At 42.2% G+C, this 288358-nt stretch overlaps 1 protein-coding gene across 10 annotated transcripts; it reads right to left on the bottom strand.

The window, feature by feature from the left end:
• Window positions 1–118934: 118934 nt before the first annotated feature.
• EYA4 (EYA transcriptional coactivator and phosphatase 4) lies at window positions 118935–288039 on the bottom strand. Of its 10 annotated transcripts, XM_084827575.1 has the most exons (20): window positions 287523–288039; window positions 261267–261367; window positions 205915–205964; window positions 186132–186256; window positions 183934–184002; window positions 178663–178758; window positions 172090–172156; window positions 168674–168816; window positions 168420–168563; window positions 166740–166819; window positions 166392–166575; window positions 151315–151451; window positions 149074–149157; window positions 144582–144671; window positions 135006–135064; window positions 134747–134907; window positions 132137–132251; window positions 128863–128984; window positions 127562–127662; window positions 118935–124247 (listed from the first exon to the last, which is right to left on the bottom strand). In XM_084827575.1, the coding sequence occupies exons 2-20, from the start codon at window positions 261297–261299 to the stop codon at window positions 124167–124169; spliced, it is 1941 nt and encodes a 646-aa protein (XP_084683701.1). In that variant the 5' UTR covers window positions 261300–261367; window positions 287523–288039; the 3' UTR covers window positions 118935–124166. The 10 variants fall into 10 exon arrangements, with proteins under 10 accessions (XP_084683701.1, XP_084683692.1, XP_084683694.1 ...); XM_084827566.1 differs by lacking the exon at window positions 183934–184002; XM_084827568.1 differs by lacking the exon at window positions 183934–184002 and having other exon boundaries at window positions 166410–166575.
• Window positions 288040–288358: the final 319 nt, after the last annotated feature.

Here is a 288358-nt window from a genome sequence, read left to right as displayed (position 1 = left end):
TCTTCTGCCTTAACAGCTTAAACATGTGCACAGAAATACTGCAAGAGAAGCTCAATGGCACCATAAATTAAAGTGGCATGTGGAAAAACACCCTTAGTTTGTTTACACAAAGGACATGCTTGTGATGTTACCTTAGTGGCTCTGGATCTGCTGCAGCAGTTTGCGTCCTTATTTGCATGCTGCTCAGATACTTCAGAAACCCCAAGTCGCCAGGGAAGAGTCCAAGGCACAGCTCTTTCGCAAGCTAATGTTGACTCAGCTTCCAGAAGAACAAGCACTGGAGTGAGAAATAGCTGCGCCACTATTTCCAATGTTATGGGACCAGTCTGAGAAGGATATGCATTGCAGCAAATCCCATGCTATTGAGACAACATTCATTGGAAGGGGCCCTTAGTGCCACACGTGAAAACAGCCAGACAGTACAATCCTATACATGTCTACTCAGAGGCAAGCCCCGCTTAGCTCAATCGGACATATTCCTGTGTAAATGTGTACAACAGCCTTCCCTAACTTGCTTGGAATGCTGGGAGTTGTAGTCCAAAACATCTGGAAGGCACCAGGTTGCGGAAAGCTGGTGAATAGCATTGCACCCTAAGGGTGTTTTCATATCGCTTTCATAAAGCTGGTGAATAGCATTGCACCCTAAGGGTGTTTTCATATCGCTTTCATAAAGCTGGTGAATAGCATTGCACCCTAAGGGTGTTTTCATAACACTTGAATGCCTTGGAGCCTCTCTTGCAATATTTCTGCTCACAAGAAAAAGTCATTGATGTGGACTGTGGTCCCAAGGGGTACACGTGAGCTTTTCTCCTGTACATTCATGCCACTTCTGATCATTGTTTATGAGCTAAAGAACATGGAAGAGAACTCAAATGTGCATTCTAGCCAACACTGGGTTTACACTTACAATACAGATCAATTTAAACATAAACCACTTTAAAGCTAACGTGTGAAAACACTTTTAGATTTTGGTCTTTATGCCACATGCTCCACATTAGTCCCAAAGGTCTCTGGAGTAATTGGCTTGAACATGTTTCTCTTTAATAATGCTAAAACCTGGTGGGAGATTCAGGACATACAAAAGGAAACACTTTACACAGTGCATAGTTAAACTGTGGAAATCACAGAAGAAATCTGTCACGTTGTTTTTCCCGCCTCCCAGCTGAGCAGAGCAGAGCAGAGCAAGCTGCTCCAGCTGGTCCAGGAACTACAGAAGCAGGCAAGCTCCCAGAGAGCGAGCGAACAGAGCGAGCGAACAGGGGGAGCAAACAGGAGTTGGCCAGGGGAGTTGCAGTGGTTGAAGAGACAAAGGAGACAAAGGAGACAGAGGCTAAGAGGTAAGTGGGTTGCAGGAAGCCCAGGGCGCTGCCCTTTATCCTTCTGACTGGCTGTGAGCTCACCAGGAGCTTCTGAGAGCTCCAACTGAATTGGAGGGGTGTGGCCTGAGTACTCCCAGCAGCTGACTGGGCGGGAAGCTTCAGTCTGTTTCCCGCCTCCCAGCTGAGCAGAGCAGAGCAGAGCAAGCTGCTCCAGCTGGTCCAGGGACTACAGAAGCAGGCAAGCTCCCAGAGAGCGAGCGAACAGAGCGAGCGAACAGGGGGAGCAAACAGGAGTTGGCCAGGGGAGTTGCAGTGGTTGAAGAGACAAAGGAGACAAAGGAGACAGAGGCTAAGAGGTAAGTGGGTTGCAGGAAGCCCAGGGCGCTGCCCTTTATCCTTCTGACTGGCTGTGAGCTCACCAGGAGCTTCTGAGAGCTCCAACTGAATTGGAGGGGTGTGGCCTGAGTACTCCCAGCAGCTGACTGGGCGGGAAGCTTCAGTCTGTTTCCCGCCTCCCAGCTGAGCAGAGCAGAGCAGAGCAAGCTGCTCCCGCTGGTCCAGGGACTACAGAAGCAGGCAAGCTCCCAGAGAGCGAGCGAACAGGGGGAGCGAACAGGGGGAGCAAACAGGAGTTGGCCAGGGGAGTTGCAGTGGTTGAAGAGACAAAGGAGACAAAGGAGACAGAGGCTAAGAGGTAAGTGGGTTGCAGGAAGCCCAGGGCGCTGCCCTTTATCCTTCTGACTGGCTGTGAGCTCACCAGGAGCTTCTGAGAGCTCCAACTGAATTGGAGGGGTGTGGCCTGAGTACTCCCAGCAGCTGACTGGGCGGGAAGCTTCAGTCTGTTTCCCGCCTCCCAGCTGAGCAGAGCAGAGCAGAGCAAGCTGCTCCAGCTGCTCCAGGGACTACAGAAGCAGGCAAGCTCCCAGAGAGCGAGCGAACAGAGTGAGCGTACAGGGGGAGCAAACAGGAGTTGGCCAGGGGAGTTCGGCAGGGGAGGTCAAGGGGGAGGCCCCTAACATTTTTTTATTATTATTATTTTTTACTAACTTTTTTTCATTTATTTGTCTTGTAACACACACTTCCACACCAGTGGGACTCTGCTTTTAACCTCTACTGAGTAGAGGAGCAGGCACAGGCTAGTCTAGAACAATCACAAAGCTAGACACAAAAAGGGAAAAGAGGCTATGGAAGGACAAGACTCTCCAGTGGTGGTGACCTGCAAGGTGTGTGCAATGTTTGTTTTCTTGCCTGAGAACAACATGGCCTACACCTGCAACAAGTGCAAGTTGATCACGCTGCTGGAGGAAAAAGTAAGTGGACTGGAGCGGCGACTGTCAACCCTCCGGGGAATAAGAGAACACGAAGAGTTCTTGGACAGAATGGGGGAACTACAGCAGCAAAGGGCAGACCAGAAGCTTGAAGAGCAACAGCAAGATGAGGCAGTGGGAAATGCTGAGGTGAAGAAAAATGGAGTAGAGGATACTCCTTGGAAAACGGTGACAGTTAGGAGAAGAAGAACTAGACGCCACTCTGCACCAGTGGAAGCGGTGGAGCTGTGGAACCGATTCCAGGTACTTGCAGATGAGACTGGAGGACAGCCTGCAGAGGAAGAATCACAGGGGAACCTGCATGAGAGTGAGCAAGAGGCTAAAGGTCAGTCAAACAGAGGCGATGAAACCCAGGCCTACAAGAAGAAGAAGAGAAGAGTGGTAGTAGTGGGAGACTCCTTGCTGCGTGGGATCGAGACCCAAGTATGTCGCGAAGACCCGTGGACTCGCCAGGTATGTTGTCTCCCGGGAGGACAGATTAGAGACGTGACTGAAAGGTTGCCTGCACTCATAAAGCCCACTGACAGGTATCCCTTTCTTCTCATCCATGTGGGAACAAATGATACCGCCAAGCGGAGCTACGAAGAGATCACGTCAGACTTTGAAGCTTTGGGAAGGAAACTCAAGAACTTTGGGGCCCAGATAGTTTTCTCATCCATCCTTCCAGTAGTTAGAAGAGGGATAGAAAGGGAACGAAAAATACTCCGGGTGAATGACTGGCTACGAAGGTGGTGCCGACGAGAGAGATTTGGATTCTGGGACCACGGGCAATACTTCCTGGAAGATGGGCTGTTGGCTAGGGATGGGTTGCACCTCACAAAGGCTGGGAAGAATGTGTTTGGCCACAGCATGAAGAACTTCATCAGGAGGGCTTTAAACTGAATCCTACGGGGAAGGGAGATGTAATGTTGGGGGTAACAATGGACGTAGGCGCATGCACTGCAATGGAGAGAACAGCGCTGATAGCGCCCAATAATAGTCTTCAGACACATGTAGGAAGAAAGCCAGACTATGAAGCACATGGTCTTCGATGTCTATATACTAATGCCCAGAGTATGGGAAACAAACAGAACGAACTTGAACTCTTAATACAGGAGGGAAATTATGACTTGATAGGTATAACTGAGACTTGGTGGGATGACTCTCATGACTGGAATACAGCAGTTGAAGGATATAACTTGTTCAAAAAGAACAGGAGGAACAGAAAGGGAGGCGGGGTTGCACTGTATGTGAAAAATACATATCTCTGCACAGAAATACAGGAGGAGGAGCTTGGTAGCCCCATCGAGAGCATCTGGGTTGAAATAAATGGAGCAAAGAATAAAAGGAACCTGGTGGTCGGAGTCTACTACCGGCCACCCAATCAAGGAGAAGCCAAGGATGAAACTTTTGAAAAGCAAATAGCCAATGTTTTAAGGAAGCATGATGTAGTAGTAATGGGGGACTTCAATTTCCCCGATATTTGTTGGGAGACAAATTCTGCAAAACATGGCCCCTCCAGGAAATTCCTGACTTGTGTGGCGGATAACTTCCTCCTACAGAAAGTAGAGGAAGGAACTAGAGGATCGGCTATCCTTGACTTGATCCTAACCAACAGAGATGACTTAGTGGATAAAGTAGCAGTTACAGGAACTCTGGGGGAAAGCGACCATGTTGTACTTGAGTTCTTGGTTCTAAGGGAAGCAAAAGCCGAGTGTACTCAAACGCGTACCCTGGATTTTAGGAAAGCTGATTTTAATAAACTCAGAACAATGATCAGTAAGGTCCCATGGCAAGCAATGCTAGCGAGAAAAGGAGTCCAAGATGGGTGGGAACTTTTAAAAAAGGAAATTCTCAAGGCACAATCACAAACAATTCCAACAAGAAGAAAAGGTGGAAGACAACAGAAGAAGCCAATGTGGCTTCACAAAAAGCTTAGGGATGACCTGAAAACAAAAAAGGACACATATAGGAAGTGGAAAGAAGGCCAAGTAACAAAGGAAGAGTACAGGCAGGTAGCACAGAATTGCAGGGATGGCGTCAGGAAGGCTAAAGCGGAGAACGAGGTGAGGTTAGCGAGGGATGCTAAAAACAACAAAAAGGCTTTCTTCAGCTACGTGCATAGTAAAAGGCAGAGGAAAGAAATGGTTGTTCAGCTATTAAATAAGGATGGCAAAATGATAACAGAGGACAAAGAAAAGGCAGAGGTGCTCAATTCCTACTTTGGCTCAGTCTTCTCCCAAAAGAGGGTCTATGACCCCCCTGGCAAAGGCGAAGTACAGGCTGAAGGGGCAGGATTGCAGCTTGAGATCGACAGGCATATGGTCAAGGAACACCTCATTACTTTGAATGAGTTCAAATCTCCAGGGCCAGATGAACTGCATCCTAGAGTCATAAAGGAACTGGCAGAAGAGCTCTCAGAACCGCTGTCTATTCTCTTTGAGAAATCATGGAGGACCGGGGAAGTGCCAGATGACTGGAGGAGGGCTAACGTTGTCCCTATCTTCAAAAAGGGTAAAAAGGAGGAACCTGGGAACTACAGACCAGTCAGTCTGACATCAATCCCTGGGAAAATTCTGGAGCAGATCATAAAGCAATCCATCTGGAAGCACCTTGACAACAATGCAGTGATTACTCGAAGCCAACATGGATTTGTCAAAAACAAGTCCTGCCAGACAAATCTGATCTCATTTTTTGATCAAGTCACCTCCCTTGTAGACCATGGGAATGCTGTAGACATCATATACCTCGACTTCAGCAAAGCTTTCGACAAAGTGCCCCATGATATCCTGATGAGCAAACTAGCTCGAAGTGGGCTAGATGAAACAACGATCCAGTGGATCCACAGTTGGCTACAGAATCGGACTCAAAGAGTGCTTATCAATGGGACCTTCTCAAGCTGGGGAGAGGTAACGAGTGGGGTACCGCAGGGCTCAGTCCTGGGCCCAGTGCTCTTCAATATTTTTATTAATGACTTGGAGGAGGAGGTGCAGGGAATGCTGATCAAATTTGCAGATGACACAAAATTGGGAGGGATAGCTAATACTTTGGAAGACAGAAACAAAATTCAAAGTGATCTGGATAGACTGGAGTGCTGGGCAGAAAACAACAGAATGGCATTTAATAGGGACAAATGCCAAGTTCTGCACCTAGGAAAAAGAAACCAAATGCACAGTTACAAGATGGGGGATACGTGGCTCAACCACACTACGAGCGAGAAGGATCTTGGAATTGTCGTCGATCACAAGCTGAATATGAGCCAACAATGTGATGTGGCTGCAAAAAAGGCAAATGCTATTTTGGGCTGCATTCATAGAAGCATCGCTTCCAAATCCCGGGAAGTACTAGTTCCCCTCTACTCAGCACTGGTTAGGCCTCATCTGGAGTACTGTGTCCAGTTCTGGGCACCACACTTTAAGAAGGATGCAGACAAGCTGGAGAGGGTTCAAAGGAGGGCAACAAAGATGATCAGGGGACTGGAAACAAAGCCCTATGAAGAGAGACTGAAAGAACTGGGCATGTTTAGCCTTGAGAAGAGAAGACTGAGGGGAGATATGATAGCGCTCTTCAAGTACTTGAAAGGTTGTCACAGAGAAGAAGGCCAGGATCTCTTCTTGATCATCCCAGAGTGCAGGACACGGAATAATGGGCTCAAGTTACAGGAAGCCAGATTCCGACTGAACATCAGGAAAAACTTCCTGAGTGTCAGAGCAATACGGCAATGGAACCAATTACCTGGGGAGGTGGTGGGCTCTCCCACACTGGAGGCCTTCAAGACGAGGCTGGACAGCCATTTGTCAGGGATGCTCTGACTTGGATTCCTGCATTGAGCAGGGGGTTGGACTCGATGGCCTTGTAGGCCCCTTCCAACCCTACTATTCTATGATTCTATGATTCTATACTCAAATGAGGCTGGATTCCAAAGCATCTGACCTCTGGAGTCTGTGGCAGATCAGCTGCACTTACCTCCAGGTCTGGAGAAGTTCCTGCAGGGAAGCTCTCAGCTTCCTAAAAAAGTGACATGCTAATGGTGGCTGCCATTAGCTTATCGCAAGAAAGCTACAACTGTAAATGGTGTATTTTATGCCATTTGCGGCCATAAAGCACTTATGTTTACCTAAATACAGTCGTAAACAGCTGCAAGTTAGGTAAAAGTAAGTGCTCTATGGCTGCAAATGTCATAAAATACGCCATTTACGACTGCAGTTTCCCCGTGATAGGCTAATGGCAGCTGCCATTAGCATATAGCGTTTTTTAGAAAGCTGGAGAGCCGCTCTGCCAACTCCGGTGGACATGGCAAGGCTCTGAAGGACTGTACGGGGCCCCAAGTGGTCCGAATTGCCCTGTAGTGGACCCCCCCACCGGGCAGTGGGGGGTTCGTACATCCCTAGTTATGACCATCTACTTTAAAAGGGGATTAGGCAAATTCATGGAGGATAAGCCTATCAGTGGCTACTGTCCTGATGGCTATATGCTACCTCTAGGAGAACAACAGCAAGAGAAGGTGTTGCCTTCATGATCTGTTTATGGTCTTCTCATAGGCATCTGGTTGGCCACTGGACTAGATAGGCCTTATTTTGATCCAGCAGGGCTCTCATGTTATGTGGATCTATTTTTTATATAGACGTATCCAAGGTTCAATGTTGTACAGGATGTTACTCAGTGCACATGTCATCTGCAGTGCATGTTGGGACTGTTCCAGTTTCTCTGATGATTTCTCTTTGATAATTGTTGCTAATCCAAAAAGCAGAATAGGGACCAGCAGGTGGCACAGACTAAGTCCAAAACATTAACTGTTGTACACCTTCCCATCACTACCTAGCTTTTGCAGTAGCCCCCCTCCCCCAGCATTTCTGGTTTAGCCCCAATAGTTATGAGGGAAGCTTCCACCTGGACAAACTCTAAGGCAGGCCTGCACAACTCACAATCCACCAGTCCAAATGCAGCACACAGACCACTGGGTGTTCAATAACATTCTGTTTTTGCATTCCCAGGTAGCTAAGGAAAAAAAAACAGGAGGTGACCTAGCAGCATAAATGTAGTATGTATTTTAGAGTGGCAGCCACTGGGGAGATCCTGAAAATAATAATTGCAGGGCCAACTGAAGTGACATAACTAGGAGAAAAACTGGAACTTGCCATGGGTAAACTCAGTGCCAGCTCTAGCAGCTGGAAGGAAGAGTAAGGTACTCCAAATACCACAGCACACCCACATCTGTACATGTATGTCCATGTTAGTTGATATTCTTTTGTGTATTGACTCCTTCAGAGCCAGGCCTGGAAAATCTCGGCATGAGCAAGTGATGTGAGAGAATTGGATAGCACAGTTTTCCTCTTGCATCAGAGGCCAATGTAAGTGGTTGGCCCTGGCAAAATCTCCTCAAGGTGTCTGAGCAATCCTGGGCCTAGATGGTCCAATATGTCAGGACACTTTTCAGTGAAGCTGAGGTGAGAGAGCTAATTGTGTTGTAATGGTTAGAGTGTTGGACTGGGACTTAGGAGATCTGGGTTCAGTTTCCTACTTGGCCTTGAAGCTCGCTGGGTGACTTTGGGTTAATCACTGACTCTAAACTTAACCTACCTCACAGGGTTGTTGTGAGGATGGAAATGGAGAGAAGGAGGTCCATATAGGTCAGATTGCAACCCCCACCCCGTGAAGAGAATGTACTTGTTCTGAGGATTGGTTCAGTCAGTGGGTCCCTTTTTCACAGTGCTGTGATCGCATGAACCCTGGCAGCCAAACCTATAGGCCCCATGTGGAGATGCCACTTTCTGCATTGAAGTGGAATGATCCTCACTGGGTCACAACAAGCCTGTTTGTGACAGAAGATTGCACAAGGGGCTGTTGTTGGGTAGGGCTGTGCACCGCTTCAGCCCAAAGTCTGAGTTCCGAGTCAAAGAGGGGTGCTTCGGGTTGCTTTGAGCCTCCTCCAAGTTGAGGCGGAGGGGGCCCGAAGCGAATCAGGTCGCTCTGGAGGCCCAGCTGCCACACCGCCACTCAGCCCCCAGCTCTTTACCTGGGTCCTCTGGACATGTGCTGGCAGCTGTCTTATTGCTCTAGGGAATGGGGCAAGCCATTCAAAAAATGGCGACTCCTTGTATTTTCCAGAAATACAGGGAGTGGCCTTTTTAAAAAAGGCTTCCCCCATTCCCTGGAGCAATAGGACGGCTGTCAGCGTGCATCCAGAGGGTCTAGGAGCTGGCGGCGGCAGCAGCTCCTCTGGTGGCAACAGGATGGCAAACAAGGAACCCATAAAGGCTTGAGCAGAGGCAGGAGTCATCCTCTAGCCGGGCGCCCTCCCCTCCTTGCAAGGAAGGGAGAGGGCACAGTTGGAGGGTGACTCCTGCCCTTGTGCCTGTCCAATCTGCATGGCCTCCTTACGTGCAAATAGGGCCGAACAGGCGGTTGGTGGACTGCGACGGGAGTGGCTCCCCTGGTGGCACCAGCAGCAGCTCCCCTGGCAACGCCCCCCCCCCCCGGAACAAAGGCCTAAGTAAAGAGCTGGGGTCTGGGCGGCATGTTGGGGGGCTGAAGCAGGATTCAGATGTCCAAATCCTGCTTCAGCTTTGTAGGCCAAGGCGAGTCGGGGGTCCCCGAAGCAGCTTCCGAGTTGGCCCCGAAGCGGCTTCCGAGTTAGATCAGGGGAGGGTGTGTGCCTATGCACAGCCGTACTGTTGAGATGACTATCAGAACCAGGACAAAGAGAGATTAACCTTTCTGTTATGTCCGTTTGTGCCCTGTGATCCACTGCACCGGGGCTTTATAGTTCATTTAGTATTTTTACTGTTACATGAAGATAAATCGCACATTAAACTGCAGCAGCATATAATGAAGCCCTGAGGGCCCCGTCTGCTTTGCAAAACACCCTCAGGAATGGACACTTTGCATGTGAGAAGGGAACACTTCCCTGCCAGGTGCTTTCCACTGAATAGGGGAAAATGTGCATAGAAAAGCATATATTCATGAAAATGACATACAAAACTGTATTATATTAGACAAAGTGGCATATAAAATACATGTACATTAGAAGAAATGTTCATAAATGCAGTCTTTTTAAATGTGCATAAAATTGCAGCCATAGTGACTACATTACATCACCTCTAACGGCATAGTCTTCTTTCCCCCTAATGACATGAACTTGCCTGGTATACTAAAACTATATTGTAGGACATATATTCATTATGATCTTCTCCTATCTATTAACATAATCTCTATGAGCATTCAAAGCTTTCAGCTTCTGACTACCATTTTCTTTTCATTTTCAGAAGTTACTGACATACAGAGACAGCTAGAGGTCTCACTAGAACAAACTGAAGACCACTTCTCCTTCTAAAGCAGCCAGTAAACATCAGGCCAAAACTGTAGTTAGTTACAGCCTTTCTGGTTAAGTTCTTCAGACTTTAGAAAGCTTCTCTCAATTGAACTCCAAGAAAAACATCGTAGAGATAACACGGACTGTAATGTTCAACATGCTGAAAGTTAAGTAATGCTCTTCTGCTTACAAGTAAGATTTGTTATGTCAAAAGATCTGATTTGAACATGACCCATTATTATGCCATAATACCCACTGGAGTTGTATCTGTTTGCATCTGAGTGTTCCTGGCTGCTGCATTGCAATGGAAAAGGGAATATCTTGTGGATAATAGAGATGTCCCCTAACTCAATCCTCTGAGAGCATATGGAGTGGTGGAACCCTTTCCAAGTTGGCTAATCTGCCACGGAGCCTCTGTTTCTTACAGAGGATTCTGGGACATATCTAGGCATATGCTCATCTCACATGGAGCCATTGGTCAGGCCTGGCGTTGAACCTCATTGTTTGTTGCCCTGTGGCAGGGGTGGCAGCAGGCCCACAAGCCATATCTGGCCCTCCTGACGTCCCAATCCATCCCTTTGGCATTCCCCAGATATCCATGCCCACTCTCTTGGCAACACACCCTTTCCCCTGACTGCTGATCATTCGGTGGTTTCCTGGCTTTTGTATGTTTTTTCCCAGTTCTAAAAAGTTGAAATGCCTCTCTGCTAAAGCTAAAACATGTTACCATTTTTGGCCCCACCCTTTTTGCCTTTAGCCCCACCCACCACTATGATGTGGACTCCAAGAGCTCCTCCAAGACTGTGGGCTGAAAGAGGTTTTGCCACCCTTGCCCTGGGTGATCTGAGGGTATGTCCTAAATCACAGCCAGCGCCCCTTTGGGGCTGCACAGTGCAGGAGAATATCAGTCGTGGTGGGTAAGCTGTCGTTCAGGGACGTATGTCAGCAAAATCGCTGAGGAAGCTTCTGAGAAATCCCAGGGCTCCCAGTACACAATTTGAAAACCACACATCAAAAGGAAGCTGGCTACACTGCATTCTGGTTCTTCTCGACGCCAGTCTCTGCTTGCGATATGCCCTGTCGCATCCTGGAGCTCTTTCTCTAGGAACATAAGAAGCTGGTCAGACTAGGGAGGGTCCATGGCTCAGTGGTAGAGCAGTGCTTCTCATCCTGGGTTCAATCCCCAACATCTCCAGGTAGGCTTGGCAAAATTCCTGCCTGAAACCCTGGAGAGCCACTGCCAGGCAGTGTTGATAACACTAGGCTAGGTGGATCAAGAATCCCACTCAGTATAAAGCAGCATTCTATCTTCCTACTATTTGTCTGTCTATTGCTGTCTACTCCATAGTTCTCCAGGGCCTGAGGCAGGGTCACTGATAACCGTTGGGGCACATTACATATTCCATGTACTTCTCTTCTAGCATTATTTCACGCTTTTTATTCCGTGTGATCCAAAATACTACAACAGCCATCATTGTGTGCACTACGAGTTATAAATGCGCAAGGGGGATATGGCGCCACCATGAAGGGATTGTGACCTGGCCATTGTGCCACTTCTGGTTTTGGCTCCAGCAGTCCCACTTCCTCTGCTCTGGATCAACTTTCTAGGAGCCTGAAAATAATCTCTCTCTCTCTCTCTCTCACACACACACACAGACACACACACAAAATTCTCTCCCAACCCAATCCCTACACCCCCGCTGAAGAATATGTATCTGTAACTGCTGTACAACTGCGCCCTTTGAATGAATAGTACAGCAAATAACTTTTTTTTTCCTTTCCAGAATCATAACAAGATTTTGAAAAGCCCTGAAATCCTCTATTTTTTCAGCTCAGAACCTCCACTTAAAATTAATGGTTTGTATCCAGTGGTGGCTTTGTGCTGGTAAAAAGCAGTTCTGCTGATGTAAGGCAGGGAATCCAGTTTTCACCAGCCCGCAGCCTCCCCCCATCTACTGCAACTCTCTGTGCCTTATTTCATACTGTTCTGAAGGGTCCCCCAACTTTCAGGAGCAGGTTTTAGGGCTCTACAGTGGGTGAGGGGGATTGGCAAAAATCAGCTGCCCAGCCTTGTGTGAGCAGAAGTGTTTTCCACTTGCGCAAAGCCATCACTGGATACCACTCAATGTCTTGTACTAGTCCCAATGAAATTCAAGACATTTGGGGGGTAATTTAGAAAAATGAGCAATGGTAATGTCTGTTTTGCCAAGACAAGCAGTTTATATAAACAATGTTATGTTTCGAGTGAGATTTCGTCCATTTTCCATATTTTAAGGTATTGATATTGTTTTACGCAGCATTGTCATCATAAATATTTGAGATGCAATGTGTTTCTTTCCACGCAGGCTCATATAAATATATGAGTCCTTCAGTGTAGTGCATGAAAACCCAACCATCTTTCCTTTCATGTAAAACATGGGTTACCACTTCCCAGTTTAGCCTAGATATGTTCAAATTGGCAAAGTAACCAGTGTTCTTTAAAAAGGACTGAAGCTCTTGCAGTTTGGAACACAGCTGGATGAGACAGTCCTAAATCCATTTACTAGGATTGCCCCCTAAGTCTTTCCCATGGTTGCTGCCTTGGTAGTCATATTCCCAAGGCAAAATGTATATAACACCCCCACCCCCCAGCTTTTAGATCCCAAAGTAAATGTTTTCACATAGCTGTGGACTTAATCCAAGCCAATGTCTATACGATGACATTTCTGGAAGCTTTTGCATCTTTACATTATATTTGGTTTACACAATATGCTATACAACTGGAAGAAACAGCCCTACGAGCCAGCCAGCATTTGACCTTTTACAGAGCTCCTTTTGAGAAGTGGCTATTCTGTTTGCCTCCCCCTGCACTAACACCTTTCACATCAGACAATTTCAAAACCGGGAACCACTTTGAAGTCGGTACTCATTCTTATATAGCTCACTTTTAAAAAAATCACAACGCAAGTGAAACCCTTTATTCATGCACGGCTTCACCCCACCCTCTCCCTCCTTCGCTTCAGCTTTAAGCACGTGAGCATAGGCTTGAATGACATGTATTACTATTTTTCCCCAGTACCTTCATTGGAAATGAGTTCCATTCTGAATTTATGAATTGTGTGATTTACTAATTCAAAGTGATCGAAGTGGCAGTTCAGCTCCTAATAGATGTGAGTGAGCATGAACACACTTACTGTTTGAAACAGCTTCCTTGGTTTCATTTGGTTTGGAACTGAGCTGAACGTTGCTATCTCACCAACATGTTTTTGGGCCAGGGCCAGGGGGGTTGTTACTTTTAGCACTTCATCCCAGGCTCAGTGGTGTTTAATGTATCATTAAGAACAGCATCTATGTTTTCCTTTATTTAATTACAAGTGCTCCCCTTTGGTTCAGTTTTCATTGCGCCACAGTGTGCAGGGGGAGAAGTTTAAGGCCTTTAGTCCCCAGGTGCAACCCTGACGAAAATCCCCCCATGTGACTATGAGGCCCTGAGCCAAGATGGCCCTGAGTTTTATCATCAGTGACGATGGAGAACATGATCCGGCCAAAGTTAACTACCTCCTTGAGCCTCACTGATTTCTGTAAGAGACCACAACTAGTTTTCCAGAATGGGAATGCATATCCCCCAGTTGTGTTTAAGATGCATCAGGCACATTTAATGGGTCCCAAATGAGCATTATAATGTGGACGCCGAGCACATCTTCCTGTGCATTCACGTCTGCATTGGCTATGCATGCAGAAGCCTGCATGCAAACAGATGGGGACAGACTATCTCAGTGCAAGACTACATGCTTTTTGTAGATATTGTCTGTGTGCTTTTAAATATAAATGGCTTTTAAACTTTTATATTGTATTTAATGTTGTAACTTCTGTAAACTGCCCAGAGAACTTCAGCAATGGAGTGGTATAGAAATGTATAACAACAACAACAACAACAACAACAACAACAACAACTTGCATGTAAAGGTTCCAGGTTCAATCCCTGGCCTCTCCCTTAAAAAAAAAAAAAAGGATTAGGGAGAAATAAACTGACCTGATATGAGGCAGCTTCCTATGTTCCTATCTCCCTTGCTAGATCCGGGTGCATATGCTTAACCTCCCTGACATTTTAGAAGCTAAAGTATATGTAAACCCGTTAGCCGACGAGACCATAGAAGTTTATGCACCATTAATAGTTTCTTGACTTATTTCAGAGAGCAGAGTGGGAAATTAAAAACTTCCCGTTACAAAACGCTTCAGTGTGACTGAATGGTTAACCAAAGGATAAAATAACTGACCTGTATAAAATGAAAACAACAAAAAAGCCAAATTGTCAAATAACAGCATTTTTAAAAATACCAGTCTTGGGACTTTTATGGGAAATGGAGAATACAAAGCAGTTTGGACTGCAGTCAAAAAAATATTTTGAGCACTACTCTCAAGCTATGACACATTTCAAGAGAATTTGTAACCAGAAGAACACTGTGATAAATTGTAATCACAGCAGGATCCAGCATTGTGGGAGGTGCCCGATACACAGACATCATTTATAGGTTCCCAGTATGACCTACGTCTAAAAGACATTTTAATGATAACAAGGGAAAGTAGATGGATTGTCTTTGCAGAGTGTTGAAGGCCCTGCTTGTTGTCATCCTCAGCTTCTCTAAAGACCAGAGCTTTTCAGAGGTACTCATCTGTCTCGCTATCAGCCCGCAATACCAAAAGGACGGAACTCTCTCAGATAAAACATGCCAAAGGGAGACAGTCACGCCTCAGGATTTCCTGTGGGAGTCTGACCCAAATAGAGCCATATTAATAAATATAAATTCTGGAGCATTATCGTCTCCAGAAATGACTGTGTGGTGAAGTTTTACCCTTGGATTCTTATAGCCTCAAAAGAGTTTTCTCAGGCAGTTCAAGCATTCTTCCCTGCAACTGGTCAGAGTGTTAGGTCTCCCCACTGGGACAATTGTTTTAAATTACATTAAAGGCTCAAAGGCTCAGATAGACATCCTAGACGAGGAGTATAATTTGCTAAACATTTTCAGTAATGTGGGGTCTGGGAGTCATACCCCACAGACTTTGAAAATGCTTGACAAATAGAGGAAATCTGGAAGTATTTTGCTGTTATACTCCCTTCACTTTTTTATTTTTTTGTTTTCAAGGTACTAAAGGGTATAGAAAAAATAGCAGTCTATTCCAAATATTTTACCGGGGGGGGGGGGTGCTTTGGAATCTGATGGGCAGAAAGACATGGCTTGCCAAAACAATTTGCATGGCCCTTTCTCCAGAAGTCTAGAGAAGAAAAAGTCCACCTGGAATCACTCACATCTTCGTATCTCCAAATGTTTTTCTGAAATGGCTGTAGGTTACTCAAACAAGTCCTACCAAATTATTGTGCTGTAGTAAGTAACCCCCGGGGCAGTGAAATAATTTCTGCAAGATCCCCTTTATATGTCTGTTATTTTTTACTCGCTTGCTAGAGAAATGTCCACCAAATCCAAATGTGACCATAAAGTTGGGTTGCGGCTGTGGCTGTCAGGAGTGTAAAGCTGACAAAATTAGTGTGATTGGTGTTAAAGTTGTATCATGATGACTTAGCGTGTTTCCAGATGGTCCTAGCATTACCAATCAAAAGGCATTGTGCAGCTATTCCATATTTTCATTCATAACTGATTTTCTGCAGGAGGGATAAGAGTGGAAGATGGCGTCATCTGGACACCCCATAAATTCTGAGAATGAGGCAGGGCATGATAAAAGCCTTGGGTTGGATCCAGATTTAGGCACATGCAACTGGGCTGGTAGAAGCAGACTTCTCCACTCCCTCTTCCTTATGGCAGCTCCTCAGCACCCTGAAAACACTACACAGAGGATCAGGGGATCCCACTGAATGGATTGAGCTGTGGTGTATGGGGGATGGGAGATCCCCCCAAACTGGGTGGAGGCACTTTCTGTGAGCAGAGCCCTTCCACCCACAGAAGGCAGATCCTGGTTCCAACCCCCTGTCTGGAAGCACCCACAGTGCCACTGTCTTTTTTTTTTGGCACCAGAACAATTTGCTAGATTAAGCAATGCAACTAAAAAGTTCCTTTGAGTATGGAAAGGGAAATTTTACCATTGAGAAACCATAGCCAGTTCCTACATACACATTTCCTGGCCCTCATACAATCTTGCTTTAAGGAAAATGTTATATATATATATATATATATATATACACACACATACACGTGTGTGTGTGTATATATATATATATATGTATATATATATATATTTGTGATCAGGCAATGATATTTATTATATCACTATAAGAAATTTTAAAAATGGTCACAGTCATATTTTTCTTAAGACCAGCTTTTGTTGATACAGGAGAGTGTAACCTTTAGAGTTACACCAAGCAACTTCACCCTCCGCAGTAGCTAAGAAGGCAACCAGCCCAATCAAATGAATGCACACACCAACAGAAGCTTACAATCTGCCTAATCAAATGAATATAGCATAATTGACTTACCCTCACATGAGGGTAGAAATAGCATTTCATCTCAGAGCACTTCCTCAAGAGCATTTGACATATATTAATTACCACTTAACACAGACAAACCACCCTGTTGTGCTCACCAGTCCAGAGCAAAAAAGTGGATTTCCCTCTCCCTTTCAATGCATTCATATGGGAGAAGCAAGGATTTGAATCAGTGATTAGGCTGCAGTGCCCTACAGAAACAGGAGGTACAAGCCATTCAGATCAGTTAAAGGAGAGTAGCCAAAATGGGATCTTATGTAGATGTGAAGATTTTGCTGATTTAGAAGTTTATCTGCAGTCTTACACCACAAACCTAAGGCCATTTCCATCCAGCTACTCCTAGGCCAGCACCATTCTTTTAGACATCCTTTTTCCTCCCTTCCCACTTCTTTTATTATTCTTTCTTTCTCCCTAATACAGAGGGAGAAAGTACAGAGTTCCCATGCCATCTTTCATTTTCAGAAGAATGTCCCTTAATCCCTGCATCAGCCACATGACAACCTCAGCTAGGGATGGGTGAAAATTTCAATTCAGTTCATTTTTTTAAAATAAGAATTTACCAAAATTCTTTTTGCCCCATCCCTCTTGCTTTCTCACACTTGCATCATAACAAAGCAAAATGCCTTCTAGAATTCCATCCATCTAATTCCATAGCACTTTCCACAGTTTTTCCAGTTAACTTGTCTGCTGCGTTCAGCAGCTGCTAACTGGAGATACAATAGCCCCATTTCCTTTGCCCAGGTCACTGAGGGGGAAGGGAGTACCAAGAGGTGAAACTGGCTGGATACATAAAGGGCTCAGGAGCAAACACATTTTGAGGGGCTCAGTGAAAGGTGTCAGATTCCCCCAATGCAGTCTATTATCTTTCCCCTCCTCTCTACTTTCAGGCAATACCTCTGCTGTCTGTATCCACAAAGCTGTTCAAGAGGAGAAGGTAGCCAGATAAATTCACAGTGTGGGGAGGGCAATCAAATTATCAGAGGGCTGGAATAATTCCCCTATGAGGAAAGGTTACAACCTTCGGGTTTATTTAGTGCGGGGGGGGGGGAGGAGATGACTAAGTGGGGACATTATAGAGATGTATAAAAATGTGTGGTTTGGAGACAGCAGATAGAGAGATATTTTCTCCCTCTCTTCCAGTACTAGAAACTGATTCAGATAAAAGCACCTAGTTAAACTATGAAATTCGCTACCACAAGATGTAGTACTACAAGATGTAGTGGTGGCCACCAGCTTGGTGGGCTTTAAAAGGACATTAGACACATTCATGGAGGAAATGGCTATCCATGGCTTTTAGTCATGACAGCGATGTATTACCTCCAGTAACAGTTGGGCTTCCCATAGGCATCTGGTTGGCCTGGCCACTATAAGAAAGAGGATGCTGGCCTTTGGTCTGAATCCAGCAGGGCTCTTCTTATGTTCTTCTTAGCAGTGTCCATAGGGCTTTACAGACTAACAAAAGCAACAACAACAAAAGCAGGGGGAGCAATGTACTAGGAACTCCCAGCAGCCCCTTCCAGCATGGCCAGTGGTCAGGAATGATGGGAGTTCTTATCCAAAACACTGGGGGAGAGGGAATTAGGTTGGGAAAGGCTGGCCTTGTTGGTTGTTCATTACCACTGCAGTACTGTCTGAATGATTCGATGCTAACTATAAATGTAAAATTTAAAAGAAAAGAGACTAGATATGAACTTTTGAGATAACTTCTCAGCTTCTTCTGAAAAGTTTGAATATTGCTATTCTTGCAATCCCTTAAAGAAGAAATCCTTTTCTTTAAAAAAGAAAAGTGTTTGCATTTCTGAACCTTAACAAAACCTTCTCACTTCTTTAGGTATCCATTTCCCCCAGGACATCATCTAATTGCTTCTTGACTGACCCTCCACCTTGTCCCAACAACTTTGCCCTGGAGGTCACCTCACTAATCCATTATTTTCATAGTGGGGGAAAAACCACTTCCTAAGAGTAAGCTTCTGTTCCTATTGGCACTGACTCAAATGAGAGCTGGTTAAAAGGGAATGATTCATAGACAATCCACTATAGACTTCCTCAAGGAAGCCCACCTTTTATAATATATCAACAGATTTTCTTATTATAAAATATCTATGTTTTATTTTATATATTTATCTGCACTATCATCTTTTCAGGAAGAGACCATGGGCACAATTCAGTCCTATGCACTATGCAGAGCCCCCCTGTACATAGACCTCTTCATGGTATCCTTGGCCAGCTGCAGTGGCCAGTCACCATAGCAGGGACCACTTGTGGTGCCTACACTGGGTCCTGCTTTATTCATTTTCTGGTTCAATGCTCTGAGCAGCACCATGCATTTGAGCCTACCTGCCATTTTGATTTCCCACAATGCCCTGATACAGCATCACTCTTCAGTTCCCCGATCTTGCTGCTACTACTGCAAGATGAGCCTGTCAGGGCCCACTGATGGAGGAGGGGATCCATCAAAGTGTACTTTGTCCAGGATTCCCTCAAACCTTGAGCTGGCTCTGCATTGCACAATGCTGTTTCTAATTGTTCCTGCATCTGACGAAGGAGGCTGTTGGCTGTGAAAGCTCTTTCCACAATAACAGAGTTAGGCTGCAATCCTATACCCACTTCCCTGGGAGTGAGCCAGTCAGATACGTGTGCAGGACTGTCTTGTTAGTTGCGGAGTTGCTATATCACCCTTATCCTTTTCCTGTTACAGACTAGTAATTTTGTACTCACCCAAGTACAAAGTATGTGTACCTTGCATCAGCTTAAGGTTGCCACCATTCTTACTAAAATCTACAGAATATCAAGGCTCAGCCATTTCCCAGTTGCCACCACGTTCACATATTTAAACAGACATTCTTACCACTGACCTCGGGCTAGCCCTCGTGAGATGGTGGGGGTACTGCCAGTGGAGGCTGGGAGCTCTGATGCCAGTGGGGCAGTGAATCCGCTCTGGGTTTCAGTCAGAACCAGTCAGAACTCTGAAGGAGCTAACCAAGGTGTGGAAGCCTCCAGAAATGTTAATAATACTGTGCCTATCCAAGCAGGTGCTGCAATTCCACTTTACTTTTTTAAAAAATCACCACATATCAGATCTGAAAAACAAAACACAGGAGGGTAACACAGAAAACAGCGGTCTGAAAATATTTGAAAACTACACAGGATATTAATTAGAGAAAGAAGGGCTATGAGTCATGTATGAGAGTAATGCATGAATAGGGCTTCTGAAAACAACCTAAGAATAAGATCCAATCAAAATTAAGTACACCATTCATTTCAATGGGAAAACTAAGCGAGTACTTATTTCTTCCCAACTGTTATCAGTGGGACTTAAAAGTGTGTGGGTTTTACTTGGATTGTGTCTTAAGCTTAAAAAATTTGCTATTGGAGTAAAGTAGCTTTTTTGTGGTTAACAGTGCAACCTTAGACATGTCTACTCAGAAGTAAACCCCAGTGAGTGTAAATATAGGGTAAGTGTGTATATATAGGGTTGCAGCCTCTAGGACTATGTGAGTGTCTTTCTTTCTTTCAATGCAATTTTAAGAAGTTCTCAAAAATGCACTGGGCACTGGCATGGGAGCTGGGGACGATGGGAAGTTGCAATGTCCACTGTGCGTCATCACAAGCATTTACCCATCAGGCATGAATTACATTTGCACAACCATATCCTTCACTGCAGTTGTAATCACAAAGGTAGACAAGCTGGCTGGGAGTGGTAGATTTTTATTTTTTTTAAAACGTTTTCCCAGCAAGATTATACTCTGAATTCTGGAGAAATGCAATATTCCCATAATGGAAGTTGTACTAGGAGGAAAGACTTCTGGATCCTTCCCATGAAACAAAGAAATAATAATTGGGCATTTATTGTGCTAAAATGGTGTTCTGGAAACCGCCCAGATATGATAGACAAAAAGGGGATACAGTCTGATTTCTGTGATGGAGGAAGTCTATGTACCATGCCTTCTTGTGAACAAGCAGAGAGGTGGGAGAATGAGACTAAAGCAAACAACTAAACAGGGTCTTATGTTGTACATGTTGACAAGAGGGTAGGCCCTGGGATGACTATGTTTCATCCCAAGTATCCAGTATCTCTCCCAATGGACATATGGTAGGAGGAAGGAGGAAGCATGAGGTTAAGAATTTAGAAAGATTGGACAGATAATCAAAGAGCTTGGACAGATTAGATAGACTGCAACTCATTACCAAAAGCAAGTCCCTGGGGGTTTGCACAATCACAAACATTTGAAATGTGCCAGAGAGTGTTTCAACAGTTTAGAAGGAATTGATAATTGGTAGAGCAATGCATTATTTTATATGTCTGTGTATTTACAACAAACTGTACATTAGATCTGCAATTGTTCAGAAAGGAACTCAATTTGTAAAGAGTTTTATAGAGTACCGTAAGCATTTTAGACTTTTGTACCATTCTTCTTAGCTAATGGTTGTGAGTGGGAGGCACCTCACACCACTGATCTTTCACTTGCAACTCCTGGTGCAAGATTTTGCTGCACGATTTCAGGAAAATCCACCGTCACACTGTAATTCTGTGTGACATAGTCCACATTGTTCAGGAAGGCCCCCTCGCCCCCTGGAGTGGGTTTTCAAGAGGCACAGGGACTGCCGCGGGAGGAAGGGAAGACAAAGTTCCTTTCCACTTGTGTAATCATTGGATACAAAGTTGTTGTTGTTGTTGTTATGTTGTTGTTGTTGTTGTTGTTCCTGAATATTAAAATTGTCTTCACAAATGAAGGATCTGGATTAGAGGTGAATACAGTAGTTAATATATATGTAAAATGTATTTACATACACAAAAAGACAGATATAAGAGACGTGGGCAGGGAAAAGAAGTTTAGGGTGCAGGCCTATCCATGTTTAGACAGAAAAAGACCTACAGCACCCAGCATTCCTCAGCCAGGATGGCTGTCTAAATACGTATAGGATTGTGCCCTGAATGAGGTATTCTGTTAAAATGCATTTACCCATGGTTGGGGAGCCCGTGCCACCTTGACTTCTGTTGGCCTAGCTATTTGGCCCAGCCCTGGCCTGGCAGGAGCCCCTAGATTACATAGCAATACATCACTTGCCTCATCCCTGGCTGTGCTAGACAGGTACACACACACACACAGTCCAGTGGCGGCTTGCTGCTACCAGCTGCTGCCCCAGTGTGCCTTAACAGATGGCACCATAAGCAGCAGAGGCGTCGTAACTGCTAGCTCACCACCATGCAGTCACACAGCTGCGGAATGGCTAGCACGAGAAGCACTGTCAACATTCTCCTCAGTACCTTTGCTTTGTCTTTGGGAATTGCTCCCTCAAAATGCTCCCCAAATTCAATTGTGGCTTTGACTCTTATGGTGTCACTGAGCCATCCCCTTCCTGTTCCAGGTAGGTTTCCTCCAAGCCAGGCCTGATCTAAAACAGCCCATTGAAACTGTTATTTTTCCTGCTGGACCTGTATGGGTATTTTTTTAGCTTTGCTGTTTTAAAAATCCGTATTTTAAACTCCTGCACTGCTGCTAGGTTTTATTGTGGTTGTATTGTTATATTGTGGTTTTAATGTTCTATATATTTTAAATTGTTTTATTGTGTGTTGTTTGGTTATAATTTTTGTGAACCGCCCAGAGAGCTTCGGCTGTTGGGCAGTATAGAAATGAAATGAAATGAAGGAAGGAAGGAAGGAATAAAAAAATATCCCCCCCCCCCAAGTGGGGCAAATAGCAGCTTGGTGTTGGGCAATTTAGATCAGGAAAATCGTGTGTGGGAGCAAAACCTCCCTCCTCCCAGCACAGTGGCCCCAATCCAATTGCGCTACAGCTGGGTTTAAAAAAAATATTATTAAAGGAAACATCAGGAGGTTCTAGCATGGATCTTCTGTATCCCATTAACTTTAGCCCAGTTGTAGCTGGCTCATTTCCTACAAAGGAATTTAAACATGCTTAACTATAGAGACATGACTAAATTCAGTGCAACTATTCAACATATATAATTATGTGCAATCAGACGAAAGATCTGCACACTTGAATACGTGTTTGATTTCTGCAAGGTTGAAATCTCAAACCAGTACATTAAAAGGCCCCACTACAGTTTAACCTTGCGTTCTTAACCGTTTTTCTTCCCGTATCAGCGGTTGGTTTGTCATATAGGATCCTTTATGGAGCTGTGCCTTTTCAAATTTCTTTTAAAAATACAAGATGTGAGACCTAGCACAATCCATATACATAAAGTCCCATTAAGTAATCAGGAAAAAATGCAGCTCTGCCCATGTATTCTTTCAAAATACGTATAAATATTTACAAATGATAGAGTTAAATCCAACTTGTGGAAATGAAATATACGCTGCAACTGGATGGGAAAGACTGAATTCTTGAAAGCATAAGAAGGACACATCAAATCCTTTCCAATGAATAGCTTCCAAAAATCAAGTGTTTTGCACAAATCCTTTCCTAGTGTTCAATCGAAGTCTATTCATAATTTTTTGCACGATGGTTTTCTACTTAGACTTAGAAAATATTCCTGGAAAATAAGTATAGAAGTGGCTCTGCCTTTAAAATAATGGCACATCTGCAACACAGGCAATAAAAACCAGCCGCTAATTAATTATTAAGGTCTCTGTTAATCCCAGACTGTGGCTGTATTATTAGCATATGATTCATAGTTCATGATCCATAGTTTCAGCTTTCCAAAGAACTCAGATGCTCCTCCTCCTTTCCAGCTTCTCTTCTTCCTACACTCACATACTCCTGTGAAATGGATAATAAAAATGACGTTCTTTATTGCAGTGTGGAAAATGGTCAGTTTGTAGTCAGCTCCACTGAGCAATGCTTAAGTTTATTGTGTGACCGCACTTGGAATACTGTGTACAGTTTCAGTCAACTCATCTAAAAAACAAAAGGATATTGTCGAGCTGGAAAAGGTGCAGAAAAGGACAACTAAAATGATCAAGGGGCTGGAGCAACTCCCCTGTGAGGCAAGGCTACAACATCTAGGTTGTTTAGCTTAGAAGAAAAGGCAAATAAAGGGAGACATGATAGACGTGTACAAAATTATGCATGGTGTGGAGAAAGTGGATAGGGAGACATTTTTCTCCCTCTCTCAAAATACTAGAACCCCGGGCTCATCCTATGAAGCTGATTGGTGGGAGATTCAGGACAGATAAAAGGAAGGACTTCTTCCCACAGCATGTAGTTAAACTATGGAATTTGCTACCACAAGATGTACCAATGCCAACAATTTGGACAGCTTTAAAAGGGTGTTAGACAAATTCATAAGGATAAGGCTATAAATGGCTACTAGTCCTGAGGACTACATGCTACTTCCAGTATCAGGGGTGGTATGCCTCTGGGTGGTATGCCAGTTGCTGGAGAATTGTTCTGGCCTGTTCTGCTTTGTAGCTGCAATTACACTGTAGGTTTTTAGTACTGTTTATTGCTGGAGTTTGTTGGATTATGAATGTTTGCTGCCTTATTATAGTATCTTTTTTTATTCTATGATTTTTATTGCTATAAGCCACATTGAAAGGGCTTCTGCCCTGAAAGGTGGCCCCTAAATATTTTAAACAAACGAATAAATAAATAAGAGCGGGACAGTACTGTTGCACTCATGTCCTAATTGTAAGTTTCCCAAAGGCAGCTGGTTGGCACTGTGTGTACAGAATGCTGGACTAGATGGACTCTTGGCCAGATCCAGCATGGCTGTTCTTACAGTCTGCTATCCCTGCTGTTTTCAGTGGTCCTGTGATGTAGGGTGGCCATGTGTCATCTTCTATAGAGGACAGTCCTCTGTTTGAAAGGCTGCCAGAGAACTGCCCTGTGTTTGAAGGGAACTCCCATCCAAGTCTGATGTAAAGGTAAAGAACCAACGGAAGGAGGAGCTGGGCCGTGAAGTTGCCCATCAACAGCACCTGGACAGCAGACTGAGCAAGGCACACTATGATGAGATGGATTGCATTTCTATTTAAATTATAATAATCCTTTCTAAATTTGCTTCTCTCTATATAAAAATTACATATGCAAATTTTATACAAATCACTGTCCTCTGTTTTGGTGGTGCATTTCCTCTTTTTTGGTGATTCATAAGTGGCCACCCTTCTGTGAGGTTGGATTAAGGATTGTAGAAGTTACACTAGTAATACGTTCTTGCTGGAGGACACCTGGATGGGGCTGTGCTCTCAACTTCAGCACAGTGGAGATAGGACAACTCTCCTGTTCCCCTAGAAGAGTCATCCTGGCAAGTGGGACCCTGACAGGAATTTCATTCAGTACACCCATCAAGAGGATGCACGTATGTGTTCAGAATGGAAGACTTAGTGTATAAACTGTGTGTGCAATGATTTTTGAGAGCAATGTGTTCTCAAGTAATGTTGAATATTTTGAGATGGATCTACCTTTATACACATAGCTTGACTAAATTTCATATTCATATGATTAGTAGATACTTTCTTATTATCAAATATTTAGCATTATTATCTTGTCTCTTGCTTTACGTCTGAGCTTCTCTTTGGATTTCCTACATGTTGATTAGATGTACCTGTTTTCGTCCACTTTGAGTATGAGAATGAGAAGAGCCAGAGCCAGCCCAAGACATTTTGCTGCCTGAGGCAAAGGGCAAGATGACGGCTCCCCTCCATCCCAGATACAGAAGCTGAAAGGAATCACAGTTACGTCTTACTTCAACATTAGCAATGAGATAGCATCCCCCACAACACCAGAGGGCAGCAGGTTGGTTTTGGGGGTGCAGGACAGGCCATGTGTTCTCCAAGAGAGGGGAATGGCCAAGGGACTGATGCTGCTTCCCTCAACATCTGCTACCTGAGCTGGTTGCCTCACTCTGTCTAATGGTAGGGCTGGTCCTGGGAAAAGCTCAGAAACAACGACTATGCTATAACGGCAGTGTGGCTCTATGACCTCTTGATTGGTTTACTCTCCAGGGCACAGACTGTTGGAAGGAGCACAGGGAATCCGACAATGGAGTATTGATTGGGGAGGCGGAGCTTGAGCACATATCCAGCAAAAGGCAACCAGATGGTAGTAGTATATAATGGTTGTGAACCACTCAGAGCACTTTGGGGCAGTATAAAAATGTAAATAAATAAATATATTCTCAAGCTTATTTAATGCAAATGAGTTACCACTTAACACATATGCAATCAGACTGGTAAAAGATTGTGTATGCTCAAGAATGTGAATGGGGTGTATGTGAAAGCAGTATTTTCATGTGAATATTGTATGTGAATATGAACTGGTCACACAGCACTCTTCCCACATCTGTGAATTTTCATACATCTCAATTTATAAACTTTTAAAATACATGCTTTAAGTGCACGTAACTAAATGTCAGCACAAAAACTTCATGTGATATTCTGTATGTAGAATAACATGGAAACATTTTGAAGTGGGAAAGATAGGAGGTAACCTGGCAGGGAATAAAAGACTTCAGGAAGAAAAAGAAAATAAATCACATAAAGCTAGGATGGGCAGATCGGGAGTAGAAGAAAGGGAGTCCATCATTATCGGGAGTTCCAAGGGAAGGAGATCCGTGAGAATAGGTAATTTGGAGTGCAATTGTGTAATGGATGGCAAGTTACCCAGGAAGAAAGGATGCCAGGTAAACATGGCCGAGAACTGGAACAAACTCTTAACAAACTCTTAACAAAGTGCTTTTCTACATGAAGCTATTAATCACTGCATCTATTTTTGGTTTCATTGCAGAATTGTGATCTGAGCTCTACACAGAGAGCCTTTCCTGCTTTTCCACTACATAACCTCTAGCTGGTACTGTGCTATAGCAGCATAGCACAAATACACAACTAGTTCTTTTGCTTTCAGAAATAATGCTCCATTTTACCCTCTCTAAAAAAAACCTGGGAAAATGCTCTTAAAAAAACAGAAGCAAAACTGGAAGATCACAATGTTGTCTAAAGAACCTGTAAACAACCATGAATATGGAATCATGAGTGCACAATAAATGCCTTGTGTTGAAAAGCCCAAAGTCTTGGTGGTAACCGTTATCCACTTAATAACGGAATGCTACCGTTATCCACTTAATGCTTGTTAAATATTTAATGCACTTTGATTTCCTGATTCAGGCTCCTCAGAATCTGTTTTGAATAGGGGTATACGAAACCCCACTTACCTGGCTCTGCCGAGTTCCACTGGGGAACTCCGTCCCTCCCCCCAGAATCTCCGCTCCGTCCCTCCCCCCAGAATCCTTGCTGGGCGGGGGAGGCGCGGAGCGCCTCCACCCGGAATCCTGGCCGGCCAGCTCCGCTTCACGGGGATTCCGCAGAGCCGCCAGCCAGCTCCGCCAGCAGCCGGCCATCCGGCCGCTGGCTACCAGGGACGCAAATGGCGGCAGCCGTAGCCGTCGCAGTTTGCGTCCCTGAATTCAGCCGTGATAGGCTACGTAAAGACTTACGTAGCCTATCACGTCTGGGTTAAAAAAAAACACCGCATACGCAAATGGCGGCGGCTACGGCCGCCGCCATTTGCGTTCCTTATTTTTGGCCATCTTAGTTTACGTAAATATTTACGTAGACTAAGACGAAGACAAGAAAGGGGAATGCAAATAGTGTAGCGGATGCTATTTGCGTTCCGTTCCCCTTTATTTTCACCGTCTTACTCTACATATTTACGTAGACTAAGACAGCGAAAATAAGGGGAGACGCAAATAGCGTCCGCTACACTATTTGCGTCCCCCCTTATATTCGCCATTTGCGTACGCGTTTTTTTTTTTTTTAACCCAGACGTGATAGGCTACATAAGTCTTTACGTAGCCTATCACGAATGGGAGGGGGGAAACAGACTGCAAATAGCGGTGGCAGCGGCAGCCGGTCGGAAGACCAGCCGCCACCACAGCCGCCGCTGGAGCCGCTGCCACCCGGAACATCCGCCCCAGGTAAGTCTCGTCCTGGGGGGGATCCGCGGGGGGGGGCAGGGGGGCAGGCCATTCCGCCATGGAGTTTGGGGGGCCGAATGCACTGGCATTCGGCCTCACCGAGATCCATGGCGGAATTCTCTAACATCCCTAGTTCTGAATACTAAAATGCAGGGTCAAATTGAACAGATCTTTGACACACCCATCTGCTTCTTCCCACCCCTTGCATGTTACTTCATATCACACACTGATGATGTGTTTCATGTGCCAGGCACAGTAAATGTCACCACCAAGTTCTTCCATTGGAGTTGTATGGTGGTGTGTGGTCTGCACTGCCAGGAAAAAAGAAGTGGTTCAGCACCAATAGCAGGAAGGAAAGAGGCCTCCCAGTGCATAAGGGAATGTTTTTGTGGAGCTGAACGCATTCCAAACAGAAGGACACTTTGACTATAAATGATATAAAACTATATTACTACCATTTATGCAAACTATAATAATGAAACAGAAAAATCATTCTTATAATTTTTATCAACAGAGAAGGGGCCTGAGCTTTAGCATTCTGAACAGATTCTGGTGAGCATCCAAACCATTTCCCCCTTTGCTCCAGAGGCTTTGATCCAGAATTGTCATTCTGCCAGTGGAAGGATCCTTCCGTGTCCTCTCCTCCCCAGATCTGCTCTGGGGACCCTCCTGAGGAGATATGGAGGGCATACAGGGGACTGTGGCGGGGTGGGGGGAGAAGACACAGAAGGCCTGTTCTGGCAGTGGTATCCTTCCTTCCACTAGTGGAGGGATAATTCTGCAGCCAGCCCTGCATACTGAAGCAATATGAAACATGAGAAAAACAGTTCAAAAATACATTTACATAACCAATATCATTGGCAATAAAACCAACTGTGAAAATGAATACGTAGTTGAGGATAAGTCTTGCAAGCAGTGTCTGTTTGTTTGGGCCATATAATCAGGTCTTGTTATTGATTCTTTGGGATTCCTTTCTTTCACAGTTTTTTTTCACAGTTTATTTTATTGCCATTGATACTGGTTATGTAACAGCAGCATCTTGTACATATATAGTAAGATGTAAGTCCCACTGAGTTCAGTGGAACTTACTCCTAAGTAAGTCTGTAAGGGAGCAAGCCTATGGCCACTAGACACTGTCTTAGAGGGCCATAGGATATGCTCTTTTCCAGGAACTGACCTCGGAACCCGTGCTCCAAGGTCAGTTCCCGGAAAACTGACCTCCCCCGATGTCCATGCTGCCTCCGAGGCAGCCCCATCCTCTGCGCTCGGAAAAGGAGCGCGGAGCGACTGAAAGAGGGCGGGGCTGGGGGCGTTCCAAGGCAGGGAGAGCGTACAGCAGCCTCCTCTCCCAGTCGGTCCCCCCGTGGTTAGACAGCCGAAAATGGCTGTCTAGAGGAAAATAGCAGGGAAGGAGAGGCGCGGAGGGAACGATCCCCCCTGTGCCTCTCCTGCCTTGCTTTGGATAGGCAGTCACCTCCAAGTTTGGAGGCGGCTGGCCGGCCGCCTATCTTGATAGGATTGTGCCCTAAGTCACCCTTCCTCAACATGGTATCCTCCAGGTGTGTTGGACTGCAATCTCTATTATCCCCAGGCCAACACATCTGGAGGGCACCAGGCTGGGAAAGGCTGATGTACAGGACTGCATCCTAAATGTACATCTGAATGTTTTTAGTAGTCATATTTTAGTAAAGCATTTGCTTAAAATTATTATTATTTTATTAAATTACATTTATATCTCACCCTTTTTTCCTCTTGCAAGGAATTTTTGATTTTATATCAAAATGGCAAACGGTTTGCCTACCGTTGTCCATAATTTTGATTTTCTATTGATAAAAATAGCATAACATTATTATAATTTCCAAAAATGTCCATAAAGAGAGCCAGTGTGCTGTAGTGGTTACTAGTCCCCACTCAGCTATGAAGCTCGCTGCGTGACGTTGGGCCAAAAACTGACTCTTAGCGTAACCCACTTCGCAGGGTTGTTGTTGTGAGGATAAAATGGAGAGGCGGAGGACCATGTCAGCTCTCTCAGATTCCTTGCAAGAGGAAAAAAGGCGGGGTATAAATGTAACAATAAATTAATACAATAAAATAATATAGTTTTATAAACTGTTTATATTTGTTGTGCCCCTAAGGAAGAACCCAGTTTAAAATCACATAGAAAAGCTCTTAGTTACCTCATATCTGGATTATTGCAATGTGCTCTACATTGGGCTGCCTTTGAAGAATATTTGGGGAAATGACAACTGGTCTACAATGCAGCAGCCCTGTTAACAGGGAGCGTGTACTCACTTGATGAAATGGCTGCGCAGGATTCTTATTTGTTTCTGGGAAGTACAATGGTTTAGGACCAGGATATCTGAAGGACTGTCTACTCTTGTACAAGCCTGCCCATCTACAGAGATAATTTTCAGTGGCTCTCTTGTATGTCCCAAGAATATACTAGGACTTCTTTTGTATCTGTGCCTAATCTCACGTCCTCATTGATAACCTTCCTTTTTGACGATTTTAATGTTTTAATCTGTTACTTGTTTTAAATATCTTGACTGATTATACATTTTTCTGCTGCTGTTTTCATATTTAGTATCTATGTTGTAAATGGAAAAGACATTTTGTATTGTTGAATTTTTTATTTTTTATTTTGTTTTGCTGTTAGCCGCCTTAAACTCCTAGGAAGAAAAAGCAGGTCTTAAATGTTTAAAAATGAATAAAATGTTTATTGTAGGACACACAAGAAGTCAACTTGAATTTTTCTTTAAAATACCTGACTGCTCCAAGATTACTGACCAAAAGAAGAATGTTGTTGGCGGTGGGAGCTGTAACCTCCAACCCTTCAACAACAAATGGCCAACTTCTAAGTCAGTTTTTTTTAGTCTTAACTAAACCTTGACATACTCCCCTTACACATCTTTTCTAGAGATTTATTTCCTCTGAGGGACTTCAGAAAAGACAAAAATATTTCTCCTTTCTTTTTGTTTAGTATTGTATTATCATATTTCCTGACATCTAAATATAATGGACATTCATTCTAATCTTGCAGTTGCTTTCTTCTTTTGGAGTTTCTTGCTATGCTACATTCCTGTACTCATTTTTTTTAATGGATGTAGTGAAATGGGCTGAAAACATCCAAATATGTACAGCTTTATAATGCTAGGAAGCTAAGATTTGTGAACTCTGGAGAACTTTGCCTCTGAGATTCCCATATGAGTCTTCCAATGTTGCAAAGACTGAGTCATTTTGACTACACCCATGCATTCATTTAAAAAAAAAATAAATCCCTGTCTCAATGGCATTTTACTTTGGAGAAACACATATCTATCAAATTCCCTTTCAACAAACTGGTTGACTTTGGGCCAGTCACGCTCACAGCTTAACCTACCTCACAGCGTTGTTGTGGAAATAAATGGGAGTGAGGAAGAACTGTGTACAAAACCTTGAGGTCCTTTGTAGAAAGATGGGATATAAATGTATTAAATAAATAAAATATTGTATTCTTCTATTATGTAACATCTTTACATCTTGTCTTTTCTTAGCTCAGATTAGTAAGCAAAGTACTATAACATAACAAATCCCCTTATTAAAAATATGAATACACATTACCCCACCCCACCCCCCACCAAAAGCTAACCTAAGATCACTGGGTAGGATCCAACTGTGCTCCAGCACTAGTGATAATGACGTTACACTAGCGTAAACCAGTGCTTGTGCAATGTAACTTCCACTTGCTAGAGCAATAGGGGAAAAAAACTGATTTGCTGCTGAAATTTGGTGGCATTGTTAGAAAAAGTTATTGCTTCTGGTCAAATGAAGGGCCAGGTAGGCGACAGTGGAACCAACCAAGTTTTATTGATCGTTTTGCAAAATGGGTGCAGAGCAGTCTGGACCCAAAACATGGCGCACCTGAGCTTTTTATACCCCCCTTAACAGCTCAATACTTCTCCATCAGGTCTTGTCTCTGCGCATGCTCTCAGTATAAACTGACCCATTGTTCTTTGTCTCTTTGCCTGCTCTGTTTAAGCTGACTCATCTGTCAAGTATCATGCCTTCGTGTCCGAGTCACTAGCTACACTAGCTACTTATGACCTTCCTTTTTATCTAACAGCATCAACATTAGGCACTTTCCCCCATTGATTAGCAAGCACTGGTTATGTTACACAAGCACTGGTTTATGCTGGTGCAGCAGCATCAGTGCTAACATCAATTGGATCCCTCCCACTGCCACATCAGATATATCAAGCAGTTATTTGCAGTTTGATCAGAACTAAACAGTAGCCCTGATTCAGTCCACCCCTCCCCTCTCTCTCCCAAAGAGATGGAGCATGTGCTCACCAGTTATCTGAAGGGCTATATGTGCACAGTCCTGGCTGCCTGGTTGGGGATGCTCACATGAGAGTCTAATTTGGCATTATATGGTCCCTAGCTGGATCAGGCCAAACAGATTTTAAGAGAGGTTTGGTGATATGGTAGAGCCATCGTTACCTGTGAATACACTGATTACTTTTGTCCCATTAGTATCTCTGGCCAAACAGATTTTGAAAACATAGCAAAACCTGCAACATACACACATTTGTGCCAAGGACAACAATGTGAAGGGACAGGGCGGTGCAGGGGGTGGGGGGTGAGTATGTGCACACACAGCACCATCTATACCTATGTAATCATACCATCTTCAACTCTATAACACATTTAAAAGCACCCACAAAATAAATGTGTAATAACAGTCTAAGAGGGAAGGTTTTACAGTGTTCTCTACAAACCTGTGATGTAAAGCACCCATGGGCTGGGCATGCCATAGCAGAAAGCAGAGGGCTCTTACAGAGAAAGTTCAGCTTCTGACCAAGTATTTCATGGAAGTGTGGCATCAGTATACGACAATCCTTGGGTAAGTGCCAGGGCTTCAGCATGCCGGCAGGGCTCACTGTCGCTGAGGCCTGCCCTGGGCCCACCATGAAATTTTGTTTTCAGTGCTCTGTCAAATTGCCATTTTCATTTCCTACAATGCTCCAGAAGGCCCCCAATGTAGTGTTGGGGGCATGTGGAAAGTTCAAATGGCAATCCATACTGGGCTCCGCTTTAATTTCTCACAGTGCTCAAGAGCTATGCTACGTTGGGGGATACCCAGTGCATTCTGGGAAACTAACATTATTCCTACAAGCTGCTGCTTGTTGCTGCTATCAGCTAAGCCCATCACGGAGTGGAGCACCAGCCAAAGGCCCCTTCCAGTCCAGCCAACGATGCCACTGGAGGTACCTTGTCAGGGGTCCCCTTAAACTTGGAGCCAGCCCTGATTTCACACTTCAGGTAGATGGAAAAAGCAGTGAGTCTTTGAAAACTCAGAACAAGCAGAAATGAGTTAAAGGTCAGCAAAGAGCAAACCACCAAGTGAAAACGTGAATCATGTCACACTCGCATGCCTCCTCATGATAGAAGCGGTGGTTGGGGGACTGAAAAGACAAGAAAGGGTTTTTCACAGAGGTAAGGAAGGTGTGGGATTTCTTGTATGGCCGACTTTTTAGGATTTCTACACACATGGGACAGGTCCACTTCTCATTTCGTTAGGCTAGCCTTCCCCACCCTGGTGCCCTCCTGATGTTTTGGACTACAACTCCCAGGATTCCTGACCATTGACCATGCCAGCTGGAACTGATGGGAGTTGAAATCCAAATCTTCTGGAGGAGACCAGGTTTGGGGAAGGCTACATTAGGTAATGCTCACCATGTAGCCACATTAAGCTATACTGAGTCAAATCATTGGTGCATCTATCCAAGGATAGTCTACTCCATCTTTGCCCAACCTGTTGCTCTCCAGATGTTTTGGACTACAACTCCCAAGATTCCTGACCACTGGCCATGCTGCCCACTGATGAGAAGGAATATAGATTGCTTCTGTAATCCAAGGAGTGAAACAAGGAGCTATGCAGAGAAGGAAGCCTCACTCATTTATCATTAGAAATACCCACTTTTGCTTCTGAGGTTTTATCAGACACTACCTTTCATTTTCAAGCTTATTTCTTCAAAGATGTTGTTGTTGTTGTTGCTGCTGCTGCTGTTGCTGTTATTTTAAAAGTTGATGTCCACAACATCTGGATGGTGGTCTACTCCAACTATAGGTGGCATTCTGGGCTATCAGGTAGAGGTCTTTGCCAGCCCTTGTTACTTGAGGTCCTATGTCTGGAAATTAAACATAGGCCTGAAAAGTCTGTGCTCTGGCACTGAAGCTATGGTTCCTCCTTTTGCCTCTCCAGCAGACCAACAATAAGGAACTGAAATTGTATCATTACCCCCTTGCTACTCAAATATTGTTTATGAAACCCAAAGCAGCGCTTTATAGGAGAACTATAGAACAGCTTGCTTAGCACCACATAGTGCAAGATGAAAAGAAAAGGATTGTTCTTCAGAAGTTTCATTTTTCAGTTGCCAGTTGCTAATTCTTGAAGTTCCTTACCATTCTGAATGGATTTCAAAACAAATCAACAGACACATGAGAGATTCAGATTATTTTTGGCTAGTGTTGGCTAAAGGAATAGCCCCAAATGTTTCTGACATTTTGCCAAGTATCTATGAGCATGAAGTTTAAAAGCAGTGTTTCTCAAGAAATCTTGAAGTTTGCCTGAGATTTATCGTCTTGATACCATCATCCATTACTGTATTCAAAGGAGTTGCCTGCATAAAGGGTTGATAGAGGGCAGTCAAGCCTTTTGCACTGCTCAAAATTATATCATTAGGTGTCTGCCTATGGGCTGACTTGTTCTCAAGCCCCCAAAGCTAAACACAGCTGAGATCTAAATCCCCTGACAAATGAAGGAAATGTGCGAGGATCATGAATAACACATGGCAAATGGAATTTCTAAACATCACTCTGCCATGCGGCGTACACCTGATAAATGACCATCTGCAATAATACTGTTGAAAAGATACTGGATAGAGGCCTCGGTATATGACAGGGGGAAAAAAACCTTAACAGAAAAAAATGTAATACACATTTTAAAACTGGCAATTATTTTTTTTAACTTATTCTCAGTCTCACTCTTCTTGGTTGTGGAAGGATGGAATTTTTGAATGCATATACCGTCATAGGGCTGGAAAAGACTTAAGCTATGTATACTGCATACAAAAAAAAAAAGTTCTCCAAATCAAAATGTTCACCAAAGGCAATCCAAATGTTGCAATCTGCATACATTATGCAGTGTCAATCAATTTGTATATATTGACTTATTTTGCATAATTTAGATTGCTTTTGCAATCCAAAGATTAAAACAAGGAGCTATGCAAAGAAGGAAGCCTGACTGATGAGTCATTAGAAGTACCCATTTTTGATTCTGATGTTTTATCAGGCACTACCTATGCCTTTTCAAGCATACTTCTTCAAAGATGAACAGAATGAAAGCTGGGGTCTCAAAATATTCACAGATAACCAAATTCAATCATGTTTCCAGTTTTAGGCTGTGAGTGCCACTGCTTACGTAGCCAAAACAGGACATCCGCGGGCAAGGAGACTGCAGGCTTGAGGGAACCCAAGGCTTGTGGAAATATCAATATAGATATAGATATGAAAAAACGAGGGGAGGGAAATGGAATGGAGTGGTTAAAATTGGAACAAGGAGCATTCCACGCTACAATATTTTGTTAGCGTCTCACTTGTGCTTGTATATTTCAGACATCATATAATAATATGATATAATTTACCCTGCCCTGCCCATATTCAAGCGCTTCAACTGAATCACTCATGCCTTCATCTGTAGTCTGAGAAGTCTGGCCTATAGGCAGAAATGCCATTGCCTGAACCGCTGAGGGTAGTGGAGGTTCTGCCTCCTGACTGGAAGCAGTTACTCTCTGCTCCAAAAAATGCTAACCACTGACCAAGTGTGTCAGTGGGATATTTTCAGTCTGTGGTAGGGATGTCAGAGAATTTCTCCACGAATCTTGGGGAGGCCGAATGCCAGCGCATTCGGCCCCCCGAAATAGGTGGAGAAACAGTCTGCCACCCCCCCCCGCCACCCCCCCGGGATGGGACTTACCTTGTGTGAATGTCCCTGGTGGTGTCGGCTCTGGTGGCGGTTCGGCAGCGGTTTGGCGGCAGCGGCGGCCGGTCTTCCAACCGGTCTTGCGTCCCTGCAGTCAGCCGTGATAGGCTACGTAAATTTTTACATAGCCTATCACGGCTGAGTGAAAAAAAGAAAAAAAAAACCGCGCGTACGCAAATGGCGGCGCCCATGGGCGCCGCCATTTGCATTCCTTATTTTGGCACGTGTAGTCTATGTAAACATTTACTTAGACTACGGCGAAAATAAGGGGAACGTAAATGTTTACGTAGACTACACGTGCCAAAATAAGGAATGCAAATGGCGGCGCCCATGGGTGCCGCCATTTGCGTACGTGCGGGTTTTTTTTTCTTTTTTTCACTCAGCCGTGATAGGCTATGTAAAGATTTACGTAGCCTATCACGGCTGACTGCAGGGACGCAAATGGCGGCGGCTATGGCTGCCGCCATTTGCGTCCCGGCAGGACAGGATTCGCAGCCGGAGAGATGGGGCACCTCCCCCCCGGCCAGAATTTCGGGGGGGAGGGACAGGGCACCTCCCCCCCGGCCAGAATTCCGGGGGGAGGGACGGAGCGCCTCCCCCCCACCGCGAATCAACTTTCGGGTTCAGGTAAGTGACTTTCGTACATCCCTAGACTCTGTGGAGGAATGGGGCCTAGGTATAACTGTAGCTGAGTTGGTCGTATTATCTGTTAGTTCAAGAAGAGGATGAAAGAGGTGATGTTCAACAGCAGTCAATCCAACTTGGTGCAAAAAACTTTTTCAATCTTTCTGGGAATCAATGGAACTCTCTGCTACTTTGCTAAAGTTGGGATCACTTTGCAGAAGGATGCATCCCCTTGTTTCAACCTCAGGGGTGTGTGTGTGTGTATGTGTGTGTCTGTTTGAAATCCTGCTTGTAGGGCACTGTGTGTGTGTGAGCAGAGCCAGTCATGTCCTGAAAGTACTTTTTCCATCTGCCACTTCTAACTAGTTCAAAAGCCTAAGCGAGCCAAGCCCTTCTCTTGCATAGGTTTGCATACGCGCGGTTTTTTTTGTGAGATGATGCCAGCTGCAAAATATCCAAGATTTGCTAGACCAATGCTCTAATCCTATACTGCAATCCTATGCATGCACTGGGGCTTACTCCCAAGTAATAGTACATTGGATTGCAGCCTGAGTGTTACATGTCACTTGGACTTAGGAGCCAAGCAGGCACGTTCTAAGGCTGGAATGGGGAAACTGTGGCCAGATGTTGTCAGACCACAGCTCCCATCATTACTGACCATTGACCATGATGAATGCAGCTGATGGGCATTGGAGTCCAACAACATCTGGAGGGCCACACATTCCCAACTTCTCTTCTTAGAGATTGCAGACCTGCCCATGCATTTCTTTTTGGCTTGTGGCTGGTTTTGTCTAGAAACTGATCACATGCTCTCAACAGGCAGTACCTATGCTAAACACATCTTTGCTGTTCCAAGATGAGAGAAGCTCGAAAATATCACACGAAAGCTTATTGTTTGCATTGCCATGGGTTTCTTGCCGAGGGTCTGCTCATTCTGCTTGCTTGTTCCAATGTGTAATTGCTATCAAGGAGATAAGCTTTTGGAAGCAGAATATTCCCAGCTGTTGTGATCGCAGCAGCAGGTTCCCATCTGCGGACAGCGGAACAATCCAGAGCACCCGCAAGCATGGCAGTGTCAGGGAAAAGCATATGTTCTCTGTACACAGTAGCAGGGAGTCCAATAGACAGCAATTAGCACCAGCCGAATGAAGATGAACGGTCATATATGCAACCTTAATAAAAATGTCAACAGAAGGGGTGGGGGTGGGGAGATCTCACACCATATGAATCCATGTCATGCATCCTCCTTGGTAGAAATGAGATGGCTGCGGGGTGTGTTTTTGCTTGCTCATTCTTGCTACCGATAACGTCAAATAAAGCAGAATTTCATGACAAAGTGAAGGAAATCCCCGTCCTTTTTCTAAGGGCCACGTGTGTAGATCGCAAGCCACACATGTCTTCTGGGCAGTTCCAGAGAGTGAGCTCAGTTTATCTGTGAGAGGCTGAAGAGAACTATCTTCAGATGCTACCTAAGGCCCACCTCTGTCCTTACATATTTACATAGCAACCCTGGCCTGGCCTGGCAATGTCTCGCCTGCTACTCCTTCCCATCCTGCTCTACTTGGCAGGCCCAGTTACCATTATACATTCACATCCTTCTTTTCTATATACAAACCTTCCTCAACCCGATGCCCTCCAGCCATGTTGTACTTCAACTCCCAACATGCCCCAGCCAGCTGGGAGTTGTAGTCCAACATAGCTGGAGGACACCAGTTGGGGAAGGCTGCTATATACCATATTTCTCTTTCCATTCTTAATTCTGAGCTGGACTTGACCAGCAAATCCACAGTCTCTCATTCATCAGTGTGGCTGTTGTCCAGTCCTACTCCACCCAAGGTTACTCAACTCTAGTCAGGGTACTGGCAGAAGAGAGAGTGAAGGGACCTGTCTTGTGCCATCCCTGAAGATGTTGTCATCCATTTCTGAAGTCCAAAGAACTGGTAGCTGAAGTCCTACTTTGGGTTTCTCTTGTGTCAGAGTTGAATGAAAGAACCGCTGCTTTGAACACATGGTAGAGATGTAGCGCAGTTGAAGCTCACGAGGTCTCTTTTTACTCCTTTTTCACCCACAGGTGACAGGAAGGGGCTGTCCCTATATCTAACTATGTATCTAAACAAATATCTCAGTAGGTATCAAAGCTTTATATAAGGGCCTTTCCAGATTATCAGTTTAAAGTACAACAAATGCAATGCTTCCATACATTTATTGCGGGAGCTCCATCCCGAAGTCTTTCCTGAAAGTATCTGTTGCTGGGATAGTAATTTTCCCCAGAACTCAGGCTGTACTGTTTTGTGGCTGGGAAAATGAAAGGTTCTACCCTGACAGCACCCGAATAATAATAACTGAGTGCCATGTAGAATACGGTAGCATGATCCTGAGCATCTGTTTGGTAGTATCTGTAACATTACTAGTGACAAGTGGCAGAAACCTACCATGCTTGCCAAACTTCGTGAATGTTTAAAAATTCTTGACATGCGTCTGTTTCTCTGCTACATCATCACACAAGTGCAGGACCACTAATGTAGCCATTAAAATAAAAGAGGGCGACACCAGCAAGGTGTACCCAAACTCCCCCAATTGTGTGGATATTCCTGAAGATTTCCTTTAGCTATTTAAGGCTGGTTTCTTCCCCCTCTGAAGACCTGAAGCCAAGGGCATCTCTATACCAGCCCCAAATCTGGCATTTAAAATGGGGCTTTCAGCTTCTGTTTTAAATGCAGGATCACAATGACTCCCTTTTTCACGTGCTTCCTTTTCCCACACCCCCTTCCCCCTGCTTCTCCCTGTATCTGAGGGCCGATCTACATTGCGCCCGCCATCGCAATGAATTCAGTGTTCCGTCGGGTTAAACGCTCTCGCATTTAAACGTGATTATTCACACTCACCCATTTTCCCCGTTGCAGTGCTTCATCGAATGCGCAAGCTTGGTTCACACTCGAGCGCTGTGCTGTTTTCCTGTGCGCGCTTGTCTGATCTCGGATGCTAAGCGGGGTCGGCCCTGGTCAGTAGTTGGATGGGCGACCGCCTGGGAATCAGGCTTCCTGCACTGAGCAGGCGGTTGTTGTATTCCTTCGAATGAGACAAAGTTTTACCCCCTCCTATCCCCTGCTCAGGATGTGTGTTTTTTTTAATTAAGGCGTTATCCTCGCAGAATCGGGGCTTCTCCGCGATGTTCTTTTTTCCAATTTAGGCATGATCTTCAAAGCTCCAAAGTTGTGAAGCTTCACAACCTGGAAGCTTCAAAGATCATGCCTGAATTAGAAAAAAGAACATCGCGGAGAAGCCCCGATTCTGCGAGGATAACGCCTTAATTAAAAAAACACACATCCTGAGCAGGGGATAGGAGGGGGTAAAACTTTGTCTCATTCGAAGACAAAGATTGTCTCTTCCCCCTGCTCAGTGCAGGAAGCCTGATTCCCAGGCAGCCACCCATCCAAGCACTGTCCGGGACTGACCCTGCTTAGCTTCCGAGATCAGACAAGCACACACACATCCAGCCCTTTGCTTGTTGCTGAGGAAATGGGGGCTGCTGAGGAAGCTATGCGATCAGTAGCCGGAAGAAGTCATGGGGCTGTCGAGAACTGTGACTGGACAGGAGGGAAATACAAACACCGCTGCATATGGACAGGTGGTGGAGGGGACTACGACTGGATATGGTAGTGAAGGCGGAAAATCAGAGCACATTAAGGGGAAATACCGGGATATTAGGGTATTAAAAGCGGGAGCACGGAAGTGGGAAATTTCGGTTCCAATTCGAGGAGGCTACTGCGTAGTGTGAAAGGCAGACAGTGAAACCTCACTGGAAGCGAAAAAAGGCGGTAAATGTAGATCCAGCCTGAATCTTCTACTATCTTTCAGTGATCTTGCTCCTCTTCTTGCCACTTTTCCTGAAGCGGAACACAATAGGGTAATTTGATAGCTCATTATCTGTGATTAAAAACGGAACAGAGTGTAGGAGATGCCTTGGATGATCACGGCATCATGTAAAGAGCCCGCAAACTTCCGTGAAGGAGCAATCTCAATCACAGGAGAAAAGCTCAGTGTGAAGGAGCCCTATATCTCCTCTATTTTTTTTTTAAAGCAGCAAGCACAATTCTCTCTGAAGCAAGCCTATGCCTCCCCAGTCCATTATAGAGGGATGAAGTATCAGGCTACTGGTGCCGTATGTCACCAGCACAGTACTTAAAGAACAATCAGAGCATTTAATAATTTGGAAAGGTTCAAAATGACTGGAAACCAAGGTGTATAAGACATGGCTTTAGTTTTGGATAAACATCTTTTTGTCTTCTGAAGTCCTATTACTGAAGACAAATATAGAAGATGAAAGGTTCATGTTACCTTTTCCAGGTTTGGCAGATATGGGAGTCATAAGCACTTACCCATTTCTGGAAAGGAAAGATCCTTGCACGTAATATTCTTGTTTGCTGTTCTTTATCGGTGTTACTGTTGTCCCCTGTTTTACCAGTCAATGTTGTTTGATTTTGTTGTGAGTGGGTTGGTACTCTGTGTTGGGATTATTTTATAGTACAAAGAGTGTAATCACGTCATACATAAATAACATGTACTCTCGTTATGTTCAGTCTCTTGAGTGACATATGCTGGATCTGGCAAAAAAAATGTGTGAATTGTTTCTTAAGGTAGTAAATACTATTTGGGAGAATAACAACAGCTATTCAAACCATTCTTATAACAGTAATTTTCTGGAAACTCTTAAATCTTATTTACGCTTCACAGTTTAGGGTAGGTTTAGCAAGTTTGTGCTTCAGTGCTTCTGTGAACAAGTGAAAAACTATGTGTTTTGAATAAAGGGAAAATTACCTCAGAGAACATAATTTATGAATTCAAACTAGATTAATGGGGTAATTACTATGAGGTCCTTAATAACTTAATGCTGGTAAAAAGTAGTAGTGATATAGATAGGACTGCTTGGTAGAGAGCCAGCTGAAGTAGAAAAATTAGACCCTGAGAAAAGGGGTGGATGGATCAGACTATTTCTGGTCCATGTCACTTTTGTATATGTTCATTCAAAAGTCTGTTCCATCCCATTTCCATGTTAATCTGCTCTTTTTCCAAATGAAAAAAATCTGCACGAAAATTTATATTTAAATAGGGGTTTAAATACTTATTTTATAATGTATTTTCTTGCAAAGTGCACATTTCTAAATGTATTTTCTCTCGAAGGATGCATTTGTAAAGATATTTTATCCTAAAGTATAACTAAGGTGAGAACTGCATTGCATGATTTGGAGGAGTATGAAACTGTTCTGATACAGCCATTAATTTAGGAATTGTGGAATAGGTCCATTTGCTTCAAAATGTGGACCAAACAAAATCCTCAAGCATCCCTAACTGAAGCCTTCTGCAAGCATTCTCCTCACGTATAAGCTTTACATGTGAGGAGGCACAGCAGGGACAAGTGGACTAGCCCTGCCTAGGGATGTATGAGAAATTTGTTTCAGTTTGTTTTTGATCAGGATTTACCAAGTTTGCACCTTCTGGACTGAACACAGACTCAGACACATTCTGTGGTTGAAGTCCATACATTTCTGAGCTTGCAATGTGATTTGTGGACCCCCAAAAATGCATTTGACAGCATGTGTACATTTGAAAAATGTTCAAGAAAAAAAGCATACTTTTGAAAACCAATTTGGATGGCTTTAAAAAGGGGTTAGACAAATTCCTGGAGGAGAAGGCTATCAATGGCTACTAGTCCTGATGGTTATATGCTTTGTCCAATATCAGAGGCATATGCTGATGTACACAAGTTGCTGGGGAACATGGGTGGGAGGGTGCTGTTGCACTCATGTCGGGCTTGTGGGTTTCCCACAGGCAGTTGGTTGGCTACTGTGTGAACAGAATGCTGGACTAGATGGACCCTTGGTCTGACCCAGCACAGCTCTTCTTAGCCTCTTGCGTTTTTATGAAAAATGCACACAAATACGATTTAATCAATGGGGAAATAATGCATTCATTTCAAAGATGCACACAACTGGTGTGTACATTTGGAAAAATATGCCTGAAAAGGGGGGAAAAAAACTTACAGTCCAATATGGACTCAAGTTAGAATGAGCTTTAAAATGGAATTAAGACAATTTCGATAAGTTCAGGTTTTGCTAATTCACACATCCCAAACTCTGCCACATCCTCCCCTCCCTCATCATTCTCATTGTCCTCTACATCTGGAGGGCAACTGTCTGCAGAGGAGAGCTTCCTCTCTCTGAGGAGGCTCTCCCCAAGATGATAGAATGCTGACTAGAGGGCCATGAGAATGGTGAGGCAGGGGGCAGAGCTCGTATATTTGTCCCTGCTCCCATGTAGGAGAGGGCCTGCACAGGGCTTGAGAATCATGACTGAGAGAGCATTTCTAACATTTATGTTTCCTGAATGCTCATTATCCAGAGGATATGTTTCTGATATTTCTAAGGCTGCAGACAGGAATAGACAGAAGAGTCCATGATCACATCCCCAGGGTAACTATGCCAAAAAAAAAAATTCCTTAAAAAAATACTGTAATCTTCTCAAGGAAGGCGACTTGCAGCTGATTCCTCATGTCTTGTACAGACATATTCCCTGCTATACCATCCCATCTTCTTCCTAATTTCCTCTGGTGCTGACAGCATTCAACTTGCAGTATGCCTTGAACCCTGAAGGCCCTCTTCAAACTGTATGGAGTATTTCTTCACAAAACTTTATACTCCTATAAAAAGAAGAGAAATGTGTCACTGCAAAAATAGTCTTTGACTATGTTAACTTTACTGAGTAATGAATCTCTCTTGGATAGAATGCAAACAACCCTCCCCACCCTGTAACCGCCACTACCTACTCCATCTGGGTTTGGGATATTAACTCATAAAGACTATTGACTTAATATGATTAAAGGGGGCAACTGTTTTCCATCAATAGACCTAAAATCCTTTTTATTATCTTCTCCATGTCAGAGTTTGATAAGGAGCAAGAAAGATGAAGCTATTTATAATGCAGACGACTGCTACCAAAAATATTTAAAAACAGCTTCGCTGCTAAGTCAGAGTGTGAGTTTAAATCAGCTGAAATGAAATTCATTGTTTCAAGGCAGTTGTTTAATGGACAAAACCAATTTTGACCTTTCCGCTTTTCAGAGTCAAAACTCGTGTGTGTGTGTGTGTGTGTGTGTGTAAACAAGGCACCCAAACGTCAGTCTTTCAAGATCAGGTTGAAATTTGCTCTTTAAAACCCCCATAAGCCCTTCTGTCTGATTCTGGATGAATACAGGCAACCCTTTACTAAGTAGGAACTCATAAATATATCCATTTTGTAAGTTGGTCATCTGTAACATCCCGCCAAGACAACAAAGAGTGCTGTTTTTTTCTGCAACAGACTAACATGGCTGGAAATACTATCAGGAGCATTTTACTATTCCCCTTTTTCACTGAGTGCAACTCTTTCTTGGTGCTTGGAACCGAGGACTGGTCTAGACAAACAGCTGATCACATGGTAAAGTGCACGTGGACTGCTTTAGTGTGCTGATGCCGGAAGACTGCAGGATTGAATGCTCCCATGTATATCTCCACTTTAAACACCAATCCAGTTCGCACACGTCACAGCCAGTTCCTGAATTGTTTAACCCAGGAATTGGCAGGGAGAGGAGCCTGGGAGCAAGTAAGCACACTGCTCCTACCTGTTCACCACTTCTGCTTTCAATCAACCCTGAAACTCTGGGTTGTTTAGAGGTTAAATAACCCAGAGTTAGCTCAACAACAACACTTTTTTCCAGCTGCTCCTGGATCTGCTAGCTTCCCATTGCACTAGAGGTGGGTCCTGCTAGTGCACAGGAAGAATTGGATACTGTCCTTGGTATATGTTTTCCTCAGTTCCAGTCAATCAAGATGGCATCCTCCAGTCCAGGCACAGCCAGGATTCAGGCAGATGAAACTTCGTGCTGCAGCAAATGATTCCACTGAATGTGTAATACACTGGCTATTGATGAATAACAGTTTTGAAAACAGGGGGATAAAGCAATGAACCAGAAACATAACATTCTGAGAGGATATGGTTTATAAATTGCAGAGAATTACATTAGTCCAGCAGTGTGTGATGAAGGCCTAGAATTCTGAAAGGATTTTAAAACCCTGAATACATTCACATACCATAATCTTCTATAATGTCCACCTGATTGCTCCTTGGTGGGTAAAACTGGTTTCAGCATTGCTTTATTTAACATAGCAATAAAGCCTCATTAAATATTTGTGTACCTTACTCAGGCCAAATGTATCCGGTAGGATCCAACCAAGCAGATTGCTAGGCACAGAAGATGATACACAGGTCAACATCTGTTCTTGTGTAGACCTCACCAGACAAATGAGGGATACAGCCCCAAAGTCAGAAGATGTAAAGTACTACTTTGTCATATCTAGAGCTCTAGGGAGACACACTTGCTGCCCACTTTTATTTGGACTAAATTACATGACAATCCAACACAAATGCCACGTGTACATTTTATCAAACCGAGTTCTACAGGCAAAAGCCAACCGTAATATTAGAAATAGTGTTTATTTTATAGCCTAGAAACTGCATCTTAAATGTTAGTGCAGGTTTATATGACAGTTCTATTAAATATAAAATAGACCATTACAGAGAAAACCCTTTTTGCCTGCTTTTATCTGTGTCTAAATGGCACAGCCAGCCCTGCAACTCCTCAAATAAGACATTTTTAGAACCTTATTTATATTACAGCCATAACAAACTCGCAACTAGAAAATTATAATGGGCACAAACAGCTAATAAAAAGGAGATTGTTGAGAAGTACTTCTTCATAGCAACTTACGAGCAATCCTGATAAAAGAGAGCCCAGGCTGTCTCTGCTGGACATGGGCCACTACTGTAACCAGAGCAGTTTGGCAACAGGTACTCCTGTCTACCTTTCCACCGCCTGAGGGACCTTTTTTTTCCTCCTCTGAGGCCACTAAAGAGGAATCCTCAGTAGGTGTAGCTCCCCGCTTCCTTTGTAGTCAGTTGTTTCCCCCAAGCCATTGCCAGGTTGGTTGCCACGTTCCCTTCTCCTTCTCAATATGTGTAAACACCAGTTCAAGGCCTATCTTTTCACCCAGGCCTTCTCTAACTGATTGTGCTGCCCAGTCTGGTGACTGTTAGTACTCTGTTTTAAGGGCGCTGTCTTATGCATATTTATACAGAAAAAAGTCCTACATCTCCCAACACGCAGCAACCAGCTGTCTGGGGCATGCTAGGAATTGTCGGACTTTTTTCTGTATAAACATGCATAGGATTGGGGCCTAAATGTTTTTGTTGAGAATGGTGTTGTTGTTTTTAATGGAGATGTTTTGTATTCTGTTTTTAAAAATGCTTTAACTGGACATTTTGTATTTTAAGCATCTCTGCTATAAACAGCTTTGAGATGCCTTTTTAGATATAATGAAGTGGCCTATATGTTGATTAAGGGCACAATCCTATGCATATTTAGATAGAAAAAAGTCCTACAACTCCCATACTGGCTGGGGGATGCTGGGAGTCGCAGGGCTTTTTTCTGTATAAAGAGGCATATGATTGTGCCTTTTATAAATAAAATGTACACTAAGGTTGCAATCCTATACCTGGGTGTAAGCACCATTTAATTCAATGGGGCTTACTACTAGGTAAACACGCATAAGATTGTGCTGTAAGTGACCTCAAAAGGAAACAGTGCAGCAGAGATATATGCATAAAATTCCTTCAGGGGCACAAGAAGAAACCTGTTCACAATGTTGACCACATGGAGGGACAGAGATGGTCTGTGGGAACTGCCCTGGCACAGGTGCTTTCACAACTGTACTCACACCTTGTCCTCCCTCCATGGGTTCAAAGTAAAATGTGAATAGGGCTAAGGTTTTTCTGCCAGTTCATTCTACAGTCATTTTTTCTGCTGCCATGGGAATCTGAAACTGAACAGGAACAGATAGCTAAGGAGTCGTAGAAAATCGAATGGACTTCCAGGAGAACATTTCACCCATTCTCATCAGTGAACTTAGCTTTCTGGTTAGGGATGAATGAATACACAAATCTAATCAATCAATTAATCAAATCAATCAATCAATTAAATCAATCACTACATCAAATCAATACATCAATCAATAAATCAAATCAATACATCAATCAATAAATCAAATCAATAAATCAACCAATAAATCAAATCAATAAATCAACCAATAAATCAAATCAATAGTCAATCAGTAAATTAAACCAATCAATCAAAGCAATGAATCAATTATCAATCAATCAAAGCTTGCTCCCTTCACACAGACACTGATGCTAGCTGGGTGTGGTGACCAGAGTATCAGTCCTTGTGGCTCTGGGTCCTATCAAAAGGGCAGTGGTTTTTAGGCTGACTGCATGCTGTTAGGAAATTTGAACCCCTATCTGCAGGGAGCGGTGAAGTGTCTCAATTGCTAAACTTGTGTGGACTGCACTCCAGCGGTGAGCACAGTTGAGGTGCTTGGCTGCCAGGTTGTGTAATATGTGGGGTCATTTTGCCATTGCCATGCATTGATTAGCTCTGTGTGCACCATGGCATGATTGGTGGGTGGCGGTAGTGCTGCCATAGATCCTGGGAGATGGTTGCTACATTGTGTCCAGGTTAAAATGATATGATTTTGAGATCACTACTGCATTACTTCAATGTTACACCAGCTTTAGCAGCTGCCAGTATAGCAAGACCACAGCATTGCCCTGTAAGGAAGGGAGATTTGCCCCAACTAAAAATGAATTTGATGATTTCATAACAACTGGAAATAAGTTGTAGCTATTAAAAATGTTTTTGGGGTATGCTAATGAGAACTGCCTTTGCTTGCATATTTGCCCTTTTTAACCTGAGCGCCTTCATCGAGTTTAATGTTTATCCTGGTAAAACATCAAAGGCAGTGATTTTAGAAATGGGATTTTATATAAGGCAGGACCCCCTGAACTTTTTACGAAGGTTCACAACATCAGTTATCACTAATCATCTGTGAGTCTGGTGTTCTACCAACAAAAACATAACATGATGAATAATGGAATCCTCCACATTTGAAGTGAAACATGAATTAGAAGCCTGAAAGCAAACCAAGGTAATGTGTTACAGGGTGCTAGTGTCTAAACTGGCAACAGTGTGTGTTAAATGTTTGAACTTTTTTGGGGGGAGGGGGAGGCTTAAATAAAAGGGGACAGTATTAAACTGCAGTAACAACTGCAGATTCAGGAATACATTTTATCACAACACTGTACATGCCCACGCAGGAGTTTATGATGTCTATCTAATTCTTTTCAGAGTTCAAATGGAGAAATGAAAGCAAAGGGTAAATGTTACTCCATTTGAGTTTGCTGCCTAAGCTGTATTTGCTGAAACAAATTAAGAGGTAAATGGATCACAGAGACACACATTCTTCTCTTTGGAGTAATGTGAAGCAGGGAAAGGATCAAGCTAGATTCCCAGGAGGAAAATTAAGTGTCTCCTCCTACACACCAATATACACCCCCACACGTGCTGAGCAGAGGTTCTAAAAGGTGAGAGGGAGGAGGAGGGACGAAGAATGGGAAGTGCAGGCTGGCTAGGGGAAGGGCATGACAGTAGGGGGAGAATAGAGACTGATCAGGCAACCAATCTAAACAGGTGAATTTACATGAGACAGAATATAAGTGAAGCACACGGCGAAAGTGTTGAACAGTTTTGTTGCCTAGAAATCCTACAAAGATACATTAAGAATTTACAAAAAATTCATTTCAGTGCGCAAATCCCCAATGTGAATGCGAATGGGAGCACATTTTCTCAAAAAAGTTCACAAATGCCAGAACTTGTAACTGCGTTCAAAAATGTGTATTTTGAAAAATGTGCCATTTAAACTGCATTTTCCCCAAAACTACGCATTTTCATACTTTGGTCAATGGGGGAAAGTACACACTTTTGAAAAATGGGCACAGAAATGCACACTTTCCTCATTTGAATGAAAAAAACAAAACACCAGGTAGCAAATAAGAATGGGAGGGAGACAAACCGAGCTACAAAGTGGAGTTTGGAGAGTCTCTGCGAATGCAAGAGCCCCTGTTTCTCCCATCCCTAAGTCACACCAACACAATTGGTGTGATAAGAATAACTGTGCATGCAGAAAATAAAATAAAATAAAATAAAAGAGGATCGTTAATTCTAGAGTTTCTACAAAAGATACCCTATTGAAAGAAAAGTCTGCATGTGTGAACATCTCCCACCCACCCCCATGCACAAGTTCAAAATTCTCTACCCTATTTGTGGACAGAGAAATTTTCACTGAATTTCTCCAGAGGGGAGGAGAAATTCTCAAACATTTTCTCAGAGGTGGAGCTCACCATGAGCAGTGGCTGTAGCACAGCTTCTTTCTTTTTTCCTCCTCAGGGTTCTTGTTTTTTTGTGCTGCCAATGTATTTGACAACACAGCCTGGTCACCATTTTGCATTGTTCACCATGTCCCATGCCCAGTGTCATTCAAGGGCACTGTGTGTGGGGGGTGGGTAGAGGGGGGAGGCCACCACAAAAATGGTGGTGCCAAGAACATTTGGCAGTTGCCAAGAGGACAGTGTGTGCTTTGTCTTTCTATTATACGTCCCTCCATTGCTTTGCAGCCTCCCAGAGTGCCTGTACTTTCTGATCTGGAAAAAGCCCTATGGGAGGAATTACCTCATGATGTCTTCCCCTGGGCTTTAATTGATGTGTGGGAAGCTGAAGAAGCTACAAGCTGCTGCTAGAGAGATGACTGTATAGTAAAAGACAGGACACTCACACACACTCCTCAGCCACCTCATAAGTAAGGTAAACACAAGAAGGTCAAACCCAACCCATGCGAATTTCCTTTGAATTTCTTTTCAAAAGCAATTTCTCTTCTACCAAAATGAAGGGTCGAAAAAAATATGGAAGAAATATTTGGCACAGCTCTGTCCAGGCTTTAAGGATGAGGCCTCTGCCACTGCTGAGGCTCTTTACAGCACCACTAAGCAAGGTTGGATGTGGAAAAGGAGGAGGAAGGGCCTTCTTGTGGCAGAACTGCTGGCACCAGGCTGAGGCATTATATTCCAGGCCTTATTGAAGCCAGGCCAGTATGAGCCAGAAGGAACTGCTTGTTATTTTCTAGTTAACTTTAGGGGAAGTTAGTTTCTGCTCCCCTAAATCTCATCTGGTTTTTAGTTCACTCTCTACTGGTGACATTGAAACAAATCAGGAGGCACATTTTAATATTTAGGCCAGAAAACAATTCATGGAAGTACTCATTAAGCCTCCTTCCCCAACCTCATTCCCACTAGTTGCATTGTACTACAGAACCCATCACCCCCAGCCAACAAACCAATTGTCATGCTGGCTGGAGTATGTTGGAAGCGTAGTCCAACATACATCTGTTGGCCCCCAGATTGGGGAAGACTGCATTAAGCCAACAAATGATACAAGAACCCAAGGAGAACATCTGCAGCAGATTCTTATTAATTAATTCATTCATTCATTCACTCATTCATTCATTACATTTCTATACTGGGCAATAGCTGAAGCTCTCTGAGCTGTTCACAAAGATTAAAACCTTAAAAATACATTTTAAAAACCATTTACATACAAACGTACAAACAGACAGCACACACATATCTAAAACCAATTTTAAACAATCAACAGTAAGAAAAATCTAGGACCTGACTAATGTGTTTTCTACTGCTCTGAGTTCAGCCTCTTCTCAGCCAAAGACAGACACCCCCACAAAAAAACACAAAAAACACACACAAAACTACTTCTGTGAAGAGAACTATGATACCAACCACAGTTTGAAATCTGTCCAACCAAGCTTTTCTTGATGCTGAGACACTTCCCTCCAGTTTTTAGAACTGGAGACCATTTCTCTTTCCTGACCATAATGGGCCACAGTTTGACTCATGGGGTAGAAATGGTTGAGATAAAATATCTGTCTGCATGGAAAGCTCATGTTCATTTCCTCACATCAAAGCAAACAAGAAAGAAAACATTCCTAACTTCAATATCATAAAAAAACAAAAAGAAAGCATTTCTTCCATCTTTTCCTACACATCCCCCCCTTACCTAAACTGCGCAGTTCTTTAAAAAATAACAATCATCCTTGACAGTCATTTAATAATTGTGAAGGTTCTATAGCTTCATTATAAAGTGCTCATCCAATGATGAATTTCCTTTACTCCACGGGCAGAGTACAAAGCAGGGAAATTATCACAGTGATACTTTTAATAACTTCCTGTGGGAATGCAAATGCCATCCGGAGCTGTCTCTGCAGAAGAGTTAAATCATGTAATTGCACAGATTAGACAACATAGGGTTACTAATGAGAAACTTCATTTCAGTGATAAACTTTTTTTTCTCCCTTCAAGAATATTTGGAGGGGCCTGTAACCTTTGGCTGACACCCAAAGAGGCTATTAGTTTAACCATGGGATGCACCAGCGAATGTTCAAGAGTCAGCAGAACCTCTCTTTTTCGGAAAGCAGTTCGTAACCTTCCCCAGAAAGGCTTTGAAAACCCAGGAGGAGTCAATAGAAAGAAGAAAACACGTAGAAAGGGGGCTCGACTTATCAGCTTCCGATAACTGCGTTGCTTCAGCTTCCAATTTCTTTTCAACAACATTGGTTCACTATAGCAGCACCGGATCCCATTTAAAATGTCATGCTGCCCTCTGTTCTATAAACATGTATCATCCATCACTAAATATTTAGATCTGAATTGTTGGAGCTGAGTTCTGTGCCAGGGGTAAGGGGATTAATTCTTTTCAAGGTCTTCACATGATGGATCTCTTGCTGAAGTAAACATCCGAGATGAACATACATACACTGTGGCCATAAAAATACAGAAATACAGTTGAAAGTTTAATGAAGATGTTATTTAACGCAGTTTGTCATATTTAAGGCGAAGTTTTCATATTTATTTTTCATCAGTCATCATAAATAGATTCCTCCCCGTTAGACAAAAGACACCGTTTGGTTAAAGGCTCCATGCTTGCTAGAGGAAGGAGCATTGCCCCTAGCTTTGGGGGTTCCCAAACACAATGCACCATGGACCTTTTGCTATCTCACATCTGCCTAATGAACTGAGATGTTTTACAGACACAGGAAAACCATGTCAGCGTTTACAGAAGAGGTGACACTGCAAAGTCCTTTTGAGTGGGTTTCTGGCTTCTAAAGTTAGACCTTTATTTCTTTTTTCATGTGGCTGATCACCCTCGGGATTGGCAGAAAATATTTTCTTGTTTTTCCCATCCAAGTATTTAATCCCAACAACCATCATCATGAGATTTGCAATATGAATTTTAGATTCACTTTCCCCTAAAGTTCTCTTGGTTATGGAGAAAAGCAGAAACTGTGGTGGGAATTTGTCCTTAAAAAATACCTAACATGCAAACTTTCAAGTGACACATAACCCTTAAATGACTCTGATAAATTACATTGCCTCATCTCATGTCTGCTATGCTGAAAAGCAAATAACAGAATGTGACAGAAAACTCCTGCACCACAGAATTGCACACAACTCATAATGCAATTCATATAAAAAATTATGATCAACAGTAAAGCTGTTCTTTTTCTCATCCATCCATCCACTAATCCTCAGACATGACCAATTTCTTGAAGCTACACAGCTACAGGACTGCTCAATGCATCAATAAAAGTACTGTCTGGGAATGCCATGTACACCACCTTGAGTTCCATGATAGAAGAATGGTGAGATATAAATGTATTAAATCAAATGTTGAAAAATCAACTGGTGCACCAGCCCTATGCATTTGGAAGAGAAACATGCCGCAAAGGTGCTCAAACAATGAGGCCATGATTCATCCAATTTTGCATACACCTGCACCACAGCTCCCCATTCAGCAGGGTTCCCCTGTCCTCTGTGTAGCATCTTCAGCAGGGATGGAGGGGTTGCTGTGGGAGGGGACAGTGAAGTCTACTTCTGCCAGCCCAGCTGCGTGCACTTAAATCTAGATCTCATATATATATATATATATATATATATATATAGAGAGAGAGAGAGAGAGAGGTGTAATGTGAATTGAGCAGCTAATATACATAGCAGTGAGCACATTCACCATACCTCCTGAACAGTATACACACAGTTTGACTATGAACAGGAATTGTGCACATTTTCTGGTCAATATACATAATCACCAACAGGTCTCGGGGAATGTGCAGATCTCAACAGATTTTTCTGCATTCTCTCACCAACATGCATACTTCTGGCACCATGCTGCCTACTTTTGAACTAGGGATAAAATGTAAGGGCATCTTTCTTGGAGAGTATGCATACTGACTGGAGAATGTACAAAAATGTTGGTTGAGATATGCACATTCCCCAAGGCCTGATGGAGAGTATGTATATTGACCGGGAAATGTGCACAATTCCCTCTTTATGTGCACATTATACATGAAGTGTGGTGAAGGTACAGAGTGTACCATTTTAATACAAATTAGCCATTCAACTCACATTACTTCTAAAATATATGTGTATAATATCTCTATGTGTGTGTAACATATATATTAACAAGGACAGTAGAAACAATTATGTAGAGATAAAGTAAACAATGAGTAAACAATGAACATATCTGGAAGTTCTCAAATAATATACTTGAAAAGAACAAATAAAATGAGACACACTACATAATTAAACAACTGAAGGAGTTTCTTGTCTAACATGTTCACCTGGCTTAATTGTACCTCAATATATAAGAAAAGGTTGCTCTGTATCAGAGAATGACTTTGTCAAGTCCACCATCCATAAGAACATAAGAAGAGCCCTGCTGGATCAGACCAAGGATCCATCTAGTCCAGCTTTCTGTTCACACAGTGGCCAACCAGCTGTCAACCAGGAACCTACAAGCAGGGGTTGTGGGTTCCCAGCCAGAAGTTTCTAAAATATCTTAATGAGCATGGTATGCCATATTCTCCAAAGACCTTCCAACACTGTGGATGTTACTAGATCATTCCAATGCTTTGCTTAAGTAATTTCTCCCACTGAAATTAATCAATGGGATATTTGCAGTGCAATCCTGTACATGCCTAGTCAGAAATAAGCTGAACTGAGTTTAAGGGGAATTACTCCCAGGTAAATTTGTAATCCTGTGTATACAAGGCTGCAATCCTACGCACACTTACTGGGGAGTAAGCCCCATTGAAACAGTATACATGTATAGGATTGTGCTGTAAAACACTTAACTTTGGTTGGATCGTGCCCTAAATAAGAATATAGCTAGGCTGTATATATAGCTCAAAATTCTTGTTCCTGTGGCAACTCTATTGCTGTATTAGCTTTCTTCCTGTAGCACCTCTTGAGTGTGGAGGTTGCGATGGAGCATTCCTTTTTCTATAAAAGTATCGCTGGGTATTTAATTTAGAAGTAACTTCAGATAACACAATGAAAGGAAATCTAAGACACAGGAAAATACTATTTTATCCATTCAGGGCATGCTTGAGTAGGTACAGTCTGAACTGTACGTAAATCACTAAACTGCACTTGTAAGCTATGTCAGAAAGAATTAGTGTGTAAAAAGGTTCTTCCACGTTCATTATGTAACATAATGCTGATAAAGCCTCTCCAAAATCTTTAACATTAGATAACAAGTTTTGCCTCCAGGTAGTTTTGAAATTTAATGAGGCCTTAATCATCATGACAGGCTAAAAGCTAAGGGAGTCTCTAAGGTTACATGTTATTTCAAACATAATACAATCAAATATTTTTGATAAGATACAAAGAGGCCCACCTAAGAGGAACACTCTACCATTCAAACTCCAGGCTCAGGTGAAAGTGAAACTAATACAGGTCGTTCTTTTTTCTCTCCCCCCCCCCCATATGAGCATACAGTACATAGTCATCAGTGAAAAAGATGGCGTGTGCTGCTGGCATTTGGGCCCTGAAGCTCATGTGCTTCACTTGTAGGCACACAATTAAAATTCCAGCATGTCTGCAAATACTGGGGAAAAGATACTTGTGGTGGCATGCCAAAAGTTGGATCTTTGCAGGGCAGCTGGTGCACACAACAGTTGGCACAGGCAGAATGGTGCACAGCCAGGATTTTCACGGGCTACCACATTTTCGCTCAGTTTCTCATTTTTCCAGTCTTATGTTCATCTCATCTCAAACTTTGAGAATGTCTTCAGTCTTAAGTTCGCTTTGGCCCACACTGTAAGAATTTGTTTTTGAAGTTCACATGAAATTCATGAACGTTCTTGCACATTACATAAGGTTGTCTAAAATGACTTCAACTCCTTTGACCAATTTCCATCCTCCCACTGTTTGTTTCCATTTCTGAAACCTTAAAGCTGCTCATGTGCTAATGCTAGTGAGTGATCATCTAGAAAGAAAGGAGGAAGAAGTACTGTTGGCAGAAGCTACACAACTACACATAATTTTGAATACAGCAATTGAAGGATATAACTTGTTCAAAAAGAACAGGAGGAACAGAAAGGGAGGTGGGGTTGCACTGTATGTGAAAAATACATATCTCTGCACAGAAATACAGGAGGATGAGCTTGGTAGCCCCATCGAGAGCATCTGGATCAAAATAAATGGAGCAAAGAATAAAAGGAACCTGGTGGTCGGAGTCTACTACCAGCCACTCAACCAAGGAGAAGACGAGGATGAAACTTTTGAAAAGCAAATAGCCAATGTTTTAAGGAAGCATGATATAGTAGTAATTGGGGACTTCAATTTCCTAGGGATGGGGGAGAATTTCTCCCCGAAACTTTGGGGGGCCGAGTGCCAACGCATTCGGTCCTCCGAAGGTTGTTCGGGGAGAAATTCTCCGCCCCCCCTGCCCCCCGCCCCCCCCGGGATGCAACTTACCTTTCACGAATGTCCCTCCTGGCGGTGGGTCCCAGCGGCAGTTCGGCAGGTCTTCGTCAGGGGCGGGGGCGGCAGCTGGTGTTTCGACCAGCTGCCGCCGCTGCCATTACAAGAAAAGTAAAAAAAAAACCAACACCCCTGTGATAGGCTATGTAACGATTAACGTAGCCTATCACGGCTAGATTTGCAAAGTCAGCCGTGATAGGCTACATTAATCGGCACGTAGCCTATCACGGGTGACTTTAAAAAAAAAAAAAAGTGCGTACGGCTAATGGCGGCCCCCATAGGGAGCAGCCATTCGCGTTCCTTATTTGGTCCCTGTAGTCTACGTAAATCTTTACGTAGACTACAGGGACCAAATAAGGAACGCGAATGGCGGCTCCCTATGGGGGCCGCCATTTGCGTACGCGCTTTTTTTTTTTTTCAAAGTCACCCGTGATAGGCTACGTGACGATTAACGTAGCCTATCACGGCTGACTTTGCAGATCTAGCCGTGATAGGCTACGTAAATTGTTACGTAGCCTATCACGGGGCTTTTTTTTTTACTTTTCTTTTGAAGTTTGCGGCCGGGGAGACGGGGCCCTTCTCCCCGGCCTGAATTTCGGCCGGGCGAAGTGGGAAGCCTCCCCCCCCGGCCTGAACTTCGGGAGGAGAAGCGAAGTGCCTCCCCCCCACCGCGAAGCAAGCTGCGAGACCAGGTAAGTGACTTTCGTACATCCCTACAATTTCCCCGATATTTGTTGGGAGACAAATTCTGCAAAACATGGCCCCTCCAGGAAATTCCTGACTTGTGTGGCGGATAACTTCCTCCTACAGAAAGTAGAGGAAGGAACTAGAGGATCGGCTATCCTTGACTTGATCCTAACCAACAGAGATGACTTAGTGGATAAAGTAGCAGTTACAGGAAGTCTGGGGCAAAGCGACCATGTTGCACTTGAGTTCTTGGTTCTAAAGGAAGCAAAAGCCGAGTGTAGTCAAACGCGTACCCTGGATTTTAGGAAAGCTGATTTTAATAAACTCAGAACAATGATCAGTAAGGTCCCATGGCAAGCGATGCTAACGAGAAAAGGAGTCCAAGATGGGTGGGAGCTTTTAAAAAAGGAAATTCTCAAGGCACAATCACAAACAATTCCAACAAGAAGAAAAGGTGGAAGACAACAGAAGAAGCCAATGTGGCTTCACAAAAAGCTTAGGGATGACCTGAAAACAAAAAAGGACACATATAGGAAGTGGAAAGAAGGCCAAGTAATAAAGGAAGAGTACAGGCAGGTAGCACAGAATTGCAGGGATGGCGTCAGGAAGGCTAAAGCTGAGAACGAGCTGAGGTTAGCGAGGGATGCTAAAATCAACAAAACGGCTTTCTTCAGCTACGTGTAGGGATGTACGAAAGTGACTTACCTTTCGCGGATTATGTTGATGGTGGGGGAGGGAGGCGTTCTGTCCCTCCCCCCGGAATCCTGGCAGGGGGGAGGTGCTCCGTTCCTCCCCCTGGAATCCTTGAACGGCCGGCTGTGCTCCGCGGCAACTCCGCAGAGCAGCTGGCCAGGCCCGGCCCGGCCAGGCCAGAGCCGTCTGCAGCCGGATTTCCGGCTGCGGAAGGCTCTGAGTAAAAAAGACAAAAACAAAACCGCATACGCAAATGACGGCGGCTACGGCTGCCGCCTTTTGCGTTCCTTCTTTTTGGCCGTCTTAATCTACGTAAATATTTACGTAGACTATGACGGCGAAAATAAAGGGGAACGCAAATAGCGTAGCAGGCGCTATTTGCGTCCCTTTTTGATTCCCCGTTTTAGCCTACGTAAATCTTTACGTAGGCGAAAATGGTGAATCAAAAGGGGACACAAATAGCGCCCGCTACGCTATTTTCGTTCCCCTTTATTTTCGCCGTCATAGTCTACGTAAATATTTACGTAGATTAAGATGGTTAAAAAAAGGAACGCACATGGTGGCGGCCGTAGCCGCCGCCATTTGCGTACGCGGTTGTGTGTTTTTTTTAAACCCACCCAAATCTTTACGTAGCCTATCATGTCTTTTTTTTTAAAAAAAACTTAGCCATAATAGGCTATGTAAATCTTTACATAGCCTATCATGTCTTTTTTTTTTTTTTTTTTACACAAGCCTGGAAATGGCGGCAGTGGCAGCCGGTCGGAAGACTGGCCACCGCCGCCGGAGCTGCCGCCGCCCGGAAGATCCGCCCCAGGTGAGTCTCATCCCGGGAGGATCCACGGGGGGCGGGGGGGTGGCAGGCTGTTCTGCCATGCAGTTCGGGGGGCTGAATGCACTGGCATTCGGCCTCACCGAGATCCGTGGTGGAATTCTCTGACATCCCTAGCTACGTGCATAGTAAAAGGCAGAGGAAAGAAATGGCTGTTTAGCTATTAAATAAGGATGGGAAAACGATAACAGATGACAAAGAAAAGGCAGAGGTGCTCAATTCCTACTTTGGCTCAGTCTTCTCCCACAAGACGGTCTATGAGCCCCCTGGCAAAGGCGAAGTACAGGCTGAAGGGGCAGGATTGCAGCTTGAGATCGATAGGCATATGGTCAAGGAACACCTAATTCCTTTGAATGAGTTCAAATCTCCAGGGCCAGATGAACTGCATCCTAGAGTAATAAAGGAACTGGCAGAAGAACTCTCAGAACCGCTGTCTATTCTCTTTGAGCAATCATGGAGGACGGGGGAAGTGCCAGATGACTGGAGGATGGCTAATGTTGTCCCTATCTTCAAAAAGGGTAAAAAGGAGGAACCTGGGAACTACAGACCAGTCAGTCTGACATCAATCCCAGGGAAAATTCCGGAGCAGATGATAAAGCAATCCATCTGGAAGCACCTTGAAAACAATGCCGTCATTACTCGAAGCCAACATGGATTTGTCAAAAACAAGTCCTACCAGACAAAACTGATCTCATTTTTTGATCAAGTAACCTCCCTTGTGGACCGTGGGAATGCTGTAGACATCATATACCTCAACTTCAGCAAAGCTTTCGACAAAGTGCCCCATGATATCCTGATGAGCAAACTTGCTCGAAGTGGGCTAGATGAAACAACGATCAGGTGGATCCACAGTTGGCTACAGAATCGGACTCAAAGAGTGCTTATCAATGGGACCTTCTCAAGCTGGGGAGAGGTAACGAGTGGGGTACCGCAGGGCTCAGTCCTGGGCCCAGTGCTCTTCAACATTTTTATGAATGACTTGGAGGAGGAGGTGCAGGGAATGCTGATCAAATTTGCAGATGACACAAAATTGGGCGGGATAGCCAATACTTTGGAAGACAGAAACAAAATTTGAAGTGATCTGGATAGACTGGAGCGCTGGGCAGAAAATAACAGAATGACATTTAATAGGGATAAATGCCAAGTTGTGCACCTAGGAAAAAGAAACCAAACGCAGAGTTACAAGATGGGGGATACGTGGCTCAACAACACTACAAGCGAGAAAATCTTGGAATTGTTGTCGATCACAAGCTGAATATGAGCCAACAATGTGATGTGGCTGCAAAAAAGACAAATGCTCTTTTGGGCTGCATTAATAGAAGCATAGCTTCCAAATCCTGGGAAGTACTAGTTCCCCTCTACTCAGCACTGGTTAGGCCTCATCTGGAGTACTGTGTCCAGTTCTGGGCACCACACTTGAAGAAGGATGCAGACAAACTGGAGAGGTTTCAGAGGAGGGCAACAAAGATGATCAGAGGACTGGAAACAAAGCCCTATGAAGAGAGACTGAAAGAACTGGGCATGTTTAGCCTTGAGAAGAGAAGACCGAGGGGAGATATGATAGCGCTCTTCAAGGACTTGAAAGGTTGTCACAGAGAGGAAGGCCAGGATCTCTTCTTGATCATCCCAGAGTGCAGGACACGGAATAATGGGCTCAAGTTACAGGAAGCCAGCTTCCGGCTGAACATCAGGAAAAACTTCCTGACTGTTAGAGCAATACGACAATGGAACCAATTACCTGGGGAGGTGGTGGGCTCTCCCACACTGGAGGCGTTCAAGACGAGGCTGGACAGCCACCTGTCAGGGATGCTCTGACTTGGATTCCTGCATTGAGCAGGGGGTTGGACTCGATGGCCTTGTAGGCCCCTTCCAACCCTACTATTCTATGATTCTATGACATGTTTCTCCTAATACATGCATTCCTGTGTGCATTTTTGTGTAATATGCACATGTTTTGCAAGCAATTTCCCCAATATAATGCATTTTGAATGTTATTTTCCCTACTACATGCATTGTAATGCATTTTTGGATAGAGAATTGCGCTGTAAAATCCAAAGTACAAATTTCAAAGGATAACTGAGTGTGCATGGTGTTTGAAAGAGTGAAATTAAGTAAATTTGCATTCAAATGGAAACTGAATGACTTTCTCCCTGATCCCTAACCACATTAACACCACACTGGTATGTTCCTAATTCTTGTCTGATTGTGCTGTTAAACAGAATGGAAAAAATTATTGTGAATATGTGGGTGGCCATGTTAAGTAATTATTAAGTGGTCCTTGCAGTCAGCTGCTGGAGCTGGAGGTGTAACCTGGTGTTGCGGTCAGGAATTTAGCAGGCAGAAAAGGTTAATTGTATTGACCAGGTGCCAGGAGTTGCCTGAGCCAGAAACAGGAGCCTCTGGTATTGTGTGCAGCTGCAACATGTGGTGAGCTCTTAGAACTGCAGATTGGAATATATTTTATTTATTTATAGCCCACCTTTCCTCCAAGAAGCCCAAGGTGGTGTGCATGGCCCTCCTCATCTCCATTTTATCCTCACAACAACCCTGTGACATAGATTACACTGAGAATCAGTGACGGGCCCAAAGTCATCCAGTGAGCTTCGTGGCTGAGTGGGGATTTAAACCTGGGTCTTCGGTTTCCCTGGTCCCAGGCCAAGACTCTAACCACTATACCACACTGGCTCTCTTTTTGACAGTGAGGTACTGTCAGGGTCTGGATGGGCCCAATCCACTGAGGTTGGCTATTGGGCCTTCCTGGACAGAGAGGGCTATAAAAGGCATCTTGTTTTGGGACTGGGACCTTATCTGAGTAACAACATCTTCCTGGATATATGTGTACTTATGGGTCCCTTGGCTCTGACTCCCTGGTTCAACTTCCAGCTCCTGGCTCATGAGTCATGACTGATATCTGCCTACAGCTCAGCTTTGACATCAGGCAAGTACTGAAGGCCGGCTCTGAGTATGTATTTCTGCTTGGCCAATACAAAGGCCTCGTGCCTGCCAATTGCAGGCCTGATCACAGTTCTGTTTTCTTTTCTACCTGGACTCAGCACAAACTCCTGAGTAGCTTGTTAGGATAAGTCTCAGTCTCAGATCATGAAGTTCTGTTCTGGACTGTTGACAGTCCCATATGGCGGAAACATTTATATTTAATTAACAAAAACAAAGGAGAATAACACATGAATTGCAACCTCAAAAATGAAAACAACCAGCAATAGAAATAAGTACTGGGCAAAGCAATCCTTTGGTAGAAAAATGTTTCATAACTTGGGAGCACCAATATGTAGATTCCTCAAGGAACCTAAATAAATAAATAAAAACTCAGAATAAGAGAAACTGCTGGTCAACCGCATTACTGTCTGATCCTGGCAGGACTCGCATTCTGACAGCACAGTCTTATCCATGGATGTTAACTCACAAGTAAGACCCACAGAGTTCAGTGGGGCTTACTCGGATGTAAATGTACACAGGACTGCAGACTGGGTCAATGGATTAATGTAACAATAAAAAGGTAACCTGTTGAACATAACAAAAACAAATCAAGAGCATAAGAAGCAGCCATATTCAGCCTTTTCACTGAACCCACAAGGATGAATAGTGTTTCATATAAATCTAGAATTGTCTTTCCAACAATGTGATTTCTGTGTTGATCTAGTTAAATCTATTACACTTTTCACAGAATGGAATTTGAAATCTTTTAGAGTTTGCCCATCGTCCAGGACTGTTATATGAATGGTGCATCCTTAATTTCATGTGCAATTTGCTTTTGTGCTCAGTATTTTTTTCCCCAGTGACCTGCTGGTCTTTCCCACATATTAACAACTGGCAAGATATTGTGCCCGACCCTACTAGCAGTGCCATTAGCAAATTACCTCAGAGTGTAACATTTACCATTCTGGGGATTAACAAAAGATGTGGTCTGAAATGACAAAAGCAGTGCCACATCTAAAATAGCAACAAGGATCAACACTCCTGGTGTCTTTTGGTTCAAAGGAACAGAAATCACCCTAGACTGAATGTGCCTACTGCTAATATACACTGTGTTCCTCATTGCAGAGTATTGGTTATTCAGGCAGAAGCCTGTTTCTGCGCATGGATTTTAGAGTAATAGGAGGATCATAGCCATTTTTTTTTTACTGTGTGAACAGCCCTAAGGACTTCAGATTACTGAGGTTTAGATAATGAGAGGTCTGCTTTTTATCCTTCTTTCCAAAGATGATAAACAAAAAACAGAGCGAGAGAGAGAATCTGAGCATTTGAAAAAAGTTGTTTGATTCTGATAAAGAATTAATATTACACAACATTGGCTTGTACTTTACCTAATATCAGTTGGTTGTGGGGGCCATTGGCATACCTGCCAACTTTTGAAAGCTGAAAGGACAAAGATTCAGGTCCCAGTCCCAACTTTCCAGTCCTCTCCCCACTCCCCCAGTATGAGCCATGCTGGATTAAAACTAGTAAAACAAGGAGAGGTGTTTGAACAGTTGCATGCCATCAAATCATATTCCTGTTCCAGAGTTCCATATATCTGGGATGCCTCGTATAAAAATGTTGACGATGACGGTAAGAGTTTTACAAGACATTGCTGCTCATATTCCACAGTGACCAATAAATCCTCAAGGAGATCTTTAATATAAACATTAATAGTTTCCCACATCTTTGTTTAGAGAGTAGGCCAAGGATTTCTAAACTTGAAGATCTTATTCTTTCCAGAAAAATGGTTCCACTTATAAGCACCTAAATCTTGGCTTTTCTAAAATCAGGCTTATTAGAAATCTCATCAGGAATTTGCAGGTTATTGTATTTCACTGTCTAGAGATGAGATTCTCATATGCTCCCATTAACTAATCCCAATTAAGCCAGTCTATGCAGAGAGTGCAGGAAATGTTTTCTGTTCCTATGTTATAGAAACTTAATGTCTTACACTTTCCAAATATTGACTAGGCCTGTTCTGGGTGCCTTTAGAATGGAGTAGAGAAACTCAGAGCATCTCTTACTTTATCTGGTGTTGTGACTAATACAACATTTTTTTCTTCTGCAACTTTTTGGTTACCCAAAATCATTCTGGCAGTATGGATGTGTAAAAACATTACTTTTAGACTGGGTTAGTCACAGATCATTTCCAAGAAGATCCCATCAGCCTAGAGTGGTCATGTATCCTGGGCAGGTGTAAAGCGGTGCATGTTCGGGTAAAAAATCCCAACTTCAAGTATAGCCTGATGGGATCTGAGCTAGCAGCGACCGACGAGGAAAGAAATCTTGGGGTTGTGGTGGACAGTTCAATGAAAATGTCAACCCAGTGTGCGGCTGCTGTAAAAAAGGCAAACTCCATGTTAGGCATAATTAGAAAAGAAATTGAGAATAAAACTGCCAATATCATATTGCCCCTATACAAACCTATGGTGCAGCCACACTTGGAACACTGTCTACAGTTCTGGTCACCACACCTAAAAAAAGATATTGTAGAGCTGGAGAAAGTGCAGAAAAGGGCAACTACAATGATCAAGGGGATGAAGCATCTCCCCTATGAGGAAAGGTTTCAACAGCTGGGATTGTTTAGCTTGGAAAAAGGGAGGGTAAGGGGAGACACGATAGAAGTGTACAAAATTATGCATGGTGTGGAGAAAGTGGATAGGGAGACATGTTTTCTCTCTCTCTCAAAATACTAGAACCCGGGGTCATCCTATGAAGCAGATTCTTGGGAGATTCAGGACCGATAAAAGGAAGGACTTCTTCCTACAGCACATAGTTAAACTATGGAATTCGCTACCACAGGATGTAATGATGGCCACCAATTTGGATGGCTTTAAAAGGGAGTTAGAGAAATTCCTGGAGGAAAAGGCTATCAGTGGCTACTAGCCTTGATGGCTATGTGTTATCTCCAGTACCAGAGGCAGTGAGCCTATGTACACCAGTTGTTGGGGAACATGGGTGGAAGGGTGCTGTTGCGCTTGTGTGCTGCTTGTGGTTTCTTGGTTGACAGCTGGTTGTCCACTGTGTGAACAGAATGCTGGACTAGATGGACCCTTGGTCTGATCCAGCATGGCTCTTCTTATGTTCTTATGTCTTATGTTTCCTAATTAGACAGATGTATGTAGTTCATGCATTTAGTTTCTTTTGTAGTTTTAGAATTTGGTATTAGTAGTGTAGCAATGAAAAATCCCATACCTTACAAAATCAGAAGAGATGCTTCCTGTTAGGGTTGTTAGACTCAAATGGGTTGAAGAACAAAACTTTCCATCCCCAACCAGTAGATGTCCAAAGGAAGCACCTATAATTTTAAAACCCCAAAACATAAGGCCAACTTGAACAGTCTGGGACCTAGTTATATTATGCCTTGTTTGCCTATATGAATCTACATGGTGTTTAAGATTGTTATCTCCGGCACTGTTCTCTGATTCCCCTTTAAGTCAGACTTGTCTGGCAAATACCAGAGACAGGGCCTCTTCTGAGTGCCACTTTGATTATGGACTTATCTCCCTGGGGAAATCCAGCAAGCTCCTTCTCTTTGAGGTTTCAGTGTGCTTTAGAAACATTTTATATTATTATTTTATTTTGAGTATGCTGACTTTTTAAAATAAATTATTTAGCTGTGCTGTATTGTATTGGGTTTTTTTAAACATTTATAATTTGTAAGCAGGCTTGTGGGAAGATTAGAAGCCTTTCTAAAAGGTGAGGTATAAATCTATAACAGAGATAAATAAAAAGGGCATACTTCTAGTTCACAGTGGACAGTGGTGAGGCCCATAACATAGCTCAGAATCCTTTGCAATGTGCAGCAGGTTCCTTGGCAGATGTCAATATGGGACATTTTCATTGGAGGGTGAAGTTTAAAAAACCACTTTGATACACCAGTTCACTATCAGCTTAAAAAGAAACCAAATGCATAGTTACAAGATGGGGGATACGTGGCTCAACCACACTACAAGCGAGAAGGATCTTGGAATTGTTGTCGATCACAAGCTGAATATGAGCCAACAATGTGATGTGGCTGCAAAAAAAGGCAAATGCTCTTTTGGGCTGCATTCATAGAAGCATCGCTTCCAAATCCTGGGAAGTACTAGTTCCCCTCTACTCAGCCCTGGTTAGGCCTCATCTGGAGTACTGTGTCCAGTTCTGGGCACCACACTTTAAGAAGGATGCACACAAACTGAAGAGGGTTCAGAGGAGGGCAACAAAGATGATCAGAGGACTGGAAACAAAGCCCTATGAAGAGAGACTGAAAGAACTGGGCATGTTTAGCCTTGAGAAGAGAAGACTGAGGGGAGATATGATAGCACTCTTCAAGTACTTGAAAGGTTGTCACTGAGAAGAAGGCCAGGATCTCTTCTTGATCATCCCAGAGTGCAGGACACGGAATAATGGGCTCAAGTTACAGGAAGCCAGTTTCCAGCTGAACACCAGGAAAAACTTCCTGACTGTCAGAGCAATACGACAATGGAACCAATTACCTGGGGAGGTGGTGGGCTCTCCCACACTGGAGGCCTTCAAGACGAGGCTGGACAGCCATTTGTCAGGGATGCTCTGACTTGGATTCCTGCATTGAGCAGGGGGTTGGACTCGATGGCCTTGTAGGCCCCTTCCAACCCTACTATTCTATGATTCTATGATTCTATGTATGGGATGGACATGAAACTGTAAAGGTATGATGCAAATACACATATTTTTGGTCTGGGATCAGGTGCTTTTTTCAGTCTAGATATAAAAAGGGATGTGAATATCGACATGTTCACAAAATCCAGCAACACCAGCAAGAAAACACAAACAGAATTATTTTTCTCCTCCATAAAAATCTACCCTCCAACACATGAGGAATGACTGAACTTTTACAAAGTACCTCATGCCTGCTATAGGTATCATCAATTACAATGATGAAGAAGCCAGCTTTGCATGCTGCAGACCTATTAAGTATAGCAGCTGTGCTCAACCTGGTGCTGTCCAGATGTTTTAGATGACAATGCCCATAAATCCCAGGCAGCATGGCCAGTGCTCAAGGATTATGGGAGCTGTAGTCTAAAACATCTGGAGGGCACTACATTAGGGAAGGCATAGTTTGGTCTCGAATTTTCCACTCAAGCAAGTAGTTACTGGGCAACTCCAAACTCTTAAATGAAGTTGAGTATTTGGAGCCATAGTAGTCTGGCTTTAGGCCTATTTCCAGATGGAAAAACTCTTGGTGGACAATGTGTGTCAGGAGAAGGACACAGAGGACTGTTACCCTTCTAACTCTCCTTGATCTTTTGGTAGAGCACATGGTTTGCATGAAGAAGGTCTCTGGCACCTCTAGGTAGGCCTGGAAAACTGCTGCCTCAAAGCCCGGAGAGCCACTGCCAGTTAGTGTCAACAATGCTGGGCTAGTTGGTCTGATTCAGGATAAGGCAGCTTCCTATGTTCCTATGCTAAATACCTTCTCTCACTCCCCCTTTGGTTCTTACTTTGGAAGTACCCCTGGACCCAGCATTGCTTCTGGCTGCCCAAACAGCAGCTGCCCTGGGGTGCCTTTGATCAACTTCAGTTGATACGCCTGCTGCACCTGCTGCAGGAAGACAGAAATCCGGCTACTATCATTCATGTGTTGGTTCCTTCTAGTCTGGATTACTGTCATGCGCTCTATGTGAAGCTGCCCTGGGTCTGGAAACTGCAACTGATTCGGAATTTGGCGGCTTGGCTGCTGATGGATGTAAGCCATTGCAAACACATAACACCTGTTTTGAAACATCAACGTTGGCTGCCTGCTTAGTTCTATGCTCCATTCAAGATGCTGCCTGGTCTTGGTTTTTAAAGCCCTATGAGGTTTTGTTTGAGTATCTCAAGGTGTTGGTCTTGATTTGTAAAGCCCTATGACATTGGCTTTTGGATTTTTTCCCCAGACGTTAATTGTTTCCAGATCTGCAATTTATTTTTATTGTTATTGTCAGCTGCCGTGGGAGCCATCGTGGCTAAGTGGTGGTCTATAAATATAGTCAATATATGCATACAAACAAATGAATAAATGACAAGTTAGTGTGGTGCAGTACAGAGGGCAGACTTAGATTGGAGAGCCCTGGGTTCAAAGTCCTGCTCAGCCATTAAACTTGCTATGCAAACTTTGGCCAGTCTCCATCTCTTCTCCTAAGCTACCTTTTAATTTTGTTTACAAATATAACAGTACCAAACAAGAAACAAAACAAAAGGGGGCGACCACACATGAGACCACAAAACAGCCTCCACAGGCAATGCCACAGCCCCACTGCCCACTGCAAAGGCAGGAGATGACCCAGAGTCCCCTGGATCTTCACTTCCCAACTAGCTCCAGCCGGGTGGACATGGACTCCCAGCCAAGTGGCCCATTGCCCAGTAGCCCACGAGTAGTTCCCTTGTGGTTAAAGAACTGCAGATGAGGGTTGGGTTGATCAAGAAGCCGTTGCCTCCAAAGAAAACAGTCATCCGTATCGGCTCACCTCTCCCTATCGTTTTGGGGAAAGGTGCCACACAGACCTTATGAGTGAACAAGGCCAGCAGGCTGCTTTCCCCTCAACACAGGTGGCTCCGTTCCAGAAGTGGAGGATTGACACCAAGCTCAGGCGCAGCTGGGGCTGGACTGCGGGGCTGAAGTGCGGTGCTCCTAGGGATGGCAGAGAATTCCGCCACGGATCTTGGGGAGGCCAAATGCCAGTGCATTCGGCCCCCTGAAATCTGTGGTGGAACAGCCTGCCCTCCGCCCCCCCCCCCCCGCGGATCCCCCCGGGACGAGACTTACCTGGGGCAGATCTTCTGGGCGGTGGCGGCTCCGGCAGCAGCTGCGGTGGCGGCGGCTGGTCTTCTGACCGGCTGCTGCCACCACCATTTGCAGGTTTTTTGGGTTTTTTTACACACACGTGATAGGGTACGTAAGTTTTTACGTAGCCTAAAACGGCTGGGTAAAAAAAAAAAAAAAAGGCGTACGCAAATGGTGGTGGCTACGGCCGCCGCCATTTGCGTTCCTTATTTTGGGCTGTCTTAGTCTACGTAAATAATTACGTAGACTAAGACGGCGAAAATAAGGGGAACGCAAATAGCGTCCGCTACGCTATTTGCGTTCCCCTTATTATCGCCGTCTTAGTCTACGTAAATATTTACGTAGATTAAGACGACAAAAATAAGGAACGCAAATGGCGGCGGCCGTAGCTGCCATTTGTGTACGCGGTTTTGTTTTGTTTTTCCCAGAGCCCTCCGCGGCCGAAAATCCGGCTGCGGACAGCTCTGGCCTGGCCGGGCCTGGCCGGCTGCTCTGCAGAGCTGCCGCGGAGCACAGCCCGCCACGGAGGATTCCGGGGGCAAGGAACGGAGCACCTCCCCCCCGTCCAGGATTCCAGGGGGAGGGATGGAAGGCCTCCCCCCTCATAAACATAATCCACGAACAGGTAAGTGATTTTCGTACATCCCTAGCGTGCTCCCGCAGCCCGGGAGAGGGGCAGATAGCTACCCAGAGAGAAAGAATATATCATAAAACTTACAATCACTTACATCATCCTTAATATAAAGAGAAAAAGAGGGGGAAAGAATTATTTAACCCCTTCCATTTCAAATATCGATGGTAATATAAGCAGTCCATATATCTAAATAAGCATCCATATGAAACCGATGGCTGTAGGAGATATGTTCAAATGTAGCAAGAGCAATATCTTCAATCCATTGGATGATCGGTGCGTGGGAGTTATCTTCTCAAGCTTGAAGTATAAGTCTCTTTGCAACTGTAAGGGCTCTCGGTATCCACTTTTGCTTCCCCTCTGTTAATCCCATCACAGGGGTGTAATTTAAAAGCACATGGCTTTTTAAAAAAGCTATTATCACAGCTTTTCAAGAACAAAATTTATATGAGCAATGACTTCCAACCACAAGGAAGTCACTACAGGTCATGTTCACATCATATGCCTCAATTGTCCACATTACATTGCCAGCATCTGGCAGAACTCGCCAGTTTCTCATTGGCAAGCCTCTGTGATATCCAATATACATTGAAACATTCATTTTTGTTGAATCAGCCTCAATTTTAAATCTACAGATTTAAATCTATCTATCTATCTATCTATCTATCTATCTATCTATCTATCTATCTATATCTATGGAAGGGAAGGCACTTTCCATTGATTAGACTGTACAGAACATTCCAACTGCTTATTCCATTCCTCTCTGACATTCTGAACTTCTACTTTACTACATTCCAAAAGACTTTTATAAACAGCTATTGTTTATAAATTCAGTTAAGTTATAGCTTAACCTTCTGTAAAAAACCAATGAATTCCTCCAGTGGAGTAGGAAGAGCTGCAGCACTCATCACTGATGGCCCATACACAGACTCCAAAAAATGCTGTAGCTGAATATTACGGCTGTGCACCACCTCGTTCCGAAGCCTGAATAACAAGGGGAAGCAGGCTGATTTGGAGGTGCCTCATCATGATACGAAGTGGATCAGACCAGCACTGAGGCGCCCCAAAGTGAAGCAGCTCCTCCATAAAGCGCCTCATCCACCTCATATATTCAGAGCTCTTCTTATGCCTTCTGAGCAGCCCAGTCAGGCTGTCTCCAAAATGTATCAACTTCTGAAAGATAGGGACAGCAGGAGGAGGAGCGATGGGGGAAGGCAAGAGGACAGGAGGCACCAAGTGTATCAATTTGAGAGAGAACTGGCCACTGGGAGAGGTGGAGGAAGGGGAGAGGAGAGGGAGGAGGAGGCAGAGGCAGAGGAGGGAGTGAGCTTTGCTGTGAGTCAGCCTCCATTTGCTCATTGTGAGAGAGGTATGATACTGGAGAGGAGAGGACTGTCTGAACGTTTTTTGGCTAGAGCAGTGGTCCCTAAACCCCGGGGGGTGGGCGCAAGATGATCCATTAGGGTGCACAAGCTGCCTGATAATTGAGCAGCATCTCTCTGCCCTGATAAGCTGCCGTTGTGTACAATGATGGTGGTGGCAGCGGCAGCAGCAGCAGCAGGATGGGACAGGAGCTGAGAGGGAAGCTCCATAGCATTTCTCTCTCTGCTCTAGTTCTATTCTCCCTCTGCTGCAGCCACTGGGAGCAACTGTCCCAGTCTCTGCCAGGCATAGCAGATAGGGATGTCAGAGAATTCTGTGACGGATCTCGGTGAGGCCGAACACCAGTGCATTCGGCCCCCCGAAATCCATCGCGGAATGAAGCCCCCGCCCCCCCAACCCACGAAAGGCGCGCAGGATGAAGTTCCCACCGCCCCCACCCCACGAAAGGAGCGCAAAATGGAGCACTTACCTGCTGCCGTCCGCGCTGCTTTGCGAATGGCGGCTGTCCTGCAGCTGCCATTCGCTTCCTCTTCTTCAAACTGTGTATTTACATAAAATGTAAGTATTTAAGTATTTACGTAGCCTATCGGGGGGGGGGAACCCCAGTGTATGCAAATGGCGGCAGCTACCACCATTTGCGTACGCTAGGTTTTTTTTCCCCTTGCCGTGATTGGCTACATAAGTATTTACGTAGCCTATCACGGCAGGGGGGAAAAATTTTTTTTCAGGCAGGGTAGCCGCCACCATTTGCATACGCTGGGGGTTTTCCCCTTGCTGTGATAGGCTACATAAATATTTACGTAGCCTATCACGGCTCAATACAGGGATGCAAATGGTGGCGGCTACGACAGCCACCATTTGCATCCCTGTAGGGCTGCCCAGCAGCCGGATGTCCGGCTGAGGGTGGCTGGAGCCGGCTGGCGGCTCCGCGGCTTGGCCACGGAGCAGAGCTGGCCAGGCAGGATTCCGGGGGGAGGAACAGAGCACCTCCCCCCCCGTCGAGGATTCCGGGGAGAGGGACAGAGCGCCTCCCCCCCACCGCGGATGCCCCTCAGCGGAGCAAGGTAAGGGATTCGTACATCCCTAATAGCAGAGGAAGCATTAACCCTTCCCATTCTCCTTTGGCAGAACAAAGCTGAGAAGAAAGTGTGCTATGTGGACTGGGTAAAACAAGCATCCATAAAATCAAAAAAGGATCCTCATGATTTCATATGATTTTTAAAGGGGAGACACACAAAACCACCATCCAGTCACAGAGCACGTCTGCTTGCATGGACTGAACCAGAAAAATCACAGATCCGCCACCCGTGGGCACAGCCACAGCACAAAACCTTGGATCCTTGGCAGGGATCTTCTTGATTTCATATGATTTTTGCAGAGCAAAAATCCCCCAAACAACCACCATATCACAGAGCACATCTGCCTCCATGGACAAATGTGGATCAAATGACATCTGATGAGACATTGCACACCACGTCTCTTACTGCTAAAATTTCTTTTTAATATACTTCGATCCTAAATGACATCCAGCCAGAAAGAGTTGCCAAATAATTTTACTCCAAAACAACCCATGAAGGAGTATTAAAAGAAGAAGTTGTTTTCCAATCATTGGTACAAGTTAATAAATATGCCTTATGATATAAGCTAAGATCTGGATTAAATCCTCCCTTTTTGACTGACAACTGCATCCTCTTCAGTGAAAATGGGGGAGGAGCGCGCCTCCCCCCCAACTTCCAAAAACACTGTATAAAGTTTTTGAAAATACATTTGGGGAATGTGTAAAAGAATACTATGTAGTACATGAATTACTCATGGCAAAATATTAATCTTAAGTATGTTAACTGTATCCCAAGTACTTAAATTAAGTGATGCTCATCTTTCCAAGTCAAGATATATTTCTGACAGTAACACACTTACATTCAGTTTAACCATCTGTGAAATATCTCTGGGCACCAATACACCATGGACAGCAATGGAATTGCCATGAGTAACTACTTGGGTATCTTGAAGTTGAATTAATACTTTCAGGCAATTAATAGTATAACCTAATTAATAGTATAACATGAAAGTGTACCATAGGTGTCAGATAATCTTATTCATTTTGGTATATTAGACTCTAACCTACTGATAAATAACAACAAATCATCTGCATATAAAGGCAATTTATACTCAATCTGTTCATGCAGAAAATCAAAAATGTCTGTACTCTGCCTAACTGCACATGCCAAGGGTTCCAAGCATAAAGCAAATATCAAGGGAGACAGAGGGCATCTCTGCTTTGTGCCCTGCTCCAAACTAAAAAAAAAGCCTTGTCCTCACATGTGACACAGTTCTAATCCCTTTTTAAAATGCATGTGGAAATCCAAATTTTTCCAAGGTTACAAACATACACTGCCAATATAATTTGTCAAATGCTTTCTCAACATCATGTGAAATCATCGCAGCTGGCTCCATTCTTTTAGAATTCAAAGCAGTCAGCCTAACCTACCTCACAAGGTTGTTATGAGGATGAAATGGGATGATCCCCACCTGTATTATGACTCCTTAAACCCCTTGGAGAAAGGGCAGGAAACAAAAATAGTGAATGCAGAAATATATATCTCTATCTATCTATATTGTCATACCCTGAGTAGAGGAATAAGAGGGTACTCCGAGACCAGGCACCCATCCTAAAAAGACACGTGGCCGCAAAAGGGATGTGTGAGTGCATTCACACATGAAAAATCACCAACAATCACAATGACTGAAGGCAGAAGTTCACCGTAATTTCAGGCATTTTTCTTTTCTTTAAAATGCAACTATCAAGCTATGAGCAATGAGAATTAAGAAGCATAATTCCCTGTAAATTAGATTTTGTTAGCTGTTATTTGCTCCTGGTTTATCAAAATTACGTTTATTTTATCTTTTTTTTAAGCCTATCCATCAATATTAATGACATGTCTTTAAAACAATATGCCTTTAAAAGGAGAACTTTTTTTTAAGGCCTGGAAAATAATATTGAAATGGAAGGATTAGGAGCCATAATCAGAGGTAAACTGGCTGTCTCTAATGGGACATTTGTAATTTAATCGTGTCATGAAGCAACTATAAATTTTCTTCCAGAGCTCATATCCTTGTTGTTTTTATAATGAAGATAAAGTAGCACACATACCAACAACCACTCGAAATATGTAGGCTGCAGCTTCTTCCAAAAAGATAGCGAGGACCTATGTCCTGTTTATGGCATTTTCAGTTTATTGCACAACAGTGTTTGCAACAGAAGTGTGTCATGCATCTAACAGCTCATTCTATAGGCATCCAATAATTCAGCATTTATTTATTTAATTTTGTAATCAGGGTCTAATCTTTTTGGAACTAGATCAATAAAAATAACTGTAATTAATAAGTGGGGGGCTACACATGGATGCCGTATAGAAACTTTACGAGGAGCCTGCACAATGTTTGATGTTTTCCCTGGAGAAGGAAATGTTCTAACCTTCTGCAGTAAAGCCACATGTGGGTGGAATTCTTAAAGGCTCTCAACAAAGATGGATAGACTTCCATGCCTCAGATCATATCAGATTTTTTTTTTAACTGATTCAACAGAAAAACAAGGAAGGCTCAATCTTTCTGTCTTTCTTACGGTTGCTAAGATTGGGGACTGATTGTGTGGAATGTCCCCCTGTTCAATTCTGGTACTCCTGAGCCCGAAATTTATACATCTGTCAGTTTAATGTCTATCCCACGTGTGGAGAGCATTATTAAGCAGTTTCTAGTGACAAAGGATCAGTGTGTGTTCTGCAAAGTGAAGTCCTTTAAGAACATTTTAAGTGTACTTTTATTCTCCTATGAGAGAAGGTTACAGGAGCTGGAATTGTTTAGCTTGGGAAAAGGGCAAGTAAGGGGAGACAAGATAGAGGTGTACAAAATTGTGCATGGTGTGGGGAATGTGGATAGGGAGACATTTTCTCCCTCTCACACAATACTAGAACCCGGGGTTGTCCCATGAAGCTGACTGGTGGGAGATTCAGGACAGATAAAAGGAAGGACTTCTTCCCACAGCGCATAATTAAACTATAGAATTCACTACTACAGGATGTAGTGATGGCCACCAGTTTGGATGGCTTTAGAGGGGGTTGGACAAATTCATGGAGGAGAAGGCTATCAATGGCTACTAGTCCTTATGGCTGTGTGCTACCTCCAGTAACAGGTGCAGTATGCCTATGTTCACCTGGTGGCTGTGTGCTACCTCCAGACCCAGATGCAGTGAGCCTATGTACACCAGTTGCTGGGGAACATGGGTGGGAGGGTGCTGTTGCGCTCATGTCCTGCTTGTGGGTTCCTGGTTGACAGCTGGTTGGGCACTGTGTGAACGGAATGCTGGACTAGATGGACCCTTGGTCTGATCCAGCATGGCTCTTCTTAGGTTCTTATGTTCTTAACCTTTTAGGCTGAAGTCCTATGGTCCCTGGGAGGCCCTCTCAGGGGCTATAGGACATGTCACCAGATCACGGCGTTGTCTAAAGAAATAAAAAAAACATGAGTATGAAATCAGAAGTACATAATAAATGCCCTCATGTAGAAAAGTTCCAGATATTCCTGCCATTGGCAATTGGGGATATCTTGGGCACCCGACTGGGTCTGAGAGTCCATGAGACTCCCCCACACTTGCTCACCCCCCCCAACCCAGCTCGGAGAGCCACCACCCCCACCCACCAACCTGTGCGAGTGGCCAGGACTTACCAAACCCGTCCGGGAGTGCTCCGCAGCCATGGGTCCTCCATGTGAGCCACCATTTTTTCATATATCTAATGTTGCAGAAATGGCCCTTTGCAGTCGCCGTTGTGTACAACATTAGATATATGAAAATCTAGAGCCCCCATCTTCCATAAAAATGGAGGTTTGCATGGAGCAGTAGACAGCTGTGGGATGCTTCCAGACAACTCGCTGAGCCCACCAAGGGCTTGCTTGGCTGAGTGGCAGCGGCGGCTTCTCAAGTGTCTACCAAGCGTAGACTCGGGTGAGTCCGTCCATCCCTATCAGCAATAGGATTCCTCCATTAAACGTTTTTTCCAGAGGAGGGACTGTAGCTCAGTGGTAAAGCCCATGGCAACATCAGGTAGGGCTGGCAAAGAAACCCTAGAGAGATGCCACCAAGATCAGTGTAGATCATCCTTCCCCAACTGGGTGCCCTCCAGTTGTTTTGGAATTCCCATGAGCCTCAGCCAGCATGGCCATTGGTCAGGAATGCTGGGAGTTGTAGTCCCAAATTTCTGGAGGGCACCAGGACATCCAAAACACCACCAGTCACAATAACTACTGGGGCAGCATGCCTGTGAACAGAAGCACATAAGAAGAGCCATGGTGGATCAGACCAAGGGTTAGGGATGTCAGAGAATTCTGCCACGGATCTCAGGGAGGCCGAATGCCAGCGCATTCGGCCCCCCCGAAATTGGTGGTGGAACGGTCTGCCCTCCCACCCCCCCGGGACGAGACTTACCTGGGGCGGATCTTCCTGGCGGCGGCGGCGGCGCGGCTCCGGCGGCTCCGGCGGCTCCGGCAGCGGTGGTGGCTGTGGCGGCCAATCTTCAGACCGGCTGCCGCCGCTGCCATTTCCAGTTAAAAAAAAAGAAAAAAGGGATAGGCTACATAAAGATTTACGTAGCCTATCACGGCTAAGTTTTTTTAAAAAACCGTGATAGGCTACGTAAATGTTTATGTAGCCTATCACGGCTGACTTAAAAAAAAAAAAAGACCAACACGCGTATGCAAATGGCGGCGGCCACGGCCACCGCCATTTGCGTTCCTTATTTTGGCACGTCTTAGTCTACGTCAAGATTTACGTAGATTAAGACGGCGAAAATAAGGGGAACGCAAATAGTGTAGCGTCTACGCTATTTGCGTTCCCCTTATTTTAGCCGTCTTAGTCTACGTAAATCTTGACGTAGACTAAGACATGCCAAAATAAGGAACGCAAATGGCGGCGGCCGTGGCCGCCGCCATTTGCGTACGCGCGTTGTTGTTGTTGTTGTTTTTAAGTCAGCTGTGATAGGCTATGTAAACATTTACATAGCCTATCACGGCTGACTGCACGGACGCAAATGGCGGCAGCTACGGCCACCGCCATTTGCGTCCCTACTAGCCAGCGGCCGGATGTCCAGCTCCTGGCAGAGCCGGCCGGCGGCTCCGCAGAATCCCTGCAGAGCATAGCCGGCCGGCCAGGATTCCAGGGGGGAGGAATGGAGTGCCTCCCCCCCATCCAGGATTCCGGGGGGAGGGACGGAGCGCCTCCCCCCCACCATCAACATAATCCGTGAAAGGTAAGTGCCTTTTGTACATCCCTACCAAGGGTTAGGGATGTTAGAGAATTCCGCCACGGATCCCAGGGAGGCCGAATTCCAGTGAATCCAGCAACCCGCCCCACCACCCCATGAAAGCCCCGCGAAATGGAGCCTACCTGGCAGCGGCGGCGGCAGCTCCTGCAGCAGCGGCGGCGGCAGCTCTGGCGGCTCCAGCTGCTGCCGGGCTGCGGCCACAAATGGCGGCCGCTACACCAGCCACCATTTGCATCCCTGGCAAGCCGTGATAGGCTACGTAAGTATCTACATAGCCTATCACGGCTCAGGGTAGGGACACAAATGGCATAGCCGCCACCATTTGCATTCCTCCCTATTGCCATGATAGGCTACATATATATTTACGTAGCCTATCACGGCAAAAGACAGGGGCGCAAATGGCATGGTGGCCGTATCACTGGCACTTCGGAGCCGGCCGGTGGCTCTGCGGACTCACCGCAGAGTGGAGCTGGCTGGCGAGGATTCTGAGGGGGAGGAACAGATTGCTGCCCCCCCCCGCAGATGCCAAGTAAGGGGGTTTCGTACACCCCTAGATCTGAGCCATTTCCACTTCTCCCTGAAGCTCACCCCTACCTCGTGCCTTCTGAAAAGCTGCTAGAGACCTCTCCCTTCCCCAAGAGGTTGCCACACTGGGGGTGCCACATGCTCACCAATGCAACATTTCCCTGGTGCACAGGCTACTCTCAGACAAAACCGGGTTGGGTTCTAACAAGCTGCCTCATCATGTTCCTTGAGCCAAAGCCGAAGGTCCTTATTTGACTTCAAATGCCAGGCCTTGTGCGGGCCCTGGAAGGCACTGACCAATTATTTCCCTGCCACCCAGCAATGAAATCACAAGGAAATCTCTTTGAGTCAGGAATAATGAAAAACAGAGAGGAGATCCCATTAAAATAACACATCTACAAAAGCCGCAGATCACTTCATTCAACTCCTGTCATTAAGTGGTGACTTAGGTCTTCTTCACACAGAGCTGTTATCCTGCTTTTGAGATTGCTCACTCACAGAACTTTGTGGGTCCTTTTCACGACATTGTCATGACATCGCCAGCCTCCAGGCCACATGAAGTATACTTCATTTATACCTGAAATAACCAGGTATTTCCTATTTATTCCATCTCAAAAAGATCCGGAAATAATGGACTATTTAACGCAGAATGTTACGCTATTAAAACAGCCACTAGATGGCGCTGTTTCATTGATCACTATGGAATCTTGAAAATTAAAAGCTTCCCCTCTCAGCAATCACGTGGTTGCTGTCTGGGAACCCCCTGTAAACATGGAAAGGCTCAAAAACTGGAGGACTGCGGGATTTTTCTTTAGTGTAAAGGCAACCTTAAATGCCTCCCCTCCCATCCTTTCCATAACCCAGTTTTTCTATAATTCATGAACCAGAGGATTTTCTATACCTTTTCATTGGGACATCCCTTCCAGGTTTATTGGTTTGCTTTACTGGACATTTTGGCACCCTTTTAATGCAAGATGGGGGAAGTGGGATCTTGGAAAACACCACAGGTGTGGCTATGTCAGCTTTACGACCAGAGTGAGTCAATGCCAAACTAGGGTCCACACAGTCATGTCCTGCCAATGACACAAATTAAGACAACACAAAGAAAGTGCTGCCCCCCTCCCCCACCCAATAATATCTTTTAAAAAGTTATCCTGTAGCTATAACAAGGCAGGCAGGCTAAAAATTGCATTTATGGCTCCACTTGGATGGAAATGTTTATACTTTGCTGCTGAAAATATACTGGGCACTTTAATAGTGTAGCATAAAGTTCAGACTGTTCAATGTGAAGAGGCTTGTGTGGGATGGAGACCCTGGGGTTAGTGCAGAGTGTCCTCCCTGGGAATGCTTGCTAAAGTATTTGCTACAATTGGGTGCATCCCAAGGGAAATAAATTGTATTTAATATGAACTCCAGGTCATCTCTGATAAAGAATGATCTGGCAGAGATGTGGTAATACCCTGCATCACAGAGAGTGCAAATTCCATCAGTCTATTCTATCAGAGGGAGGACTAAGACTTTCCTAGACACTTCCGCAGCTCATAATTTGCCGGAGCTCTGAAAAACCAAATTAACAGTAGCCTGAAAGGGCTATACTGTTGGTGAGCAAAACTCCATTTTTTTCATATGACACCAGAAAAGGAATTTGACTTCCTGCTCTACCCAAAAAAGGATGTCTGATCAAGAAGGAAAGTATGCATTTCTGGAAGTTAAGGCACAACACTCAAGAACCAGTTTGTGCATGGATATATTCAACACTTGCTGACTGTAGCATCATGTTATAACTTGCATTCATGAATTCAATGAACCAATAGAGATAGAATTTTCACATTAACCAATCAATGGGTTGGATCCAGATTTATTCTGGATCAGTTGCGGTAATGGAAGTGGACTTGCTTCTTCCCATGGCAGCCCCTCTACCCTCTGCCCCTGAACATGCTACACAGAGAGACAGGAGATCCGGCTGAATCAGGTGAGCCATAGTGTGGGGGAGAGGGGAGACCCTCAAAAATTGAGGAACAGACCTTCTGTGACCTTCTCATGGAAGGTCCCTTCCTCTTGCAGAAGGCAGGTTCTAGACCCAGCCCAACGACTATTGCATGTTTTTCTCAAATGGAGACAGTTCACAATTATTTGGCTGATGGCCATCAGGCTCTGAGTTGTCCCGTGTTTAAGTGATCATATGCATGCATGAACCAGCTTTGGTGATGTCTTCACAGGATAAATGTCTGAGATGTTCTGTTGGATGGAGGTCTAAGAATCCCACTCATTTTTGCATAGTGTAGATTATTTCTGAATGTACCCGTATGTGAGGAGATTTGTGATGTTCAATGTCCTGCAGAACTGTGTTGGCATGCCAGTGGCCACAGTACAGGACACAGGAACGTTGTGGTCCTTGTGCAGAGGATGTACAATGTGCATTAGACCAATAAGACTGGGATAGGAAGAGGCTGGGGATGTATAACAAGGACAGGGAAATAGCCACTAAGCAAATTTAGAGGTAAGCATAACCATGTGGTGACTAATGTAACAAAAAATGAACATGAGGAATATACCGTAATTCCAGGATCAAGTTGTTTTAAGACCATGTACTTGACCCCAATAGGGCTGTGGGCTGGACTGAGCATTTATTGACGGCAATAAGTATTTAGATACAAAATATTAAAACTATCCCCCCGCCCCACAACCCCAATGAAAATATTAGCAAAATTTCAGTTACACTTTGGCATGACAGTAACAGTGACTGTGACTCATATTATTCCCAGCTGGTTTGCTAATCACTGAGTGGACTAACAATAATGTTCCCCTTGTTGTTGGTTTATAATCTGACTTATTTTCTTTTAAACATTTTTACTGATAAAGTTTTAAGAGTTTGTAATGTTTTACTTCAAAATAATTAAGTTAAAAGCAAGGCATGACTGGGCACCTGCCCAGGGTCCATACTCCGGCAGGAGCCCCTGACAAGAGACCCCTGGAGTTGCTCCTCTGTTCCTTAAGATCCTGGGGGCTGGAGCGCAGTCTTCACATACAACTCCAGTCCATTTGTTCTGGGGCTGGCAGGACGTTGTTCCAGACCTGCCTCCCCATATTGCTGTTTTTCACCTGCCTCTTGCTTTGCCCTGGACAACGGTGGTGATGAGGAGGAGGTGCAGGAGATGCCACTGCCACTGGCGAGCAAGCAAATGGTGGCAATGATGGAAAAGCCGAGGAGGAGCCATAACAGCTGGTGACAATGGTGGTGAGTGGGTGGATTCACTGACGTCAGGGGGCAGCGTCTGGCCCAAGGGTCCTCAAAGACCCGGAGCCTGCGCTGGTCAAGAGCACCAAAACAACTTAACATGCCTTCAAAAAAAGTGGGGGATGGGAGAAGACACAGAGAAACATAAAAGTAAATTTAAAATACATCACTAATCCAAACTACCCCCCACCATTTTTATCATTATATCTGTACATAAAGTAGGGGGTCTATATGTGGGCTCAGAAGGTACCAAACTAGGGAATGAGGCAGGGTGGAGAAGGTTTCTGTGGATGCCAGTGCCCTTACCCTTGGCACAAATATGGTGAGGCCAAATATGGTGAGTCAGGAAACCCTGCTGAATAGAGTGGGTTGTGGAGTGGGGGAAGGGGGAAGGGGAAAACGGAGGAGAGGAGGGATCCCCCAAAATCAGGTGAAGGGACATTCCATGAGTGGAGCCCTTCCTCTCACAGAAGGTCCTTTCCTCTTGCGACTGGCAGATCCTGGATACAACACAATATGTGTATCCTTGGAGCCCCAATCTTCTTCCAAGGAACCTTTTGGTTGTGTGCAATGAATTTGGGTGGAGGAAATTTCCCTACTGAGGGATACCCTTCTTTACAAGAGTTCCTCCCAAACAGAATGACACTCAGCTCCCACCAGTCAGGTTAAACCTCTGGATAATGCCCTAGTTCCAGGGTGGAGAACCTTTTTCAGCCTGAGGGCTGAATTCCATTTTGGAGAGGCTGTTGGGGTTCACACTCCAGTCATGGGTAGAACTGAAGACAAAAGGGGTGGGGCCAAATTCCCCAAAGCCAGGAAACCCCCAAATGATTGGCGGTTAGGGGAAAGAGGATGGGGCCAAGGGAGGGGGTGTGGGCTTCTGGGGAACCCCAGACTGGGATACCCAGCTGGAATTGGCCCCCGAGCCTGAGGTTCTGCATGCTGGCCCTAATCTGACCAGCTGCATGGGGAGCTTCCAAGCCCTTCTGTCAAGGCCCCCCTCTCTTCAGCCAAGCTCTAGGAACAAAATAAAAGGAATGGTGCTTTGAATTGACTTGCCCAAAGTCTGGAAGACACAGATCGTAACAACTTCATGTGAATCCTATCCCAAGAACACAAAGGGTAGCTTAGCAACCATGACATCTTGCATGTAAGGAGGATTTTAGTGAAAAATGTCCTTTTAAAACAATGCAGCCAAATGCCCAGATTTTTTAAAAAGACATTTATTTGGAAGCAGGGTGAGAAAAAGGAAGAAAAATGACAAGCAAGGCACAAATCACACACACAGATTTGCAAATAAAAATCAACCAAGTTAAGCTAACTTAGCTAATGTATTTTACTGCTTGAGTAGAATCTTGTGTTTCAGAGCATGTGCAGAGTTCCTTGCAGTGCAGTGTCTGAAATCATTTGAGAGCATCTTTGGATACCTGATTTGGATGTCTCCAGGAAGACAAAATACTGAGGTGAGATTTCACCTATTTATGTGGGGTTCCCAGGATCTACCTTCCACAAGAGGCAGGGCTCCACTTGTGAAAGGCCCCTCTGCCCAATTTTGGAAGGATCCCCGCTTCCTCCCACACCATAGCTCACCACATTCAGCAAACTGTCCTGACTCTCTGTGTAGCATTTTCAGGGGGCTGGAGGGGCTGCTGTGTGGGAAGTCCACTTTTGCCAGCACAGTTGATCCAGCATAAATCTCAGTCCAGCTCCTCAACATGAGAACAGCAAAAGCTGGCCCCTTAACAGAGGTGGACTGTTTTTTGTCCAGTGGTGGGATAAGCATCATCTCTGATGTCAGTGGTCTAGCCAGCCAATCAGAACATTATTTAGAGGTTGCTTCCACCTCCTTAATGACTCTGGACTTATGTTATGAAAGACCCAGCCAGTGTCGACCAGATGTGGCATTGTATGGAAAGGACTAACCTCTGGATGTTTATTGGAGAATAAAAGGCTGGATATTTGTCTGTTGTGGACTTCCCAAAGAGTCCCCTCATTGCAGACACTCCAGAGGGCAGTGTTCTCTGTTCAGAATATAGGTTTTGTCACTCATGCCGTGACTAGGGGTGTCTCTACGTTAATGGAAAATCCTGCAGCCCTACCAGAGCATTTTGCTTCTGTTTCTGTGGTGTGATTAGGATTGGCTCCTTTAAATGATGAATGTAACGTGGAATTAAAAATCTCCTTTCTCAGTAGCCTTACGGGGCTATAATTTTCAACGAAACTGTGCCATCTAGTGGAGGAATTATGCGATACACCAGCACTACACACTGCAGAAATGGCGGGGGGGGGGGTTATATTCCAGTTTATCTCCAATCATTTTTAAGGTGGGATAACCAGGAAAAACCACTGAAGGTTGATAATGTTGTGTAAAGGACCTGCAAACTTCCGTGAGTCATGAGTGCACGATAAATGCCTCTTGTAGAAACAGCCTAGAAGGATGTCCTTTCACCACTGAAAGGATCACAGGGGGAAGAAATTAGATTCTGAGCATGGACTTCATCCAAGACCAAACCCCACTTTCACCCCATGAATTTACATGGTTATCAATTTGCAATCTTTTAAAACCAACTTTCTGCTAATCAACGTTAATAATAATAACAATAATAATAATAATCACTATTATTATTTATTCAATGTATGAGTCGTCCTATAGCTGAAGCTTTCAGGGTGACATACATAATAAAACAAACAAAACCCAATAATAAACACATTAATGGTGCAATCCTATCCAGATAGCTGGCCGCCTCCGAACTCGGAGGCGACTGCCTATTCAAAGCAGGGCAGCAGAAGCACAGAGGGGATCGTTCGCTCCATGCTTCTCCTGCCCTGCATTTTCAGCTAGACAGCCAATTGCAGCTGTCTAGCTGCGGGAGGGATGAGTGCGGGAGGAGGTTGCTGTACGACACATTGGATGTGTCATACAGGCACTTCCGCCCTCCCCGCCCCGGAACTCTCCCAGTCACACCCCTTTTCGGCTGCTCCGCGCTCCTCTTGTGAGTGTGGAGGATGGGGCTGTTCCGCGCTGCCTTCAAAGCAGCACGGAAGTGGGCAGAGGTCGGTTCCCGGATAATACGATATCCTATGGCTGTCTAGACACTGTCTAGTGGCCTTAGGATTGCTCCCTCCAAAGTATTAGTTTAAAAGCAGCAACAAAAAACTCCCAGTATTTAAAAGAGATAAAGCTAAAAACATAGGTGATGATTTTAAAATGCACATATTAAAAATCAAGCTAGCAGAAATTTAAAAGGCCTGGGAGAATAAAAACTACTGCATCAGTACTTGGCTGTTTTTAGAAATCTTTATATTTATCTACTCCCGTGCTGTTCGTCATTTTGTCTTGTATTTTATGCTTTTAACTGTTTGTATTCCGCCCAGCGAGTGGTTGTTATTGGGTGGATCAAAACTATCACAAATGCATAAATAAATTTTAAAGTCATGGGACAGCCCATTCTCTTAGGCAGAGCCCTTCATGCATGCCAGTACAGCTGCACAGAAATGTAAAACGTGACCCTGATGCCACACCAAACGATAACCATTCAGAGGGTCCATTGGCCCTAAAATGGCCCTAAAACTCCTCAAAAGCTGCCACGGCGGTTAACAATGAAGAGCTCAGCAGCTGCAAACTGTCATATCACATCTCACTTAAAATGTCCTGTATGCTACTTGCTTGAAACTGTCACCCCTCCAGCAACCACAAACAATGCAGAGAAAGCAGATGTGTTTTCTATTTAGAATTAAACAGTTTATCTCAACCACTGTCATTGTTGCTGAGGGAAAATAAATAAATAGCCACGGTAATGTAAACTTCAAAAGGTATATCCTTGCCAGAATGGCGATTTCAGAGTCCAGAGTCCACTGAGAAACTACGCTTTGGCCACAGAAGTTTCTTTCCCTCCCCCACCACACAAAAGGGGGGGATGCTGGCAGCTCCTACTGCAGTAGAGTGGTCAGAAAGAATTTTTGGCTACTCTCAGCGTCCAATAACTCATGTCATTTGTACGTAATGGTCCAGAAAATTTAAGTAAACATCATAAATGTCTTTTGTTATTAAACTTTCCATTCAAGCATTTTGTTGAACTCTTAATGGATAGTAAAGAAGACATAATGATGCATGTGCTCATTTGCCTACATGTGTATCTCTGAGTCATGGACCTTGAAATGGAAGATTGTGCCAAAACCTCACCCTAGGTTTTGAAATACAAAGAAACTAACAGTGTTAGCTACTTGTGAACAAGACCTTCCCTGGTTGAGGTGAAACTACACCTCACCTCAACCAGTGCTCCATGCACTGGAGACTGTATTTTGCTCTTCCAAGCGGCTAATCCTCACACAAATCGTATAATACCGCATTTTCCCAGGAGGAGATCAGGTTGTTCTTGGTCTTCAAAGCAACAACCAGGAACAGGTGAAGTGCAAAGTAACCAACCAACCAACCAACCAACAAACCACCACGCAATACGTATCCCATAATGTGTAAAAACCTGTGCTCAAAGCAACACAGGCCAAGGGGATGATCAACATTGGTAGAGAAAGGCAGCTTATAAATATTTAAATAACTAAAAACCAAAAAGTCCCAACTTTTTTTAATGTGGAAGAATTATGCTTATGCTGAAAGTTCTTCCATGGAATGCTGTGGAACTCAAAAAGGTGCAACTTTGGTTGGATTATGCCATATGACAAAACATGAAAAGGATATGATTTTTCATAAATACGCATTACTGATATGCCTTCTTCTAGGCCTGAAATACCCACATAGAAGGTTGCATCATCTCCAAACATAGGACCATATTGAGTTTTTCAAGTATTGTAGAAAATCATTTTGAATTTGTTAATTTGTTGATTAAAGCTCCACAATTTTTGTAATGATAGTAGTAGTAGTAGTAGTTCTGAACCAAGGTATGGGCCAGGATCCAGGCTGGCAAGAGGATTAGCTCCACTCATGCATGGGGACTTTTAAGGTCCCTCTTCAAGTAGCACCTTTGCACCACCTAAAGGGGCCCTCCTAAGATAGGGGACCCTCTGGTGCAGCACCCCCATAAGGTACGAGGAGCTACCGTTGGAAGGTATTTTTGCCCCTCCTCATGCACAAAAGGAAGCATACATGAGTGTGTCTCATGAGATAATTCCTTCCCATCCAAAATGTCAATATTTGTGTGGATGGAATTATGTCATTGGTTGGTGAATCCAGTTCTTGCATCTGTGTTGGAAGAAGCCATGGGCAAGCCTCTGTTATGCTGATTTTTTGTAGGCAAGTGTCCATTGTGTTCCATTAACAGTCTGTCTTTAGCTCTCACACTGCCCATGCTCAGTGCTGGCTTCAGGTCTTTGAGGATCCTTGGCCAAGACACCCTCCATGGGCCTATGCCTCAGTGAATCTACCTTCTCACCAACATTGTCACCAGCTCCTCATCTTCTTTCTCATCATTGCCACCACTTGCTTGCTTGACAGGCAGAGCACCAGTGAGCAAGTGGGCAGGGGCATCTGCAGCTCCTCCTTCTTGCCACCACCATTGTCTAGGCCAGAGCGAGAGGCAGGTGAAGAAGCAGGTTGCCATGGTGAGGAGGAGGAGCAATTCCAAGGGGCTTGTGACTAGGGGTGGATGGACTCACCAAGCCTGTCCTTGGAGGGCACTTGAGGAGCCGCTGCTGCTACTTACCTGTGTGAGCTGGGCCGCGTGAGCCCCCAGAGGACTCGGCAAGCTGTCCAGGAGTGCCCCACTGTGGTCCGCTGCTCCACGCGAGCTGCCATTTTTACAGAAGATGGGGGTTCTAGATTTTCATATTTCTAATGCTGCCCGCAATGGCGGACGTAAAGGGCCATTTCTGCACTATTAGATATACGAAAAGAGCGGAAATGGCCGTTTACAGCCACCACTGTGTACAGCATTAGATATATGAAAATCTAGTGCCCCCACCTTCCATAAAAATGGCGGCTTGCATGGAGGACAGGTGGCTGCTGGGCATGGGTGGACAGGTCCTGTAAGTCCCAGCTGCTTGCATGGCAGACTGGGTGGGGGCGGCTGGTGGTTCGGGGTGTGTGTGCAGGGGGGAGTCCAATGGACTCCCAGACCCAGTTAGGTGCCCACGACATCCCTATTCATAGCAGTGGTCCATTGCTGGGATATGGGTCCAACCAGGCTGTCTTTGATGCTGGTCCTGCCCATGCCACTTTCATCATCATCATCATCATTGATTTCTTAGACACCTTTCTCAAAAAAGGCAAGGTGATGTACAAAATTAAAACACACAAAATGTAAAAGAACTAAAACAGTTTTCCATTTCATACTGAAAGATACCCCCATAAAACAGCTTCTAGCTTCACATTTCAGTAATGGAGCTGTTTTAAAGTCAACTGGAGGGAGTGATCCTGTGGCCCCTAAACAGCATCTGATGGCCATCAGATTCCCAGATCCAAAGTCGGAGACAATGTTCCAACCTTAAGGGGGGGGGATTCCGTGATTCATGTCCTCTCCCCTCCCCGCTGGCATAGAAAGAGCTGCTTGCCTGCTCCTGCTGCCTTTGCGAGGTTGGGAATGCAACCTCGGAGAGGGGGACAAGGGGGCATTGCGGTGGATGGGGATGGGAGGAGACTGGAAAGGCGAGGACATAAGCTATCCTGAGCCTCTGCCAGCCTCCTTCCTTCCCTCTCCAAAACACTTTTACTAGATGGGCAAAAAAGCCATCTAGGGAAAATGCAGGGCACGATGATGTAGAGCAAAGATTGCGTCCACCGCTTCTCCCGCCCTGCATAGGTTAAGAGTAAGTCTCCGAATTCAGGGGTTTATGATCATCGTGATAGGATTGTGCCCTTAGTTATATAAGTAAGGGCTAATCACTTGAATGAAGGAAGGATGTCATTTTTGCTTGGTTCGTTGCTTCCTACTGAAATCTAATAATAAAATCCTGACCTCCGCGTATGCAAACATTAACACCTCCTTTCCAAGGGCTTTCCTCTTAGCAGGAAACACTATATTCTTATTTGCCAACCACCCCAAACTTTTAGCTTTTTAAGCTTCTAGTGATATGTTCCTTAACAATGGCCATAAGGGAAAATATTTACAACAATTTTTCACTAATATAAAATTGAGAATGGAAATTTTAATCAGACATTCAAGACAGAAAATCTATTGCTCCTAAATTAGAAGTATACTGGTTTTAGTTTGTTTAAACTGACTGACAGGTGACTGACAGGCTTCCAGAATTATGGGTGAAGACTTGGCAGGTATGGTAGTATAAAACACAGCTGAGCAGAGGTCAGGCTTGCGGGATCTACTTTGTTCTTTACCAGAACTTTGAGATCCACAAACCAGAGCCTGTTGCAAAGTAACACACTTAAAATTAAGGAGTTCTGAGGCCAGAAATTTGTTTGGATTATCAGATTTTTGCTGCTGCTTTTAATGATTAGTTATTACTTTTATGTTTTTATACTTTGTAAACCACTTTGAGTGACTCCTTTTTTGGATGGGTAAAGTGGGGTAAAAAATCTTAAATAAATAAGTAAATTTAAACAATTGGGAGTCACAAATCCTGGCCAATCTACTGCAAATCACCAAGACATCTGCCAGTAGATCCAGCTCTACCTTCTGCCCACCCCTAGTATAAAACCCCTGGCGGGGGGAAGAGTGTTTGCGCTTGGATCTTGATTAAAAGAACTATCTTCACTGGAATACGACTTGAGTGTGTGCTTTTCCCATCCTCTTCATCAGCCTTCCCCCACCTGGTGCCCACCAGATGTTGTTAGACTACAACTCTCATAATCCTTGAGCATTTTCCATGTTGGCTGGGGCTAAGGGACTCTCAATCCAAGATCTTCTGGAGAGCCATGTTTACCATCCCTGACATATCAGTTTGTACTGCAGAAGTGCACCATCAGTTCCTTTGTAAAGGAGTACCATCACTTAGCATAGCTATAGTGCAGCCTTCCCCAATCTAGTGTCCTCCAGATGTTTTGCCCTACAACTCCCATACTCCCTGACCATTGGCCATGCTGTTGTATAGCAGTTGTAGTCCAAAACACCTGGAGGACATCAGGTTGTGTACTCTTGCTATAGCCTATTACAAGATTTCCTGTCATCGTCATCCACATCAGCATAACCTCTCCCCCACTTCAGCCCTGTGCCATCTGCTAACCAAGTCAAGAATTTCAGTGTCTCCATCATTAAGGAATCCCTCTTAGACACAACAACTAGCTATGCATTGACATTCTCCTTCCATCTTGCCCTGGACTTGTGAGGGAGGCAATATCTCTGAAGTGTACTAAGTCTGAACAAGGTCTGTGTTATTGTTTCAAAGGAAAGCCAAAATTATGCAGATGGTCAATGCTGGAAGACCAGGTGGACAGCATCTGGCAATGTTTGTCATTTTTAATATTTTGAAACCAGATGTTGGTGCAGAGATGCTGCTGGTTGCAGCCATAGGAAACCTTATTGGAGAGAGTGACTTGCTAACCTTTGGTAAGAAACTACAATGTTTTGATCCAGTTAAGAGCAACTATTAATATACAATTGGCTATTAACCACTGCTGCAAAATGTTTAAAAAATAAGAAACAGATGCTTGATAGAAAGAAAGCTATCAGCCAAAGCATTCCTGATCTTTACATAAAAATGTAAACTTAAAATATTTTATTTGTCTTTTAATGAACTGCTTTGGAACAGCTTTAGTAGTCAAAACATTTCATGAGATTATGCACATGCAATTTGTCATTGGTTAATACAGTCCATCTTTCCACCATTCCTCTGGGAAAAGGGGCACGAGGGTTTCCCACATGGCAGCATGACCAGTGCAGAATCTCAGGATATTCTTAAGTGCCTGGCATGTCTCCTCTGCCACCTAGCCTCACCTGGGGTGAGGTGGTGGTGGTAGACCCAGACGACTATTGCATTGCTGATCAGGTATAGGCTGTTGTATGCTGGACCAGGCAACTGTTCTAGATGTGGGGGGCAAGGCTGCCGCATGCCCTTGTACACACATACTGTTGAAAGGGCAAGTCAGGGGACTGGGAGGCCAGGGAACCAAAGCAAGTGCAAGTGCTGGCAACAGTGGCAGCCTGTGGGGGAGGAAATGGATTGATTTAGAAGAGGAAAGGAAAAGAAAGCCATAGCAGTGATTGGGAGACGGAAAGGAAGTTCAGCCATTATTAGTGGTGAGCCTTAACACAGAGGTTCTCTTTAGACTGAAAAAGAGGTGGATAAAATGCTTAGACTTGTCCTGAGAGGCTTGTAGCTCTGGTCTAGACCAATGCTCTGGTCTAGACTTGCCCAACCTGGTGTCCTCCAGATACGCTGGACTGCATCTCCCATAATTCCCAGCCAGCATGGCCAAAGGCCATGCAGGCTGGGAATTATGGGAGTTGCAGTCCATTACATCTGGGGGATACCAGGTTGGGCAAGGCTGGCCTAGCTTCCCTGCTGGACCACTAGCATTAGACTCAAAGACAATAATTCATACAGAGGTTGCAAGCTTCTTCCATGGCCTCATAGATTGAGGCCCTTTCCTTGAACGCATGGAACCTGGCCTTGTCACTTGTAATGGGCACTTTACCAGGGGGTAAAGTTTCTCTCTGAGTATACAAGGAAAACAGATCTCTTTAAGCAAATGAGGTTCAAGAAACAAAGTGGTTCAAGAAAAGCACTGAGGACTCTGGCCCTGGAAGAAGGGGAAGGTTATGCCAGAGTGAATTGGGGATAATGCTAGTAAAGGATCTTGAGGAACAAGGTGCCAGGCTAATGTCCATGAAAACACAAAGCACAACTACATTGGTATGGAGAGCTGGCATGTTGGAGATCTTTGCAACAACACAGACTATGTCTGCGGAAAGAGCTACTGGTGCCCACCTTAAGAAGAGAACCAAGGCTTGTAAGAACAGAAGACCTGGAGGTGAATCACAGGTTCTGAGGACAAAGTGCCTTTATCTAATCCTGATAAATACCATACGTAACTTCTTTCTTTCTTTCTGCGTATGATTGATTATCTGAACATCTCACCATCCACAGCTCAGCATGTTATCTGGGCACAAGTCCATATGATCTGCCTTGTCCAGGATATTCCCTGCTTGATTTTGATAGCAGAGAGCACTCAAGGAAACAGACCAGGAATCCAAAGGCCTTACCAACACTTGCTGACAAAATACTGTTGCTTGGGCCACTCAAGGCACTTGAACAGAAACTCTTTTGCTGACGTTTCAGGAAACCACATACAGAAAATCTGGCCACTTTGCAAGTCAATGCTTCAAGCCCAAAGTCAGAAGTGATACCTAATTGTAATCTGAATTAGAACCCAACCATTGTAGCAGCCAGTAACACCTCCAGGAAAGCAGGTTCTGTTCGCAACTAAATTATGTAGTCTTTGCTCACAAACACTTTCCTCCCTTCTGGCTTTGGACAACTGCTCATTTGTTCTGGTCCCTCCAGTATATCTGGTATCTCCTCCACTGTTCATCTGGCAACTGGAGCAAATTAGATTATGCTGTTTCCCTAGATGCCATTGCCCCACTTCGAGAGCATTCAGCCTCTGTGTGTGTTTTAGCATCAACTTACTTTATGCCTTCTGCCATTTGTGTGGAGTTTATTCCCTTTTCCATTAAGCAACTTACATTTTTACAGGAAGAGGCTAAAGAAAATAAACTAATTGACACCTCCTCCCCCAAAGCATGATGGATCTCTGCAATGCCTTTGGACTACAGTACAATCATAGGGTATGAGGGATGACAGAGAAATCCGCAACAGATTCAAATGAGTTTGGATTTCTATGAATCCAGCCCATGTATTCCACAACTTTTTCTGTGGATTCCACAGAATTGCAGACCAGTTTTTTACTCTCCAGAATTGTACACAAATTTGGTCATAAAAAAATATGAAAACTAAGGGGAAAAAATGTCAATTCCCCTGCCCCCTGAATAGACTAAAGTGTGAAAATGATGGTGGTAGTGGTGGTTGCACATTTATGCAAATGTGCATTTTCAGAAGTGCACATTTGCACATGTGCGTACTTTCCAGTGCAAATGCAAGTTCGGGAAATATAGAAAAGAAACGATTCTGTCAGTGAGCGGAGAATGGAATGAAAGATGCCAGACAATCTGCGAAACACAGGCAGAAGGGATTTAACAAAGTCTGTGCATTTCTATATGGTGTTACTTTAATTATGTATGCTGGAAGGGTCTTAATGGCCATGCAATCTAACCAATTAAGCCAGGCTCTCCTTTCTCCAATTATCTCAAAGAGTAAAAAATTCTGACTTATTGATTGATTTAGTGCAGAGTATACACAGCACTGATCATTGTGTCTCCGCATGTGCTATAATTCACACCCCACAATGGGCTGGATTCAGCAAAATCATAGTTCCTGATTTTTAAAGACAATCCTGCATGTAGAAAATGAGCAGATCATGGACGAAGTTTGTAGCCCTCTTTTTGTAATGGGCTAGTTCTCTGCAGGGAGGGAAGTTTTTACATTGCAAAGAAAATCAAATCTCCCACTTGCAGTCAGAAGCAGATGAAGTCCCATGAAGGAGTATGCCATGAGATTTTTCATTTTTCTGAATGTGCTGGTCCATCCTGAGAGAATGGCTCACATAGAGCACCACATGCTGAAAACATGCAGAATGAAGGTCAGCCATACTGAATGTAACATAAACAAGGAAGAAATTTAGGAAAAAACAATCCAAATGGGGAGAAGAAGGAAACACGCCTGTATTATGTATCAGTACTACACAGGAAAGAAGTACCGTCCCCCCATCCCTCAGTTTGGCATGGAAGGAAATCCAGCCATGTCAGCCTTCTTCAACTGGGTGCCCTCCAGGACTGCAGCTCCCATAATTCCCAGCCAGCATGTGCTGGACTGTGACTGCCATCAATGATGGAAGTTGCAGGTCAACACATCTGTAAGGCATCAGGTGGGGAAAGGCTGAGTATGAAACTGAAACCTATCAATTGAGCCTTCACAAGAAAGCCAATGTCCACTATGTGTGAATAGAGGGCCCTGTATCCAGTGCAATATATTCTTCTAGCTCTTCACAAAGAAATAGAAATGTCTTGAGTCAAGATTTTAATATGTTCATAGGTTGTCCATGGCGGGTCACATCTCTCCAAAGATTAGAACCTAAATTGTGTTGATGATCTCTCTTCTATCTGCTCCTTTTGGCAGGTCAACCACTGGACAGGCCCAGTTTGGTATGTGAATTATAGCACATCTCAAGATACGACAACCAGGACTGTGTTGTTGTTGTTTTTAAAGCAAAATACCACACCAAGTTCTGCATCTAAAAACAAGATTCTCTGATCTGCACACATGATGCAAATTAATTAAGCATATTTGCATGCATTTGTTTTGCATAATTTATTCTGTTCTTCCAAGTAATAGAGAGGAAATAAAGAGTTCTGGAGGGAATGGTGTCAAACCCCACCCACTGACCCCCATAAATTCTGTCTGCTCAGCCTCCCCACTCTCTCTGCTTCCAGATTTCAGCAGATTGCTCACTCACTTTCAAGCCTAAGGCCTTAAAGGAAAGACATCTTGTATTAAAGAAACAACCAACCTGGAAAAGTATCACATGTAGAAAAACACCCTGCTCTTCGTTGCAGAGTAGCCCTATTGTGAAAGTGCTGTTGAAAACCTGGGATGGATTAGCTTGGAAGGAGGATTACAGAATGGATAAATACTGCAGATGCCTCCAACAGCACCAGTCCAAACAAGCTGCCTGTGACATAAGCTGACAAGACTACCATCAAGTTCCCAGGTAATTTTCTTAACTTTACACGTCATGACACACCAGCTTTTCTAAGCTAGGTCTATTTCATTGTTTACATGAAGACTGACACAACTACAGACTTGATGCAAATGTACACATACCCACACCACCACCACCATCATCATCCAGCATCCAACAATTGTACAGGATGTTACATTCTCAGATTTTTTTTAAAAAAAAACAGCCCCCTTTATCTCACGCACACGTTTCCAAGTATTTGCCCAGTGGGAAATGAATATGGAGAAAATAATTCCTTTTTTTCTGTATGAAAGGAGGACACTGGAAATACAGTTCAAGAGTATAATGCCCTCTTGTGTTATTAAGGGACATCGCTAGCCCTTAGAATATTCAGCAAAGAACAAACATAAATAAATTCCCATTTGTATGGGACTGTAATGAGTAAAGGTAACTATACATTTTCACTTGTCTCAAGGTAATAATTGAAACAAACTTTGGAAGATTTAGTGTGTCTAAACAAACAGTGTCGCCCGGCGGAGCTTTTCCGAGTGGTTCGCGGCCTGTTACATTCTGGGCCAGGGAGAGAGACGGTGGAACCCTCGGTAGCACGCTATGACGGGTTTGCGCAGCACTTTGAGGATAAAGTCGCTCAGATTCGTCATGAATTGGACACCACGATTAATGCAGTTCCATTGGTAGAGGCGTTCAGAGCATCGTCTGGTCCAGTTTTATTGGATGAGTTTCAGTTACTGAGGCCTGAGGATGCGGACAAGGTGCTTGGCCAAGTCCGATCGACCACTTGTGTGCTTGACCCTTGCCCTTCATGGCTTATTAAATCAAACAAGGAGGGGTTGTCCGGCTGGGTCCAGGAGGTTGTAAATTCCTCCTTGAGAGAGGGAGTGGTGCCTGCCGCTTTAAAAGAGGCAGTAATTAGACCACTCCTGAAAAAGCCTAACCTGGACCCAGAGGATGTTAACAATTATAGGCCAGTGGCCAACATCCCCTTCCTGGGCAAGGTGCTTGAGCGGGTGGTTGTAGGACAGCTCCAGGCACTCTTGAATGAAACGGATTATCTAGATCCATTTCAATCGGGCTTCAGGCCTGGTTTTGGAATGGAAACTGCCTTGGTCGCCCTGTGGGATGACCTCTGCCGGGAGAGGGACAGGGGGAGTGCAACCCTGTTGATTCTCCTGGACCTCTCAGCGGCTTTCGATACCATCGACCATGGTATCCTTCTGGATAGGTTGTCTGGGTTGGGAGTTGGAGGCACTGCACTACAGTGGTTCCGCTCCTACTTGGATGGCCGATTCCAGAAGGTGGTGCTGGGGGATTATTGCTCTGTGCCATGGCAATTGTGCCATGGGGTTCCACAGGGCTCTATTCTATTCCCCATGCTGTTTAACATCTACATGAAACCGCTGGGGGAGGTTATCCGGAGGTGTGGGCTGAGGTGCCATCAATATGCGGATGACACCCAGCTCTACCTCTCTTTCTCATCAAAACCAGGTGAGGCAGTGGCTGTTCTGAACCAGTGCCTGGGCACGGTAATGGAATGGATGAGGGCCAATAAACTGAAACTCAATCCAGACAAGACGGAGGTACTGTTAGTGGGTGGTTCGTCTGCCCGGCTAGGTGATAATCAACCTGTTCTGGAGGGGGTTGCACTCCCCCTAAAGGATCAGGTTCGTAGTTTGGGGGTGCTCTTGGATCCAGAACTGTCACTTGAGGCACAGGTGAACTCAGTGGCACGGAGCACTTTTTATCAGCTTAGGCTGGTATACCAACTACGCCCTTATCTGGACAGAGATAGCCTAGCTACAGTTATCCATGCTCTGATAACTTCTCGTCTGGATTACTGCAATGCGTTATACGTGGGGCTGCCTTTGAAAATGGTCCGGAAACTTCAGCTGGTCCAAAATAGGGCAGCAAGATTGTTAACAGGGACTGGCCTGCGAGCTCATATTACGCCAGTACTTTTCCAGCTGCACTGGCTGCCGGTCCATTTCCGGGCCCGATTCAAAGTGCTGGTGTTAACATTCAAAGCCCTTAACGGCTTGGGGCCAGGTTACCTGAAGGATCGCCTCCTCCCATATGTGCCTGCCCGGACCTTAAGATCATCATCAGCAGCCCTTCTCCGTGAGCCCCTGCCAAAGGAAGTGAGGCGGGTGGCTACTAGGAGGAGGGTTTTTTCTGTTGTGGCACCCCGGCTCTGGAATGAGCTCCCTAGTGAGGTTCGCCTGGCGCCTACATTGTACTCCTTTCGGCGCCAGGTGAAGACCTTTTTATTTTCCCACGCGTTTTAGCTTTCTAAATTTTTATCTTTGCTGTTTTAAATCTGTATTTTAAACTCCTGTACTGCTGCTAGTTTCCCAGTAGTAATGTATGGCTGTGAGAGCTGGACTATAAGGAAGGCTGAGCGCCGAAGAATTGATGCTTTCGAACTGTGGTGCTGGAGAAGACTCTTACAAGTCCCCTGGACTGCAAGGAGGTCAAATCAGTCCATCCTAAAGGAAATCAACCCTGAGTGCTCATTGGAAGGACAGATAATGAAGCTGAAGCTCCAATATTTTGGCCACCTAATGCGAAGAGAAAACTCCCTGGAAAAGACCCTGATGCTGGGAAAGATTGAAGGCAAAAGGAGAAGGGGACGGCAGAGGATGAGATGGCTAGATAGCATCACCGATGCAATGAATATGAACTTGAGTACGCTCCGGGAGACAGCGCAGGACAGGAAGGCCTGGCGTGCTATGGTCCATGGGGTCACGAAGAGTCGGACACGACTGAACGACTGAACAACAACAACAAACTGCTGCTAGGTTTTATTGTGGTTGTATTGTTATATTGTGGTTTTAATGTTCTATATATTTTAAATTGTTTTATTGTGTGTTGTTTGGTTTTAGTTTTTGTGAACCGCCCAGAGAGCTTCGGCTATTGGGCGGTATAGAAATAAATAAATAAATAAATAAATAAATAAAATAAGATTAAGGATGACGTATTTTAGTCTGCTGGTATCCTACTATTTGAACTGTGTGGTTTCCTTTGTTGAATTTTCGTTATTGAAGTATCAACTTCTGCCCATGTAATACAGGCCCATTTCATGGGCATATAGTTATTTATTAATTAAAATATTTCTACCCTGCCTTTCAATGCGGATTTAAGTTATCACCTTAAAACACTAAAATATAGCCAATAAAATCACAATAACAAAGCAGCATAGGATGACAATTTAAGAATTGCTAATGGCATATGAACTACCATCAGCTTCTGAGTAAAAATAGATGAGTGTATCAGGGAATCTACTTTCTTATGATGAATGTACTTAAAGGAGCTTCCTGTACTTTGTGTAATGGTGCATTTGGTTGACCACCCGAGGATGTTTTACACTGCAATCGTATACATGTCTTCCCAGAATGAATTGAATCCCCACTGAGTTCAAATGGGCTTATTTGGAAGGTGAGCATAGTATTACATCCCTATGGTAGTTCAATTTACTCTTCAGACTTAAATGGGATTAACAGCCAATGACCTGGTTCACACGTAACAAGCCACTGTGGGTTAGTTTCCCTGTGCGGCTTATCATCGCAGCCCTGGCCACAATTTTTAAAATGCAAGCTGCGGGGGGGGGGGGGGAGCTTGTCATTATGTGCAAACCCAGCCAAGGTGGGTTGTTAGTTAACAGACCACCCCAAAACCATGGCCCGTTTTAGGGTTGTGGGTGGTTTGTTAACCACCCCAGCAATCCACTCTGGCCGGTTCACACCTAACAAGCAGCCATGCCGCTCCCCCCGCCACAGCTTGCACTTTAAAAATGTTGGCTGGTACGCAATGGCAAGCCCCGTGGGGAAAGTAAGCCACGGTGGCTTGTTGCTATGTGCAAACTGGAGGATTCTGTCTACCTAGGAAACACTGTGAACTGTAGTTTGGGGTCGGGGGATCTGTAACGCAGTTTGTCACTAAACATATAATGTTGGAATTTATATTATCTATGTATTTATTTATTTGATTTATACCACACCTTTCTACTAAGGAAATGGTGCTCAAGGAGGCTAACACGGAGGCTAACAATCCAAACATTAAAATAGAAGCTTTGTTTAAAACAGTAAGAAAACAAATACATTAAAAGACAACTAAAAACACAACCGTAACAGAATAACAATAACCATAACAGCACCCAAGCCAACACACCACATTACATCCAAAGGCCTGTTTGATTAAAAACGACTTTGCCTGCCGGCGGAAGGGCAACAGAGAGGGAGCCACCCTAGCCTCCCTCAGCAAGGAGTTCCAAAGCCTAGGAGCAGCCAAGAAGAAGGCCCTGTCTCGCGTCCCCACCAAATGCACCTCCCCCAAAGATCTTAAAACCTAGATAGGATCCTATGGGAGAAGGCAGTCTTTCAGGCAGTTTTATGGTATTGTATTGTAATATTGTATTATATTATTTTATGCTCTGAGCTGCCCAGAGAACAATGTTATTGGGCAGCCTATATAAATGCCACAATTAAGAAAATAAATAAAATTAATTATGAGATAAATAATACATGATAAAATATTATAGAGATAGAACTCAACAAAGCGATTCTGGGTTGGGCACAAGATGCAGCTCTGAATGTAATTGCAGTGTAATCCAGCTTTTTAAACAATGTGATGTGTAAAAACTACTCCCTTTTGAAGGATTTTTTAAAACCCACCTATTCTACCCATATGTTCCAATTTGATCACATCTCCTCCATGGCTGTTATTTTGAAACTTAAACAATGAAGATATGTTAAATATTAATGCATTTAAGATCACATGTAAGCCCTATTCAGGTATTTGGTACCCATGGCTACTGAACCTGTGAAGGGGCTACTGAGGATGTGCACAACTGCACACCAATATGCACACAAGCCACCCCTCCAGCCAGCATCTGTTTGACATCAGTCTGAAGGGGTCATCCATATGCAAGCACATAGGGCTTCCCTACCCAGGGAGGGGAACTCTGGTCAGTCAGTGACTGCATAAATAGGGCTCTAAGGGTGCAATCCTATGGGGATAGGCGGCCGCCTCTGATCTCAGAGGCAACCGCCTATCCAATGCTGGGCAGGAGAGGATTGTTCCCTCCATGCTTCTCCTACCCTGCATTAGCGGCTAGACAGCAAATTGTGGCTGTCTAGCTGCGGGAGCAGGGCGCGGAGGAGGAGGCTGCCAGATGACACATAGGATGTGTCATACTGGCATTTCCGCTCTCCCCGCCTTGGAACACCCTCCAGAATGCCCTGTTTTGGCTGCTCTGCACTCCTCCTGTGAGCGCGGAGCGTGGGGCTGTTTCGTGCTGCCTATGAGGCAGCACAGAGTGCAGGAAAGATCAATTCTCCGGGAACCGACCTTGGAACGTGGGCTCCGAGGTCGGTTCCCAGAAAACCAGATATCCTATGGCCGTCTAGCCACTGCCTAGCAGCCATAGGATTGCTCCCTAAGTTGGCCTGAAACCAAAACCATCCCACTTTTCCTACATGTTCTCCCTGTTTAGTACATTGGTCTGTCTTTATGTGGAGGAAGGTAACAATAGACAGACAGACAGACAGACAGACAGACAGATAAGGACACATAGGGAAAAGAGAAATAATCTTGCACTTTAAAATTATTTTCACCAAGTGGTGCCAGGTTTCCATCTCCTATCTCAATGATCACATATTTCTACAGATTCAGATTCATCTGCCACCTCTATCTTAGGGGAAAGAACATCAACATTATTCTTTTTCCCTGGTGTGTACTACAGGCAGCACTGTAACTAGAAGTCACAAATATTACCAGAAGATGGCAGCATTTTCCTATGTAGGACATCTCTTGTGCGGGTGCCTCTGAAGTGAGCCTTTCATATACTGGCAGAAAAACCTCACCATAAAGATTTAGGGCTTTTTCTTTCTTTCTTTTGTTTTCATGAAATTCAATTCCACAGTTGCAACCAGCATCCTAAATTAAGTGCTTTCCATTCTAAAAGAACAACAAGCAAATATGTCAGGAGTGGTATGTACTTGCCTCTACAGCAGACCCAGGGGGCACATCAGAAGTAACACTTTGTTATGATAGTGTCTCAGTACAAAAGCATGTGTTCTGGCTTGGCCTTATGGATGGATGACCTGTGACCTCTAGGCTTGGGCTAGATAAATCACCAGAGCCCTCACTTGGCTACACAGGAAATTTAGGTTCCTCTTAGATTATGCTCCTTATGGAGGGATTCTCTCTGTATGTACACTCCTCATGCCCTGGACTTTACTCAGCAGGACAGAAGCCTTTTAAACTAAGGACCCTCAATGACTGACACAGTTTGGGACACCAAGATTTCTGAGCAATGAAATGAAGTCATACCCTGTGACAGGCTTTCCAAATCTGATGCCCTCCAGATAGGGATGGTAGAGAAATGTGTCCAGTTCGCATTTAACACTTTCAAACCACTATCTGAACTGAAATCCAGTTATCCTCTGAAATTTGCAATTCCTTGAATTTTGAAGGAGTCCTCCAGTCAAAATGTGTGAGATAGATAGATAGATAGATAGACAGACAGGGGAAAATAAAGTCAGAATTATTATATTTTTAAAACAGCCTGCAAACATGTGTATATTAGGCACAAATGCGCACAAAATGCTTATGAATTTTCATGTACACTTTTAAAGAAAATGTTCTCAAAGCTTGGGATAAACCAGACTTAAGACTGACAAAATTATCCAAGTTTGAGCTGACCCAAATTTAAGATTGAAAAAAAAATGAGAAACAGAGAGAAACCGAAATGGACAGATTCATCCATCACTACCTCCAGATGTGTTGGACAACAACTCCCATCATTCCCAGCCAGGGCCAACAAACCCAAATGGTTCTATTTGGTTTACTCTGCTGACTGATTCCAGCCCCATGAACGTCATGCAGTGAATGGCACTGGTGCCATTCACAGGCATTGTACAACTCAAACAGGCCTTTGGCACGTGAGCTGGCTGGCTGCTGCTGCTGCTGCAGGGGTTTTTAACTGGCTGGTGTTCTAAAACAAAATGATTTGTTTTATGTTATGTTTTAATTAAGATTATGTTTTTCAGCTGTATTGTATTATTGCTAGCCACCTTGAGTGCCATTTTATTTATGCAGTTGCGGAAAGGCAGGGCATAAATGCAATAAATCAATAAACTCCACCATCAAGCCTTTGCATTTTTTCCTCAAAGTTCACAAGACTGGCTCCTGGAATCAAATCATTTTAAATGACGAAAGACTTAGCCTTATTTCTGACTATCCCATCTGGGAAAACAATTGGCCTGGCACTACTCTGTGCCAGCTGTCTGGCCTACTTTGGCAAACTGTGGTGGCACCTCTCTTCATGGCTGGCACACTTCCATTAGAGTCAGACTGTGCACAAAGGGAATGGTTGCCACCAAGATGCTCTCCACTCTCTTTTGGATGCAACATGGCCACCATCTCCTTCTGAACCTGGATTTCCTCTCCAGTAGCAAACTGGCAGCGAAAAGATATGTTGGACCATGGCAGAAAGAAGAACTGTTTTTGTCAGTAGAGTCTACCCTCTCTCTCTGTGGGTGTCTTGTCTGCCTCCATAGATTAGGGATGTACGAATCCCTTACCTGGCTCTGCGCCGGGGCATTCGTGGTGGCGGGAAGGTGCTCCGTCCCTCCCCCCCCCCGGAATCCTCCCTGGCCGGCTCCGCTCCGTGGTGGCTTTGCAGCAAAGAGCAGGGACGCAAATAGCAGCTGCTATGCCATTTGCGTGGCTGCCTTTACCATGATAGGCTATGTAAATACTTACGTAGCCTATCACGGCTGCAAGAACGCAAATAGTGGCCACAGCAGCCGGGCTGCGGCTGGCCGGGAGACCAGCCAGATCCGCTGCCACCGCCGCCAGAGCCACCGCTGGAGCTGGTGGAGGCGCTGCATCTGCCCCAGGTAAGTTCCGTCCCAGGGGGATTCCGCGGAGTGGCGGGGGGCAGGAGGCCGTTCCGTCACGGATTCCGGGGGGGCGGATTCTAAAGAATCCAGCCTCACTGGAATCCATGGCGGAATTCTCTGACATCCCTACCATAGATGCAAATTTGCCATAAGGAGAGAGACTGTGGTACTGAGGGAACAAAGGTGCTTCTTCCCACCTAGGCCAGCCCCGTCTCTGCTCTGCAAGGTCCCAGGTTGCCACTAGGGATGTACAGATTATTTTTGTATAAAATCTGTTCTGTCTGTGTTTTGCGGATTGTCAGGTGTCTTTGGTTCTGTCCTCCGCCCACTGATGGAATTGCCGGGAGGGGAATTTGGGCAAATTTGCATTTACAAAAATGCGCACGTGTGAAAATGCGCAAATCTCCCCCAAATGCGCCTTGTCATGCTTTCACCTATGAAAGAAAAGCAAATTTTTGTCTGTTTTTAATTTTTTTTGTATTTTCCTATGATGATATTTGCACAAAATTCGGGGAAGTTAGAAAACCAGTCCACAAGTCCACGGAATCCTCCCAACAGGGGAAAAGCTGGTCGCATTCATGAAAATCTGAACTCAGTTGGTTCCATTGCGGATTTCTCCAACCTTCCTAGTTGCCACTATTACGGGACATGTTATAGAGTGGCCATGTGTCCTCTTTTACAGAGGACTGTCCTCTATTTGAAAGGCCGCCAGAAGACTGCTGCTGTTGTTACTGACTGTTCACTTGCCACCTCTGAGCCTGTAGGCAGAGGCAAAAGTAAGGAGATAGAACAACCAACTTTCTTCTTTTCCTTTGCACTCTCCCTCTTGGCAGTTGTATGGATTGGCCCAGAGGGAGAGGGCAAGTGGGTATGTCAGCAAGCAGAAGCTGGGACCAGTTTAGGGGGAGGGGTCCACTGAGGACATCTTGCCCAAGAGCCCCTCCAAAATGTGGGGCTGGCACTGGGCCCTTTCCCCTACCGCCCAGACCTCATTTGTATCTTTCTGGCAGACATGATGATAGCAGACTGTAAACACAATATATAATTCACATGATCACCTTTCGCCATGCTGAACTAGTGGCCGTGAGAAATGCAGAAGCAAAACAAAAAGAAAAGGGGTGGTGGTGCTGTTTTAAAAGATTATTAGGTAATCTGGAATAGAGAATCAGCTTTAAAATAATAATAATAATAATAATAATATACGAAATGCCTTTTGGCATTCTTAGTACTAAGAAATGTTTGAACGGTGTGATTGACTGACTGACTGATTGACTGATTACGTTTATATTCCACCTTTGCTCCAAGGAGCCCAAGCTGGCATACAAGATCCTCTTCCTCTCCATTTTATGCTCCTAACAACCCTGTGAAAGTCAGCCAGTGGGGTTCATGGCTTGAGTGTAGACTTTACCTGGGTCTCCCCATCCAAGTTGTACACTGAAACTAGTACACCATGCTGGGTCTCAATAAGAATAAGAATCTTATGGAAGAAAGCAGCTAAGGAGTAGGGAGGAGAGGAGTCAATCATTAAGTAAGTGAAAAATCAGTGAATTTTGAGACCGTTGAGCCTGTTTTTCTTACTATTTGCTCATCATATTGCATGCACTCCTGACAAGAGTCAAAGATTAACGTAACTGGGCCTTCCCCAGTGAATCAGAAGCTTAGCCCTACAGTGAAAACGTCAGCAGAAGATAATAACATTTGGTATGTTCTTTTCATTCCACAACATCCAGGCATACTCAGTTTTTCCAGGAATATATCTCTTAACATGGATGCCCCCTTCCCGAGCCTTTGCGTTGGGCTTAGTTCCCTGGTTTCAAGTGAGCTCTATGACAAATGCTTTGGGGGAAAAGTCCCCTCCAACATGTTGACGAATTCTTATTTTTCCAGACTGAGAGCAATGACTCATTTAGAAATCATAGCTGTTGAAGTAGTTCTTGGGTAGTGCATACTAATCCCATCCAACAGAATAAGTCAATAGTTTATGGGAACATTGGTGGCTGAATCTCTTGTTCCACGGAAGGTTACAGGATATTTCCAGAAATTAGTAAGGTACTAGCAAAAAGACAGAACAGACATGCATAGATAAGCTTAACTGATGTTATTACATCAGTTAATTTGAATAATTTCATGGGCCATATAAACAGCTTAGGCCCAAAATACTTTAGGGACTGCTTCCTCCCTTATACCACATTATTAATCCTGTTCCTCACATGATTCGAAGGAACTCTCTTAATATCCCTGTAACAAGAGCACAAAGAGAGGTACTCCTAGTCGCGCTAAGCCCTAGAAACTAGCAACATACAAACCCAGGGCCAGCACTACTCATTTTGGATGCTGTGAAAGAGCAGCAACATTTTGGTTATTTGATTTATTATTATTTTATTTCTAGGGAGGAGAATAGGTGTTTGTGAGATTTTCTGCCTCAAGTGCCAAAATAACTTGACTGGCCTTGGGGACACTTTTACTTAAGAGTAGTGGAGATGCAATTTACTGCTCCACCTTAGGCTGCAAAATATCTTGAGCCATCCCTGTCTGAGACTGAAGTATCTGCAATGCAATGATAAGACTCAGTTATTTGGGTTGGCTTTTGCAGTGGGGTGGCAGTGGTGGGTTATGGTAAAGTTGGCAGAAAAGGAGTGGTGGGTGGGGTGAGGACATTTGATGGCATTTAATGTGGTTGGTTTTTATGCTTTTCATTCATTCATTCATTCTGCCTATTTATTACATTTCTATACTGCCCAGTAGGTGAAGCTCTCTGGGCGGTTGACAAAAATCAAAACCTGAACATACAACATGATAAACATAATATAAAACCTTTAACATACAGAAATTTAAAACAGTTGAAACAGGTAAAAACATTAACAATAAAATACCATGACCTGCTAAAACAACTAACTTTAAAAGCCCCATCATAAGCCATCAAATGCCTGGGAGTAGAGGTAAATCTTAACCTGGTGATGAAAAGAAAGGCAATATTGGCACCAGCCAGGCAGGCCTCACTGGGGAGAGCCTTCTACAATCAGAGGGCCACCACTAAGAAGACTCTCTCCCTTGTTGCCATCCTCAGAACCTCCCTTGGAGGAGGCACTCAGTGGTAGGTTCATATTGTATGGGTAAGTTCAAGTTGTCATTTGCCCAACTCTCCAGGATGGGCATGCTATAAATTGAACAAAACAGAAATACATAAACAAACAAACAAACAAACATAGAATCGGGTCTCACGGTGGTGGTTTTTGTTCCCTCAAGTCTGATTATCTTTCTCTTTAAATGCAAAGTTACAAGCAAATGCACAGAAGGGACTAAGGAGATCTAAGGAAACTTCCACAGTCTCAATCATCGGCTCAAATGAACAACCATCTTCATACCTTGTAGTTTTCTTTTTATCTTCTCAAGTGCAACACAGTAACAACTTTAACCCAAACAAAATGTTTTTGAGATCCTGACAAAGACTGAGAACAACCAGCTTGGCTAATTAGATTGCAAAGCAGTGAAGAATAATACAAGTCCGCCCGCCTGCCCAGGATCCCAGGGCCTGCGCAGTCTGCCGCTCCAGTCAGTGGGCCTTTACTGACGGGGCAAATGTCAGCACATCCATTTTATTTCTGACACCCAGTTCTGAGCATTCCCAGTGGGTGAGGACAGGGCCCTTAGTTTTATTTATAATATCAGGCTGAGCCTCACAATATGACCTAAGCTCCTGGGTTAAAAATGAAAAAGTGTTTCATAGAAAATAAATGGCTAGAATATCATGACAGCTAAACCAAATGGTTGGGTAATATTTAATAAGTCTGCCTTAAGAATATGCCCAGTTCAGAAACGTTTGGGTGGGCTTTAGCTTCAACTAGATGACCAGTTTGGGGTTTGCCGTTTCAGTCTCCTGAACTACAGTCGTGGTCACAATGGCCTTTTTCTAATTGCCAGTGTCCATCACATGACCGCCATCCTGTGTATGCTGTCTGACACACACCACGCACTGCAGTGTGTTGGGAGGGTGCTTTGCATCACTAGATTCATCCCATCGGGTTGTATTGACCTGTGTCTGCCTGCCAGTGGGATTCCCCCTGCACTGCTCTCCCACACCTCCCAATCTGTTCCAGGGGGTTGGGAACCCCCCCCAAGCAGATCTGGGGGTGCGGGGGCTGTATGGCGGGAGGAGAGGAAGGCGAAGCCTTGTTGCATGAGCAGATGTCTGCTCACGTGATGTTCAGTGTTGCCCATAACGGAGAAGTTCAAAAGCACGCAGTATTCAGTGAAAGGGTGTCTTGTGTGGACCACATCATTTTGCCATTAGTGGCTTATGCAATGGGGCTGCTGCTGAGCAGTGAGCAAGGGGAAGGAGATCCCCACACCCTCATCAGTGGGCATCACTTGGTGGTGATGGAGGTCAGCCTGATTAGGGCAGCACCATACAGGGGCCATAGCTGTGAATGGCCAGCAGCATCTAACAGAAGGCAGTTGGGCCATTAGCCCATACTTGTATTGGGCACCGTTGGCTTTTCAAGAGCCACATAACTGCACAGTGCTATCCTAGCTGACCCCACATTCTCTGCTGTTTGGTCACAAACCATTCTGCTTCCTGAGGCCTGGATTCCAGCCACCTCCAAGGAAAGCGGTGTGATTAGGAATTGCATTTTGCTATGGATCTTGCAAGCTTTTGGAGTAGGCAAGGCAGTTTTTAGGGATGGGGAATTTGCCTCTCCAAGCTCCTTGTGGCACTGCTTACACAGTGGTCACCGTGTGTTCATTTCCTGAATTTAAGGCCATCTGGGCGTACCCTTACAGGAACTCCTGCGTGATGTGCAGACCTGACATTCTTTACCATTTGTGATCTGAAGAGCCAATGTGTTGTCCTACTTCTCTGCTTTCTGATGTGCACATATTTAGCTCAGCTGGGAACCTGCTGAAAGTGTGCTTGTCACCTCCCCACCCCCTCCTGAGATGGTCAGAGCACATATGCAGGCAATGGGAATACATATTTCTGAGGAGGGCACAACAATGTGCGACTATAAAAACAGCAGTGTCTGGTCAGGTGAAAGGTCTGGCTAGTCCAGCATTCTGGTTTCAGCAGTGATGGGAACACACTTCTGGGAATATCACCAAGAGGATATGAGAGTGGTAACCCCTCCTAGTTCTCTCCTTTCAGTATCTGGTACTCACAGAGCTGGCCCAAGACATTTTGCTGTATGAGGCGGAGCATCAAATGGCATCACCCACCCAAGACAAAGCCAGGAAAGTTATTCGGACATGTGAGGCAGAAAATCCCACAAGCATCTCTCCCCATAAAAATACAACAGTAACAAATTTAAAAAAACAACAAATTGCTGCCCTTTCAAAACCTGCTGCCTAAGGCAGCCACCTCACTCTGCCTTATAGTAGGTTCAGCCCTGAGTGCTCAGAGGAATTCTGCCACCAAACATGGAGGTTCATTTGGCCATTATGGCTAAGAGTTGCTGATAGACCTATCTGGGGGCGGGGGGGGGGGGACGGGGACGGAAGAGAGTCACATGTCTCTGTTTTCATAGCAGGAGGTGCAACATGATACGCCCTTGGGTATTTTCTAGCTCTGTGACAGCATCTTCCTCACTTCTCAGCTCAGTTTGCTAGCCAAACATTTCTCTTTGTCAGGACAACACAAAACTCAGGGGAAAGAGAGGAGGGAAGCTAGCAGCTGTTACCGTCTGGATTGCTTCTCCCTAGGCCATACTTTGTGGTCAGTTCATTTCAATTCTCCTGCTGAACTTCTAGGTAGGTATGAGAAGAGGGCCTTCTCCAAAGATGTGGTTAAGCTTTAGGAAGGGAGCAGGAACCCCTCATGCCTTTCTTTCCCCTGAAGTGTTCTGTCAGGAATCCCCTTTTGTTTGTGCCTCTTGTGCTTGTAGCCCCTGAAAGGAGGGCAATCCGTTCCTGTGACTTCATAACTATAATTAGATCTCAGCCAACGTTCTATCAGAAGAGCAACAAAAATAGCAGACCCTTTCAAATACATCCACTGCTTCAACTATGGCAGAAAGTAACCAAAGACAGGAAACAAGGGGCTTTCCCACACAATTATTGAAGGCACGCCACAAGTACGTTTTACGTACTACCACAAATGAATTTTCGGTGATAATAGTGTCAAATCCTGTTTACAAGTAGCCTAAGTGTGAATATACAATTTGCAGAACGCGTTGCAATTTCACCAAGTACAAAACATTGCATGTTCAGTTCTTTGAAAATGCTATATCCCTGTAATAAATGTTCCACAAATATTATGCTCAACACATTGAGCATAAACAAAAACAAAACACCTTGTGAAGGAAGGCCCAAGGCACTAAGGCTGCAATCCTATACCCACTTATGTTATGTGGAGGTATAGGATTGAAGTTAGTGAGACTTACTTTTCAGTGGATATGATCGCCCTTTAAATATATTGGCACCCATTAGTTCATTGTATGGGGTAAAAAGAAAAAGAAAGAGCCATCTGTACGCAAGTACCATAAAATGGTTTTTAATATTTGTCCTATCTTCAGAATAAGTACAGCCATAAATAAATTCAAACATTGACATTGTAAGCCACTTTGGGGAGACCATAGTGTTGAAAGGCAGCTAAGAAATGGACAAAAATAGAGACAGACAGACAGACAGACAGAGCAAATTGTGCTGATCTATCGATCAGTCCTTATACATATTTTTTAACCTTGGCACAACACATAGGCTTGTTTTCCTTGCTCCTATGTAACAAGGAAAGTTTCCTTCCTTCCTTGGCTGTTTATATATAACTGTTGCTTACCCCTTGGGCTTGACAGAAAGGTCTTGCAGTAGTTTTTTAAAGTCACTTCAGAACATTGGTAGACACAGGAAATACAAAATGAGTGTGTGCAATACACATATATTATGAGAGTAGGGCAACATAGCTTAAAGTAATTTCACTGCTGGATTCTGTTCCTGGACAACAACAAAAAAGAGAGAAAGATTTCTTCCCAGCTTGGTTGAGAGATAATACTTCCCCCTTGCCACCCTCCAGTGATGGGTTTTATTTTTAATGCAGCCTTCTACTGTTTTTATTATTTTGTTATTGTAACCTGCCATGGAAATTTTGAAATGTTTTAAATAAATAAATCCCAGCAACTTTCAATTTATCATGACAGATGCAGAGTTCCAAAATATAACTAGGAGGCTGCATAGTGAAAAACTGAGGAAGGGAGGGAGGAGAACCAAGGGAATTAAACTATCTCATAAGGGTGATAACTCATACTGTATTTTGTACAGTAGGAAAATGCATGCACTTTGATACCATGTGGTTGTGAAAGGCATAGGTGTGCATTAATAACCACTCTCTCCTTTAAAGTACATAGAATCAGAGACCAAGGAAGGAGTTTAATAACACACTGATGCCTGTGTGAGCATTTTGTACGCTAATGTTGGTATCCAATTATTTCTTTATTTCTTTGTGATATTTAGATGCCACCCTATAGCAAAATGTTCTCAGAGCACCTCACACAATAAGGACCTAATGAAGCATGAAAAGCCATCCTCAGCAGGGTTCTCACCACCCATCTTAGGCAACCCTACAGTGCTTGAATTCTCGGAATACCTTGTAGCAATATTCTAATGGAAAACAGGTTCTGAGCTGAGATCACTTCAAATTAATAACTTTGAGGCAGAATCGGGGCAGGGAATGTGGATCAGACACCACCATGGGAACTACATAAAACAAATAATTTTGTTTCTAATGAGTCACTACAGCAGTCTGCTTGAGCCAGAATGAGGATGACAGGAGTTGTAGTCCAACACCAGGTTAGGGTATGCTGCACTACACATACATCAATAGGAAATTAAGGGACGTAGATCTCAAGAACCCTCTTCTCCTGCATGAGCTTATCTGTTCCTCAGGTCGACGTCAGTGTCCGCCCACCATCTAAAATGGAATTGATGACTACATAGAACAGGGCCTTAGTGATGGTGGCCCATAGGCTGTGAAATTCCTTCTCAAGAAATGCTTCCTTTCCCCCCTTGTCATTGCTGGGGTTCAGATGACAAGTATTGTCATTTAGGAGGGTGTTTACTAACTGATACTTAATTGCCCCTAATAATTCTATTGTTTTACTGATGCTTCTGCTGCATTTGTTTAGGCTATTATTGTGGTTCACTGTCATCTTCCTGTTGTTTTTATATTGCTGTTAAGCCATCGTGTGGATCCTAATGGATGAAGAGGCAGGGCCCCCAGATTTTAAATAAATGTTTCAATACAGTGCAGATGAAGACGCGTAAAAGTTGGAAAGGCAGCTTTGCTTGCTAAATGAGTGTAATTCCAGGGTTATCACAGTATACTAGCTGTACCCATTGCAAAAGATTTTGCAACCATGTGTGTGTAACTTATGATTTAGTTCGTTAATCATCTGTTTTACCTGATCTTGAGATGTTACAACTTCGCACTGGGGACTGCATACATCAGGGATGCAGAATGTCAGACCTGTGGGCCAAATCCGGCCTGCTCCAGGTCCCAATACGGGCCTTCAGGGTTCCACAGGTGGCCACATCTCCTTCCCTCGACCACCAATTGTTTGGTGGTTTCCTGGTTTTTTTGGCAGTTTTCTCCTCATTCTAAAAGGTCAAAATGCCTCTCCTAAGGCCTAGTGACTGGCAGTGAAGAGCTTTAAGCTATAATAAGCTGGTATTTTGGGTCTTTTGGGCCCTCCTCTTTGCCTTTGCCCACTGCTGGAATGTGGCCCCTGAGAGCTCTCCGAAATGGGATTCGGCCTTCAAGCTGAAAGAGGTTCAACACCCCTGGCATACATACTATGGCATGCAGCAGAGTTAGGGATGCAGGAACCTCTGGTCCGTGGGCCAAATGTAGACTTCCAGGCTTCCAATCCAGACCTCCAGGCTCTTCATGAAGGGTATGATACTAATTATACAGTCCTGTTTTAAACTATTGATGATAGTTTAAGTAAGTAAGATGATACTGTATAAAGTACGGTAAGATATGAGTTCTTACTGAATGAGTTCAAATCTCATTCAATGACTTTGAATGAGTTCAAATCTCCAGGGCCAGATGAACTGCATCCTAGAGTAGTAAAGGAACTGGCAGAAGAACTCTCAGAACCGCTGTCTATTCTCTTTGAGAAATCATGGAGGACGGGGGAAGTGCCAGATGATGACTGGAGGAGGGCTAATGTTGTCCCTATCTTCAAAAAGGGTAACAAGGAGGAACCTGGGAACTACAGACCAGTCAGTCTGACATCAATCCCAGGGAAAATTCTGGAGCAGATGATAAAGCAATCCATCTGGAAGCACCTTGAAAACAATGCAGTGATTACTCGAAGCCAACATGGATTTGTCAAAAACAAGTCCTGCCAGACAAAACTGATCTCATTTTTTGAACAAGTAACCTCCCTTGTAGACCGTGGGAATGCTGTAGACATCACATACCTCAACTTCAGCAAAGCTTTCGACAAAGTGCCCCATGATATCCTGATGAGCAAACTAGCTCAAAGTGGGCTAGATGAAACAACGATCCGGTGGATCCACAGTTGGCTACAGAATCGGACTCAAAGAGTGGTTATCAATGGGTCCTTCTCAAACTGGGGAGAGGTAACGAGTGGGGTACCGCAGGGCTCAGTCCTGGGCCCAGTGCTCTTCAACATTTGTATTAATGACTTGGAGGAGGAGGTGCAGGGAATGCTGATCAAATTTGCAGATGACACCAAATTGGGTGGGATAGCTAATACTTTGGAAGACAGAAACAAAATTCAAAGTGATCTGGATAGACTGGAGTGCTGGGCAGAAAACAACAGAATGACATTTAATAGGGATAAATGCCAAGTTGTGCACCTAGGAAAAAGAAACCAAACGCAGAGTTACAAGATGGGGGATACGTGGCTCAACAACACTCCAAGCGAGAAGGATCTTGGAATTGTTGTCAATCACAAGCTGAATATGAGCCAACAATGTGATGTGGTTGCAAAGAAGGCAAATGCTCTTTTGGGCTGCATTAATAGAAGCATAGCTTCCAAATCCCGGGAAGTACTAGTTCCCCTCTACTCAGCACTGGTTAGACCTCATCTGGAGTACTGTGTCCACTTCTGGGCACCACACTGCCAGACAAACTGGAGAGGATTCAGAGGAGGGCAACAAAGATGATCAGGGGACTGGAAACAAAGCCCTATGAAGAGAGACTGAAAGAACTGGGCATGTTTAGCCTAGAGAAGAGAAGACTGAGGGGAGATATGATAGCGCTCTTCAAGTACTTGAAAGGTTGTCACAGAGAGGAAGGCCAGGATCTCTTCTTGATCATCCCAGAGTGCAGGACACGGAATAACGGGCTCAAGTTACAGGAAGCCAGATTCCGGCTGAACATCAGGAAAACTTTCCTGACTGTTAGAGCAATACGACAAAGGAACCAATTACCTAGGAAGGTGGTGGGCTCTCCCACACTGGAGGCGTTTAAGATGAGGCTGGACAGCCATCTGTCAGGGATGCTCTGACTTGGATTCCTGCATTGAGCAGGGGGTTAGACTCGATGGCCTTGTAGGCCCCTTCCAACTAGGGATGTACGAAAGTCCCTTACCTGATCCCGAAAGTTGATTCGCGGTGGGGGGGAGGAGCCCCGTCCCTCCCCCCCGAAATTCTGGCCGGGGGGGAGGCGCCCTGTCCCTCCCCCCCGAAATTCTGGCTGGGGGGGAGGTGCCCTGTCCCTCCCGCCGCGAATCCTGTCCTGCCGGGACGCTAATGGCGGCGGCTGTAGCCGCCGCCGTTTGCGTCCCTGCAGTCAGCCGTGATACGCTACGTAAATGTTTACGTAGCCTATCACGGCTGAATGAAAACAAAAAACAAAAACCTGCGTGTATGCAAATGGCGGCGCCCATGGGCGCCACCATTTGCATATGCGCATTTTTTTGTTTTTGTTTTCACTCAGCCGTGATAGGCTACGTAAACATTTACGTAGCCTATCACAGTGTTTTTTAAATATCTAGCCGTGATAGGCTACGTAAATCTTTACGTAGCCTATCACGTTTTGTTTTTTTTTTTACTTGGAAATGGCGGCGGTGGCGGCTACCGCCGCCGAACCGCCACCAAACCGCCACCGGAGCTGCTGCCGCCAGGGACATTCGCACAAGATAAGTCCCGTCCTGGGGGCGTGGCAGGGGGGTGGCAGACCGTTTCTCCACCAATTTTGGGGGGCCGAATGCGCTGGCATTTGGCCTCCCTGAGGTTCGTGGAGAAATTCTCTGACATCCCTACTTCCAACCCTACTATTCTATGATTTTATGATTCTAAGATGATACTGTATAAAACTATTGGGTTTTAAGGGAACTTTGCTTAAACTTGACTTCAAAACAGGTGTTCTGAAAGTGAACCTATGGGTATTTCTCACATTTTCATTTTTCAATTCTGGAAGTTCCCTTTCAAGTTCTCACCCTATAAGATGGGAAGAATTGGGGCATGTGCATCTATTTGGAAGTCAAATATGGGCATTCCGAATGTGCCTCATGAGGAGACTCTCATATAAAATCCTTCCCGTGTTACTGTTTTAATAAAAAGAGCACTTTGAAGAAGCACTTTGTTGACTGAAAATGGTTACAGAGGAAGTAGTCTCTTCAACCTACAAACCTGGTTTGTTTCTTAATATCAGATCTATTTCTTTCTGTGTGCCCCTCTTTTTTATATCTGCCAACACCAAGGGGTCAATTGAGCTGCCTTATTTATGGATCATTCTGAATTATTATTGCACAACATTCCAGTGTTTCGTTTCCAAAGCATCTTGTGAAGTGTTATTGGAAATGATGGATAGACTGCAAGAGGCCAAGTAAATAGTATTATTGTAACACTACATAAATATGTTTTTTTTTCCAAATTAAACATTAAAATGCCTGATTTCCTTTAACATTGTTAAACATGTCACTTTATTAGGTACTACCAGTCTGATGAATTTAAAGTCATTTTTGGAGAATGAATGTACATTCATCAGACTGTATATAAAAATAGAAAGGTGGGGGAGGGAGAGACAACTCAGGAAAGCAAAGAAGAATGAAAAGGTGAAAAGGGGTGAAGAAGAACAAAAGGTGAGGTATCCTTCCTTCCCCTTGAGTTGGAATGGAATGTGACTGGACAAGAGCCACCCAAGAATTTTCAATTTTCTGCCTTGGTGGAATCTAGTGTAATACAGATGGTAACACAGAATACAATCTTCCCAGAGACATATTTGGCAAAGTCTCTGTATTTTGTAGCTAATAAATCCAGCTTTCATGAGGAATTTCTAATAAGTTGCATTTACCAGCTTTTCAGAAAAAAATATTGAATACATTAATTATATACACTTCTACCATCTGCTAAAACGAGGCAAATTCTGGCTAGGCCATGGCAATTTCTCTATAAGGAAAAAAGGTATTAAAAAGAGCCATTTCACTCATAAAATGGCTGCTGTACTTAAGGAGATATGGCTATCTAAGCAAACAGCTTATTACTGTCAAGCTCATGATTTGTTGTTTCATTACTGGAGTAGGCTTTAACTTTGACATTAGAATTGGGAGGTCAGCCTTTTCACTGGCGTACTGCTGTTTGTTCAGGACTGTACCAGAAGGCACAAAACACAGTGAGCAGAACCAAGGTCAGGGGATTCTTAGGGTAGTGAGGGTGAGGACCAAAGGATGATGCTTGCAAACCCAGTTTCAGTATGGAAGACAAAGGTCTTGGTTGTTTGTTTTGCAAATGTCTGGGCTACATTATATATAAGAAAACAGAAGGAGGTGCGCATCCAAAGTAGATCACAAAGAAGAGAAACAGGTTCTCAGGATGCAAGACAGAATTTATTATAAGAAGCCCAATGCATGTTGGCCTTTTTTCTTATTTTAGGCCTTCTTCAGGTGGTAAAGAAAAAAGTCTGCAGAATTTTTTTCACCAAAAGATTGTCTACTGTGTCAATCTACTGGTGACTGGCTATCCTGCATCCTGAGAACCTGTTTCTCTTCTTTGCTATCTACATTATATATAAACCAGGGAGTCATTTTCTAACAACAGACATGTCATTCCAAAAAGAAAAACAGGATAAGGGCTCCTTCATACTTTTATCCTGCAATTGAGATTGCTCCTTCACAGAACTTTGTGGGCTCTTTACATGACGCTGTGATCATTCAAGGTGTCTCCTGCACTAAATGCCCTTTGTTCCATTTTTAAATAGATCGCAGATAATGAGCTATCAAATTACCCCGTTGTGTTCTGCTTGAGTTCCCTCTGTCAAAAGAGGAAAAGTGGCAAGAAGAGGAGCGAGATCAGTGAAAGATAATGGAAGGCTCAGATACGGGGAGAAGGAGGGGGGAAGTGGGTGGAGGAAAAGGAAGCACGTGAAAAGGGGAGTCGTTGATCCTGCATTTAAAACAGAAGCAGAAAGCCCCATTTTAAATGCAGGATTTTAGGCTGGTGTAGAGATGTCCTAAATATGGGAGAAAGTTGTCTCTATGCTGTTTCTTTCTTGTTACTCAGGATGAAGTTACACAGGATGCTCAGCTGCATGATTCTTCCCTATTTTAAAAGAAATGCAAGGTCATGTACATTTACGGATCGGATACACAAGCAATTCCACTGCTCACCCCAAGAGCAGTTATTTTATCCAACTGAATGTTCACCAAGGTGCTTGCAAAGCCACCCTTCCCCCCACCCTCAGCCCAGAAACATACCTTCTGGGCAGCAGAAGGCAGGTGCTCACAGGGCCCTAGTGGAGCATATTTTCCTGCTGGGAACTAGGGCTGTGTTTTCACCAACAATTTACTCCAACCTGCCTGTGCTGCGGGGTCTCTGTGGTTCCATGACGTCATGGCCATTCAGCCCTGGTGTCACATTTTATCACTGAAAAACCACTTCTTCCGAGACTGCTTGTAGTCCGACTTTTCCCGGTTCTGGCGACTCCATTACTGACCTGTTTCCACAATTGCAGTGGGGTCATTGTCTTAGCCCTGCCCATGGGGCGTGTAGCCCAGCCTTTGTGGGTGTGTCACTCTGACCTCAGTGACCCAACCCTTTCCCTCCCTGTTTTCCAGAAGTTTCATTGTCGTTTTGGAGCAGGATGCCAAGGGAACAAGTTTTTAAAAACATTGAAAATAAGCACTAGAACACAGCCCATGACTAGGGATGTACGAAACCCCCTTACCTGGAGTTCACGGGGGAGGGGGGGAGAGGCGATCTGTCCCTCGCCCCCGGAATCCTCGCTGGCCAGCTCTGCAGCAAGTCTGCAGAGCCGCTGGCCGGCTCCGGCTGCTAGCGGACTTCCGTCCGCTGCCTGTCTGCGGACGCAAATGGCATCTGGTGTAGCGGACTCCATTTGCGTCCCTGCTCTTTGCCGTGATAGGCTACGTAAATCTTTACGTAGCCTATCATGGCAAAGGGCAGGGATGCAAATGGCATAGTGGACACTGTTTGTGTCCTTGCTCTTTGCTGTGATAGGCTATGTAAAGATTTACGTAGCCTATCATGGCAAAGAGAAGGGACATAAATGGCGTCCGCTACACCAGATGCCATTTTCTTCCGCAGACCGGCAGCAGACGGCAGCGGATGGACCGGACCTGGCTGGTGGCAGGTAGGATCCGTTCCGGGGCAACTTCATGGGGTGGTGGAGGTGGGTGGTCCGTTCCGCCACAGACTCCGAGGGGCCAGATTCTTTAGAGTCTGGCCTCATTGGAGTCCGTGGCGGAATTCTCCAACATCCCTACCCATGACCCCAGTCAAGGGGTGTTTTCTCCCATTGTGCTGAATGGGGCTTGCCCTCTCAATGACCACAGAAATGACAGAGAAGCCCCTCAATTGACACGGCACATATCAAAGCCCTCAATTACTTAAGTGCGATCTCAAGGCTTTGGTCCATTGTGTTAGGACGTAACTTCTTCACAGCTTCCAAATACAGATCCTGTGCATTAAAATGGGGGCTGGTTTTGGTCTCTTTCCCACAACTAACCCATTAGTGTCTCCTCAGAAGTAACTCCCACTGCTGTGGATGAGGCTGAGATTCCCCCTCAGTTGAAATGGCACACATTAAAGTCCAATTGCTTAAATGCATTTAAGAGACCAAGGAGGCTCCAATGAATTGCCTTAGAACAAAAGTACTTAGCCGCTTCCTTATAGCTATCCTGCAGGTTACAATGGGGGCTGGATTCTTTGTCTTTACTACTCCCTTTCCCACAACTAACCCATTACTGTCTTGTCAGAAGTAACTCCCATTGTGGTCAATGAGGTCCTCTGGGTTAAAATGGGGGCTAGTTTCCCTCTTTGTGTTCTCCCCCCCCTTTCTCAGTATGGGCCTATGTGTGTCTACTTGGAAGTAACTCCCATTGTGCTCAATGAGGCTTGTTCCTGAAATGCCGGTGCATCTGGACTTTCAGAGGAAAGGGGGGGGGGAGAAGGGGAAAGGCTTTTTAAAAATCCCGTACTCCTCCATTGTCTTCTCCTTCTGTTGCCCTGGAAACATGGCTGAGGAGGTGGGAACGCTGAAGTTGTGTGAAGGAGAGGGGGAGATGATCCTGGAGGGAGCAGTCAGGCAGAGGTGAAAAGATGCACACATAAGCACCTATTTTAGGGGCAAGAAAGAAAGTTTAAAGGGGTGTAGGATGCTGCAGACACAGCGCTTTGATTTTTTGCCCCTTTGTCTTTACTACTTCCAATTGTGCATTGTGCGTTAATGCACAATTGTGGTTTCAATCTCCATTTTAGGGGCAACAAGGAAGGTTTAAAGGGCGTGGGGATGCTCCAGACACAGCACTTTGATTTTTCCCTCTTTCTCTAAAGTAAAACAAAAGGGCTGGGAGGGCAAGCAGGAGACTGGCCAGAGCAGGAAACTTCAGCGGGACAGAGGGGGTGAGGGAGGGGGAAATCGGAAACAGGAGGAGGCGGGAAACAGACAGGGTAAGCAGACCCAACCCACTCCAAGAAGGCTCCACCCAGCCATCAAGAGAATAACGCGATTAGGGCTTTGTGGAAACAGCGCAGCCCACCAGGGTGCAACGATGATAGACCGGGTCCTGTTGGGCCATGGAAGCACACAAGAGAGAAAATGCGCCGGGGAAACAGCACAGCAAAGTGGGAAAAGAAGTGAAGACGATAAGTGTGGAAGCACAACCTAGAACTACAAGAACCCCAGCAGGAAACTGATGCTATGCACGTCATTCCTGCCAGGAAGGCAGCGGGCTTTCTCCTTGGCAGGAACCAGAGCACAGTGTCAGTTTTCCACTGTGGATGCTGCGAGTTGTTGTCAGAATCCTGGTGAGAAGAGATGCTCTCTCTTATGGGGCAGTAGGAGGGCCTGCCTCTGCCTCCTTTCTCTTCCCAAAGGTAGGTTTCTGGGCCTTGCGTCAGGGGAAAGGGAGGTGGTGACTGAAATAGGATTGAGGTGTACACAACCCTGCTTGCCGTACTCGCAGCAGGCTCCTAACAGTAGCGCTATGACAAAGATTTATTCTACCCCCCACCCCGCAACCATTCTCATTCAATTTTATGGAAAAGAAATTGCTTTCGAAACAGTCTTAAGGGGAAAAAAAATTCTGGTGAAATTCTCATGGGTGAGGTATGGGGCTCTTGCATTCACCTTAGCTATGAAGTAACCGAGGGGTGTGTGTGTGTGTGTGTGAATGGCTTGTCCTTCAGAGCTCTGTAGCTTTCCCAGTTTCCCCCACTTCTATCACAAAATAATTCCTCCCACAGGGTTTTCAAATCAGGAGGTGTGGGCAGTTGGGGAGGCTGCTGCAGAGGAATGAAGAGATGTGTTTTTGGATAGGGTAAACACAACCAAAATAAATTCTAAAGTGCCCTGAGAATGAGGCAGAAAAATGGAAAGCTCTTTCACAGGGGGGGGGGGGACACTTGGGAAATTGGAGGACAGATTTTGGCACAGCATTATCAAGCTGATTGGTGCTCAGCTTGATCCTGTTTGCAGGTATTTGAGCAGGAGAACTTTTATAAACAACATGCCTAACATGAAGCCCTTTGAATTCCCCAAAGCACTATGCTCACATTATTAATTCCTGTGAAGATCCTAAATTGGAAAATTCCTGTGCCAGTTTTGGGTTTTTCAGCTTTAAGCTTTTGGGTTTTTACAGCTTTAAGAACACAAAACCTTCTCCTGCTTTGATCAGAAACCATAGTAAAGTACATAAACATTAATAATTGTCATTTTGAGCTCTAGGCCTTTTGGAGGAAAAAGATTATCCAGACCCATTTCAATTTGGGTTAAAGAGCCTTTCAGTGGCTTTTGATACCATCACCCATGATTTCTGGCTGGACTGGCTTTGCAAGTTGGGGCTGGGGTCACAGTGTGACCACTCTTACCTGCAAGTTCAGTTTCAGAAAGTAGTATTTGGGGACTTCTGCTTGACTCCATGGCATTTGAATTGTGGAAACCTACAACATTCCATCTTCTCTCCCATGCGCCTTAATTATATCAGGTATGGGGAATGTGCAGCCCTCCAGATGTTGGGCTGCCAACTCAATCATGCCTCACCATTCGCTTTGCTGGCTAGGGCTGATGGGAGTTGTACTCCAAGAGCACCAAGAGAGCCACGTGTTCCCCACTCTTGATCTTTGTGAAACTGCTGGGTGAGGCCATTTGGTCTATTTCTCTGTGTCATCTGAATCAGGTGAGGCAGGTGCTGTGGAGGTGCTGAAGTGCTGTCTGGACCTGGTAATGGGATAGATGAGTGCCACTAAACTGAATCATGACAGGACAGAGGTGCTGTGGTTTTGTTGTTCCTAGGTCAGGGAAGTTGGTTTTCAACCTGTTCTGCATGGAGCAGAACCTGAAGGAGCAGGTATGCTACTTCTTGATCCAACATTGTCACTAGAGGCCCAAGTGACCTTGGTGGCCTGGAGCACTTTTTACTAGCTTCAGCTGGTTTGCCAGCTGCAGTCTTTCATGGATAGGGATAACCTTGCCATGGTGATTCATAGTCTGGTAACATCCAGGCTGGTTTACTGTAATATATTATACATGGGGCTGCCCTTGAAAACTGTTTGGAAGCTTCAACTTGTGCAAAATTCAGCAGCCAGAATTTTGACTGGTTCATCTTGATGAAGCCACATTACACCAATTCTTAAGGAATTACATTGGCTCCCTATTCGCTACTGGACCCAATTCAAGATGCTTGTTATCACCTTTAAAGCCCTAAATAGCATGGGTCCCAAATACCTGAAGCTCCACCTCCTCCTCCTCTCTTCTCTCCTCCCTGTGCACTATTGTCTTCAGAGGTTCTTCTCTGAATACCATCAGTGGGAAACATACACTATGCATTTACAAAGGAGAGCGAGAGCCTTTGTGGTGGTGGTGGTGGCCTTCCAAAGGACATACAGTATCAGAAGCAATGACTGGGTTCACACAACATAACCCACACTCAAGGGTTGAATATGGGTTGTCATTGAACTTGTCGGAACCCAGCCACAATAAAAAACATGGTTTATTAACAAACAACTGATGAGAACCCATGGTTTGAGTGTGGGTTGTGTTGTATGAACCTGGTCATTATGTCTATGTACACCAGTTGCTGGGGAAGATGGGCAGGAGGGTGCTATTGCACTGATGTCCTGCTTGTGGGTTTCCCATTGGCAGCTAGTTGGCCATTGTGTGAACAGAATGCTTAACTAGACAGACCGTGGCCTGATCCAGCATGGCTCTTATGTTACGTTAATTGCCTGCAATGTTGTTTTCTTTTTGATGCCAAATTAAAGCATTTCATTTTAATGTTTTAGAATTTTACAATGTAATTTTTTAAAAATTGAATTGTTTTTGTTTGGCTTGCTACTTTAAGAGTTGCTGTTTTAATGTGTATTTTAATGTCTAAGTGCATGGTTTTTATATTAGATTTGTTTGTTTTAAATGTTGTGCACCCCACCTTGGGCTCCTTTATGAAGGGCTGTTTATAAATTAAAAACAAATAATTGTATTAGAAACCTATGTTAGATTTATACCAGTTTAATGGTTATGGTTTACCAAGCAGTATTCTGGAAATTGTAATTTGCTGTGGGTTCTGAGAATTCTGTTAGAGATGCCTAGCCTCCCTCAGAAAACTAGTTTTCTGTACTAGCTTCCTGGGAAGAAAGATAAACTGATTTAACTGTAATCATCGTAAGTCTCTTGTGGAGAGTTGCCCAACTCTCTGAAAAGTGATTCACCCCTACGCAGGTTTCTGCACATGTATCCCCAAATGGACAGTAAGCACATACACAAAGGGGTCTTGCATGTATGTTTCTCCTTTCTAATCCAACAACTGGGATTTGTGTGTGTAATCATTTGAAAAAGGTTAAAATTTCACTGATCAAGAGGTTACGAAGGCTGGATTCAGTTTCTCTTGCTTGCCCTTTCCTGCCAAACAGACGATCAGTAGGATTTTTATCTTTAGGAAATAAAATGGCTCTACAGTTGCACCCCTAGCTGCCTTGTGTACACTCCTTTGGATCAGGGCACTTGTCTGTACACAATCCAAGTCAATGTGTACTGAAAAAGAACAATTTCATGTAGAAATCAAAGATAGTGCAGCATGGTGATGGTGCAGAAAATGACAACATTTCCACATGTATTTATTGAGAAATAGTAAAGATATACACATTTTTACAAGCGTTCAATATTAATTTACATTTTCTTAAATAATGTTATCCCCAAATAAATCATGACTTACATTACATAGACCCTTGGTTTCAAAAGATCCACAAGGCTGCTATTGCTGGGAGTTCAAATGCAATATTGGCTCATGTCAGTTAAGTTCCTCTCTAGAAACACTAAATACCACATTTATTCAAGCATCTAGACATGGCTCCAAAATGACTTTCCTCTCTCCCAATAAATCTGAAATGAAAATCACATCTAAAACTGCAGTGGGCATAGCCTATACTTCAACATGTGTAAAGATATAGATATAAATTCGGTTCTGTAATTTGACCTATTGTTTCAGAAACATTTAGTTCAATGTTTGAGTTTGGACATATCCTCTTTAAATGCACATTTAACGATATTTTGGTTGGTCCTAATAAAGGTAATTTCCCCTACTAAAGATTTCATAAACATCCTGTTTTACATCTTTCAGTGTGCTCAGGTTGTTGCTCCTACATATATTATAGACCATCAGCACAGTGAGAACAATTTCCCCATGCAACTACAGAGCATGAGTAGCTTGTGCATGTGGTCCTTAGAAGGAGTGGGCCATATACGGGTCTCCCATAGCAGGTAATGGCTGATGTGCTATGATGTGGTATTATTTAGCCAAGGGCCAGCGAGGAAGGGAGAGGGAAGGGCTCATTGAACCCTAACAGGATAGATTGTGCCCAATCTTTTTGTGCACAATCTGCATATTGCGTTTTTCTACTTTTCACTTTAGTGGTTTACTGAATTGAGTCCATCTATCCCTTATTCCTTGTATTTACATCAAATCAAGTTGTGCTGTATTTCTCTATCTCAAGCACAATATTCAAAGTGCTTAATATTTAAGTGCTGAGTCCTTTTCTTTACTGGTACAGCAATGGCAAAGGCACAAAGTTCAGTATTTTAATTGCACAGCCTTTTAAAACAGAATAATTTTGTTCTTCTTTGTGGTAGGGTAAGGATTAAGGGGGAAAGGGTTTTGATTGCTTATGTTTAACTATGATGAAATAAAATACAATGACAATCCAGATGACCAAATTTCAATGTGAACAAAAAACCATGCTTTATTTAGAATAGTCTGATATACCTTAAATTGCAGCTTGGGTAGAGATGTGTGTTCCCACCCCTTAGGAATTTCACTAATCTTACTGCAATTATTTAACTTCCCCCAAAAGTACTACAGATGTTTTACCCGAGGGTAGGGCTACCCTAATTTGCTTCGCATCTCAATTTTTCATGCAGACAGTTTTTATCACTTAGCTCAGTATTTGACACAATTTATTTCTGTCTCTAGAGTTTGATCCCCTGGTATTCTGTAAGTCAGCCTTCTTCAACTTGGTGCCCTCCAGATGTTATGAACTACAACTCCCATCAGCCCCAGTCCAATGGTCAGGAATGATAAGAGTTGCAGTCCAAAGCATCTGAAGGTCACCAGGTAGGGGGAGGCTGCTGTATGTGATATAGAGTATTTCAGATTTATGAGCTTTTGTGAACCATAATTTTAATGTAACAGTGTACAGAAGATTCAATGAAGAAGAGAACGGAGCAGAGTTGGCTCTGCCATCAGTTGTAATGACATAACTCCCTCAGCTGTATATTGCTTCCAAACAAATGAAACAAAAACACCCAGTAATTGCATTCTGTAGTTTTGTCAAAATAAGGTAGTTTTGTCAAAATAAGTTGGTTTTCATTCTATATGTGTCATTGGAATATATCTTTTTTTTTTTTAAGGTTAAAGAAAAAAATCTACAAGACATGTACATTTACAGCCCGATTTGACAAAATAAGAGTCTTTTAAGTATATAGCTTAAACAATTTAAAAACAAAAACAAAACTTGAATCAATACAAGTATAAAGTGGTTGGAAGACTACACCTAAGAGACATTTCATTTAGATTTAGAGTCAGAGGCTTCATGGACACATCATATGTATCTGTGTCCAGTAAAGAACACGAAAATCTTTTATGATTTAAATATTCCTTTTCAATACCATGTTTAGTGAACTACAGGGCAACCCTGGCCCCCACCCCAAGCATAGACCAGTGCTATAACTTTGCTAAAATCTCTGTCTTTAGAGAGATTTACTGATTTTTTATTGCATTAGTGAAAACATTTCCACACACGAAATTAAGAGAATCTACAACTCTGAGCCTCTCTCAAGCTGGTGTGAATTTTGTTAATGCAGAACAGAAAACAGAAGAGAAACTCTGTGCACACTTTTGTGAAAGTAAGCCCCGTTGAACACAATGGGGCCTGCTTCTGAGTAAACACGGATAGGAGTGCACTGCATTGAAGGTATGTGATTTTAATATTTACATTTTAGACCAATTAATGTATAAACACATTCTAAATAAAGACCAAATCCTCTACTCTCTTTTGCTGTAATCTAGGGAGATAAGGTACCGAGTTCTGCATACCTTACATAGCAATTCTATGCATGTCTATTCAGAAGTAAGCACCATGGAATTCAATGGGACTTACTCCCAAGGAATTGTATATAGGATTACACCCTTAATCACTGTAAAATTTATGTACTTATCAAATAACCTTACAAACTGGGAAACAAGAATGGGTTACAATTCACAGTATATTTTGAACTTGCTATTCTTTTAAGACAAAAACTGCATATGCACCTTTCCATCTCTGACGCTATAAAACGTGTTGCTTTCTCACTCTACTATTAGCTGCATACATATCCTCTGCAAAATAGGATTGCACATGTCTATTGTATATACTATTGTAAAGGATCTTTTACACCAAAAACTGTTGTAGGAGAAATGCTCTGTTTTAGAATGATTAATGCACTGAAACCGTAAATCAGAGAACAGGATTGTAGGGACAGGCATATATAATTCTCTAAAATATGTATATAAGAAAATTAAGGACATCATCCACACACATACCCCCAATGCAGCGGTGCCTGTAGGAGGGGATCTACATAGAGCTCAGTGGAGCCCCGTTTCCTTCCCTTCCCTACCCAGCTGACCCTCAGCCATGCATGCATATCGTAAGGGCACCAGCTATTAATTGCAACAGGAGGCTAATATGCAGCTCTCATATGGCTTTCTAGTCTTGCCCCTCTTGTCCCCAAGGTCCCAACCCAAAAGCTACACATTCCTAAAAGAGAAGTAACTTGTAAACAGAACCTTGGGGATGAGAAAGAGCAATGGCTAGACAGGTTTTATTTATAAAGACATTTCTATATTGCCTTTCAACCCTTACAAAACAAAATACCACAAAACCAAATGAAAAACAACAACAGCATTAAAGCGAAGTATTAAAATCAAGAAGAGTAGAGTTAAAAACTTCAGTCTCAAATTTAAAACCATTAAAAGCTAAGCGGAATAAAAATGTTTTCACTCCTGCCTAAAAATCATCAGGGATCGGGCTAGTCCAACCTCCCTTTGGAGAGAAATCCATAACTGGGTGTTGCCATAGACAAGGTACATGGAAAGTACATGCTGCCCTCCCATTGCAAGCAACAGCTTGCATGCTGTGGTTACATGTGCCTGGAGCAGGAGTAAGTTACAGGCAGGAGCCATGGAGAGAACAAGAATGGCTGGACAGGTATATAGAACACACAGGTAATGCAAATATGAACTGTTGCAAGTAATGATGAGCACACTATGGTGTGCTGGCCAGGGAGGAGAAGCAAGAAAAGAGAGCTCCATTGAGACCCATGCTGATCCCTACCTGCAGGCTCAAGACCAGTTGGAAAAGATTTAAATGAACTGGACACTGGTCTTTAGCCAAACCGTACAGTGAAGCATCTAAAGCCTAGATTTTGAGTTCCATCGGCATTTTAATTTTAGGAGCATATTATTCCTGTTCTAGACTGCCAGTATTAAGTGATATAATTCGGCTTGTCTGAGGCTTCTCTTTTGTTGAGTCTGAATCAATCTGGAACTGAAGTACTGTTCTCCTTTCCTTTCTGAATGGGCTTTCTTCATTTTGTTAACTCAGAGAATACCTTTGGACAGTACCCAACTGTGTTTACATGTAACTTACTGCCTGTCAACTATGCTAAAACAATTTGAGGCTAGCTAAACGGGACGTAGCCTAGTGCTTTTTCTATAAAATCAAACTCATTGCAGCACAAGTAATTCATGAATTCAATTCTTTGTTTTCTTTAAAGATGAAAATAGAGAAAAGTTCTCAAGTAACCAGTCATTTTATTTTTTTCTCCGGACAGTGCCCAATATCATTCCAGCTTCTTGACATTTTCTTAACTTACTTGACTCCTACAGTGAGTGGAATTATTAAGAAACTAAATAAAAACACTAACTATAAATTATTATACTTTTTTCCGTACTGCAACAAACCTTTAAGTGCTTTTGATGCAGCCCTGCTCTTTGATTATTTGAATTTGAAATTTGGTCATGTCAAAAATTATCACAAAGATTTATTGTTTTATCTACATAATTTTAAACCAACGTTACATTGTAACACACAAACAAGATCTTGTCTTTTAAGGCACAACACATCATTATGCACATTCTGTTTGCCAAATTTATAAAAGAGACAATAATTATTATTATATACCCCCCATCACACACACCTCCAAAACGAAAGAAATAAATTGCATCCACTTCCAAAGTCAGCTGCTAATAAAGTCACAGTAAATTATTTCCATCAATAATTTACACATATTACAGATCTAGGCAGGATTGTCATTGTACAGTCTGAGTGCATTCCAATTCAGATTTTCTGGGTTAGGTAGGTAGACGAAAGGTTGATTCAAACCTCAGTGCTGAGAATATATCCCATGGTGAGGAAAGTTGTTGAATACCACCCTTGTCGATCAGAAAATGCATGTAATTGCTTTCCCAGTCTGAGTCCATTGCAAAAGCTGTTGACTCTGGCTAGGGCTCGTTTGGTATGTATCAGCAACTTCCTTTTATAGTTCTTGAATCATCAAAAATGCTGTGTATATAAGACCATATAGAGAATCCTTGTGTAGAATTAAAAGTTGTAACTCCATTCAGTGATCTGAATTCTTCACAATGGAATTTTCATTCCAAATATTGCTTTTCCTTCTTAAGACCATACATATGTGTAAAGCCAGAGGCATTGGATCACACATAAAAAAATTCAGTGTACTTCGAAATATAAAAAGAATTTGTCAGCTATGTGACAACAGTTACAAATACTCTAATTCCAACGCTTGGTGTAGAGCCAGGAGGTCCGAGTGACTAGATATCCTCCAGAAAGGCATGTTGTGCTGTGTTAGTTAAGGGGGGAAAGGTGAGAAGAAATGAGCAACGTATTTTACACATCAGACACAGTTACACTTGCTTTCATACACTTGGAGTGTTATGGAATTATCCTAATTCTCTGTAGTAAGACACAGACAAAAAGAAACAAACAAACCCCAGACCCAAATACATCTGAACTTAAACTTTACAGTAAGGAGCTTAGGTAAGTTCCATGTTATTTTTTACTGAAGCTGGATAAGGAATAATTCTACTCACACTTTTATGAAGCAATTACTAATGATAACCTAATGTGTGACCATTTTCATTGGAACGTAATATATTTTTCTGCTCATCCATGGTGTATAAATGGGTGTATAAAACACCCACTTTGCGTTTGTTTGTTTATTTATTATATTTCTACACTGCCCAATAGCCAAAGCTCTCTGAGCAGTTCACAGCACTCATTTTTGAGTCTTGCTGTAGTGTAGCGAGCTTTCTCCCCTGCAAGGAGATGCACAAAGCACACCCACAACTGTAACCAATACTTTTGTCTGTGGGGCAGATACAAAAAAACTATGTGCCTGTTGTTATGTAGCACACCTTCAGAAGCCAACAAGGGGATTTTTTTCCAGTGAACTAATATTTCAGTTGTTAACAAGTGTCTAGTTTTATGTGATCATCATCAGCTTTTAGTATGATTACCAGGTATCAGTCACACTCTAGTAAGTTGTGAAAGCAAAATCTTAGGGGGAAAAAATCCTTTTAATAAATAAAACACATTGCAAATTAATGTTCTGCACATGTGGGAACCTTACTTTCATTTAGTTCAGATCTATTTGTGAAGAATTTGCATTCATTTATTCTTCCACAACTGTTCATGCAAGCAACAGGGACAGTGAGAGGAAAGCATGCCAACCATAAAAGTAAAGAAACCAACCACCAGGTTTTTTGAAAAGGCTAGAAGACAATCCCAGCACCTGTACTGCATCTATATAAAGCAACCATTTGGAACCAGCACTTACTTGTTAATACAATTGCTATAGGTATAAAGAGCAAAACCAGACCTATTTGATATTAAAAATGAGATGTTCTTCAGTTTTCCCAAGTCTAGGATGGTTTCGGACATTTCTGAATGGATGTCACAAAGTATGTGCCCTCTCCACATTGCTGATGATTATTCTGAAATGTGGAATGCGTTGAATTTTGAAAAAAAATTCCAGCTAGGTTTCTTTAAGGACACTGATTACTGAGCTGTTAAATGTTTGTATTATAATTACTCCAAGTATGCAGCAGTAAGTTCTTGGTGGTGCTTTCCATGTAGCAATGATTATCTGGATAATTATTAATCTGGGTTCAGACCTGTTTTTGGGAAACAGCCTTGGTCACCTTGGTTGATGACTTACGCTGGGAGATAGATGAGGTGTGTGTGTCCCTGTTGGTTCTGCTTGACCTCTCAGTGGCATTCAGTACCACTGATCATGGTATCCTTCTGGGATGGTTGCCTGATATGGGACTATGGAAATCCTGAACCAATGTCTGGGTGCAATGGAGAAGTGGATGTGGGTAAACAAACTGAGGCTCAATCCAAACAAAATGGAGGTCCTCTTGATCAGTAGATAGGACAACCTGGGATTGGAAGTAAAACCTGTTCTGATGGATCATGGCGTTGCTCTTGGATTTAGCACCTCTGCTGAATGGTCAGGTGGCAGTGGTGGCCAGAGTGCCTTTGCTGAGCTTCAGATAGTGCCCTATTTGTGCCCTTCCATGGGAAGGTGGATCTGGCCACAGTGATAAATCCTTAATCACCCCACGTTTAGATTACTGTAATGGGCTCAACATGCAGCTATACTTAAAGAGTGTCCAAAAACTTCAGCTAGTGCAAAACGCAGCAGCCAGACTTTTGTCTGGTGTGCATTTTATAGACAATGTAACAGCGGTTGTGAAGCAGCTGTGCTGACTTCCAGTTTGTCTCTGGGCTCAATTCAAGGTGCTGGTTCTTACCTATAAAGCCTTAAATAGCTTGGGACTAGGGTATCTGAAAGACTGCCTCCTTCCATATGACCCTGCCCGAAATTTGCACTCTTCATCTGAGACCTTGTTGCATGTCTCAACCACTACAAAGGTGACATTGGTGGCCACTTATAAAAGAGCCTTTTATAAGCAGCACCCCAATTCTGAAATGCCCTCTCCAGGGAGGTTAGTCTAGCCTTCTCCTTAGTGTCATTTAGACAGCTGGTTCTGCCAAGCTTTTAATAGTTAATGCTGAACTTTGTTTTTTATCATTAATCCCTGCTTTTAAATATGTTTTAGGTTTTGGTATTTTTATGTCTTTTACATCTTTGCAATTTTATTGTCACCTCAAGCAAAGATTCAGTGGAGGAGTGATTATACACACACACATATATATCTCACCCCTCCACTGAATCTTTGCTTGAGGTGACAATAAAAATGCAAAGATGTAAAAGACATAAAAATACCAAAACCTAAAACATATTTAAAAGCAGGGATTAATGATAAATGATATATATGTATATATGTATATGTGCGTGTGTGTGTGTGTATATATGTGTGTGTGTGTATATATATATACACACACACACATACATACACACATATATATATATGTGTGTATGTATGTATGTATATATATATATACACATATATATACACATACATACATATATATACATATAGATACATATATACATAAATAAACAAACAAATAAATAAATAAAACCAAATGCAAACTTTGATGGCACATAAACATCCCTGTGCAGCGTTCCCTCACAGATACGGAAGTGCTTCTTTGTTTATGGACCTCCCTGACTATAAAACAATCCTTGTTAAATGTAATGGAAGGAACAGCTCTATACTTGCAAAGGAGTATAAAGGTGAAGCTGCCCCTCTGTGGAATAAAACCAATTACCTTTTAATCAAGCTCTTCAAGTACACTGTATAGCTTTTACTTTATAATGGCTTATTTTTGGCATGCTTCACGTTAGTTTTCCACATTTGTCAGATAAGCTTTTGAATGCCTTTCTCCATAACATTTCACAAAACTCACTCTATTGTGTCTCACAAATCTATTCAGCAGGTTTGTTTGAATTCAGCTCTTTAAATATCTATGATCATTATCCATTTGATCTATCTTCATATCATGCAAGTCATCATAAAGCATATGCTTGAATCCAAATGGTTTAATTGTAGGTCTTATGTTTTTGGCTTTTGGCATCTATCAACTTGAATCATTTGCCAAATGTGCCATACCAACAGAAATGCAAACAGAGTAAGCTTGCATCAATATCTACGTATCACACCAACATTTCATGAGACAGGTTACCTTTTTTGCTGCCTGTTCTTCTTCTACACCATCCCCAATTACAACATATACTACTTTTCTGCCAAACCTTTGCATTATTCGTTCAAAGCAACTTTCTTTTCCTGGAAGATAAATAAGATACAGTTCAGAGAGAAGTTACCTGGTTAGCTGCATGCTCCTCATCTCGGCCATCTCCAATCACAACATAAGTTATGTTAGTGCCAAACCTGGACACTATACGCTCAAAACAGCTTTCTTTGCCTGAAAAACAATGCACTACTTGAGCTATCAAAGAGAGGTATCACAAAGATCTATAAAGGGTTAAGGGAGTACCACAAACGGCTAGGAGTGTCTAAAAGCCACATTATCACACCACTTGGCTTTTGTTTGTTCCCCGGTTAAATTAAGAAAAAGAAATTAAATTGCTTTGTTACAACTATCTAATGATATAAATAAATAAATAAATAAATAAATATATCCCAAATCAATACAAGCTGAGTAAGTTAAAGTATGGCATCGTAAGACACTTTTCAGTTTCCTATGGCAATAACACTATTGACTTTGTCCTGGGCAGCCTCAGGGTGGTGAGAGTCCTGTGGAGTGATGTTGAGAGGAGATGCTGAGTGACATGAGTCTACAGTGTTGAATGCAGTACTGAGGAGGCATCTGTGCAGAATTCTGCCCCACCCCCACCTCTTCTTCCTTTTCTGAGCCAGCTGGGCTAAGGCTTCAGTGGTACTTACCTGTGGAGTCCTTTCTGACTGCCCTTCTCATGTCAGTCTTTCTCCGGTCTTATTTCACACTTGTTATTCTTATTAATACTGCTACTATTTTTTGTGTGGGCTTTGGAAGCAAGAAGCCCTGCTGATGCCTGACTACTCACAAAGACAGGAAAATGTCTGGTGATTAATGACCAAAGCCCTTCCTTCTCTGCACTCAAAGATGGATGTTGCCTACCTAACTCCTGAGGAGGGAGAAAGCGCTATGCTAGCTGCTTTCCTCTTCTCAAGGAGCAGTTATGCTATTGTTTTAAAAACTTCAACGTTTACAGCTCCAATGTTTTTAAGGGCTGAACCAAGCTTTCATATTCAAGGCTGTCAATTTCTAAATAAGCATTTTGCTGAATAAGTGAAACATACCCAGTAACCATGGTATGATAGGTACAGTGTTCATTACATTAATATGCAAATTATGTACATTACCTGAGACTAGATAATATCAATTAATTTTGGTCCTCTGGCTCTTCATAAACAGTTATGGCATGATTCTCAGAGGAACCCATCCACAAAACAATGTAAGCTTAAGGAGACTAATTTTCTTACCTATTTTAGTTGCACTGTAAATATTTTCAATAGGAAAAGCACCTCCTAAACTATACAGCAGAACTTTTGCAAGGGCTGGTATAAGCTGGGTTGTTGTTACCAAGACATTTACACAGTTACTCCTGTAGGGAGAGACAGAGCATAAATCTATGTAATGATAACATATATTTCTCTTAAAAATTGGCTATGTGCCTGACATCAAGTATTATTCCAAATCTGTTACTCTCATTTATCAGGAAAAGGTTTGCAATTGAACTTTAAATAGGATTCTAAACAACTCTGGCAGCTGAATACTACTTTATGACCAGAAATTAGGATGCAGTGATGGCCACCAATTGGACAAATTCATGGAGGAGAAGGCTATCGATGGCTACTAGTCCTGATGGTTATGTGCTACCTCCAGAACCAGAGGCAGTGAGCCTATGTACACCAATTGCTGGGGAACATGGGTGGGAAGGTGCTGTTGTGCTCATGCCCTGCTCGTGGGTTCCTGGTTGACAGCTGGTTGGCCATTGTGTGAACAGTGGTCTCTGTGTTCAAATATCATTTGGATTTTGTTCTCAGGCTAAAAGAATGCTAAACGCTCAAGCATTGGACTTCAATAATTCAGAGATAAGAGAAAAAAATATTCAAACAAAATTTTAATGTGATGCTTTTGTCACCAGAAGTGGACTAGATAAAACCCATCCTTCTCATTTAATTATTTTAGATTACTTTTGTACAACATGGAGGCACTGCAGTGTTAACCTGTGTCTCACCTGCCACAGGTCAATCTCGCACACATGTGAAATGGCTTATACTCCCACTGAACATTCACTGCTATCAGTTTTTACTAATTTGCAAAACTCATGTAACTGTCTGATAGGCCCAGGATTTGGGTAATATTAGTCTAAAACAGTGTTTCTTAAAGTCTGGGTCACCATCCAAAACTGGGTGACAGAGTTGTTCCAGATGGGTCTCAGTGCCTCCTCGTTCCCGTGTCACTCACCCACTTAAGTCACCATCCCACCTTGCCACCATTTCTGCCTCATATATTTTGATCAGCTGTAAGGTTTTTATTGTTTTGGTTCTCCTCTAGCCTTTGTTTCTGTGATTAACAAGCAAAGGGAAATGTTTTAGTCTGTGCCAGTTCATTGCATGCTGGGAGCTGGAGTTCTCTTCCCTTCTCTCTATATCCTTCTCTTTCATTTCTGAACTGCAAATCCCAGCAAGCACTGGGAGTGTCAAAGAAAGAACTATATTTTTACATGAGGAAAAAGTGTCAGCATAGTTGCTGCGTCTTAATTTGCAGGAGCAGTTGAAGTGTCAATGTCCTCTCCCAATCTTGCAGCGCTCTGCCTGCCCCGGTACTCATGCAGCAGAAGGTACAGGGGTAGGGATGTGTATGTGCTTAGAGGTTATCAATGAAGGGACGGGGTCATGAGGGAGAGTGTGAGTGAGAAAAAAGAAGGGAAGCTGCCACTGTTAGGATAATGGAAGGATGAGAAGGCTTTTACCCCGAAGAGCTATTAAATAACTACATAAATAAAGTGGGGGGATCTACTACTTTTAGTTGAGGAATAACAAATGGATGGGGGATGGGTGTTGATTCACACAAAGGCAAAAATTTACAAGAATGAATCACAAGCTGGAATTTATCAAGCCCTAGCCTTGCTTGAAATGTAATTTGAAAAGCAAGTATAACACTAGCCTTTGCATAAAAATTAAAACATATAGAAATGGTTCAGTCAGGCTGCAAGATATAGACACTTACCATGGAATATGTCCTGTTGAATTCGATAGAGCTTACTTGCAGCCCTCACTGACCCACCAAAGTTAAAAGTTATGTACACTCTATCTATTTATGTTGAATTTAATTTAATTTGGAGGGGGTAATGATATTATGACTGACTTGAACGGTACTTATAACCAAAGGAAATTTAATTTTGAAGTCATCTGGGAGTAAGAGAACTGATTTGGGTGATCTGGGGTGGGCTGCAAATTAATTTAAGAATTTGGGGGTGTTTTGGATGAGAAATTAAATGTAAGGAATTATTCTGTAATTGTACTATTTGTTCATGGACAAACTGCTTTCCAATTAGTGCTTGTAACATACAGTTAGTGTATTTTGAGACTGGCTCTGCTTGTGCCTGCTGCCATTTTGTAATTGGCTCTGCCTATACCTGCTACCGTTTTGTGACTGGTGGGTCTCAGTGATTTTCAGCCCTCTCAAGTGAGCTCTGGGGATAGAAAATTTGAGAAACTCTGGTCTAAAGGAAACAGCATGTGTGGATGTGCCAACAGCCTAGGAGTTTCCTCATCTAGCATTGCTCGAATTGTCTAAATACTTAGTTATAAACAAATCATCAGAACTTCAGTGGACTTTCAGAGAAACTGAGAAATTATCTTGCTTATCCTTTTATCTTGCTGTTCAGTGCTCTGAAATCTTTTGATGTGAAGCAGTATATAAATATTGTAAACAAACAAACAAACAAACAAACTAAATATTAACATATTTCTCTCACTTAGTGAGTGTAACATTAAGGGCACAATCCTATGTGGATAGTTGGTAGCCTCTGAACTCAGAGGCTGCTGACTATCCAATGCAGGATGGGAGGATAGTGGAGATGATCTTGGCCTCCTCACTTCAGCTGTCCTCCATTTCTGCTCGATGGGCGATTTCACCTGTCTAGTGGTAGTCGCGATGGGCGATTTCACCCGTCTAGTGGTAGATTTCTCCCCTCCCCTCCTCCAGGAATGCCCCCTTTTCCTGTCTCTGCACTCCATTTTCTGAACACAGAGAAGTAGCCAGCACAGTTCTCTCTGCACTGGATATGAGGGGTAGAGGAAAGGGAGCATGGTTTCCTGGCTTCAACCTCTGAAACCGAACTATCCTATGCTCCCCCACAGAAGCTGTCTGGGAGGCATAGGATTGCTCCCTAAATGATGACTTACATGCGTGGGACTGATACCACAGTTTAACTATATGAACGTCATGCTATATGGGTAGCTTACACAAATGTGTTTATGCTGAAGGTGATTTGAATAATTACAAGAAAGCTTGAAACTGGGAAGGGCCACAGCTCAGTGGCAGAGCACATGCTTTACATGCAAAAGGTCCCAGGGTTAAGCCCTGGCATCTAGGTAGGACTGCAAAAAATTATTTTCGAAACCTTAGACAGTCAAAGCAAATCAGTGCAGACAACGTTTAGCTAGATGGGCCAATGGTTGTTAATTGATATAAGGCAACTTCTTACTTGCCTAACTGGTCTGCTAAAATTAAACATATACTCACCTTGTACTAATAATGGATAATGATTTAAGTGCATTTGTTAGCCAGGAGTCAGTGAGAGCTTCAATCTCTGCTCTTAACTGTAGCCATGCATCTCTTTTTGCAGGACCAAGGAGTCCTGATACACAAAGGAAAACATAAGCATTTAAGATTGCATTCCATTTTAATACGAATTGTCAAAATAAAATGAAATTGTATTGGGATTTGATTCTGCATTATATGGAGCTTATAATGGGTTATAAAATGCCAATGGATCCATTAAGGTGTTTCTGAGTTATCGAAAAGAGTGTGTAGAAATTTCTGGAGATGGCTCTTAATTTGTTGACAGCAGCTAAAATGTCTATTGCATCATAGTGGAAAAGGAGTATTGCCCCTCCATTGTCTGATTTGTTTTTCAGGATATGGGATGTTGCTATTATGATGAAAATGATACATTATATAAAAGCAAGAGAGAATCATGTTTGATAACAGGATCACTGAGCATCTTAATTATATTTTGGAATGAAAAATTCCAGGACAGCATTTGGCCATACTCCTTATTTCTGAATTTATGTATTAGAAATTATGTATTGGTAAAGAGGATTTATTTTGCATGTATCTTCTTATTGTTTTAAGAAACACACACACACACACACACACATTATCAGAATTTGCAGTCATATGTTAATTTGGGTCAACTGAACATTTCCCCCACCTCCTGGAAATATTTCAGTTATTTACCTCATTTACTTGCCAACCAATGCAAAATGTTAATTAGTATGCATTAAGTTGCTTTACAGAATACAATAGGGGAGTAGATAGGTATTTAAGCATATTTTAGAATGAAAGAAAGTATGTCAAGGCCAAACTACATACTCAGTGGAAGAAGCTGAATTTTTTCTTTTTTAATGAAATGCAGCCTTCGAGGCTAACAATTTGAGTGAAGCAAGAAAGGTGGGGGAAAGGGTGTTTAACCCCTTTCAACAGCACTTCCCCCCCAAATCCCGCCCCTGCAACTGTTGTTTGGTCAGGTAAACACTGCTGAGTGAAAGGATAAAACAACTTCTCCTAAAGGGCCTACTCTGATTAAACTGGCAGCCTACCATCACCACCACCCCTACTCCTTCCAGATACATTTAACAGAAAATATTGGGAGATGCAATTGTGATTATGTAGTTTGGTTCTCAAAGAGGGGCTGTATTAGAAGCAAGTTGGCATTCTAAGAAAGAAAGAAAGAAAGAAAGAAAGAAAGAAAGAAAGAAAGAAAGAACCCTGCTGTTTTACAACCAGTTTCAAAATCATTGATGAATGAAAAATCTGAAAGTGTTTAAGCTATGGGTTGTATCCAACATTGGCCATCTGCCCAGTGGAATGGAAACTATGGAGGGTTGGGTGAATGACCTCCCTGCAACTGACCCCCATCCTCAAAATTTGCTCTGAAGTTTGGGAGACTCTCTGGAGCAGATTTGGTGGGTGGGATTGCAAGGGAGAGAAAAACACAGAGAAGTCCCTTAAAACCCAGCATTAGACTAGAGTTTGACATGTATCCTTATTTAACTAAAGAACTCTCTGCTCTATAGAAGCAGAGATGTGAAGGCCTGGAAAAACTGGTAAATTCTGTGAAAGACTCCCGCCCCTTCCCCTGGACTTTTGGCAATATTCTGAAAAATAAACACTGAAAATTTGGGGGGAACACTGAGAAAAACTGCTATGGAGTATTTTCTCTTTTGTAATTAGTGAACTGCTTTTTAAGACAAGGTTTTACTCACTCAAAATGTGTAGTATTAATTTTAAAATTATATGAATTTTATTGTTGTACACTGCCTTGGGAGGTCTCCTGCCCTGAAAGATGGCCTAGAAATATTTTAAATAAATAAATACATAGTATGAAGATTTTTATGTAAAAATATACAGTATTAGAGCATGTATACTCCTGAGGTCAATATTTTCAATGTTATGAAGTTTTGCTTGATATCCAAATACGCTAGTAGTCCTTAATATTGTGACTGTATACTATTTCTAAATAAATAATACACTTCTGTTTTCTACAAAATGAGTGGTTTCTATTTTCAACTTTTTTCCTACTTTTCAGATGGCAATAACTAATATACATGTGCGTAGGTAGCATAGGTAGCCTGTAGGTGAGGAATAACATCTTTGAATGCTCCCCCAACATAAGTAAGAGTTCCCTCCATGTACATCGAAAACTAGCACATCAAGGAGAAGACTAGGCTAGAACAATTCTACTTGACATGTACCTGAAAACTCTCTCCTTTTAGAAATAGTTTTTTTGGTTTGTTTTTTTACATGACATAGGAGGTAAAAGTGATTCTTTACATGCAGGCTAAAGGTGTACAGTCCAGGAAGAGCTGTAGCATTTCAGAGTTTAAAATGTGTAGTTCAACCCTAAATGTTAGTAATAAACTCCTTAATGAAATTTTAATAATAAACTTCTTCATGAAATATAGGGGATTTATTTTGCTTTATTTATCCAATTTTATTGAATAAATACCAAAACAGCAAATAGGTTTAAAAAACAAACAAAACAAAACACTAACATGAATGGGGGAGTATAATTCTGAATGGGAGAGTATAGAGATGGGATTGACATTTTAAAAATAATAAAACTCTTACCTCCTACATTGTTCTTGTAAGTGTTATAGAGTTCTTTTACTCTTCTGTAACGGAATGCTAGCTTTCTCATCCAGTCAACTCCTCCTCTTACACCTGTTGGCAGACAAAGGTTTGCACTACTTGCAGCTGCATGGAAGCCATCAGTTGCAAAACTGTAGGTACTGCAAACACCCAAAATATGCAAAAGTAAATACTTCTTCTTCCTACAAAATATATGCTTATTTAATTTTGTTACAATTTTTAAAAAGGTATTGCTCACCTTAGGTCTTGTCCATTGTCATCTGAAGAAACATCATCAATATGTACTTGATCACATTCCTGTTGAAAGATTTTTTTTTTTAAATAGAACATTGATAGCTTGCTTGCTTGCTATATTTACATGATGGGGTAATGCTTCAAGACACTGAAGATTTAAATGAGTAGCACTTGTACTGCCAGAAGATGGCAGAATCTGCACATTTAAGATCTCATAAGCAAAGCAAGCAAGCAACAAGGCCATTCATTTAGCAGAATCAACTGTCCTCAACAGCTCCTTCCACACTGGGGTATTCCTGAATTTATTGCTGTACTTGGAAGTCTAGTTTGCTGTGACAGCCAGGAAGACTTTTTTATTTTGTTTTTACTAATTCTATATAGTAAAAAGGCTACAACCTTTTCTCTCAAACCAAGATTTAGTGCTCTCTAACCAACCACTTTAATATTTGCTTCCTAACAAGTGCTTACACTACAAAAAACAAAGCAAAAGGAACGAAGAATTGTTTTGTCCACACTATAGGAAAGACGATCACATCAACATATGCTTTATATCTGATGTGACTAATACACCCTGAAACTCTTTTTAAAAAGTTCCGCGATTGGCTATTTCTGCACCTCAACTGCATTAACATCTTTAGAAAAGTAGCCAAGTTTTCCAGAAATAAAATTGCATATACAATAAACAAAATTGCAATGATATCTCAAATGTAGAGCCATGTCAGTCACCTAATTCAGACTAGATTTATGCCCAGTTACACATGAGTTGGCCAGGGTAGTCTGAGGAATGATGTTGGAGTCCCTCAGACCGCTTGTTCTGGGACACTTCAACATCTGCTGTATGCCAAAGCTTCCCTGTTTGGATTGTCTCAGAAGTTTATGGCTGCCACAGCAACCATGGGCTTGTCCCAGGTAATTTTTTTGTTTTTGTTTTGTGCTGGGTGGGATTAAGTTGATCTGGGTTTGGGGGAACTTAATGTAGCTCCACTGTCATGGACCCGCTTGAGTTTAGGTTTATCAGCACTCCTGATCTTCACAAAGTTGGGGGGTCCTTCCCAGGATGAATCCAAGTGGTTTTCTGATGGCTCTTAGGGATATTCTTGTCATACAGGTTTGTAATCCTTTCAAAGCTCAGGTCGACTACTGGAATGGGGATATGATCCTGAATGCTCCCGAATGTCCTCTCCCTGGAAATGGAGCTAAGTTAACTTCCTGTCTGTTTAAAGAACTGATGGCAATGAAATGGTAGGGAAGATGACTACAGCAATGGTGGTGGAAAACATGTGACAAATCTAATCAAACACAGCCTAGAACTTATATTATTGCCAATATTTTTGCCTAAAACAAGATTTGTTTTATTTAAAAAAAATATAAAACAAATTTACTTTTCTGCCACCACTGCATCTGCTCGGAATCAGCCAGTGGAGCTGTTCTGATTAGTTAAGAGAATTTTTACATCTTAGCCCACAAGGTGGAGGGAGGATGACTCAAAAGACAGCTGTGACCAATTTGCTAGACACTGTGTGAATGAAGTCACTAATATCTGTTCTGATTTAGATGCTGCAGTTGGAGTACCAGTAGATGTACCTTTGGAACCTACTTGCGCAATTAGACTAGATATGTTTCAGTTTGCACAGCCAAAGATGTGAATAGGATTCTTAGAGGGGTGTGGCCTTGCCCATCTTGGATAATACGAACAGCCAGAAGTGGGCAGGCAGAATGGGTGGTGGGAATGCCAAATTCTTCATTGTGGGAAGGTGTTGTTTCAGCATATTTAAAAGAGGCTAGTGATATCTTTATTGAAAAGTGAGACCTCTATTGAAAAAAAGTCCATTCATCTACCATACTGGAGAATTTCTGGCCAGTTTACTCCAAAATATTTCATTTTGGGGAAAGGTATTCAAGGGTTTGATGGCCTCTCAGCTACAGGTTCTCCTGGATGAGACAAATTATACATATTTACTTCAGTCTGGCTTTAGGACCCATTTTGAGACTGAGTGAGCCTTGGTCATCTTGGTGGATAAGTTATGCCAGGAATTGGACAAAGGGAGTGGGCTGTCTTGTTTCTGCTGGACCTCTCTGCAACTCTCAGCTTCATCGACCATAAGTATCTTTCTGAGCCTGCTTGCTGGGGTGAGATTTGGGGACATGGGATTACAGTGGCTCTGGTCCTTCCTGGAAGGCCAGTTTCAGAAGGTGGTGCTGCGGGACACCTGTTCACATCTTGGCCACTGACCTAGATGCCCAGGTGTCAGTCGTGGTCAGGAGTGCATTTTCCCAGATGAGACAGCTGTACCAATGATACAGCTGTTTCTAAAGAATGCAAATCTAGTCATGGTGACATATGCCTTAATCTACATAGGGATGCCTTTGAAGAGGTCTCAGAAACTACAATTCATCCAGAATCTGGCAGCTATTTACATGGGTTGCATATATGGAGCATGTAACTACCTTGTTGAAACAGCTGCACTGGCTTCTGATTTATTTCCAGGAATAATTCAAAGTGCTGCTGCTGACCTTTAAAGATCTTTATGATTTAGGACTGGGACAGGATATCTGAAGGACTACCTTCTCCTTCTTAAAGGAGAAGGTAGTTTCTCCTTACCTTCTTGCCTACTGATATCATCTTTGAAGCATCATCTTTATCCCAATATCCCCAGAAATACATTTAGTTGGGACCATGGAAAAGGCCTTTTTGGTGGCTGCATCTAGGCCTTTGAACTCCCTTACAAAGGAAGGTCATCTTGAGCATCTCTACACCAGCCTAGAATCCCGCATTAAAAATGGGGCTTTCTGCTTCCGGTTTAAATGCAGGATCACGACAGACTCCCTTTACATGAGCTTCCTCCCTTGCCCTCCTTTCCCCCCTTATCCGAGTCTCCCATATGTTTCATTGGTATAGCTCCTCTTATTGCGGCTTTTCCTTTTTCACGGAGGGAACTCAAGCAGAGTAATTTGATAGCTCATTATCTCTGATCTTTTAAAAAATGGAATATAGGTCACTTAGTGAAGGAGATGCCCTGGAGATTAACAATGTCATCTAAAGGACCCGCAAACTTCCGTGAGTAACCAATCTCAATAGTAGGATAAAAGCTCTGTATGAAGAAGCCCCTTGTCCACTCTTTAATGGTCTTTCGTAAGTTGGTAAAAACCTTCCTTTTTAGGAAGACATTTGGGTTGTAAATAGCTGTTTTTATTGAACTGGTTTTAACTGCCTCTGGATTTTTAATCAATGTTATTGCTTTTGCTTTCTGTTGTTCTCGCTGCTGTTTTGGTGTTAGATTATAAGTGATGTTTTAAATTGTTCTTCTTTGTTTGTAGTCACTTTGAGCTCCTAAGAAAATATATATAAATATATCCCAAATGGCTCAAATATTATATTTAAGCAACTGTTAAAAATGGAATAAAAAGACATTTCAGAAAATAAACAGTTAAAATTCTTAGAAACAGCAAAGGACCAATTTTATGGCAAAAACTGGCAGTAGAAAGATACAGCAAATATACTTTTTGACTAACATTAATTATGTCCCATTTGGTTATACGTGATATTTAAAAGTCTGTCTTTGTTGAAGTTTATGTATTAGAAAGTATTAGAAAGTCATATTTTCATATATACATTTCATATGAAAGTATTGAAATCGATAAACCCAAATCTATGTAGTGACAACTATTTTTTGTCTTTATGGTTTTGCTGAAATGTCACAATTAAAAATTAAAACATATTCAAAAGTAGCACTTCCTAAATGGGTTTGTGTTTTTTGTAACTTCATTTTCTAATTGGTGTGGTGGATTTTTTTTGTAATTTCATCCAGACTAAGTAAAGTGAAATTAGTCATAACACAATTTTATACATGTCCACTCAAACAAATGATCATCCTTACTTATTTATTGACTGATTGTATTTCTATGCCATCTTAAAATAAAATATCCTGTTTTGAGAACTTAGGGAAATGTGTTGCTCAGCACTGCTGAGAAGGATATGAAATACATATATTACCCCCAAATCATATCTGGGAATTTTAGGGAAAAAATAGGTGATTGTTAAAGTCTGCTGAGCTTATGTCCTATCCTTTGTTAGGTATCATGTGAACAGCTTATCAACAATCATATAAATATGAGTGGCAAAGCTGAGGAAAGTCAGGACGAAGTACCTGTCCTCATCTTGATATCTCTACTCCTTTTGCTACACCCAGAAATGTCCTGTGGGTAACACATTTTAATCTTTTTAAAGAAAGGCATGCCCCTGAAACAATTCCTAGAAAGCTTTTTGAAATGAATTTTTTGTAACAACAACTTTGTACTTATGCATGTGGTCTATGCGTGCTTAAAATTTTGAAGTAAAAGAAAGGAAAACATGCCTGATCTCAGAGTCCTGTATACAAGAATTACTGTGTCATTAGGCAGTATCCAAAGGGGCGCTTTCACCCCCACAGATCTTCTTGCACCCTAGAAATTCCCATCTGTAAGTGGCACCCACTGCTTATGCAAGGGAGATTTAATGTTTCTGGGGGGCAAACTAAAATAAGCAAAATGCTCATTTCTGGAAGGAGGAAAGTTGACAGAGCTCACATAAGGGAGTTCTGCCAACTTGCCTTCTTTCAGAAACAAGCGTTTCCACTTGTTTTGGGGCTTCCTCTAGGAAGTGCTAAATCTCCAGTGTGGAAGCAGTGGGTTCCACTTGTGCAATGGAATCGGCAGGACCCATCATTTGTGGGAGGGAGGGGGGGCAGGGGGGGCATTTGTGGCGGGGGGGGGCAGAAGGGAACAGGCACAGGCGTAAGTGTTCCATTGGATGCTGCCTAATACCAGGAATTTCATGAACTTACAACTTCCTTGATGACACTTTGTTCTTGGGAAATGGAATGCAATACGTTGACAGGTGATCCATGATCAATCAAGCTAAATTTAAAATCCCATCTTATAAAATCCCTAGGCAAGGAAAAATTAGTTCTTTCAGAGTTTCATTTCTCAGTCCTCATAATTGGATATTAAACCAGGGACCTTCTTTGTGCAAAGTATGTTCCCCAACACTGAGCTATGGGTCTTCTCACTAATGGCTGTCTGCTTTGGATAATAAATGTTCCATTTGCACTGTGGGCATATTCTATTTTCTATTCAATTACATATTTAAATCCCGCTCCAAATATTTCAGGGGAAGTGGCTCTCTGATAACTGCATAACTGACTTTAAATTAATTACAGCCCTTTAATTGATAGATAAACTTTTGAATTGGCAACATGGTCCAGCACCCACATGAAAGTTTTGAAACACAGAAATTGGGAGGAATGAAATAGAAGGGATCCATCTATTGGCATCTAATGTCACAATCTCTGTAATACTGATGGTTACATATCTCTGCATACTCTGCATACTGATGGTTTCTCCCACTCCAGTTCCTAGGGTTGGGAGGCTCTTTGGGAGGCTTTCTCCATGGCCAGAGGTCACAAGGTTTAAAAATATGTCTATCAAATGTGTATTGAAACATGTATTGATGCAATGGATATTGAAACATGGCCATAAAGATTAGCCACAGCTGAGTAGGTAGGCAAGTCCCAGCTCGAACTTCACCAATCCCCACAGGTTTTGCTTCTCCTTCCTTTCCCTTGGCCCATTTCCTACAGCCCTCCTCGCTTAGCCCTCTGCTTCCTACCAAACTGGCCCTGTATCCCATCCCCCTCCTTCTTTCTCATCTTTACTTCAGGGGTACACAGCCATAGCTCATTCCTGGGATTACATTGGAATCTGGATGAAAATTGGAAACCTGGCCTAGAAAAGGGGAATACTTATACAATCAGCATTTTTGTCGGGCATGTGTTTTCTCCTTCATTTGGCAAAATCCCCACTTTCTCAAATCCTTATTTATTAATTAAATTTCTTAACTGCCCATCTGGCTGGTCACCCGGCCACTCTGGGTGATGTACAGCAATACAGACAGCTAAAACAATAAAATTCTACATGAAAACGTATTTCTAAAAATACCCTAACCCACCCCAAATGCCTGCCTGAACAACCACGTTTTTAGTGTGTGGCAGAAGCTCATTAAAGAGCAGGCAAGGTGGAGCTCCCTAGGGGAGGAGTTAATTATCACTGTGGTCTATAGTAGCTGTGCTTTTGCTTATGTCTAGGTGCTCTCAGCTATTCCTGGCATTGTTCACCAAGTCTGATATTGACATTTTTTCCATGCTGGGTCCTCTTTCATTTGTTTCCATCCTTCAGTCCTTTTCATATATTTCCTCTAAATCTATAGCAGGTGGCTAGGGCGGTTTCTGTGTCTAGACCGTGCTATATTACAGAGTTCTTCCAGGCTATTCGTGCCTCCAATATCCCACCCTACCCTTCTCACAGCTTTATACTCCACTGGGACGGAATTATGCAAATAGTTAAGAGAAGAGAGATGGAAACGGCATATTGTCTAGTGATGTTACAAAGGCATTGAAAGCTTTGAGGCAGCTTTCCCATATGCAATTCTTGGGGAAAAAGGCCTCTGAGAGATCCTCTTCCAGAAAAAAGGTCACAGAACCCTCCCCAACATAGCCTATTACCATTCTGCCTGTCTTAGTTTTGCCATAGTACCTCTCCCATCACCAGTGAGGCAATTCAGGAGATGGCAGGCAGAGAGACGTGCAGACACATTATAAGATGATTATGTAAGAATTACACAGTATTTAGTCTGGCTATTATGAATAAGGTGAAACATTTGCTGTTAAAATCCTAGTGATAAATCTATGTGATAATTTAATAATCAAGCTATATATGAAAAAAGGCAATGAATGAGTCTTCCCTTTTCCCATGTACTTGTTTTTTTCCTTCATTTTGAAAATGATCATAATGAATATGTGGTATGGATCAAAAGTACCAGGGACACTAATTTTGTCTGCCTTTTTCTTGCTCTTTTTACTTTTGGAAGTTTGCTCTACATTAGTGTCATATGTTGAAAAAAGTGGTTTGCCTATTTCCTCTTCTGTGGTTCTATGGCTTATCCTTTTAATACATTATTGTCACTTATTATTAGTTATGCTGGTTGAACATTAAAAGGAAGACGTGCTCTGTGCATACATTTCCTGCAGAATTATTTTAACTCAATTACCATTTTTGCAAGATACCTGAGAAAAATCTGCAGCGCACGCACACACACACACACACAACTACAAAAATCTGCAATATTGTGTATGTATGCATATACACACACACACACAACTGTTTGCATCAAACCCCAGAAACGTCCAGGTTTTTGGCTAAAATCCTAAATGTACTTGGACTTGCACAATCCCATTGAAGTTCACAGTGAATGTAGTTCGTTTTGTATGTAATGTGCTTTTAAGTCATCAGCCAAAATTAATTCCTCCCATTCCCAGTGGAAACTAACAGTCTGCCAGCATAATATCAAGATATTGTAGTTTGATCATAATAGAGATGGGATAGAAGTGGGTGGAAATGCTCTCTGTTAATTTTAAGGTAAAATACCTTTCAAAACAGCTACAGAACTGGCTACACTCAAGTCACAGTGGGTCACTGGCTGTGCAAGTTCAAAACTAAGAAAGATAAGATATATTTTCCATTACTGTGTGTTTACAAAGTCATGTACAATAACTGATTTTGACTGCTGCAATATTAACTTCAATCATGTCTCAGTGCAAATAGTTCCTTACAGAAATGTTTCACAACTTGACATTTTTACTAAAGGAGTGCAAAACCTACAGATGACCCGCAAAAATGATCCTTTTGGAATTGTCAGTAATAATTTCATTATCCAATAAAAACAATGACTCACTGCAGTAAAAACAAAAATCCTATTATGCAGCAGATCTTAGAAGCTAGAGTCTTGAGGGTGAACAACAACGCCTATTCACCATTATCTTCGGGATAATAGTAAAATTGGTATAGATTATCTGCCACACATATGAGAAATATTTTCCTGGATAGTAAAAAAAAAAAATGTAGCATAGTTTTTCATAATTTACAGTGAGGCAACTGTTTTTAAATTAAACTCATCACTCCAACTCCTAAATATAACTTTAGAAAGCATTTTCCTGTATTTAGGTCTCTGAAGATCCTCTCACCACGTGAAAGCCTGTGTACCGATATGATCAGAATATTCATTCGAATGCAGGGAAACTAAATCATAACAATAGGACTAACTGAAATAGCCTTCCGTGCCAAGCAATGACAAATGAGAGCCAGTGTAGTGTAGTGGTGAGAGTGACGGACTGGGAGCCGGGAGATCCGGGTTCTAGTCCCCACTTGGCCATGGAAGCTCACTGGGTGACTTTGGGCCAGTCACAGACTCTCAGCCCAACCTATCTCACAGGGTTGTTGTTGTGAGGATACAACGGTGAGGAGGAGGATAATGTAAGCCGCCTTGAGTTCCTTGCGAGAGGGAGAAAGGCGGGGTATAAATGCAATAAATAAATAAATAAATAAATAAATGCTCTTTCGCTTTCACAGCTTGCCAGCTAATGCATAGGAGCAATACTGAATATGTTGCCATATATGACAATTATAGTGAAATGAAAGAGAACCTTCCTTGGAGCAGGAGATCCACCAGAAGGTAAGATTTGGATGGTCTTTCTTATAAAGCTGTATAGGCGCTGGATGGCTCTATAAACTCTGTACAGGCTCACTGAATAAGTGAGTTAATGAGCAATTGGAATAAGAGGCTTACTTTAAAAATGGTTGAGTAAAAGGCTTTTAGGGGATAGCAAGAAAAAAACAAGGATTTAAACACAATCTATACAATAAAAATACAAAAACAGCTATTAAAATGCTGTGTCAGTCAGATGCCGTTTAAAAATGGTCATTTTTCTATCCTTTAAAACAGTTAAAAAAAACCCTCTTAACTTTAAAAAACCCTTAAACTTTAAAAACCCTCTTAACTTTAAAAAACCCTCTTAACTTTAAAAAACCCTTAAACTTTAAAAACCCTCTTAACTTTAAAAAACCCTTAAACTTTAAAAACCCTCTTAACTTTAAAAAACCCTTAAACTTTAAAAACCCTCTTAACTTTAAAAAACCCTTAAACTTTAAAAACCCTCTTAACTTTAAAAAACCCTTAAACTTTAAAAACCCTTAAACTTTAAAAACCCTCTTAACTTTAAAAAACCCTTAAACTTTAAAAACCCTCTTAACTTTAAAAAACCCTTAAACTTTAAAAACCCTCTTAACTTTAAAAAACCCTTAAACTTTAAAAACCCTCTTAACTTTAAAAAACCCTTAAAATACCCTTAGTCTTATTGGATCAGGCCAATAATCCTATTTGTAACTGTGATAATAAGTTCTAAACACTTTAAATGAATTTATAGCAGCATAAATCACCTAACCCTCAATATTAGATTGCAAGCTTTGAATGCACGGCCTTTCATTTATGTACAGCATGTAGTTGTGGCACTTGCTCGACAGCTAATAAATATTATCAGATATTATTAATTGTCCATCACTTCCACTTTTGCCAGTCTAACAACAGCAGATACCCTTGCCACAAATGTGTTTCTATAAGATTCTATTTCTAGCTACTGATAATTGTCAGAAAACAAGGGATTATATGCTGGGATGCAGATGGCCTGATATACATTCTGTGGATACATACCTCCAAATCATTAAAAAACAGATGTGTATCAGCGAGATTAAAAATCATTTCTTCCATCCGAAGTCCAAGAGTCACTGCCACAGGTGGATCCTTGGGTGAAAAAAAGGAAAGAATATAGATACTCTTATGTAATGGATTGACAAAAATGAACTTGTAAAAGCTGTAATTCTATGATGTTACATACATGTACATCCTGTGGACTGAAAATACATTTACGTGAGAGTAATTATGTATAGAATTATGTATAGAACTGTCATAGTTTTATTTTTAATTACAACTAGATATTCACCCAATGAAAGGAGTCTAGTGATTTATTTAGAAACCTGGGAAGTTAAGGATTTGGAGAGATAATTTCATGGCGATGAGACATGAATTCTAAAGGCAAATACAGTAGTTTACTTAAGACGCAAGAGCTGTATAACAACCACAAAATATTTATTGTAGTCTGAAAATGCTACAAAGAATATAAATTAAGCAATGATTCAGTTGAGGTCTTAGTGTTGAATTATACACAGCACTGTCTGGTTTGAAAACATACCTAATTTCTTGTGTAAGAGTAAAGAAGATTATGCAACAAAGGTTTATATCCAAATTAAATTACTAACAGAATGATCCTACCCATGAATTACACCTTCTGGTCAGGAAAGGTTTACTTCCAATCTTCCTTGAACCAGCAGGGCACATCACTATGCCAACAGAAAAATTACATCAACATAGCAATACTAGTGGGAAATCACTGTTGGTACAATGGGGGACAACTGGGCTGGGTGGAGTTGGGGACATAGTTTGGGAGTGGGCCTTGACTGGAATCCTATGCTCACTCAGAGGTTATAGATCCTATACTGGCAGAACATTATGTCTTCAAAAGAGAGGGCGTAAGGAAAACACTTTTACTGGAATCAATGGAAAACCACAAAGGACTGACAATAGGACAGGATAGGATAGGATTCCAATTAACTCAACAGCCAATGATGGCGAACCATCCGGCGTATATCAGATCAAGTCAGAAAATACAGAGCACACATATAGATCAAGAAACATCACATGGAGTTACATCACTGTGTCCCTATTTCTAAAGAACGATGAACACACAAGTTGGGACTTGGTGTCAGACACTTCGCATAAAGAAAAAAAACAGAAAGAAACAAAGAGCAGAAGAATAGCATGTCTCCTCAGAACCCATATGAGTACCTTTCCTCAGAAATTCAGACACAAATACCTAGCAGGAACCTCAACTCCACTGAAACAAACTAGGGCTGCAAGCACAAGGTACGCCACTCAGGTAGGCCAGGCATGTAGCTTGCTAGGGAAGGACAGGCCATGCCTCAAAAGAAGTATTCCTGTATCTTGTCCACTCTACCTAAGCATTCTAAGAAAAGCAGCGCGTGTGTAGAACTGTGTAGAACTTCAAACATGTATCATGATAGAGTGTCTCCCATACCCCATCATTTGCGAGAGCTCTTTATTGGCCTCTCCCTTACTGCATAGGTGATAGCAGGTCTATTATTTTCCCTTGCAAGTGAAAAAGCAGCTGGGAGACTATTTTGATATAATTTAATATTTGTATGGTAGTTTTTCAGCAACAAAGTTCAGCTCAAAGCAGCTTGCAACAATAAAGCATGAAGCATATAAACACATAAATAACATTTCAGTCAAAACAGCGATCAGTATATCCACATCAGCATATCAAACACAGTAATGTATCAGCAATGCACACATTAAACATTTAATAAACATTTCAAATGCAACTCAATATAAAACACAATTAAAAAATAATTTCTCACAAAAATCAATATGAATGTAAACATTTGCAGATAAAAAAGCCTAACTACAATAAATCACCAGGACAGTAACAATATGAATAATCTTTATACAAAAATGCAACATGTAAATTGTAAATGTGGAGGACTAAAACTAAGATATTTACAGAACTTAATTCAAATAGGGCAAGAATTGACCCCTCTGTATGAACCATTCCAGAAACCATACAGAGCCTCTGCTCTAACAGAAAACTGCTCAGCTCTCACCTGGGTCACATACCAATACTCAACTCAATCTTTCTCACAGACGACTACTGATAATTTTGAGTGTACAAGCAGCAGGGAGGGGAAATCGATTCCAGCTGCCATCCTATGCACACTTACCTAAGAGCAAAAGCCATTTAAATCAATGGTGTTTAAAACACACATAGGATTGTGTTGTAAATAGCCCTTCACTCCTCAACACCCTTTCAGTCCGAATGGCAGCTTCTTTTCAGTAAAAGGCTACTTTTCAGTTAAAAAGAACTATCAGTGGGAGGAAATACAATGATATGTGACATGTTGTTTGGCCAAAGGATTACCTTTCCTGCCAGAGGAATACAGCTTTCTAGAGCTGCATTTCTGGGGGGAAAGATACAGAACATTTCTACACCAGGCTAAAATCCCGCATTTAAAACGGGGCTTTTTGCTTCTGCTTTAAATGCAGGATAATGATGGACTCCCTTTACATGCACTTCCTCCCCTCCCCACTTTTCTGAGTCTTCCTTATGTTTCATTATACAGCCACTAGATGGTGCTGTGGTCTAGCTCCTCTTATTGCAGGTTTTTCTCTTTTCATGAGGCAACTCACGCACTGTAATTTGATAGCTCATTATCTCCGATCTTTTAAAAAATGGAATAAAGGTCATTTAGTGTGAGAGAAGCCCTGGACATTGACGACTTCATCTAAAGGACCCTCAAACTTCCACGAGTGAGCAATTTCAATAGCAGGATAAAAGCTCTGTGTGAAGAAGCCCGCAGCATGATGTTCCCAATAAACCTCAGCATGTTAGAGGAAATCATGACAGGATGCAGCATTGCTTAGGAGGTACAAACAGTGACAGAAGTCTTCTGACGAGGATAAAAAATAATCTATGCAGACCAGGAGAGAAGAGAGAGCAGCTGGATAGTGCAGGCTAGATACAAAAGGGGCAGGAACAGCACTGTGGCAGCAGGTAACAGAATCCAAGTGCATGTGTTAAATGTATTTATTGATGCATTTCATAGCATGTTATGGTAAATTGAGGAATATGGGTTACTAGTTTATCTAGTGGAGTAGATTCGAAAGACCCAAGCTTTATCTGCTGGACTATAGTGACAATGAAGGGTAGGGACATCATCTCATATCAATTATCATCGTTTTAACAGTCAAAGTATCATTTGATAAAGGCTCAAGCAGCATTTTACTTCTCGTGAACATTAAATAATGCATTGTTATTAAATTAATTTATTTTATGCAAAATATTACACTTTTCTGAGGTTAGAGCATATAATTTCAGTAGCAAATTATAGCAGCTTTTCTTCTAAGGTGACTGTCAGTCACATATGACACACATTTCATATAGCTGCAACATATAGCTGCCCTCAATTTAAAAGCAAGAAAGGAAAAATCAAAGAAACAAACATTTAAGTATATTCAATTGTTAAACTGCTACAAGGTTAAATTTGAAGCAAATAAATGCTTCTGTATTAATAGCCTCCATCTCTGCAAACATTTTAAACAGTTTCCCCTCAGGATGTATTGCAGATATTTTTAAAAAAAAACCCTCTTAGTTCATTGGCTCTTGGGAACATGGCCCTTAGCCAGAGATTGCCAGCATTGCAAGGGAGACTAGATCAACTATAACACTTCCCTATATCAAAATACAAATGCCTTTGGTTATGTTAGCAGTGGGCATAAATTGGAGCCAGACAGTCTGTCTGTTGACTTCTGTGCTAGACTGGGACATCTACTAGAATGCCTCTTAGGAGACAATGTAAAAATATCTAGGCGAACCAACACTTATATTTCTGCGGAGCTAGGCTGAGGAAAGAAGCCTGAATTGTGTCAAAAGACTGCTCCTCTTTTCATCCCAAAACAAAGTGAAAATTATATAGTGGCATCAGGGAAAAAGCTTTAAAAATAAACTATATAAATATATTTACTAGCAAAGTTTCCATGACTCTATATGGTACCAAATCTATTTTCAATCTACATCATGGACAATATTAAAAAAAAAAACACCCAATAATTGTCTTCCAGAAAATGTCTGGATTTTAAGTGAAAAATCTATCACTGGCTGAACAGCACTTTTCAGTACATACTCTACCTAGATTCCCTCTGACTAGTAGAACTCCAGCTTGAGAGACTGGTTGCTTGAAGGCTGTTTCTTCCAAGCACTGGCCATTTGGGAAGTATTTGAGATGTTGTCCTGGAGCATTACAGGCCTTTAGAAAAGCTGTAGACCCACTTGTTTTTAGTGGCTCTCTTATGAGATGTAAAATGCCCTAAAAAGGTAAAAGGAGCACCAATAGAAGAATATGAAGTAGTGAGAAGTATTCCTTTATACCTGCAATGCCACTGAATTCTATAGGATCGTTGCAAGGTTTTAAGATCATGACTTATGAGTAGATTAATGGTTTCAGTGCACAAAAAGTAAACCACAAGTAAAGCAGTTTGTAGGATTAGTGTTTTGAATTCATGTGTCACATACCTTCCCATATTTTTGTGCATAAGATCCTGTAAGAAGCGAATGGAAGACAATGATAGTTTCATCCAAATCCCAAACAAATACACGCTGAAAACAGAAGCATTGACAAAAATCAGTACCTATAAAACAGCAGGAAAACCATAGGCAAAGTATATTTTAGCAAAAAGCGAATGATGTACCCCAAAACTGTAATTGTGAGAAACTACCCCAGCTCCTGAGGGCTGGGTTCATCTAGTTCTTTTCTTATCTAAGAAAACCCACCACTATTCTGTTCTGTTTCTTTTGGAGATGAAAGGTATTCATTTCCAAAAGAAAAGTGATTTATGACTTCCCTCTGAGGAGGACTAAAATACAAATTGGTTAAAGCAAGGAGTGGGTGAGTTTCCACAACACTGAACTGATCAGTCTGGAAGTAGTAATTTACAAGAAGAACGCCACCTTGTTAATCTCAGAAAGGTTTGGGGAAAGACCTTTTCCCTTGGATGGGTACTTGAGTGTATCAGCTATGAAAGGAAGACCATAGTTTCTTTTGAGTTGGCACTTCCAGTGTTTAATACAAAATGTAATTAAGAAGGGCACATTTGGTTTGCCTCTTATCCCATGTAACTGTTCACCACTTCTAATAAATCTCTTCTTCAGTTTATTATAACTGAACATGGAGTGTGGGTGGTTAAGATGTTAGGAACTGAAAATAACTAGTCAGCTTTGGAAAGTTCAATTTCTACTCAGGTGGAGTTCCTTTTTCTATTTTGTCATCTATTGCGAAGGGCTTTAGAGCTGGAAAGACAAGCCAGACTAGCAGGAGACTGACTGAAGTTTCCTTGCAAGTGGCTGGGGTCAGAGCTTTGATGCCCAAAGGAACAGGGCAAGCAGAAATTCACAAATGCCAGTCTGGGAGCTGCAGGGCTGATGTGGGCCTTGGAAATTATCTGTTATGGGCATAACAGATATATTCAGCGGGGCGGGGGAACGGACCACACACTAAAAATGCAAGAGAAACTATTTGAAAGAGATATTGATTGAGTTCTCCAGGACAGTATAGCACAAGTGCCAGAAGTTGTTCTCAGCACTTACTCCTATATTAGAATAGATACGGTGGATGAAAAATGAGGAGAAGCAAATGTTGATAGCTGAACATTATTAAATATGTATAGGTAGTTAGAACTGTTCCACACTGTTCTGCATAAGCACTGTGAAGGGACAGGCACAGCCTGTACAAGCAACACTTTTCTGTAACACTAATGCTGTAGAGAACCCTCCCACAAAATGTGGGAAATAGTTTACAACGGTTGCCACTTCAGCTCAAAAGACAGAAAACTTACAAAAGTCGTTTACCATTCAGAGCAAGCCATTATAAGGTGTTTGGTTTAGTTGTGTACATTACTCTGTATATAATCTTTCTAAAATTTATGAAAATATTAATGATAAATGTTGCCTGGTAAAAAGGGTTTTTATACTCCAATGAAAACAATGAGTTATTGGAGAATAGGGTAATTTAATGAGGTATTCAAACAAAATCCACCATTAGATCCAAAGATTTTCTTGCTGTTTTATATAAAAGATGTAATGTTTTTTTTAAGAGTTATTGTTTAGAATTATAATGGTTGCTAGAATAGCATACACTCAATATTGTAAGCAAAATAAAACACCAAGAACAAATGGTTAATTATGCCTGAATTATCAAATTCCATTCAAGCCAAAGAAGGTAGACCCCCCCCCCCCCCACACACACACACTTTGGGTCCCAATGACCTACGGGAATAAGAATATTGGTGAAGGAAACAGCTTTAATTAGTTATTTGGTAAAAAATGCCAAATTATGTTTCAAAGATTGTTTTTACTTTTCTATAATGGAAAATTAGAAACAAAACATTTATGTTTAATTAATTTGTGTATGTTCATGTTAGAGAAGGAAGATATAACACCAAATTTTAGAAATAGACTGAATTCATGGCTTTCTAGAATGACAAATGATTGGCATAGGAAGGAGCTCTACTTTGTGATTTGTCTGTATGCTCTTGCAGAACATTTCAAAGAAAACAAGGTATCATTACTAAATCAGTTTCTATTTCAAAAGTTTGCATACCACTAGACTAATAGAAACTGAACAAATGAATATTTTGTATAATTATCTATTACTTGATTTCTATTTTAAGAAAAAAAAAACACACCCCAGTTTCTTCATCTGTGTATTACAACTGAGGGCAATGTTGTATTGTTATTTTCAGTTTCTAAAGGACATACCTCCAAGTCACTATCAGGAGGGGGTGATGGGTTATTTTTCCGCCCTCTGCCCCTTGATTTTGACCCAGAACTCCTACATGTTCTTTCATCAAGATCTTTGATTGGTGTTGAGGGGCTCTGCACAGTGTCAAACTCTCCTGTAAACAAAACAGTTCATGAAAATGTAATGTTATTTTTACCACAATACAAAGACTGCCTACACAGTTTTATATACCACGATTCAAATAAGGTGCCCTAAAGTTTTGGAAAGGGGGTTGCTGATTTACCTGTAAGTTACCTGCTCTTCTTAGGGAAGTAAGGCTCACTGGGATTTCCTGCCTTCTTTGTGATATCATCTGGGAAGAAAGGCTCCCCATGTAGCAAGATGGATAGCAAGATGATGTCTTGCTATCCAACTTTAGAATATAAGACAGAGATTATTATTTCTTATATTATGAGACATAATATAATGTCTCATAATGATGATGATGACGATAAGACCAGCCACCAGATTGCAGAAATATTAACATCTCCATGGTAGAAGCCATCAGAGGAACTCTACCATGCAACTGGCATGAGGGAATGAAGCCTCCACTATTAATATCTATTTATTATCTATTAATATTATTAATATCTATTTATATTAAAAAGTGTACCCTCCCTTCTGTCCTCAAAATTGGATCACCTCCTATCAGTTGTATAATCTTTCAATGGACGATATGGGAGCTAACTGTGGTATTGGAATTTCTGAGCAGCAGCAGTTCTATAGGGAAGTTAAATGAAGCATTTCTAGATGCAGGTACCTGAGATATTACTGGGTCAGAAGATCCTCTCAAAATGTAAGTATCCAGGCTGGCCATTGTCATGACTGGCCACTGTCATGACAATCACGGCAAACTCTCTGGGGCCAGTAGGGGCCACTAGAATCACTGTCCTAATAGCTATCCCATGGCCTCAAAACCCTTTTACTGGGCTGCTTCAAATCAATGGAATCAGCAGAAAAATGTCTGCCTTCAGCCAGAAACACCATATTAGAGATCAGAGTTGCCATAGGACATCAACTGAAGAGGTATTTAAGCATTCCATGTCTTCCTGGGTCAAATAATATATTGTATTGACCAATCAGTTGACCCCTGGGCATATTATTCCGTTCTTCCTTAACAATTCTATTGAAGAATCCCAGGAATGCCTTTAGATGATAACTGAACTAGCTGCTTGAGACACAAAGAATCCAGAAAGATCTTAGGGACCTTAATAGTTTGGGCTAGTTGAAGAATCTTTCCTTACACAGCTCTGGCCAAAATACTGGAGAAATATGGTCTGTCTCAAGTGGGTTTGCTGGGCTGCTACAGATCTTCTGCTGCAAGGCAAAGGGGGGTTCTGCTCCACATTACCATGGTGGGCCAAGAACTGGTGGATGATGCACCAGCTCTTGCTGCCAAAGGGAAGAAGTAAGCTAGCATGCAGCAAAAGCCATTCGGGGGGGGGGGGTGATGAAAGGCCTCCACAGAGTTTTTGTATGAAGCACTGTAGTTGCTTTAGTGATCAAGTGTTTCTTCTGCTAATATATGTAGAGGAGCCATCCTGATTCACAGACCAAAGCCCTTGTTCCCTTACCAACACTGCCCTAACCAGAGTCACTGAGAGGAATAAATTCTAAAATTTATGTCTTTCGTTGGTTTGTTCTTTCTTTCCTGGAAATCCTTTTACCGGCAGCTCCACAAGAACCCTACCGCCTGAACATGAAGCAAGGTTATTATTATTCTGGGTACATGGGGAAACACTGCAGAACTGTATTTGGGTGGGTGACCAGGTTGTTCTCCACCAGGTCCACCGCAGGCTGGATGACATCAGGAGGTGTGGCCACGCTCCTTGACATTATGTCAGAGGGAATGGCCTAGGCCCCTAACATCATTCCCCCTTTTCTTTCTTTTGATACATGGTGGCAGAGGTGCAGAGTTTTGTGCTTCCTCCTAGTACAGAGAAAGGGATTTGATGGTGTTAGGAGAACGAGCTGCTCCTTCCAGTGCCTGGTGAGTCCCTATCTTCACGCAGCACCATGGGTTCTGAGTGCTATGCGAAACAACTCAGTCCATGCTGGGGAGAGCAGCCTGACTGCCCACCACAGGCCACCCCTTGCCACCCCACTGTTATCTCTGATGTCAGCAACGATGCTGTGGCTTGGAGGCTAAGTCACACCCCTTGGAGGAAACCTGGGAGGTTCCACAGGCTGGATTGGGGTGCCCTGTGGGCTAGATCCTGCCTACAGGCCAGAGGTGCTGAACTCCTGATCTAGCCCAATATTGTCTACTCTGACTGCCCAGGGTCTCAGAAAGAGGTATTTCTTAGCACCTGCTACCTAATCCTCTTAACAGGAAATGTCAGGGATTGAATCTTGGATGTTTTGCATTCTTTTCCTGCTCTGTGTCAGTTTCACATGTGTTTGTTCCTAAGTCCATTCTGTCTTGCTTCTGCATCAATCTGCAAATTATTTTTTAAAACTGCATGAAAATTGGAATTATTTTAATGTATTATTTCACTATATCTGTTTCTATATGCATTTTACCTTAAATAGGCATTTTGTATGCATTTTATTCTAAAATGTGCATTTTTATACACATTTTAATCGGGTTTTTTGAGCTGAGAATGGTGTTGCAAAATTCGGAAGGCATCTTTGTAATAGTCCAGGAACTGTGAAACAAATGAATCCTGAGCATCGCAAGGTGTCAGAGCCACATTTTCATTATTACCTATGTTAGAATCAGATTAGTACCTAAATCTGTATGGAACAAGGATAAATTACATGAATGCTAAATTGTATGAACGATGTATGACATATTCCTGAAATTTGGATCCACTATTTTTTATGTCCTTAAAAGTGAAGGAAGGTGAATATTTAATCACCATCATAAAATCAGAGGTGATGGGACTCAAGCTTGCCTTGAAGCTTTTATGATTAATCCCAGATGGCTGTGGTTAATAGTAGGTGGTGAAAAAATAACCATTCAGTCACTCTGACTCAGAGATTTCTTAAGGGCATAGGAGCTCCAATGTGCACATGAGGATCTTCCGCCAGTGAAAGCTGCTTCATTTAAAAGAGGGAAGCAGCTCTGTCTGTGCTATTATTACACTATTACACATGTGGATTTGTTTCCCTCATCAAATTGGTCAAACCATCTATGCAAGAGGACCATACGAGTATCAGAGTTAATGCAGCACTTTAGACTGGGGTAACACTAGCACTACTTCACATGTTTCAAGGTTGACTCCGGACACCAACAACGTTCTGCGTGCAGGTTCTTTTGAATCCTGGCTAAAATTAAACTCTGATCACTACCTTATTGTTTTTCAAAAATCTGACTTATTTGAAAATTGCCATCATGGCACTTTCTGTCTAGGTTTGAGAGAAAACAGAAAAAAACATAAGATGGCCTTTGGGGAACACAAGATTGTGGGTACACAAGCTAACTACAGAAACATGATTTCTCGCCCACTCTAGGACTCTAGAAAAATAAAGAGAATCCTCACTTTCTGAATACAATTTTCAAAAATGCTGAATATAAATGTTCAATACAAGACAAATTTTTATTTAGTTACTAAAATATACACTGAATTGCTTCACGTTAAGTATTGTTTCAATCCACCTGATCTCAATTATTATTCTCATTCAATCTCTGCCTCACAAAGTAAACAAATAAATGTTATTTCCAGTTTCCACTTCACATTAGTCATCATTACCATTTGCTCTAGGCTTCATTTTTGGATTAAGTTTGTACACAATAGTATAATTCCTCACTAACCAGTACTGTATCTAATCACTGAATCTTGTACGTTCTGGATATTTAGAGCCAAGTTTATTTCATTAAACTAATCTCTAAATCAGAATGGCCAGCTGTCTCCTACTTGAATGCAAGGTATGGTTCTATTTTTGGACTTCAGAAGTCAATGGCTCTTTGAGCAACTGTAGGTTTAATTGCTCCAATTGCTTTTTACAAATAACAACATATCATTGCTATTATTTAATTACACTTAAATAGTTTTGATCTTAAAATGATGGTTTGCATATAAGAAACACTGCCAGCCTTCTCATATGAGAAATGTAATATTTTAACCATAGGAAGACATAAAGGCTTATAAAATAATAGGGAACAAGCATAAATGCTTATACCAAGGTTCCCCAACCCTTTTGGGCTGGTGGGCACATTTTGAGAGTATTGTGGGCATTCTCACAAAACAGCAACCATGATGGGTGTGGCAATCCACAAGACACCTGTTTCCCAGAAAGCAACCTGGTGAGACTAAAATAAAAGTCACGTGACCAAGAATCTGAATACAAAGCAGGGCGAGGGTGTGCATTCCAAAACACAAAACCATTCTTTTGAACTGACGGTTTTCTGCTCCAAGACCCATTTCATAGGATTAGAGACAAGTAACTTGGCCAAGAGACTCAGTACAAGGCTGGTAGGCTCTGACTCCAAATGCCAAATCACATATTTGCCTCCATAAACCACAACAAAATACCCATTTCACAGAAGCCAAACTGCTGATGCTCAGAGAAGCACATCCACAGGCAAAAGAACCACATACCCCCACAAAAAAGCTCCGAATTCCACTCACCAAAACAAACAAATAAACAACCAAACCAGCTCTAGCCCCCTAGGATGCCCCCCCCCATCTTAGCTTTTCCTTTCTTTCTAGGTATACTTCAAAATGAAGCATAGTGTGCCCAAATGCATTCTTAAAAATAAATACGGTGCTGAAGGCCAGCACGTTGCTTTGCAGCGCACTAGTCTCCATGTTCTTTTTTAGTGCAGCATTATAATAATTATTAAAATATCAGGATGGGCAGGGGGCCTGGAAGGCAACAACAGGATGGGGAAGTGGTCACGGGTACAGTGGTGTTTTTAAAGCACTATCTACATGAAATATCTAAAATATTTGTAACAAAGCCTTGTTCTGTTTCCCCTTCATGGATCACTGCCTTGTTGTGGCGAAGGGGCTTGCGTAACTCAGTGAAGCCATAAGCTATGCTGTGCAGGGCCACCCAAGATGGACAGGTCACGGCAGAGAGTTCTGACAAAATGTGGTCCGCTGGAGAAGGAAATGGCAACCCACTCCAGTATTCTTGCCAAGAAAACCCCATGGAACGTATCACAAGGCTAAAAGATATGACGCCGGAAGATGAGCCCCTCAGGTCGGAAGGTGTCCAATATACTACTGGGGAAGAGCAGAGGGTATTTCCAAGTAGCGCCAGAAAGAGTGAAGCGGCTGGGCCAAAGCCGAAAGGACACTCAGCTGTGGATGTGTCTGGTGGTGAAAAGAAAGTCTGATGCTGTAAAGAACAATATTGTTTAGGAACCTGGAATGTAAGATCAATGAATCAAGGTAAGCTGGAGGTGGTCAAACATGAGATGGCAAGATTGAACATTGACATCTTGGGAATCAGCGAACTAAAATGGACAAGCATGGGAGAATTTAATTCAGGTGACCATCATATCTACTACTGTGGGCAATAATCCCTTAGAAGAAATGGAGTAGCACTCATAGTCAACAAAAGGGTGAGAAAAGCAGTACTGGGGTACAATCTCAAAAACGACAGAATGATCTCAGTACGAATCCAAGGCAAACCATTCAACATCACAGTAATTCAAGTCTATGCCCCAACCACTGAGGCCGAAGAAGCTGAGGTTGATTGGTTCCATGAAGACCTACAACACCTTCTAGAACTCACCCCCCAAAAAGATGTCCTTTTCATCATAGGGGACTGGAATGCCAAAGTAGGAAGTCAATAAATCACCAGGATAACAGGCAAGCATGGCCTTGGTGTACAAAATGAAGCAGGACAAAGGCTAATAGAGTTTTGCCAAGAGAACACGCTGATCATAGCAAACACTCTTTTCAAACAGCACAAGAGGTGACTCTACACATGGACATCATCAGATGGTCAATATCAAAATCAGATTGATTATGTCCTTTGCAGCCAAAGATGGAGAAGCTCTATACAGTCAGTAAAAACAAGACCTGGAGTTGACTGTGGCTCAGATCATGAACTTCTTATTGCAAAATTTCGGCTTAAATTGAAGAATGTATGGAAAACCACTAAAACCATACAGGTATGACCGAAATCATATCCCTTATGAATACACAGTGGAGGTGATGAATAGATTTAAGGGATTAGACCTGATAGACAGAGTGCCTGAGGAACTATGGACAGAGGTCTGTAACATTGTTCAGGAGGCAGCAACGAAATCCATCCCAAAGAAAAAGAAATGCAAGAAAGCAAAATGGCTGTCTGATGAGGCTTTACAAGTAGCTGAGGAAAGAAGGGGAGCGAAAAGCATGGGAAAAGGGGAAGACATATCCAATTGAATGCAGAGTTCCAAAGAATAGCAAGGAGAGACAAGAAGGCCTTCTTAAATGAACAATGCAAAGAAATCGAGGAAAACAACAGAATGGGAAAGACTAGAGATCTCTTCAAGAAAATTGGAGATCTCAAGGGAACGTTTTGTGCAAAGACGGGCATGATAAAGGACCAAGAAGGCAGGGACCTAACAGAAACAGATGAGATTAAGAAGAGGTGGCAAGAATACACAGAAGAACTATACAGGAAAGATCTGAATGTCCCTGATAGCCATGATAGTGCGGTCACTGAACTTGAGCCGGACATCCTAGAGAGTGAAGTCAAGTGGGCCTTAGGAAGCATTACTAACAACAAAGGTAGCAGAGATGACAGTATTCCAGCTGAGCTATTTAAAATCCTAAAAGATGATGCTGTTAAAGTGCCGCATTCAATATGCCAACAAATTTGGAACACTCAACAGTGGCCACAAGCCTGGAAAAGGTCAGTTTACTTTCCAGTTCCAAAGAAGGACAATGCCACAGAGTGTTCAAACAACCGTACAATTGTGCTCATTTCACATGCCAGCAATGTTATGCACAAAATCCTACAAGCTAGGCTTCAGCAGTATGTGAACCGAGAACTACCGGAAGTACAAGCTGGGTTCCAAAGAGGCAGAGGAACTAGAGATCAAATCGCCAACATTCGCTGGATCATGGAGAGAGCAAGAGAATTCCAGAAAAATGTCTATTTCTGCTTCATTGACTAGGCTAAAGCCTTTGATTGTGTGGATCACAACAAACTGTGGCAATTTCTTAAAGAGATGGGAGTACCAGACCACCTTACCTGTCTCCTGAGAAACCTGTGTGAGGGTCAAGAAGCAACAGTAAGAACCGGACATGGAACAACCGATTGGTTCAAAATTGGGAAACCAGTACGACAAGGCTGTATATTGTCGCCCTGCTTATTTAACTTATATGCAGAGTACATCATGAGAAACGCCGGGTTGGATGAATCACAGGTCGGAATTAAGATTGCCAGGAGAATTATCAACAACCTCAGATACGCAGACGATACCACCCTAATGGCAGAAAGCAAAGAGGATCTAAAGAACCTCTTGTTGAGGGTGAAAGAGGAGAGTGCAAAAGCTGGTTTGAAACTCAACATTAAAAAAACTAAGATCATGGCATCTGGCCCCATCACTTCCTGGCATATAGAAGGGGAAGAAATGGAAGCAGTGACAGATTTTATTTTCTTGGGCTCCAAGATCACCGCAGACGGTGACTGTAGCCATAAAATTAAAAGACGCTTGCTCCTTGGGAGGAAAGCTATGGCAAATCTAGACAGCATAGTAAGAAGCAGAGACATCACCTTGCCGACAAAGATTCATATAATCAAAGCTATGGTTTTCCCAGTAGTAATGTATGGCTGTGAGAGCTGGACTATAAGGAAGGCTGAGTGTCGAAGAATTGATGCTTTTGAACTGTGGTGCTGGAGAAGACTCTTACGAGTTCCCTGGACTGCAGGCAGGTCAAATCAGTCGATCCTAAAGGAAATCAACCCTGACTGCTCATTGGAAGGACAGATACTGAAACTGAAGCTCAAATATTTTGGCCACCTAATGCGACGAGAAAAGTCACTGGAAAAGACCCTGATGCTGGGAAAGATTGAAGGTAAAAGGAGAAGGGGACGGCAGAGGATGAGATGGCTAGACAGCATCACCGATGCAATGAATATGAACTTGAGCACACTCTGGGAGAGAGCGGAGGACAGGAAGGCCTGGCGTGCTATGGTCCATGGGGTCACGAAGAGTCGGACACGACGTAACAACTGAACAACAACAACAACTTGTTCTGTTTATACATAAGCATCAGATACCTTTTCATTCCGATGAAGAGTTTTGTGCCATTTGAAAGCTTGCATACTCCTATACTTAACAATATCATATGTATTTCATATGACAAAACTTTATTTATATTAAAATTGATATCCCACATTTCTAGGCTAAACAGCTACTCAATGTGGCTTATAAATCTTAAAATAAAACAATATAACAAAACAATCTCAAGTGTAATCAAATAATAAACTATCACAAGCAGAAAAGAGAGAGCAAAAAACCACTGGAGGAAAATTAACTAAAAATGTCTGCTGAAATACTTCAGTTTTCACTGTTGGCTAAAAAGCAATGGGATTGAAGAACAGTATTTCATAATCTATAAATATTATCAATAAATTGGTTTATTTCAGTCTACAGACCATGGCACTTCTAAAAATAACCCCAGAAAGGTGCAAACACTTGTTTCTAGATTGAGACAGGTCAGCAGAGCTCCTCTCTGTGTGCTCCGTTGACCTGCCTCATTCTGGAAACAAGCATTTGTGTTCGTTTCAAGTTATTTTTAAAAGCCCCATTGCACAAGTAGTGGGTCCCATGAGCACACGGGAACAATAGGATATTAAGGGCTTTCCAGACAATCAGTCAATTCTGGTGAACAACTATGGAGGGAGCATACAAAGGGCGGGGGCAGCAGTAGGTAGAGATTTTACAGTGCAGCAGTGTATAAGCCATATTGCACCATAGACTATATCAGGGGTAAGCAGATGGTAGATCTCTAGATATCTGAGACTTCAACTCCCAGCATTCCTGACTATTGGCCATGCTGGTCCAAAGCATCTGGAAACGTATCTTCTGCCAACCCCCTACATGGACTGTATAACCGCTCAAGGAGCTATCTCTAACATGCAAAGTATGCAAACCTGTGGCTCAGACCCAATGGGCAAACAATGGTTCTGTTATATCTGAACCAGACCACTGTGTGACTTGATCTTTGTTAACATGTATGTTCAACTGTACGAAACAATCAGTAGTCAATTAACCATCAGGTGATAATATTTAATTAAAATTGTAGTTGTGTGCCTTGGCCAAAGCATCATCTGTTTCTCCTGACATACTAGAACTAGCTTGCTTAAAAATTTGTTTTGTGGACGTTTCTGATAAATGAAGATCAAGAACTTACAGTGTAATCCCAGGCATGTCTACTCAAAGGTAAGTCCCATTGAATTCAACTGGGTTTACTCCCAGGTAAGTGGCTATAGGATTGTGCTGTTATTTTCTTTAAATTTATAGCTACAGAAAGTTAGTTATGTCTGTAGTGGCTTTCTGTAACTGGTAATTTGGAAAGTATAATGGATAATTTGGAAACTTTATGTCTTGCTTCACTGCTGTCCATAATTAATATTGATATGCCATTGAGGGTACTGAAAGTATAGACTTTGAAACAAAGGGGAAAAAAATCTATAGGCAGAACAGATAACACAATCCTATAGTGTAACCACAGCTTTTAGCAGTACATTCTTTATCCAGGCAGTGTGTCAAACCTCCTAAGGTAGAACCAACAATAATAATGCACACTTGACTTTCCAAAGGAAATAGGGTTTATCAGAAGGTGGTTATGAGGTGGCCTGTGACCCATCATTAATCCAGATATATAGTTTTGTGGTTATGATCATGAGAAAAAGAAATAGAGAGATCTCTGTGGCTATGATCGTACAGATAGACTTCTGAGACTCTTAGTTCTCTTATTTAGGCCTTTTAATTCTAGATGGGAAAAAACTGGGAAATGTTTTGGCAGTTTTTCTAAACAGAAAATAGTTACATTATGAGTAGGATGCCAGGGATCAGGAGAAGAATTTCTTTGCATATTTCTTTGATATGATACATATCTTCCTACCATAACAGACCAATCTTTCTTCCACATACTTTCTCCTTCTTTTCTAGTCTCTGAAGTTCCTCAAAATTTCAAATGCTGCAGGAAAACCCACATCCCTTTCCCAAACAAATGTGCAATTATACAATTCTTGTGCACAAATCAAAGCAAATATGAAATATGTCCAATATGAATAATGTATTAATTATCCATCTGTTTCTTATCTCTGTCATTCTCTCTCTCTCCCTTCCTTTCTCTCCACTTGTCCCTTTCCCTCATGAACTGCTGCCCCTTCAACACAGCAATAACACTTTGGAAATAAAACTCTGTAGTGCCAATGGGAGGAGGCACAGGCAACTTTTGTGGGTCATTGGTCTCTGCAGAATCCTTTGGGGGATCACATGAGTGGGCAGGACTGGTGGAGTGGGGCAGTGGTGGACAGGGCTAGGACATGCATCCATTCTCACACAAACACACTCATGCACACCCATTCAGGATCAGGATCCCTAGGAAGGGGGGGAAAGAGGCTTTAAACTGTCCCCTGCCCCGCCCTGCCCCCGCGAACCTGATCAAGACTTACACCAATGCACACACACATTCAAGACTATTGGGGGGTGGGAGAGAGGTTAAAGCCACCACTAGCAGTTGTAATCCAGATTGCTAGGGAGGTGAGAGCCTTTATGCTCACCCTCCCAGGCTATCCCAATGCAGGCAAGACTGCTGTTTCCCCACTGCTATTACCAGCTATCTATTCCCCACAGCCCAGCTGTGAGGTATAGTGGATGGCGCTCCCCAGGAGGCACAGAGAGAAGCCAAGGACTGTACGTGGCATGCACATTGCCCACATGATGTGGCACATAGGGACACAACTATACATTTTTGTAAAATCTGGTGTTCCCGATCTGCAGTTATAATGGTTTGAAGAAGGAATCATAAACATTTGTTCTAAATACGCGTGCAATCCAATTAAAAATGTTTAAATCAATTATATGATTTCTAGTCAATTAGTAGATTCATCTGTTAATTACACTGGTACAATCAATACTGGTAAAATCAATCGGTTGGTCCATCCTTGTGCTCAATGCAGTCCTGCTGGCACTGGAGGAAGGGGACAGTGTGGCAATTTCCTCCAATTCTCCCTTCTTCTTGCAGCCCCTAGAAATTCTTCTAGAATTTCACTTTGCTCAGAAGTGGGATGCATGCATATAACAATATGTGTTTTTTAAAATTGCTGCCTGATTCATCAGGGGCACCTTTTTGTTGATATTTTAAAAGCAATTAATCTGATTAATTGATTAAGCATGGCATCCATAGGTCTAAAATGTATCCAGTCTGTTCCTTTGACTACTAATTTGAAAATGCATACTATTTGCCTCATCATGCACCTTGTGTACATTAGCACTGCTCCGTTCAGTGAAGGGAGGAGCTCCATGCATGCATTCAGGGCTATATATATTCCTATGGCTGTTTCACTGATCAGACATAAACCGAATACTGAATACTGCAGGGTTACATATAAAGTTCCCATATTTATTTTGATTTCTTATGCCACCTTTCAGTTCATAAAAGCACCTTCAAGAAAGCACACAGAATACATACTACATAACTTGTGGCAGTAATATATTGCTCTCTTTACTATTTTATCCTTGTAATGGTGTGTGATCAGAAACTTTCCTTTATAAGACAGGAAGCTGGGACAACAGACCTAATCTAGCAAGTTTATTGCAAATGTGTGACAAAAGCAACAAGATACCATGCAACCCAGAAAATGTTAGGTGATCAGAACTATTTGGAAACACTGGACCAAAGTGATTAACCATATACTCAAGTTCAAACAATTTCAGTTACAGTTAACTATTTAAGTCTATTGTTTTCAATGGATTCGTGCAGGTTTTCATTTTTCTAGATTCTCCCTTTTCAATTGCCAGTCCCTGTTTGTTTGTTTTTTCACTGGAGGAGCAAAATGATTCAGGGTAACTCTAGAATAGTATGTAACATTATTTAATATTTCCACTTATTCTGAATGATAACATAAAAAAACATTACTCTAAATTCATATGGTGCACATGAGGTGCTACTATTTAACTAGTTAAAAGTTTCAGGCCGCAGGGTTCAGTTATATATATACACAATGTATATATACACATATATACACAAAAAAGAAAAATACAATGTGCAGACACAGTATAAGGCTAACAGTGCAATCCCGTACATTTCAACCCAGAAGAAAGTTCCACTGACCTCAAATGGACTTCTTCCTAGGTAAGTAGGTATAGGATTGCACCCCAAAAGTTTGTTTCTTTTCCCACTCTTTTGGAACATCTTGTTTTGAACTCCAGCTCTTACTAAGTGTGTTCAAGCATGTTTTTGATTTATTTATTATCCTGTTCTTTCTCCAAGGAACTCTTGGTCCCCTCTGCCCCTTTTTATCCTCTCAACGACCCTGTGAAGTAGCTTAGGCTTAGATAGAGTGACTGGTCCAAGTTTATCCAACAAACTTTGTGGCAGAGCAGGGATATGAACCCACATCTCCCTGGTCTAAGTCCAATACACTGGCTTTGCCATATTTATTTATGCATGTTTCTATATTTACTAAAATTCTAAATAAATTACATGCATTGTAACGATGTTAGTATCAAAGCAAGGCAAAATTAGATATTTTATATGGTTTTCAAAACAGGGCTGCTCTCAAAAGTCCTTGCACCTGAAATATAAGTTTGCCCACTCACTTCCTATATCTCTGAAGTGTTGAAGTGATCATGGAACACTGCACACAGTGTCACACCCACTCTGAAAATATACCACATGCCTCCATCCTTCAGTATCACTTTAAAAATACACTCAGCTTAAACGGAGTGCAATGTTTTGAATGTGTAGCCATAAAATTTTACTGTGGTTCTGTACCGTGCAATGCAGAACACCATTAACTCTTTTCCATCAGCTTGTTCATTTTCAGTATCTTATATTAGAATATCGAGGTTCTGCCATAGAAAAGACATTCTAGAATGCATTTTGTTACTAATGCTATCACATATATAGTGCACTTAGATCCTCCTCCTTTTTATACGTTTACTAGAAAGAGCTACAATACATATGGCAAAAAAATAAAAAGGTAATTGTAAGTAGCCAAGTAGTGTGTGCACTATACCATGGTTGTGTGTGCATGCATGTCCAGCATTTCCTACAGATTATCCAAGACTGAATATACCATAATTTTGGGTAGGAGTCACTCCTCTTCCTCTCTCCATGCCTTTTCTCCCATTTCTCTGCTCTCCTTTCCCCGCATTCCTTTCTGCCCTGTCAATTGTCCTGCCATTTCCCCCTCTCTCCCCCTCTGCTCCCATCCTGTTTTCACTGACTGTTCACCTCATTCCCTTATCTTCCTCTACTACCACCGGTTCTGTTTTATTGTCCCTTCTCCGCCTCTTCTCTCAATAAGCTTTTTCTGTTTCAGCTCTCTTTATCTCACATCTTTGTTCACACACACACACACACACACACACGTTCCTCCTTCTGCTTCCTTCCCCAGCACACTCAGCCTGGAGCCTGTGCAATGTCTTTTGGAACCCTGACATGTGATCCCTGGTTCCAACTTTTTTATGGCAATGGTCCTGGGTGAGTCGGGCATGTGTTATATGCATGCACAGTTATGTTTTAGTCCAGGGGTGGGGGTGGGGATTTTGCCTCCTTTAGTTTTTTTTTCACCAGATTTTTTGTACTTCTGCAAATCTTGAGATCCTGTTGATACATCCCCTCTTTGTGGGTGTGGGGCTGTTTTTGCTACACAAGCATCAGCACTCATGCCTGCAAATCAGAAATAGAGGGAATGTTGTTGAAGTCCAGGACCTCCAAGGTAGTTTTTTTCAGAAATGTTACCTATTCCACATGCAAAGCTAGTAACAGAGCCAGAGAAAGGCAGAGCTGTGGAGTCTCCATGCATGAATAAGACAGCAGTGTCAAGACAAATAGTTTAGATTTGTTAGGCACTGATGAATATTTTGGGACAAGCAGAACCTGTACCAAAAAAAAAAAAAAGACATTTAAATGAATGCCATTTAAATGAATGCCATTTAAACAGACCAGAGGAGAAATTGTAGTATAGGGGCAGCATCCAATACTGTCGCTCTGTCTCTGCTGGTTCCGTTGAGCTTGCAGGACCCACTGCAGGCACAACAGGAACTAGCGTTTCCAAATGGAATCCCAGAAACAAGAGGAAACACTTGTTTTCGGAATGAGACCAGTCAGCAGTAGGGATATTGAAGAAATCCTTTTAAGATTATAAAAAGTGATTGATGGTGGCAGTGCTTTAAAATTATTTTGATGTGGGTTGAGAGTGTGTTGGAAAAGAGAGTAAGGAGCTTTCTTACATGCCCTCATGCATCACAAATCCCATTTCTTTCCATTGGCGAAGAGGATATCGTTTGCACACGGAGGCAACTGTACCAAAGCAGTAATTTTTTTTTGCAAGCATAGGGCCCAATGCACACACAGGAATCTTTTGACACAATATTAGACACATGCTTAAACAAGTGTGGTTAACCTGTCCACTTTGATTTTGGAGAAAAGGAAGCCACAGGCCCCCGATACAGAACATGCTTGTGATCCAGACCAGGGCCCATGGTGGGTTTCTGCTGAAAATTACTCCCTCTTGGCTACCTTGCTCCACTAAAAGTGCTGCTTACTGCAAACACCACCTTTGGGAGAAAACAGAAGCTAGATAGGGAGAATTTTGAGCAGAAAATCAGCACAGGGCCCTAATCCAGATCAAAAACACATTCTGGATTGGAGCCTAGAACTGGTTTTTCTCCTAAATGAAAGTAGCATACTTGTTTAAACGCATGACTAAGATCACACAAACTTTGGCCCACAGATTCAGTTTCTCCAACATCTTGCCTTCCTTCCTTGTCATATTTTTTACATCTGTATATATATTTTCTATACTGTTTTTTTCAAACCTAGAATTATTAGTAAACAACTACAGCTAAAATATACCTATATCATGATTTGTAATTTTGTGTGCCACTTCTAAATGGATGGAATAAACAATTTTTTTTCACCTGGATGAAGGTCTGTACCTGGTTGACTAGTCAGTCCAGGAAGAGATTCCTGGAGCTGGTATGTTGATGATGATGAAGAGGTACCATCTGTGGTGTTGTTCGAGGTCATATATGCTCCATATGTTGATGGTGAATAATACTGTGGATATTGGTTTTGGCCAAATGCTGTATATGGTGGATAATCCTAGAATTATAGAAACACTGTTTTAAGTAATAGTAAGATTTTTTTAAATCATGTAAAATTCAGTAATAGACAGCAGTTCTCATGATTCTAAATATTTTAAATTGCCAAACCAGATATATAATACTTTGAGCTTTATAGAGAAATAATAATAATCATCATCATACCTGTTGTGAACTACTGAAGTTTGCAGAATTTGAGACTGAACTGTTTGCATAAATAGTGGAGGATGGTGTAAAACTAGAACCTAGAGTTAAAAGAAGAATTCCCTATAAGAGCTAAGTAATACATTTCTCAACATGCAAACAAGCAAAAAGCTAAACATTTCACATTAAAATATAAATAATATGTAAGAGAAATGTGCATATAATTGCCAGCCCGACCTTCTATTACGGAAATTTGTTATTTATAACTATATATCAAAAATAGCATCTGCTGCTTTAAAAATCTAGCAAGCTGCCAATGTTTTAATTCCCCCTATTAATTTCAAATACAACAGTCCAGTTTCACAGAAGCACTAATGCAGGTATTCATGTGCTCAAATCTACTCTATGAATCAGTGAGCCTACTCAGTCTCAATGACCTCCCCTCCACTGATTTCTGGCCTTTCCCCTCCTGGAATCCAGTTTCCATAACACACTGATGAAATATGGTGGTGATAGCTGAGGGAGAAGTGAGGGTAGAGATAGAAGAGACATAACCATTCTTAATATAGTTCCTAGGATGAGAAGTTCCACTAGTCTGTGAATCTAAGGAGACATACCATTAATACACTTACCCCAGATTGGCAGCCTTGATTGGCAGCAGTTTCCCAGTCTCCCTTACCTGTTGCCTGAAATCTTTTTAACTGGAATTGTATGAGACTGAACCTGGCAACTCATTCCCTTTATTATTAAGCTAAAATGGGAGAGAGGACAGAGAAAACCCATCCACTTCCTTTTGCTTAGGTATTTTAAGGGCAGAAGTGAACTATGACAGAGATTTTGTCAGGCAGGTACAGAGTAATTAACACCACTCCTCCTTCATCAACATGAATAGAGAGGAGGTGAAACCATCATGGGAAGAACAGCTGTGTAATTGTTCCAAATGTATCATTCAACATTATCTAAATGCTCAGAAGGTGTTCTAAGTTTACATTCTTAAAAGTTTAATTTCCTGACAAGATCTTCTCCCATTTTCATAACTGAATGCCAAATACATTTTGGTAATGAGCAGGAATGGAGATTTATTCAACTAAGAAATATACTACTAGTGAGCTTATTTGGACCAGTCCTACTTAAAAAAAACACAGTATCAATATGGGCATGTAATCATCCTACCACTATGATATTTTATGTTGTTAGGAACAGATGAGACTTTAAATTTAAAGGCTATTAGGACAGCTAGGAGACAAGATATAGTAGAACCTATACATACAAAAGAATGGACTCTCATACTAATACATATTAACCTTGAACAGTGTACGCTGGACTTAGAATTGCTAAAAGAAACAATCTATCCAGAGATATGTTTGGTTAGGATTGTTGCCTATATAATTCTCATTATCAAGGAAATGTTTTCAGATTTTCATTGTGATTTTGTTTTAGATTAATTTTGTCATTAGACATTTTATAACACTATACAAGAGACTGTTATTCCACTGAGATTAAAGTGACATGATAAAGATATAGAAGAAAAATAATCAAAATTAACTACATAAAATTTCAGATTATGCATATAAAGAAAAACAACAACTCATACACCTATTATAACTGCACTGAATGATGTGTAATACGTTCCAGCCATCAATTAAAAATGCATAGATTATAAAATATTTCAAAAATAGTAAAAGACAATGGATTACTGACCTGGCATTTGGTATGAATATGGTGTTTGGCCTGGCTGTGGTGTGGAGAACCCTGGGCTGTAGCTAAGGCACCCACTCTGCAAGGGTGATTGTGTTTGTGAAAGTCCACTTTCTGTCTTGATGCCTGGCAACATTACACCCAAATCTGTGTAAGAAATTAATTTTCAACTGATTCTTACAGATGGGGGGGAAAGCACAGCAGTTCCATGATTCCAAATATACTCGTAATAGAATAAAGAACTGGAGGTCAAATACCGTAAGTAGGTAAACTGTAAGGTTGCCCAGTCTGTGAATAGGCTGTATATACTGCTGGTTGCTGCATTCCCGAATACTGGGTCTGACTGGCATAGGCAGACATTGTTTGAGCTGCTGGAGTAGAAAGGATATGTGGATAGGGCCTAGACAGCAGGGAAAAACATACCATTACTAGTGACAATAAACACATGAAAAATTGATGCAAACAACAACAACAACAAAAGCCCAGGTATTCCTCTCCCCCTCAAAATTACTGACTAAAGAAAACTGACAGGCTGTCTAGTTCACGTCTTTAATATTGCCACGTCTTTTATTGACTCTGATCTTTAAAAGCTGGCAGAGAAACAACAATTAAGCAGGTGAAGCTTTCCATGGAATGAACGTAAGTGTTAAATTCTGGCTCTTGGGGCAATGGAAGTTATTCTCGCTGTCAGGGTGGATCTAACCCCAAATTTAGTGCATTTACCAGGTTTCACTAGTATATAATCCTAGATCTTATTTCTAGTCCTAGGGACAATAGAGCAACCTTTCCCAACCTTGTGTCATCCAGATGTTTTGGACTTCAACTCCAATCAGCTCCAGCTAGCATAGCCAATGGTTAGGAATCCTGGGAGTTCAATCTGGATGGCACCAGGTTAGGGAAAGCTGATGTATAATAACAACAAAGTGTCAATACCACTGGGAATATTAGAGGTAGAGCTTCAAAGGTAAAAAGCATGACTTGAATTTTGGCACTTTTCATTTTATCAATGGACCATGATACTAGCTGAAAGGAAAACTTCCCCAAGGCTGGCATATATCTAAAGATTGAACTAGATATTTTGCTCAACAAGGGGTTGCCACCAGAATCAGCAGCCATGGGTCAAGGCAGACCCATGTCAGGAAATCATCATGCAGGAAAACAACATGGTTAGGGAGAAAGCTCAATATGGGCCTGCCATTTTCAGTAGCAACACTATATCCAGTGCAATGGCTAGTACTGCCCTAAGCCATGACACAGTATTCTACTTCTACCTTATGTGGTAAGTAGCAACTAGTAGAGTCTGTGGAAAATTCAGGGGAACTGCTGACATATCTCTCAGGGAGTCCTTGGATGCTTCCCCCCTACCCCCACCTGCTGTGAAATCAGGAGACTTTTCTTGCTTCCCTCCTCTCCCCATGAACAGAAGTCAACATTTGAACCAAGGGATTAAATTGCTGTTTGAATATGGGATTTCCCTGTGACCATAGATGCTGGGTTTGTACTGAAAGTGAGTTCAATATCCAAAAGGATCTCTCAGTCTGAGCATTTACAACTATGCACAGAGAGAGGAGTGATGGCTGGCTGGAGAAGACAACAGAAAGGATGCTCCCAGGTCCAAGATCAATTCCTAATCTTACCATTAACTGAGGTAAGAGATAGAAGTAATGTCTGAACAACCTTACACAATGGCAGCAAGATCAGGAAAGTGGGGTTCCCCAAGGATCCATTTTTGAACTCGTGCTTTTTAACTTGTTCCTAAGTGATCTGGAGTTAGGGGTCAGCAGTGAGGTGGCCAGATTTATTGATGACACCAAATTATTCAGGGTTGTAAAATCAAAAAGGGATTGTAAAGAACTCCAAAAGGAACTCTCTAAACCAGGGGACTGGACATAAAATTAGCATCTGTGGCCAACTGGGGCAAAAAACATTTCTAACTTCATATATATACTGATGGGATCTGAGCTGCCAGTGACTAACCAGGAAATGGATCTTGGGGTTGTGGTGGATAACTCAGTGAAAACATCAGCCCAGTGTGGAGCTGCTGTGAAAAAGGCAAATTCTATGTTAGGGATCATTAGAAAAGGAATCAAAAACTGCCAGTATCATGATGCCTTTATTCAAGTCTATGGTGTGACCACACTTGGAATACTGCATTCAGTTCTGGTCAGTATACCTCGAAAAGGATATTGTAGCGCTGGAAAAGATACAGAAAAGTACTACCAAAATCATCAAGGGGCTGATACTCCCCTATTAGGAAAAGTCATGCATCCAGTATATTGCCTACTAGTATATTGTGTCCAATGTCAGAGGCAGGCCTCTCAATACCAGTTGCTGGAGAACATGACAGGGAGGGTGCTATTGTGTTCATGTTCTGTATATTGGCTTCCTGTAGGCAGCTGGTTGGTGACTGTGAAAACAGAATGCTGGACTAGATGGGACTTTGGTCTGATCCAGCACAGCTCGTCTTAGGTCCTTATACTGAGTTATTGGTCTACATATGTGTGCTATGTGCATGCCACCTGCGGCAAAAGCTTTGCCCTCATTCAATTCAGCTTAGAATATACCCTACAAAGTATCACTGGAAATACTTGAAGCCTTTCGCCAACATGGGCTGCACAAGATTATCCATAGTGTGTGTGTGTGTGTGTGTGTGTATGTGTATGTGTGAAACAGGACTATACACAGTATTTTGATGTGTATATCTTTATTTAATAATTCATATGAAATTTAAGGAGCAATCCTATGGCCCCTAGACAGTGTCGGGGGTGGAGGGGGCACAGAATATTTTGGATTCCCGGATCCGAGGTCTGGAAACAGCTTTCCGACTTTGGGTCTGGGAATCTGAACTCCCCTCCCCCTCACAGCCAGTTTGGAGAGAACCTTGCCAGCTGCCTCTCCCAGGTTGCAAAAGCGACCTTGGAGAAAGGGTAAAGGGGGCGTTTCTGCAGGCAGGGAGGGGAGCAGCCGGGTTACATGTATGCCCAGGCCTCTCCAGCCATCTTCACTCCCTCTCCACAGCACCCCAGCTAGACAGGTAAAAAAGCCTGTCTAGCTAAAATGCAGAGTGGGAGGCAACGACCGCCTCCACCACACCTCCCACTCTGCACTGGATACTCATCAGCCTCCAAGTTCGGAGGCATATGACTATCAAGGACTCAATCCATAGGACTGCACCCTTAATGGACTAAGCCTGGAACATGAATATACTGAAGATTTGACCTAAATGAAACCTGCCCATTAATAACTATGACTAAATATGATATTAATTTCATTTACTTGTTATTTCTGTTTTGTAAAATTACTTTCACATTGTCAGCATAGGTTCTTTACCACATGTGCAGCATATTACCCTTCATTATAAGTACTAATAGATTTAAAGTAAGCTAAAATGTTTTTAATGTAATGACAACTACTTCATAGTTACACTGATTATTTTTTGACACTAAGGCCAAAATTGCAAATATAATCATTTAGCATGACAAGCTACTATGTAGCCACACTGACTGTTCATGACAAGTAGTGAGTTTAGATCAGAGTGTATATCTCCACATAAAATGCATTTTCTACCAAACTGATTTTATGCAGTTCCTGACTTAAAAAATATCTTTAAATAAATAAGCAACTTGAAAGAAATGACATGCAATAATACGTTAGAAGATACATGCTCACTAACTTGGAAGGATATAGCTGTGGTGAGTACTGATGTGATGATCTTGGACTGTAACCACTACTTGTTATTACTGTAAAATACAAAAAATACGGAATATTCAATCAATTTATCAGAAGACTTGCAACCAAAAATGTGTTTCATAAATAATATCAAACCTATCGAATCATAGTATGATTGCTCTGATCAAAATTAAAATGAAATAGATAACATCTATACTATATTCAATCGTTTTCTATGGAAACGAAACATAAGTACCTGAGACTGAGCAATCTGTGATGCCCTTAGATGCCTGGGGCTGCATGTGCGCTACACTAACTCAATGTGTGTCTACCCAATGCTGACAAGTGCGGTAGCCCATTGCACGCCATTCATGCTGGGGATCAGGGATTACAATTATTCCCCATGAACAAGGAATTCCCAGTGACTGTGGGTCATAAGCTTGTGTTGATGAAGTCAGGAGAACCAGTGTGGTGTAATGGTTAGAATGCTGGACTGGGACTATGAAGATCTAGGTTCTAGTCCCTACTCAGCTATGATGCTCACTGGGTGACTTTGGGCCAGTTGCTGACTGTCAGCCTAACCTCCCTCACAGGGTTGGTGTATGGATAAAATGGGAGAAGGATGACCATGTAAGCTGCTTTGGATTTCTTGCAAGAGGAAAAAAGGCAGAGTATAAATGCAATAATAATAATAATAATAGAGAATAACCTCTACTAAATTTAGTAGATAGGGTTGTATCCAATTGTGGCTTTGCCTTAGTAGAAAGCACTTCTTCTCATGCAAGTTAGGGTGAATTTTCACCTGTCCCTCTTATAAACCGCAGTCCTCAGGATTATATCCCATTTTTTTCCAGAGGGCCCCCCCAATACAAGAGGGCAGGAGGCTTAAGAGGGATCCGCAAAAACTGGGTGCAACAAGTGGAAAGCCATTAAATCAAATTCTCCATTGGATACAACCCCGATTTAAAGAACTGTGGGAAGAGTAGAAGTTTTATCATCGCAACATGTACAGCATGCTTTTCTACACGTGGCACAACGGATCAGCCAGCAGAAATCTCTTTCGCTACATTTTTATTTATTATTATTATTATTTTATTTACAAAATTTGTATACTGATCCACATCTAAACAGATTCCAGAGTGGTGAACACCAAGAGATAAAATGAACCAAAGATAAAAAGAATGAAACGTATTTATTTTATTTATTTATTGCATTTATATCCCGCCTTTTTTCCTCTTGCAAGGAACCCAAGGCGGCTTACATTATCCTCCTCCTCTCCATTTTATCCTCACAACAACAACCCTGTGAGGTAGGTTGGGCTGAGAGTGTGTGACTGGCCCAAAGTCACCCAGTGAGCTTCCATGACTGAGTGGGGACTAGAACCCGGATCTCCCAGCTCCCAGTCCAACACCCTTGCCACTACACCACACTGGCTCTATTAAAATTATTCTTTAAAAAACAGAGTGCCAATAAAACCAAGGCTGGACAATCAAGGAAGGCTTCCTGGAAAAGAACTGTTTTCAGGAGGCATCGAAAACAACCCAGTGTTCGTAAAAGTTACTCCGAACCGCCATGGCCACTTGGGCCTCCTGCAACAGTATGGATCTAGGATTACCTCCATATTACGAATCTGATCTTTCAGAGGGAGCACAACCCCATCCAGAACAGGCAATGAGCCTATCTGCTGGGCCCACGGACCACTCACCCACAGGGCTTCCATCTTTCCAGGATTCAGTTTCAGTTTACTGGCCCTCAGCCAGGCCACTGCTGAGTCTAGGCACCTGTATCAAGCTGTCTGTCATCAGCACACTGATGGCACTTGGCTCCAAATCCCCTAATGACCTCTCCCAGTGGCTTCATATAGAAGTGAAATAACATTGGGGAGAGGATGGTAGCCTGCAGAACCCCGTAGTTCAATTGCCAAGGAGCCAAGGAATGGTCACTCAATGGTACTCTCTGAATTGACCCTGCAGGTAAGATCGGAACCACTGTAACACAGTGCCTCCAACGCCCATCCCAAGGAGTCAATCCAGGAGTATACCATGGTCGATAGTAACAAAAGCCGATGAGAGATCGAGGACAATTAGCATGGCTGCACTCCCCCTGTCCCTCTATCAATAACAGTCATCCATCAGGGCAACCAAGGCTGATTCAGTCCTGTAACCAGGTCGAAACCCAGACTGGAATGTGTCTAGATAATCACTTATCCTCCATGAGTCCCTGCAGTTGTTCTGCCATGACCCTCTCCAATACCTTCCCTAAGAAAGTGGTATTTGCAAATGGGCAGTAATTGTCTAAAATGATTTGGTCCAGGGTGGGCTTCTTCAGGAGTGGTCGCACCACTACCTCCTTAAGGACAGCAGGAACCACCCCTTCCAATAGAGAAGCATTCACCATACCCTGGACCCACCCAGTCATACCTCCTTGGCTAGCTTTTATTAGCCAAGAGGGGCAGGGATCGAGAGGCCTGTGGTCAGTGGCACTGCTGTAAGTAACTTGTCCACGTCATAACGCCGCAGAAACCAAAACTGATCCCACAAGATTGGGCAGATGGTGGCGTTGGACACCTCAACTGGAACTGCACTAATAACAGCGTCAAGTACACTATGGAGGTAAGTGTTTTGTCCTCAAAGTGAGGTGCAAAAAGATCACAGCGGGTCCTTGAGGGGACCAGGGTCCCATTTGTTGGGGAGAGTGTTAACAGCCCCTGGACCACCCGAAAGAGCTCTGCTGGGTGGCTACTTCAGGACGCAATGGAGGCAGCAAAGTAAGCCTTCTTTGCTGTCTGAACGGCCACACAATAGGCACGATTATGTGCTCTAGAGCGTGCTTGGTCATCTTCACTTGAGCCATTTGCAGTCTTGAGCCATTTGCACTCTAGCCGATGTCCAGCCTGTTTCATTGGCCACAGCTCCCTAGTATACCAGGGAGTATGCACTGACTGAGTTTGCTGGATTGAGACAACTATCTACAATCCTGGGCCATTCTCCCTGATGTAAAGGCTCTATGCACACAGGGCTTCCTGTGCATTCGAGGGATTCAATAAGGGTGTGACTGGAAGAGGCATACAATGCGATGCATAAATGAAGCTACCACCTACATTGTAGTGAATGGGGAAGCTTGTTCACATGGAAACAGAGCTAGCAATGACTACAGTGGGATTGCTCATGAGTAAGTGGTTTCACCACTTACTATTTTGAGTCAATTCTTTAAGATGAATCTTAGGAGTGGCTAAATAAGTAGGGCCATAATACAAAGCTGCTTAAGCTCACACAAGGGACATTTTACTAGTCAAGTAGGCTCTTTTTTTAACAGCTGACTTCCCCATGCTGTATCATGAACTACTTCTCAAACTCAGCTCAGTTTTAGTAGCAGTTTGCCATGTAGCACAGGGCAGATAATTGCAGTCTAAACGAACAAACAAGTAAAGTTTAGAAATAACAAGAAAAGCAACTTGCAAATAATCTGGGCTCATGGAACTAGTTTCACCTTTTTTTTGGATCCTGGCATATGTTTTTGGTTTGTCAATAGGCTGAGAAGTTATGGAGCCTAGCTTATTTTGAGAGTATTATATAATAAATTAATCTGATTATCTCCACATATAAAAGCATAGGTTTATATCCAATCTCACACTAGCAGAAAAATTACAAGAGCTGACATGGTGCTAGCAGAACAACTAGAACAAGCAACACCTAGCCTAATTAAGTTGTAATGCCTTGTGCAATAGCTTGCCTAAGTGGAATCAAAGTATTGGATCTGACACTTGTGCAAGGACGAAAAATTGTTTTTTTGCAAGCAGCAGAAGCTTTGTACTAGCAGAACAGCACCATTAGATACAGCCCATGATTATACCACATACACACAGATTGGCAGCAACACTTATTTAATTTTTTCCCTAAGATTTAATACATTTAATTAATTTCACACAGAAACAAACACTCAAAAGCTCCAGTACAGTAGTCATCCACTGTATACATGCCTATACAAAGCAGCTGTATTTTTCTGACCAAGCTTAAAATGATGACAATCATATCCTATTAAAAATCATTCAAGAGAACTGCCTAGCCCGGACTGATCCCCCCAAATTTGAAGTTTCTCTTTCGTCTAACCATCTGTCTTGACTAAGACAGATATGTTCTAAATATATGTACTCAAAAATTTTGAACCAATCCCTTCGGAGCAAATTCATACGAGGCCAACATAGAGTGTCTTCATTAGGCCATCTGCTGTTCATTCACTTTTGAAAAGATGAAAGCAGTACACAAAGTAGCACTGGAATTACTTTAGTCTAATCGATCATAATTTTACTTCAAAGTATAGCCTCCTTCAATATGTCATAATGGTACTAGCAAACAGCAGTACCATTGCAGAAATAGGGAGTAGTGCCTCACTATTTTGCAAAACATATCTAAAGCACCATTCAACAGGTTCCATGTGCCTAAAGGAGGTTTGGGCTTGGGTTTCTTGAATAGCATGCTCTCCATATAACATGACAAACTGTTTCAAGAAAAGAAGGCTGTTTCAAAAGCAGCTTGTGATATGGCATGGGAGTCTGCTGTTCAAAGGAAGTAAAAAATCCCACTGGGCACGTTCAAGACTTTGGTCTCCCAAAAGTAACTCTCTGGAACTCTTCCTACAACTCAAGTTTACTAAATGACTTTAAAATATACCTCACAATATAGCACAGAATGACATTATCCTTAAGTTGTTCTAAGTATTTAAATATTAAGATGGCTTAAAGACAGCAGCCCAGTTCCAATGAGTTCAGTTCACTGGCATAGCCCAAGTTTCCTTGGGGTCAAAGCAGTAATTACACAGTTGTTTGAATCCTGGCCAATATGATGTACAAAGATATATAACTAGAAGAAGGAAATACATAACTCATCTAAGCATGCAATTCTAAGCATATTTACTTTGCAAGTCTAAACGTATTTACTTCCAAATACACAAGCGTATATGATGGAACTGCAAGCACAGTAAGTTGACATTTGGCAATAATTTTAGCATCTAGTCAGTTTGAAGAAACAAATTTATTCTAATGTAACCTAGCTACATAAAGCTGTGTCAATTGCTCACAGAAGCCATTATGTCTTGAAGAAAAATTATACATTTTCTTACAGGAATTCAACTCTCTTTATGAAGACAAATCCAGTTCTTTTACTATCCAGATAATGGTTAATTTATTAATTGCATTTTTGCTCTTTTTTGCTTAATGTTATTAATGGCATACTGTTCTTCTCATTATTCTAGTTTTAAAATGTATTAGTTGCCCAATAGCTAATAGATCTCATGGTGATGAGAGTTGCTTGAATATTCGCATGGAACAATAATATACTGCCAATACAGCCAACTGATGAAAGAAAACACTTCAACATGCATTTGTCCTGAGTTTTCAAACAAAAAAGTTTGAAACACAACCATCATATTGACCGTGTCTGGACAATCATATTTCATCTTAATAAGTCAAGTAATGAACAAGCCTTTTGCCTGGGCACACAGGTCCTTCATGGTGCAAGTAAACAAACAAACAAACAAACGCTATTAATGGACTCTAACTAACCATAGTTTTCCACTGAATCCAACTTCAAATGATGTTTTAATATCCTGGCTTGTTTCAAAGCTGGTAATCATAATTTTCTGGTTCTGACAAAATAGGAGACTATGGTTAATTAGAGACTTCCGGGTTTCATTGTTCACACTGCAAAAGGAGGAACAAACAAGTAACACGCATGGGCAAAAGGCTCATGCATATCTTATTAAGCAGACATATAATTGTATGAACTGGCTTGATGTAACTTCAGTTTCTGTGATGAGCGGAGCACCTAAACAAGTAAGTAGTAAAGTGATTAGCCTTTTGTTAATGTATGAAGTATAAATTTATTGCTTGCAGTTGTTCTAATGTAAAAATGATATCTGCTGTCTTCTGTATATGTTGTAATTCTTGTACATTCATTTTAAATCATTATTTACAGTTCTGTGCACAAAACCTAAATTACTTTTTATAATGTACATCTTTTCTGTATTTGAGATTCTATTGTGTAGCATATAGTGTGTGTTACTAGTTTGTGTTAATATAGCTTTTAAATTTAATTTCTGATCTGCCCTAGTCTACACTGGTATTACAGTTTAAATAACTCATGGCAGGACTACGAACTGAGGTATTGGTTGTTAATTCATATTACACTCGTCTTAACTTAGGCCTGGTTTACACAAAGAGTATATAGGCGATGCTTTACATTGAGTAGGACCATTGGTCCATCTCGCTCATTACTGCCTAATCTGACTGGCAGCATATCACCAAGGTCTCCAACAGGGATATTTCTCAGCCCTACTACTTGTGATGTTTTAACAAAAGATACCAGGATTTGTAAAATCCTGTAAAATCCAAGATACCTTGGATTCTACTACTAAGCCATAGGTACTTTAACAGGGTAGTTTAATGGTTACAAGATAACTGTCATTAAGAAATCCTGAGTTTGCATTCTTAAGTTGTTTGTACTATTTATTGTTAGAAAGAATAACTGGCAAAAACTATCAACACAGATCTGACAGTACTGTGAGAATATTGTATCTTTACCTGACCCAGTAAACGTGTCAAGAGATCCATCTCCACTTGTTGTTGCTGTCGATTCACTGCTGTTCATAGGCTCTGTTTTGACTGCAAGAAGAGACACTATATAGAAGAATAAGCAGACATGAGTTTTTACTTCTAAATTTACACATAAGCTACCATGCCAATTTTGGCAAAAAAATGCATTTGTGGTCCAGCAAAAATATGCATACACTGGAAAAATTTAGTAAGATTCTGTGAATATTCTACTACTACACAACCACAGTTTTAAAACCATGCACTTACTCTATTTTAAAAATGCTAACATTTATCCAGATATGCTTTAATGTAAATTCAGTAAAGATTCCAGCCATGGAGGTAAATGAATAAAATAATGTATGAAACAGGGACATCCTTATATGTATCATTATTATAACCTGATCTATCCTTGCCAAAAGAGGGCTTGAGGAGGGGAAGGGGGTAGTCTTAAGCACTATGGCTATTCTAAATATATCTTCTAAATTCCTCTAACTAAAATGGTGACACAGGCCCTCTCAAGACTATCCTTTGTGAAATAAATACATGATTGCTATTCATTTGTTGGGCAGGATTCAAATACTTTTCTTCAACATACAGTGGCACGGAAATATGAAATGGGATTTTCACTATCTAGTTTGGTCTATTATTTTTTATTTAGTTAATTTATTACATTTCTATACTGCCTCATAGCTGAAGCTCTCTGGACAGTTTACAGTTAGGTGATTTTAGGTGATACCTAACTAGTCTCTCTCCACCAATGGACTGCTTCCATCAAAAGCAGGAGGCAGTTTACAGCTATTTCCCTCCCCTGTGTAGCCCCCATGGCCACTCAAAATCTGCTCTGAAGAGTTGGGGAACCTTCTGAGGCAGGTTTTGAGAGGTGTGGGAGGAGGGAATCACTGACAGATGCCTTCTGCTGGCAACTTGACGGAGGGTCACTAGCTAGATACCACCCATTATGACTGCCTTCCCCTACATAACACAGCCAACTTTTAAGATCTACAGAGGAGGCCTTGCTGGTCATTCTGCAACCAACAGAATGTCACCACAAAATACCTCAAAGGTGGGCCTTCTCTGTGGCGGCACCCAACACTCTCCCCCATGCAGTTCAGGAGGCAAAAAATGTGGTATGTTTTAAATGCCTTCTAAAAAAATGCACTTGTTCACCCAGGATTTCTCTAGCTTGTAATTAATTGTAATATATTATATACTGCTCCATCTTACTGTTTTTATATTGCTTTTTATTGTTATTGTAGTTGAAATTGTTTTAGTAGTGTATTTTACATGTATTTTTTAATATGTATATGTAAACCACTTAGAGACTTCATTGTATCAAGTGATATATAAGTATTAGTAATAAATAAATTAAATAAATGATTGATGCATGGCTATGTAAACAACATGGGAACCTACTGAAGAGTTCCTGTGACATGTGGTGTTTAAACAAAGTGTGTTTTCAGCTGTCTTGTTTTTGTATTAGCTGTTTTATATTTAACTATTGAATTATTTTCCTAGTTCTTGGACTCTGATAGTTTTATGGTTCTTGATTTTGTAAGCTGCTTCAAATACAGAATCAGGTGAGTTGTAAATGTATAAAATCAATCTCAGTGCCAGTAATATGTCACATAATACCACTTCATATCCATGTCATTTTGTAATCTTTGGGGGTTTTATTTTTGTAGAACTTCTTCAGACTCTTGAGTGAACTCCCAGTGTTTCATTTCATCCTGAGAGAGCACTCATTGAACCCTTAAAATAGAAGTGATGAACTCCAAAAAGGCCTGTCAAATACTACCCATATTTTGTGGGCCTTTTCTTTTGTTATTTAGTGATTTGAAAGCTATGCATTCTTTCTTCCCAGGTCTGAAGCACAAATTCTCCAATATGTATTTTAAAATCATTGACTAGGAATATACCTAATCCCAGTACCTCCCAATCCCAGTAGCTCCACACTTTCCATTAGGGCTACACAGCTGAACTACTGATATTTGTGTTAGCAAAAGTGTAGTACTAAGAAAAACATATAGGGTTGGATACATACCTAGTCGTATTTAATGTAACCCATTGACCCATAAATGTGACTTAGGTTAGTCATGACTATCTTAAGTTCCATTGGGTTGAATCCAATATCTTAAACCCCAGTCAATATTTCAAGCAGTCTATCTAAGTAGGACTAATATTGGATACAACCCATTGATTTTAATAGGTCTACTCTTAGTATGGCTAAGTCCTATCTATAGTTTCTGAAGTACCTCAGAAGGCTCATAGTTGCTTTATATGTTTCAGTTTTATTTGCAGGCTGTGGAATAGAGCAAAATACAGTAGTGATATGGCTGAAGTTAGTATGGTCATAAAAACTAAGTAGCTGCGACCATGAGGAAGATAGAACATTAGTTCAAATTTCCAAAGCTCTGACCCACCAGCCAGCAGGCAGCCATTAAAAAAGCATAAATTGCTTCCTACAATTGCCCAATTCTTCACACTGCAAGAAGAATGTCAAGTTTCTCTGTTATAAAAAGGGAATCAGACAGATAAATCCAGGTATTATTTTCGCAATTCAAAGATGAAGGCAGGGGTTTTTCAGCATAAGAAGCATGCCATACAAAGAGAGCCAGGCTAGTGCAGTGGATGTGAGTGGACATGGAAGACTAGGTTCAAGTGCATGTTCAGCCAGTGTTAGACAAGTTTCTGCCTTTCAAGACTGCAATCCTAGGCCCATTTACATATGGATATGTTCCCATGTATCTCTTACAACCGGACTTTCAGCCAAATATGCTTCAAAACAGGATCAAATAAGATAAGGCTAGGTTGTAACCCACCACAAACCACATAGACAGAGTGGGAAAGAAATCTATTAAATAATAAAATGTATACACTCTACTTTTGAACTAGACTGGTCCTCACATGGTTTATGCATTTTACAAGGTTTGTGCAAATATACTGAAACTAAATTACTTTACAATACTGAACTGAAGCAGTCTAAATACAGTTTTTGGGGTGGACTACACATTATATCTATCATGGGTGCACCTCTGAGAATTGTCTTGCTTGTCACCATAACAATTAACAGGCACTTATCACCCACAACAGAAAACATACTTCAGTAGAATTTGGACTTAAGCATGAGAAGGAATAATAACTTATTATAATACAAAAAGCAAAACACTTTGAACTTGTTTGTCAGTTCCACTGTCCCCTCTCTTCTTCTAACATGGCTGCGAGGAGGAAATCAGAAGCGTCTGCTTCCATGTTTAACTAACTGCAGTTTAACATTATGTCAAAGCTAGGACAAATTAATCATAACTATGGTTTAGGGAAACAAACCGTGGTTTACAATTCTGGCTTGTTTCCCTAACCCACAGTTAAGATGCACCAGTTTCAGGTTCAGGCATGACAATAACTCACAGTTAACAGAAATTGGAAGTTAAAACTTCCAATCTTGCTTTTGTGGATGTGCCAAAGGAGAGGGGAGGGGGAAGCACACAAGCATGATTCTTGTGCATGTAATGCTAACCCGTACTTAACATTGCATCCAAACCAGGTTAATGTCTGTAAACTGACATGAGTAAACTGCCAATTCAATATTCTGCCTATGAAATTAATATTCTGCATATTGACTCAGCAGAACATCTAGTTAAATAAAATTAGAATCCCAATTAAAACGTGTCAAAAAATTGCTTGAAGAAGGGGGATAAGCCCAAACACTCATGTGTTTATAAGCTTTACTGAATTACACCTGTGGCGCAGAGTGGTAGGTGGCAGTATTGCAACCGAAACTCTCCTCACGACCTGAGTTCGATTCCAGCAGAAGCCGGGTCTCGAGTAGCTGGCTGAAGTCGACTCAGCCTTCCATCCTTCCGAGGTCAGTAAAATGAGTACCCAGCTTGCTGGGGGAAAGGTAGTCATGACTGGGGAAGGCAATGGCAAACCACCCTGCTATAGTCTGCCATGAAAACGCCAGCACAAGCAGCGTCCCTCTAGGGGTCAGTAATGACCTGGTGCTTGCACAAGAGGAACCTTTCCTTTCCTTATCCTCATCATCTTAACAACAGCCCACCATAAAATGTCTCCCAACACACAAGATCCCTTGTAATTAGCACAACGTTTTGTATAGATACCTATTTCTAGGCTTACATGCAGACAATATTTTCCTATGGAACAAGGATGCTCCTTACTGCTACAGTGGCATCATTAGCTTGATAAGCTATACAAAAAGAAGAGGGGAAGGAGACCTTATGATCATCTTGCTGTAGAGGAAAATTCCTGTTTGCTTCTTAAAACATTCAGTTTAAAGTTGAAAACGGGAGTATATATTGTTCAACAAAAATGGCCATCTACTCCCCCCTGCTCAAAAATAGGACAGATAATCCATCAGTCTCCCACATTAGATTTGTCTAATTTTATATATTTTAACTTATACATGTTGTATTTTAAATGTTATGTGTTATAGTATGTTTTTTAATTGTGATGCTTCTGACACGAATAAATAAATAAATAAATCCCACATTCAACCTCTGCAATCCAGACCACAGTGGGTGCCTTGGAGAAAAGTGCCACCAAAACAAAGAGCTCCAAGTGACAAGATACCAATCCACTACTACAAGGGAGAGCCAATGTAGGATTCCCTGGTGATGGGGAAGGAGGAATACAATTAGAAGAGAATAGGAGAGCCAGCAAGGCTGCATGTTATGTGAATTCCCCAGCAGAATATAACCTTTTGTCAACATAGCTGGCAAGAGAGTGCTGGGAGGTTAAAACATGTTTGTGAAGCACCACTCATTTTATGGCAGTAGAAAGCTAACAATATAGCCAGGATCTATAAGCAATCAATTTCATCTGCTGGCACAGAAAAATTGATTTCTCCTTCTGCTGTCATGTTATCTGAGATGGTCTACAACTATATGCTTGAATAATTACGAAACAGTTTATGTATTCATTTTATAGTTGGCTAAGTATACATGGTATCTCCACAATGCTTTAGTGTATAACTACATATATAAGAAACCAAATGATTTGCTTTTTTTCCTATGGGTTGAACACATGTAGGTTTCTCTTTATTGTTATACATATAGTATAGAAAATATTACAAACTCTGTGTTATAATAAGATGTTAAAACTTCCCTGTGTTTATATAAAGGGTTCTGAGAAACAGAACGTTGTGCAATGGCAAAGCAAAAAGGACAAAGCAAAGTATCTGATACTCAACACAACAGTCAAGAAGCCAGCCACACACATGCATTGTACCAGGATTGCTCATACTTGTTGCAGAAGAGGGAGTGCTGCAACTCAGCAACCAGTCTGCAGTGTTTAAAACAGTCATGTTGTCTCCTGAGAATTGGAATGGTATACAATGGTTCATTGTCTGAATATCTGTTTAGTGTACAGGAATATTTTTCAATAAGGAAAAAGAAAGAAAAACAATTCACCAGACTGTTTTAAGTACTATTGGGATAAATTAACAAATACAGTTTGGGTTTATGTGGTGCTTCACATCACACAGGTTAAATACCCTTATTTTCAGTAACATGTCTCTAGATACTATACCAGAAAAAGGTAGATTTCACTGGTAGGGAGCACCACAAATGAAAATGTAATATAAAACACATCCTTAGTCCAGTTGAAATATCAAAACAATGATGTATATTAATGCAATTGTAGCAAACCACTATTTCTTGCCACTTCAGTTCATCTTGATAATGAGCGCATCAAGTAGCTCATACCATACAGGCACAAATTATGATATCTATGAGATCTATTTTGGGGTTTTTTAAGTTATAAAACAGGCACACTATCATTGAATTAGAAGGCAAATGTTGTATTAATGTATGATATTAAAATATTATTTAACAAAATAATAAACTGCAATAACAAAATAGTTTCTTATTCCAGAAAGAAGTATGCCTGACCACTGTCAAAATGTGCTTCAATTATGTCTTGTGTACAGAAATCTCTTACATCCTGGTTCTCCTTCTCACTGATTCTTATATACATATGACAGGGAGATCCCATAGCTCAGTAGAAGAGCACATGCTTTGTACGCATAAGGTGTCGGAAAGACCCCCAGCTTAGAGGAACCTGACTGGTCACTGCCATTTAAAGTAGATGACTCTAGGCAAGAGGGATCTAAGATTTGACTCAACAAAAGGCAACTTCATATGTTCATAAAATATGCCTTCAGGATTCTGATACACTTGTGTCAAATGGATGAAGTGGATGCTACAGCTCAGTACCTGATACATTTTATTGTTCACTTTCATTTCCCCTTTAATAAAGGTAAATGGAAATAAACGCATAAAATGAATTGTTGAAGTATTGTTTAAGTATCTAGCTGAGCTGTACTTTGGTAAGCTGTGTTTTTACCTTCTGTGTTAAAATACTAGAGGCTGAAGCAAGTATGTAGACTTGCAGCCTAGGACAAGCCAACTAAAATTAAATAAATTCAAGAACAGTCCTGTTAAGCCAAACCTACATTTTTTTTAATCAAATATAGGCTGGTTGAAAAAGCCTCTACCTTATAATTGCCTCTATCAGAAACAAGGCACAGTAGCATAAAACTCTCCATGCCAGTTGAAATATCGCAGGGAAAGCTGCAGTCTGCATTACAACAACTGAGATGAGGCACCACAAAGAGGCTGTTGCAACAAGCAGTCTCCTAAGAGAAGTGTAGCATGTGAGCCAGGCTGTAGTTTGTAGCAGTAAGACCACAAAAAGTGCTGTGACACCTTAGAAACTCACTAGCTGACCATGGCATAAAAAAACATAATCCTGGAGTACAAAACAAACCCTGATTAAACATATTAAAACTATACAAATAATTTCCTTGCAGTACAAGAATCACCCATAATCCACACCTTAGAACTTCAATGAATTTGCTAATTAACTCAAATACAGCACCTTTAACTATAATTGTCCTTTGAATGTCAGCATTTGACCAAAAGCATCAGATACAGCTGTGTATAGGTAAATAGAATAGGGTCAGCAATTTTTAAATTTGTAGCTTGGATTGGACATTTGGCTGGATATTTGGTTACTAAGATGAAGGAAGAGCTGGTTTAAAGTAATGATCAAGTTGCAAAGCTAGAAAAACAATCAAGGAACTATGGGACTACTATGCAGACAAAATGGTGGCAGTTCCAGGTACTAATGCAGTCATAATGGAGATGGAATAGAAGCTGAGATGTGACCTGTAGGAGCAACAGAAGGATATACAGGAAAGAACAGGGTATTTATATAGGCTGTCATTTACAGAACTGTTGGTAAACAAGAACAGGCCCTTCCGTAGGTCTTACTACCATACATACAACTTATTACTTTACTTTATTCTCCAGGGTATATATATCTACCCCCATTTAATCTTCTTAATGAATGTGAACTATTGCCATCATAAACTAGTTAGTCTCTAAAGATGCCAGAGCACTTTTTGTTTTTAAAACTGAAAGAAGTAGGTCTTCACTCACCGCCTGTTCCATTTGTTGTAACAGATGTGCTGCTAAGATTAGATTTGTCCAGTTTAGAACTACCCGGTGTTTCACTGCTTCCCACAAGATTATGAGGGTTTGCTAGATCCTGCATTTCCATAGATCTATTAGAGAGAAAAAAGTAATACTATTACTGTGCTATTCGCATTATGGAAGTGTGCAGAGACCCTTTTGAACTAGCCATGGTACGTATATGTAACTGAAAATAAACACTTCTCCTGAGAACTATATGTAGAAAAACAACAAACTGTATTTTAAAATCAGTCATATATCCCTCTATATTCTTTTTGGAGTGAAACTGGTGGGAAACTGGTAGCCCAAGGAAGCGAAAGGAGAACAGGAGTATTCCATTCAAATCATGGTCTCTTGTCAGCATTGGCCACAATGGCCAGTCTGAAAGGTGTGTCCCAGGAACCCAGGAACCCAGGAACTTCAGAAGGTGTGCCAAGTCACACTTTCTGGATTATAAGCTCTAATTGTTAATACATGTAAGCTTTGGATCCCTGAAAAGCTGCAAGGAATGCTGAGGTGCACTTGTTGAATCATACCGTTTAAAAATGTGTACACTTGCTGTGTATGGATTTACCAGGTACTAAAATTAGTACTGAACTGTATATATTGAACAGCACCATCAGAAGCAGAAAGATAAGAAGCAGGTAGGTTTTACTGCTTCAGAAGCAGATAGTGACTTTTTTCAGCTGAAACTGATAGCTGCAGCCTTTCGTCTCCGAGATGGATCTAGCCACAGTCATCCATGCACTTGGTAACATTGTCTTTAGATTACTGCAATATTTTCTGTGCAGGGCTACTTTGAAGACAGCCCAGAAACTGTATTTAGTGCAGAACTCTGCAGCTTCCCTCCCTGTTTTGGGGAGGATGCCAAGTTCATGTTACTTGGAATCCACTTTGCCCAAATAGATAGGCAATGCTTTTTGTGGGAGTAGAGGGCTTGGGGGAAACTATTTGAATTATTTGAGGGGAGAAGGGGTGCTTAAGGGTGCATACTGCAGTAGCAACAGTTGTTCTTGGCTTTCTCTTTAGAAAATTGCCACTGGTGATGGTGGTGCCCAGAGCAGAGCTCTGGCTACCATTCAACCCCTCCCCCCATTACATCTTGATATTATGCTAATGGCATGAAATGATGGTAGCATCATTTCAAGATGCATTGGAAGGAAAATAGCAGCAGCAAAGGAAGGAAGCAAGGAAAATTACTGCTGCGGTCTTCACAATACAAACCTTCCTCTACTCAGAACAATCTGAATAGTTTTCCCTTCCCTGGAAATTTTTGGAATGTCTCCCCCTACCTGTGAATGGGGTGGCAAACTAGGAAGACAAGTTTCGTGTCTGCCCTACTTTGTTTATAACAAAAAAAAAATTTCTATCAGCTGAGAGTCTATTAGAGAAACAGAACTGAAAATTGCTGATTTTTTTAATGTAATCTTACCTTTTTTTGGTATGTTAAATGCTAGGTATTTTATGTATTATTTTTATAAGATTGTGATTACCTTGGTTGTTGTATGCCTCTATGGATACACTGGGTTAAATCCAATGCTATGCAAGCGGACTTCTGCTCATGCAGTGAGACTTCCCCTTACTCTCTTCCCCCATGCAGTCTCCTGTGTGCTCCCCAAATCTCTACTCCAGAGTAGTTTGAGGGGCTGCAGGGGGCCGCAAGTGGAAATCTGTTCCTCCAGTGGTTTCCATTCTTCTATTCCTCCAGACGGCCAGATTGGATACAACCCACTGACTAGAAGAATAGATCCGTTTTCATAAAGAAATGAAGAAAGCAAGAAAATTATATTTTCTTCACCTGATTGTGTGGTATCCTAATGACAATTTTGGCAGGCAGTTATGCTTCATTTGGCATAACCTTTACACTTTTAAAAAACTTTAAATCATTTGGAACAGTGGAGTGGATACTGTATATATTACCTGGCAGGTAATACATACAGTTGTCACTTTAGCTGCTGTTGGTGCCAGTACAGCTAAATTGGACCACAGAATTCAGATTTAAATGTCAATAGGTATTTATATATCATTGCAGGAGGGGGTGAACAAAGGCCAGAGAGAAAGAATAAAGGTAATTACTGAAGTTAAGAATACAATCTTGTAAATGGGAAAATTCTCCTCTTCTGAAATATGAATGAAAACAAGGGGCAAAATATGTGTTGATGCAATGTCAATAGCTTGGTGAAAACTATAACAGGCATTAAGTATCAAAGCAACATAAGGATTTTCATACTGTTTCAGCAGCCAAAAGCTACTGTGTATATTTGAATCAGTAACTGAGAGGTGGGAGATAGGATAGTGAAAAAGGGAGAAGGAGAGCAATTACTAGAAAAAGTAAGAGGGAGGAGAGGCTCAAACTGCTGGCGGGCCACTTGGGGAAAGCGAGGATTTCCTAAAAGTTACAACTCTCTGAAACTATTTGCTGAGCACTCAGCAAATTAAAAAGAACTCAGGCACACTTTCGAATGCTGGAAAATTCTTGTAGGGATGGAATCATCCTGAGTGATGAGCCGCTATGGCACTATGTCAAAATTTAGTCATAACAAATAAAGGACCCAAATGGATAATCACATAAATGGGTAAAATGACACAAGAACAATAATTATTTTGTCAAGGGATAAGGCAATCCTGAAGGCACACTGAAGGTGGATTCTGAGAGCAAAACTAAACATTATGAGGAAAACACGAAATTCCCAATCACATGTTTTCATTGTATGGCAAATATGGGAGCTGGTGGACACATGCATGGGAGAATCAGTGGGTGGAAGGAAGCTACTTATCATTTCTTAACTTCCCAATTTTCCCCTGCAAGTCTCTCTGCATGATTATTTTTAAAAATATTTTTCCCATAGCCTAGCTCCAAAATGTAAAGTATTTATGAAAGAAAAACACCCATAGAGAGGGCATGTGAAAGTGGGAATGGTGGATGTGGCAGTCCTCTCTCCACCTGATTCTCCTCTACAAATGCTCTCTCCCTGCTTCATTCATGCTATCTTAGCAAACACATGTTTGGAAACAAAAGTCTGCCAAGATAACAGGTAGTCAACATTGAGGCGATGAAACGTTTTTCTTTTCTTTTTCTGGCCAGGGGTCACCTATACTAATTCCCTACTTTCCAACCTCCTATTCACATTCTTCTACATAACACTTCTTATTGCCAGCTAACGCCAAAACTCAAATTTCTTTCTTTCTCTTGCCAGAACCAAAATTATCATTTTTCTCTTGGCCTCTGCCCTACAAAGTAGTTGTGACCTGCATTCCTTCTAGACCTTCTTTTCACTGATGATTAATCAGCATTCATTAGCAAGTCAAGCCAACTTGTCAAGCCATTAAGAAGGATAGCGTGTGGCTGACAACGACATAGCTCCCAAGAACAGCACAGAATAGCACTTCAGCAAATGCCTAAAACATTTTTTTGTATTTTTTAGTGTTAGATCTGGAGATCAGTATTTTTCTATTATTATACACATCCGTATTGCCCACTTTTTTTGAAGGGAGGATGGGACAGGATTGCCAGGTATGCAAAAGCACTGGATATAAAGCTTTTTGCAGCTGCCTTGTAGTTATTCTCCAGATGTTTACTGGGCAATCACACATTTGGGGAATATGCATATACAAGCATCTTGGGTACTATCTGAGTTCTAAAAACCTTCCTGCATTCAAGCCTAAATGTGAATCGTCCCTAAATACATTGCAGTACGAAGAGTGCATGCCTTTTATTCAAATAGCCCCAAGTTCAATCCCTGGCATCTCCAGATAGGGCTAGAAATGGTTCCTGTCTGAAGCTCTGGAGAGTTGCTGCCAGTCAGTGCAGACAAACTGAGTTAGATGGACCAATGGTCTGGCTCTGTATAAGGCAGCTTCCTAGGTTCCTATAGAAGCAGAAGATAGCAAATGGTTTGATCTATGGAGTTATAGGGCCAGCAAGTGCAAGCACATTATTCAAGTTCCCTACAACTGGGCATCATGGCTGCAGCACTGATTACATGATGAGACAGGCTCTGATTTCTACCCCACTCCAAACCTCTTTTGGTGATTCATGTCAGCTGAATCCATTTCACAGCTGAGACTGAAATTAATCCAAAATTTACTTGGCCCAACTGCCTACTAAAAGAACCTTTACAACATCCATACTGAACATTAATCTAATCCATGTAATTCAGACTAAAGTGTGCCATAAATAAATACTTGGTACAAACAAGGTATATAACGCCAGATATATCTACAAGCAAATAATGTCTGTAAATGATACAACTAAACAGAGGGAGGCAAATGGAAGAGATCAGCAGAACAAATGAGTTTATAAATATGAGCATATACAGTGAGTAAATAAAAAGAATCAACCACCATTTTAGGATTAATAATCAATATGACCTTAGTGTAAAATCATTCCTCTGCATCAGAAGTGAGAAACTGTTAATCCCTGATCAGGGAACAAAGTCTATTCTCTGAACTCCACCTAAAAATGATAAAATTTCCTTAGGCCATTAGCACAAGACCAAATCCATGCAATAGCCTATTCCTAGTCATCCTGAATAATATGACCAAGAGATATGTGTAGTCCAGTGCAATGTCCCTTCAGCTTTGTGCAATGTGCAATATGCACATGAAAATAACATACCACACTAAAGACTAAACACAGCTCAATGCAGTTTTTCAGCCTTCTATAAAACTGAAGACAGAAACACTTTTGTAATATGTCAAGGTGGTATGATATAGATATTTGACTTGGATCAAAACTCATGCAAATGGACCTCTTGAAATTCTCTCAAATTGTCCTTCCCACTTCAGTGCCTTGTGCCACATCCCACACCTTCATTCTTTATACCAGCTACATACTTCTGATTTCGTAAATGAGTGATAAAACTATAGGCTTCATGAATTATCTGTTTCTACAGATTCTAGGAATAAGGCTCAAAGTCTGAATTTCATAAGACTATACTGTTAAAATAAATATTATGATACGGGTATTTTAAAATACAGGATTTCTTTAAACTTAAAAGGTGATTCCACAATTTCCCCCAAATAATCAATAAAGAGCCAAAAATGGATAGATTAAAACCCAGAAAAGCGGGACATTTTGTTTTTATTACCATCGGCTGGGTTTGCACAACACGACGACGCATAGTGGATGACAAGCCATGATGGGTTGTTGTGTCATGCGAATGTAGACAGATTCCTGCAGGGTGGCTTGTGCATGGGCAAGAAGCCATTCTAACAACCCATGGCTTGTTTTACGGGTTGTACCCACAATGGGTTGGTGTCTCATCTGAACCCAGCATGGTTAACCCATCCTGGGTTGCAGGCATTGATGAGCAAAATGGGGCTGAACATTATTTTTTTGGCCCCAGGAACATACGCAAATGTCTTGGGGAAGGGTGCTGTTGTTTGCAATTGCAGAGGGGTGCTATTGTGGTCGTCAAACTACATATTGGCTTTTCTTGTCTATTACCTTGTATGTTTCAGCTGTGGGAACAAAGCATACTAGGAAACAAAGCATACTAGGAAACATACAAGGTAATTTATTAATTGACAAGATGGGGCTGCATATGGACAGCCTTTGACTGTCTTTGACAGGGGCATGTGTCCCCCTGATGGAGGCAGTGGGGGGAGTGTTGGGGGCCAGAAGATATCAAGGCTGGGCGGCAGGCGCTGGCGGAGCGCTAGGGGCAGGCCATGCCAGGTAAGGGGAACAAGGGTAATATCTGTCCCCTGCTCCGGGCCTGTCCAGAGCCAAAGGATGGCTGGGGGAGGCGTGACCCCATCTTCTGGCCTTCGTTTGCTGCTCTGCAATGCCAGGTCTGTTACCCAGGAAACCTCCCTCATCCATGACATGATCCTGGATGAGGGTGCAGACCTGGCTTGTATTACGGAGACCTGGCTGGCCGAGGCTGCTGCTCCAACCCTTGCAGCCATGTGTCCAGCTGGATTTTCGTATGCACAGCAGCCGAGGGCTGGGGATCGGGGAGGGGGAGTGGCTGTTATCTACCGAGAGTCCTTGGTCTTCACCAGACCCCCTCTCCGGGAGACCAAGGTTGCTGAGTGCATGTACTGGAGGTTGGGCCCGAAGGGCAGTCTGGGGATTCTGCTCGTGTACCGTCCACCCCGCTGCACGACTGACTCCCTGGCTGAGGTGCTTGAGGTGGTCTCTGATGTGCGTGTGCAGTCCCCTAACTTACTGGTGTTGGGGGACTTCAATGTACATTCGGAGGCCATCCTCACAGGAGCACCTCGGGACTTCATGGAGACCATGGCCTCCTGGGAGCTGCACCATATTGTCACTGGGCCCACCCATGTAGCCAGTCATGCACTAGACCTTGTGTTTGTTTCTGGAGAAGTGGGAAGTGATCTGGAAGTCGGGGGTATATCCACCACCCCCTTGTCATGGTCAGATCACTATCTGGTGACGTTGGACTTCTCGGTTCCACAACCCCTCCGCAGGGGTGGAGGACCCATTAAAATGGTTCGTCCCAGGCGTCTTATGGATCCAAATGGATTACTGAACGCGCTTGGGGATTCTCTGGGGCATGCCAACGGCCACTCGGTCGAGACCCTGGTGGGTGGCTGGAATGCCGCAATCACTGGGGCATTAGATCAGGTGGCTCCGAAACGCTCTCTCCCCCTGAACAGGGCTCGGACTGCACCATGGTTCAATCCGCGGTTACGAGCTCTGAAACAGGAGGTGAGACGGCTAGAGCGCCGGTGGCAGATGTCTCGCTCCAAAGACGATCAGACATGGGCTAGAGCTGTATCTTCAGCCTATCACGTGGCGGTGAAGGCAGCAAAAAAGGAATATTATGCTGCCTCCATCGCGTCTGCAGAGTGCTGTCCCAGGAGGCTGTTCCAAGTGGTCCGGAGCCTGGTCGGTCCTGTGGCTCCAGAACCACTGGAGCATTCTAAGGCCTCCTGTGAGGCCTTGGCAAGGCACTTTGCAGATAAAATTGATCAGATTAGGTGTGTTACTCTGCACGCTGTGGATACAGTTAGTGAGCAAGAGGCGGCCTGTGGCAAACCGGTTTTGTGGGATTGGTTCCAGCTTCTTCCTCCTGATGAAGTGGACAAGGTGCTTTCATCGGTACGGCCGACCACCTGCTTACTTGATCCTTGCCCATCTTGGCTCATTATGAGCTGCAGAGAGAGACTGGGTGAGGGGATCAAGGCGGTGGTGAACGCCTCCCTTGAGGAGGGAGTGATGCCATCAGCCCTCAAGGAGGCAGTGATAAGACCGCTCTTAAAGAAGCCCTCCTTGGATCCTCAAGTTTTGAACAACTTTCGCCCAGTCTCAAATCTGCAATTTTTGGGCAAGGTGATTGAGCAGGTGGTGGCGGTACAGTTGAAGGAACACTTGGAAGAAACTGATTATCTAGACCCATTTCAGTCGGGCTTCAGGCCTGGGCATGGGACAGAAACGGCCTTGGTCACCTTGGTAGATGATATGAGGAGGGCTCTGGATAGGGGTGAATGCTTCTTCCTTGTTCTCCTCGACCTCTCAGTGGCTTTCGATACCGTTGACCACAGTATCCTCCTGGACCGCCTGGAGGGGTTGGGCATTGGGGACACCGTATTGCGGTGGTTCCGGTCCTTCCTCTCCGGCAGGTACCAGAGGGTAGCACTGGGAGAGGAGGTTTCGGACCCGTAGCCACTTACTTGTGGGGTGCCGCAGGGTTCCATCCTCTCCCCGATGCTATTTAACATCTATGTGAAGCCACTGGGGGCTATCATCAGGAGGTTTGGGGTGCAGTGTCATCAATATGCGGATGACACGCAGCTCTACCTCTCGTTTAAATCTTCACCAAGGTTGGCCGTAGAATCCCTGTCCAAATGTCTGGAGACGGTGAGTGGCTGGATGGGGAGGAATAAGCTGAAGCTGAACCCTGACAAGACCGAGGTACTTTTGGTGGGAGACAAGAGGAGGCTGGGAGATGTTGACCTGGTGTTGAATGGGGTACGGCTACCCTTGAAAGACCAGGTCTGCAGCCTGGGGGTCATTTTGGACTCCCAGCTGTCCATGGAGGCTCAGGTGTCAGCTGTGAGCCGGACAGCGCTGTATCAACTCCATCCGATACGGCAGCTGCGCCCCTTCCTTCCCGACCATCTGCTCCCATCAGTAGTACATGCCCTGGTCTCCTCTCGTTTAGACTACTGTAACGCGCTCTATGTGGGGTTACCCTTGAAGACGGTTCGGAAACTGCAGCTGGTACAGAACGCGGTGGCTCGCCTGATTAAAGGCAGCCGCCGGCGAGATCACATCACTCCAGTGCTGAAGGAGTTGCACTGGTTACCAGTTGTTTTCCGGGCCAAATTCAAGGTGTTGGTTTTGACCTTTAAAACCCTATATGGTTCTGGCCCAGCCTATCTTAAGGAGCGCCTCCAGCAGCACCAGACAGGCCGCTTAACAAGATCAGCCTCGGATGGCCTTCTCTCTGTCCCATCAGCCAGGACAGCTAGACTGGTGGGGAAGGGGGAGAGGGCCTTTTCTGTGGTGGCCCCTACTCTGTGGAACTTCCTCCCTAGGGAACTCCGTCATGCCCCCTCTTTAATGAGCTTCCGTCATGCATTAAAAACGTTGTTGTTCAGGCAGGCATTTGGGGTGGGTTAGGGTATTTTAGAAAATGTTTTTATTGTACATTTTATTGTTTTAAACTGTTTTATTGTATGTTGTACATCGCCCAGAGTGGCTGGGTGACCAGCCAGATGGGCGATTAATAAATTTAATAATAAAAATAAAAATAAATAAAATTGACAGCTGACAGGTCAAGGGGTAGGGGAGAGGACCAGATAGCCCCTTAGCAAACTTATCCTTAAGTTTTAAAGTGTGATTCACCCTTGGGAATCTCCCCTTTCATTCCACCCCTCCCTGAATCTCACCCAAATGGTTTTAAGGTTGATCTAGGACCCACCCCATTTTCAGAGCTCCTCTTTTACTGAAAATGGGAGCTCTGAAAATGGGGTGGACCCTAGATCACCCTTGAAATGACCTAGGGGAGACTCAGGGAGGGGTGGAATGGAAGGGGTAAATTTACTCCAAGGGTAAATGCCACACTTCAAACCTTGAGGATCAGGTTGCTAAGGTGCGATCTCATCCCCTTTCTTCAATTTGACAGCTGTCATTGTGTGGCAATTACCCACTGACCCCCCAGAATTGCAAAAAACCAACCAAAAATAAATAAATTACAAAGACATTTGCATATATTCCTGGGGCTGAAAACATAATAGTAGTAAAAAAATTGGCCCCATTTTGCACAAATGTTGGGGCACAGAAAATTAAAAAAAACACCTCCTAATGTGAGGCTGGGATCATAATCGGGGCAGAGAGAGGAACTTGGCGGTGGACAAGATGGGTGCCCAAGTCCCTTGGGATACGTGCCACAGCCAGCTGGAGAACTGAAGGGAAGAACAAGCCATGGTAAACCCGATTTTCTCTCGGGCTCACTGTGGGTTTTTCCAGCGAGAACCCACACTGCATAGCTTATTTCACAGGGTGGGTTGTCGTGCTGTGTGAACTCACACAGTATGTCGTAAAATTTAAATCTACAACTGTAGATTGTAAGCCTATGCCAAACAAGCCTGACAAAGTATAGTAAGCAAACAGGCAAAAGAATAAATGGCTCTGGCATTTAATCAGTAAAAATAAAACTCAGAATTCATACTTGTGGCTCACTGCCTTTTTCAGTGTTCTGAACGTGAAAGCATTCAGCTGAAAAACAAGTCTGTAGAGATTCCTAGACTGCTGTGTGCACTTTTCTAACATAACTACCAATATACCTTAATCATGACCTGCAACAACCTCGTAATTCCGGTTCTGGGCCTCTTCTGAACAACAGACAAGAAACCCCTAAGGACTAGGTTGAGACCACCATACTCATTTTCACTTCTAACTAAATCCAGATTTGAACTTTGAAAGCATGAGGTGGAGAACTGATTGTGTAAAGGCAAATCCATTTTATGCTTAAAAGGGTGGGTAAAGTTACTCTACTTTGGGAATTGACCTTATATTTGGTCACTTTCAAAGAAACTTGGCAACAATGCAGACACATAACATAATGAATGCAACAGTTAGATTGTAAAACTTAATTTGCTACAGCAAGCAGAATTTTGGGTGCATGCTAGGATGTTATGAGAGTCCTCTGGATTGTTCATATGAAATATCATAACATGGAGAATGTATGAGACTCATAAAGAATAATATCTATTGGAGAAAGAATGTATGAGTCAAAGAATAGGTGACTTTTGGGGGGTTGGGGTGGAATCTTGCAGGATAACCAGGTTGTGCAAACAGCCCATCTGCAATGCAACCACATAAAAGGCCCACGGGCAAATCCAAACGCATTAGGAGAAGTGCTTGAAGAATCTGCCAAGCAGCCAGATGCTGCTGATTGCAGAATTTCTTCCATAGCTGTCATCTGTATCCTCCAACTGCCATCCAAAATATGGACAATGAAAAATGGTGACCTAATAATGCAAGATGCACTGAGTATTACTTTAATCTGAATAATCATCTGTATTTGTGAACATTTTTAATGATGTGAAAAACAGAGAACAGAAAACTGCTGAAGTTAGTATTCTTAAAACTTTCTTCATATTTTAAAAAAATTAAAGCAAGCTTTTCTTTTTCTCCTGTTACCTGCTACATTCATGCATGCAAACAGAGCCCCCACTTCTTCCAGGCCTCTATAACCCCCTAAACTCAAAGGGGTTACTGCCTTCTCTGGCCCCTTACCTGCCTTCTTGACATCCTCCCTACTCAGATATTGCCTGTTGATTTGTAATACTGCCTGATATTTGTAATAGAAGTGTACAAGGTACACTGGTTCTACCGGCCTTCTGATGGCACAAAGTTACTGAGGATTGCTTAGACTGCCACACTTGGTGTGACTCTCCAACTCTGATCTATCCCTGCAATCACAGTCAGTGTTGGACAGGGAAATTATAGAATCATAGGGTTGGAAGGGGCATTATAACGTCATCTCATGTAGAGGCTGTGTTTGGGGTAAACTGGCAGTTTCATGAGAGGACTGCATATATGTGCAGTTTTCACCAGAAATGCAACAACCAAGCTCAACCAAGCTCTACTGGTACTGGATGAAGGGGATGGAGCAGCTATTTTCTACCATTCCCCCTTCTCCCTGCAGCCCCCATACCACTTTCCCCCTTCTGCCTGCAGTCCTCCAAACCTTGGAAGCAGTTTTCAAGAAGCACTGGTAATTATAGGAGGAAGGAGAAATCAATGAACATCGCCTCCTCTCCCTTCTGCCAACAAGAACACCCTGTGACTGGAATTCCATTTACAAGAACTCTAGATCCATGCCATTTTGTTTTCACTCAAATAAATCTGTGTGTTTAGGTGTTCTAAAGTTTATGGGTGCATATATCCATTGACACACTGTACTGTGCATAATTACACCTTTACCTTTTTTTTAATAAAATATTAGCAATTTTAAAGCAAAATAGGATTCAATATGGAGGCACTCTAGGAAGCTCAAAACATGATCAAAGAAAACAAACACACACTAATCCAAAAAATAAACTAAAAAACTGCCAAGAGCAGGAAACAGCAAGTAATTTTAGGCAAATACATGCAAGGGAAGAAGCCAGAAACCAGAAGACAAAAATCAGTTATCCTACAAGCCTGGAAGGCTTCCATTTCATTTTGCCTGAAATGACATCAGGGAAAGAGCCAAAAAATCTCCTGAGGCAGGGCAATCTAAATCCTGGACACTACAACAGAGAAGACCCTATCACATGTTCCCACCAAATGAACCTCAGATCTCAGCAGGATAAACAACAACGATGTCAGTGAATGGGCAGGCTCATATGACAGCAGGTGATCCTTCAGGCATCTTAGGTTCTAAGCCATTTAGGGCTTTAAAGGTAATAGCTAACAATTTGGTTGAGCTTGGAAATGAACCATAAGCCACTATAAATGGTATAACAGTAACAGCTCCAAACAACCTGCATTCTCAATCAGCTGAAGTTTTCAGACCCTCTTCAAGGGCAGCCCCATGTAAGTAAGTACTCCAACCGCAATGTAACTAAGACATGTTTGACCATGACCAAATCCACCTTCTCAAGGAATGGGTGCAGTTGGTGCCCCATGTTTAGCCAACAAAAGCACTCAAGGACAGTGCTGCTACCTCAGAAATCTAGGAGCAAAACTAGGTCGAGAAGCACTCCCAAAACGCAAATCTGATTCTTCCAGAGGATAGCAACTTTAGCCTAAACAGGTTGTGTCCCTATTGCCAGATAAGAGGTCCTGCTGACCAAGTTTCCATTTGTTCACCCACATCCAGCCCATTACTGATTCCAAACACCAGTAGTACTGAAAGCTGGTTAGAGGTCTAGCAGAACCAGCAGGGATAAAATATCTAGTGCCCAGGGCAGGTTGTACATAAGGGTAACCAAGGCAGTTTCAGCCCCCAAACTGGGACAGAGGCCACATTATCTAGACCAGCCTTTCCCAGCATGGTGCCCTCTAGATGTTTTGGACTAAAACTGCCATTATGCATGACCATTGGCCATGCTAACTGGAGACAATGGGACTTGTAATCCAACAGTTCATGAGGGCACCAAGTTGGGGAAGGCTGATCTAGTCCCATTTCAACCAATATTACCCAGAAGTCCCTGGAGCTGAGATGCCACCATCTGCTTGATTCCTTGCCACAAAATAGAATAGTGACTACACGAAGGACATTACAGACAAGAGAGACAATCCATAACTGGGGACAGCAGTGGATTATTGACAGATTACTTATTTACCCCTTTTCCAGTTGAAATCTACAAACCAGACTGCAATTTCACAACTAACTCTCTTTGTTTCTGCATCCTGTTTTAAATGATTTTTTAAGGGTATCATAAATTAAAGCCCATTTCCAGGAAGGCTGTTTTGCTTTATGGGGCCTGATCCTTTAAATAACCACAGTACATACAGATACTGAAACACTTGAAAATAATGCTAAATAACTTTCTCTATTCAAGTATCCTTGAATATATGCTTTTAAAACTTTCTTTTACAAATTTTCACAGCATTTCACTTTAAATAATATACAATTACATGTATACAACATACATTTACCATGTTAATGATCACAATATGAAAATTTAATAACTTAAGATCTCTTCTGCTGATATATTTTCCTGCAATCACATTTTAAGTATACTTCAGAACAGACAAAGGAGCGGAAGCACAAAGTACAATTTCAACAAAAGCTATCAGTCGTTGTTAAAAGGAAAACCTGTCTTTGGTATTTTGTTTGTCATCCCATCTGTGAATATGAAGCATAACACATGACTGCCAAAAGGACATCTAAACTAAACAAATCCAAGGCCCATAAAAATGGTGAAAGATCCAGTTTTCTGACATTGATTTGAATTGACCACCACCAGCTTCAGGTACTTGTGGTTGTAATTGTTATGAAAAAACCAACCAACCCATAATTGTGCATGGCAGTCTGTCTGCTACTGTTCTATTAATCAAAGAAATCTTTAACTTGCAAATAACATTTCAGCTGATTGTTCCAACTAATTCAAGCCTGTAATGGTGATTACAATGTGTGGCAGTGAAAAAGGCACACATAAAACTTCTAGGTAAACTATATTTATTTTTTATTTTTTTAAATGTACGCTGCTGTTTTTTCTGAAACAACCAGAGGCTGCTAGCCATCAGAGCAACAGAAATAATATAAACAACGAAGACAATAACATGCAACACACAGCAAAATATGAAGAAACCAATATAGCTGTACCATACACATTTCTAAAGCAAAGCATAGCAAAGCACAGTGTAAAAAGGAAATCTGGTGTGTTTCTGGAAGTAGATTAGCTGTTTCACAGCAGTGTACTCCATGAACAATATTTGCCTTGTTGGCAGCCATGCATAAATAATACTGTGCCTAATCCTGTACTATTGTGGCTATTGCTGCTGAGTTCATGTCACCCATTAAGGCTGCTGCTTTCTAATAAGATTAGCTGATAGCTAAGAAACAACAGCATGTGGTACAAACTATCATTGGTTACTTTCACACTGGGGCACACTTAAGGTGTGATTCATCAGTAATGCCACAGCCATGCCGAACAGGAAGCAATCAGAGGCAGAAGCAGCAGGAGGGGGCTTCTAATGAAAGGCACAATAATCCTGAAAAGCCTCAATAGCATAAACTATCTTGGGCAGCTGAGATCTTACGTAGAAAAAGAAAATCATCATAAATCAGGTCAGAAGCAAGACAGAAGGACAACACAAAAAATACTGGAATTCAGTGGTGCACAACATTCATCGGTATTCTATGTAAAAAGTGAGTGAACAAAATAGCATTCAATTAGTCTTTGTCTACATTATGTACGTAATCTGCTTCCTATGACTTCCCAAAGTTGTATATACATTTCACATAATGGCAGCACCTAGCAATGATTTTAAATTATCAAGTTTGTGTTTAAAATAATTACTTCTATGGTAAATTTCCTCCTTGAAATTGTAAGAAAAGCCATGTACAAATATAGTAAACAAAATAAAATACATGACCGTTTACTGCTTTCTTTTAACAGAAAGATCTTAACATCAGAAGTTCATATTTTGAGTTATCTTTTGTTCCTTGGGGAATGGTCCCCACTCCCACATAAAATGTATTCTCTTTTTCACAGACAACAGGTACACCTAGAATCATTCTTTCCTTTGATATATTTTCCTACATTAGTAAGTTTTCCTTAGATAAATAAGTGCACCACAAATAGACCTTGAACATTTCTTTCTAAAAGGGAAAAGCCAAGACAAAGAATTTGCTGATACACACATGTCACTCCATGAATTCTCCTAACGAAGTTCCCACACCCAACTTAATTACTTCCCTACTGTAAAAACATATTCCATCTGCATTTATTCTAATGCTTTCAAGTCCAAAACCAACACATAATAAAGCCAGCTAAATAAATGAAAGATTTTAGCCCCAAGTAAAAGGCCAGGAGCTATTCTCAAGTGAAAGTACCTCCAGCATCCATTTTTATGCTGACACTTCACTTTATGTATGATGTTTTCACAAGACTTGTTTTAAGAAGAATTATGTTGCCCTAGTCTGTATCCTCTGCTCTCCAGTACCATTATGTAGTGCACAGTTATACTGCATTTCCAACATCTCCATTTGAAATTTAAATCTTTGGTCAAGAATGCATAAACAGGATTTCAATCTCTTGCATAAAAATAACAATGAAAAATAAAATCCAAGGAGCCCCTTTGATAAACAATATCATTTTATCTTTTGTGAAGTAAATAAACCCTATTTCCTGGGTTGGCAGATTATTTAGCAACACTAACGCCAATGTTGTCTAATTATTAATACTACAAGATTACTGTTTAGCCACAGTCAAAATGTACAATAAGATAATTTGTGGATAATTTATGTACTTTAACATTTTATTTTATTTGTTGTTTATTCGGTCAGTCACTTCCGACTCTTCGTGACTTCATGGACCAGCCCACGCCAGAGCTTCCTGTCAGCTGTCGCCACCCCCAGCTCCCCCAAGGTCGAGTCCGTCACCTCCAGAATATCATCCATCCATCTTGCCCTTGGTCGACCCCTCTTCCTTTTGCCTTCCACTTTGCCTAGCATCAGCATCTTCTCCAGGGTATCCTGTCTTCTCATTATGTGGCCAATTTTTTAAATAAAAATTTATTTTATACATTATTAAAAATACTGGTCAACACCCCATAAACTTATACACTAATATCAGTATTTATCAAAGTGTGCAGAACTGTGGCATACCCAATATATAGCCCCAGTTCATATGTAATGCTAACCCATGGTTTAGTGCTACATAAATGCACAGTTTAGAGCCTCGGGCTCACACGCTTCCCAATCCCCTCTTTTCCTTCTCTGCGCACAAGGGAAAGTTATTTAAAACTTCTACGTTCCCTTTTGATCAAACTTTCCTGTTAGTTTCCTATGATTTATTCTTACTGTGTTTATAATTATTATCCTGGTTCTCTGCTTCTCTGGCTCATTTCCACTTGACCTGGGAGACTGGGATCCTGGCTGACTCCAGCTACAAGGCTGCTCCTGCTGCTGAAGGTACCTAGGGAGCCCCCCTGCCCCCGCTTGGTGCATGTTACAGGAAGAACTGTTTGTGATGTATGCTTTTTGGCTCCCTGGTGAGAGAAAAAGCCCATGATGGATGATGTCCTAAGGGAGAACCAGGGGGCAAGGACAAGGTATTGTTTATATCTATGAACTTCATTGGCATGGCCTTTTTGGTGGTTGAAGAAATTGAAAATATTACTATATTTTCTGTTGCTTAATGTTTATTAAAATTACTGCACCTCCATTTTGTGCTCCCTTATTATAATGGTGCTAGCCATTTGATACACCCTGAATTAGATTGCTTTAAATTGCATAAATATAAAAATGTTGCATTTCTGATATGGATTAGTTAGTGTGGATTAGTTAGTGAACAGTTTGTTAGCTAAATGTAGGTTTTTTGTGTGATAATTGTTGTTATTTATGAAAGTAATGTTTATTATATGTTTAGAGAAATTTTAATTATAATGTATTTGTTAGTTTGCTAATGTGGATATAAATAAGTATTTTATTATGACTATGTTTTTGACTATCTATCTGGTGATGGCTTGTTTACTTGTGTGCCACTTTGAGAGCAGTAAACAGTAAACAAAAAAAGTAAGCGAACTGTCAGGGATGAGCCCAAGTCCCTTGAGATTTCTGATGATACTGAATCAGAGTTGGAACAGCTAGATCAGAGCCCAGGGAAGGAACTTTCCCCAGAAAGAGATTCTGGGAGAGATTCTTGGGAGATGCTGGGAGAGATTCTTCCCAAGGACTTGACAAATAAATGGCCCAGGCCGAGTTGCTGCCTTCCCCTTCTACTGTAAGAACTCAAGTTTCTGAGAAGGAGGAGGAAGAGAGGGGCATGACTTGAGAGACACTAGAGAGCATCGCAAGTCAAAGTGGGAGGAGTTAAGGATGGGGCTAAGACACTCCACCAGCATAGCCACTCTTAGAAGCCAACATAGAAGTGAGCCACCATAAGGGAGAGGCGAGTTTGACCGTGAGTGTTCATGGGCAAACTGTCCACAAGTTCACTACCCTCCAGATCGTCTCCCCTAACAGAGATCTCAGATTAGTTGCTCAGAGCCTGGGAAGTCTGAGAGCTTCCTTGAACCTGCTTTGTAGAAAGGCTAGTCTTTAGCATAATAAAGCTGTAATAGCTTGAAGCTTTGAGTATCCACAGTGTTAACTGCTAAGGGGGGAGAACGATCAATCCTGACACAAACCATCACTTTATGGTAGCCAAAAATATAAGTCATAATATAATAAAAAAACAAGGCACCACCTTTAGAAGGTTTTACCCTTGAAGTCAGCCTAATTTTAAACAAATAAAATAAATTCTTCTGAGCCACTTTGAAAATTTTTTGGAATATCAAAATTTGGTGACCTATAAATAAACTTGATGAGGATGATAATTAATTAACAAGCCAGGATCTGAAAACATGGTTTGACCTTGGTTTGTTTGAACTAACTTGTTTCCTGAATTCAGACATGATAGGAAACTGCAAAATGAAAGCTTAAGTATTACCATCGTAGGTAAGGAAGTAGGAGAGGGGAGAGAGCAGCGTGTGAGACAAACCATAGTTTAATGTTATGTCTCAACTCGACTATGGTAAAGATTATTTTACTGCTATGATGGCCTCTATGTAATTTATACTTTGAGAATTCTCTGATCAGTATTAATCAAAATGTTTATATCTATGAGTCAGCTGCTCAAAATGATGTGATGGGCTTGGACAGCATATTTTAAAACTTAATTCTTTGATTTCTATAAACCTGATAAATGTAAATGCTAAAATGTATTCTGTCAAGGAAAATAGATCCTTAAAACTCTAATAGGACTGCACAAAAAGCACTTCAGGAAATTAGGCGGAATGCTATAGGCCACCTCTTGAGAACTACTTCACACCTAAAATTTTTATGTGAATACCTATGATGCTGTAAAGTTGCATTCATGTTTATACATATATTTATCATACAAATACACTCATCAGGGAGCCAGGATATGCTGCAGATCCAAGTGTGTGTGTATACACACACACACACACACACACACACACACACACACAAACTCAGGTTTGCCTCTACACACTAAGTGAAATTGTCCTAAGAAAAAACAAACTTGATTTACTTCACTTACACTGCAGTCCTACACATATCTACCCAGAAACAAGTCCCATTGAGTTCAATGGGCTTTCCAGGTACATGTGAACAGGACTGCAGCCCTAAAGTGCAATCCTATGTATGTTTACTCAGAAGTAAGTCACACTGTGTTGAATGGGTCTTATTCCCTATAAAGTGTTTAGGAATGCAACAAGTTAAGAAATGTTGGAGTGCTATGCCTGAACTTGGAAAAACTAGGTTCAAATACCCGGTCAGCCATGACATTGAGCCAATCACTGTCTCTCAGCTTAACCTACCTCACAGGATTGTTAGGAAGATAAAATGAGGGGCATCAATCATCTATGCTACCCTCAGCTATCCTGAAAGGGAAGATAAAAGTGTAACAAATAATAACTAAAATGATTTTTAAAAATGCATAGGCATTTTTTTTGCTTAAACTGTGTTTTAAAATCTCAAGGAGAACTGAAAATATTGGGTACTCCTCTTGAATACCACTTGAACTCATGACTTTAGCATAGCTAAAAACTACGCACTCAAGGTTCTGAGTGCTATTGAAAATATATTTACCTAGCAGCTACCGATATTTAAGTACTCCAGAATTTAATGAGAACAGGAAGGAAAGATGTAATCTCATGAAACAGCATAGAAAGGAAACATTTTGCTATTGATGTTAATAGCAAAATTCTCATTGATCTTGGTAGGAAAAGGGCCACGTCTCAAGCTACACTTACTTACATTTGGGTAATATTTATTATAGAAAGTGTATCATCAAGCAACAAGAAACAAAATAAAAGATTCTACAGTATGACTGGAAAGTCCCTAGATCATGTAGGCAGCTTTTAAGAGAAGTTTGGTACTCAGGTCCTAAAAGGATAAGTTCAGGATGGGTTTCAAAATTCATTTTAATTACTAAACATTTTTGTGTCCTGGTTAATTGTTAGTAATAGGCCGAGTCAAGTATAAGATGGGAAGATTGTTTAAAAACTAGCAATATTTAGACCTATTTGAAAACAGAAGCAATAGATGAAGCAATCCATGAAAGGCCTAAGTTGTTTCATGTTACAAATTTTTACACAAAACAGATGTAACCTCAGAACATAAATAACTGGATGGCATATTTACAGTCATTCTTGTTTTATTGCCCAAAACATAGACAAAAATGTCATAAATATAATAGATGCATGAAGCAAACACTAAGAAACATAACAGAGCATAGTGATTTCCTAATATCCATGTCATTTTTATTGCACATAGAAGACAAAAATATTGTGAAAATAAATGCTAATGCATATACAAAAATGTAAGAGAAATCACTTTACCTGCAGTATTATTTGTTCATAAAGGTTTTTCTATTTGATTCTGCATTCAACTTTCTATCTCTTAATCCAGATCAGTAATGCAAAAATAATATTACCTCTAAAGTGAAATGAATTCAGAGGAATACACAAATTTTCAGTTTGTGGAACTTAATGACCCATCATGCTATTTTTATTCCTCTCTGGCTTTAATTATTATTTTGGTAAATAGATTTATTGCTTTTTATTGCTCAAACGCATCAAAAGACTGAGTATTAGTTGCTTTACCTGGAATTTGGAGGTTCTGAAACATCTGAATCTGTGCACGTTTTCTTCACCTACAACAGAAAAATGATTGCCAGTTATTTTCCCATGTAAAAACAAAACAAACAGGAAGGCTTCCTTGCCCACAGTTCATGCACTTACATCACACAAAGTGGATATAGCCCTGCTCACCATGGTCTCTATAAAATACTTCTCACATTTTACAGTGCGGATATGCAATGCTAAACAGTGTGCTTCATTATTATCCCACGAACAGCTGCCAACTTAACTTCCCTTGACTCCATTAGTATGTAAAATGTTCAGCTAAAATAGTTTGGGAGTAGTCTGACTTGGAACAAAGAAACCAAAGAACCAGGTTCCCTGCTTAGAAAGGAGAGAGCCGAACTGTTCTCAATTCTGTAAAGAAATGTTTTCCCAACTGATACTGCTTCTGTTTCCTGCTAAAGCTCATAATAATAAACAGCAGATTCTGTGGCAAAAGAGCAGTGTTAGTTTAATAATTCATACATTAATTTTCATCTTCTGAATCCAGTATGCTCAATGTCTTTTTGCCAATGTGTGTTCATCCAGTCCATATATATTGCAAATTTTATCTCTCTGTATCTACAGTATGTACTTTGTCTTTTCTATCTTTGTGATAACTTTACTTCTATCATTAAATGAATGCACATCAAAAAAAAAAACATATAAAGTTCAGCTTTCCATGCATAGGGCTTGCAACTTCTGAATCTAATACCAGAAATATTTCCACAAAACATAGACAACTTTGTCTTTTGTTCCAAGAAAGCTTTTTCATTGAGCTTGGATCCAAAGTTATGAGTATGTAAACTTATGTTTTATATCATACCTTTGGTTTAGGGCGCAATCCAGTGGGATTGACACTCAGTGGATGGAGGACTCAGATGGTGGAGACCTGCCGGCAAGAGACTTGCAGGGAAAATGGCAGAGGCTTGTATAAGGTCGCCATCCTCCTTTGCTGTATTTTTTGCTAGATGGGCCTCTGAGCCTGTCTAGTTGCTGCATGCTGTAGTGGATCCACACCCTCTCCTATCTCTTTGTTATCAGTCATCCTGAGGCTGGAATTCAGATCTTGGGAGAGGAGCTGCTGCAGAGCTTTCCACGGTGGCTGGGAGGAGTGGAGAAAACTGAGCAGGGATTTCCACCTCTGAGGTCATAGCTCTTCCTGCAGCCTCAGAGGGGAAAATCCCTAGTATCCTATGGCCCCTCAGATACTGTCTAGGGGCCACAAGATTGCTCTGATATAATCCTAATCATATTCATACTGTAAAAAAAATTCTCAGTCTTGCAATATGTGGTAGAGTTAGAGTCTCCAAAACAGGGACTTAGTCAAGATTAGTTAAGAATAAAGTTGGAATTTGACTTAGATCCAAGCTCATGTCCACCACAAATATCTACCAGCTGGATTCAGGAAAACATGAGTTCCTACTACAAGAACAATCCATGGTGAGCCTTGGGCTTTCATGCTCCCCTTCCTTTCTCCTTTTTCATGCCTGCAAGGAGGAGATGAAAAGCTTCCACTTCTAATTTTAAACGAATCTGAGTTTGTTATGTCTAAACTCAGGGAACTGGGATATGTTTAAAATATTGTGTGAGAACAAGCCATGATCTTCATCTCCTATTACACTAGAAAAACAGGACATTTGGGGGACTAAAGGCCCCAAAGGGAAGTTCAATAGATAATGTATGCAAAACTTCCAGCTGTAGCCACTATCCAAGGGAGACATAATGGCTCATGCAAATAGGGCTCATGAGAAAATATTCTGGAGTTGTGAAATCCTTTCTATGTTCTATGAATAAGGTGGTATGTTCTGAAATCAGAAACATCCATTATATTCAGTAAGGTTGTGAAGTGGCTAATTTAGGAACATGTCCCCTAACAAAAGAGGCAGTGGTAATGATTTAGAATTATGGTTTGTATTTTCTAAAATGTATATGTCTTCTTCCTTGGTAGGTACCATCATGTTCTTTACAACATTCTACTTCCTAATATTCAAAATACTTCTGGACTGAAGGCGCAGACAGCAAGGTCAAAGCTGTTTTTTGTTGCTGAGCAACCACAAAGTCAAACTCTTACTTCCTCAGACAAAATCAACCTGTTTTGTTCTGTCTTTGGTGTTGCTCTATTGGTTAGGCATTTGTGCTCTTAGGTCTGGGAGATAACATGGATATTCAGAGCACTGAGATAAGGTTAAATGTGGATGTCAGGCTCCTGTTATTATAATAAACATTTTCTGAACATCATTAAGAATGTGGAAAACCCACAGGGCTAGATAAGACATTGGTAACAGTGCCTGTTGAAACATACCCTGCACATACAGAAGTGGAGTAACGGCCTCCAGCATAACAACCCTTTCATCATGCTACAAATAATTCCTTGAAGGACCATAAGTGGGTGGTTCTTTGCACTGGCTGGAGGGTGTTCAAGCTGTTCTGGATGGCGTTGCACTCCCCATGAAAAAGCAAGTTATTCTCTTGGGGGTTCTCCTGGAGCTATCATTGTCACTTGAGGCTCAAGTGGCCTCAGCGGCATGGAGTGCCTTCTACCAGCTTCAGCTGGTGGCCCAGCTACACCCTTACATGGACAGGGATAACCTGGCTTCATTAGTCTATAATCTGGTAACCTCCAGGTTAGATTACAGCTGCCTTTAAAGACAGTTCTGTAGCTAGTGCAAAATGCAACAGCCAGACTGATTACACAACCTAGAAGGTCTAAGCATATAACAATAATTCTGGCATGCTTGAACTGGCTGACTATACTTTTCCAAGCCTAGTTCAAGTGGCCATGTTTGTTCTTTAAGGCCTTATACGGCTTGGGAATGCAATATTTGATGGAGCACTTCTCCTTGTATGAACCTACCATACATTGTGAGCAAAATGTGAGCCCTCCTCAGAGTGCCTCCTCCAAGGAAGGTTTGGAGGGTTGCAATAAGAGAGAGGGCCTTTTCAGTGGTGGCCCCCCAACTGTGGAATGCTTTCCCCAGTGAGGCCCACGTGGTACCAACATTGTCATCTTTTCAGCACAAGGTCAAGACTTTCCTCAACTACCAGTCATTTGAAGACCTGTGATGGTCTTCTTATGCATCGGTTGTTTTGGTTATGGTGTGTAATGATGTTTTAGTTTTATTACTTTTTATTTAGCTTTCAAGACTTTTAGCATTGCTGTTTTAAATCTGTATTTTAAATCTCTGCATTGCTGCTAGGTTTTACTCTGGTTTTATTGTTTCACTGTGTGCTTTTTGGTTTAAATTTTTGTGAACCGCCCAGAGAGCTTCGGCAATTGGATGGTATAGAAATAAATAAATAAATATTACCTTTTGATATCATTAATGGAAATTGTTTTTAACTATTTTATATTTTGTAGGTTTTAATAATTTTGTTGAAAGTTGCTTGAGTTTCTTTTTTGTTTTTAACAAGGAAGAAATCCAATAATTAATAAAAAATATTTCTCGTGGATTCCTTAGGGGAAGTGAAGAATACAAATGTGACTTTTAAAAACAGTGCTACAAACTGCTTAGCCCACAAAATCACCAAAGCTATGGTAGGGATGTACGAACCCCTTACCTGGCTCCGCGCAGGGGCATCCGTGGTAGGGGGGAGGCACTCCGTCCTTCCCCCCGGAATCCTCGATGCGGGGGGAGGCGCTCCATCCCTCCCCCTGGAATCCTGCCCAGCCGGCTCTGCTCCACGACCAAGCTGCAGAGCAGCTGGCCGGCTCCAGCTGCCTGCAGCTGGACATCCGGCCACTGGGCAGCCCTGCAGGGACACAAATGGCGGCTGTCATAGCCACCGCCAGTTGCGTCCCTGTATTGAGCCGTGATAGGCTACGTAATTATTTACGTAGCCTATCATGGCAGGGGAAAATTCCCCAGTGTACGCAAATGGCAGTAGGCGCCGCCATTTGCGTACACTGGGGTTCCCCCCCCCCGCTGTGATAGGCTACGTAAATACTAACGTAGCATATCATGGCCTCCACAGGGACACAAATGGCATCCCTGCGTTAGCTGTTGATAGGCTACATAAGTATTTACGTAGCCTATCATGGCTAGGAAGAGGAGGAAGCGAATGGCGGCCAGGACGGCCGCCATTCACAAAGCAGCGCGGACAGAAGCAGGTAAGTGCTCTGTTTCGCGTGCCTTTCGTGGGGTGGGGGAGCGGGGGCTTCGTTCCGTGATGGATTTCGGGGGGCCAAATGCACTGGCATTCGGCCTCACCGAGATCCGTCACGGAATTCTCTGACATCCCTAAGCTATCGTAGATGCCACAACTAGGGCCAAAACTGGAATTAGGCAGAGGATGAGATGGCTAGATAGCATCACCGATGCAATGAATATGAACTTGAGCATACTCCGGGAGAGAGAGCGGTGGACAGGAAGGCCTGACGTGCTATGGTCCATGGGGTCATGAAGAGTCAAACACGACTTAATGACTAAACAACAACACTCAGTGAATTTTATGGCTGTGCAAAGATTTGAACCTGGGTCTCCAGTCTCCCCCACGACCTTTATGTTCAAGTCCCAATCCACTGTCCAGGAAGACAGCAATGATTAAACACACACACATGGCAGTATGTACCTTGAAGATTAAGATACTGGATTGAAATTTGGTGAGTACTTTCAGAACATTGTGCATATCATATTCAAAGATTGGCTTAAACACAGCATCCATTTTCAAGGGAGAGAAATGCAAAATAGGTTGTAATGTGATATCTGATGTGAACTTCTGAAACACCCTGTTTTACTAGTTAAGGATAGTTGTAATTCTACTAATTGGCCTCAGATCACTGGTTTTAAAACTTTAACATTTTAAGGAAGAGACGAGCTGAAGTTCCACTTTGCAGAACTCCACCAAAACTCCAAAATGAACTGTGAAAGCTGGAACAGATTCCACTGTTCACTCCAAACATTCAAAAAGATGCCTGTCATCTTTGCACAAACATGGTTCAGAGCATGTGGCAAAGCTGCTCTGGGAGTATCACCATACCTGATATAATTGGAGCATGTGAGGTAGCTTTCTACAGCATTTCAGGGACATCCTAGACCACTCCAGGGTTGCCAATGTGCATGCTCCAAATCTCCAGTGCAGCCAACAGATACTGAAAATTGTTGCCTGCTGGACACAGCAAATGTTACCAGAATATGTGAGGTGGTCTCACAGAGGATTTCATATGCTCTAAGCCTCTAGCATGACTGGAGGATGGTATTGTCACCACTCACTGGCCACACCAGATGTGACTAACATTTCTGGAATAGACCAAAATGTGCTGCAACACATTGGGTCTTCGTCCTGCTCTGAAGATACTACCACCCCAGTTTGCCCAATTGGATGCCCCAACTGACTAGACTACGGTTTACTGCTGGTTTGGGAGTGGGGTAGAATGTAAAAGTATGCCCTAATTATTCTAGTAACTGAAAAGGGAAGCATTCCCAGTATAAAGTTGAATTATCAATGAAACGGCAGAGAGAGTAAACAGTGTTTTAATTTAGTTTATTAAATGTATACATCAGTTTACACACAATCAAAAGGCATCCCAAAGCAAATTACATAAATTTTTAGATATACTTAATCTTAGTTGTACAAAAAGCAATTCCAGTTTTTATAAAGTAGATCCAATTTATTTCACCAATTTATTCCCAGTGTTAGTGGAAGGAACTAGCTAATTGCAAAGGGACTTCAACACAGAAGTGTTTAACATCACTGCATTACACTCCAATCATAAATGTATATTATATGTCTCATCTAGAATAACATCTATAATTGGCACCTTATAAAAGGCATTCCAAGATGTAAACAGAAACCTCTTTTTGCTTCTAACAAGGGGACAGAATGTTAAGGATCTACTTATCCACCACAGTAGACTTCATAAGAAGGAGCAGTCTGTACTACGGATATACTCAGAAAACCTAAGTGATGCCAATCCCAGTCATAGACACATTTATATGGAAACCTTAGGAGCTGGTCTTAACTAATCATAGCATTCTGTTGGAACCCTACAAATTATCTAGTATTTATATCTTATCGCAGCAAGTGGCACACATAATATCACTGACTCTTGGCTTTATCTTTGACTCCTCTCTTTCCTTTGTTTAGGCCATAGAAGAAATGTGCTCCTTCTTCACTGTCTCTTCAGCAAAAAATTCTGGTCCATGACCTGATAATCTTTCCCCTAGACTATTGCAATCTTCTCGTCTGTGGTCTTCTGTTGCCTCACCTTCCCTCGCCTTCCATGTCTATCCAGCACTCCGTTGTCAAAACCATTAACCCCTGTCATTGCTCTGATCATGTGGCACACCCCTCCCTAAATCCCTACACTGGCACTGCCTTCTCCTGGATTCAGGACAAGCTCCTTGACCTTACTTTCAAAGCGCTGTAGGGGCTTAGCCCGCGCATCTCTCCACTCTTATATCCCAATGCATCCATGTGATTTCTGTTCCTCTACCATCCAAAGGTCTCCTGCTCCTTCCAGAGGTTCCACCCTTTCTTCTGTTGCTCCCCATATACTTGGAACTGCTCCCCTGACACATGTGTGATGCCACATCTCTTACTTCATTCCAATAACTCCTCATAATCCCTTTCTATGAAGCCTTTGGTTTCTATCAGTTGTAATGAATCCTAAGTACATGCAATTAGAACTGCATATTGCTTCCCTGTTTACCCCTCACTACCTCTGTTGTTTCCCTTGTCAAAATTTAGATTGCAAGCTCCTGGCCACTTGTGCAGCCCACCCACTGACCACTTCCCCCCTCCCATGCCACAGAATTTCCAATAGTGGGGACAAGAAAAGTGGTGATTCTGCTTGAAAACAGGCGCAGGGGGAGTGCAGGCCTTGTGTGGAAGCAGAATCATTCTCCCTAAGGTGTGGTTTTGCTTGAAAACAAGATGTACAGTGCCCATGCACCTTGTTTTCAAGGGCAACCGTCGCCATGCTGCCAGATTCTGGCAGCAAATGCAGCGGTGGGGGGAAGGAGTTCAGCCATGCTCCCCACCCCCACCCCTAGAAGTTGCTCACCCCTGAGTTAGTTACTAAGTTACGTTCAAAATTATGAAACAATTTGGCTTTCATGTGGAATTATATAAAAAGGATTTACCAGATCATTAATTCAGTAAAGCTAAGGAGTTGTAGGGGTGTGTGTGTGCGTGTTTGTGTGTGTGGTGTGTGGAAATTTCCATATATGTATAATTTCACAGATCAGAAACCACAGGCATATATCTGAAGGGCACTGTCATGCAAATCCAAGTGCCGATGCCGCCTATCTACCACACTCCATTGTTCTTAATTGTATGTGCATATGAATGTGCATCCTCCATACTGGAGCAAGCATTTCCCATAAATACCTTTTTAAAGCACAAATATAATTGGATCATGGCCGATTTACATAAACATCATACATATTTTAAGAATGAATTGGGGTGCATTAATGTTACTTTAAAGTTCTCAGCATCTTACATTCCCCTATACACTTCCTGAATTACAAAAATATTTTGGCCACAAGATAATTAACAAAATGTTCTTCATTTGTCACAGCCTGATCAGCACATTGGCATCACAATCCAAGACAAAATTATACCACATAATCAATCCAGCCTCATCCCAAACAGATTTCTACAAGGCCATAAACAGACATGAATTAGTTCTTGTTTCAGCGAAGTAAAATGTTACGCAGTAAGGATATCCTTTGGATTATTTTCTGTACCTGAATACAGATGTCACTACTATACATCTGTAAAACATTTATAAAGTTTTCAAATGTAGAACAAATCCTTTTCAATTCTATTAGGAAAAAATGCATATGTGAAAAGTATACTTATGCATTTAGTTTTGTATGGGTCTCTGAGCGTGCAAAATGCTGAGTGTCAAACATATATACACAGCTCCAAAAAATAAACATCTTTATTCACTGCAATAAGGAACCTTTGAAATTTGTGTTCACACAATTCCTAAACATTGCCATTTTTTTTAACTGCCAGCAAACAGAAAAAACATCAATTGTCACACACATGTTCAATAGCCAATAGAATTCTTAAGGGATAGCTATTTCTAAAATGACAATTTTTAATCTGTTAAAGGAAGGCCTGGTTTTATCTACAAAGATCTGTACTTGAATATTTACTAAAACAATCAACAAATAAGAGCTAGACTAACCAAATAGGTCTCTGTCAATTCCACAACTGTGATTTAACTATTAATTCCATGACATAAATGTCACCGGCCTTACTATTTAACCATGTTTTTCCTATTAACTCCTTTTAGAAATAATTATACATAATCTATTTTTCTTCTGTTTTATAACATATAATCATGGCCCTGAACTACTGGGATAAGATGAGATGAAATATAAATTACACATATCTTATCCAATTAAAGTTATTCAAATTTTCTTACTGATGAAATGTCGGGTGACTCTGCTGACTGAAGAGTTTGTTTTGGTAAAATAAGCTTAATCTTTAAGATCTGATTGACTAGGGAAATATCTGGAATATATTAACATCTACATTACACAGTTTTTGTGCTATTTTTTCTATTTGCTTATCACCGGTATTTTCCCATTAACTTCAACTGGGCTTGTACAGGACACATGCCTAATCACTTTTCCCCTAAGTGGGCATTTCACAAACAGTAGCATTATTAATCAATGTTATATGTACATTTAAAACACTGGTAACCATTTTTAGATTACCATTCCATGTTTTAAGCATATTCCAAACTTATGGGTGAACTGCAGCATTTTGCAAGTGGAGTTCTGCTTGTTCAACAGGATTTCCCCTTCCGCTCTACCACCGCCCCTCCCCAAATCTGCTCCAGAGGGTCCCCAACCCTCCCAAAGAGATTTTAAGGGTGCATGGGAAGCTGCAGGGAGGGAAAATCCATTTCACCTATGATGTCTGTTATTATTATTTATTATTATTATTTATTTCATTTTTATACCGCCCAATAGCCGAAGCTCTCTGGGCGGTTCACAAAAATTAAAACCAAACAGCACACAATAAAACAATTTAAAATATATAGAACATTAAAACCACAATATAACAATACAACCACAATAAAACCTAGCAGCAGTGCAGGAGTTTAAAATACAAATTTAAAACAGCAAAGCTAAAAGTTTAGAAAGCTAAAATGCTAAAATGCCTGGGAAAATAAAAAGGTCTTCACCTGGCGCTGAAAGGAATACAATGTAGGTGCCAGGCGAACCTCACCAGGGAGCTCATTCCAGAGCCGGGGTGCCACAGCAGAAAAAGCCCTCCTCCTAGTAGCCACCCGCCTCACTTCCTTTGGCAGGGGCTCATGGAGAAGAGCCGCTGATGATAATCTTAAGGTCCAGGCAGGCACATACGGGAGGAGGCGATCCTTCAGATAACCTGGCCCCAAGCTGTTAAGGGTTTGACTGTTAATACCAGCACTTTGAATTGGGCCCAGAAATGGACTGACATCCAGTGCAGCTGGAAAAGTACTGGCGTAATATGAGTTCGCAGGCCAGTCCCTGTTAACAATCTTGCTGCCCTATTTTGGACCAGCTGAAGCTTCCAGACTGTTTTCAAAGGCAGCCCCACATATAACGCATTGCAGTAATCCAGACGAGAAGTTATCAGAGCATGGATAACTGTAGCTAGGCTATCTCTGTCCAGATAAGGGCATAGTTGGTATACCAGCCTAAGCTGATAAAAAGTGCTCCGTGCCACTGAGTTCACCTGTGCCAGTTCTGGATCCAAGAGCACCCCCAAACTACGAACGTGATCCTTTAGGCGGAGTGCAACCCCATCCAGAACAGGTTGAATATCACCTAGCCGGGCAGACGAACCACCCACTAACAGTACCTCCGTCTTGTCTGGATTGAGTTTCAGTTTATTGGCCCTCATCCACTCCATTACCGTGCCCAGGCACTGGTTCAGAACAGCCACTGCCTCACCTGGTTTTGATGAGAAAGAGAGGTAGAGCTGGGTGTCATCCGCATATTGATGGCACCTCAGCCCACACCTCCGGATAACCTCCCCCAGCAGTTTCATGTAGATGTTAAACAGCATGGGGGATAAAATAAGAGCCCTGTGGAACCCCATGGCACAATTGCCATGGCACAGAGCAATAATCCCCCAGCACCACCTTCTGGAATCGGCCATCCAAGTAGGAGTAGAACCACTGTAGTGCAGTGCCTCCAACACCCAACCCGGACAACCTATCCAGAAGGATACCATGGTCGATGGTATCGAAAGCCGCTGAGAGGTCCAGAAGAATGAACAGGGTCGCATTCCCCCTGTCCCTCTCCCGGCAGAGGTCATCCCACAGGGCGACCAAGGCAGTTTCCGTTCCAAAACCAGGCCTGAAGCCCGATTGAAATGGAATTCTGTGCTACTGAATTACATTGTTATTCTGTGCTACCGGCAGACGGACACCATTAGACTTCACCCTTAGTTTATAACTAAGACTGGGTGTGGGTGTGGGTAGGGGAGTGTAAAGAGCATTCAAAAATTGCTACAAATGCGATGTAACTCACACACACACATAATGTTCACCAGATAGGCTGCTTAACAAGATCAGCCTCGGATGGCCTTCTCTCTGTCCCATCAGCCAGGACAGCTAGACTGGTGGGGCTGAGGGAGAGGGCCTTTTCTGTGGTGGCCCCCACTCTGTGGAATTCCCTCCCTAGGGAACTCCGCCATGCCCCCTCTTTAATGAGCTTCTGCCATGCATTAAAAACGTGGTTGTTCAGGCAGGCATTTGGGGTGGGTTAAGGTATTTTAGAAAATGTTTTTATTGTAGATTTTTATTGTTTTAAACTGTTTTATTGTATGCTGTGCATCGCCCAGAGTGGCTGGGTGACCAGCCAGATGGGAGATTAATAAATTTAATAATAATAAAAAAGTACATTATAGTTGTTCATCTTTGCTCATGTTACATTATCATTCAACATACACTTAATAAGTTGTTTGGAATTTGTGTTTCTTTAACAGCCGTCTTACTTTTTCTAAACATACGCTCATCATTTTACCAACATTAAATCTCAGAGGACTTCCCAGATGCTCTTTTATGCAATGCAATTCATTAAACTATTTTATAGAACTATATACTGTAATTATACATATTTAAATAAATGCCTTTCAAAAATAATTTAAAGGGCTTTCGTTAATGCAACATTTTAAAGATTTACCAGAAGATTTCATTTATAGATATGATTCCATATTCTAAAAGCTGTGAGTTTAGAAGTCAAAACCTGTCTGATTTAAAAAAAACGGTTCAACTGAAACTGAATATTTTCTGAAATATGTTTCAGAAAATACCAAGCAACCTAAGAAAAGAAACATGTAATCAGATACTGCTGCTTGCTGTTCACTAAACCATACAAACCAAATTGAGGAGCATATTGGCTGTAATAATTTATAATACTTTTCTGCAGAACATACTCCCTCAATAATACAATTCCCTGCAGCTGTAAATCAATTTTCACAAATGGACAGTACAAGCATTTCATTTCTCTCTGTGAAACTTTACTTCCTTTTCTAGGAAAATAAAATACTATTCATAAAGCAAAAGCCTCTCCCAAATTACCTTGAATGAAGAAGACATTTAAGAAGCAATAGTTGTTAATACCAATTCACATCATGGATCCTGAATGCAATATGGGACTTTAACTTTTGCTGTCTGACTCTGTTGTTCTTTCTTCCAGGTAGAATACACACACACACACAGCTACAACACCTGCTTAACTAGCATGCAGATATATATTTGCATCACTATAAACCGTACCCAAAAGTCCAAAATGATTTCTAAACTCCAGAAAAGTGCTGTAAAAGGCGAGCTCCATATTTTGGTTCTGGAATGTCAGGTTCAAAGAATTAATGAATAACAGAAAACAGTATGCCATTTTCTGGTCTGAACAGAAATTATCTCTGAAACACTACAAAGCTAGTGTTTAAGAGGTATTCATATATGTACTTAGGCTGCAATCCTATAAACACTTATCCCAAAGTAAGAACGTAGTAGGACTAATTCTATGTAAACATACATAGGAATGTGCTGTTAATTTTTGTTAAGAAAACAAATATATGTCAAGATGTGTAATGATTTTATTGCTTAACACTAGAATTAAACATTTCATATATTAGCTGTCAAAGCTTTCAGTATACTTTTCCCCTTTTAATATACGCGAAATGTTTAAATATGAATTCAGATTATATATACAACAATCCTTTATACAATGATGTTTGAAGGTAAAACAATTAAGAACTTCTATACATGAGTGGACTATTTTAATAAAACTATGAAGAAACACACAACTTTAAACAAACCCAGAAGGGAAAATTATACTTAACTGAAAAAATCTCACTACTGATTTGATGGCTTAAATGATTAGACACTATTCACTCTCAACTGCCTTCTGAACATGCCAATCATTAGTTCATATGGAAATAAATCATACACTTACCTCATTTCCATCTGAAAAAATTTAAAAGGATTCCCCAAGCGTGTCGATACCCTTTTTAGAAGAAGCATATGCCTTTGTTAGGTTTAGCATCAACTGTATTCCACTACCCAGCACTGGAGGAGCATAGGCAATTTCAGTATCAGATAATTTAGGAGACAGCACTATTGTCTCAATTTCAGGTAGAACCAGAGACACGTTGTTCTTCCTTGAACAGCCACAGCAGGCTCAGTGGCCTTACTTAAGTTAACTAAAGTGCGATCTGGATAGTAAACAAGCTTGGCTCAGACCAATAGCTTTCCACACCCTTCTGTTTATAGTAAGATGACTTGCATTCAGAGGTCACCCTCATCAACAGCTTCTATCTTTCACTTGGTATCTTACATGGTGCATTTATCCCAAGGCTCTTTAATGAACCCAGCTCCCCAACCCCTACTTGCCTGCTGTCACTGTGGCACATCTGCTTCTTATTTTTATGAAGTCCTTTTAAATCTATACAACCATGTATATGTACCCAAACTACATTAACATAACTTAAAAAGTATAAACAGAGTAGCACTAAGTATTTTTAAATTACAAGATGTTTTCTAACATCATCATAAACCACACATTCTCTCGGGACAAGCACATAAGAATGCATTAGACAGTATCTACAATAGAATATGGTAATAAATTAGAAACAAGTTACAAAGGTCTTTCAGCTCCTCAGTTGAAAGAGCCAAATACACTGGACACTACTCCAATGTAAACAGCAAATTAGCTATATATTTTTTCAAATGGATACATTCAATGTGATAGAAACCTAACCAGTGTGAATATGATTTTCAGAGTTTATTCATATTATTACCATTGCTAACATATTCTATTTTTCCTTGCAAAAATCCAAATATATGCTTTCAACAGTTCTCAATATGTTTGGGCATATGACAAATATTCTTGTTATTGTTGTCACTGTTTATTATTCTTTTTATTATATAAGCATTAAAGCCATTTAGCATATTGCAAGCTGTATGCTACAACAGTCACATTAAAACAATATTTAATAATTAAAATACAGTTTATTAGAAAATGATCATGTATGTGTTTTATATTGGGTATCCTGCTTTCCACCCTGTCCTGAGGTCTCAAACAAGCAGGCATAAGTTTACATTTGACAAAGAAGGAAAATTCAGAAGTTCAGTGCTGTTCAACAATGGACACTTGAAACTGAAGATGGCACTCTCTCCCAACATGAGCACAATCTAGCTTCTTGCCTCTCAGACAGCATGTGAGTGAAAGTTACACCTGCAGAACATTGTCGGCACATTGTCCCAGTGCAACATTTCAATGACAGCAGCTTGAGTCCGTTAAAGCTAATAAAGCATGATTGATAACTTGGATTAAAAAGCTATCTCGGTAGATTAGGATATTTGTGCCATCATTTGACAGCTCTAACACTTTATTATTAGAAAGGATTGCCAGGGCCACAAGGGTCATTACTAATACCTACATTCAGACCCACCAACCACATTATGTTTTAAAAGACATGAATATGCTGTCAGCAGTCAAACCCATGTCCTTATAATGTAAAAAAGTGTATATTATAAGTTAAAACAAGCTTTATTTGGGAAAGCAGGAAATAGAGACTAATACTTAGCATTTTAAAATGCTTTATTATTTCAGCAATCCTAACAATAACCCGATAAGGTGAGCCAGTATTATCATCTTCATATTACAGAGAAGGGGAGCTCCTCAGACAGAGAATAATGACTTACCTAAGGTCACCTACAGAGTTCATTGCTGGAATGGTATTTGAATTGGGAACTCTCCAGCTCACACTCCTGTTACTATACTGTGCTAGGAATGTATAGCAGAAGCTGGATTTTATGCACTTAAAAAAATTATATGGAAATTCACACATATTTTAAGATATATCTGTGGGTCAAAAGTGTACTACCTTTTTAAAGTTACATAAGAAAACAGGTCATGCACACAAATTTTAAAATCTGTTCCCAAGCTCTCAAATTGAAATTCTTTGGAATGTTATTTTGATATTTAGCTACTGTTTCCCCTCCCCACCCCCAAATAATACAGAACACCTCTTTAAACAATTGCCTCTCTACTGTAATTATCTGAAGCCTTAACATCTCAACTAACCCTCACTTTATTGCATTATTTAGTGTAAAACAGGCTAGCCTCTATGACAAGAAAAGGCCACTGAAACATGTTTCCATTCTGGAAGACGCATAATAAAATATTGATAAATTTTGTTCTTTATTGCTACAACAATCAAAGGAAAAGGCGCAATGCAAGAATGACATCTATACACTTATATACTTTTATATTGCTTTTTTCATAGATACAGAGCAGTTTACAATCCTAGAAGCAATTATGAAAAAAATATAAATGCAAGCAATTGTAACACCATTATTGCCAATAAAAACTTCTTAAACATGGTCACAATAAAATATCACTTACAACATAAAATGGTTATTAAATGCCTTTCAAAATAAAAACGTCTTTACTCATTTTCCAATAGCCTATCCATGCCATTAAGGGTGCAATCTTATGCATGTTTCGACAGAGAAAAGGCCTACAACTCCCCCAGCATGCCCCAGCCCCCAGCTAGCAATGCTAGCTGGGGCATGCTGGGGGAGTTGTAGGCCTTATCTCTGTCTAAACATGCATAGGATTGCGCCCTAAGTTAGTTTAATGTCCAGTCCCTCTTTTCAGAAATTCCTAGGAATTTAAGTCCTGTACTGTGGAGCCCAATTAGGGATGGACAGATCTGTCAATCTCGGTCTTGCCAAGACTGACAGATCCATGGGTCTTGCTGAGGCAGATCATGGTCTCACCAAGACCATTGGTTTTTTGAGGCAAGCTTGTCCTGTTTCCACATGAGCCTGAGATTTATTTTTTAAACATACATATATAAATTTGTGATCATTAATGTATGCATTTTTGTGCACATTTTAAAATGTACACGTTTTTGGAAGCATGCATGCATGCATTGACTGAAGTATGTTTGTGTGCAGTTTGGAAATGTACTCATTTTTCAAACATGTGCATGATGTCAGAAGCATTTTTTGTTTTGTTTTGCAGAACACATCACAAGCTTAGAAATGTATGGATTTCTGACTGCAAATTGTGTTTGGGTCTGCAAGGTGCAAATTAGGTAAATACATAAAAATGTTTTGACAGAATGAATTTCTCACACATCACTGCTCAAGATCACTAACAGAGAACTATCATTATACTTACACACTTTCTAGACTCTTTATGGAAAACCACAGAAGGCAGCTAAAGTGGTTTAAAATTGGCGCTGAGCCATAAGTTCTTATATGACAATGGTGTTTGCCCCATGAATTTAGATCCCTCCCCAATCAGACAAAATGTCCCTCAAATTTGCTATCTACAAATGGGGCAGTGAATGGGGGGGGGTGCATTTTTGCTCAACCCTATATAAAAAATTAAATTTGTAGTGTACACATGGTCAAAGATTCAGTAAGGTGCAGAATGTACAGGCTTTACTGGGAGGGCATTGAAGAAGACTGGGGTAATGGAAAATCAATACAGTGCAGAGACAACCTTGCTACTATGTAAAAGCCTACATACAACATTCTACAAAAGCTATTACACACATCACAGGTTAAGATTTACAGAATAGAAAGTATAGAAAAAACCTTGCCCACTGGCTGTATCTGAGCTTTGATCAAGTATCAGTGACCAGTTCATCCAAAGGGCAAAATACAACTAGTGTCCCTCCACCAACAGAAAGCTTCCCCACCAGCAGTACATGGAGGTATGCAATTTTCAGTTATTACCCCTCTTCTCTGGAACCCCTATGCTCCACATAATCTGGAGAAACCTGGCTAATCATGAACAAGTTGTGTGCTTGTGCCATTTTCTTCCCACTATGTAACATGCTTAGCAGGAAGGGTTTCCTTAGCATGTCATCTGAACCAGGGATCCTGGCTTGTTCTTCCCTTAACAGGTAAGAATCATAAAGCAGGGTTTGCTCCTGGTTTAGAATTTGTGGCTTGTTTGGGAGCAACATGCAGGGAATTTTAGTTCAGATGACACACCAAACAAATCCTTCATTCATGTTGAAGGAAAGAGCTAAGCAGGAATTCTGGTTTACTGTGAAGTGCGAACATGGCCTTTATGTATGTATACATGTTATCCTGCATGAACGTAGAGACAAAAGATAAAGAGCTGTGTCTTTGCCCCAGTTGGAAGTAGGGGAGGAAAGAAGAACCAAGGATGAGAACTTGATGATGGAATGACAGCAAAGGCTCTAGAAACAATTGTTGAAAACAGAGAGATAAAAGAACTCTCATAAAGGGTTAGACTGAAGCTCTGTCTACCTCTATCATAAAGTACAACTGCCAAAGCTTTTTTTGTTAATATTTTAATTAGCTCCTCCATTTTTTATTTTAGTTATATTCTTATAAGAGGTTATTTCCACCCCTCTAGTGTTGTTAAAATCATTCATTTGCAACTAAATTGAGGAATACTGCTGAGTGCTTCCAGATGGAAGGGTCCTAGTGCTAACAATCAGAAGGCACTGTGCAGCTATTCTCCCCCCCCCCCAATGATTTTTCCCGATTAAAAAAAAAAAATCAGAAGAAGCCTTCAGAAAACACGGGAGAGCTACAAGACGAAGATGACATCTGGAACCCCATAAAATTCTGCGAATAATGCAGGGCAAGAACACTATAAAAACCTCATCTGGAAGCAGCCGCTGGGTCTAATTAATCTCTTGAAAGTTGCCACCACCTTTACAATGAATACAAGGGCCTCCGATCAGGATAGTACAAAGCTATCACTTTCCAGGCCTGTCTCAACAAGATTAAAAACATCACAAGGCTCAGAGCCCCCTCCTTTTAACATGGTGAAATCATGGTCCATGCTAACCTTTAATAGGATGCCATGCAAAGGTCAAAAAAATTACCAAATGTAGCTCACTGAGAAGGACTGAAGTAGCAAAGGAAAGAGAGTAGATCGTAGCCATGTGCTGATAGTTGGGACCCCCAAAATGACACATGCTCCAAGTGAAGACTCTAGCAGCCAGAGTGCAAAGCCATGGCAAGTGCAAGAAGATAGCATGTACACTGGAGCACAGATGTGCAAACTACAAGGAGTACCATCCCACTGTCATATGTTTTCAGGGAAAATGGACTCTACACAGCATAATAAGCAAGAGGCAGCAGGAATGCACCCCGTGGAGGGAAGTGTACCTAGGTTCTATATTAGTGGCAATACATTAAAAGAAATCCATATTCATTTGTTGAGCTACAAGGAAGTTCAACATGCTCAGTGAATGTGTGCATGTTTTTTTAATGGAAGACATACTGAAATCCATTACAACCTCTAATTATGTTTTTTTCTCCCCCAGAGATGATCATAAAGATATGTACTCAATTCTAAATTAATAGAATATAACCAAAATTGTCCCAATGTGTGGTTCTAAATATCATCAGTGTGTCTATGAACTGGGCAGCAAAATAGGGCCACTCACAGACAAAGTAGTGAATTCTACGTGGGTATTATTTAGATATGCAGAAAAATGTTAGTTTCTAAGTTACAATCAACCCAGTGGGGACCTAGCATCACAGAATGTTGAAAGTCATTTTTAGCTGGGGGAGGGGGAAGAAATAGGGAGGGGGGAGAACTGGCTGGCTAGTCAAAACAGCTTATAATATCCTAGAATGGATTATTATCAGGGAGATGTACATCACAAGTTTAAAACATTTCCCTCTGCACCATAGAGAGAGAGAGAGAGAGAGAGAAGAAACAGGATCCCCTTTTCCTTTCCCATCTTCAAGAAACTTCTCTCTACCTGCGCTGTTAAGCAAAAATAGGCAGTGCGCCCCAAGCCCTTTAGCACTATATAAACACAAGAGGGGAAGAGGGGTGGGGGGGGGGAGGAAAATGTGTCCTTTTACTTTTGTTAAAGTTAACATGAAAATTCATGTGCATTTTTGTGTGGATTTTTCCTAATACATGCATTTTTGTATACAACTTTGTCTTAATATACACGTTTTTGCAAGCAATTTTCCTAATATAATGTATTTTTACTGTTATTTTCACTGAGATATGAATTTTTGTATTCACTTTTCCCTAATATATGCATTGTTGTAAGCATTTTTTTTATTGGAGAATTCCACTGCACAAGTGAGAATTTTGGAGAAGTGCAAATTTAGGTTTACATGTTGGTTCAAAAATGTGGAATTAGGCAAGTTCGTATTAGAATGTGAACTGAACTAATTCCTCTCCAATCCCTACTGTAGACTGTATGAGAGAATGAATGTTACTGGCTGAACCACAGATCAACATCTGAGACTGATGTTTTTATTGTTTTTATATTTTTATCACTTTTAATATTTTGTTTTTATGTATTTTATTGTTGTAAGCCACCTTTGTAGGGCTTCTGCCCTGAAAGATGGCCAAGAAATTGTTTAAATAAAATAAATTAAAAATAGAAGGGAAATATGGTGGGCAAGTGATATAAGACAGGGGGTGCTCCGTGTAGAAGAATGAAAAATATTATATAAACATAGAAAAAGGAACAGAGAAAATTATAGGATGAAAACAATGGCTGGGACCCAATTAATTTTCCAGTCATGCAAGGAGAGCGGTCTCCAATTTTTGTCAGTTCTATTCCTCCCAAATTCAGTTCATAACACTACTCCAGAGGTCACCCAACCCTCAGGAATTGCTTTGGGGTGAGCATTGGTTGCATCGGGAAGAGAGCAGAAAAACCCAGTTCCATAAGTGGAACTCCACTCATAGCTCTTAGGATCCAAGTCATTGGGACCACAGTACCTGATGGAACACCTCTCCTGGCATGAACGGACCCATACACTACGCTCTGCATCTAAGGCCCTCCTCTGGAAGCCTCCTCAAATGGAGGCTTGGAGGGTAGCAACAAGGGAGAGGGCCTTCTCAGTTGTGGCCCCTCCATTTATGGAATAATCTCCTTGACGAGGCCTGCCTGGCGCCAACATTGTCATCTTTTCAGCGCCAGGTTAAAACTGCCCTCTTCTCTCAGGCATTTGGCAGCACAAAAAGAGTCTCTTTTATTGTCTCTGGCTGATTGTTTTAAATTTGTTTTAGATATATGTGGTTGTTGTGTGAGCTAATTGTTTTATGTCCTTATGCAAATGGTTTTATACTTTATATAATGTATTTTAATGGTTTCTTAATTTTTGTGATCTGCCCAGAGAGCTTTGGCTATGGGGTGGTACAGAAATATAGTAAACGAAATGAATGAATTGTACCTCAAAGGGAAGAGGAAAGAAAGGAAGGAAGGAAGGAAGGAAGGAAGGAAGGAAGGAAGGAAGGCAGGCAGGCAGGCAGGCAGGCAGGCAGGCAGGCACCAGTAGATGACCAAAGGAAAGGTGTCCAAGAACATTCCAACAGAAGCAATTGGCTTAAGTTAGAAAAGAAATTATAGAAACCTGACTAAGAAGAAATGAAAGATAAAAATAGGAATTGTGCAAAGAGAAATACTGTTAACAGCAGTGCTTACACTGAAGAAAGGAACCAGCTAGCAATGTTAAAAATGCATAGAATAAACTGTAAGAAAGAAAGAAAAATGAACAGAAAAGTGTGCCAATCCCCCTCCCAATGTGTAAGAAACCCCTCAGCAATGAGAGAGGCAGGGACCATTCAATTGAAATTCAATTAAAAAAAAGGTAAAGGTGTCCCCAACCAGTCGTGTCCGACTCTAGGGTGCGGTGCTTATCCCCGTTTCTAAGCCGAAGAGCCAGCGTTGTCCGAAGACGCTTCCGTGGTCATGTGGCCGGCATGACTGAACACTGAGGTGCACGGAATGCTGTTACCTTTCCTGCCGAGGCGGTACCTATTTATCTACTTGCAATTTCTTGCTTTCGAACTGCTAGGTTGGCAGAAGCTGGGACTGAAGACGGGAGCTCACTCCGTCATGCAGCACTCGGGTCTCGAACTGCTGACCTGCCGACCTTCCGGTTTGCAGTTCAGCATCTTAACCACTAAGCCACCGCAGCCCCTGAAATTCAATTACCATGCAGTAATAATAGTCAATAGAGACTGATGTTAAGTGTTGTTGTTGTTGTTCAGTCGTTAAGTCGTGTCCGACTCTTCGTGACCCCATGGGCCATAGCACGCCAGGCCTTCCTGTCCTCTGCTCTCTCCTGGAGTGCGCTCAAGTTCATATTCATTGCATCGGTGATGCTGTCTAGCCATCTCATCCTCTGCCGTCCCCTTCTCCTTTTGCCTTCAAACTTTCCCAGCATCAGAGTCTTTTCCAGAGAGTTTTCTCTTCGCATTAGGTGGCCAAAATATTTGAGCTTCAGCTTCAGTATCTGTCCTTCCAATGAGCACTCAGGGTTGATTTCCTTTAGGATGGACTGATTTGACCTCCTTGCAGTCCAGGGGACTCGTAAGAGTCTTCTCCAGCACCACAGTTCGAAAGCATCAATTCTTCGGTGCTCAGCCTTCCTTATAGTCCAGCTCTCACAGCCATACGTTGCTACTGGGAAAACCATGGCTTTCATTATATGAATCTTTGTCGGCAAGGTGACGTCTCTGCTTCTTACTATGCTGTCTAGGTTTGCCATAGCTTTCCTCCCAAGGAGTAAGCGTCTTTAAATTTCATGGCTACAGTCACCGTCTGCAGTGATCTTGGAGCCCAAGAAAATAAAATCTGTCACTGCTTCCATTTCTTCCCCTTCTATATGCCAGGAAGTGATGGGGCCACATGCCATGATCTTAGTTGTTTTAACGTTGAGTTTCAAACCAGCTTTTGCACTCTCCTCTTTCACCCTCAACAAGAGGCTCTTTAGATCCTCTTCGCTTTCTGCCATTAGGGTGGTATCGTCTGCGTATCTGAGGTTGTTGATAATTCTCCCGGCAATCTTAATTCTGACCTGTGATTCATCCAACCTGGCATTTCTCATGATGTACTCTGCATATAAATTAAATAAGCAGGGCGACAATATACAGCCTTGTCGTACTCCTTCCCCAATTTTGAACCAATTGGTTGTTCCATGTCCGGTTCTTACTGTTGCTTCTTGACCCTCGTACGGGTTTCTCAGGAGACAGGTAAGGTGGTCTGGTACTCCCATCTCTTTAAGAATTTGCCACAGTTTGTTGTGATCCACACAATCAAAGGCTTTAGCGTAGTCAATGAAGCAGAAATAGACATTTTTCTGGAATTCTCTTGCTTTCTCCATGATCCAGTGAAAGTTGGTGATTTGATCTCTAGTTCCTCTGCCTCTTCGAAACCCAGCTTGTACTTCCGGTGGTTCTCGGTTCACACCCTGCTGAAGCCTAGCTTGTAGGATTTTGAGCGTAACCTTGCTGGCATGTGAAATGAGCACAATTGTACGGTTGTTTGAACACTCTTTGGCATTGCCCTTCTTTGGAATTCGAATGTAAACTGACCTTTTCCAGTCTTGTGGCCACTGTTGAGTGTTCCAAATTTGTTGGCATATTGAATGCGGCACTTTAACAGCATCATCTTTTAGGATTTTAAATAGCTCAGCTGGAATACTGTCATCTCTGCTACCTTTGTTGTTAATAATGCTTCCTAAGGCCCACTTGACTTCACTCTCTAGGATGTCCGGCTCAAGTTCAGCGACCGCACTATTATGGCTATCAGGGACATTCAGATCTTTCCTGTATAGTTCTTCTGTGTATTCTTGCCACCTCTTCTTAATCTCATCTGCTTCTGTTAGGTCCCTGCCTTCTTTGTCCTTTACCATGCCCGTCTTTGCACAAAACGCTCCCTTGATATCTCCGATTGTCTTGAAAAGATCTCTAGTCTTTCCCATTCTGTTGTTTTCCTCGATTTCTTTGCATTGTTCATTTAAGAAGGCCTTCTTGTCTCCCCTTGCTATTCTCTGGAACTCTGCATTCAGTTGAATGTATCTTCCCCCTTCTCCCTTGCTTTTCGCTTCCCTTCTTTCCTCAGCTACTTGTAAAGCCTCATCAGACAGCCACTTGGCTTTCTTGCATTTCTTTTTCTTTGGGGTGGATTGTGTTGCTGCCTCCTGAACAATGTTACGGACCTCCGTCCATAGTTCCTCAGGCATTCTGTCTATCAAGTCTAAGCCCTTAAATCTATTCCTCACCTCCACTGTATATTCATAAGGGATATGATTTAGGTCATACCTGAATGGTTTAGTGGTTTTCCCTACATTCTTCAATTTAAGCTGAAATTTTGCAATAAGAAGCTCATGATCTGAGCCACAGTCAGCTCCAGGTCTTGTTTTTACTGACTGTATGGAGCTTCTCCATCTTTGGCTACAAAGTACATAATCAATCTGATTTCGATATTGACCATCTGGTGATGTCCATGCGTAGAGTCGCCTCTTATGCTGTTGGAAAAGAGTGTTCGCTATGATCAGCGTGTTCTCTTGGCAAAACTCTATTAGCCTTTGTCCTGCTTCATTTTGTACACCAAGGCAAAGGAGCGCCTCCAGCAGCACCAGACAGGCCGCTTAACAAGATCAGCCTCGGATGGCCTTCTCTCTGTCCCATCAGCCAGGACAGCTAGACTGGTGGGGACACGGGAGAGGGCCTTTTCTGTGGTGGCCCCCACTCTGTGGAACTCCCTCCCTGGGGAACTCCATCATGCCCCCTCTTTAATGAGCTTCCGTCGTGCATTAAAAACGTGGTTGTTCAGGCAGGCATTTGGGGTGGGTTAGGGTATTTTAGAAAATGCTTTTATTGTAGAATTTTATTGTTTTAAACTGTTTTATTGTATGTTGTACATCACCCAGAGTGGCTGGGTGACCAGCCAGATGGGCGATTAATAAATTTAATAATAAATAAATTTAATAAAAAATAAAAGGCCATGCTTGCCTGTTATCCCGGTGATTATTTTCTTGACTTCCTACTTTAGCATTCCAATCCCCTATGATGAAGAGGACATCTTTTTTTGGTGTTCGTTCTAGAAGGTGTTGTAGGTCTTCATAGAACCGATCAACCTCAGCTTCTTCGGCCTCAGTGGTTGAGGCATAGACTTGAATTACTGTGATGTTGAATGGTTTGCTTTGGATTCGTACTGAGATCATTCTATCATTTTTGAGATTGTACCCCAGTACTGCTTTTCCCACCCATTTGTTGACTATGAACGCTACTCCATTTCTTCTAAGGGATTCTTGCCCACAGTAATAGATACAATGGTCACCTGAATTACATTCGCCCATGCTTGTCCATTTTAGTTCACTGATTCCCAAGATGTCGATGTTCAGTCTTGCCATCTCATGTTTGACCACCTCCAGCTTACCTTGATTCATTGATCTTACATTCCAGGTTCCTAAACAATATTGTTCTTTACAGCATCAGATTTTCTTTTCACCACCAGACACATCCACAGCTGAGTGTCCTTTTGGCTTTGGCCCAGCCGCTTCACTCTTTCTGGCGCTACTTGGAAATTCCCTCTGCTCTTCCCCAGTAGTATATTGGACACCTTCCGACCTGAGGGGCTCATCTTCCGGCATCATATCTTCTAGCCCTGTGATACGTTCCATGCAGTTTTCTTGGCAAGAATACTGGAGTGGGTTGCCATTTCCTTCTCCAGTGGACCACATTTTGTCAGAATTCTCCGCCATGACCTGTCCGTCTTAGGTGGCCCTGCATGGCCTAGCTTATGGCTTCACTGAGTTATGCAAGCCCCTTCGCCACAACAAGGCAGTGATGTGAAATGAATGAGCCCATTCATTTCATTTGTTGTAGTAATTATAATTGTAATTATTTTATTATTGCTGTTATTATTTAGATGGTGCTATCTATGAGCATGACACTTTACAAAGAACAAGTATGACAGGTCCTTACCCTAAGCAGCTTAAAATATAAAAGAGACAGAGGGAATCAACAGAGGAAGGGAAGAAATTAAAGGATAGGGATGTTGCAGGCATCTGCCTGGGGCTTGAGGCCCAACAAGAAATCACTGACTCAGCCCCATACATGTGGATCCCTGTACTTGCCTGAGTCAGGCAAGTGTGGGGCTCACCAATCCCTTGCTTAGCCACATGGCAAGCAGAGCCAGCCAGCCAGCCATTGCGGGTCTGGTGAACAGCACGCAACCCGGACCACAGTGCGTTCGCCCATCCCTATGAAGGGATGGGTAGGTAGGGGAAGAATATAAGACCAACCCTGGCCCACTTGCTGCCGGTATGTTTCTGAGCCTGATTCAATGTGCTGGTTTTAACCTATAAAGCCTTACACAGCTTGGGACCGCAGTACCTGATGGAATGCCTCTCTTGTCCTGAACATACCTAGACACTACGATCAACATCTTGGGCCTTCTTCCAAGTGCTTCCTCCAAGAAAGGCTCAGAAGGTGGCAACAAGGAAGAGGGCCTTCTCGGTGGCGGCCCCCTGACTGTCCACTGAGGCCTGTGTGGTGCCAACACTGTCATCTTTTCGGTGCCAAGTTAAGACCGTCCTCTTCTCCCAGGCATTTAATGACGTATGATGGGGCATGTATGTCTGCTGCTTGAACAGATCTATTAAAAATTGTTTACTGACATTGTTTTCAGCTGTTTACATTTCTAAAAAATTTGTATGTTAAAAAATACTCTGTTTTTATCATAATGTTGTATTGTTATATAATCCTGTTTTTGTATTTCTTGTGAACCACCCCGAGAGCTTTGGCCATGGGGCAGTATAGAAGAAATAATAATAATAATAATAATAATAATAATAGGTGGCGGCTATTTCAGTTTCTTCAGTGACCTCTAGCAGTTGCTGGAGTGTGAGGTGCAAGGAGCCAGAAAGCAGCTCCCTGGGCAAAAATGAAGTCCTCTTCCACGTCTTTCCTCATGATGAAAATGAATAACAAACAAAAAGAGAATTTAAAAAATTGAAAGAAATCCCATTCCTTTCATTCCATTTATTTACAATTACTTTCCATTGGAGGCACTGTTTTGCATTGGATACATAGGATCCAGTCTACTCATGAGCACAACTCTGCTCATAGGATGCTCCACTGGAGAAAAGGGGGGATGGCATTTTTTGCAAATTCCCCCTTCCCCTTGCAGCTCCTTGTACACACCAAATAGCTGTTCTGGAGGGTTAGGGGACCCCTATGGAACAGTGTGGGAGGAGCACTGGTGGCTTCAGGAAGAAGGGGGAACGTGGCAAAAATTGCCCCCCCCCCCCGCCCTCCAGCAGTGAGCCACTATTGGATTTTGTTCCATTCATGGAAGGTTCATTCATGAACAGAAAGGCAAGTCTGAATCCAACTTACTGTACAGGTCACAAAAAGGTTACAAATAGGGAAAGGGAGAGCAGTGTAACTGACAGCTGGAAAGCTTTACTTAGTTTAGATTGCAGTTATGCAGTTTCTGTAGGCCTTCTTTATCTGCCTATAAATTAGGTTCCCTTTGTCCTATCTATGCATTATGCACCAGTCTCATGCCCTGTGTGTGCGTAGTAGAATGATTACAAATGTTATGCCGTTTGAATGGAAAACATTAATATGTTCAGGGAAGCAGAGGATGAACTAAATCTCCAACTGAAATCAATGTAAAAACAAAAATAAATGAAAAAAGCAAAATGGATGTCATTCTAATGAATGAAAAATGAAAAAAAAGAAGCTTGCATAACCTAATACAGAGGTGTGATAGGAGAAAGATAAATGTGGGAGATGATGGCTCATGGATGTTTCTAAAATAGACTGAAGAGATATTTGAAAGTATATTGTCAAACAGTGAAAATACAAATGCTAATATAGGTAAACATCACCATCATTAGCATTGTAATCATCATTTATTTATTTATCATGCTTATTTATATGCCTGTCTTCCAAACTATGCTCAAAATGGCTCACAATAAAAGTAAACAAATTAATATTTAAGTACAACAAAAACACATAATCATAAATATATCAAACACATTTTATAATATTACATCCACATTACATGCTAACAGAGACATTACAATTTCCCAAAATATAAGATGACAGGCGCTGATATCAGTGTAAAAAACAGCAACATACAGCACAACCCTATGTCTATCTACCCAAGTGTAAGTCCCACTGAGCTAAACGGGGCTTATTCCCTGGCAAGAGAGTATAGAATTGTGGCCACAAAGATATATATAAAATAAATAAATTGAGGGTGCGTGTGGTGTGGGGTGGGGTGGGGGAATGTTTCTAACACATATTGATGAAAAAAAATGAAACTGTGTTGTCATGCAAACAATAAAGATCAATGAAGTGGACTCAGACATAATTTAGTTGCACTTAGTTGCCACTGAAATGAAGAAGAGGTCCAAAGCATATACATGAGCATACAACAGAAGACAGGGAAAGCGCCATGGCTGGAGCACACAGTATGCCCTTACTTTTTTTTTTCTTTTAAAAGGAGAGCCTTTCAGAGTGCCGAACATATAATCACTCTTGATTTAGGCAGTTTGATGTATGTGTGTCAGTATTATTCAGCCGAAATATTTCAGATGGAAATGGCGATCATTACATAACATGCTGTCACATGCTGGAAAGTCACTTGTCTGGTTCACCATCTAACTAGGGTTCCAAGAAACTTTGGCTTATCAGGACTAAGCAACATGCTAGTGGACGCTGCCCAACCACTCCTGCTTCGCTCGCTCCCACTTGGCTCCACTTGGAAGTCATGTGTTGCTGGCTTACAACTTTGGCTTGTTTGGGGGCAGAAAAGGAGGAATTCCCAGTTCAGACATAACAACAAACAAACCACAGATGGAGGGTCAATGGTTTGTTTAACAACTCTCATTTGCAGGAGGTCCCAAGCAGGCAGCGGGCACCAGCTCTACTCAATCCTAGTAAACCAGGATTCACCAGAAGCCTGGATTATTGTTGTGTTGGAACATGGACACCATCCAGCATAGGATTACGCTGTAAAACTAAATAAGATAGTATAGTTTATACCATCAATCTTTTTGTCATGCTAGTTTATTAAAATTCAGGTATTACTTACACATATCTGCAAATGGGTAATCTATTTATTAAAAATAATAAATGAAGGAAATCAGTATTCTAGAGTAATAAACCTTCATATAAAGACAAAAAATGTCTGATTGTGTATAAGTTCTAGTAATAAGTACCAGGCTGGACTTTTGAACTTAGGGGGGGGGGAATTACAAAGGGCAATTCCAAAACACAGTTTGAAAACAGAAGAGTTCATATCTGCCTACAAATAATGGGGAACGTGGGCTTTCTAGAAGTTCCACAGCAGTTAAGCTAATGGTCTGGGAATTGTCTTGACGTTTTGCCAGTACAATTAGAGATCCACTCAAAGTTACAGCTTGTCAGTATAATGTGAACATATTTTTCAGAAGTGTGTTTGCGTAGCTAGACTTGCTCCATCAGCCTATGTTTAATTTGGCAAAATACTAAAGATTTGGCACTAGACTATTATATATTTGTAGAAAGAATGGAACAGTCTACTAGATTACAGACTAGCTGCTGGAGCTCCTGAATCTGTCATTTAAAGAGCCGAATGTACAAGTAAAAGCTTTAAAAACAATCCATTCTGCTTTACAGCACCATCCCCAAAGAGAAATTGAAATGAACAAGTCAATGATTTGCCTTAAAAAAAAAAAAAAATTCCTTTTATCTTCCAGGTAATTCTTCAAGCCAAAAAACCAGTTTGGGTTTTGAGTTGTAAAGAGAAACATGAGTATTTATGTTTCCTTGAGTGTTGAAAAAATATATTTTGTACAGCCTCCAGCTAAGTGAATGCTTTAAACATACCTCAGTAAATTAAATTACTCTTCTTTAAAACATTTCCAGCCTAAAATCAAATACAATGTCCTGTAAAATCAAGGTAAAGACTCCCATGGATACAAATTAAAATAAAGAACTAACCCTTAGGGCAGTCTTCTGCAACCTGGTGCCTTCCAGATGTTTTAGACTACAATTCCCATAATCACTTATCATTGGATGGGGCTGACGGGAGTTGTAGTCCAAAATACGTGTATTTGCCTCAGTCAATTTGGCTCAACCTTCAGTTCATCCTTCTAGTAATAATGGCTGTTACTATAAAGCAGTTGTGTATTTCCTCTGCATGATTTCTTAACCCAAGGGCTCCATTCATGGAGGGAACTGGGATCCAGCAGAAGCTCCCTGCTGGAGGAAGGGGGTGAGGCAACAATTTTTGCCAATTTCTCTTCCCTCTGTTGCCCCCAATGCCACCATCTATACTGTTACTTGACCCTCCATAGCAGCATTTCAGCAGCATAAGAGGTAGGGATGTCATGGAAATCCACAACAGATTCAAATGAGTTCAGAATTCTATGACTCTGACATGCAGACCCCACAGTGGACCAGCTTTTTCCAAGTCTTGCAGATTCTGCAGACTTGCGGACCAGTTTTTTTCCTTTTTTTACTTCTGCGACTAAGCTACAGCTCCTACCAGTGGCACAAGATTACAGCGTTATGAATATCATGCTTGCTGATATGACCTCCCGTTCCTTTTTCAATATAAAGACAATTTTTTTTTTTAATAGTAATCTTTAGATTTGCTACAAATACTAGCAAGTACATTATGCCAACAGTGGAATTATAATTTATTTTCAAATAATTGAGTTTAGGACCACAGTCTAAAGAACATATATTACTCCATTACAGAAAGACCAATAACACTTCATAAAAAAGCATTACTGCAGCTAAAGTAGGTCCTCAATTAGAAACAGCAGACACAGCCTTCATTTATTATTGATGCTGCTTTGTGCCTATGTCAGCTCCTGATTAATAATTAATTTTAATCTCATTATGGCAGATTTTATTACAGACTAATTTAATTAAATGGTGAATTGGCTCCCAGATGTCACCGTTTGTGACAACTTTTAAATAAAGCTGATGATGACACAGATTTGCTTGGGGTTTCACCCCAAATGAAAAAGGTGCAGAACCCAACTTATTCAAGCATTTTGCCAGTGGGATATGAAATGGACCCCCCACACACTACTGAAGTATCTAAATAAAGATACAGACACAGATGTTGGATGTAGCAGTGTCACATTTCTAATTCAAAGGCTCAGAAAAATAATAGCTTTTATAAGAACCAACCTATGTCTTCAAATATAGTCTTGCAAGCATCTGGATTACAAAGAACATTCTCTCCAAAACTGTACTTTTAAGAAAATAACTTTAAGGGAAAGATTTTTTAAAAATGCTATGAAGGCATGGTGTTAAATCCTTATATGCAGATTGTTTCAGACTTAAGATAGTAATGGATGGCTGCAAACTTAATTAGTTAGTACTTTACCATGTGTTAAGGTCTCAAATTACACAAAGGCATTCTGGGATAAAGAAGCAATGGAGGGGCTCCGTTTGAAGTTATAAATATCAGTAATACATATCAGTAGTAAGCCTTGCCTTGCTTGTCTTTTGAACTCATCAAAACTTACAGATCTCTGCCAAACAAAACAGAATAAAATAATTGTAAAATTTTAAAAGATTATTATACAAAAATGTTCAAATATTTCATATTCTTAAGAGAAAAACAATAAAGAAATGCTGAAAAAGGCCCTGATTTCACTTTAAGTTATCACTACTGCCCAGGTAATTTAAAATTAAAATTTAGGCTTCACGCAAAAGCTACATTAAATACTTTAATAGGGGCAAATAGCAAAAAGAAGTCCAGAAGTCATCCCTACCAACAACGCTTAAGGATTATAGAAGGAAGTAAGCAGAGTGTACTACCAGGTGGAAGGGCAGATCTCTTACCCTAAAAACCTAAAAAAAAACAAACCTGGAGCACGCCTTGCGTATATATATATGCACATACACACAAACGCACACACACCCTATGCTACACACCAACTTTAGATAATTACATTGCACAATGCTGTAACTGTCTATGGTAGCCACTGCCAGCATTGCAGTATTACCTATACCACTGTGCTGCATGCAGCACAGCATCCAGGATATAACATGGTATCATTCTTTTTGCTTTCTTTTTTTAAAGGAAGCCAAGTCCCCCCTTTCAATTAGGTATTTTGATTTATCTATACTATTTTTCAAAAATTAACTACTTTTGCATTCCTGAGCTAATATTGTAAAATATAGATGGGGAGCTTTAAATTCATAGTAGGATCCCGATATCTCTATACAACTGTTGTCAACAGAAGCCTTCAATGGAGCCGTAACCTTAGATTCCATCATTGCTTCTCTCCCTTGTAGAGAGCAAACACAGTTACAAGCTTAGCAGCAATCGCTTACTGGAGATACAATTGGTTGCCAATTCAAGCTATAGGTAGCTTTATAGGTAACTTTATAGGATAATTACCAGTCTTGCCAAAGTTGCTAGTAACAAAAATGTTACCAGAAGACCTGTGAAGTTTGAGTTATTAGCTATCTGAATAATGTCTAGACTCTATTAATAAAACCAAATACAGTTTAATTTGGTAAAAGGAAATACTCTAGAAGCAATCCCTAATCTATTCATATTTCTTTAAAACACAAATTGCAAATGTATGTATTCTATTATTCTCCTATACATCTCTGTATGCATTGGTAAGACTAATACGTACTATATACTATGGTTTCAATGTGCACCATAGTGAATGTTAAGTTTACAGCACAATTCTATACATGTCTACTTGGAAGCAGTAGACTTCCAATAGGAAGCATTGTACCCTATTGAATACAATGGGAATGTACTCCTAAGTCAGTGTGTACAAGATGTTTTTTCATTAAGATACAGATCCCCTACTGAAGCCATCTAAGCTAGTGGCCACATCTTGCGGCACTTAATTTCCATAAAATTGTGTGCTGAAGTACTTTATTTTCTCTGTCCGGAGTCTACTATTTGTTCTTTAAAGTGTTTTTTTTTGGGGGGTAGTATGGAGAAATAATGCCTATCATGATCCCCAACCCAGGCATCTCCCTAAAGTCACTGTTCCCCACCTTCAACAAAAAACCCTACCTGTTAATAACTAGCATCTACAAACCACTCTCACCCCAAAGGCAAACAAATGCAAAAAAGAAAAAAGAAAGAAAAAATGGGGAAGGGGGAGAAAAGAGAATAGAAAAGCACAAACTAATAGGGAAAGAAAGAAAACAGGGAAGGTGAATTCTAAAAACAGTTTTCATATCTCTTGCGGGTAATTAATTTTATTACAAGACTCTTAAGTTTCAGTATAATGAGAGACAGAGAAAAATTATACTCTAGCCACTTCCTCCACATTATGGATAATTTTATAGAACTCTATCATGTTCACCCTCCATTGCCTTTTTTCTAAACTAAAAAGCTCCAAATGAGCTCCAGTAAAAGTGAATGTAAAGCGATGAACACTGAGGCAAAAAATCCTAACTTCACATATACACTGATGGGGTCTGAACAGATAGCTGTGGTTGATAGCTCTATGAATACACTGAACCAGTGTGCAGCAACTGAAAAAAGCAAATTCATGCTAGAGATTAGGGAAGTTATAAGAACAATTGCCACTATCATAATATCCTTATATAAACTGATGTAGCTAGACTTGGAATACTGTGAAACATTCTAGTTGCCACATATCAAAAAATGTATCATGGAACTAGAAAAGGTGCCAAAAAGGGGAAGTTGCACTCATCAAATGCAGGAAGAACTATAACAGCCATTACATTTTACCAACTTTGATAGTCATTTTGGGAAAACTTACGCTGTAATCTTATGCACATTTTGCTCAACGGCCCTTACGTCTGAATAGATATACATAGGGTTTCACTCTTAAGGTGTAATTTGTGAATCCAAGTTTCTATTTCACACAAGGCTAGGGATGTCAGAGAATTCCGCCACGGATCTCGGTGAGGCCGAATGCCAGTGCATTCGGCCCCCCAAACTCCACAGCGGAACGGCCTGCCACCCCCTGCTCCCCTGCAGATCCCCCCCAGAACGAGACTTACCAGGGGCGGATGTTCCGGGCGGCAGCGGCTCTGGATGCGGTGGCTGGTCTTCCGACCAGCTGCCGCTGCCGCCATTTGCAGTCTTGTCTTGTTAAAAAAAAAAAAAAAGGACGACGTGATAGGCTACATAAAGATTTACGTAGCCTATCATGGCTGGGTTTAAAAAAAACAAAACAAGACCGCATACGCAAATGGCAGCAGCTACGGCCGCCGCCATTTGCGTTCCTTATTTTTGGCCGTCTTAGTCTACATAAATATTTACGTAGACTATGATGGTGAAAATAAAGGGGAATGAAAATAGCGTAGCGGGCACTATTTGCGTCCTTTTATTCGCCGTTTTAGCCTACGTAAATATTTACGTAGACTAAGATGGCCAAAAATAAGGAACGCAAATGGCGGCGGCCGTAGCGGCCGCCATTTGCATACGCGGTGTTGTTGTTGTTTTTCTTTCCCAGAGCCCTCCGCAGCTGGAAATCCAGCTGTGGACGGCTCTGGCCCGGGAGCTGCCGCAGAGCACAGCCAGCCGTGGAGGATTCCGGGGGGGAGGAACAGATCGCCTCCCCCCCAGTCGAGGATTCCGGGGGGAGGGACGGAACGCCTCCCCCCCACCATCAACATAATCCGCGGAAAGGTAAGTGACTTTCGTACATCCCTACTCAAGGCAGACACATAAAACCGACAATAGGACTTTAGAGTGACATGAACACTCATACATCCATTCCCTGTGTGTTTTGTGCACTTTTTCTAGCATAACTATTAAGCTTCATGTTGAAAAAGAAAAACACAAAACAACCTTTACGATGCAAAGGAAAACTGTTTATATTGGTTTAAGCTGACAGAAGACATATGGTTAGTTCTGGTAGGTGCTCACATATGCAGGATTCAGTTTAAAGATGGGTTCTAAAATACCACATAATATTGGGCAATTAATATCCACGTGAGCAACGTCAGCATGTACAAATTAAATGGAAATGAACCTCTTTTCTCCCCTCGCACCCACCTACCCCATCCTTCATAAGTGAAATGTAATAGCTAATGAGATTTATTTTTAGTATATTCTTGCACTACCATTTTACAATTAAGCTTTATTCTTCCAAAAATGATAAATTGATTATATGGCATTGCATTGGTTTTGATTAGATATTGATTAATATCTATCCTTGAAACCACAGCTTTAGTTTGAAAACTTGCTTCAAAAAGAATAATTTATGTGTGTGTCATTGCCATTTTTAGCAATATGTATGTCATTGCCATTTTTAGCAATGATTTTTCAAACAGGCTTTCTGTAAGACTGGCAAAAATATGTTATATTCTATTATAAATTGAGATTTCTTGCTTTGAATATTATTTCTCTAGTCTGAGCAGTCAAAAATATTTAAGTCTATTGATCACGCAAATGTTGGTGAAAATGCTCAAATATTTTGTAAATAGTTATTACAGAACAGTTATGAGAGCCTTACATTCACAGCTAATGTACTTACGATGAAAACTGAGAATAAAATGTTGAGTACTAAAACTTCACAGTACTATTTCAGCTGAATTTTAGATGTGAATATAATTCCAGAAAAATTAAATTTACAGAACTGAGAAAAATAACTGGCAATGAAAGCAGGCCAATTGTACTGTATGGAACCATTCTAGGCATCCTATATAAGTGAATGGGGATAGGAAGCTGCCAAATCTAAAGCACTACCAAATCTAAAGGGAAAGATGCCAACCATTTTTCTCTACATCGGGGATGGGGAACCTGTAGACTTTAACTCCCATCAGCCCCAGCCAGCATGGCCAATGTTCAGGGATGATTGGAGTAGCAGTCAAACATCTGGAGGTCACAGGTTCCCTATCCCCGCTCTACATATAGGAGGGGCTATTTTATGCCCTTATCATGAAGAAATCAAATTAGTGCATCAGGAACACATTGTGACACTCAAGAGCAGACACTGACTTCTTCAGAGATGTGGGCAATTATATCAGTCACAGAATATACTATGAAGAAATTGAAAAGATAGAAGAAATGCAGGTCACACCTGTAATTGTAGTTCTTTGAGTGGTCATCCATTCACATATATGGGCTCTGAGCCTGCACTGAGCCTCTTTCGGGAAACTTCTAAAGCTGACGAACATTGCGGTGGGAACCCTCCTCCACCATCCACTGTGCATGTCCTAGCAGGTTGCCGCCCATTCCCTCAGTTCCTTGAGACTGCCTAGTGCGACCTCAAATCCAAGGGAAAAACACACCTTGGTGCCAACATCAAATCCAACATTGACACCGAAGTGGGGACGATGGATGGGTTGTGTGAATGCACAGATGACCACTCAAAGAACTATAGTTACAGGTAAGCAACATGCATTTCTTCTTCGTGGTCTCTGTGAATCATCATACATATGGGCGACTAACAAGCTCACTTAACAGTGGTGGGTAGGTATCTCACGACAAAAGCTATTTTGGCTCACCCAAAAGCACAGTAGGAATGTGCCTGGACATCCAGTTTGTAATGCTTTACAAACGCAGAGGTTTGACCACATAGCCACTGTACTTAAGTCCAACAGTGGCACACCTCTGGCGAAGGCTGTAGACGTGGCAATCCCTTGTGTGGAATGTGCCCGAACATGAGATGGATGCTCCAAGCCTAATAAGTCATAGGCTAAACCAACAGTCTGCACAAGCCATGAGGACAAGCCTTTGAGAAGAGACAGGGAAACACTTTGGACCACGGTAGCATACAAAAAGTCACTGCATCCCATAGAATGCTGCCCTTGACTTATAGAAGGCCAATGCCCTCTTTACATCCAGAGCATGCAACTTCTGTTCCAGGTCAGAAGATGGCTCTGGGAAAAAGCTCAGAAATGAGATGGACTAGTTGATATGGAAATCAGAGATGACCTTTGGCAAAAATTCAATGTCCTGTCTCAGGTCAACTTTGCCCTTATGAAAGATCAGATAGGGATGGATCAACCCATAAAGCACAAAACTCACTGACACGTTTGGAGGACGTGATGGCAACCAAAAAGGCCACTTTTCACAATAGCAACCAAAGGCTATTGGCCAGAGGTTCAAAGGGTTTCAAGAGAAGAGCGTGTGAAATGACAGAGAGTCCATTGAGGCATCAGAGTTCTCATTGGAGCTGCTAAATTCTTTAGGCCCTGCAGAAACTGACAAGTGAATGTGTGAAAAGGGAAAAACCTTGAACTTTCCCTCTATAAAAAGAGAGCTCTGCCAAATAAACACTTACGGACGAAAGCTTCAAACCTTTCTGAAACAAATGGTGCAAAAACAAAAGAACATCTTCAATCAATCCCTTAAGAGGATTGAAACCATGCAGACTAGCAAACTTCGAAAACAATGACCACTTAGCAGCATAGGACTGATATGTAGCTGGTTTCCTAGCCGCATCCAAAACTGCCTGGAATTCCAGTGGGAGCCAAGTACTGGTACTCACTGGATTGCAGACGATGTAGGGACTGCCTTTGGGACAGACGCAGCAGGGCTGCCAACCATGGTTGCCTCGCCACCAAGGAACAATCCAAACGCAATCCGTCCTATTGTCTTCTAGTTTCTGAAGCACCTTGGAGAGAAAGAAAACAGAGGGAACAGGTGGAACAGTTCCCCGTGCCATCAAAGTTGAAAGATGTTGCCCAACAACCATCAAAGGATTCTCGCTTTCGTGCAGAATCTCTTGCAAATCACATTCGATGGGGTTGTGAACAAATCCGTTGTTGGCCAACCCCATCTCAGGAAAAGGTGACGCAAGATGGAGGTGAACATCTGCCATTCGTGGGATGATTTGTACAACTGGCTAAGAGTGTCCATCAAAACACTGTCCTCTCCAGCAATGTGAAGAGCACTCAAAAGAATGTCCTGTTGAATTGCCCATTGGAATATGTCCAGTGTGAGACTAAAAAGTTTGGACGAATGTGTGTCCCCTTGCTTCTTGATGTGCCACAACACAGCTGCATTGTCCATCAGGAATTGCACATGCCTTCCTCCAAGCTAAGTCTCGAATGCATATATTGCTTTCCAAACAGCGAGAAATCTGAGGAAATTGATATGCTTTTTGTTTTTTCTTCAATGCAAACCAGGTTCCCTGAATCCGAAGTGGGCCACAATGAGCTCCCCATAGGGATGTACAAACCCCTACCTAATGTTCTGGGGAGGGTTCCGCGGGGGAGGTGATCCATTCCTCCCCACCCCCCAGGATCCTCTTTAGCGGCCACATGGCTGCTGCATTCCACGGACCGGCAAACCTGCTCCGGATCCTCCGGCGATATGGCAACGGCAGCTGCCAGTGCTGTTTTGCTTTGAGAAAGACAGCCACAAATAGCGTAGTTGATGCCACTTGCAGCCGTAAAGCTCTCACAGCCATTTATGGTTTTATTTACGTAAAACTCAGGGCTTTACAGCTGTCTTTCTCAAAGCAAAACGGCAATGGTGGCCGCCATTGCTGTTTCACCGGAGGATCCGCAGCAGGCATGCCAGTCCAGCAGGAATTCTCCCAGAGTGGAGGTAAGAGGCACCATCCCGCTGCAGACTCCGGAGGCCAGATTCCAAAGAATCCAGCCTCATTGGAGTCGGCGGAGGATTTCTCCAAAATCCCTAGCTCCTCATCCTGAAAGAGAAGTGTCTGGTGTCAGTATCTGTGTAGGAGATGGCTCAATGAAGGGGACACCTCAACATAAGTTGCGTGGCTGCATCCATGACAGGAGGGAGACTGGTATGACATCTGGAACCCTCAGGCAACAATGTCAAGCATCGGTGGTGGAATCGAAGTTTCAGAGCAACCAGTTCTGTCTGTCTTTATTTATTTATTAAATTTCTTAATCGCCTATCTGGCCGGTCACCCAGCCACTCTGGGCAATGTACAACAGTACAACAGTTTAAAACAATAAAATTCCACATTAAAACATCGTATTTCTAAAAAATACCCTAACCCACTCCAAATGCCTGCCTGAACAACCACATTTTTAATGCGTGGTGGAAGCTCATTAAAGAGGCGGCATGGAGGAGTTCCTTAGAGAGGGAGTTCCACAGAGTGGGGGCCACCACAGAGAAGGCCATCTCTCTCATCCTCACCAGCCTACCTGTCCTGGCTGATGGGACGGAGAGAAGGCCATCCAAGGCTAATCTTGTTGAGCAGCCTGTCTGGTGTTGCTGGAGGCGCTCCTTGAGATAGGCTGGGCTGGAAACGTATAGGGTTTTCAAGGTCAAAACCAACACCTTAAATTTGGCTCGGAAAACAACTGGTAACCAGTGCGCTTCCTTCTGCACCAGAGTAATGTGATCACACCGGCGGCTGCCTTTAATCAGGCGAGCTGCCACATTCTGCACCAGCTGCAGCTTCCGAACCATCTTCAAGGGTAACCCCACATAGAACGCATTACAGTAGTCTAGACAAGAAAAGACCAGGGCATGTACTACCGACGGGAGCAGATGGTTGGGAAGGTAAGGGCACAGCCGCCGTATCAGATGGAGTTGGTACAACGTTGTCTGGCTCACGGCTGACACCTGAGCCTCCATCAGGCTACAGACCTGGTCTTTCAAGGGTAGCTGTACCCCATTCAACACCAGGTCAATATCCCCCAACCTACTCTTGTCTCCCACAAAAAGTACCTCGGTCTTGTCAGGGTTCAGCTTATTCCTCCCCATCCAGCCACTTACCGTCTCCAGACATTTAGACAGAGATTCCACGGCCAACCCTGGTGAAGATTTGAATGAAAGGTAGAGCTGCATGTCATCCACATATTGATGACACCGCATCCCAAACCTCCTGATAGCCCCAGCGGCTTCACATAGATGTTAAATAGCATCGGGGAGAGGATGGAACCCTGTGGCACCCCATACGTGAGCAGCCACAGGCCCGACACCTCCTCTCCCAGTGCTACCCTCTGGTACCTGCCGGAGAGGAAGGATCGGAACCACCGTAATATGATGTCTCCAATCCCCATCCTCTCCAGGTGGTCCATGCAGATACTGCGGTCAACAGTATCAAAAGCCGCTGAGAGGCCGAGGAGAACAAGGAAGGAGCATTCACCCCTATCCAAAACCCTCCTCATATCATCCACCAATGACCAAGGCCATTACTGTCCCATGCACAGGCCTGAAGCCTGACTGAAATGGATCTAGATAATCAGCTTCTTCCAAGTGTGCCTTTCAATGGCATCGCCACCACCCGCTCAAGGATCTTGCCCCAAAATGTCAGATTCGAGACTACGCTGTTCAAAACTTGGGGATACAAGGAGGGACTTTGGAACCTTAGTCTTTTTTGAAATCTTCCTCGCTACCAAGACTATTAAAGAACACCCCAGAATTGGAGGATCGACCCCACTTGTTCAGTGGAACTCGAAGGACGAGGAGATGACGGCTTTGACAAAGACATAGTGGCTGCTGTCTTCTCCGTTACACAAGAGTCAGCTGACTTCCTCAGATCTGTGGCCAACAAACCCCTCCTCCATAGCTCCGCTTTGAGTCTATCACATCTATTTTTCCATGCCTGCTTAGTGAACGACTGGCACAAAGAACAAGTGTCTGGTAGATGGCCCTCACCCAAACAAAAGAGGCAAAGAGAATGAGGGTCAGTGGGGGGCAATTTACTCCTATATTCGATGCGTTTGTGGGTCTTTGTGGCCATATGAAGACTGCAGCTGCAGTAGACGACAAAGGATGAACAAACAGATGACGGATTTATGTTTTTATAATGACAAAAAAAATTAGAAGACAATGACAAAAAGAAAAAAATGAAAAAAAAAAAGTGAAAAAGACGTCACCACCAGTGCAAAAATTTGTTGTTGTTGTTGTTCAGTCGTTCAGTCGTGTCCGACTCTTCGTGACCCCATGGACCATAGCACGCCAGGCCTTCCTCTCCTGCGCTCTCTCCCGGAGCGTGCTCAAGTTCATATTCATTGCATCCGTGATGCTATCTAGCCATCTCATCCTCTGCCGTCCCCTTCTCCTTTGGCCTTCAGTCTTTCCCAGCATCAGGGTCTTTTCCAGGGAGTTTTCTCTTCGCATTAGGTGGCCAAAATATTGGAGCTTCAGCTTCAGTATCTGTCCTTCCAATGAGCACTCAGGGTTGATTTCCTTTAGGATGGACTGATTTGACCTCCTTGCAGTCCAGGGGACTCGTAAGAGTCTTCTCCAGCACCACAGTTCGAAAGCATCAATTCTTCGGCGCTCAGCCTTCCTTATAGTCCAGCTCTCACAGCCATACATTACTACTGGGAAAACCATAGCTTTGATTAGACGGACCTTTGTCGGCAAGGTGATGTCTCTGCTTCTTACTATGCTGTCTAGGTTGGCCATAGCTTTCCTCCCAAGGAGCAAGCGTCTTTTAATTTCATGGCTACAGTCACCGTCAGCGGTGATCTTGGAGCCCAAGAAAGTAAAATCTGTCACTGCTTCCATTTCTTCCCCTTCTATATGCCAGGAAGTGATGGGGCCACATGCCATGATCTTAGTTTTTTTAATGTTGAGTTTCAAACCAGCTTTTGCACTCTCCTCTTTCACCCTCAACAAGAGGCTCTTGAGATCCTCTTCGCTTTCTGCCATTAGGGTGGTATCGTCTGCCTATCGGAGGTTGTTGATAATTCTCCCAGCAATCTTAATTCCGACCTCTGATTCATCCAACCCGGCATTTCTCATGATGTACTCTGCATATAAGTTAAATAAGCAGGATGACAATATGCAGCCTTGTCGTACGCCTTTCCCAATTTTGAACCAATCGGTTGTTCCATGTCTGGTTCTTACTGTTGCTTCTTGACCCTCGTACAGGTTTCTCAGGAGACAGGTAAGGTGGTCTGGTACTCCCATCACTTTAAGAATTTGCCACAGTTTGTTGTGATCCACACAATCAAAGGCTTTAGCGTAGTCAATGAAGCAGAAATAGATGTTTTTCTGGAATTCTCTTGCTTTCTCCATGATGCAGCGAATGTTGGCGATTTGATCTCTAGTTCCTCTGCCTCGTCTAAACCCAGCGTGTACTTCCGGTAGTTCTCGGTTCGCATACTGCTGAAGCCTAGCTTGTAGGATTTTGAGCATCACCTTGCTGGCATGTGAAATGAGCGCAATTGTGCGGTAGTTTGAACACTCTTTGGCGTTGCCCTTCTTTGGAATTGGAATGTAAACTGACCTTTTCCAGTCTTGTGGCCACTGTTGAGTGTTCCAAATTTGTTGGCATATTGAATGCAGCACTTTAACAGCATCATCTTTTAGGATTTTAAATAGTTCGGCTGGAATACTGTCATCTCCGCTAGCTTTGTTGTTACTAATGCTTCCTAAGGCCCACTTGACTTCACTCTCTAGGATGTCCGGCTCAAGTTCAATGACCGCACTATCATGGCTATCAGGGACATTCTGATCTTTCCTGTATAGTTCTTCTGTGTATTCTTGCCACCTCTTCTTAATCTCATCTGCTTCTGTTAGGTCCCTGCCTTCTTTGTCCTTTATCATGCCCGTCTTGGCACAAAACGTTCCCTTGAGATCTCCAATTTTCTTGAAAAGATCTCTAGTCTTTCCCATTCTGTTGTTTTCCTCGATTTCTTTGCATTGTTCATTTAAAAAGGCCTTCTTGTCTCTCCTTGCTATTCTCTGGAACTCTGCATTCAGTTGGGTATATCTTCCCCTTTCTCTCTTGTTTTCGCTTCCCTTCTTTCGTGAGCTACTTGTAAAGCCTCATCAGACAGCCACTTGGCTTTCTTGCATTTCTTTTTCTTTGGGATGGATTTCGTTGCTGCCTCCTGAACAATGTTACGGACCTCCGTCCATAGTTCCTCAGGCACTCTGTCTATCAGGTCTAATCCCTGAAATCTATTCCTCACCTCCACTGTATATTCATAAGGGATATGATTTAGGTCATACCTGAACGGTTTAGTGGTTTTCCCGACGTTCTTCAATTTAAGACGAAATTTTGCAAGAAGGAGCTCATGATCTGAGCCACAGTCAGCTCCAGGTCTTGTTTTTACTGACTGTTTGGAGCTTCTCCATCTTTGGCTGCAAAGGACATAATCAATCTGATTTCGATATTGACCATCTGGTGACGTCCATGTGTAGAGTCGCCTCTTGTGCTGTTGGAAAAGAGTGTTTGCTATGATCAGTGTGTTCTCTTGGCAAAACTCTATTAGCTTTTGTCCTGCTTCATTTTGTACACCAAGGCCATGCCTGCCTGTTATCCCGGTGATTTCTTGATTTCCTACTTTAGCATTCCAATCCCCTATGATGAAGAGGACATCTTTTTTTGGTGTTAGTTCTAGAAGGTGTTGTAGGTCTTCATAGAACCGATCAACCTCAGCTTCTTCGGCCTCAATGGTTGGGGCATAGACTTGAATTACTGTGATGTTGAATGGTTTGCCTTGGATTCGTACTGAGATCATTCTATCATTTTTAAGATTGTACCCCAGTACTGCTTTTCCCACCCTTTTGTTGACTATGAGTGCTACTCCATTTCTTCTCAGGGATTCTTGCCCACAATAGTAGATATGATGGTCACCTGAATTAAATTTGCCCATGCCTGTCCATTTTAGTTCGCTGATTCCCAAGATGTCGATGTTCAATCTTGCCATCTCATGTTTGACCACCTCCAGCTTACCTTGATTCATTGATCTGACATTCCAGGTTCCTAAACAATATTGTTCTTTACAGCATCGGATTTTCTTTTCACCACCAGACACATCCACGGCTGAGTGTCCTTTCGGGTTTGGCCCAGCCGCTTCACTCTTTCTGGCGCTACTTGGAAATTCCCTCTGCTCTTCCCCAGTAGCATATTGGACACCTTCCGACCTGAGGGGCTCATCTTCCGGCGTCATCTCTTTTAGCCTTGTGATACGTTCCATGAGGTTTTCTTGGCAAGAATACTGGAGTGGGTTGCCATTTCCTTCTCCAGTGGACCACATTTTGTCAGAACTCTCTGCCATGACCTGTCCGTCTTGGGTGGCCCTGCACGGCATAGCTTATGGCTTCACTGAGTTACGCAAGCCCCTTCGCCACAACAAGGCAGTGATCCATGAAGGGGAGTGCAAAAATACTGACACAAAAGTTCTCCACGCACAGAGGAAGCTCCGAAAGAGGCTATTGCTAGGCGGTCAAAAGAGAATTGAGGGAATGGGCAGAAACCAGCTGGGACATGTGCAGTGAATGCTGGGAGGAGAGTTCCCACCAAAACATTCCTCAGTTTTAGAAGTTTCCCGAAATGAGGTTCAGTGCAGGTGCAGAGCCCATATGTGTGATGCACAGAGACCATGAATAAGCACCCTTAGATTACATGAGAAAAGAGTACAGATGTTGCCTTGCTGAAATATTTCACAGTGGTCAATTAGAATTAGCATTAAGTCCTTGCATAAATCTTATGAAGCCACAAAATATACAAGCAGCCAATATACAATACAGGAACTCTAAAGACTAGTTTCCAAGCCACACTGCTAACTTTTCTTCAGCGGTTCAACTTATTAGAAATTTGTAAACAGTTAGGCTCTAGTATAATTTTTGTTATGCCGATAGTTATTTCAATAATGTAGAAAGAAGGGATAACTAAGAATTCAGATCTGGCTATGTCCTGAAACTGCTTTTGTAAAAATAGCTTTTTCTGAACTAGTTTCACTCCTAGGGAGTAGCCACACTGAGACATAACAAAAAATGGACAAGAAGTCATTCATGTGTTGAATGTGAAATTTAACAGTAACCCACTGACCACATTCACAAGTAACAACAAGTCTCAGGTTCATGGTTTCAGATGCAATAATTTCCACAAACTGAAAAATGAGAGTCACAAATGCTTCAAAAATAAGATCTTATCTGGCTATAGTATTTTATTATTACTTATAAAGCAATACTACCTACCTGTGGGCTGAAGGACAGAGGTCTCTGATCTTAGAGGCTTTCAAGTATCCAACATCTTGCTGGGCTGCTGCTAGCAAGTTGTGAGGAGTCACAGAGTCAATTTTCACCCATCCATCCTCCTGTACAGCAGTTTCCACTTGATGGGCCTCTGAACCCTTCTAGTGGACTTTCATTGCCAAGGGTGGAACCAGGGGCTGGGAAGCCATTGGATCCAGCAGATCCACGACCCCTCCCTTTGGCATGCCCCCATTCCTTCCCCAAAGTTGCAACAACAACCTCTGGCAAGGTAGCTACCACAAAGCTTTCTACAGCGTGTGCGAGGGGCTTGGGGGAATGGAGGGGGGAATCCATGCTCACAACTTCTCCTCTGTTGGCGCTCTGTCTCTGGCCATGGAGCAGGGGATCCACACCATCCTATGGCACCCCAGCCAATGTCTCGATGCCACAGGATTGCTCTGTTATCCATTTACAACCTGCCTTTTATAGAAAGTAAAAGGCAGATTACATAACACTAGTATAACACAAAACAAGATAAATATACAGCTAAATAATCAGAAACTAACAAACAAACATAACCAATAGCAACAGTTTAAAAAGCAGCAGCAGACCCAATAAAATAAAGATTCTAAGAAGGACTGTTTAAATAAAACTTTGTTCCCCGCTAATCAAAAAGAAGGCAGTTAGGGGTCCAGACAAATCTCTCTTGAGAGGCTGTTCCACAGCCTGGGTGCCACAATCTGGCACCCAGATACTGGGTGCACCCACCCTACGTATCTGAGATGACAGTGGGACCTGAAGAACAGCTTCCAAAGCAGAAGGTCCCAGGCAGGCTTGGTGTGTGTGGGAGGGAGGGGGAGGGAAGAGGAGAGGGAAAGGGGGATATTCTTGTCCCAGCACCTTGAATTGAGCTTGGTAGCAAACGAGTAATGAGAGAAGCTGACAGAAGATCAGTTTAATGTGGTTTGAACAGGCAGCTCCCATCAGAACTCTTACAGCTGCATTTTGGGCCAATTGCAGTTTCTAGACTATTTTCATGGACAACCCCACATAAATATACTACAGTAATCTAACGTGGATCTAACCATAACAGTAATCCAACCATAATTTGAAAATATAACTAAAACTGATTTATAAATTGGTAGGTAAAAACAAAACCTGTAATATTCATCTTAATGATTCCTACCATCCACTACTTTAGGTAGTTGTATTATTAAAACTAAATTCATGTCCAACCCCACGCTTTTTCCCAGAAAGGATGATTCATGACAGCATTGTAAGAAGGCCGTTCAATTAACATAATCTTACACCCATCTCAGCATGCCAAAATCAACACGGTCTTAATTCAATCATCTTGCAGAATAAGGCTCTGGTGCTTGAAGTGGGATTAGGGACGCTGGAGATTTTCGTTTGGTCTGCATTTTTAAGCAAACTAGCCCAATTTGTGCTTTCTGGACCAATATCAACATCGGAACACAGTTGTCCTTTGGATTCCACGCTTCTCCAACGTTTGCAATGCAGTTTTTGGCTCAAAAATTGTATATAGAAGTAGGGCTGTGAACTGCTTCGACCCGAAGCCTGAGCTCCCAGTCAAAGCGGGCTGCTTCCAAGGCAAAGCGGAGGGGACAGAAAGTGGCCCAAAGTGAGTCAGAGGCTCTCTGAAGCACTTCAGTGCACTTTGGAGATTCAGCAACCCAGCCCAGCCACGCCAGCGCCTCCAGGTCCTTACCTGACCCCTCAGGATGTGCAGCGGCTCTTGTTCAGGGAATCACCATTTTTAAAATGGCAACTCCCTGCAACAAGAGCCGGCATGTGTCTTGAGGGATCAGGAGCTGGCGGCAGCAATGACAGCACTGGTGATGACAATGGCGATAGCAGCGGTGACAATAGCAATAACAGTGAGAGTCACAATGGTGACTCCTCCTCTCCAGAATGTGATGGCTGCCCGCGCATGTCCTGAGGGCCCAGGTAAGGAATTGAGGGCATGTGCAGCACGGCAGGGGCATCAGGGCGGAGACCGAAGCAGGATTCCGCCATCCGAATGCTGCTTCAGTTTTGGGGCCGAGGTGAGTGGGGGGAGGCTGAATCATCCCGAAGCAAATCAGGCCCACCTTGGAAACCCCAAAGCGGCCTCCAAGTCAGATTGGGGGGGGTGTCCATGCACAGCCCTATATAAAAGTACATATATTAAGATCAGTTGCATACAAAACTGAATATATTAGGGAAGGATGCAAACAAAACTGTATATCAGGGAAAGTTGCATATGAAAACCGACATAGACAAAATATTGACACTGACATGGACAAGATACAGTGCAGTACCCAACATGACAATACCGCTAATGTAGCATAATGCCAGTAGCACTTACTGGTATAAGCCATTGCACCAGCAACTGCTATTGGCGTTGTGCTGGAGGTAATTTACACTAGCACAACATAGTTCACGTTAATGATAGCGTTAGATACAGTCCATTGACTGATTCGTACATCTTTAGATAGGAGTAGGTTGCACCACTCTACCATTTTCAAACACGCAGGTGGAGGGCACTTTGTTTCCCATTCAGAAGAGGAGGACAAGGAGCAGGAGTACCACTCAAGCCATCAAGTGAATTGGAGAGGGGGCGGGAAGAAGCAGAATGAGAAAACGACATTTCATTCGCTGGTATGCAAGGGACAATGTCAATATAAAATGAGTACTAAAAGTGCATTCACAGGGCTGGGAGCTCTCTATTACATCTGTATTCAGCCTAAAGCTATTGTTGCACTGGCTTGAAGAACTCTTCCTCTGGTTCTGCGGTTCCCTACACTTTGAGTGAAGCTGTATTTAGAGGGGGTGGGAGGGTGGGGGGAGAGAATATAATGGAAAATTCATGTACACTGAACAACTGCCCTGGCTGTAATTCAAAACAATCTTGTGGCGACACAAATTTGTTCCAAGCTAACTATTGAACAAATATGTATTGCCACAAGATAGATCTGAATATTTCCCTAAAAACAAATTGAAAAGCCTTTTGTCCTAAAAACAGTATTTAATTAAAAGCTCACCAATACAGCCACATGGTATTTTGTAAACGTTTTCAAAACATATTCTGGAGTGGAAAAAGATTTTAATGCCATTTTTCAAATTTAGAGAAAGCTATATAGACCAACCCAATTTCTCTTCTGGATTAACCTGGAAACATAGACAATTCATTATCAGGGGCTGGGGCTGAAGCTGCTTTAATTCTTAATGTCTTAATCACTCACACTTATTAAATTATTTAAAGGATTCTGAACAGAGATGAGTTGGTTCGCTGCAGCCAATGACATTAAAATTCTGTATTCCCAGGAAGTCTGAATGGGGTAGGACAGCAGTTGAGGTGCCTGTGAGAATTTATTTCAGGTGCTTTCCCTTGTTTCTCAGCATTATAAAACAGGGAATTGAAAGAAACACTAGGAGTGACTTTATGTTCTGTTTTCAGAAATATTACACTGGGGAAAGCTTTCCTCTTCCTGGTTCTATTCATTACTCTGTTTCCTGGTAATCTTTAGTCAGTCACTCTGCCATTTCAGGCTGAAAACATATGTTACAATGAGCTGTACCTCTAAAACTTGAAAGAGAACCAATTTTAGGATTTGTAATTCCTTTCCCAAAGAAGTAATCCTACCATACAAGATAGAATAGTATATAAACCACAGACCTGGAAGGCTTGCATTGTGGCTTCTATTATAAGGACATGTGGGAATCTGGAAAAAGATCCTTTGGTCATGGTGCTAAGGGCAGTCTTCCCCCACCTGGTGCCCTCCAGCTGTGTTGGACTACAATTCCCACCATGCTGGTTGGTGAAGATGGGAGTTGTAGCCCAACACATCTGGAAGGTGCCAGGTTGGGGCAGGGGAAGGCTGTGCTAGGGTACTATGGAGTTGTGGAAGTGAACTACTGCTCTAGCTCTGTGGTAGAGTACCTGTTTTGCATGCAGAGCATCCGAGGTTCAATCCCTGGCTTCTCTAGGTATGGCTAGGAAAGAATCCTGCCTGAAACCCTGGAGAGCCACTGCCAGTCAGTGTCAATAATACTGGGCTAGATGGGCCTAGGATCTGATACAGTATAAGGCAGCTTTCTATGTTCCTATGAGGGCCTGTCAAGCCCAAGACACACAATATCTGAGATAAGACTAACCTTACTAAACCTAAAACAGGGGAAGTAAGGTGAGGTTATATTGATATCGGCCAAAAAAGGAAGAACTTACCCTTTCTAGTTACATGGCACAGCGGTATCAAGGGTTAATTCTAGGCATGGCTATAGCTAGCTAAAGAACTCCCCAAACTCCACATACTGCCACCCAGTCCCCTTATTAGCAAAAGCAACTTTTGCGAAGCAAGGTTTTTCAAAAATTCACAAATGAAATCTGTATAACATCCACAATTCAATCTGAATGTCCAACAACTTAATACTATGTGTGCTAGATTTTCAAAAAGAAACAAATGGCACTTCACTAATGGACTGAGTAAAAAGGCAACTCTAAGGATGAATTAAATGTTACACATTATGTATTTGACAAAACCCCTGTAGCCATCTCTTACAGGGGAAAGCAACTTTGTGGGAGGACAATTTGGAGCAAAGTGGGGGCAGTTTATGTACTTATCCTTTTCCTGCAATTTTCTTCCAAAAATCACCCATCAACCCACCTTCCATCCCACTCACCCCTACAGGTGGGAAGAAGTTGCAATTAAAAAGCATTAGTCAGGGAAAGCGTTAAGCACCCCCTCCCCATTTTTTGCTCCAAACCATGTCCTGCCAAATGTGTTTTTCCCTACCAGCTGCTATCATTTTTTGGACATAAATTGCAGTTTACCCTAAGAATGGACATTGGCATGTATCTTCTTGTTTTGTAGAATCTAATGTTGTGAGAATATGCTGGTTATCCAGATGCTGTTTTATTTAAAGGGGGGATGTGATCTATTATGGTTAGTGAAATGGCAACACAACCTACTTTCATTTTAGAGCAAACATTCTCAAATTTCTCTATAATAAGACAAAGTTTTTCCCTACATCAAGGGAAACAATGGTTGAATATGTACTTACTGAAGTTAGGCAGTGAAAGAAATATGGTTTGGCAGGCTGTTCTCATGATAGAGTACAACAATGGTATGTGAGCATTTAGAATCTTCTGAAGGTCCCCAAGATACAGAAGAGAAAAGGCTTTGAAAAAAAAAAAAAAAAGAGTCTAGTCCCACTGATTTTCCCATAGTATGAGGCTCTTTTATGAACACCCAATGTCAATTAAACACTGGTAGCTCGGAATACAATCCACTCCACCAAGATGTAACCATGGAGGTGGACAAGGAGTGGCCTGTCCCCCTCTCAGAATGTTCAGCTTTCACTGTTTAAAAATTCAGTCTATAGCCTTTTAAGGAAAAACATGCAGGCAGTATTCTATGAAATTACTCAGCAAGAAATAAACTTGCTCCCCATCAGTTCTGATTTTGGCATCAAAGTATTTGGAGCCTACTTTTTCCAATCCTGCTTTTAAACACTTGTACAGGAGGGACTGTTCAGATTTTGCAAAGTATATACAGAACATCATCTAGCTTCTGTACTTCTGAAACAGAGTTCATACTATGGGTTGGCTCCATGCTTGCACGAGCAGAGGTCTGCTAATGCTTTGGGGCTTCTGCTCCCATTATTCTGCTCTCTGTCCTCTCCTCCCCCTTGCAGCCCCCCATGCACCCCAAATCTGCTCTGGAGCAGATCCCAACCCTCTGGAGCAGATTGGGGGCATGGGGGGGGGGCTGCACTGGTGAGAGTTAAATCTATTCCACCAGCAGCTCTCTCCCACTGGCAGAACACCACCATTGGACAAGCCTAAGACTGCAATCCTAAATACACTAACTAGGGGGGATACCCTGTGAATACAGTGGGACTTGCTTCTAAGTAAGCATGCACAGGACTGCACTGTAATTTAGCACAAGTATTACTTTAAGGCTTTTACAATGATGTAACACTGCATATATAATAAAGATATATCTACATAACGTAGTTATGATATAGCTATACATTTGCCAGTGTAAACATAACTTATATTAAGAGACCACGGGCAACACTGTGAAGCTGTACTGAGCAAAACTATTAGGTGGGACCATTGCTGCCATTCATATTAGCAGTGTTATGCTACCTACAAATGCTTGTAGACCATAGTTTATGCGTACATAATACATATTAAGCCCAAAGGCAACTTGTGATTTCTGAAAAGGAGCAGATTTTACAACCAAGAAGTAATCTCCCTTCTAAATATATGTTCCAGAAGAACAGCAAAACCCCCTCACTATTATTCAATTTGGCAATTTAGATCTAATGTTAAGATTGAATTAAAATACTTAGCTAACATCTAGATAGTAGAAGCAGTGTGGGGAAACCATTCAAATAAGCAAAGAAGAAAGGATCCATGATATGCAGGCATGCTCTGATACTATGATTGAGTCATATACTCCAGAAGATTTGCTTTAATTGATTTTCAACCATTACATAGCTCGCTACAATTATAAATATACACTGACCCAATTGTACACTTATTTTGTTACGGTACTTTCAGTTAAAAGGTGCTGGTGAAGTTAACACAAGGCAGGCTTATCCTCTTCCAAGCCTCTGAACCTTGCTATCTGCGCAGAAAGGTCTAGTTTCTGGCCATACATGTTCCAGTCTCACCAAAGCAACAACATCATGCACAGAAGTCTACCATGCAGCTTAACAGAGTAGATTTCCACCCTTCCTTGGCTTCAGCAAAGGAGCTCATGCTTAACCAGCATAATTATTTAAAGACCCTCCAAAATAGGAGAAAGGTTGCCCATGGAAACAACACTAATGGCATTATAAAAAATAAATAAATATAATAAAAAGAACAAAAGTTTCTCAGAAAAATTCTCATCCATTATACATATTTACAAAAACAACCAACTTCAGTGTTTGCTTTTTCAAATTCTCTCAATCAGCATCAGAATATTTCCTTTGGAAAAAAAAAAAGCTAAAATGGCTAAGTGATACAGTCTCCAGTTAAATCTTTCCAGTTCAGACTGCCAGATGACTACAACTAGACATACAGAGTTGGGTAAAAAAAAAAAAGAAAAGAGATGCAGCCAAAACTTACAAACTGACCCTCCTTACTTGAACAATAACTTTTATTACCCTAAAAGAAAAATGCTCCAAGTGAAATAGCTTGTGAGCTTACCCGGTCAGAGGTGGTTCCATCATGATACTTGCCAATCCATTTCTAGAATCCCAGTCACCTGCCTGCAAGGCAAGCAGATACCCTAGTTCTTTTTTTGGGGGGGAGGGGGGAGTATTCTTTGCAGCAAGAACAGGTGACAAGACCATATGACAATATATTGCAGTAATCCCGTGCCACTGCTGTTTGTCTGTCTTACCGTGGAACAATGCAACTCTGACAGAGACACTTGTGATGCATATTCCTTCATCTATTAAAGACCACTGGCTCTAAAGCGTGGGGTGGGGGGAGAGAAAGATGTGTATCTTCTAGCTTTGAAGAGCTAGTAGTGCCTTAATAATCAAAATAAATTGTGCTGTTGGGAGAGGGAATAAAGACAGGTATTAGGTATTTACAGGTACTTACCTGTAACTGTAGTTCGAGTGGTCATCTGTGCATTCACAAATATGGGCTCTGCGCCTGTGCGGAGCCTCCATTCAGGAAACCTCTACAGCTGAGGAACGTTTTTGGCAGGAACCCCCCCCCCCACCATCCCACTGCACATGTCCAAGTGGGTTCCCACCTGTCCCCACAGTTCCTTAAGACCACAAAAATACTCTCAGATCCAAGGGTCCCTCGGTATCAACATCAGCAGGATATCAACACCAAAGAGGGGATGGTGGATGGGTTGTGTGAATGCACAGATGACCACTCGAAGAACTACTGTTATAGTTAAGCAACCTGTCTTTCTTCTTCGTGGTCCCTGTGCATCACACATATGGGTGATTAACAAGCCAAGTTGCTGGAACATAGAGGACAGTACCACTCTTCCAAAAGTGCAGTCTGATCGAGCATGCACGTCCAGCTTATAATGCTTCACAAAAGTCAACAGGGAAGACTATGTTGCAGCCTTACGAAAGTCCTTTTGAGCCACCCCTCTCCCGAAGGCTGTTAACACTGCCATAGCCCGAGTTGAATGCACTCGGATTCGATGCAAAGGCTCTTGTCCATGGAGTTACTAGGCCGGTGTAATGGTTTGAACTATCCAGGGAGGCGGCCTCTGGGATGACATGGGCAGTCTCTTGTTAGGCCATGCATAGAAAGAAATAATCTTTCTGATTTCTGAAATCACTCAGTCCTAGCTTTGTAAAAAGCTAATGCCCTTTCGACATCGAAATTATGGAAACGTTTCTCCAGGTCTGAAGAGAGTGTTTGGAAGAAAGCTGGAAGATCAATAGGTTTATTGAGATGAAATTCAGAAACCATTTTAGGAAGAAAGGTAAAGTCTAGTCGAAGGACAACCTTGTCCTTGTGAAAAACTGTAAAAGGAGCATCAATATGGAGAGCACACAATTTGCATGTTCTCCAAGATGACATGATAGCCACCAAAAAGGCCACCTTCCGTGACAGTAGATGGAAGTCAGTAGTAGCCATAGACACACAAGGTTTTGATGTTAACGCTTGTAACACTAGCGAGAGTTTCCACTGCGGAACTAAATCCTTCACAGGAGGAACCAAGTTCCTCAGCCCACACAAAAACTGCTTGGTGAGAGGATGGATGAAAACTGAAAAACCTTGCACCTGCCCCCTCATAACTGAAACCGCTGTAGCATAAACCCTAATAGAGGAATACTTTAGACCCTTCTCAAATAAATGATGAAAGAATGACAGGATGTCCAAGACTGAGCTGGAGGAAGGATGAAAACCCTTAGAAGTGGCCAACATTGACCACTTGCTACGGTACGATCGTCAGGTAGCTGGTTTCCTTGCACCATCCAATACCTGCTGCACCTGTGACAATATTAGCATTCCATCCTCCTCTATCAAATCCTCCATGCCGTCAACTTCAGGGTGCACAGGTCCAGATGCTGGATCTGCCCTCGGTCTTGAGAGATTAGATCCTGCTGAAGTGGGAGATGAAGAAAATTCCCTCCTACCATATCGGACAAGATCGTGAACCAAGGTTGCCTTAGCCATGAGGGTGTGATGGATAGACAGTTGGTCTTCTCCATTTTGATCTTCACTATTACCTCCAGTAGCAGAAGAAATGAGGGAAAGAGATGGAACAGTGTACCGCTCCACTGCAGGAGAAAAGCATCTCCCAACAATGAACGACCTGCTCCTGCTCTTGTACAGAACATCCTGCAAACTGCATTCGATGGGTCTGCAAACAGGTCCACCAATGGCCAACCCTACCATTGGAATAGGTGAAATAGGATGTAGGGAGACAGTCCCCCATTCGTGGGATGCTCGGTAAGTCCGACTGAGGGAATCTGCCAAAGTGTTGTCCACTCTGGCAATATGAATCACAGTCAAGTGGATGTCTCTCGGGACAACCAAATCATAAATCTTGAGAGTGAGGCCCACCAGCTTGGTTGAATGAGTCCCTCCCTGTTTGTTTAGGTGCCAAAGAACAGAGGTGTTGTCCATCAGAATTTGGATGTGTCTGTCCCATAGATAGGTCACGAAAGCCCTTAAGGCTTTCCACACCGCCGGCAACTCCAGGAAAATGATGTGAGCCCATCTCTCTGTTCCCAGCCATTGGCCCTGAATTTGTAACAGCCCACAATGGGCTCCCCAACTGTGGAGAGAGGTGTCTGTGGTGACCACTTGAGATGGAGATGGCTGAACAAACAGCATACCTTGACTGAGATTGTTTGGATCCATCCACCAACAGAGAGAGGATGCAACGTGGTCCAGTACCCATGAGCATCAGTCTAGTTGTGAAAGGTCGAGTCTTTTTAAGTTCCTTCCTCTTCTTTTTCTTTGGTACAGCCTCTGGCACAGGCTTGGCATGTCTAGCCTTTTTAGCAATCTTTTTGGCCACTGAGAGAACCAAAGAATGATCCGGTGTTGGAGGATCATCTCTGATGTTGATTGAGGAGATGAAGCTGCGGTAGGTTGCGGCATCTCACTTTGCATGGAGGCACCCAACTGAGGTTCAGACTTTTGCGTATCCACTGCTTCCAATCCCCTTTTCCACGAAGTCGCCTTTAATCTGTCCGAGCGATTTATACAGACTTGTTTTGAGAAAGACTGGCAAGGGTAGCACATCTCTACAACATGGGACTCCCTGAGGCAAAGAACGCACAAAGAGTGAGGGGAGTTTACCGCCGCAGCGGACGCACTTTCTGAAAGGAGCCTTCAATGCCATATGCTGGAAGAAAAATGAAAATAATAAACAACTGTACTAGCTACTACTTTCTTTCTTTTTTTTAGGTAAGAATAAGAAAGAACAAGAAAATGTTGCATGAAAAAATGAGGACAACATTCCCGAAGAGGCAGCCGTGATGGCAGTCGACAAGGAACTGAGGGGACAGGCAGGAATCCACTCAGACATGTGCAGTGGGATGGTGGGGGAGGGTTCCTGCCAAAAAAGTTCCTCAGCTGTAGAAGTTTTCCAAATGGAGGCTCCATGCAGGCGCAGAGCCCATATGTGTGATGCACAGCACAGAGACTACAAAGAAGAAAGAGTAGTACTAATGCCAAGTAAAGTAAGACACGTGGCAATCACCCTTTCACTGTATGGAAATAAAGGAAATCTATCAGCATGCTATGCAATGCTTCTCATTGGTTCATGAGTTCTCCTTCCTCCAGATGACCCCTGACATCTCCCCAATAACTCAGTGAACTTTGGGAGGAGTGCTTGATTCACAATCTTTCTGGCCTGGCCAGTACAGTTTCCATTGTGAAGTCAGCTGGGGAGCAGCTCAGGCCAGGTCAAAAGCTGCTCGCAAGGCACTGCTTCTCACTTAGCAGGTATTGCCATAAGCAGAAAATGAGAGATGTGACAGAAGTGACATCTTGCAAGTCAAACATAGCATTGGCATAAGGAGGCTGAAGAAATGGTTAGCAGTTGCTGGATGTAATGCCTGAGCCACCATCCATCCATCCCTGATTTACTATCCTCATAGCACTCGTATGAATCCTTTCCAACTTTTCCACATCCTTCTTGTTCTGTGGTCCCAGGATAGTGCTCCATACTCCAGATCAAGTATTACCAGCACTAAGCAGAGAGATATTAATTTGAGTCTCAGAAGTGATACTCAGGAAACAAAAAATGGACCTGAGGGTGCCACAACGCTGCATCCCTCGGTGTTGTGGTTACTCTATATTTCTCTCTGGAATGCTGCTGCCTAGACAATTATCTACTTATACCGGTGAATACGGGCACTCTACTTACACTTTAAATTTATCCTTGATGAGACCAATTTTTCTGCAAGTTTCCCAGATCTATGATTGATTTGGGACAATTTAAACATTTTAGCCTACTCTCTAAAGTGGGCATAACCCCTGTCAGTTTTGTGATATCAATTAATTTGACAAGTCCACTTTGCATTAGTGAAAGTGTTGAAAAACCATGGACCCAGGCAGTGACTCCTAGTGCTTACATTTTTTCCAATTATTGCTGGTCCTTTTAAAAACAGACAATGTTTTTCTAGTCTACAGTTCTAAAGTTTTTAGAAACCATGTGGATACTGTATATCAACTGCATTCTCTAAACCAATCAATTAAACCAGTTAAGAAATTGTTCTGCCAGGCACAGTTTGCTATTACAAACAACTGCTAGTTAATTAAAAAAAACTAAAAACTGCTAGCAACTGACTGCTGTTGAATTGCTCCATCTTCTTCTTACAAATTAATGCTAACTGTTAATTTTCTAGAATACTACAACTCACTAATTAGTTCGACAATGATACTGAAGGGAGTGTTTTTCAATATTACAAGATCAAAACCACCCTCAAATTGAAGAATTTTTGCCAGGACATGCTGTTGCTTAACTCACAGACAGCTTTAGCTATTGGGCAGTACAGACATTCAATCAATCAATAGATGGTCATACTACAGTTGACAAATCAGGAAGGAGAGATGGTTAAGTATGATACCTGGACAGTGATCCAAGCCAACACATACAGAGGTAATATGAGAGCTTTCAACACATTTCATCATGTTTCCTCCTATTTCATAACATACATCACTATGCTAAATTTTAAAAATAAACTTCAAGCTGAAAAAGATCACTTTGAACACAGTATATATTAAAAAATGTGAATTATTTTACCAATCTTTTACTTACTGACTGTTCATTTAAATCCTGAGTATCTTCCATGGAGGTTACTCACTTTCCTGTTCCTCCACAAAGAGAAGTATATTCCCTTTAAATCACAATTGGATGTCCTAATTAAAAAAAAAAAAGAGTAAGGAGAGAAAGTGTTACTTCATTCTTACAGCAACAAACAAAATACTTCATTACAACATGAATAACCTATTAGAAACCAGCTGTTTTGAAAAGACACTGACATGCACATACCGTAATCAGTCTTTCACATCTGAAGAAGATCATTATTTTGGGCATGGACAACTTGTGGCCCTCCAGATGTTTTGGCCTACAGCTACTGTGTTTCCTCATCTTCGCTCTGCTAGTTAAGGTGGATGAAAATTGTAGGCCAAAATATCTGGAGGGCCACAAGTTGCCCACCTGTTTTAAATACAGCAACTAAGACAGTGTTAATTGTCAATAGGCAGAACTGGATATTCAGTTCAACTTGGGATTGCCACCAATAATGGAAACCCCACATTTTACCACCACCACTCTTTCCATAATATTTAGCCAATTTACCCACACCAAAACACTGAATTGTATGTTTCCCTGCACCACCTCTGCATCATTGCTCGTTGCTAGTGGAACACTGGCACAGATAATTGTGCCTAAATGTTAAGGGGAAAGGTAGAGGGGAGGGGGTGGGGAGCAGGGAGAGACAGAACATGACATGACACTGGCCTGCCATTTTCAATGGCAGCCCCATGTCAAGTGTAAGATCAGTTCTACCTTAAATGAAAGCAGCAGGAACCATTTGTAGGGGCTATTTTAGGATCAACCAGAAAAACTATATACAAAAAAAATAGATCACATCCCATCCCCACCCATAAGAAATACCATGAAATCACATCTAAAGTTGTGTTCTAATGAATTGGCCTTTTAAAGGGATCACAAACAGAATATTAGCACCAACCTCAACTAGAGGGGCGGGAAGGGGTAGCCTTGGTCTATAGGGACTCTATCCCCTGGTCAGATTCCCTATCCAACAGTCAGCCAGTTTTGAGTGTCTATACTTGGTGCCGGGCACCTGAGACAGGATAGGGAGTCTGTTGGTATACAACCCACCCTAAGTTGACTGAGGTGGCCTTGAACATAATGTTGAGAACCCCAGGGCTTATGATCTTGGGGGGATTTCAATATTCATAGCAGGGCTACTTTGTCAGGAGTGGATTTTCCTGCAGGATTTTCCTGCAGGCTTAGCCGGCAGTCCTGCCAAGGTCCTGGTCACTGCTTGGAATGAGATGACCTGGGCTATTGATATGATCGTTCCCAAGCGTCCTTGACCTAGTTGTAGAACTGTGTCAGCTCCTTGGTATTCTGAGGAGCTGACAGCAATGAAACGACTATATCGACATTAGAGTGCAAATGACAGAAGACTCGGAACAAGTACTATCGAACACAGATAAGAATCCACTTGTGATCTTATTCTGTGGCAGTGATGGCGGTGAAGAAATCCTTCTTCTCCACCACAACTTCATCTGCTCAGTGTCATCCAGTGGCACTCTTCCGTGTGGTTAAGGGCCTCTTGGGTGTAGACCTTGGAACACAACAACTCGAACCCTCAAAGGCCCGCTGTGAACAATTTGCCAAACACTTTGCAGATAAAATAGTTTGTACTTGTGCTGACTTGGATGCCATTGTTCTGACAGAGTCTGATATGGGCAGGGCTGGTGCACCATGTTATTGATACCTTTCAGATTTTGCAACCTGAGGATGTGGATGCTTGAAAGACTGAGCCCTACTACTTGCCCTTTAGATCCTTGCCCATCCTGGCTTGGGAAAGCTGCCAGAGCTGGGATGGATATTTGGACCTCCAAGGCCTCCTTGAATGCCTCCTTGAAGGGCGATGAGGTCCCTACAGCTTTGAAAGAAGCTGTGGTGAGGGCAGGCCGTTGTTGAAGAAACCAAATTTAGATCCTATGGTTTTGGATAACTATCGCCCTGTGTCAAATTTGCCATTCTTGGGCAAGGTGTTGGATCATATGATGGCTTCACAACTCCAAGATGTTTTGTATGAAACTGATTACCTAGATCCATTCCAATCAAGTTTCAGGCCTGGTTATGGGACAGAAACAGCCTCAGTCACTCTGTTTGATGCCTTACACCAGGGAATGGAAAGGGGGAGTGCAACCCTGTTGGTTCTTCTGGACCTCTCAGTGGCTTTCGATACCATCAACCATGGTATCCTTCTGGATCGTTTATCTGGATTGAGCATAGGAGACACAGTTTTAAAGTGGTTCCAGTCCTTTCTGGAGAAGCGCTCTCAGAAGGTGGTGCTGGGGGATTTCTGTTCCACCCTATGGCCATTAGCCTGTGGGGCGCCGCAAGGTTCTATCTTGTCCCCCATGCTTTTTAACATCTACATGAAACCACTGGGAGAAGTCATCAGAAGATTTGGGCAAAAATGTCATCAATATGCAGATGATACTTAGCTCTACCTCTAGTTTCCATCTGCACATCCCAGGGAGGCTGTGAAACTCTTGAATCAGTGTTTGGAGGCTGTTTTGGGATGGATGAGGGTGAATAAGCTGAAACTTAATCATGGAGGTACTGTGGATCAGGAAACCAACTACTTCAGATGGAGGTTTACAGCTGGTCTTAGACAGGGTTGCACTACCCTTAAAAGACCAAGTGCACAGTCTGGGAGTCCTCTTGGACTCTGAGCTAACCGGGGAAGCCCAGGTGGAAGCAGTGTCCAGGAGTGCTTTTTACCAGCTTAGGCTGGTACGCCAACTATGGCCCCATCTGGAGAGGACGGACCTTGCCTCAGTTATCTATGCACTAGTCACAATCAAGGCTGGACTATTGTAATGTGCTGTACATAGGGCTGCCTTTGAAGATGGTTTGGAAACTTCAGCCGGTGCCGAATGCAGCTGCCTGAGTATTGGAAGGGGTGGGGCAATTTGATCACATAATGCCTATACTGCACCAGCTGCACTGGTTACAAGAGTGTTTCCGAGCTCGATTTAAAGTGCTGGTTTTGACCTTTAAAGCCTTAAACAATTTCATAGAATCATAGAATAGTAAGGTTGGAAGGGGCCTACAAGAAGGGGCTATCGAGTCCAACCCCCTGCTCAATGCAGGAATCCAATCAGAAAGAAAAGAACGCAGTAATTGGGACCAAATTACTTGAAGGACTGCCTTCACCTGTATCAGCCTGCCCACACTCTGAGATCAGAAAGAGAGGCCCTTCTCATCTGTCCACCCAGTTAGGTGGGTGACCACACATGAGAGGGCCTTCTCTGCAGTGCCCCACACCTTTGGTGTTGTTGCCATCAGAGGTCCACCATGCTCCACCATTGCAGGCTTTTAGGAAGACCTTGAAAACTTATTTTAATGTGGCCTTCTCTTCATATGATTGCTGTTATTTCTGTTTTTGCTGTTGGTGGTGATTTAGTGTCAGCTTTTATTGTTGCTTTGATTGCTATTTTAGAGCACAATCCTATCAGGATAGGCAGCAGCCTCCAAACTCGGAGGCGACCCAACATCCAATGCAGGGCAGGAGAAGCACGGAGGGGATCATCGCCTCTGTGCTTCAGCCGCCCTCCATTTATGGCTAGACAGCCAATGTCAGCTGTCTAGCCGTGGGACCTGGGAGCGCAGGAAGCAGCAGCCGGACAATATGTAGGATGTGTCATACCAGCATTTCCAACTTCCCCGCCCCAACACACCCCTAAGAACGCCCCATTTTTGCTGCTCCATGCTCCTCATCCAAGCGAGGGGCTATTCTGTGCTGCCTCTGAGGCAGCGCAGGAGGGGGTGGAGGTCGGTTCTCAGGGAATTGATCTCAGAGCACAGGCTCTGAGGTCGGTTCCTGGGAACCGACCTATCCTATGGCCGTCTAGCCGCTGACTTGCGGCCATAGGATTGCACCCTTATTGTGTTTATGTTTTTTATCACTTTTAATATTTTAACTGTTTTTATGTATTTTACTGCCATGAGCTGCCTTGGGAAGCCTTCTGCCCTGAAAGGCAGCCAAGAAATATTTTTTTTATCTCTCTCTCTCTCTCTCTCTCTCACACACACACACACACACACACACACACTGGGACTGTAATATTTCCCAGATGGATTCATTAACAGGAATGAATTAATTTCAGCATTGGTTCAGCCCCATGAGAAGTTACATCGATTACCAATTATGACCTATAAATATTCAAGTAATTCCTTTAAAAAGCTAATCCATGAAAGCAGAGAAGATACACACACACCTGCAGTTGAAAGAAGTATGAGTTCATACTTTATGCTAAATGACTGGCTCCCTCTTTTTTATTTATAGCTTTCCAAAAACAAGACAAACTTTGTTGATTGCTCACGAGGGCACTTTCAGACAAACAAACTTGTATTCCCATAAAGAATTGTTAAGTCCCCATATGACGATTTTACTACCTCAGGGTCTGGCATAGGAATCAGAATGAATCAGTATGAGGGTAATGTTGCAATGTTGTGCAAGTGGGCTTCCACTCATGCAATGGAACTTCCCCTTCTCCTCTCCTTGCAACACCCCCACCCCTCCACATCCGCTCTAGAAGGTAACCCAGCGCTCAAGAGCAGACTTGGGGCATGTGGGGGAAGATTTGGGGCATGTGAGTGGCTGCAGGGAGAGAGAGAACCTGTTCCACAAGCAGCATCAATTCCAACTGGAAGACGGTTGGAAACAACCCTAACTACTCTTGAAGCCCGTCTTAAATATGAAGTGATGCCCACATCCTGTGTGAAAAGGTAGGATATTTAAGACTTGCATATCCATCATATAACTAGATTTTTTTCCTAATTTACCTTGAACCACTTTACTGGAAAACGCATGCTGATCGTGGTAGGATGGGGACAGCTAAGCCCTTATTAAAGCTATCTTCCCTGTAACTCAGAATTTCTATGCTGGGGCTCAGACATAACCATATTGAGGACAAATCTGTCGCTTTCACTTTCTTCGACATTCAAAATTGACGCTGTAAATAGTGCAGGTTGCAGGCGTAAATGGTCTAATTTGCACAAATTAGACTATTTACGCCTGCAATTTTGCACAAACTGCACTATTTATGGCCATGATTTTGCACAAATCACAATTTGCACAAATTAAAAAAAACCAATGAAGCTCCTGAGTTCTCAAGTTCTTTCTGGCCTGTTAATGAAGACATTTGCAAAATCTGGTACATTTTTCTCAAAACACAAAACTCTCACCCATCTGCACTAGCCAAATACAATAGGGACACCTATTCCCAGCATGGAGAGGACCATGTTGTACCTGCCTGCCATATCTCTGGTAAAGTGGAAAAACCTATCAGAAAAAGTGGTGGCAACCCAGACAGTGGTTGAATACATGGGATTCAAAATAGGGATGTCAGTGGAATCTGTTTGAGGGGTGGAGCTCAGCAGGTTTTCGCCAGTTCGGCCCCCTGGACTCCAGCTCACTCATCCACAAGCTGGTCCAACTTGGTGTGCAACAAGTCAGGCCAGCTCGAGGATTTTTCACTGTCTTTTTAAATTTGCACAAATTGCGATTTGCACAAAATTGAGGCTGTAAATAGTGCAGGTTGTAGGCGTAAATGGTCTAATTTGCACAAATTAGACCATTTACCCCTGCAATTTTCCATAAACTGCACTATCTACAGCCATGATTTTGCACAAATCACAATTTGCGCAAATTAAAAAAACCCAATGAAGTTCCTGAGTGAAAATGCAAGCCGAGTCAGGGGTATTGCGGGGATCCATCGGGCCCCAAAAGGAACACACTTCCCCACGACAGACAACCCTACTTCAAACCCACACTTTTAGGAGCTACGTGCTCAAAGCCCTCTGCCTGCATGGACAAATCTGTCAGTTTCTCCCACATTTAATTTTTTAAAATTTTGTTTCACTTAAGAAGTAGCTTGTGAATTTTGGTAAATTCTTATCAAAATATGAACCAAATAAAGGTTTGCATGTGAACCCTAGTTCACATTGCACCCTAGTTCACATTGAAAAACACACAAATGCTGAACAAAGATTTTTACACTGTAATATGTAATTGTACATGCTGCAACAGGTATTAGACTTGGTATCTGATGAGTTAATCAAGATGACAAAGTTTCAGCATACCCAGCTGTGCTCACTGCCAATCCCCTAACTTCTATAGTATTCCCTATCAACAGCATTCACCATCAGCAGTTTTTGTCCCTGGCCCACAGACAATGGGCACACCACACATAATGGCAAACCATAGTTTGGCCTTATTGCCCAAGCTTTGGGCTTAAGTACCCCTCTCTCCCATTCCCTCTTCCCTTCATGCAAACTATGGCTTCCAGTTGTGGTTTGCAGTCAAACTAGGATTTGCACAAATTAAAGTTTGCCCCGTTCAGAATTAACAGCAAACTATAGATTATGTAAACAAGGGAGTGAGGGAGGAGTGAACAAGAAGAGCAGGGAGAAGGATGGGGGAATGTGTGACTTAGGTAAGGATGATCAAGCTATAGTTTGCTATTCTGTTATGCTTGTTGTTGTTGCTGTTGTTCAGTCGTTAAGTCATGTCCGACTCTTCGTGACCCCATGGATCATAGCACGCCAGGCCCTCCTGTCCTCCGCTCTCTCCCGGAGTGTGCTCAACTTCATATTCATTGCATTGGTGATGCTATCTAGCCATCTCATCCTCTGCCATCCCCTTCTCCTTTTACCTTCAATCTTTCCCAGCATCAGGGTCTTTTCCAGTGACTTTTCTCGTCGCATTAGGTGGCCAAAATATTTGAGCTTCAGCTTCAGTATCTGTCCTTCCAATGAGTACTCAGGGTTGATTTCCTTTAGGATGGACTGATTTGACCTCCTTGCAGTCCAGGGGACTCGTAAGAGTCTTCTCCAGCACCACAGTTCGAAAGCATCAATTCTTCAGCGCTCAGCCTTCCTTATAGTCCCGCTCTCACCATACATTACTACTGGGAAAACCATAGCTTTGATTATACGAATCTTTGTTGGCAAGGTGATGTCTCTGCTTCTTACTATGCTGCCTAGGTTTGCCATAGCTTTCCTCCCAAGGAGCAAGCATCTTTTAATTTCATGGCTACAGTCACCATCTGTGGTGATCTTGGAGCCCAAGAAAATAAAATCTGTCACTGCTTCCATTTCTTCCCCTTCGATATGCCAGGAAGTGATGGGGCCACATGCCATGATCTTAGTCTTTTTAATGTTGAGTTTCAAACCAGCTTTTGCACTCTCCTCTTTCACCTTCAACAAGAGGCTCTTTAGATCCTCTTCGCTTTCTGCCATTAGGGTGGTATCGTCTGCCTATCGGAGGTTGTTGATAATTCTCCCAGCAATCTTAATTCCGACCTGTGATTCATCGAACCCGGAGTTTCTCATGATGTACTCTGCATATAAGTTAAATAAGCAGGGCGACAATATGCAGCCTTGTCGTACTCGTTTCCCGATTTTGAACCAATCGGTTGTTCCATGTCTAGTTCTTACTGTTGCCTCTTGACCCCGTACAGGTTTCTCAGGAGACAGGTAAGGTGGTCTGGTACTCCCATCTTTTTCAGAATTTGCCACAGTTTGTTGTGATCCACACAATCAAAGGCTTTAGCGTAGTCAATGAAGCAGAAATAGACGTTTTTCTGGAATTCTCTTGCTTTCTCCATGATCCAGTGAATGTTGGCGATTTGATCTCTAGTTCCTCTGCCTCTTCTAAACCCAGCTTGTACTTCTGGTAGTTCTCGGTTCACATATTGCTGAAGCCTAGCTTGTAGGATTTTGAGCATCACCTTGCTGGCATGTGAAATGAGCGCAATTGTGCAGTAGTTTGAACACTCTTTGGCGTTGCCCTTCTTTGGAATTGGAATGTAAACTGACCTTTTCCAGTCTTGTGGCCACTGTTGAGTGTTCCAAATTTGTTGGCATATTGAGTGCAGCACTTTAACAGCAGCATCTTTTAGGATTTTAAATAGCTCAGCTGGAATACTGTCATCTCCGCTAGCTTTGTTGTTAGTAATGCTTCCTAAGGCCCACTTGACTTCACTCTCTAGGATGTCCAGCTCAAGTTCAGTGACCGCACTCTCATGGCTATCAGGGACATTCAGATCTTTCCTGTATAGTTCTTCTGTGTATTCTTTCCACCTCTACTTAATCTCATCAGCTTCTGTTAGGTCCCTGCCTTCTTTGTCCTTTATCATGCCCGTCTTTGCACAAAACGTTCCCTTGAGAGCTCCGATTTTCTTGAAGAGATCTCTAGTCTTTCCCATTCTATTGTTTTCCTTGATTTCTTTGCATTGTTCATTTAAGAAGGCCTTCTTGTCTCTCCTTGCTATTCTCTGGAACTCTGCATTCAATTGGATATGTCTTCCCCTTTCTCCCTTGCTTTTCGCTTCCCTTCTTTCCTCAGCTACTTGTAAAGCCTCATCAGACAGCCACTTGGCTTTCTTGCATTTCTTTTTCTTTGGGGTGGATTGAGTTGCTGCATCCTGAACAATGTTACGGACCTCCGTCCATAGTTCCTCAGGCACTCTATCAGGTCTAATCCCTGAAATCTATTCATCACCTCCACTGTATATTCATAAGGGATATGATTTAGGTCATACCTGAATGGTTTAGTGGTTTTCCCTACATTCTTCAATTTAAGCCGAAATTTTGCAACAAGAAGCTCATGATCTGTGCCACAGTCAGCTCCAGGTCTTGTTTTTACTGACTGTATAGAGCTTCTCCATCTTTGGCAGCAAAGGACATAATCAATCTGATTTTGATATTGACCATCTGATGATGTCCATGTGTAGAGTCACCTCTTGTGCTGTTTGAAAAGAGTGTTTGCTATGATCAGCGTGTTCTCTTGGCAAAACTCTATTAGCCTTTGTCCTGCTTCATTTTGTACACCAATGCCATGCTTGCCTGTTATCCTGGTGATTTCTTGACTTCCTACTTTGGCATTCCAGTCCCCTATGATGAAAAGGACATCTTTGTTTGGTGTGAGTTCTAGAAGGTATTGTAGGTCTTCACAGAACCAATCAACCTCAGCTTCTTTAACCTCAGTGGTTGGGGCACAGACTTGAATTACTGTGATGTTGAATGGTTTGCCTTAGATTCATACTGAGATCATTCTATCGTTTTTGAGATTGTACCCCAGTACTGCTTTTCCCACCCTTTTATTGACTATGAGTGCTACTCCATTTCTTCTAAGGGATTCTTGCCCACAGTAGTAGATATAATGGTCACCTGAATTAAATTCGCCCGTGCTTGTCCATTGTAGTTTGCTGATTCCCAAGATGTCGATGTTCAATCTTGCCATCTCATGTCTGACCACCTCCAGCTTACCTTGATTCATTGATCTTACATTCCTGGTTCCTAAACAATATTGTTCTTTTCAGCATTGGATTTTCTTTTCACCACCAGACACATCCACAGCTGAGTGTCCTTTCGGCTTTGGCCCAGCCGCTTCACTCTTTCTGGCGCTACTTGGAAAGTCCCTCTGCTCTTCCCCAGTAGTATATTGGACACCTTCCAACCTCAGGGGCTCATCTTCTGGCGACATATCTTTTAGCCTTGTGATACGTTCCATGGGGTTTTCTTGGCAAGAATACTGGAGTGGGTTGTCATTTCCTTCTCCAGTGGACCAAATTTTTCAGAACTCTCTGCCATGACCTGTCCGTCTTAGGTGGCCCTGCATGGCATAGCTTATGGCTTCACTGAGTTACGCAAGCCCCTTCGCCACAACAAGGCAGCGATCCTTGAAGGGGCTTCATTATACTACCTTTTCAGAAAGCCTATTCCTGAACGTAACTAAGCCAAACTACTTTTAAGTATGCAAAAACTACTTACTGTATCTTTGCCCTGCTTACCCATGCCTCCATTTCTCCGTGCTCTTTTATTTTCCTGGGTTTACTGTAGATTGTAATCCCCTTGGGGTAGGGACCTGTCATCCTTGTTCTCTTTCTCTCTCTCTCTCTCTCTCTCTTTTGCCTTTCTTAGCTTTTTAATTTAAATCTGATGATAAAGCATCATCATCATCTAGTGCCATCTATGCACATAGTAATTAATATTAATAATTATACAGTACCATGTATCATCATTAAATTAAAAAGCTAAGAAAGGCAAAATATCAGAGAAAGCCAAAAACCAGTATTTAGTAAGATTTCAAATTCTGAATACATTCACTTGTTTTTCAAAAGATGTGATCAGTGAATTTAATGGTTATTCCTCATGTGTAGACTAATGGTGCCACCTTCTGTTTACTGAGTTCTCACATTTCAGAGGAGACCTTTTCTCACCTGTCCTGGGGCCAATCTACATGGAAATGGGTTTTGAGGCAGTTCCATTTAAATACAGATTTTCAGGAAATCAGGTTAGCTCCTCCCAGGGCAAATGATAACTAGTTATGCAGTGTATACATTTTAAAAATCTGTTCGCATGGGGAAAATGAGTAGAAATGAACGTTATTAAATGGTAGGTGTGGGAAAGCGCAGAGGCTTGCTCTCTGCCCCCTCTTCCCGCCCTCCCACCACACTCAGTGAAGCTTTTAAAATCAGTAAGGCTCTGCATACTTTTGCACTTATATATGTAACAGCCTCATTATGTTCCCCTCCCCACTCCTGCACTCAGTGACAATTTAAAGAGGCAGGTAGCAGATTGATTGCAGGGTGAAACAGCGTCCTTTCAAAGCAGCTCTCCACTACTGTGCTCAGTGAATGTTTAAAGGGGCAGGTAGAGATTGAGTGCAAGGTCAAAACAGTATCCTTTCAAAGCAGCAGGGCTGACTCCCATCCCCAAGACCATGAGTTACTTCCGGGCAGACATAAGCCATACAACTCTTCCCTTTCGCAAATCAGCACCATTTCCACCACCCCGCACTGAAGCCAGCTGAGGTCACATGACTCCCAAACTGCACTGAAGCCGCTGTGACTGGAAAACTGACCACAAATAGAGTGAAGAAAACAATGGATTTAGGGCAAGACACACTGCATTAGCTACGGGGAGGGGCGTGCATCATCTGACGTGATCAACTTGGGGAAGAACAGAATTAGAGCAAAAGCCTGGTGTAGATGAGCTCCTGGATGGGAGAATGCCATCCGGTGGGCCAAAGAGTGGCAGCCACTCCAGGTTCAGGAATTCAAACTTGGCCCAATACTTAACAGTGCAGTATACAGAGTGTAGGCACAAAGACTCCACTGGTCTCGCCAAATGGGGGAGGGGGAGGACAATTAAATTGCAGTCTCCTGTTCCCCAACCACCAACATTGCAGTGAGGCTTGTGATCCATTATATTGGGGGGGGTAGGGTGTGTGGAACCATTACCAGAGAGCATACTACCAAAGCCGTTATCACAAGCTTCTGTGTTTCCTCTCAGTAGGAATGTAGGCCCGGTAGGACAGGAAATTAGGAGAGAAGTGAGTAGACAGATTATGGACAGCAAAGAAGGGCAATAGTCCAACTGAAAAGTATAGCAATCAGCTGTAGCCCCACCAGCACAAGCTGAGAACACAGCAATCGAATACAAGAGAAGGAAATAGCATAAACCCATCAGTCGTTATTCAGAAATAGCTTTAGCATAGGGGATTGCTCGCATTATGACATAATTTCTTAACCAAAACAGAACGTCCCTAGTTTGTACACAAAAGGGGAAACAAGCCAAAATTACCAAGACGACTATCAAGGGCATGAAAGTTGCCAAGCAGTACCTGTGAAATTTACTAGGTACTGCTTGGCAACTTGTGGGGGAATTGTGTCTCTTTCCATCATTCCCTTCTCCTCTTCCATATCTCCATATGGAATAATTCCCAAAGATATCCTGGGAGAGGTTAAGGCTATTTGCCACCTCTCCTACCCAGTGGGCCTTCCATTAATGAAGCTACGCACCAATCATCTGCCTTCAAGGAATTCAGCCAATAACTGTCCTCTCCGAGTATCAATGGTAGTTGGCCTGTACTAATTGAAAACATCATGACATGCAAACTGTCTCTGAAGGAGATAAGTCACATACCTAAGACAAAAATGCCACTGCTTAGCCTCTATATCATTTTTAGAAAAATCAACAGCTTCCCTGATCATCACTCTGAGTGTTTAGGTTTGGAGAAGAGTCTCTCCATCACCACTATCCCACATGCTAGGCACTCCTAGATAGAGATCTAAAATAACATCATGGGCCTGCTTCCACACGTCTATTCCTCCTCATTCAAGGCTCTCTCTTTCAGGCAATATCCCTGTTTTGGGATCCTGAGCGTGGGGGGAGCGAATACAATACTTTATGGAAGACCAATTGGGCAAGGCAAAGTTCCAAAGTAACTTTGGGTGTCAAAGTAATGGCCTATTATTTCTGTTGTCAATGGTTTGTGTCCTTTCCTATGCAGCTCCACTGAGGAAATTATTTTACTCCACATCAATACAAAACACTATCAAAATGCTAGGGATAGGTCTACATACAACTACTGTTGGTGCATGTATATGTGGGTGAGACAGTGATTTTCTTTTTTCAGTTTCTGCCAAAGGACAACTTTAATCCTTAGAATTTGAAAACACTGAGTAAATGACTGCCCTTTCCTCACTATAATTTAAGAGATATCCTGTACAAGAATAATAATGAATACAAATGAAAATTACATGAGAATGTGGGAATGCCCAAGCACTGATGAGAAGAAGAAAAAAAGATATTTGGGTCCCACTTATGTAAAGTATGCTAACTTTACATTATTGTAACTCCAAACCATTCCAGATCAACTAACCCAAGGGTGTTTTGGTCAGAAAGTTTTGGTCAGAAACAAAGAGACTTGCCAGATTCCTTATAAACAACTGTCATCAATAAAAACATGTCTCTCAATGAAAACATACAAGCCGAATTGCAAAACACAAAATCACACATTAGGTCTAACTGCACTCACACACCAAAATGATTCATTACATCCCAACAATGAATCATCAAAGCAGGCATACACACAATAGATCAATGTAGTAAAAAAAAAATTTTTTTTTACATTTCAGAAGTTAGAAACTCTTTGTTGATTATTTATTTATTACAACAAAGCTTAGCTGGAAAAAGTATTAGCCCTATATTGACTAGGGCTCCCATTAGCCCTAGTCAACATAGCTAACAGTTGAGGGATTATGGGAGTTGCAGTCTAACAATGTCTGGAAGATCACATGCCCTACCCTCCCCATCTCTGATATAAAGGCTACTTCATATGGAATGTTCACGTAGGAGGAAAATTAAACTTTAATTCCTTGAACTATATTATTATTATTTCTATACCGCCCCATAGTCGAAACTCTCTGGGGATTTAAAGAAGTTAAAATACAATATGCAAAGTTATGGCAAAATTAAAATGTGTACTTTAGAAGTGACAGAAATTCTGTATTTGTTGGAAAAGTGTCACTGATGAAATTGTGTTGATGCTAGAATCAAGTCACACACCTATAGGACATATTTCCAAGTAAATGTTTTTACATCTGATGTTCAGAAAATATCAATCAACAGTTTTTGCATACCAAAAAAGGCAATGAGCCTCCAACATCATTCACAAAATGAACTGTGTGTAGCTCCAAGGTGATCACTGAATATAGAAAAAAAAAAACAAAACAACTTGGTCCCTTGTTACATTCTTTCTTTCCCCGTCACACATGCTGGGCTACATGGAGCCTTCGCATCCTGCAGTCTCCCTTCCATATCAGCCCTGCTCCAATGTATGGAGAATTGTCTTTTACATAAGGGCTGTGACATATCCAGAGAACGAAGTGAATGGTGTCCTTTGTTTACATTTAACAATGGGATCACTACGCTCAAGAGAAGCTACACACTTTACATTTCTTCTACATTTAAACATAACTGTCTAGGTAAGTAAGCCACTAAAAACAGTGATCTGGGGCAGAACATTTTCAAAAATGTTAATTTTTCCAGTGCTATATTTTTCTGTGCTATATATTTAATTCATTTGGATTAGATTCCTGCATTGAGCAGGGGGTTGGACTCGATGGTCTTGTAGGCCCCTTCCAACCCTACTATTCTATGACTGTGTTTTTCAGGTATTCATCCCTAGCAAGTATGTTAGAAAATACATATGTGTCATTGAAATGCGGAGAGCTTCTGCTACTGGGCAGTATAGAAATGTAATAAATAAATATGTTTCAGAGTGAAATGGAGCTAATAAACAGTGACAGCAAAACTGAAGGTACCCAACAACCTTACTAGAACAGAGTTTAAGTCTGCTGAAATAAATGAGTAGTTGTCAGCATATCATGCACATTTCTTTGGGTTGCTAAAATTAGGGTATCAACAGTTTTCAGTACCTTTGTTTCCCCCCCCCCTTAAATTTAAACAATGTAAAGGAAGTACATGCTATTGTCCTTAAAATTATGGAAGTATTCTAATAAAAATCCACATAATATAACATTTAAATTGCATTAAGTGTGCTTTAATTTTTTTCCTCAAATATTTCATGTCAAGTATTTGTGGTGTATTAGGACAAAAAATTAACTTGGGGTACTTTTTAAACTTTGTTGTTTACTAAATACAAGTAAAATAAACATGCTAAATTAGATCTCTCTTAGGGGGACGGGTGAACAACTTGTAGCCCTCCAGATGTTTTGCCTGATGGCTCTCATTAGCTCTACCCAGCATAGCCAATGGTGAGGGATGATAGGAGCTGCAGACCAAAATGTCAAGAGAGCCACAAGTTGTCCACCCTTGTTCTAGGGCACCAGAACATTTTCCAATACAAACCCAATAATTTCCAATGCAAATGAACCTAATTTGCATTAGAAAATTTCCCTTTATGAATGGAATTGTTCCCATGTAAATGACCTTATGCAAATGAACTTAATTTGCATTGGAAGTTTTTCCAATTTAAAATTTTCTGGAAAACCCAAGTCACTGGATGAAGCACCTATCTCTAATCAGCTGCTGATGGGACATCAGAGCTTTTCCTCTGTGGCAGAAGGTACAGGCCAGGGGAAGAAGCTGCCAAGCCAAACCCTTGTGGCACCTATCAGGGCTGCAGGCCAGACCTAAAACTTTAGTAGGCTATCTGCCACTCAGGGTGAAGGAATGACCTGGCAGCATGCTAAGTATAATTGGATAAATGAAGGCTAAAAAATGCTCAGTGTTCTTGCTCAGTTTGTTTTTCTTGGTTTTAAGGTTCCAGCACCATTTTACAGGTAAAATGGGACCAAGGCTTAAATTTGAAAACCTGGTAGAAGTAGGAGCCATGTCAGAAACCTGTTTCCAATTGCATAAGGCAAACTGCTCACTGCCCCAGTTGAGTGGCTGTCAAATATTATTGCCATAGGTTATCTGTGTTTATTATTAACGTTAGCTGTCACACTGTACTCCACTGAGGTACAAAAACAAAACAAGTAAAGTGACTTTTATGGTACTAACTTCCAATGCAAAGGTGCATGTGATTTCGAGTACTAATGTAACAGTTGTGCAAACTGCCAAATTTATTCTTGGGTGTTACACATTATTTCTGGAGATCCTTAAACCTAATATAAAACTACTAGAAGGTCTCAATACAAAAATGCAAGGTGGTGATCGTCACCATCATCTACATTAATATGTGTTTAACAAGGGTCTGTTTATAGTGCAGTTTAGGCAACTCACCGCCAAAATATTGGATGTGTTTGGATGTAATTAGGGTTATGAGATGAGATTGAAAGAATAAACCACAGCGAGTCTTGGGCTCCTCTACCTCCAGTGCTCTACAGACCTGGCTGCAAGGAAGAGATTGGAAGCTTCTGCTTCCATTTTATATTAGCCACAGTTTAGTGTATCACCCTAAACTGTGATTGATCTTAACCATGGTTTGTTGAAACAAGACCGCTTCATAAATCAAGATTTAAAGTTGGCTTGTTTCAGTTAACTATACTTAAGATTAACCACCATTTGTCTGGGTTTGGAATTTACAATAAGCTGTGGTTAATAAGTTAATAAGCTGTGGTTATGCAAAACCTCGAAACTCATTTTCATAGTTGTGCTGAGATAGGAGTGTGAACCTGAGGCTTGCTGAAGCTTCTTCTTGTAAAGCTAAACTATGCTTCAGCATTATTCTGAGTGCAGGTATTTGGTTTTACAGTACTGTGGATCTGCTGTCCTGCTCAACTCTGACAGTGCAGCAAGGAATAGTACTGGGTTGGGTTTGATTGAGATGGACAATGACTTTCAAATGAGATATCCAAATGAAGAACCCTCACTTCTGGTACTTACTTAGGCAGATGTTGAAATACATATGGTATTGTACAAAATATTTTAGACTGGTGGTATCTCTGTATGTATGTAGTGTGTATAACTTGCTTCTTTTTCAGTTGGTACAGTGATAAAAATTGGGCAAGCTCTTAAAATACAATTTCTCTGGCCATGAACAAATCTGTTTTGGACACAGTGTTGTGTCTTAGTAGGTTCAGAGGTGTACATAAAAACAAAGAATATATAAATATTCCAATTTGTGTAAGTATGACACTTAATGACCACACTCAGCTGGTCACTGAGCCTAGAATGAAACAAAGAAAAGTAGAAGGTGGAAGTGCTGTTATTGAATAACTGTGAGCTATATGCAGAAGTACCAATAGTAGTTTAAAAATGCTGGTCTGTAGGTCTTCTAACAAGATGTACTAAACATCTACTATTGCAATCTTGAGCAAATCTTCAAAGATAGATAACTAACATAGAATTATACAGCAATGCTTCCAAACGAAGGTCGTTTTAGACCAGTTTAAACACCGCAAATCTGTTCTTAAAAGCTCCCCACTTCTTAGCAGTGACATGGGTTTTCAGGGAAAATTTGAACTGGATATTGTAATTTGCATGGGAAAATTGTCAATTTGTATCAGAAAACGTTGTGATGACCATCTGATCACATGTTAATTAATTTTAACAACCCAAAGAACTGACAACTGATATGCTGACAACCACTCATCTATTTCAGCAGAGTTCAGTTCCCTTTCACTGAGGGTGCAATCCAATGGCTGCTAGACAGTGTCTAGACAGCCATAAAATTATGGCTAGACAGCCATAAAAAAAACTGAGCTTGGTTCCCAGAAACCCAACTCCCTGCTCCCTCCCCCACCGCCTCATAGGCAATGCAGTTTGTTCTTGGCTCCATGCTCATAACAGCAGCATGGAGTAGGCGCAAAGGGAACGGGGAGGGAGGAGACCGTTGAAGCGCTGTTATGATGCTTCCTATGCACACTAGAGAGGATCCCCTCCATGCTCCGCCCACCCTGCAATGGATAGTCGGCCACCTCTGAGTTTGGAAGCGGCCGACTATCCCCATAGGATTGTGCCCTAAGGTTGTTGGGGCACCTTCAGTTTTGCTGTCACTATTAGTTCCATTACACACCTAGACATATATGTATTTCAGTGACATATTCTTAACACTCTTTCCAGGAATGGACACTTCAAGGACCCACTGTGACCTTTTTGCATCATATTTTGAGGGAAAACTGCTTGTCTCCACAATGAAACTGATACTGTATTTAGCACAGCTCCTGTCTGGAAGCTGTAGCTAGTGCAAAATGCAGCAGCTTGGCTATTGTCAGGAGCTGGCTGCCCCTTTTCAGCACGTAACTCCTTTGCTGAGGGAAATGCACTGGCTGCCTATTCACTACCGGGTCAGGTTTAAGGCTTTGTTATTAGTGCATACAGCACTAAACAACTTCGTATCAAGACACCTGAGAGAGCGCCTTCTTCCTCACCAACCTGCCCCATCACTGAAGTGATCAGATGAGGTTCTATATGGCCCTATAGCCTGTTTGAGATCCACCCAGAGTAGAACATTCAGTGTGGCAGCTCCCTCCCTGCCTCTGGATGTCAGGTAGGCACCGACAATGTTTTGTTTCCAGCGCCTGCCGAAGACATTTGTATTTCAAAAAGCCTTCCCTGAGTGACCGGCCACACTTTTTATTGGTACTCTGTTTGTTGTTGGGTGTTGTTCTTTTTAATAAATATTGAGTTATATTCCTTTTATCTTTTATTGTTTACCGCTCTGGAATCTGTTTAGATGTGGAACAGTATATACATGCTATAAAAGAAAATAAATATATGTATTATCTCACATAATTACTAAAGATAATCCACCTGAAAAACATTAATTACAACCTTGAAACTGCCAAGCTTGCCTAATATTGCATTTGTAATTGGCATACATTCATTTTTATTAATGAACTTACATGGAAAAATTTCCACATAAAAATAAGGCATTGGGTAACTTTATGTCCTGAATCACTGGCTTCACCTTGCTTAGCACTGAATCATAGAATTGGAAGGGGCCTGCAAGACCATCGAGTCCAACCCCCGGCTCAATACAGGATGCCTGATTCCCAGGCAGTCTCCTATCCAAGTACTAACCAGGGCTGACCCTGCTTAGCTTCTGAGATCAGGCACATCCAGCCCTTTGCGCGTTACAACAACTGAAAGAGGCTCCCTTTCTCAGTTAAGAGCTTAAGCGTGTCTACCAGGGAGATGACCTTAACAGCTTTTCCCTGGTGCGGGAGGGGGTAGAGGAGGTGGGGTCAGGGAAGAAAGCTACTGAGTGATTCAGCCCTGCTTGCTTCTTAGGGTTGTCCTGCTTATTTCTCAGTAGACATGCATAAGCTTGACATTTGGGATGCTGTTTGAAGGTGCTGCTGAGTTATTCAGTCCTGCTTACTTCTGAGTAGACATGCAGAGACTTGTCCTGCTTTTTTGTGACTTGGTATGTCTTTCATGCTTATATCTAAGTAGACATGCTTCCTACTATGAATTGATAACAATTAAATTGGGGGGTCGGATTTTTAATTCCTACTTACTTTTGCCTATGGTCCCATCCCATTTTCCCTTTGGCCTCTGTCTAGTTTTACCAAATTTGGTTTTATTGTATTTTATGTTTTAATTTATTGTTGTGAGCCACCATGTAAAGGTGATGTGTCCTTTAAGAATCTGTTTAACCACACACAGCACAGTAGCAAAGCCAGATTTGTCACCAAGTGTATGCTACAGAGGGAAGTGCATCCACAGCCAATCCCAACTCCCTGACAAGCATACCTCCATCATCAGTGCGTTAGTCACACTCATACATTCAATTGTAAGTGTATGCTCAAATTATTTTGTATACCTAAAAAATACTGTATTGTAACCAATGGAATGTGACCAAAGGACCCTCATGTAAGAGGGATTTCCCACTCACTCCTCCTAACTGCAGTCCCTTGCTCATCCTGAAAAAAACTCTAGAGATCAGAGGACCCTCAAGAAAGGCCTGAAATGTGGGGTGAACATTGATATGGGAAGGGAAAATCAGACCAAGGCTGGCTGCACAGCCCATAACAGAGGAAGTGACCCTCACTGCATGTATCTGTGGACAATGACAGTTTTATTATACTGCCTCTGAAAAACTCTGTCTGTACCCACTCATAGTAATATAGAAAGATGGTATAAAATTTACCACAGAAAACTATAGCAACCCGACCCCCGCCATAAATCTTCAAAGACGGTATCTCCAAAGTACTGTGTGTTTTTGTTCAGTATCAAAATTATCATTGACGTAAAACAACATCCAAGAGCTTGCTATTTCCCCTAGAGTGGCAAAAGGAGATGACAAAGCAGAGTTAACACTTCCATCTTTTAACTTGTGTTACTTTTCGAGGTCCATACTGTACTTCCAGAGTTTTTTGAAATGGTGGATGTGCAGATATAGTTATGGACATTTGTACCCCACATTCATTCAGCTCCTGAATATGCCAAATTCCACAGATGCGCATCCACACCTTTTGCACATACCAAGCTTCCCCTTCCATTGATATACAAGGTGAATGCCTTGCAGGTGGGAAATCTCTGGTGCTCATTGGAGTCAGAGTGCCCAGAGCAGATTGCTGGAAATGTTTGTAGTGTTCTGGCAGTCGGACATGCAGTTTAGACTAGGTAGCCTTCTCCCTGTACACATACTATGTATATTTTTAAAAGCTTTTGCCCATTTGCTTTTTTCAAATTATACACACACAATTAACCGTTCCAAGTTATTTCCAACTGATTTTCTACATCTATAGCAAAGTTTCTGGCTTAATTCTCTGGGATCTGGCTTAACCCAACGATGCTTTAATTATGGTAGATGTTTCCGGGTGTAATTATAGATAGGATCCAAAGAACTACTTATAGTAACGTCCAAGATTCAAGCACACCTGGTGGGATTGTTTACTTCAGGAAAACTTCAAGCCTTATCAGAAAATGCTTTTAAAACTCCCCGTAGTTCCAAAAGTGTTTTGCCATGTGGGAAGGAGGACTGCTGTTTGTATTTATATGTCTCAAAGACCCTGTGGGTGACTAGAACTAGCCACATTGTACTTTGGATTCTGTCCTATAGATCTATTAATATGCATTATTAATATTAACGCTTTTTGTTTATTTTTAATTAGCATTAAGGGGTTTGATGCTTTACTCTGCTAGCAATATCAAGATAAATATCAAGATAAGGGTGCCAATTACATTATTTAAGCTAATTGTGAATCATTAAAGGTACCAAAATGTCTAGTCTAATACTCTAAACTTCATTGACCAATCACCTACAGATCCGTCATTGTACTGAAATGTTATATTGTAGTGTCATGTGGCATTATTGCACTAAGCTAGTTACGATCCACACTGAAAAGAGTTACAGGTCAGAAACCTCATTATAATACATTACTTTTAGAAATTGTTGCCTGGTAGGAAAAAACCCAATCTGTTTTCCTTCCTTTTTTGACTTGTGTTGAGGTGTAAAACAATGCAAAAAAAATCACTCTTGACTAACTTAGCAAAGTGCTCAGAAAGCAACTGAACAACAATTTCCAGAGTAATTTAAATATGCCTTTCTACTGGAGAGTGAAAATATGCAAATATCAAGCTATCAAGCTCAACTAAAGGTCAGAAAAACAATCAAATGATAGCTAAGTCAAAACTTGGATCATTTGTGCAATAAGAGGTTTTTAAAAATTTAAACAGACAATTGAAAAGTGACCTCTAATGTTTTACGTTACAGCTCAGAACAGCAAGTGTTTCAAATATACTTCTAGAAATAAAAATCTTATTTTAAGTGTACAGTGGCTGGGTTTGTACACCACAATAAACCATGGTTCTCATGACTGGAACGGGCCGCAGCTAGCATTAGGCTCACACATTCCTTCCTCCACAACTCTCCTCTGGTGTGGATGCGAGGAGCAATTCAGAACCGTTTGCTTCTATTTTTAATTAACCGCAGCTTGTTGTTTTATCTGAACCAAACAACATGTGGTTAATTTCAACTATAGTTTCTTTGAAACAAGTCAACTTCAAATCATGAGTTCTGAAACTGGTATGTTTCAACAAACCATAGTTAAGAATAATTCAGACATAACACTAAACTGTAGTTAATCTAAAACTGAAGTAGAAGCTTCTAATCTCCTCCTCATGGATGCACTGGAGAAGAGGGGAAGGATAAACACATAAGCCCAAGGCTCACTGCAGCTCATTCTCATCACAATAAGCCATGGTTTATGTGATGTCTGAATGCAGCCAATGTCACTGGCTATCAAACCTGGATTTTCCAGACTGCTATGCTTAGTAAAATATGTCCACTTCTAATTTTGTGACAGATACAGTGACTAGTAGCTGTAATTATCTTAACTGCAAAGTTGTCAATAAGTAAGGAAGCTCAAACTGCCTTCAAAATGGGTTTTGCAATGAACTGTTCATCAAGCACAGGTCCCATACTAATCTTCACTGAACAGAATTTTAACTTGAGCACTATTTACTGATTTGTATCCATACTGTGTAAGCTTCATTTATTCCAAATCATTTATATGCCAGTGCTGTCTTTTTTCAAATTGAATTCATTAGCATAATACATTCATCTTTAATAGCCAGTTCTATTTAAGCCACTTAAGGCAAAATCAACATCTGAAATCTGAAGAATTAAAAGCGGCATGAAAGCTTAAAGTTTCAACCATCAAACTAAGCCATTATGTCAATGCCTGTAAGATCAATTAGCACTTTTCAGTGACAGAAGAAGGTTATAGCTGAAAGACTTATACAAAATCCATTTTAAAAGTGGCCTTGGTAAATCTGCTTTGTTTACAATCAAATTGTTGGTCAAATTGTAAAATATTCACAAATTATCAATGTAAGTGTACTAAAAAAATGTTAGAAAAGCATTGTCACAATCATAACAAACAATTATAAATATTTATATCCTGCCTTTCCATGAATAACACCCAAGGTGACTACTATTTAGGATCTGAAGGCATAAAGAACATTCAAGCTTGTGGCATGATTGTAAGATACTTCAATGGACTTGACATCGCTGCTAAATCTGGTGTATCAAGAGAATTTATAAAGTTTAAAAATGCTTGATAACTATGTGCAAGTCACAGTTTTTAGCCCTGAGGATTATTCACAAAATTATTCCTCTTTAGTTCATTTCTATTAACTGAAAGTAAATACTGATTTTATGCAATTATTTTAAGAATCAGACACTATTCTGTAAAATTCCAGGTTGGCCACAGGTTTGAAACGTGAGAAATGTTAACACTTTGGGGAATACGTTAAAACATTGATCACACAAAGCAGGTGAATGTGCGCTCTTCTTTTCCACAACATGGTAAAAAAAAACACAAAGATGTTAAGTAGAGGTACAAGGCGTTTCCCTATTGCAGATTTATGAAAGAATTGTTTCCAGTGGCAAAAACCCATGTTTAAAGTACCCAGAAAAAAATATTTTAAGAGTCTATCAATAGTAGGGTCATTTCCAGAGGAAAACTAAAAGCTTATTATATGGAGGAAGTAAATTTTCAGTTATTTGTTATTTTTAATTGTAAAACCCTACTTGCTTTTGTTCAGCAATGGATTTTAGAGTCCTGCTTCTCCATTTATTTCTTCAAGCAGCGATTTGAAATATTTACTACCAGACAGTACCTAATTTTAGGTTTTAAGTGCTTTAACAGCTCTATGAAATATGATCAGCAGCTGCTCTATAAAACTATGCCAAAGAAACTCCCCATGTAAAAAAAGAAAACCATATTTAGCCAGGGTTCATAAAGTCTTCATTTTCAAAATTTAAAAAAAGAGCTCACTCCCCCCCGCACCCACAAAGCACAGGCGCGCGCGCGCGCACACACACACACACACACACATATATATATAACCAACTGAGTGATCTACCCCTGCCCCGACTTTCCCTTTCAGGAGGTAAAGTAATTTTATTACTTGAAGATCAGAAGCCCTGAATGACAATATAGTATATAGCTTCAGTAAAAAAAAAAAAAAAAAGTACATTTGCTGTTGCCTTCTTTCTTTAAAAGGAGAGTATTTGAGGACCTATTCATTGATAACTTGCAACATAACTTCATAATGCCCCATTAAAACCAACAGGAATACACCAGTGATAAGTGATCAGTTAACTGACTTGAAAAAAACTACAGTTAAGCTTGTTAGCTTCAATGGCTTAAAAAGCAATGTTATGATCTGAATCCTTAAAATATTTCCTTGAAAATAAGTTCCACTGATATCACTGGAACTTCCACGTTTGTGCACTTAGGAATGCAGCTTAAGTGATGTGTTTATAATGAATTTGTATAATAAATCATTATGAGCTATACTGCACAAGTGAGAAATTTAAGACTATGACAGAGTGATCTAGAATTTTATCTATGAGCTCTCCATCAATTACTGTCAAAACAGGGTTCTATTGCACAAGAACAAAGGTTTCCAAAAATACTGTGCCATATAACTGTTCCAGAAGCAATAAGCATACATTGAACATGCACTCACATACTTCAAAACAATTGGGGGAAATGTGTTACATTACTAATCATACTTACAACACATATATAAATGTGTGGTTTTGTTTAGATAGGATTTTTTTCAATCTGACACTATTACAAACTAAAACAGAATACAATAGAAATACTAGACATTACCTTATGTTATGACCTTCTTTCACAAATAAATAATGTATCACTAAATAAAAATCATGTCAAAATACCTAAGAATATTTGTATTCTTAGCATAATTCAGTTACAATGAAATATGGTGCTGAAATAGAAAAAAAAAATCTGTGTCTCAACTACAGATGTATTTTAGGAAAGCAAAGCAGTGCTGGCAGACTGAAGAACAGTTAGTGCTTGGAGACCTATAACTACTTTAAAAACGCTGATCAAAGAAGCATATATTAGGAAACCTCAAATCTGACTAAGTTATGATATACTGTAATAAACATGACAGGAGTCAGCCCATATTGACAGGTGAATGTAATGAAATTGTATTTTAAAGAAAAATTAAGCTATGTTTATCTTAACATCTTTATATAAAGTAAAACTGAAGGTATGTCAACTAATTACACTAATTATATGAACTACTAATGATATGGAATATTTTCAATTTCTTAAGTATGACAACCTGAGTAGAATCTGAACTTGCAGTTCTTGTAGAATGGAAATATACTGATTTTGTTTTAAAAACTTTGACCATAAGTGGAAACAAAAATACATGACAATTATATCAGCTTTTAATGCCAGTGATTTTCTCACAGGTAGTTAAAATCCTCTCACAGGTAGTTAAGATCACTGAATCTTCCTTGGAAAAACCAGCACAACTTTTCACTACTACATGACATTGAAACGGATACAAACAGGAGGACAGCATACAATAAAAAAGCATTCTGAATGTAGTCACATTTTACCCATTCTGATTTCCCCCATTAATTCAATAGTTGCAACAATCTGTACAAAAGGATAGTTAAGGACATTTCAGAACATACAGTACTACCATCTAGCAAAAATCCATCATCATCCAGCTTCCCTTGTATAGCAGATTTTGTGAATCTCTAATGATAGGCTGAAAATCAAATTAATGGCCAAAAGCCCACTGGGTTGAACACAGAAAATTCTATTACTTCAAATAGAAACACACACAAGTGACTCCTCCACGTGGAACTGCTTTCAGAGCAAAACATAAGCTCCTGCCTGCAGTGTTCATTGCACCGAGATGAAGACCACTACACATTCCCCCGGTCAGGAAAGTTAATTCATCTGTCCTCTACCTCAACAACAGGAACAAGGGAGGCAGCCATCTAACCAGTAGGGTTCTCTGTAACTTTACATGCACATACAATCCGTTTTGCCCCAGATAAGGCGTACAGAGAATGCAAGCAACCCAACAAAAGCAGCCTTGTGTCCCATACCTTTCTACTTTACACGAGCCTACGAAATTGTCCGTATTTTATTTTACTGCCAGCCTAAAATCAAACTGCTTTATTATCTGCTATTTCTATTACAAACCGCAACTGCTTTAGGAAAAGAAAAGAAAAAAGGCAAAGGAGAGACTGGAGAGTTCCAAGTTGTTCAGTTGAGTAAAGAAATATGTATTCCAGATTCCACGCTTCACAATTCGGGGGGGGGGGGGGGCTCTAAGGTTGTTCCTAAAAAATTGGCGTATATTCCCCACAGTTAAGTATATGAGTTTCTTATTTCTACGACATCCATGCTGCAATTTCTATTTGCTGGCAAGTTGAGTCATACAAGTTCTCGCATCAAACTTCCAGAGACTTTCACGATCTCTCTGGTAAACCCCCCCCCGGGACCGAGACTATCCCCTGCTGAAATACCACACCGCTCTGACTTGGAAGCTTGTACAGTCAGTCAGTCGCCCAGAAACGCAACGGAACCCTAGGACGAGAGAGAGGTCCTTCGAAACAGAAAACGAAAACTGACGAGGGCGATCAAAAGTGGCCGCCTGATTTCTCTTACCGGTATGTCACGTTTATTACAGTGACACCACAAACCGAAGAAGGAAACCCGAGGCACAATTAACCCGGCGAACTGGGGATTCATACCAAAGAAGTAGGCGAGTTTCTAAACGCCTTGTCTACTCCTAGGGGCAAATAAAGGGGCAAGAGCCCCCCAATCACCTGAAGAGTCTGAGGGGGCAACGAAGTCCCCGTAGATCCAAAGCCACTGAAGGAGAGCCCCCCTCTCAATAAAGTTTCGCATGTTTCTTCTATACACACACGCGCGCGCGCGCGCGCCCTCTCTGCCTAGATCTAGTCCCGTGACGTGAAGGGCAAAATGGATTTCAGTAGCTCGCTGGGTACTGAACAAACTCCAGGCAAGATTCCAGGCGTCAGCAGCTTTTCTGCTGGCTCTTTGACATGTTTACCTCGGGAGGAGCGACTTCGTTTATTGTTGTTTTAAAGGGAAGCGGCGTTAAGCCAGGGGTCATCCCTGTGCCCACGAGCCCAGCCGCGACAGAGAAGGGGGCGGGGGTGGCGGGAGGCGAGAGAGAAACTACGGGAAAGGTAAGAGGAAGAGCCGCACTCACCTTCTCCCGCCAGCGCTACTACTTTTATTCTCGCAGTCGTGGCTTCTGCTGCTGTGTTTGTTTATTATTCTCTCCCCTGCGCCGAGGCGAAGCTCTCTTTTTGAAGAGCTCCTCTAGTTAAAAAGGAAGGAGGGGGGCATCTCTTCCAAGGCGATACCCTCTCCCCTTTCTTTACGCACCCAAGCACAACTGAGAAGGAAGGACAAGAGGAGGCAGAGGCGCTTTCACTCCGGATCACTAAAAACAAACAAACCCGTTTAAAAAGAAAAAAAGAAGGAAAAAAAACACCTCTTCTTACTTCACTTAGGTGCAGCAGCTAGGACTTTTCCCCCACCCTTCGCGCAGCTTCCTCTGGAAGGAGCAAGTCCCCTCACGAAGTGAGCTGTTTCTATACACACGTGAGCATAGACACGCACACAGCGCGCCACGTTGCCCGCCTTTCCGGACGCTTTCTTGTTTTGCACTTGTGCGGCGAGCTGTTGCAGGTTTTGTGGTGGTGCTCAGAGGCGGCAGAGCGCCGGCGCCTGCGCGCGTGTATGTACGTGCGTGAGGTGAGCGTGGGACGGGGGGGGGAGGGATGGTGTTTACAGCAGCGCCGGGAGCGGCTCCTCGTTGTCATTGGTTGTTTTCTCGCGTGGGTATTGGTGGATAGCTGCGCGCTGGAGGGAAGCGGCACGTGGATGTTGGCCGCCGGCGCCTCCCCCTCCCCGCCGGCCCCGCCGCGAGCGCAAAGCGCGCTAGTCCAGCTGCGCCGCCTAGTCTTCAGTTTCCCGCCCGCTCTTCTCGGGAGACGCCCTCTCCTTGTGGAAACTTAGTCCCGGGGAATAGTGCCTTGT

The sequence above is a fragment of the Heloderma suspectum genome, chromosome 1 (assembly GCF_057233095.1).
Source record: "Heloderma suspectum isolate Gila_16-S chromosome 1, 16-S_ref, whole genome shotgun sequence".
In the NCBI taxonomy this organism is placed as follows: domain Eukaryota; kingdom Metazoa; phylum Chordata; class Lepidosauria; order Squamata; family Helodermatidae; genus Heloderma; species Heloderma suspectum.
Note: the sequence above shows the minus strand (reverse complement) of the source record. Positions and strands in the feature narration are given on the sequence as shown.

Coding starts and splice junctions, on each gene's coding strand:
- EYA4 (XM_084827575.1), bottom strand. CDS start 261,299: ATGGAAGATACTCAGGATTTAAATGAACAGTCA. Junction 151,452..166,391: donor AGGTACAGACCTTCATCCAG/GTGAAAAAAAAT, acceptor TTTTGTTTACAG/GAGAGTTTGACACTGTGCAG. Junction 149,158..151,314: donor CTCCTGATAGTGACTTGGAG/GTATGTCCTTTA, acceptor TTCTGTTTTCAG/CGTGTATTTGTTTGGGATTT.